Source organism: Coturnix japonica, chromosome 9 (genome assembly GCF_001577835.2).
Source record: "Coturnix japonica isolate 7356 chromosome 9, Coturnix japonica 2.1, whole genome shotgun sequence".
NCBI classification, from domain to species: Eukaryota; Metazoa; Chordata; class Aves; order Galliformes; family Phasianidae; genus Coturnix; species Coturnix japonica.
Genome location: NC_029524.1, coordinates 10,222,827 through 10,510,901, shown reverse-complemented (window position 1 = coordinate 10,510,901; position 288,075 = coordinate 10,222,827). Strand labels below are relative to the sequence as shown.

The 288,075-nt window shown below is 38.1% G+C and overlaps 4 long non-coding RNA genes across 4 annotated transcripts in view; 2 read left to right on the top strand and 2 right to left on the bottom strand.

Annotated features, from left to right (window-relative positions):
* The first annotated feature begins 33,415 nt into the window (after nt 1–33,415).
* Nucleotides 33,416–39,037, top strand: LOC116653852. The gene is made up of 3 exons (XR_004308416.1): nt 33,416–33,537; nt 36,160–36,344; nt 37,452–39,037. It is a non-coding gene; the product is annotated as an uncharacterized LOC116653852 (long non-coding RNA).
* Nucleotides 39,038–63,667: 24,630 nt separating this feature from the next.
* Nucleotides 63,668–171,802, top strand: LOC107318292. The gene is made up of 17 exons (XR_004308396.1): nt 63,668–63,815; nt 64,587–64,754; nt 66,422–66,505; nt 70,439–70,597; nt 72,340–72,423; nt 83,391–83,610; nt 101,746–101,862; nt 105,996–106,149; nt 107,876–108,014; nt 114,575–114,670; nt 121,983–122,153; nt 131,533–131,696; nt 133,474–133,543; nt 136,409–136,536; nt 138,507–138,602; nt 140,873–141,029; nt 167,786–171,802. It is a non-coding gene; the product is annotated as an uncharacterized LOC107318292 (long non-coding RNA).
* LOC107318293 lies at nt 154,576–163,676 on the bottom strand. Its single transcript, XR_001557265.2, has 3 exons — nt 163,633–163,676; nt 158,069–158,180; nt 154,576–155,184 (listed from the first exon to the last, which is right to left on the bottom strand). It is a non-coding gene; the product is annotated as an uncharacterized LOC107318293 (long non-coding RNA).
* A 107,349-nt stretch (nt 171,803–279,151) lies between the features above and the next one.
* Nucleotides 279,152–288,075, bottom strand: part of LOC107318300 — a 47,831-nt gene continuing 38,907 nt past the window's right edge. Inside the window, exons 2-4 of the long non-coding RNA XR_001557269.2 lie at nt 287,455–287,720; nt 286,710–286,775; nt 279,152–279,454 (exon numbers count right to left, since the gene is read on the bottom strand). This is a non-coding gene — a long non-coding RNA (uncharacterized LOC107318300). The remainder of the gene's footprint in view (nt 279,455–286,709; nt 286,776–287,454; nt 287,721–288,075) is intronic.

Sequence of the window (288,075 nt, the reverse complement as noted above, 5' to 3'; positions counted from 1 at the left end):
AGGAGCACCATATGTGACTGGGTCTGCATTAGCAGAAAAGAGCTGTGCTAAGCGCTGTGGTTTTCGTATGTTAAGGTTGCTGCAACCATTTTCCTGAGTGTCATTCACTGGACAACAGTTTAACTTTGAGTTTAGTGTTGAGGAAAATTGAAAATATAATTAAGCCTTTCAGATCTAGAGACAGAGCTATGCTGGGTACGAAACTGCATCCTGGCTACTACTTGAGTTTCAATAACTTCAGTAGTTCTTCTGCATGCTAGCATATAACACCACATGAAGTCTATCGTATATGAGATAGTTTCATCGTGTTCTGTTGCAAATATTTCACACAGTTCAGAAGTGAATTCCACCTTAATCATATGTGATTCTCTACTCACTTGGTAGTAGTTTTTCTTTTCCCATTCCTAGAATGATGTTTCTGGCCTTCCTGAAGTTCCATAGAGCCAATGTATCTCTAGCAGATTTTGGATAATTTTTTTCCCCAGTATTGTATTCATTTTGAACACACACAGTATAAACTTATAAACAAGAGATGAGGGATGAGCATTTCTGTGCTTACTACCTATTTGGATAGAGTATATCTGAGACAACTTACCCCTCTCATTTCAGGAAATAAATTACATCATAGTATATATTATACCCCACAGAAGGGGTTAGAGGCAGGGAGGCTGCAACTTACCTCCATCAGCTGGCCATTAGTAATTGCTCTGTGTATTCCCAAACCAGTAGTAACTGTGAGGTAATTTAGGTGACAGCCTCCGTTGATGAAGATGACCAAGTAACCTTGGTTTCTGCCAGAGGAAATACTATCTCCCTAAGGAACTTGAAAACGTAGTATAATAATACTTCACCTGATTAAAATAAGTAACTGACTAGGGCATAACTTATATTACATGAGTTAAAGAGTCTGTCTATTAGCTGCTCTGTTATATTTCAGCCCTCATTAGCAAGGTAATTCGTTGTACTAGAATGTGTTCTATAAATTTGTATAATAATATTCTGCACTTGATAGATATTAATTTTAGATCAGTCTGATTTATCATAATATTAAACTATTCCATGTTTGAAGAGACAAACAGAAGTTCATTTTCATGTTGTTCTGAGATACGGTATGTAGAATGTTCCAGGATAATAATTAGATGTTGGATGCTACTATATTTTCTGAGGCAGAGCTAGTGATTGCTTGGAAATGATATTTAAATGACCCTGTTCTGCTTAGAAGCTATATAACCTAAATTGTGCCATCCATTGCTGCTGGATGAAACTCTACAAGAACATTCCTTTCAATGAGAAATGACACTATTTCAGTGCTGACAGTTTCTGTGTAATAATAGTGTTAGGTTTTGCCAATGAGACACAATTGTTGCTAATATGACAGTTTGTTGAATTGTTGAATTTTGAATGGAGAGTAATTGAAAATGTACATTACTGAGGAGTTTGCTGAGTGAGGCGAAGGAGGGTGGAATTCGAGTCAGCTTCTGGCTTTATTCTTGTTTAAAATGTACATGATGCAATTGTGACTGTGTGGACAATTTATTAAACCAGTCTTAGAATGCAGCCATTTACCAGCAGTGAGCAGGAAGATTGTGTTACAAAAGAAATATTTATATTGACTTAAATTGAAATAGATTGCTTTAGCTTATTCCACATGCTATTTTTAATAATATTGAATGTTGGTAATCATTTCCCTCTGCAAAACTTAGAATTCTTTGAATTCTTTTATAAGCACTTAATGAACGTTTGTAAAGCAAAACATGATGTGGTGTTGCAAGTGCAGGAGCAAATAATCAAGTCAGTGTTAGAGATGGAAAAGAGTCTGGGTGTGCTAATTCTTTCAGCTTCTCTGTTGGGACATCCTCAGGCTGTGACAGTCAAGTAAAGGTCTGATCTGCAGATATTGGAATATCTATTAAAACAATAACACTTCCAGATGAAATGGCAAAATTAAGTATGAATGTATTATGCGGTAGAAAGAACTGAAGTGATGCAAATGGATTCCTACTGTTAGGGTCTAGAGGCAAATTCGCTACTCAGTTGCACCAGATTTCTCATAGACGTACACCTGTTGATTTTAGCGGCCTTGGTCATTATGAACACCCAGAGACAAGAGAAGGGAAGGAAACACTGTGGTTTCTTGCTTGTCTATAGCACAGAAAATACAATTATTTCATAGTCTCTCCTGATTACTGTAGTACTTCACGTACAAGCACTCTTTCCATGTTGTGTAGTGTCTGTGCTTTTTGTTCATGCTATTTCCATTCTGTTTAAAGCTGCTTTCTGCAGCCAACTATATATTTTGATCAGGTTTGTGCTAAGGACTATAAGAGAGCAGCAGATCAGGATATTATATTTGACATTTATCCGGGGATTTCTTTCTTCCTTTGTTTCAGAATATCACGTCAATTTTGTGAGTTATAGTTTGAAAAATATTTTTCAGGAATTATTTCTGTGACTGCATTGCTAAGTCTTGTCAGCTACATAGGAAGTGGTCTCTCATACTAAGTTCATTCACGGTTCATATCATGTAATCTTTCATTCATTTAAGAATTTGTTTTTAAACATAAATACAGATCGTTTTGTTCTCAGTCGAATTTGGAACAGGGTTTTCTGTCTATGTGTATTGCATTGTTTAAAGGGTAATCACTTGTACACACTGGAAATACATAGTTTTTGATTGTATTTCAGATGATTCTGAGATTAGAGCGAATATAAGAATCTTCATAAACGGTCTGAGCTAGAGCTGTGAGAAGAATGGATTTTCAATTTGCAGAACAAAATGAACTACCAAACCACTTTAGGTCAAGTGAAATGTTTTCCAACCTGAAATGGATTTTTAACATCTTTTCAGTTATTAATTTTTGTCCATTTAAAACATTTTGTATGAAATATTTGTTATGCTTCCAAAAACACTCAACAAAACGTTTCAGAATTGCATGTGTTCTGTATTTTATTTTGTTGAGCAGTGCAGCCTGGTGGGGCGGTCTGAGTTTAGAGATAGTAATGTCAGGCTTCTGACTGCACTTCTATGGGAATAATTTCTCTGAAAAGTTTTAGCTTGTTGCACTCCTGGCAGAAACTTACCTTGGTGGCTGCTTTCTTTCTTTCAATTAGGATCCAGGAGTGAAAGATTGTTTTTTGTGTGGCTTTTTTTCTTCAGTATTTATTGACTGCACGCATTCCCCTCTTCAGCTGGTCTAAATCAGCACAGCTCTGGTGGATTTATACCCGCTGAGGAGATGTCCCTTTCTGTTCATTACTAATTCCTTAAAGTCGTTCTGGCTTGATTTTCACTTAGTTCACCTTGACTTATTGTCCTTCATTATTTTAATATTCATTTATGTTTTTGATCACCTGCTGACTCAATCATTTTTGAGTCCTTGTATTTCATTGCAATAACTAATTTCTATCATTAATAGTCTTGACTTTTCATTGTTTACATTCTCTTTTTTCCCCTTTTTCCTTTGCTGTCCTCATTAATTTTGGCTCACCAAAAATCTTTTTTGACATTTAAACTTTATCATTATTATGATTATCAATTTACATTTTACTTATTTAAACTCATTCCATTTCTCCCCCTTACACAGTGAAAATTGCTGTAGAGTCCATTGAAATCCCTCAGCTAATTCCTGATGGGTTCAGGCAGTCTGTGCAAGTTCTCATTACTAGAGCAGCATTTCTTGAGGATAAACAGTCCTCATCAACTTTCTTTGTTCTAAAACTGGCAGCATCCATCTACCAGTAAAACACAGTTAACATTTTCTTCCAACTGGAATTTAAAATGAAAAAATAGTTTTATTATCCATGTTGATTTAAATAGTTTGATACTGCTCTATTCCTCCAGAGATATACTTGGCTTCAAACCAGTGATTTCCTGGAGACTGGTAGGGAGATATTGAATCCAAGCTAGTCCTACATGTAGGATGAATCTTTACTGTACAGCTTTACACTGTATTTTTCTGCACATGGATGCTCCGAAGAAGAGGAAAAGCTGTTACTTCGAGTTAACAGTTGACTGAAAAAATTAGAAATGCCATTTTTCTTCTAGTTTTGTGAATATTTTATGATAAACCTTGTGACAAACTAACTTCAAGAGTAAGATCAGTGTGACAAATGGCTTCCACTTAGACTTCTCCGTGATTATATACTTATATTTTGTAGATGCAGTCTTAATTATCTCAATCCTGTGATGCAGTCAGTAAGAAATTAAGAACCAGTGTAGTCACTGCAATATAGATTTTGGTAGGAGCACAACTACCTGAGAGTTAGTAACAGCAGCTTGAAAGACATCTTGATAATTTTGGTCAAGTAATTTAACTTCCAGTTATTTTAATTTATCTGTGACAAAGTGGTGTGAGGGAGAAAAACTGAGGTGAAAGCTTTTGTAATTCTTCACCTGAGAATGTTATTGCATTTAAATGGTGGCACTTGTTTTAAACAGCTCTGCCACAAAGATCAAACTGTTTCCTAAATTATTGATCTCATTTTCCTTTTGCAAGAGCCAATTGTTGATACTTCAAATGTATCTGCAGCTTATAAATGCTTGAGAACGCAAAACCCAGAGTGCTGAGAATCTGACTTCAGTGTCTTTATTAGCTAATATTTTACTCTGTGTCTAATTTCTCACTGTGGATCTTTCCACTGTAAAGCTGAATCAAATCCCTCACTGTGTGCTGCTTTGGAAATAAAACGGTGCACTGACAGAGGTATGTGAAAAGGTAGCAGTCTCTGGTTGAGCAAACTTGAACTACTGCTGGCATTCACCTGCTTGAATGGTGATACACTGTGCTTTTTTACTAAGGGGTACACTATCATAGAGAAAAAGCAGCCCCTTCCAAGCGTTTGCTGAATGGCTTTTTTTGTTCAGTATATTTCTGTTATGAAATAACTTGAAATGATGAACCTCTCCTTGGAGTGAGAAGGGAAAAATCAGTTCTGGATTGGAATTCAGCAGGGGCCAGAATTTTCTGCTGGTAGAGGCAGCATCCTGCTTTTGGTGAGAAATGGGATGTGGGGGAGTCCCAGCTTGTGATGTTAGCTTGTCTTACATGTCATTACTGCTTGGGTTGCAGCAGCCCCACTGAAGCTTACAGAGAGGTGATTGCAAGCTGCTATGGGAGACAAGATTTTTTTTTCTATGGAGCTTCTGGCCCTAATTGGAAATGAGCTCACATGGGGACATTGGTATCCAGTAGGCTGGATCCTGCGCCACCTCTCAGCTGGCTGCTGGTATCCATTTCCAGCTGGACAGCCTAGCTCCACACTGGGGAGTTTGGGCTTGTGGCCAGCAGTAGTTTTGTAGGGTCCACAGTGACCAAGATTCCCTTCTTCCCCAAGCAGCTGGTTGATTTGTTTGGATTTGTGAGGGGCGACAGCTCTGGTCAGGCCACCCTGCTTAGCTTTCAGAATCCTGCAGAGAGCAGTTCTCTCCCTAGGGAACTGCGGCTACAGCTTTTTCCACAGGACTGTCAACCTGCCTGTCTTCCAGCTAAGGCAGAGGTAGAATAGCAGTTATGTGCAGTGTGCCACATCCCTCAGAGGATAGCAGTAGTGAAAATATAGCTTTCTAATAAGTTGACTGTCTTTAGCAGTGCTTAGTTTCAAGGTCTGATGTTGTGTAGCAGCTTACATAGTACTTGAGCTTATTTCAATAACAGTGAAAAGGGAAAACAAATAAAAACAACCTAAAGATAGCGTGTGCCCATGTGATGTGATGGACTGAAATAAAACTGCAAGGAATATCGAGTGTGCCTTGAGCGTGTAGGTTTGAGTGTTTCTGTTTGTTAGCATTGAAAAATCAATTTACTGTAGGGTTTTTTATCTTTGGGGGGGGGGGGGGGGGGGTTTGTAATAAATTTGTCCTCGTATGTCAATGCAGAAGCCACTTGGTTGTGACATGCTGCTTTGTAGTTGAAATTGCTACCAACAATATTCAAATATCTTTCTGACAACTACATGAAATCTAAAGGCTTGGTCAGAAGCATCTCCTTGGTCAGGCAAGTAGCTGGGTGTGATTAAATGCTAATAAAGATTCAGTAGCTTTCAGCAAAGACTTGCACTGCCTGCCCTGAGAGTGATTGTAACTTTAAGCAATGTTTGAAAGGACCAAAGTGGGAGCACAGGAGTGATTTTTGCTTTGCTGATCCAGTAACAGGAGAAGCTGTTTTAGAGAAGACAAAGCACCACCAATGTCTGAACATAGTGAAGGCCAGATACAGTATCTCTATTTGAGTACCATTTACTCACCTGCAGGCATCCCAATTAACTGGAATTACCATCCCAATTAAGCAGCAGTCCTTGCCATTAAGTATCATTAGGTTTAATTTGGTTCCCTGGGAAATGTCCCGATTAAGAGAATTTCATGATTAAGCACCTGTAATAAATGTTTTAGCTTACATCTAAAATTATTTATTATTTCATATCTGATCTGGTCACTAACCTGAATAACAACAAATACACCAGCTACCACTTTTGTTATTTTGTTTTATTAACTGCCTTGCGTACACTAACTTTTGTTCATGGCTTTGAAGTTTTGACAAGGAAATCTTTGTTTTAGCATGGTGATTTTTTTATTTTTTTATTTTTAAAGATGCAGATCTATTTCTGTATGTATCAGTGCTGTTTCTGCCTGTCTGACAGTCTGACTAATATTTTGTTAGTACTTCAGCAAACCCCATGTGAACATCAATCACGTTTTGAGGAAACCTCCCATTGGCTGTATTCTAGAGGAAGCTTACTTGGCCAGCCTTAAGTTTCTGCTTGGAGGCTGAATAAAATTGCATGACCTGAAATAGGTACTGAAAACACCTCTGGTGCCAAACTGTATGTGTTGGTGGATCCCAGGATTTATTTATTTAGAAAACATCTCTCCTTCATTGACCTTCCATTGAATATGAATCTTTTTTTCAAAGAGTATCTCAGTGGGGATTTTTGTCGTTATGATCAAGAGCAGTTCTATGATGACTTCATAGTGATAATTATTGGATGGTCACTAAAGCACCTTGCTTCTCTAAAGGAAGAGCTTAAATTTCCTTTTTTTTTTTTTTTTTTAAATTTACTCACATAAAAGAGAATATGTATGGGGAAAATCCATTAAAGATAGTCAAGGGAAAGAAGTAAGGGAAAGGAAATTATTTCTCTGAGAGATTAAGCTGGAAAGGAATAGAACTGAATAAGGGACTACTTTAATCAGCTCTCTAATGGGACTGTATGACCAAAGAATCCTTTTTCACATATGTGAAAGATCAAGGGTTTTTAATCAGAAAATAATGGTGGGAACATACATTAATTTGTAGGTTTTGAAGATACTGAAAGGAACGGAAGCTAGTACGTGTATTTCATGGCATTATGTACACAAGGCTTAAACATCTTGAACTTCAGCCGTGTACAAGTGGTTCCTTAAGTGAACAGAAAGCAATAACGTCTTTTAGGAAGGCTAACGTACTTGGATATAGTTGTAAATACAAACAAATATGGATTTGGTCCCCAAAATGGTAAGGAAAACATACAAAAAACAAAAGATTATAAATAGCCTTGAAATTGGGGTGGGGAGAGGTATTCCTCTATGCCCCTTCATCCCCTTTCTCCCCTTCTATTTGTCTCCCACCCCCTTTCATTCTCACTTTTTCTCTTTATTCTATTTCTCCCTCTCTGTATTTTTTTCCCTCAGACATATTAAAAAGCAGAAATAATATGACAAATTTTGGCGCTTTGGCACTTTCTGATAGATAATCCTGCATTTGCATTGGTCAGAGAGATTCAGATTCATAAATTGCTTAAACTAGTTTTTTCTTTTGATGTGTGCATAACTGCCATAAATGTTAATGCTAGGTCTGGGCTTCAAAAGAAGAGTATGCCCCTTGCTGGAGTTGAGACATTAGAAATTTTAGAAACTGAAAAAGCCCATCTAGCTCAGCACTTCTGCTATTTATTTAGTTTTGGAGTTGTGAAGAGAGAATTAGATTCCTCCCATCTCTATTGTTTGGCCTGTGTATTAAAAGGCAGGTAAGTATGTGGACTTATTTTTGTTATCTCCGCTTGTTTTCACTAACTTTGGTATCAGTTTCTCTTTCTTCTCTCATCAATTATGTAAAATAGGTCAATTCTTCTCCAGTTGAATTGTTTATCTTGCTCTCTTAACAGCCTTTCAGGATAGATTACCTAAATTACCTGACCTTTTATCTTCTAGTGCATTGTGTAGTGTGCTGATGTAAAATTAAGAAGAATTAATTGTGAAGTTTGGTAATGGTTTAAGTTTTATGAGCATGTGTATCAATACAGCCTAAATATGAACTTGGAAATGATTAGATCCCAAACCTCTCATGAGTTTTCAGAAAACAAAACCTTTAAGCTAAATAATGTGTGACTTCTTCATTTTTCTCTGCAGATACACAAGTATTTATTGGGATGATCTGGTTGTGCTGCCAAAGTGCAAAGGAAAATGGGTAGATGGGTGTTTTCTTCTGGTCTTCACCTTTATGAAAAGCGGAGGCTGACAAGCATCTGCAGGCTGCACGTTAAAAGAGGTATCACAAAGAGTGCTTTTATAACCATAGGTGGATAGGGATTGCTGAACTAGTTTTGAGAAGCAATGTTAAAACCTCAGCAACTGCAAGCACGTAGGCACCACTCAGTCCCGTGTAAAACAAAATGGAGAAAAAACTCCTCCATTCTCATTGTTACAAATCATAGACTGGTTTTGCATTTGTGTATGTCTCCTACAGGGATGCATGTTTTCTGGACCTGAGACAATTAGGTAATAAGCTGCTTCCAAAGAGTAATTTGCTAGTTGTTTATAACTGCTTTGAGCTTTCATAGGATTTATCAGCAGCAACTTCAAGTTATGTAAATGAACTTGTAACACTTTCACAGAAGACGTTTGTTTTGTCATCTGATATGTACAGATACTTCCTACTTAGTGAACTCCTTAAGATTTGTTTTCATGATAACAAAAGGTTAAGCATTTGCTAAGTTTAAGTTTTCTTAGCTGGAGCCATTGTCTTCTTCTGATGCAGGAGATGTTCCATCTGCACAAGTAAATGCGAAGATTTGACATTTAAATGGGACGTTTCAGACTTTTAAAGACAATGCTTAACAGATGGGGCTTTGAGTGGAAGATATCCCTGCCTGTATCAGGGGGGCTGGAACTAGATGATCTTAGAGGTGCCTTCCAATGCAAAACATTTTATGATTCTATGCTGTCAAGTTGTATATGCCCACTGAAAACACGTAAAATATTTTACCTGGTGTTATCTGGTATTTCAGTCTGCAGTGTATTCTAACATTTCTCGTGAAAATCACTTATAGGGGGAACTTCATATATCCTTAGGAGATCTATTAAACAGGAGATTTGGCAGAATTCTGCATTCAGATATCAAGTCAGGCTGATTTCTGTGACCTCTGCTTGCACTCCAATTGTGAATTTACACATTTGCCATTAACCAAAAGAGAGAGAGAAGATGATCATTTCACTCGTAAATAGGCTTTGTGATCAAAAGAAACATACCCAGGTTACAAATATTTTTGCTAAATGTTACATATTAATGTACTCTTTGTTCTCTGTTTTATTCTAACTGTTGTAGTTTAATGGTCTGAGCAGCATGATGTTAAAATGCTTGCATGCATCTTTTTCCTCGCTGATGAACTGATCTCAAACAGTCATTTGAATTATGAACAAGAAGTTCCTTTATTATTATTTCTGTTCTTTCACGTGATCAGAAATCCTTTTGAGGAGAGAGCTGGTATCTGTGGAAAGCATCTGACTTCTTAACAGATTGTGGGTTAAAGGAGTTGCTTGGACAATACAAATAAGTAGTCATTTATTATATGCAAATATAACAGGTTGACATAAAACCCATGACTTCAGTCAACTAGAAAATAATACTCTAACAGAGATATGTTTTTGAAGTTCCTGTTTAGCTTCCTATAAGGGGAGAAAATCTCCTGTAGCTCAGATGGGCTTATTTGAAACCAAAGCTTTTGATGTTATAATGTGCAGTCTAAATTCATTAATCCCTCTGTTTAAAAAAAAAAAAAAAAAAAAAGGAAAAAAAAAAAAAAAGAAAAAACGTCTCTTAAATGAGTAATAAACATAATAATGAAAATAACTGCCAGGAAGAACATGAGTTACATCACACTTAGTGTTCCAGCTAAAGATGAAAACGAACTTTGGAAACACAGGTTACGCTAAATGAATTTAATTTGTGTTTTGATACAGAATGTTTAAACATGTTGTTATTTCTGGCACCAGGGCTGATAGCTATTAAATGAGAACATCTAAGAACATCAAAGGAACTGGACCTTTTATACTCTTCAGCACCCCCTTGGAGATGTTTATCTGGGCTGTTATCTGGATCCCATACAAGCATCGAACAATGTGCCAGTCTCACCAAGTTACTCTCTTTTCCCAAAAGTTCTGACGCATGCATTTCCTGTGCAAATGTTCCATATTTTAGAGTTCACTACAAGTGCACAAATAAAAGTAGTTTGTACTAACAGGGCTGACTGTAGATACATGAAGATTTTCTTCTATAAAGTATTTGAAATAGAAAAGAAAACTTCCTTCTGTTTGACTCAAACTAAGTTTCCAGATGTCAGGGTCAAAGGTTGGAGATAAAAGTATCAGGTTTTGGCCTACTCTAACTAGACTCAAGGTCCAAATGTGTGAGATCTTCCCTAGAGGGGGTTTCCTTTTGTACTGGTTTGGTTTTCTTCTTTAGCCTCTCCCAGTAAGAGGTCCCATTCCAAGCTGCTGAATTATGATACTTCATCTCAATCGTTAAATAGTAAATACAAGTTTTAAGTGTCTTAGCATTGGCTGTGAGTCAAAGCCTTTTAAAATATCTCTTTTTAAAACTTTTCCATTTTTTAAGGCTGTTAATTCTTTTCTTCCTGGGGTTGTGGTGACTGTGCGTGGGTCCTCTCAGCTGACATTGAGATTCCTGCTCCAACTAATGCCAACAGTGTGCGATAAAATGAGGGGCCTTTTACACAGAGCTTCAGAAGATATAAAATGCTAAAAGGTATTGCCCTTCTCTTCCCTTAGCATTTTTTTTTTATTGCAGCAGGAAAATCTTTGAATGTCTGAGGAAAAAAAAAAATACGACTGGTACACAAATGAACAGAGAATCTTAGAAAGTGGTTGAGTCTGCTACTTATTGATACCAATATTAAGGTTTAAAGAGAAAAAAAAAAAAAAAAAGGAAGGCTGTGAGGAATAATTGCATGTGTTCATGTCTAACTCACCGCTGGTCACAAGGTCGGTTCTTTGACTAAATGCTGAATATCTATGGTTGGGAAGAAAGCATCCCTGTGTTCATGGCGGGACTACAAAGACAAGTGACTATGGAAGCATTCTTACTTTGCTTGTTCTCCATTGTGAAAAAGGTGCTGCTTGATCACGAATCATGACCTCCATAGTTATTCTTCTCTGTGCTTCCCTAGGCATCTGCATTCCCATGTGGTACACAAATGTGTGTGCTCCCCATGCCTTTCCGAGCAGTGCTCTCCTGTTTCTATACCTGGAAACATGCCAGTTCATCTGCATTTTGGCAAAGGCAGAACAGAATTTGAGAAGTGACCAGCATCATGTAGTTTGGAGAGGTCAGGTTCTTAAAGAAATTAAGGCTTGAAGAGCAGTCATTTTGCTCTCATGACCTGTGTTGAATTCCTCCTTTATACAAAGCAGGAAACAAAAGCAGATCCTTCCCAGGTATTAAAGGAATAACTAATAAAACCCCTAAGGATACCTCAACTGACACTTGCCAATGGGATAACTATGGTAAGGTAATAAAGGCACATGATGAGTTGTTCACATTGGAAGAAATGTGCCTACTTCTTGTGGTAAAGCTCTTCAGAATATCACAAAATGCAGAGACAAAAAACATTATATAAGCTGCTGGGTTTTTTCTCCTGCCAATAATGGGTTTTCACCATGTGTGTTATAAGATACTTTTTAAGCAATTCAGACAATAGGACGGTTGCAACTACAAGCAGTCTGAAAGTTGCTTAATTATCTACAACAGCACAATTAGGGATGCCAGTGGCACTATGTTTGTAAATTCCCAGAGGAAAGAGGCATCAGGCTAGTTTGTGTATTATTGCTCTGTAGAAAAATAGGCTTCTTTTTGTAAGCTGTCAAGAAGGACCTTGTATGAGGGCTGTGGGCACAGCAAGACAAATGAACAATGAAATCAGTGGTGGAAACAGCTGCTGACAGAACGTTTTGGGAATCTTTAGAAATGGTAGATCTGCTTGTAGGCTCAGGGCAGCAATAATTAACAACTTGGTGTACTTGTAGGACTTCCTGAGGATAGGGGACTGTCACAATGGGACTATGATAAAGACAAGCTCAAAGAGGCACGAAAAGGCCAGACATATAGGAATGAGAAAAATCTCCATAGTAAAATCCTGGGGTCAGGATGTGCTGGAGTCTTGCTGGTAGTAAAGCAGCAGTAGTTGTGGGCTGGGGCAGAGAAGAAAGTCTGGGATGGATGAGACACAGACAAAAAAGAAGGCAGGCAGCTTTACAGTGAGGCTTAGCAATACTTGACATCCTGTACTCACATTAAGATCTGTAAACAGTATTATTCTAAGTTATTTTGATACTGTTGGAGCAGAAAGAAGAGAGTTCTTGTCTGTTTTGCTCTGTTGCAAATGTGCTAATCATTCTTGTGTTACATATATAATAATGTTATTATTAGAATGTTAATTTTGATGAAGTAGCACACAATAATTTTTGCAGCTGTTATTTTATATTTTGCTTCTTTACTTTTTATTCAGGTATTTCTTTGCTTTGGATTTCTTTTCCGCTGGTTCATTTTGGTTTGGTTTCAAGTGAGCCCACCGTATGATAAATGGTCTCATTTGTGTACCTGTGATGCATTCACTGGATTTTATTTCTCTTCATTTATTTCATTTATTCTGACTTACTTTATCCCTGTTTCTTCTGAAATTAAATAACTTACTACTAATTAATTATGCCTTTCAACTACTGATTGACTAACTCTTTAGGATAAAATGTTGTCTTGACCTTTCAAGCCCCAGAATTTTCCCCCTGGTGGAAAATTTGTGAAGTAAAATAACTTGCAATGGAAAACTATGTGGTTTCCTTCATACGTTCAACATTACACTTACAAGGGTTTAATGCACAAATCAGAGAACTCAGAAGTTTGCGAATTAAGGCACAGTCTTCCTGGATCTCAGTTAAGAGAGCAGTTCAGTGTAGTGCTGCTTGCTGTTCACTCAAGTTAAACCAAACTTTATACCCTTCTAGCTGATGAGGTCTCGATTCCTTCTGAGGTCTATGTGACTTAAATTATTTTAAAAGGCAATGTCTATTTTTCTATTAGTTTTAATAAACTCTGTCCCTTTTCATATTTTTCTGTTCTCAGGTCTGCTTTTAGTCTATTACTAAACACCACAGCTAATATTCTCCTAATGTGATGCTGTTGAGGCAGAGATTTCAAAGCAAGCATCCTCTGGTAACTACCTGGCAATGCAGAATGAATAGAAGACACCAGGGAAACTCAAAACATCTGAAACCTTTGGGACTCCACAGTGAAAAAGGCAAATTGTGTGTTAGGTAAGAGTGTACTTCCCTTACACATATGGACAGTTGGACAGGACTTGTCTGTAGCTGGGCCAGGGGCAGCAAGGGAACAAGATGAAAGGCCAAAGCATTATGCAGAGAGACACTGCTAATGTTGCTCGGGGACATAGCAAAAGCAGAAAGAGCGAAAAAAGCAAGTGTGAGTTGAGTTGAGTGCTGGTAATGAATAGCTCAATCTGTGAACAAAGAAAACATTTGCTGTTAGACTCCTGTTCTGCTTGCTCTCTGTGTCATGGGCTGGAGGTGATGGGATTTACCTGGCAGTCTTAGTTTTGTATTTGGTGTTTGGCACTGCTACATTTTGAATGCTTGAAGTGCAGTATTGTGCTGGTTTTCTTTCTAATTAAATTTACATGTTGCAGAGAAAACGTGGTATTGGTTTTCCTTTTGTCTCTCCCTTATTGCATCCTTTATTTCTAATTGGATTGGTGAAACATTTAAAAAACTGGGTTAGGGTCATATGCTGGCAAAAAGGCAGAGTACACTTGGTAACTGATATGACTAAATTAATAGGGGAAAAGAACAATTTAGCTCAGAATGTGCATATATGTATAAAATTGTGCTAGTAACTTGTTATTTTATTTAAGGATTATTTCTGTCCTTTTATTTCCTCTGTCTCACCTTTTGTGTGTAGCTTTAAAGTATGTTAAATGTAATTGAATACAGTGGGTATAAGAGAGCCATTGAATAAAAGAAAGCCTACTGTTTGATCATCTCAAATAGAATAAGGGAGAAATACATCCAGCAAAGTCTTTCTGCAGATGTGTTTTTGCCTTTAAAGCCACATATTTCCCTAGTTTGTTTTTAAAAGAAAGGCACAGACTGTTCCAGATTTGGAAATAAATCATCAGGTCACCTGAAACAACAAAAAACGAAAAGCAAAAAACTGTCTCTGCTCTTGCTTCTTTTCACAAACTGGACCAAATTAATTGCACTTGCAGGATCATGACCATTATGACTAAATGTTTTAATAGCACTATGACTGTGCAGGAGTATGTTCAGTTATATTTGAAGAGGCTTCATACAGTCTAACTGGAGATCTGAAGGATATTAATCACAGTAATTTGTCATTTATATCTGAATTCAGGTTGTAGTTTTACTGTTCCAACTTTGAAATCCTGGACAATGAGCTACTTAAGATTTTTACCTTCTTATTGACTTGTAGCAGCTGGGGCTTGTAATGTTTTGGTAACTCACTGTAATTATGGAAGGACTGTAGTAGTGGCCAGAGAGGTTGTCACTGACAGCAAATGCCATTTGTGATCATCTTGGTGCATGGTACATGCAGGAGCTATTTACCTCATGCAGTATGTCTACACTGGACCAAGTCTGTTAAAACCTCCAAGAGTTATGGTGTCCAAGTTCTTTTCTGCCAACTTCAATTCTTCCGCACTTGTCAGTATCAAGTATCAATCAAATGTAATGTCAGTGTCAGGACTGTTCAGGACGTGAGGCAAACAGGGAAAAAATACCGCCAGGAAACTTCTCAGGTTTTAAAATTTGACAGTCAGTGAACCACAGTGAATACCTATTTAGGAATTAATTACCAGCATTGAATTCTATATCTTAGAGAAATGACTGAAACAATTTGCTCCAGCATTCTCAAAACCATGGCATAGAATTTGGCCTGCTGTCTCCATTTGAATCACTTTTTCTTTTGTTCTAAATACACAAGCTTAGCAAAGACACCTGAATTTTAATGACAAACTTCTAATGGCAGGGAAATCGTGCAGGTGTATGACAAATAAGGTTTTTGTGGCTTCAGATATGCAATGACTCCTATAAAATAACTTCTCCTACCACTGTCTACAAACTTTTCTTCTTAAGGTCCCACAAATTGTGGGTGAAATCCCGATTCCAGTGAAGATCTGTAAAGACAGACATGGATTTGAGATGTCACCTTGTGATCCCAATTCGTATTAATAATCTCAGCTGTTTCAGTCTCTCACTGGTAGCAGATTTTCAAGCCCCTTCTTAGAGTTTAACCATCTGCCGTCCTCCTTTTAGAGCATGATAACAAAATATTTGCTAGGTTTTATACGTTTTGTTGATAAATATTGCTGATGTTTGAACAGAAAACTTTGTGAATCTGAGGTGGTTGTATTTGCTTTGTAAGTGTACATATGGGGAGTGGATGGATGCCCTGGGAGGTGGTAAAGTCACCCTCCTTGGAGGTTTTCAATAACCATGTAGATATGGCACTGAGGGACACAGGTTAGTGGTATGGTGGTGATTAGGTGACTAGGTAATCGTATTAGTTTTTCAAATCTTTCTGATCTAAGTGCGCAATATTTGATGGACAGGAGCTCAAATAACCCAGCAGCAATTCAGCCTTTTCTATGTGCTGCTGTCACCCCCTCATGACTCCACTGTGTCCTCAGTTAATCTGTGCTGTAGGTACGTGTATAAGAGTATGTATTTCAGAAAATTGAATTAATTAAAAACTATTTATCATGAAAATCAGATGGAGCTAATTCAAGGAAAACAGTAAAAATGTATTTGTATCTTTATTTGTGTTTTAGCTGTATTTACAAGTAAATGGTACCAAGTCATTTCACTTAATAATTTTCTATTCGATAATATAGTCTATCAATGCAAATAAACTCAATGGGTGATTTTAGGCTTGTGTAAGTGGGTACTTTCCAGAAAGAGCTCTGTAATAATTATTTTCATAATTTATATATATTTTCCCTCGACATTAAGTAATTTTATACATTGCCTTTAACTGAATTTTTAAATTAGTATGGGTTACACTTTAATTTCATTAATGATCCTGATAGTTTCTGAGTGATCCCATTATATTAGTCCTCTATAACATGGAGTTATTTACTCTTTATATCTGTAATTTTCTCTGAATATTATTATTCCTTACTCATTCACATCATCTGATTCTGCCGATACATTAAAGAAACAAAAAGAAAATTAAATTGCTGCCCATTTCAGACAAAGAAAATGCTCTCACAAATGGGTCTGTAGCTAAGAGATGTTGAGCAAAAAAAGTTGTGAAAACAAAACCCTTTTTATGCTGAGTAAAATCTACAAGCTATATATGTGAAAATAAAATGCTGTAGTTACAGTTTTACAGCTCCCAAATGCTGAAGTAAATTAGCAACCCATTGGCTTAAATCTGAAATGACTTTTTAAACTCTTTATAAAAAGATCTCTGCAGGTTTTAGCAGTGTTTACAATTTACCACCAGCTACTTGAGTGTATAAAATAACAGAGAAAATTTGAAGGAAACATTGTACATGGAGTTTTTACATCTAAATGTGGGCCAGCTTCAATGACTCTGGAAATGTAGCTGTAGTTTAAAACCCTTGTGGTTCATCATGTGTATTCCTCTCCAAAATAATTTATGTGAGATGTTCCTAAATGCTGGATGTTCTTAGAACAACAAAAAAAAAAAAAGCTAAATGCACTGAAGACAGCACAAGATTGGATGAATTTACTTTATTTTTCCTAACAGAAAGAATGACCTCCTCAGTGTGTGATGCTGCTTGCAGTAACATGTGTAACTTTATAGTATAAAAAATATTTGTAATATATGCTCATAGACTGCTGAGAATAGCAAGCCTTTCTGTGATGGTAGAAAGGGCAGGGAAGATTTACATGGGGAAGATTCATTAAAAACTGGAATGGGAAACGATTGATCCTATGGATGTTTTGGTGTTTGTCTTGCATTGCAAATACAGTCTGGCTCACAGCTTTGCCAACTCAGGCATTAGGTGTCCTTCAAGGACTTGTTTCCCAAGGAGGTGTTTTTTCTCTCCCCTTCAGCAGTGGCCATGTATGTGTTACGGTCCTTTTTCAACCTAGATGTTTGCTCTCTGGTTGTCGTCTGCACTCTGCATGGTTTTTACATGGGAAATGAAGTTCCAGAAAGCAGGCAATAACTGCAGTCCAGTGTTGCTGTGGCAAGTATTGGCTTTTTGGTGATAACAGCAAAGTGACTCAAATTAAGTAGGCTGTCTTATCCTTCATAGTCAAATTACTGCAGTCCTACACAAAGTATTGGACCATATTCTTCAAGGTTATGCTATACGTAGAGGTGATACTGTCTTACATGATTGTCTAAAGATAATGTACAGCTCACTGTAAAATCTAGCTGCAAAGCAGCCTCCAGGAGTACACTGCTGGCTTGTTGGCTCTTTTCACTTGCACTGAGTTTTGAAGTTTTTTAATGATAATAAAAGTGAAAATGACTCCATCTGTTAAGAGGAATGTTTACTTTTCTGTACTAGGAAGCTTGCATCTCTCTGCTGCTTATTGTCAGTTTTACTTTGTCAGTTTTACATCAAGCAGCAGGAAAAAGGAAGCATAAAAATCAAAATGAGCTGAAAAATACCTTTCAAGCTGATTTACGGAATACAATATATTACTGAAAAGGATCTGCTTCCTTTGATGTTATCCAACCTTCCATACAGTGCATAGTTTATGGGTATGAGTGGTTGGTGATTCTCAGAAAAATGCATGCTTTCCAAACAATAACAATTTGAATAGATTAATTCTGAATGCTCTAATAGTCCCTCTATATATTGTATTATAATATTGGTAAGGAAATCAAAAAGAAAGTTGAACAGTCTCGGAGGCATCTGATTTTTGTGCTTTGCATTTTAGGCTGATGCTGTCACCAAAATTTGAGATAACACAGTTTGCAAAACAACTTAGAAAAATGCCCTTGAAAATCAGACAAGGTCGAAGATCTATGCAGTCCAGGCCTTGATTCCTGCAGGAGGGCTCCAGCTAGTTGTTCGGTTTTCCTGCAACATAACAATTCCTGTTATTTGCAAAGAACCTAGACCATATAGAAGTAAGGACAATCTTCTACTGCCTTGTTTCTTTCCTTTTTTTTCCCTGTAGCTTTTGGACCATGTGGTTTCCCTTTACAAAAAAATAGTGGAGGTGGGACTCTGAGCAGCTGTCCTTTCTTTACGATAAGGTTCACCTCTTCCCCTCCTGTTCTGTGTCCTGCTATCCTTCAAAGTGAAGAAGTGGTATCTCTGAAGTCTTTGTCATTTAGCAGCTGTGGGAATTGAATTCATTTTGCCTTGAGTCACAGAGAACCCTTCTCACCCCAGTAGCTAACACAATCTAATTGTTAGGGTCTGTGCCCACCCCAACATGCCCAAGGAAGGGCAGTTGAAACCAACACACAGAATGAGCACAAGAAGCTCTCTGAGCTGCAGGACATCAGTGTGTGCCTGGCTGTGATTTGACTCATGCATGATGTAGGATTCAGGCTTTCATTATGTGATGGCCGCACTCTGATTTTGGAGGGAGCTGTAGTCACATGCCTACAGCACAGAAAGTTGAACATCCTGGTTCCTATGTATCCTGTACTTTTGGTGCCACCTCCATGTGGTGAGATACCCTGGGGACATAGAGCCATCTTTAGCCCTGGAACTGAGCCCTCAGTAACACTGAGGATGCATGCAAAAATCCGCATATTGGAGATATGCTTCAAATTTATTCTAGTCTAGCATAGCACGTACCTCAACCACTAGTCAGATTGTGTTTTGTCTCTTGTCTAGTTCCTTCTGTGAGTGTGAGGCTTTTATTTGCTGCATTTTCACTACTGAATAAACCAAGTATCCGTTTCCTAGGTGTTGCATAGAAAGACCAGGATGTCTTGATGCTGTGATCTTTAGTCTTACCCTTTCCCTTGGCTTTTGCTTTGAATTAACACAATTTCCTTTCACAAAGGACATTCAGAATGTAACCAACCCAGAAACAGTGAAAGTTTATTTCAGCTGTATTGATTAACATTTTCTGTTCTGTGTTTACTTCTGTCCTTTTCTTTGTGTTAGGTTTCATGTATCAGGCCAATTTTAGTAGACTATTAGTCAAAAGTAGATTTAGTCTACTTAGATTTAGGTATTGATAAAAATTAGTTTCATAATTAGTGACACATGCATCACTTCTTGCAGGATAAGGCTATTGTATAGTGCACTAGTTGGAGCGGTGGGTTGCCTCCTTTTTACTGTCTGCTGCATGAAGAATGTTAGAGGTCTGACCTATGCCCTTAGTATTTATTAAAAAAAAAATGTAAAAACAAACAAAAACAAAACTTTATGGGAACTGCGTATAAATGTTACCAGACAGAACAGAAGTGAATACAATTCCTGAATCTGTTTTGAAGAAGTTTCAGAGTGCTTGTAGGGTTTTTTGTTTGGTTGATTGTTGTGTTGGGTTTGTTGGTTTGTTTTTATAGGTTTGTGCTGTCAGCTGCTAATACAACATTTGAAGTTATCGTTATGCACAGCACAGTTTGGGAAAGGCTACTTAATGAAGTAAGCAATCTGTTGATGGATATTTGAAAAGAAAGTAAAAGTCTTTTTTTTGTGTGTCTTTGAGCTATATCTAGGATCTGAAAGGCATTTGGGAGCTCGAAAGGTACCTGATATCCAATGGGTATAAGAAGAATTACTGAGTTCTCAGCATTGGTCCTGTCTCAGGTTAGTTTATTATATTTGAAGTTTAGAATTTAAACAATACATTATCATATTTTGATGATTCCCACAGAAGAATGAAAATAAAAAGTGCTTAAAAACAAACATATACTTACATTTTGGCAGGTAAGTCCTTCTTAGTTAACACTTCACAGAAATTACTTGTATGTACTTGACAACAGCATACATTTTTCATAAATCTGTTTCTTGTGTTCTCAGGCAAAATATAAGGAAAGAACAGCAAAAAGGAATATGACAAAGATGACATCTTGGCAAACTCACTGAACTTATTATCATTTACATTCCGGGGGGGCGGGGGGGGAAGGGGAAGAGTATATCAACTAAATATAACTTTTGGTCATTCTTTTTTCTTCTTTCTCCTAACTCTGAGGCCACGGCTAAATCTGATTTATTTATTTATTTTTCCTTTCAATGCTTGGAAAAGGTATATTGTCCTATCTGCTACCTTACTGTCTCTTTTCTAAGTACCTTACTGTCTCTTTTCTAAGTTCCTTTTATCTCTAAGATAAGTGATAGCAGTCACTCACCTTAATGCCTTTCTATAGCCAGAAATATTTGTAATGTGTATTTCAACCTCCCCATCATAAATCATACTACTGCTTGTGTTTTATTTTATACTTACTATAGGTTCCTTTATGGATATTCATGTAGATCCTTTTTCTTTTTTCTTTTTTTACCATGCTACAAGGATAATCATGTGGGTGTAATTAGTGCATTAACATGAAAATGAAAGTTAATTTTGTTTTACTTTAGTCTCATTTGTAAGTAAAGCATTACCAAAAGTGCTGTGCAATGACTTCTGCTGTTGTCCAAGAAGCAGTGCTACAATTCAAACCCTCAGCATGGAGCTCATCCTCACTTTACTTTGGAGGGGGAAAGCATCTGCTCTTAGAAGTCTAGGATCTAGGCTGTGAGAATGAGCAACAACTACTAAGGGATCTCAGTGACAGGAAAGAAAAAGAGAAAAGACAGATAACAATATGAGCAGATCTTTGCACATAATTTCACATGCTAGAACACGGTGAATGTGGTGTTGCAAAGTATGCAGGATTATCATGCAGCTGCCGTGAGGAAGATCTCCTTGCTTCTCAGTTTGGAAAGGCCTTTACATTTCCAACCTCCTTCTGTAATGATGTCCAGCTGTGAGTTTAAGTTGCATATTTTATGAAAGTATTGACTTTAAACAGACAGTATAAACAGTGCTGTGTACCCAAACTTCAGTTGTTCAAATCTTACCAGTGCATATTATGCAACTAGTGAGCACTGCACTTCAGAAAACAATTTCCACTGTATATACAGTTTTTGTTGAGTTCATCCTGTCTGTAGTCTAAATTTCTGTAGCACCAAATTTACATAGTGTACAGATACTTCAAAAATAACAACTGAATTTGTTTTGATTTTATTTTATTTAAGAGCTCTTTCAAATTGCCCAGGCATAGATTTGTCCCATATCATCAGCAGGACTCTTAAGCTTAGAATATATTATTGGTTTCTTGATGTGTTATGTGTTATCTGACATCTGCTTTCTTTGTCATGCCAAATCCTCCAAGCAATATCTTGAAAGACCTGGAAGATATTTTAAGTAGTAAACATCTTCTGGCAACAATACTTAATTTCATCACTACTCTTAAAATTTTTGTCTGCATGTTAATTGCCTTCTGAGTTTCCATACGGTCTCTCCATTGGTATTTAGTACTTTTGTTTTCTCTTTTTACTAGGCAAATTGTGTAGCTGATGCCATAACTTTTAGAAAGATAGTTATAAAAAGATAATAATCTTTGTGATTTCCTCTCTCTTATTTCCTTCAGGCCAACCTCCTGAATAGAAGAAAAACTAAATTGATGATGCATGAGAAAACAAATACAGTGCTTTTATATGTTCTATAGTTTACATTTTTCTCCATAGCGCTTTCTTAAAACTGTTATTGCATTTAGTTATCCTAATTGCATAGTTGCTGTCTGACCAGCAAAAAAAAAAAAAAAAAAAAAAAAAAAAAAAAAAAAAAAAANAAAAAAAAAAAAGAAAAGAAAAAAAAAAAAAGGATCAAAAGAGTTCAACAAAAATAACCTTCAGCAATTCTCTAAAGACTGTGTTGGACTGTGATATTATTTTATCTAGTTCTGACCTTAACCTGAGACTGAAGGTCTCCCTGTCTACCCTGAATTTCCAGCAGCACTAAACTTTGGTATCTCTGCTAAGGTTTTAAGATTTTTCTATAGAGCCTGCCTGAATGTCAGTCCAGGATCTCAGTTTTCCCAGTAATAAACTGTGTTAGTCACTGGATTTGAGATCTGCAGATGCCATGAGCCTGTAAAAGGTACCAAGCATCCAGGTCCTTGTGTTCATTTCAGTGCTAAAGGGATCTCTACCACCCTTTGTTTATGAGTTCTCAAGTATACAAGCCTGCAGGGAAGCACAAAGATAAAGAAACCATTTTCTCCTTCTCAATAGCACAATTTTTTTCCTGCCTATATGGACTTAAGGCTCACAGGCACAGCTATAGGATATGGCTCTGGAGTCCTTCTCACACCAGGGCAGGAAAGTATAGATGCCTTGAATGGAGGACCTTTTTCAGCCCTCTGTAAGCAGTCCTTCTGCCTGATAGTGGGCCAGCTGTACAAGAAAGACCGAGTTAATGAAAATGAGGTGGCTGATTTGTTTGCTTGCCTTTTGTTTCAGCTTTCTGGAAGGTCCTGGTTTGCATCAGACACCAGCATTTTCCTACAATGGATTTACTTTTAGCATGTCACAGAAAAGGAAAGGGTTAAAAATAAATACGTAGATAGAGCTATGTGATCTTTGAGGAAGAACCAAGAGAACTGGACCTGTGCTTTAGACAGCCAGAGGCTGTGGAGATAGGAAGGATAGGAACAACCACGACATGTTTTTACTCTGTTTACTGGACCCACTACTGAGCTCGATGCCATGCTAAAATGACGGGTTTTCAGCCTGCACTTGGCAGAACATGGGCTACTCCAAAAATACCTTACAGTTTGAGAAGAAGCCAAAAATCCATTCCTATGAATTTCACTTTGATATTTTCCCTTTCAAGTTGCCAAAAATTCAAACACCTCCAGAATCCATGTGTAAGTTTCTTCCAGAATATCATTTTTAATTTCTCTGTATTTCTACATTGTTTTATCAGAAAATAGGGAAAGGGGGAAGTAGGAATTTTGGAAAGGAGTGATGCCCACGTTGAAAACCATAGAGGAAAAATATTGGTAAATCTGAATACCCAACTTCATAGTGCAAGCTGGTTTCCAAGCTAATGGGCAAAATGAGCCCAGCTGTCCCCTTGGGGGAATTATAAGCTGCAAAGCAAAAGCGGGTTGTATGCTGATGTTTATGCTGGAATCTGGGGTGGTGAGAAAAGAGAGAGATGCCTTGTTTAATCAACAAATGCTGGAAGTGTGAAACCTGCGTTAATGTTGTGTCTTAAGTCCTGCCCACCTCTCCATTTCACAAATTGTCTCTTTCATATGGATATAGAGTTGACCTTGCAGGCTTTTAGGCTTCGGGTGGACAGGGTCACTCAGGGCCCAAGCCACCGCTCAACCTCCCCCACACAGACCCCAGTTATATCTTTTTACTATCTCTGCTGGACACCGCACCTTTCTGTAATTATAAATGTCTGCTTTCTGTCACTTCAAAGGTTTCCCAGCACTGGGAGTCCTTCTTCAAAGACTTTACATCGCTGAAGAACCTCTGTCATTGACAGGAGGTCCGTCTTTGAAGTTTTTCATGCCATTTATTGATTTCCCCTTTTTAGGATGTTCATATTAGAAAATATTTCACTGTGTTTGAAAATCTGTATATTTTTATGTTGTTGAGGGGCTGCTTCTTTGAAGAAACAACACTGTTGCTGCAGTGCTTCCGTATGAAGAAATCTGATAGTGTGTCTGCTGTATGCCTTGTGATCCTTCAAGATCTCATTTTTAGAAAATTCCTCTTTGTTTCTTTTCTACTTGTAGGTGCTGTCTAGGTAGTTAGGTATTCGAGCTTGACAGAGATTCGTGTGAATAGACTTAATTTATGTTCTATATATGCACTTCAGAAATTTGGAATGCTTAATAACCTATTGAATTAGCAAAGAAGAAGTGAAAATAATAACTGCAGTTTGAGCAAATGAAAACAGTGTATGCATAATTAAGTGGCATCACTGGAAATGTCTCCAAAAATTAAGCAAGTTTGAACGTTTCAAAGGGGAGACATCCCAAACCAGTCGCAACTTTGTTCATTTCAACCTTTGACACTGTGAATGTTTCCAAGCACTTGTCTTCTGAGCATGTTTACCTTGTGAGGTAGCTTCCTGGGTAAGTTCACATTGCCCATATACTCTTAAGAGGAAACTTTTGACCTTGGTTTACTTCAAAGATCTAATAATTTCTCTTGCTTTCCTTCCACACCCCATCCCCCATTTTGTCATCTTCCCTTTCTTTGCACTTAATGTTAATACAGGCCTTTTGTTCTTCAGGCTCAAAAGCTGTGGAGTATTGTCTTATTCTTTGTATACCTTAAAATGTAATTGTCTGTTCTGATCCATTGCAAAACAATGAAAAGTTCTGCTTGGAGTAGGTATGTGACTGTATGGAATGTTCTTGAATAGATATAATGTGTTTTAGAACAGCAAAACATTTTACCCTAGTGATGTATTTGACTTCAGGCACACTTAAATGATGTCTTCTGCTCTGTCACTGGAAACTACTGCAGTTGTCAATTGTATTTGATAAGAGCTTTACTTGAAAAAGCATAATTCATATAACACCTGGGCAAACAGCCAATTTTTATCCCCACAAAGTTTTAACTAATTCATTTAAAACTTGAATAGGGCAAAACCTCTGAGAAAATTGACTGATATGGCAGGTAGTTTAGTGCCCACATACAGGCATTCCATGAAGATAGTAGAAAATAAAAAAAGAGCCTGAATAAATCCTTGAAGATAATGTATTTAAACTGTGGCAAATATGAACTAAGGCTACATTCTGCAGCTGTGGAATCCAGTTCTTCTACTGGATACTGCAATCTACAGAGGAAAGTGAATGTCATTATGTTATTAGGATAAGAACATTCTGCTTAAGCTAATGTTGATTACGCTAAAATAAAAAGAATAAATCTCTTTTATAGGTGTCACACCAAGGGAATGTCATGACGTTCTGCTCAGGGACAGTGATGTGAAAGACAAATCATGTTCTGGATGGCCATGCACAGCTGTCACACCACAAAATGAAGAGCATCTCAATCAGCTCATCCACACGAATCAGCTAATAGTGGTGACTATGTTGAAAAATAGTATTTTGTAGCTGAGAATTTGGTCTATCAATAGTGTTATTGTGCTCTTTGTATCTGTTTAATTTCTGTGGAAATAAATAGGAGACATTATTTTGGAGGATCCCACGTATATGATAAGATCTTTGGTCCTTTCATTTCTCCACCTGCAACAGAAGGGACTCTTTCAGCTTGTATTCATTATCTGGGCTTGTATAGAGTATTTGTCTCTGCTGGATGAAAAAGAAACGACCGTTTCTCTGTCATCAGTCTTCTTAAAAAAGCCTTGACACTAGTTTTTAAGAAAGAGATTTATAAAAATGAGATTAATATATTTTGTTCTTTCTGGTGAGTTGTCATTGGTATTCCTATAAAATTAAGGAAAAAAGGAAGGTACAAAAGTTTGAGGTATATATTTATCCCATAAGTTTATAGACTGCACAGAATAATTATATAATGGATGGCTGCTTGTAGTGTTTTCCTCTGTGAATCATTAATGTGATACTTCTTTCCTTGTCACTAGATTTAAACTGTAGCATTGTAAGACAAACATCCTCCTTCAGCTACTTCCATTATACTGCATACTATTATGAAATGAAAGGGATGTGTTGTACTTTATCTCTTTATATATTATAAAAATAATGAAGAGGATAATTATCAAGGCTGTAGTGCAATTTCATGGCATTGCTGTCAGTTACAAACTGCTTGAGCTGCATTCCTTTGGTAGAAAATGTCAAGAAAACCCCATGATTGAAATAGTCATCTAATTAATTTCACTCTATTATTAGTTTCATGGGTTGCATCTGTGCAGAACGCTCACTGATGGTTAATAGAGAATGAAATGTAGACAGTCCAGTTCTAGCTTTTAAGTTCTAAATATCTTTTCATGCCCAACCTTTCATTGTGCCAACAAACGCAAATTAGCAGACTTTCAAAAAGCTGAAACTTTAAGTCTGGTATTCCCTACACAGCCTTTGCTGAGTGTCTGTTTTATCAGATCTCTCTCTCCTAATTCAGTTCAAAGCTGAGCCATTTATATTTGAAGACTTACTGGTATTGCCAGTTTCTTGGTGTGCATCATTTCTACCACAGTCGTAGGGTACCATGCTCTCTGAACCTCTGCCTTCTTGCACTGCTGGACCTTAACATTTGTTTCCTTCTATAATCCCTGCAGATTATACATTGCATTTTTATACAACAAGAGCAATCTTGCTGTTTATAGGATAAGCTTATTTTCAGTTCTGGAAATTGCATTAGTAAAAATGCCAAGAGAGATCTACATCCAAATTTATAGTGTTAAAATTTTATAATGTTAAATTGAAGCCATTTATATGGTATTATATGGTAGTGGGTGGTAGCTAAATTGTCTGAGAGTGGTCAAAGAACTAAGAGCAGGGAAACAGCACATGCAGGGGCTGAAAGAAGGCCCAGACTTATGAGGTGTGGAAAAATCTGGAAGAGAATATAGCCCTGTAACTACCCCACGACTGCCATTTGCAGCCAGTCTCTGAGTTAGAATTCAGATGTGCTGCATGGAGATTTGAAAGATCCCACTGAATCCTGTAAGCAGAGTGACTCACCAAAGCTCACTTCTTTTGGTACTGGTATTCAAATTTACACATCCTCTTTAAGATATGCTAAACTTCACCTTTCCACAAATAATGGAGATTGTTGTAAATTTTAACAAAAAGCTGTAAATCTTTCTTTCTTTCTTTTTTTTTTTTTTTTGTTCTCTTCCTCAATCAAGCAGGGTGCTATGACACAAGAGTTTTCATAGCAAGAGCATTATGTTATCTTGTATTATCTCAGACTCAAGCATCTTGTGTTATCCTGTGGGAGAGGCGTGTTCATAGAGTGGAGATCTGTTTTACCTGATGATATCTGAGCCACAGAGGAATTAGATTATTATTACTTGCCCAAAACATGGAAGAAGGCTGAGACAAAACAGTGTCCTTAGCTCTTAGATCACAAGACAGAGCTCTAACACTGTCATGGTCCTGTCCGCTGACATATTGGCACTTCAAATCCCAGAACATCTGGAGTGAAATCATGGTCCATTTGGACCTTGTGGTTGTTTCTAGAGAAACTTAGAGGAGGCCAGGATTTCATGATTGGTGATTTGGGTATTTACTGTAACAGTGCTGTTTAATGCAGTGTATTCAACAGGAAAATTGTCTGGCCTCTGGCTTTCACCTTTTGTCTTAACTAATGCTAACAAAATGCTCTAGCAAAACCTTTCTTTTCATAGAGGGGTAAAGGTCCCACTATACTAAGTGGAAATCTTCTGCATAAAAGTTCATGTTTAAATTGTATGGCACCCTTCCTCAGTTTTATCCAGGACCAGAAGTTCTTATTAAACTTCTTGCCATTCTGCTTTTCTTTTTTTTCTTTTTAAGGGAAATGATAGTTTTTCAATATTCTCTGCAAATATTCATTAGTGTTGACAAGTTCTGTTTTCTGCACATGACACTGCCTCCTGCAGGCTAAGATATAAGTGCTCAATATAATTATGGCAGACCATAAATAATGAATATACCTATCAAGGCTTTGCAGGATTGCTTGTGACGTGAACATAAAACATTCTGAGAATAGGAGAGGCAATTGCTTGGTATCAGCTGTTTAATTCTCTAATATATCAAGAGAGAGTTAAGCTTTGGTTTGGGCCATAGAGGACAGTTGTTAACACTGCAGGTTTGTGCCTTTGTGGGCTTCCCTCCACTTTGGGACAGGCATTTGTGCAAAGAAATCAAATGTTTTTGTTCATCCATAGCTACTGCTGCTGTGCTGTGAATCCTCTGAGTTCTCCTGAAATCATTGGGTTTAGCCGGCTGTGTACCTAGAATGGTTGGCAGCATGGCAGGGAGCTGCTGCCAGGTATTCCTGGTATATTTGGCAGCTCAAATGAGGAATGAGTTAATATCTTTTTCCAGGACTCAGTGTTGCATTTAAGCAGAACCCTGCACTGGAGGGAGCCACATCCCTTCAGTCATATTGCCTTGAGGAATCATGCCTCAAAATTCAAAAGCCCTCCTAGGGGTCCTGGCAGCCCAGAGAAGTCTTCCCTTTGCTGCACCACTTCAGGGGATGAAAAATCTTTCTGTTTGTATAGGCAGCCAGCTCTGGTGGCCAAAAACTTTGGGTGAATTTCAGCCACGGTCCTGCGTTTCCCTCACCTCATCTGTCCTTCTGAACTGAGCTGTAGAAGAAGGGCATAGCAAAAAACCTTGTTGCTTCCTTACTCTCTGGTGGTAACAAATCTGTGGGACATCTGGACATAGCTGATCTTCAATTTGGACTGTTCACATAATTATATGCAGTATTAGGTGTCAAAGAGAAGAATGTAATTTTACAAGATATTTGCTTCTTAGATCTATAATCAAAGTGCGTACAAGAATCCATTTTATTTTGCAAGTCCATTTAGTTTGATAACTGGAACCAGAAATAGCTGCTACAACCAACCTCTACAATCACTGGCTACAGAGTATCCAGAGAGAATATTTTTCCTCTAACATTTCAGAGACAAAACCTGGATTCCTCTATGAACCTCTGAAGGCTTATCTCTTTCTCAGACTTCATACTGACACAATCTAGATGTTTCTTTAAGTTGCATCTGTCAATTTCAGTAACCGCTTCAAAACAGATGTGTGTGTGGCTAGGACCACATGAATTTCCAAAGACTGAATATTTTGGTTAAACAAGCGAATGTCTGGAGTCATGCTACTGAAGTTGCTGTTTTTCAAAGGCATGGTTTACCTTTGAGTGATGAAAAGGAAAATCCCATTATTACAACAGAGAAGTCTCAAAACCTTCTAAATCTTAGGCAAGAAGCTGGGTTTAAGGAAGAAACCCAAAGAGTAAAGGAGCCTAACTTGTAAGCAGAGGTTGTGTTAGGGTCTGTGCACTTGGAAATTCATTGTGAGTCTACCATAAAACAAATCCGGAATCTGTGAGGTTATATGGAATAGTTCCCTGATTCGAGCATGGTGTGATGTTTGCAAATGACTGTTTTGTGTATTGTGCTTTGCCAAGCTCATTTTGTACAATCTTCAGTGTGTTGCAGGCTGGAAGTGCTTGGTCATTATTTTTATCTCAGGGAGTCTGTTGATTTTATGATCTGCATTCCCCTTATGAACTCTCCAAGTCTAATTTCTTTGCTTACCTTCAACTGAGGCATTTCATAGTTATACAAATATGTGTTTATCTCTTTCTCTGCTTGAGGCTGTTCTAAACTGCCAGGATCTCATGAAGGGCTAATTTCAGTAATGCGTAACACTGTGAATGCATCTGCAAAGGTGGCAAGGGATGGAATGTAGAAAGCTTTCTATAATGCTTTGGAAATGGAGCATCGGTGAAGAACAGTGGCAATAATGTCAAAAACAAACAAACAAATAAATATTGTCATAGCAAAAATATCTCCGACAGATTCAGTATAAATTTTATACACAAAGCTCACTGTTCCCCTGGCATGAAAAGCTGCCTATTTTCAGGACTCGCTCTGCATATGTAATTTATAACAAAATTCACAGCCTAAATTGCTTTCCTGGGCCTTTTTCTTCTGATCTCAGCTTGCACAGTGATCACCTTTGTGGATCCTCTTTGCAGTTGTCCATTTCATTGATTTTGTTTTACTGTTTTCCAGAAGTCAAGGACTTTTAATTTCAGGTGCTGTTAAATGTGTTTGCTTGAGCTCACCATCTGGCAGTTGGTTTGCCTGCCATTGTCTTCATGAAAAAACAGTTTGTCAAGAATGAAAATAAAAAGAGAGAATTTGGTGCGTTGCAGATAGTTTTTCTCCTTGTGAACAACTGGTGAGACAGACAATTTGGTTTTGTTTAGGTTGTTTTGGAACTATCTCCAAGTACCATTTAGGTGTCTTACTTATTTTTTGCAACCAGTTTAGACCAGTAAATAATCCTCTAACCTCAATCAGGCAATTATAATAAGTGGGTAGTTTTTGACTTCAGGTTACTAGATGATGGCTTAGATTAAAAACAAAGTGCTTCTAGCTAGTTTTCTCTCTTCCATGCCTACTTTGTAAGAGTGCTTAACAAATAGCAAAGAATTAAATAGTAGAAATGCTGTAACTTAGCCTTGATGCACCAGAAGGAGCTCTGGACTTATTTATTAAGTAAAACCAAAGTTGGTACCTTTCTTCACCCTAGAACCTTTACTACTTTATATTTTTGTTATATTTTGTTATCTGTGAAGCAGTGGTGAATAGAACTGCTATAGTCTGTAATGTTTGTAATCTAGAATTTTGATGTGCATTTTAAATGTGTATATGCACGTAAATTCTAAATTTGTGGCACAGTTTGAGCACAGAGATTTGTATGTACATAAGGAAAGAGGTGGGTTGTCACATATCTTTCATTTTAAAATTCTTTGTCTGTCCAAAAAGAAATAAGAATGATCCCATGCTAAAGCAATAGGATAGTGAAATTATGTGAATATTTGAAACTTCAGCATGCTTTCATGCAACAGTAAATGCTCACTAAAATGATTATGAAAGTAAGATCAATAAATTTGATGTGAAGTCTCCTGATAAGAATAACTGTAAGAGCACACCTCTAGCTGTAGGATAGCTGCAGTTGGGGAAGAATGTCTCCCCATGTACAGCTTATGATGGCCTTAATAAATACAGATATAATAAAATTAGATCCTTTAAAATCAGGGATAAGTGCAAAACTGAAATGTCACTGTGTGGCTTTTAGCCAACCTATTAGAAATGTGAAAGGGACATTTTAAAATTTCATCTTGGCATTTCCACTCTGATTCCAATCAAAAACTTGAAGATAGAAGAATGTTGGTTTTGGTTTTCATCCCAGATGATTTGAAATATTAAAAAAAAAACACAACTACAAGTCGGCAGTCTGGGATTGCTGTAGTCCAGGTAAAACAGCAGGAGCTATTGTAATACAGTGAGAACGTTTCAATAAATCTGAAACTGTTACAGCAGCAGTGGGGTACTTTCAACGTAATTCCTATTTCTTCTGGAACAATTTTGTAATTTGAAGTATTTATTTATAAAGTAATGGGCAGCAAAAGAAGTAAAAGTGGCACTGTTTTCAGTTCTTAACTCATAATTTAGTTCAATTCAGGATTGAACTGCTACATGAGAAGCACAGGATAATAACAGACTTAGCGAAGAGTACAGAATATCTTGTGTTTCTAATTGCATCCATCTTGTAAATGAACAGAATCTCTAATTGAGAAAAAACTTATTATGGGAATCAGTAGCAACTAAAAGCCGTCTTATGAGCATTAAATAGAATAGATGATATTTTTCACAAATCAAATTTGCTCTCTCATTTAGGTAATCCATCAGCAGAGCTTTTTGGAGCTACAGATGTATTGTATTTTCTTCCACTAAGGATCTCTTCTATAACATTTTTCTATGCAGAACTCTTGGCATACAGTATGGTAAAAGTCAGTGTAATTTAGTCAGTTTCCAACAGATTGCATAATGCTTTGTTACAATAAATTTGGGACAGGTAATGGCAAAGATTGTATCTTGGAGTAAATACAATTCTAGATCAAACTCTGCTGAATGAATTACAAAATAATACTGTGAGAAGGGGTTGAAAGCTTCGAGGTGATGAATCTCTTTTGAGAAATATCAGACAACAGCTTGGATCTTAGTCAGACAGTGTAGAGTTCAGGAAAACCCTAACAGATAACATCTTGTAACTACTGAAAATATGTGCTGAACAATAATGCCATTTATTTTGAAATTCATCCTAAACAGCATTTGTTTTTATTCTGGTGAGACAAAGGTAGGGGATGGATGTTGAGACAATGCAAACTATACGAAACACAGAATCAGAATATTATTTACTGCATGCAAATATCTTGTGTCAAATTTCACCAAGTAGAAAGAGAATTTAAAAGAAAAGGTTGCAAATTTGAATCTGCCTTTGGTTGTACTCTGTGATGTTGAAAGGCTTAGAGGAGAGTAGGCCAAGGCATTGGGATTCTCCTCCCAGTTTAGTAAAACCTAACACCAGCATTTCCTTCCTGTATTTAAAAGTATTTGAAATGCTTTGTGGGGTCACTCTCAGGGCATATTGGTCTTCAATTTAATTGCCTTGTGTCATGAATAATGGCTCTACGAGTGGTGTTTCTTGATAGGTAGACTGGATAAATCTACCCCATCAAGTTAGCTAATTATACAATATGCTTATCCAGTTTCAGCACTTTGCAAAAGAACGGAACTGTCTTATCTGCCCTGTCACCCTTCTGTATGCTACAGCCATTAAATAAATTTGGATTCAAATGTGACTGAAAAGTTTTTATAATGGAAAAGCTTGTGAAAGAGGAGCTCATTGACTGCCATACACAGCTGAATTCTGCTTTCACAACAACCCCATATATTCACTTCCTTCAGCAAATCAGCACGAATTCTGAGAGAGTCAAAACTTGCCTGTAATTTGCTTTGCTCCTACAGTCCAAGGATGCAGTTATTCTGGCAGCACAGAGCACGTCCTTACACATGGAAATGGAGCAGTGAGCGCAGCTACTTCACAATAGCTCCCCTTGTGGACAAAGTGTTTTGGAATAAAGGATACTTTAGTCTGGAATAATTAGTGCACTGATTATTCTAGAGCAGAATAAGTGTGCTAATTATTCCTACAGTGTCCACACAGGGACAAACAGAAGGCTATTGAAGAATAGCTTATTCTGCAACAGCTATTTTGGTCCATTTCCTCGTATGGGCAAATCCTACTGCTGTTGTCAGCAGGTAATGAGCATATAGATGGAGAATGTGGATGGATTGCATTAATGATCTCTTCCCATTAGTGCCTCTTTGTGCTTCACTTTTGTTCACTTGTGGAGCTAATTGCTTAAAACCCTCTCTTAAGTCAGACGCATTTCTAATCCTAACTTCTCAGTTCTTAGAGAGACCCTCCAAACTCCTCTGCAGGTGACCCACCCCCAGCCAGCTGAGCAAAGCATTGAACATACCTTACCATATCAGTAAAATAGTTGATTTTCAATTGAACATGTTTGTTTTCTTCTCCTAGGTGTGAAATTTTATACAGCACTAAAACCTTTTTATACATTTTCCTCAGGATAACTTTGGAAAAATAATTTTGTGCTGGCTTGAAAAGTTCCTGGAAAATTCACTTGTGTGATTGTTGTTTTGAGAAGACTGAAGATCCATCTATACAGAGAGATGCAGGAACTACTGGATGAAGGGTAAGAGCAGGTTTTGTTAAGCACTAGGTTATATTTCTTCCTTATAATAAAGTAATTCTTTGATATTCAGGAGGCACTTCGTATTTTTAGTTCTAAGCTCAGTATATTTTCACCAAGGTCACAAAACCATCAGTACTGACACTAATATCACCTACTTGGCTCCAGCCTGGTGAAACTTAGTTCTGCATGTGTGCCACAAGTTGATACAACGTGGCAATACAAAGACTTTAATGTAGCAGCAGTCAAATATTTTATGGAGAAAGAGTTTAACCTTTTAAAAGTATGGAAGTTGTAGCTCAAGAGATGGTTCAGAAACAGAGAGGGTTGTGCTATAGTGACTGAGGTCTGTTTGTAATCTACCCTAAATGGGGTAATGTTTATTTCATTGCAAAAAGCTCCTAGTTACCTACTGACTACTATTAAGGCCTGTGATAGAATTGTCTAAAAGATAGCGCGCTATCTGTTCCTTTAGACAGTGTGACTTTTAAAAGCAAGTTTTCCTCAGTGAATAAATTTCCTATCTAGCCTGACTACTGCATTCCCAATTAAAATCAAGTTTCACTGTGCATAACCTTCATTTCCTAAGAGCACGTCATAGAACTGTAATTTAGGAGATACTGGCTTGCAAACGTGAATTAGAAATGTGCTCAAACTATGATTCCACCAGTGCTTTCTCATCACAAGTGAAGAGCAGCCTCTCAAACAAGATTATATTTAGAAATCTGTTTTCATAAATGAGAGATGGAAATACTAAGAGTATGGGGTTTTGTCTGCTTGTCCTTCCTCTGTTACTGTGCAGTTCCGTTTCTCTTTCCTTTTTGCAGTACCAGTGGAATGGGATACAGATGGGACCATAACTAGAATAATTCTAAAAAATACTATTTTGGTGCCAAATGCTGGAAAAAATACCTTGTTTTTCTTCGTGTAGAGGCAGAGAAATGAGCTCTTTCATTCAACAGGAATTCAGACAATAGAAAACTATTATTTTCTTACTCTGATCATCTGTATATAACACAGAAATACCACCTCAATATAATGTCTCAAGGATACATTGCCACTTTGTCATTAAAAACCTGATGTATTATACACGTTTGCAGCTGCAGAACTGCTCAAAGTTTGTCCATTGAGTCTCCAGCTGAAATAACATTCTGAAACATAGTGAACCAATGGATTCTCCGGTGAACTGTCTCCTTTGATTTGCAAGGGTAAACAGAGATCCAAACAACTGGGAGTTGGCCTGGATTTTATCCAGGCAACCTAGGAAACTGCCTTGATCTTTTGTACTGTTTCCCTCCAAAGAATGATCACTTTCTATATTTTTGGCCACAACACTCACTGAAACCCACTCTAGTCATGTGTTTAGGTTTAGACTTTCTCTGCAAAACCTGACTGAGTTATGTGAACAAGTTTTGCATTTCCCAATGCAGTCACTTTTATCAAATTTTAAAGGGTAGGAATCATCCCTGTGTTTAGGGCAGCACAGACAGTAAAGGGAGATAGTTGTACTCTTTCCTTGTTGGTGTTTGCCATGTGATGTTTCATCTCTTAAAGCCTACTAGATGATATATCCAAGTATTTAAATTTGTTTAAAACCCCTGCAATTAAAGTGCAGAAATATTTATACTTTTTTCCCCATCTGGAATATTAATTAAGATCACAGAACAGAATATCTGACTATGCAGTATTCATAGATCTGAAGCTACCTTCATACACGCCAAGTAGTGTTGTAACCCTGCCAAGCCATCATGGGAATGTTTCCCTGCCCCACTCTCTTGGTAACATTATTATACTGTCAGGCCTTAGGGTGCCACACTCCTACTCCATTGTGCCACAGAGCTCAGCAGCACTATTTTGTTTTTCATGAGTTTTAACTTGGAGAGAGGAAAGTTGAAGAAAAGAAACAAAAGTGACTTAGAGCATCATTAGCCTTGTGGGAAACATCTTACCAAGGAGCTGTTAATGATTCAAATATCTTTACCTAACTAATGATCTGCTGAGTCTAGACCTACAGATGAGAGAGGGTTTTGGTTAGTATTTTTTTGCAAAACTGATTTTTTTTGTTTGAAGTGTGAAAGTCCTTGGTCTGCTGCTTTCCTGTGGGCATTCCAGTGGTGTCTTTCTTTCTAATTTATGATTTACATGGAAATATGTTGTTGACAGAGTTAAACAGCTCTTCTTCCTGATGAAGGGAAAATCTATTCTGGATTGAGCAGAGACAAATGACATTACATGGCTCAGGTAGTATGGACCCGACCTTCTCATGTAGCTTGGGTAACAGTCCCAGAGTTGCTTGGGTCTACAAATGTAAAGCTTAGAAGGGGCAGGCATTCATAAATGATTAGCATCGTATCTTCACATAAATTCTCGAGATCTTTGTGAACAAAAGGTCATAAAATATGTGTGTACATTGGTGACTGTCATCATTCTACCTGAACAAATGCAGACATATTTGAGTTGGCAGTTTTGTTTGTTGGTTTTTCTTTTTCTAAATGGTCTTAGTAGATGTCATTACCTACCTGAGCCCAGAATTTAGACAAATTTTTTCATGACTATAATATTTTGTGTTAAATAATGAGAGTAGATTGAACCCATCCAGCCTTTGAAATTTGTTGCATCTTTCAGGAAATGGATATGCCCTGTGGAAGCATGAGTGGCATGAGGGTGACTTAGACTCTGTGCAAGTCTGACAGTGCTGTAGGGGGGAGGAACTGGGGCTCCCAGCTCTCCCCCCTGCACCCTACTGGTTGAATTGCAAATGGAGTACAGCCAGGAAGACCACCTGCAAACATGGAGTTCAAAGAGTACAGGTGAGCGAGGGTCACCAACACAAACTCCTCTGGACACAGGCATGGGATTTTACACACTTGGAGAGTGTTTGTGTGGATTCTATTGGAATTTACCATTAAGCAAGGTGAGGCAGGAAGGCTGAAAAAATCTCATCCCTCACAAAACAGTGTGAATCACTGAGCTGTTCTTAATTTCCCTGGTTTAAAATATCTAAGTTTTGGAGTGAGATTTGGGTTGTTTAAATTCATAGATGTGGATCAGATCTGTGAATGATGCTCTCTGTGTTTAGTCGCTTTTTGCCGGTACTTTTAAGGGTGGCACATTTTGCTTATTATCTGAAGGGCCAAATCCTGCTTCAAATTGCACAGGCTTAGACTTAGAAATATTCTACTGAAGTCAACATACTTCCTTCAGATTTATATGGGTGCAGACAAGCTGAAGTCAGCTTGTAAATAACCTGTGATATATTCTGAGGATTTCAATGGTATCAGTAGTCTACATTTACACTAAGAACCCAGGAGCTTGTCCTTGGCCAGGTCCCAGCTCCTCACTGGAGCAAGACCTTGGCATCCACTGGTCTTTCTCCCCTCCTTTTCCTTGGAAGGGAAAGCTGGGGAATGTGTGCTGGACAGAGCTGAGGCACATTTTGACAGCTGCTTGGTTTGATGAAGGAACAGTGAAGACCTCAGGGCACACAATGGCACATGCTCAGGAGTGCAGTCATAAAATGAAAGTTTGTGATAAAACTGTGTGTAGTATAAGGCCTGTGGAGCACAGAGAAGCTATGTTTTCTTTCAGGCCTCTACAGCACATGCAGTATGGACATCAGGTCCACAAAACTGAAGGTGGAAGGGCTTTAGCCACCCAGACTCTGCCCTTCCCTTCTGAGCTTCACAGGGCAACAACAACTTCATGATGATTGGTTGTTTTCTGCAGAAGATTCCACATCCCTCACCTGCTGTCTCTTTACTTAGAGTATGAGCAGTGCCTTTTGATATAACTGAGTCAGGATGTGTAGCCTGTGTATAATTATGGACAAAAGTTAGTGAATAGACATTTATAAAGTAATGAATTTGTTTAACTCATTGTGGAGTTCTCAGTGTATAAGCATTAAAGTGTGTTTCTAGGTTACCTAAATGGCCCTGGAGTGAGCTGACTTATTGTACAGGATCACAAAACATGCAGGAACATGAAGAGATCTTGCCAAGTTGTGTAAAGAGAGAAATGGATAGGTAATGATGAAATACAAGGAAACAGTTTGGCTGTGATGCCGCATGAGGATGCTCCGTCTTGCCTGGAAAATAAAGGTGACACAATGCCCATTTTTTTCTTCGGTGTTTGGAAAATGGCTGTCTGTAATTTCAAGTGATCATCCTAGTGATGTCATGTCTTGATTTCTTTCCCTACCTCTTACATTCTCCCTAAAGTATCATCTGTGTAACTACTTTAATGTGTTTCAGTTGCTCAGTGTTAAATAGCCTTCCAATGATAAGACTTTTAGCATTGTTACTCATGTACATCATTTCCCCTGATTTAAGATGTTCGCTGACTCCTCAGTGATGCAGGGTAAGCGGAGATCTGACTGGGCTTCACACTGTCCTAAGTGAAAATTCTTCTCATTGAGTGTGATGACCAAAATTTTGAGATTGGGATTCTGACATTATATTCTGTAGATGTGATTGAAAATTTGCTGAATTTTTGGCAAACTATTTGCTAGTTACAATATAGGGTAATTCTGTTTTTGAAAGTGAACACAATGCTGCACTAACTTGGGGAAGTAGCTTGCTCTCTCGCTTTCATGCTCTTTAGGGAACTGGCATGTTTGTAGTGTGACTGTAAATAACCTGTCTTCAGATGACAGGTTCTGGTTCTTATTCTTCTGAAGTTCACGTTTTCTTGTCTCTGAGGGGTCACCTGAAATACCTGGGAGATGTGGTTGCTTCACTGGAAAGGGAGACTTCCATAAATGTTAGAAAAGAGAAGACATTTATTGTATTTATCTAATAAATAGTTCTCTCTTGTGCGTAAGATAAAGCTTTGTAAATGTAGGGAATGCATAATTCCCATAACAAAATGTCCCAATTATTTTGGCATGGTCAAGGTGTATTTTATGAAGGTGGGTGTTGTTCCAGTTCTTACTCTGTTTGGTTTAATTCCAGGAGACACACAGTCTGTGTCTTTTTGAATTTCAGTGTTACTCTTTCCTTTTCATAGCCAACTTTTTTTCCCTTTCTGAAATGTGTAGCTTGGAAACGAGGTCCTTTTAATGAAGCTTTTGAGTCTCACAAAATATGATTAATCTGATTAGTGGTTCAGACTCTTTTTATGCTTACATTAACTAACACAAAGAGCCCCCCTACAGGTTAAAGTTTAAATGTGGATTACCAGATAAAGCTAGTCCTGACGAGGTTTCTATGGTGCAAGGAAAAATTGAATTTGCCTTTCACCTCATTTCAGCCTTTGTCATCCTGGTTTTTGCCCCTCTCTCTCATTCACAGTGAGGATATTAATTTTGCAGTAAAATCTTTAAGCAATTATGCAGATAGCTTGGAAAAAGCAACACACAAACACAATAAGAAAAGCTTAACTGAAAAATGGACCCCAGATATTCATTAAAACCAGATGGCAACATTCCTAGCAGCATAACTTTAGATGTTTGGACTAAATTTGTATTAGTGTGCCAAAATCAGATGACAAAAATGAACCACTGTCATATGATTGTACGTATATACCATGTGTTATATTTATGAAGTAGTGAAGTATATAGTAACTAGTCCATGACTGTCTTTTTGATACACAGCTAAGAAAGGCTATCCTTTCACACAAAAACACATCCATCTTTAGATAGCATTCCTCTGTGGGAGGCTTGCCTTCAATTTAACAGATAATGAACTTCTTCAGATGAATCAGAAAATTGATAGTGAAATGAAGTTTAGTATTTTTCAGCATCTACTCATACAAGGATGTTTACAGTTTTAAAATGTAGTTTATTAAAATTGCTCATTTTTTAATTTCTCATCAGTCTAGAAACTAGCTAATTTTTATCCCTAATCACTTAATTTTTTTAGATTATTTTTTGTTACTGCTCTTTTTGAAATGGCTATAGGAAATTGGAGAGAAATAGCACCTGCAAATAGCACTTAATTAAAAGCATGATTGTGTTCAGGGGCTTCCTATATATTTCTCTCTCTGAACAATGAAGATGGAAAAGATTTTTTTATTATTTTTTTTTCATGCTCCATATGATCCAATAAAACACAGCTAGCACAGCACACCAACTAGGGTAGACTACAGTCTCCCCTCAGTGAACACACATAATTCCCATTACTGCTAATGGGAGATGCAGGTCCCTACACAGAGGCAAAAGGGATCTTATGTATATGCCATAAATATGAAAATATCTGTCAAGGAAAGAGATGTTTAGTTGTGACAAATTGCCACAACTAAAGGAGGTATGTTTTTTTTTTTTTTTTTTTTTTTTCCCCCCCCCCCCCCCCCCCTTAATTATAGTAATTATTTTTCTCACATTAGAATAGTCCCCTACATTTGCAGGGCACTGTGTGCAACATAAATAACCTATATTGACTGCTGAATGGAACATACTATGTAAAGATGACAAAGAAGCACAATGTGAAGCACTGGTGCATCAACTGGAGGAATAAGTTGTGATTCAAGGAAGTGAAGGGTGAGAGACCTGGCTGGGGACAGGGGGCAGTGTGAGCCCAGATGAAGAGCCCTGACCTGGTAGAAGTGAGGTGAGGGGCTTGGGGAGAGTCAAGGGGGAACTGAAAGCAGGGGCGGGGGGGTCTGCCTGCCCTGCTGGAGTTACGGTGTGGGCTGTGAATGCCATCGCTAATGAGAATTAGCAGAGGGATCAGAATAAGCAATGTGTCTGCAGTGCAGGGAGAAGGTGAGCTCTTTAGCAGCTGAAAGAGAGAAAGCAACAGTACACAAGGTGACAGATGAAAGAGCTTTAGCTAAAGCAGATGGAAAATCAAGCAACTATTATAGAGGGCAGCTTATCTAGGAGCTGGAGGAAAGTCACTTTTCTGTGGCAGACAGGGACACCAGTGTTCACCCCCAAGCCATATATATGTGTTCACATACTTTGGCCTTCCCCTGTTGTTGACTTTCACCATACCCAAGAGAACATAATTTTTACCCTATTTTGGAAACGGGCTTTTAATGATCATGCATCTCTGCATGATTTTTATCTCTGTGTCAGGCTATGCTCTATTGTGGATCCAATGGCCAAGTTGTTCTGTTGAAACTGGTAGCAATGGAAGATGTGCTGCTGTTCTCACTGTAGGAAAGGCTCCTTAGGTACTGGCAGTCTTTTCAGAACAGAGAATATCCCACCTAGGGCATCAGGTTCAGCTGGGGCTTTGTACCTCCTTAGATCCCAGGGAATCTTGACTGCAAGTGCAAAGCCAGAGGAGAGCAGGTATCTTTCATTCTGCTGCTCATGGAAGTGCTCACATTGTAATTGAAATTTAATCTCAGTTCATTAAATGTTTATGAACCTGAAGCAATTGCAGAAAGTTTCAGCCAGTTGCACTGCAATTTCGTTTGCATGGTTATTTTGAGAAAAGAACACTGAATATTGCAAAAAAAATACTTTATTATTATTTGTATTTTTTTGAATTTTGAGTTGGTCTCCAGTAGGTTACTGGAATCTTTTAGGTTTATCTTAATCCAGGATTTAAGAGCAACTCTTAGGACTTTGAGAAAACTGTTTTCTGAAAAGGAGTAGCTACAAGCATTCAGCCCTTGTGTTATCGCACACTGTTGATTCACTTGAAAAATAACTGATGGCAATAACCAGTGGCAGACCTCCCAGATTGTCAGCTGAGGGCTTCGTTATGTATTCTTTCCCCCAGAAGAATTACCCAAGAGAAAGCAAGGGGGAGCGCAATTGCCTAAGTGCTGCTCTAGAGGCAGTGGAATGTGTTTAATTCAGCAGAAGCTGAAGGCAGTTAGAAAGCTACATGTTCATTTCCATAAGGGAAAAAAAACCAGCAGACTGAGATACTATCAGGGGACTTCAGGTTATGTGGCTTCATGAACTATTCCAGAGATGTAGGTAGTTTAGAAAAATCTCTTGACCTTCTTGGGTTTCCTCCACCATGATGGTTCTGTGTAGCCATGTAAAACGATAGGTAGTTTACAGCTTGCCTTCCCTGGGGTGAAGCTGATTTACAACTCGCTTTGTGCATAATTTGGCTACAGAGGTGCAGTTTTACACCCAGCTTTTTCTTTTTGGCTATCATGAGGACTGTAAAAGTGCTGCGGTCCTGGAATGTGCATGTTCTTAATTTGTTCCTTCTTGGAGATGCAGGATTTATGGAGACTGGTGATCAGCTGAGGTAATCCACTGACCTAATACCTAGACTTAGACTGATTAGATAATCTTTCTGAATGAATGTATATTTATTTTCCTGAGTCAATGGAGTTATTGTTTCTGGGCCAGTCTTGACTTCCATTCAGTGGAAAGATTGGGCAGCTGCTTCCCTTCCTCCTTCTCTTTCCTTGAGGTCACTAATGCTTCAGCTAAATCATGCATTGAGAGATCTTGAAGTAGCAGACTTTTTGGCAGAGATTTTAATTATTTTCTGGAAAGTGGACAGGTAATGCATCCATACTACCATGTTTCATCTGTGCAGCAAATCTATACATCTTAACTTTCTCTTTTTCTTACAATCAGCACTAAATGGAATTCACTTCTGCAGCAAAGCCCTGAGGCCTAAGTGCCTTGGTCTGGTGGGATTATTCAGGTTTCCTTGAAAGTCCTGAATTGGTCTCTGCTGAGGCTGGGACTCAAAGAAGGAAATGCTCTAAGTTCACACCTTCCAAGATGGGATTTGCCCTTTCCAGCATGAGCTCGAAGCCTGCCCTTTCTGACTGTGGACATGTGAGGTTCCAGGCACAGCTTTGCTTGAACACACTGGTGGGCACAGTGCAAGTAAAATAGGTCCCACACTCTCCCTTGCTGCACCCACTTGTATGTCAGATGCAACAGCATCAGCCCTGGGCTATCTCTGCTTGCCCTCTGCCAGGCGCTTTTGACCTCTTGCAACGCAGCCCTCAGCTGAAAGTTTTTATGTCTCTGACAGCTGTTTACATCACTATATCAATACTGCCATACTGCTGTAGCTCCTTGCAGCCTCCTGCAATCAATATCTGTTATCCTCTTACATTGGAGGGTGCAGTTCTGGTGCTGAGCTGACCACTCATAGTTTGAACGTCTCATCAGTATAGAAAACATAGGAGATAATGTTCCACATCCCATTAGCCCAAGGTAGTAGGTTTTGTACTTGGCACGAGCTGAGTATACAACAGCTTGATTTGTAGGAAGGCTTGAGATGGGATCACTGTCCACTGGGGACCAAGAAGGACATAAAGCAGGTTGAATTGCTTCTCTTTCCCCACATATGCCTTTCCTGAATCAAAACTTCTGAGCTTCTGCCCAGGGTTCTGATGTGATGGATACCTCGTGGGCTATCCCCAAGAATCCCACAAGGCAACTGTAATGACAGCATGTGTTACCATGCTTACGTTTTAATAATCTATTCTAAAATATGAATGACAAGTCTTATTAACAGGTATGGTCACACAGTTAAAAGGAAATGTGTTGATTTTGGAAAATAGCTCTAGCACAGCAGTGATACCAGTGTGAGTATAGTTAGAAAATCCAATGCCCACTGTCCTAAATATGCCTCAAATTATTGTATCAATTAATAATAGACATTTGAAAAGTGATTTATACTTTTTGAAATAGAACAGAAACTACCACAGCAACTTAGTTTCCTTCCAGCTTATATTTGTGTATTTGTGTGTATGAGGTGTCTGAGTGCATATATATATGTTTATACAGGCACATGCAAGTATTTTGAATATAAAAAGACAAAGAAGTGTGTGTATGTATATATACATAAGGAGAGTGTGAGAGTCCATCCACCTGTTCCAGAGGAGAAAACTGTTGGTAGATTCATTCATCCACTTCTGGTCATTAATTTCAAGGAAATGTCAATCTGGCCCTTACAAAAATAATGTGCAATATAATTGTTTTTAGACAGGATTTTTTTAGATGACTTTGAAAGCAAACTGTTAAATCCTGTTTGAATCTATCATATGCTGTCAAGATAATTGATGTTGATTCTTACAATGATTTCAGATACTTACAATGATTTCAGCTACAACTTAGTGCAATGGGCACGTGTTTTTTATTTGTTATAGTTAAAGTAGAGAGCAGGATTTAAACTGTGTGACTGGGTTTTGGTATTAAAAGCGTAAGAAAATATTTGTGTGTGGGAAAGCTTGTCTAAACAAGCTTCATTTAGCCAGCAAGTTAGCAGTGTATCTTTTCTGGCCCTCCCCCAAAAGTGTTGATTGCTTTTTGTGTTGGCTTTTTTTTTTTTTTTTTCCCCTCCTGGTCAGTTTGATATACGTGCTGGTGCCTTGCTTGATGTTTCCTATTAAATTATAGGCACATACTGAATAGCATTGTTAAATCTCACAAGTTGGAGCCCAGTTTTCTTACATAAGGAAAATCTCTTTAGATCCTTCAGGACAAAAAGCATCATATATTTGGGCTCTTGCAAAGCGTTTAATAAACCATGAAAAGATATGACATCAATCCCACTAAAACACAAGGGCAAATGAATGATGTTACTGTAAATCTTTACATCAATCATGCCCTGGACTTTCGAAACAATGTAGTTTTGTTTGCATTTCAGAAGTGACAAACAACTTTTCTGACTGGCTTAACATAGTCACTTTCCATTAGTCAAGACCAGAAACAAGTCAGAATTAAAATGTGGCCCTTGGTTGCCAGGCAGCCGAGTTGTCTTGACATGGTGGTTAGTTTCCTTTTCATCGAGTGACAACAGTGAAATGAAAGAAGTTTTGAAAAACTTGATAATGGTTTTCAAAGGAGGAGGATAATTGGTGGGGCTAGCTTGTGCGGCTCTGTGTGGAAACTTTCGTCTGTGGTAAGGGAAGACTGTCACTAAAAATTTAAACTCTTGTACACAAACTTGACCTGGAATCTTCTCCAGGTTTTCACTGGTTCATTTGTAGAACACTTCTCTCAGCTCAAGGGGTGCTGGGATGAAAGCGTTAGGACAGATGGGTAAAGCCCCAAAGGAAGAAAAGAATCAATAGTTGTGATTTAATCCATCAGTGAAAGGGAGGAATTAAGTAAAATCTTTAAAATGGGGAATTTGTAAAAGATCTTTTGATAGTACCTATGGCTGAAAATAATTTATTATCTGACCGCTGTTGAAAATTGATGGTGTTTGGACTAAGAAAAGCATATTTTTAACACATTTTGCCAGATACAAGCAATTTTCCTGCTGTTATTTTTGATATTCTCTAGACAATAGATAATTTAATTCAAACAAATTTCCCCGAGATGACAAAAACCTAACACATAACAAGATGATAGCAAGGTAAGCTTTTGCTGCTGAAGTTAATAATGCAAAAACTAATGAGACATTAATATTAATAACGATATATGTTGATATGGAGTAATATTTGCGTTAAACTGTTATAAAAGTCAGATGTATGCAGAGCTGTCCATATCATTCATTTGTTAAAAGGGGGGGGGGGGGGGGGGTTGAAAGCTCAGCAAAATGTACCCATAATGAAAGAAGGGACCAATTAGGGTTGGATTAACATTCATGGTTATTTACAGTTGTTTTTGTACTTGTTCTTGTGCTCTGACTTCCTAAAATTTCACAACCCAAAGATTTAGAAAAATGGGGTTGTTTAGACGCGAGGTGCAATGAAGTGGCTGCAGCCATTGTGCAGACACCACCTCTCTCATTATACCCTCTCAATCAACACTCGGCACACAGGAAACCGCAATAAAGCCCATCTGCCACGGTTAATCTGCAGGCAAACCCACACCCATGTCTGTGCCCGTTACTCTCCAGCCTTATTATTCTCAGATCCAAAGCTTCATAAGGGATCAGCCAAAGTCCATTAAAGTAAATAATAGCTAGAAATGACAGGCTTAGCAAGGATTGGGAGGAAGTTGAAGACCAATCTGAGCTGTGAGCTCTGATTAATAGAGAAAAGCATTAGGAGAAAAGGGGAGAAAAATGACCTCAGCCTGCTCCAAAGAATTCCTGAACCTTGGTTGTTAGGGCAAGTGCTACCATCTGAGACGTTAGTGATCCTTGAATTTCCTTCACTTTGATGCAGCTCAAATGGGAAAATTTTGAAGGTTCAGCAAGGCCCCAGACCTCAGCTGGGAAGCCGTCTGGAGTCAACCCTGTCAAAATTCTCTTGTGGAAAAGAAAGCCTTTATTAGCTAGATTGCAACAAAAAAACCCACAGCCTCTAATAAGAAGAGAATGCATGCTGTAGATTGAATATACATTAATTATTAGAGGGTATTTAATTGTTCTTGTCTGTATCCAAATGTGCGCTAGAGATCTTTTCAAGTAACAGCCTGAGTGTTAATTAAAAAAAAAAAAAGAAAAAAAAAAGCATAAGAAACCAACCCTAACTTCCTACTCTTTGCTTATCATTCTGTTTTTCTTTGTCCAGCTTCATTTTTAACAGAGAATTTAGTTCATTGAGAAATGACGGAATGCCCTGCTTGGGAAGGCCAGTGGATAGCATCAGTGTTTGCAGGGATGTTACATCTGATGTTGTCTCTGCTTTTGTTGTACATGAACAGATTGTAAAGAAAACCACTTCAAGCCTACCCTGTGCAAGGATTTCTTTTTCTAGTGTTAAAGAAAATTATTTCCATAAAACCAGAAACATGGGCAGTTTGAAAATATTTTGTTGTTTCTCTGCCCATGGTACACACCTCTTGTCCAAAGATGAGATTGGAATATGATTTATTTAAATTATCAGAAGCCTGAACAGTCATGATTAATGCTAGTATTTATTTCTTTTTTTTAAAATCAATTGTACAATTAGATTGATGCGTGTTCCACAGCACCTTTGCAACTTCAGCTGAGCAAAGCCTGACAAGAAGGCTGTAAGTGATTTCAGCCCTAGCTAAGGAATCAGCATCAAACTTGTTCATCTCAGACAGCAACCCAAGCAAAACTATTCACAAACACCTGGTGCAGATGTACAGGCGTTTCTCTGTCTCTGATGATTTAGTGGGGTAGATATTAATGACCGTAGTGAGAACTTTTTGTCAAGGCAGCTCATGTGATGATGCATTCCTGCTAAAAGTTTATGGTGCACTATGTAGTTTTCATACACAAGATGGAGAAGATGGAGGTTAAAATGATGATGCTGCCATGATATTGCTGATAGCTTAGCTGATGCTCTGCTCATGTTCACGTGATGTAATTTTCATATTTTAATCTTAAGTAGAACTAGAAATGACAATTATGAAAAGACAAAATAGATACCACCAACAGCTGTAATTGCTGTCTGCACTGCTCAAGGATGGGCAAAAGACATAGTAAATCAATATTAAGATCTCTGCATATGCAGGTATCACAACAAGGACATCATATAACATCATTATAAGAAAATTCTAATACAATTTGGACAGTTATTCCAAAGAATACAGGATGAACATGGAGTGTGTGTGCAGCTAACTAGTTCACTGTACTTTCAGCTTGTGTCTTACAAGAAAAGAAATGCTTGCCTGTATAAAAGCATAACTGTCTTTCCATAGGGGAAAAAAAATCATATGAAATAGAATTCTTCTTTTCTTAGGTGAATATGTATTGCTTGCTTTGCTAGTAAAAATTTCAATATATATTTTTGTGGTCATGTAGAAACTATTATATATGAAAAGGCACTAATTTTCTTCTAAAATAAGTAAAATAAAATGCTTCTCTTTGTTCTGAAATGTAGGTGTCAAATTTTATTTGGAACATTTGGCCTAACTGCTTAAACGGTGTGCGCCTTCTTGAACAATTCTATATTAACGATTAAAAGTGTTCCTGTGTCCATAAAAATGTACGTGATTTTCAGACAAGCAGAAGCAAATAACATTAAACTGCAGCTTCTGCAAGGGGTTTTGTAGTAATGAAAATAGAATGAAACAAGAAAATGTGGAATGTAAACAAGATATGCATGCCACTAAATACTGAAGAAAATTTGAGATAACTGAAAAGAGAAAGACAATTAATATGGACAGAAAAACCAAGCAAGCAAAATATTCTGCTATTAAAATGTATGCTTTTGTTTCCTTCCAGTTTTAAGAACAGCACTACATTACTGCAAGATAATATGCAGAAGATCTGCATATAAAGTCTGACTTCAGCTGTAACATTTTAGTGTGTCTTCATATAAATCTTAACTTTTCTGCTTGACATAAAGGAGAGTGCATCTCTTGGCACACACATGAGGTTGCCCAAGGTATGTTTCATTTTGACCATGCTCAGAGCGATCAATCTTCTGTACTCATCTTTCCCAGGCACTTAAAGCACGCAGGCACATCACAGGTACCTCCACTAGTTTTTTGGGCTTTTAGTCACTGAAAACAATGCATTTTCACATATACTTTTTGTCTTTCTTCCAAGTACAAGGATGCTTAATGCCAATTATGTGTACAGTACGTTCTCCTAAAAGTTCAGCCCCATATGGTGGAGTTTTGGCTTTGAAAGTAGACTGTGCCCAATGAATCAGGTGGAGCCAGAGCGCTTCAATAGTAATTTTTCTCATTTGTTTAATGAAGGTATAAATAATGCTATGAATTTGAATGGATTTGGGAAGCCAATAGTTTGTGCAGAAATAGAAATAATGATCTCTCAGCAATATTCAGTCAAATAGTCAATTAATCAAAAGAGTCCATTGCTGGAATCAAATACTTTTCTGTCTGTGGGAATTTAAAAAGCAAGCAAACAAAACCAGATTGTGATATTGATTCCATATTGCTCTGTTTATTATACAGGAGCTACAGCTTACAATTTCTTCATGTTATTGATAGTCTCCTTTGGATATTTTCTTGCTGGTTATATTCTTAAATATATTTGCAACCTGCAGGTATTCCTATAAATTTTGTTTATTTTTCTCTGAGCTCCTTATTCCTTACCAGAAATAATGTTTTTAATGAAAGATTTAGTGTAGCTCTCTGCTTATAAACATGAATTTGTGCATGCAGAGATGGAGATTTGCCCGATTTCAAAAGGTATACAGGAAATATATGTATAACATCTTGCATTCTTGAACTGTTTTATATGTGGTTCACCAAAAAGCAGTGTGTTTTTTTTTGCCTTGTAAATCACCGGGGGACTGTATTTTCTAGAACACAATCCACAGAATGATGTCAGCTCATGTTTTGTTTAACACCTGGCGTGTTGCAGAATCCCGTATGTGTTACACATAACTGGACAGTTTTAATGAGTGGCTGTTTAGGTCTGTTTCAGTGTGGTGCTAATGTTATTCTTGCTAAAGTTTACTTCTTTTATTGACTTTCTGCAGGAAAGAAAGCAGTCTATGCTGTTGAGAGGATGATGGTGTATATTTTTAATAGAAACTGTTTTCCCCCTTCAGTGAACAGATGCTGCATGAAAATGGAAACCTATCAATTTGGACCGAAAGCTAATGACTGTAAAATTTTCTGTGCAACCCTGAGCATAATTTGGGGAAATTCAGGCCAATTCACTAGCCAGAATGCAGCTCTGGCCTTTCATTCCCTAGCATTTTTGACACCCATCACCTTAGAGAGCAGTTCTCACTTTGCCCTATTTACTTGTTGCAAAAGCCCTATTTCTCCTTCTATTGTACTGCAAAGTGCCAAGCCAGACTCTTCCCTCCTCTCTCCTCCTTCCTTCCCAGTATTTTTTTCCTAGGACTGTCAGGAACTGTTCCATCTGCTCCCTTCCAGAAATAGAAGAAAAACATAAATATTTGGCCTTGAGATGGTTTTATTTTGTATGGAAACAGAAATTGGTTTTAGAGCATCCTTGTCAAGGAGTCCCTTGAGCCTTTTACGCACTGCTCCAAGAGAGCAGGGACTTCATTCCTGCTGTAAACATGCCTGCAGTTCACCACCAACATGTCAATAATGGTAACAAATAGCCCCACTACATCTCATACTTTGGGAGCTGAGGGAAGTGTACAAAAGCTATTTTTAGAGAGGAAGCAGGAAGGTTTGTTTTACTTCATGAGTAACACAGGACTAAAAAATGCATACATGAAAATATATGTTTCGAATAGGTACACAGAAGTTGGGGGGGGGGGGTTTCAAAAATTTGCAGGAGTAAAGGGAGAGAAAACAAGTACTGTTCATTCTGCCATTATCTTACCAGTCTGTGTTCCTTTGGACAGTAATCATGGGACCCAGATGTTAAGGGTAAGTGATATTTTCCCACAAGCAGTTTCTGGCTCGTTGGCAGCTTTTGTCGGCAGTTGTGTTGGCAGCCCTGGAGCTGCCTCTGGCTCTGTTCTGTGCCTTTGCTCTTGATGGGCTGCTGGGGCTGCCCTGTGCCGGCTGGATGCCATCTCCCTCCGCCAGCCCCTGGGCTTTCTGGAGCTTTACACGGCTCAAATCCCCTGCGAATGGATAAATGGGCTCTTCAAAGGCAGAAAGGGAATCTCTTTCCTGGCTGTTGTAGACATTAGGTGAATTACTGCTCCAGATACCTGGGAAAACTTAGTCCATTTTGCGATTTCTGGTTTCCCTAAGCTTTAATACTGGTCTCAAATGCACAGTGAGGTACCAGGCCAGGTGTTAGTCTTAGCATCTGCTTTTTTTTTTTTTTTTTTTCCCTCTGTTGTTTTTTCCCCATTGTTACTGTATCCTGCAGTTTTTTGCAAACTCTTTTCTTTTTTTTTTTAATTGTACCCAATTTATCCTGAATTGACATCACGCTGTCAGTAAGAAAATCATTATTTCTAATACAACTAAAAAACATTCTGCAGAAATAGGGGATTGTTTTTCGCTACAACTTATGTGTAACTCAGTAATGCCCTAAAAATTGAGGTATGTACAATAATTGTATAATTCTATAATAACTTTAAGGCACTTAGCATGCTCTGCATTGAAAGTGTGAATACAACTCTTACAGTGTCCTTAAAAAATTGGTTCATACATTAAATGTGGATGTTGCTGTGTCACCAATATACAATATTTCTTTGATATCTTTATTTTATTGAAGAAAGTCAGAAGAGATATGTTTACAAAAGAGATTCATAGATATGGTGCTTAGCCTTTTTGGTAAACCAAGGAATAACAATGTAAATGTTTTTACACTTTCCTCATGTTGTTTTTTTGTTTTTGTTTTTGTTGTTTTTTTTTAACCCACTGTGTTCTTCCTTTATGGCTGAATTGAAAAGATACATTCTTGGAATGGTGATTAGCTTCTCCTTTGTGGCTTTCTAACTTCCAGTTTATTAATTCCGGATTTTTCATTATAACCAGTAAGTTGCGTATTTATCAAACTATTACAATAAAACAGCAGAAAATTCTATTGTGGCTTCACCTGCAAAAGTGGATCTCAGGGTTTGTTTGATTTTCTTTTCATTCCAAGTGCTTGGTGTGCTTCCCAATGACCACAATTCGAGGAGATCACTTCTTAGATTTCATTGGTATTGTGCATCATTTTGTGATTACTTTTGTTCACAAAATGATTTCCTGGAAATTCATTTACTTAAAATGTTTGTTAATTGGCTTTTCATACACTGTTTGTTTGGACTTTGAAATAGAAATAATGAATTCACTGGAAACAAGAAAACAAAACCCTTCTCAACCAATTTGTGAGAGATCTTTTGCACTTTGATGTCATCAAATCTGTGTAATTCTATCTCTGCCAGGAAATTACCACATGCCAGAGATTCCTCTAGGAAATGCTGATAGTCCATATTGCTGAAAATGCCTGATTCTTAAAATTTATCTTTACAAGGCTGACATCAAGGCCCCTGTGTATCTTCTGGCCTTTGTGAACTGCTTGGTACTATTTATATTCACCATTAGTGTTGTAAGAATCTAAAGGAAGAAAGGGCTTTTGCAAAGAGGTGGTCTTGTTTGTTTGTTTGTTTATTTGCATCTCTTTTTATTGTTGTTGGGTTTGTTGTTGTTTGGGGGTTGGGTTGTTTGTTTTTTGTTTGTTGTTTGTTTGTCTTAAATAGAACACACTAAGAATGACCAGTAAAGGCTGTGCTAAGTCTAAGCATATTCAGAGTAATTTTGTCCTCCAGTTCTTTTCCATCAGTTTCCTTTCAGGACATCGTGACTTGCTCTTACACAGCCTGACTCCCATGCCCAGTCCTCACTGGGTTCCTGTTGTTCAAAGATATATGCCCATTATGCAGGGCTTGTGAGGCTGCACCTGTAGATTTTGAGCTGTCTGGCCTATTGTTTTTTAACACCCAGTATGAAATGGCGTGTATAGAAATTGTCATGTTAAGTGTATCCAGGGTGTACTACAAAATCATAAGCTAAAAATAAAGGGAAAAAAAAGAAGGCACAGCAGCTCATGTTTGCTGTGAGTGCAGTTTCTGGGCATACTGCTACAGTATTTCTGGAACATCGTTTCCAAAACTGCTTCCCCCCTTTTTAATGAACTACCTGAAGGTTAACATGAGCGTGTCATATTGCCCGTCCACATGGCTGCCGGCTCCTTGTGCTTTCCTCACTAAACTGATTTAATTAAGCAGAATTGTTCCCTCGCCTCCCCTGCAGCGCTTCAGTCCCACAAAGTTTCTTCAAAGAAACCCCCAGCCTGGAACTGGTGCGGCTCTGCAGAGGGAAACGCCGCACTGTACTTCAAAGCGGAGAAAATCTGCAGCTGCCGGGAGCCCGCCTGCCCCAGGAGGTGTCACTGTTGGGACTGGCAGGGTGAGCTCCGGAGCTGCTGTTTGTTTTCTAAAGCCTGCTTTGACCGTGAGGTAGGAGTTGACCTGTGCTAAACCTCCCCTCCCCACCCCAGCCAGCCTGAGGAAAGGGGATCACAGGTAAAACAAGCTGGTGGCTTCTGTGGAGGTATGGGCATGTATGTAAGCGAGATAAAATACTCAGCATTTAATTTTTTTTTATTTTAAGTGATACCAGTTAGTCCGGGCTGGTTAAAATGGTTGCTTTCCGTGTTCTCAAAGTGCTGGTAAATCACACCAAATCACAGAGAATATACCAGGATATAACTTTTAGTTTCTTCCTTTTAATACTCTTTGAGTTGAAATGAATTTGTGATGTGACATTTGCTGAGTAAATGTTTTACTAAATAATGCTCTCTCTCTTTACATATACTAAATCATATACTCTAGGAAAAAAAAGTGCATTCTTTTAGAGCAACGCAAGGATTGAAAGTTTTCTAACTATAATGCAAAATAATCTGCAATGCAGATATAAATACATATGCACACGCACATCACGCACATCCAGAACGCAGACATACATATATATATACACACATAGAGTAACTTTAAGATTAGGAATTATGATGATGATTATTCTATTTCATGGCAAAAAGAAAAGCAAAAAATCTTTGAAAGTTAAACTTTTTGGACTAGTCTACAGCAGCCTGAGGTAAGTTGCTTCCATGGTTAATTATATTCACCATCGATGTTTTGCATTTTATTTCTAGTATCAGTGCCTTTTTTTTTCAGCCTTCAGCCTGGGGATTTGATTCACCAGATCTCTCAGTTTGCCCATTTTCTGTGGGTTTATGTGTCAAGAAGTTACGTATCTCCACAGCAGTAAGGGAAGGTCTAGCAAGTTACATCTGCCTGGCACTTATTCTGATGGTTTGTGGTCAATATCTGAACATAAGCTTTCTAGAAATTAAAAAATAAAAAAATAAAAGAAAAATAAAAAGTCAATTTAGTCTTAAATATCTTCAAACTCTCTTCATATTTTTGAGTTAAGGATAAAGCAGAAACTCTTATTTTCTCCCAGCCAAAATGCTGATGTTTTCACAGAGCACACTGACCATTGCTTAAACTATTTTACTTTCAAGAACACAGGGGGAGGGGAGGATTTTAAAGTTCTTTGTCTTTGTGTTGTCACTCTGGAAAGCCCAGAGAAGCAGGGTTCCTCTATCACTCAGTAACTTCTTTTTCTTGTGCTCTTGATTTAATTTCTCTGAGCTTTGATGTATGTTTTACTCTAGTTGGGAGAAATGCATGTATAAAATGTCACATACATACAAGAATTTAAAATTTAAATGGCCTTAAATCCTGACTTTAAGGGGAACCCTGTGCACAAAGAAAAATGATTACCCATTAATTTTTAGACCTATAATCTTAAAATGTCTCGAAATGTCATGGAAGCAAATACATCACAGCCGGGATAAATCTTTATAGTCTTCTTACTTTTCTTTAAAAGAAGCAAAGTTACAGTGTACATGGTAGCTTCAAAAAAGCACAATTATCCTATGTTTTGCACAATATATTTATCAGTAATCCGTTCTGTGTGCGACTTTAAGATAAAAGCTTGCAGTTACTTCACTGCTTGCTTTTCCATGTCACTGACAAATGGAAAAGTTGCACATTGAGAAAGTGGCCAGTAGAGGCCTCTCTAGATTTGCCTAATGATTAAGGACTCTCAGACTGGAATCACATGCAGTTAGCAAAAGTACTTGAAAAGATTCTGCTGCGTGGAGCCGGGGGGAAAGATCACTTTTTAATGCCCTTTTAAGTTGCAAGATGTTGATTAATGTTGCCCTTTACATTAATGATGTTTCAAGTAAAAGAAAACAAATTTAAAATGGATAAATTCTATTGAGGATACATTAATTAAACAGAGACTTTACCATATGCTGTGGCTGGAGTGCTTGCTGGCCTTTCTGTTGTTGTTACCTGTGTAAAATCCACCCCATCCTCTACATGAATGCCCAAGCTGAATAGCCATTTGAATGAAGGCTTTAGTTTGATTCGCCATACAAGGGGTACTGTGTCACTGTGTTTTCTTTCTAGGAGTCACTAAGTGATTTCTATATCTGTTGTCATGGTGATATAGCAAAGCAGGGGAAAATGGGGGCAACTCCAGGCTTTCTCTACACCCTCTGCACTAAGAACTAAGATGTTGTTAGCAGGCCTATAAAACATTGGGCTTTATCTGGGCCTTCTTTTTGTTCTCTGATTGTCAATAAAACTCATTTTAAGGGTAACAAGGACATCTAAATGTCATCTGTCACAGTGTTAGAGAGATTAAGTTTGTTTAGGAACTTGTGCTGGACAAAAGGCCACTATTTGTTCGGCAGATACAAAGCAATGTTGGCCATCAGCAATCTTGATTTAGAAGGAGGCCGCATGGAGCATCCAGGAAAGATCAGCTCAGTTGCAGGTGATAGTAAGAGGCTCCTTGACATCACAGCATTTAAAATAGAACCAAAACAAATATGGTTTTGAGTTAGGAGTGGTTTCATCAGGGTTTTGTTCCCTTGTGGGATTTTTTGTTACTGTCTGCATTGTAGGCAGCATATTACTGGAGAAGCTGCATAGACCTGAGGTAAGCAAACAGCCATTGACAGCAGACGACCTGTTTAAAAACATGACACACACACCTGATAGTCCTTGAATAAATAAATAAATAAATAAATAAAGAGGGAAAGGAGGTTTTTCGTGGAAAATCCAACAATAGTAAGTGCTGCATTAACTCAGCATTTACTCAATAATGAGGCTAAATGGAAAGTACAGATTAATGAAGACATTGGTGTTATTAAAATCAAATCCTGTGGTTCATATGCTTTTCTTAATAATGAACATTGTGGCTATTGGAGAGGAAGAACAGGATTTTTTCTATTAATTTGGCACACATCCCAGATCTCATTCAACCAGAACCTATCCTGTGCAAAATGCAACCCATGGCCTTTATGTTCCAGTCTTTCCGTTTTATATTTGTGTTAATCCTGAAAAAAAGGCTTTTCTTTTTTCAAATTAAAGAAAAGCAAAGGGTGATCTTTGAGCCTAGATATTAATTAAATAACATAGACCAGCTATGTTGAGTTTAGTACAAAGGTTGCTTGAAAAATGTCTTTAGAGGGGACATTTGATGGTGTTTATTGCATTGCCACCATTTTTACTCCTGATGTTTATGTTTGGATAGAAACACGATGTATAATGCTGACTGAAATGTCAAATGGCTTGTTATCTGTTTAATGAGATTTATAGTAGAATATCCAGATCTCATATCTTGTGAGGTAAAAAATAATGTAGTCTCATTTGCAAAGATTGCTATAGTTCCAACACCAAACAGCAGGATTTGAGATGCAGCTGAACAATGGAGTTGGCAAAGCTGAGGTTCGTTTCACAATACACACAAAGAGAGCTGCTGGTTTGACATGTGGAAGGAAACTGCACATCTTACTTGGTTGTAGGTTGTATGCATTGCGGCAGCACCAACTCCTTGCAAAATATTTCCCATTATCATTGACCTAGCTGTTTTCTCCAGAGGTCTGCAGGGTGAACATATGTAGAACATGTGGTGTGGCATGGGAGAGAGATGTGGCCCATAGGAATGGAGTCCTTGTCCTTTTGGGTCACTCAGAAGTGAAAAGCGTAAGGAATTGCTGCTTCTTGGTGGATTAGACATTTACCTGTAACAAGCTCTCCAAAATCAACCTTTCAGTTTGGTTCTGCATGTGGATGAAAGCAACCCTGGCTGAGGAAGTAAGAGCTCCTGTAGCATGTTCTGTAAGTTTCCATTCTCCCCATACTGCCAAACTGCACTCATCAGTGGAACTAATAGTATACACTACAGTAAAGCTCTCAGATGGTAGCCTTGTCCAGTACTGGAAGGTGTCTGTTTCATCCCCACTCTGGGATAGTGTCAGAAGAACTTATATATGTGTAACTGTGAGTACAGTAAAGCTCACTGTAACATATTCAGCACTAGGACCCTGCTACAAAAATTTGCTTTCACAGTAACAGAAAAGTTGTGTTGAAGTTGTTGCTCTAAAGGGTAGAAACCATCCTCAAATTTTACTATTTTCAGTGCATCCAGAGGCTGGGGCTCCATCCCTGCCACAGAGGGCAGCCAAAGGGTTCCCGATGGGAGAAGACAGTGTTGCTGTCTTGTCTCTTTCTATATCACTATGTCCAGGGAATGCAAAATTGTGACAGGGAGCCTCTCTACCACCTACTGCTTCCTCCTGTGAAAGCGGCTTTCCCATCCAAGCAATTTACATGGTTTTCTGACCTCTCCGTGACCAGGCTCTTGCAAATTACTTATTACCAGGAGGCCAGAACCCAGGCTTTAGTGTTCAGTATTGGAATCAGTTGGCAGGGGAAAAAAACATACTGCAAAGATGCTGTGAGGGAAAAAAAATAAAAGAGAGGCTTTTTCTTTGCAGAATTCTTTATGTTTATGGCCTGCCACTCTCCTGTTTTCTATTGTTTTTCAGGTATGTAGTTCAGCCATGCCAAAGACTCCACAGTCTGCACTGAGCTACAAAACCAGGTCCTGATGCAGAAGCTAGGAGGTCTTGCTCATCTTCTTTTTGTGCTGATGGCACTATGATTCTGCCACAGAATCACAGGTGTTGGATGGGACCTCCAGAGATCATCAAGTTGAGTAGGTATTACCTCAGTTTCTCTGTCTAGAGCAGGAGTTTTAGAATTTATGAAACATTCATGACACTTTTTGGGACTCCTGTGCAAAGGGCAAATTTAGTGATGTGAAATGCTTTCTTTCTGTGGAGGAAGCTTAAATGGAAGAAAGAGTGAGTGATGTTAATGTCCAGCCAGTTTTATGTGTAAATTTTATTTTTATGTTTCCTCCTTCTGTCTCTGCAGTGGTAATTCTGAGCAAGTTGTCACCTTGACATCACTGGGACAGTTAAGTGCTACTCAATGTGAGAAAGGGATGCAGAATTAGGCCTCGGTTAGGAAATGTTTTAGGGCCATCAAAAGCCTGACCCCTTCTTTGCCTTCAAAGGACATGTTGCTAAGTATTATTAGACTGTTCAAACTGGGACACTCATAATAGTGCTGGGAGCAGAAAGTGCTCAGCTTCAATAGACATTTTGCATCGGTAAGGTCTCCAGGAGCAAGCGAGCATCCTTTGAGCTTCCCACGTGCTGTTGGGAATAAGTGGGCAAAGGTGCCTGCGAGTCTTTAGGTGCACAGAACTGTTCATCAAGGCCTGGATGCCAATACCCTTCCTTGCACTGAGAAGCAACTGTGTTACATAAGGTGGTTTATTTTTTTAATGTGAAGTAAAGCCTGAAAGTGTCAGTCCTGTCAGTTGGTGGGTGCCTTCAGCATCCATTAAAGTGAGTAGGAACAGAGGGCATTTGCCCCTGGTTGGCAAGTGTAGACCTTTAATGTTAAACAGAGAAATTATCTGGTTGTACACCAGAGACTTGAAAGTTGTCTGAAAATTCTACCTGTTATTAGAGCAGCTGCTCAGAAAGGAAAAGAGGGATAATAAAATTACTTCCTCAATTTCTTATCTGCGGCAGATACTAGATGTGGTTATATTTGGTAAGATGATTTCTTTGGTAACACTTGTTTCAATATGATTTCTGATTGTGATTTAAATAATAAAACAGCAATTAAATAGCTCTGCTATAAGGAGAAAAGCATTGTCATTTATTTGAATATAATGGAGCTAGAAAATATTTTAGTGTTGGTATTATGATTTATGAATGTCTGGGATACACGACTGTAATACGTTTAATGTTACATTTAAAAAAAAACAGCCCAGTTAAAGAAGTTATTGCTATTATGAAGTTAATTCTTACTAATAATGAGAAAAAATTAGCAAGACAGCAAAAAAGAGTTTTATAATTATTATTTTTTTTATAACTGTTCAGTTACTGTGAATTGTTAAGATTTGTAAAGATCTTTGAAGATGAAAAGCTCTGTGTAATATTATTATACCGGCTTGGAGAAAGTAAAAGGAAAAACCCAATTCATCCTGCTATAATCCTTTTAGAAATTTTAACAAATTCAATGGCTTCCAAGTAGTGGAAATATTTCAGAAAGTGCCACCACCACTACTGCTGTTGCTTCAGGCTATATTATCATATACCATAGCGTGCATGGCTTAACTAAGGTCATTCTAATGAATTTTGAACAGTTACATGGACCTAATTTGACTTTCTGTCCTGTATGAAAGGCAACCTCTTCATCCTGCAGCACCCAACAGAAAACCCTGAGTCGTCTTATCAACCTTGTCTGCATTTTCATCATCTGAAAGAGCTGTACGTGATGCTCAGTTGTGCACATGGGCTTTTCCCATCTCCACTGTATGAAATAAACAGTGTTCTGGGTGTTTTGTTTTTTTTCAGCCTAAAAGAAGCAGAAAATTTGCTATCCCCACTTTCTGGCTTCATTCTTTCTTTTTTGTTACCAGATTTGATTTGCCAGCTATGACAGGATAGCTTTTTTTATCCAAATTCCTTTGATATCCATTCACAGAATCATGGAATCATAGTGGTTGGAAGGCACCTCCAGAGATCAATGAGTTCAACCCCCTTGCCAAAGCAGGTTCCCTACAACAGGTCGCACAGGTAGGTGTCCAGGTGGGTCTTGAATTTCTCCAGAGAAGGAGACTCTACAACCCCCCTGGGCAGCCTGTTCCAGTGCTCTGTCACCCTCACCATAAAGAAGTTCTTGCGCACATTCATGCAGAACTTCCTATGCTCCAGTTTCTGTCCATTTCCCCTTGTCCTGTCTTCACACACTGCTGAAAAAAAATCTGGCCTTGACACTTTGCCCCCCACACCTTAGATATTTATAGACCTGGATCAGATCCTCTCTCTGTCTTTTCTCAAGACTAAACAGACCCAGTTCACTTAGCCTTTCTTCGCAGGGGAGATGCTCCAGGCCCTTCAGCATAGGATGTCATGGGAGACAGTATCAAATGCCTTGCTGAAATCAAGGTAGACTACATCCACCTCTCTCCCCCCATCCACCCAGCCAGTGACAACATCATAGAAGGCTACCAGGTTGGTTGAGCATGACCTCCCCTTGGTGAACCCATGCTGACTACTCCTGATAACCTCCTTTTCTTCCAATTGTCTGGAGATGGCATCTAGCACAAGCTGTTCCATCACCTTTCCAGGGACGTAGGTGAGGCTGACTGGCCTGTAATTACCTGGATCTTCCTTCCTGCCCTTTTTGAAGACTGGAGTGACATTGGCTATCCTCCAGTCTTCAGGCACCTCCTCCATTTTCCAAGACTTCTCAAAGACAATAGATGTTGGTTCAGCATTCACCTCTACCAGCTCCCTCAGCACCAGTCAGTACTGATTATAGCAGGGTGAATTTTTCCACATTTCTTGGACCTTCTTCTTCCCTTTCAGTTTGTGCATGAGCTCCTTGCTCATCTGCACGAGTCTCCTGTCACCCTTTCCTATGTCTTGCTTGCAGGGGTGCACTGATCCTGAGCTTGGAAGAAGAGCTGTTTAAATGTGGACCATCTCTTCTTCATGCCCCCTTACCTTCTAACACCCTAGCCCACGGGATGGCTCCAAGTTGGTCACGGAAGAGATGAAAGTTGTCTTTCCTAACATCCTTTCCAGATACTAATTCTTTCTATTTAGTGTGAGTATTCTTAACTTAAAGAGAGTTTAATTGTGGCAAATTGTTACTCTCAAAGAAATCCAGCATTGGTGAGCTCCAGTTAGTCAGAAATGAGAATTTCTGTTCTTTATGAAACGAAATATAAAAGTGAAGTTATCATAGAATTATAGATTCCTTAGAGTTAGAAGGGACCTTTGAAAGTCATCTAGTCCAACTCCCTTGCAATGAATGGGGATGTTGAAACATTCCTGAGGTTTTTTTGTTTGTTTGTTTTCGTTTTTGTAGAATATGTTAATTCATGATAATTAAAACTCTTTATTTTGATAGTATTTGAGTGTTTCTTATCTAATATCTGATATACACAGCCAAGGAACTTGAATTGACACTAGAAGGTTTAAATTAAGTATTTTCCTATCTCTGAAAAATTTGTTGGATTTATACATGTGTAAATGTTATAAAAACTTGGTTTCAATTTTGACTGCATGGCATTGTGGTGGAAAACTGAAAATATGCTTTCATCCCTCTACCGTAGTTTAATTATGAAACCAAAATAATAAGTTTCTCTTTATCACTGTTGCATTTGCCATCTTTTCATTTCAGTAAATCCCTTGTTCTTGGGTGAAGCTCCTAACCTTTCCCAGCTATTCAGTTTTCATTCTTGGATCATGCCCTTCTTATGTGTCTCCTTTCTAATGTAAATAACCCTGTGCTTTCAACTTCTCTTCAGGTGAGGATTTTTTTCTAGGTTCTTGGCTACGCTTAATTATCTTTTTTATCAGCTCCCCTTTATCTCTGTATTATCCCTTTCGAAAGGAAGTGATCAGAAATGTTACTGCATTCTTGAAATGATTTTAATGTTGTAAAGTCATTTCATAATTTTATATTCACCATCAAGTTTTTGTATCATATTTGCTGGTTTTTCACTGCAATTCAATGATATTATTATTGATGTCTGCGTCATCTGTCTCCCTGAAGGGACTTGAAGTAAAAACAATCTAAGGTTCACTAGTGGGGGAAAAATATTAGAGCACGAGTAAAGTAAAAAAAAATACAAAAAACAACCACATCACAGATATATTTGTTATAGTGGTGCATCATCACACATCTAGCTTACATTTCTCCAAAGGTGAGCAATAGCCATCCTTGATTGCTGGAAGTGTTTAGTGGCTCCAGCTATTGTTTTAAATTCCAAAGCTTTTCCCTGTTTTGCAGTCAGGTTTCCAAACCTTTTGACAAACCTATGCCAAGGTTTGCATAACGAATCCAGGTGCACTCTGCATTGCTTTTGATTCTACAGTAAGAGTGGCGTGTAGCTGTAATTTTATTCAAGTCCCCAGCACCATTTTGTTTAAATTGCTCTGCATTTGTGTGCTAGCTTTTTGCAGTTCACCTGTCTGCACATTCTTCAGGGCATACTGAATATTGCCAGGCTGCTAGGATGCTTAATGAATTCTTATCAAAATGTGATTGTCTTCCACTGTTTCATAGGAAATTGCAGCAAGACTGAAAGCAGAATGTGTTAAGGCACCTGTATGCGAGACGTGCAAGAGTTTTGCTTAGTTTTAAACATCCATTTCTGTTAGAAGTCTGGGGAGAAAAAAGGCTATGAACAATACACTGCTCTGTCCATTTGGTCCCTACAAATCTTCCTAGGCATTTGAGATATTTGAGGTGTCTTATGATTTGCACAACAGAACCACCAGCACCTGCCTTTGAATCAATACAGCCAGCCGTTAAAATAACCCTCATTCTACGCATCATAGTATCCCTAAATGAATAGGATAATAGATTCTTCAGTACTGTTTACAATCTGGTACACTGGATCTTTGAGGACATCTGCTGTAGACATGTGACGTACCCTTTGGTAGTAATGATGTATCTGAATTTGGTATTTACTACACCTTTTTGTCTGTTCAGTGCTCAGGTTCACAGACAGCATCCAGTGAAGTTAGTTTGCAGAGAGACAATATTATAAATTCTTGGGAATAAATTTCTTTGTTACAGATATGACCAATCTGAAATTACTCCTCTGGATTCACTTCATTAAGCAGTAACTTCAGCGGACTTTAGCTCAATATGTACAACGAATCATTAAGTTTGGAAATCACCTCTAAGGTCATCTAGTCCAATACTGCCTTCTAACCACATCCCTGAGTGCCACATGTCCACAGTTCTTGAACACCTCCAGGGATGGTGACTCCACCACCTCCCTGGGCAGCCTGTGCCACTGCACCACCACTCTTCCTGAGAATAACTTTTTTCTAGTATAAAACCTGAACTTTCGATGGCAATATTGCATAGTGTTTTGGCTTCCTTCTGTGGATTGATGAAAGAGAGTTGCAAGACCAACATGGACATTCATCAGTGGACACTTCTCATTTCCAGATACTGAACATAAATAGCTCTAGGTATGGATACTTGGATTATTTTTGTTCTCTGATTCTTTCCTAAATATTCTGTGGCTTTTTGAATGACCTCTTTCCTTTAAATACTGAATACTTCCCCCACTCAAGCAGGGACTTGTTTGAGATTAAACACAGTGTCAGACCAGCACCTAAAATGTCTACTGTTAACTATTAAGTCCTCAGAGCTGTCCAAAGAATTACATGGCAGCACATACCCCCCACTTTTAAACAGCAACAAATGTTGAGCAAGAAAGATTTGAGAGAGCTAAATTATCTTGTTAAATTAACTGGAACATTTTAATTTTTACTAGAGTTGAGTGAGCTTGAGTAAATATGACGAATTGGAAGCTCACTTCATTTAGCAGACATCAAACACACAGAATGTTGCCCAGTTTAATTTAGCCCTGCCAAGCCAGGAAAATGCTTGTGTAACATCAGTGAACAAGAAAAGGGCTAAAATTTACTCTCAGTTGAGAATGCCCACATAAATTCTCTTGACATAAGCTGGGGTTGTGTATGTACGTATGTATATATATCACAAAGCTTCCCTTAGGGAAAATCCTCCAAACACCTGCAACCAGGGAGAGCTTGTGCTCCTATGAGTTATTCCCAATGAAGTCAATAATAGCATTCCCTATTGTTCTAAATGGAATATGTAAACTCCTGTCTGATGCCCTGAGGTTTATCTCCTTTTCCTCTACTGTCTCTTATCAAATGCATACCAGCACAGTCACTTGTTCAGTCATGCTCAGTGGAGTGGCTGTTTCTTTCTTTTTTTTCTGTCTTTTTTTTTTTTTTTTTTTTTGGCTTTATACCCTGAGCTTAATGGGCACATTTTGTGAAGAGTGAGCCAACCAGGTAAATAGCTGCTACTATGGAGCTTAAAAGCTACAGTTCTCAAATTAGGAGATGCTTTTTGTCAAATAGGCCTCTGTAGCTCTAATATTAGTAACAAAACAAGGGCTTTTCAGACAAGAAAAAAATCTTTAGTCTGACTCTGTATCACACTTAACTCTGTTGCCTTGTCAAATATGTCAATGTTCATATTATACAGCGGCATTCATCTGTGGATGCAAAATTGCTTTACAAATATTACCTCTTGAATAGTTTTAATTTATACTTAACAACCAGTTCTACGAGATACTACTCAAAAAGAATCATGGTGAACTATTTTAAAAGTCTGTATAAATAAATTATAGTGATTTATTTGCTTTCCTGTTGCTCCTTAGAAGGGTGAGCTCCAGAACAATGCTATCAAATCATACTTCGAACAGCTTCTTTTCTGTTCTAATGTCATGTCCACACATATTTACATGCTTGTTCTGTTCCAGTTTCAGCTTCTCTGCTGCTGTACTTGGTAAGTGTCCTTCAGTAGAGCAAGAGGAATGAAGTGTGCAGGAGCTGGATAATGCCCAAGTCAGGGCATTATGGTCTTGTGTGCATACAGTAGGCAAAAAAAAAGTCATCCCTTTTCTCCGACTTGTTTATGAAGTGTTGTTACTTTTTCTACACTTCAAAAACATTAGCTAAAAACATTACTGAAAGAGTTTCTTGCCTTGGGGCTATGCAACTTCTGCCTGTGTTTTAAGGCACTTTTATTGAATTTTTAAGCAAATTCTTTTATTTTATGTTTTCTCAGGACAATGCTGTAATCCTGCATGGAGGAGGGAGATGTTACAGACATATATTGTAAGTTTTGAAGTGCTCTGGGATGGCTCATACTGTTACCTGTCTGAAACCAAATAATAGCAAATTCTTTACCTGCTGGCTGATAATAACTACCCTAGTCATTTGTTATCTTAGTTTATCAGGTAGCTTATTAATTATCAACTGTTAGATTTTTGTGAGCATCCCTTTTGCTTACTGTGCTTGTAAGAAAAGTTATTGTGTTAATAGGAGAAAACATTAAGTCAAAGAGAAATGAAGATTAAAGGAAGCTGTCTTTGGTGCTTCTGTTCTTGGGTTCCTGATGGAAGTGTTGTAGGTCTTGAATATTAGAGTGGGCATGTGCTCACCAAGCTGCTCTGATGTATCTGAAAACTGGTGATACTTTTTCACTTTGAAAAATCTGGATTTTGGAGTCTGAAGCTGGGTTCCCAAACTGAAACATTTAAATCAGAGGCCCTTGTTTTGGTCAGGGAAGTGCACAGAGGCAGCAAATGGGAAGAAATTTGGACTGTTCACCAAGGAGCAGTTGAACAGCATTGTGTTGGAACGCTATTGATCTTGCTGGTGATTTGGTGACAGTGCTTTTGAGCACTGAGAAAGCACAGGGCCTGCTCATCTTCTGAGCCTTAGGATGCTGCTTTGGACTGGTTTTCTTTCTGATCATCTTTAGGGTAGTATTTCTGCAGATAACTGAGAGTGGTTTAAGAAAGCTCCTACGCGAATACTTAAGCCAGAATAGTCAGATGTGTTTCCAGAGCAATGTTTAAACACTGGGATTCTGTGTTTTGAAAGCAGATGATCCAGACCCACCCCAATACTCGATGTTACGTCCTGTCTCATGGACTCCTACAGAAGCACTAAAACCATGGCACACAAAGGCACCACGGGACTCCCACCATCATCAGAGCTTTCCGCCTGCCTCTGGCTCTAGCTGTCAGAACCGCTTCAGCTGAAATCAAGGTAAGGAATCAGCAGCACTAAATACTACAGGACAAAGGCATAAACTAGCTTTGTAACCCTGGGCAACATGGATGTTTGCTGACTGACAGTGTGAATGACAGCCCAGTTGTCAGTCTAAAATATCATCCTCTAATCATTCCAGATGTCACCCGACAAGATGATGGCTACTAAAAAGGGGAATAATTTGGGAAAACTCATAAAGCCCATTATCTCCTGCTGAAACCATTTCTCTTTGCCATTTCTGAAGTCTCTACAAAATAGATCCAGAATCCCGTATGTAGCACGCGACTGCTTTATTAAGAGAGCACTTAGAACTGCACAGTGCTGCATTGCATTCCTGGGGAAACCTGGCTGCGAGATATGTCACTTCTTCAGGTCTTGACAGGTGATTCCAATCTGCCCATGCAGCAAAGGAGAAATATTTCACCTGTTCCAAAATACAACAGGAAGCAAAAGGCTATTGATGCAGTTGCTCACGCACAGCCTGGGAAATCAGAGAGAGAGGCATCAAAGTGCTGTTTCTGGCTAGGATTCTTATTAATATTTTTTCCCCTTAATAAAGAAAGAAACATCTGAAGGCGTTGTTAAGACATTTCAATTCTTGCTTCATTTATTCAATTGCATTTTAAGTTCAAAATGAAAGCTATATTCTAAAGTTCTGTCTGAAGGAAAGGATATACATAAAGGGAAAATAACAAATAAAATGAGAGAATCTCTTTCCAAAAGGGGGGCAAAACATAGCAGAGATGCGGAAGAGGGGAAGGCAGGAAAGGAAGGGAGAAAATTACATCTGGGTCTCAGTCTGATGTTTTGCAGGGATAGCTTGAAATACTGAAGTCAGAATATGGTTTGTTAAGAGAAAACTGTAATGAACTCTGAACTACTTCATTGTAATTGTCTATATTAATGAAATAAATTAGATCTGAAGGACTTTTATTGATCAGTATCTAGAAGGAGATTCCAGCCAGAAAATTTTCTGTCTCATTCATGTCAACTATCTCAAAGAAATGCAATGAAATAGAACTGCCAAAGTCTGGCAAAGAGAGGAAAAGCAATTTTTGAGCAACTGTTAAACATCTATGTTGAGTGGCTGTATTGGGCCCAGTTCTGCCATTTGAACTCATTCTGGCTAATAACTGTCTCTGATTAATTGCAGTTAATGCAGTGGAATCACTTATATAGTAATAAAAATTGGGAATAATAAAGGCACAAGGATGTAGTAATTTGTCGTAGTAATTTCAGATTGCTTGCTACCTACTTGAGCAGTTCTGACATAGGCGTTGTTATTATATGGAGGCATGGAAGAATTCAACCTAGAAAATGCAGATTTTCTTTTTTTCAGTTGTATTTCTATTAGTATACCCTGAAAATAGTTTGTTTCTGAGCTGATGTACATAAAACCATTTGAAACTCTGAGCATTGTCCAGCTCTATCATGATGAGAAATCTGAAACATCAGATGAGAAATAAAAATAAACAACAAATGTTGAAAACAAAATCTGCAAGGGACTGAAAAGCCATTTTAGACAGTTGATTATTAAATTTATTGCTAGACACTGCTAAAAAAGATTGAGGAAATAATGCTGTTATCTTTCTTCTTGGAAGGTCATGCCCTTAACTATGAGTTTGTTTCTGTTAATCTGTCTTTGTGTGTTGTGCATTGAACAGGTTGATGTGCATACCACTAGGTATATAAATTACATCTGCCTGTGCTTCTGCAGGATCAATGCTCAGCCTTCTACATATGAAGAGGTAAGATGTAAATAATAATAATTTTAAAAATCACAATTGAAATAATGATGACTAAAAGTACATTGCAGTTAGTTATGCCTTGGGGCTGTGCAGCTAAACCTATGTAATCTTTAGATCAACCCTTGGTGGCTGAGCAGTTGCATGGGGCTTTGTGGTTCCTTCTCTGGAGTTGGAAACTTCTCTCTGGCCCTAGAGCAAGCACAGTGCAGTGAATGCTATTCTGAAGCATTTCCTCATCCTCTTTCTTCTCACTCATAACCATCTCCATTTTTGTCCCCTGCTATACTGGTGATAGGTTTGTAAGCATAAAGAGAGGGTCATGAGTGAGTTACTGGCCTGACAGCAACATCTGCTGAAGGAAGACTCAAACATGATGTATAGTGGTGTCTGAGAAAGATACAGCCAGGCAAAGAGATCTCCAAGTATAAGCTGGGTTCCTCTGCTTTTCCCATATTCCTGCCCCTGGCCAGTGCTGGAGGCAGTACTCTGCTTGAGAGACCTTTAGTCTCATCCAGCCTGGTTGTTCTTATGCTAAAACTTTCATGTGCTTTGATTTTTCTTCTGTTTTCTCTTGATAAGTTGATTTCTAAAGGATAAAAGGGCCGGAAGAAAGTTTCTGATCTCTTTTTACACTTCTGTAGTTCTTATTCTACAGTCTGTTCACTGCCTAGAAGGAAGAAAGAAAATGTAGATGATGAGAACAAATATTGTGGCATCCCTACTTGCCTGAAGCTGGTAATCTAGCCAGACACCATCTCAGACTTACACCCCAGTTTTCCCAGTAATTTCAGCAGCATTTCCTGTAACTTTGGCTCATGGATGTCAGAACTAATGAAGAGCTGTGAGAAATGAGTTGGCAACCTGCGGTCTGTCTTCATTTTTCCAGAACCTTGGAAATTTTATCCAAGTTTCCCATAAAATGAGGTTTCTGTAGAACAAGTTGGAGAGAAAATGTTTTGCAGGTTCTCTGCTAAAAATCTATTTTAGAGAGTTCCTTTCTGACCCTGAAAAGAAATTTGCCAATGCTTTCTTATGTTGTATTTTTTGTAGGAATTCTCAGATATGCCAGGAAAGAATTATTGCAGCATTGTACAAATTCCCCACAGTTGTGTGCTTAGAACTTCCTAGTTCGGGCCCTGTGGAGGCATATTCATTTCCATTCACTTATTGACTCTGTGAAGCTGAAATTAATCTAATCCTTACTATCTATTTGAATAAAATTAAGTTCAGATCTGACAAAATAATTGCATTTATCCTTATGTATCTTAATTTTCACCTATTTGTTTAAGCACAGTGCTCCTCTGTGAAGTTTGGACAGGAACGTACTTAAATGAGTTACTAACCTAAGTCTGAAGCATGGATCAATTGCTATACTCTAAGGGTTCTTTTTAAAAGCATTAATTGTTTGGGGTTTTTTTTTTCAGTATTACATCATTGCAATCCTCATTTTAAGAATAAGCAAGTGCTTTGACTACTTGATAGCTCCTTTTGTATTATATTTTATATTTAAAGGTTAAAGTATGTCTTGATGAAAAAGTATTTGCCTTTATCTGTCCATTGCCATACTCTCAATTGCTTCAGATAAGAAAAACCTTTCTATTTTGGTTGCATTTTTTCATTTCTCAGCACTAAACTTTGCTGTAGTTTGCACCATATGTCACTTTTGAATTACGTATTAAAGTCAGGTTTAAGTTTGGGCCTATCTTTATATTATTTTACAAGGAGAGGGATTTTACGTGCTAAAATTCATTCTGTTAGAACACAGCTTTTAGAAAAAAAAAGACTAAAGTAACCGAGTCTATACTTTATGTCTCCTTGAAACGTATTCTGTTTTATAAGGGTTTATGTAATTTTACATAATTCTTTTGGCAGGAATGTTTATTACCCAGCTGTGTGAAATTATTAACGTACCTCTCAGGCTGCATTTTCAAAGAACAGTAATATATATATATAAATATCCTTGAGGATCTACTGTATATTCTATTTTTATTAGAGACCCTCATTCCACATCAATAAAAGGATGACTCAATATGTTTACTTAAGAAGTCTTTGACATCCTCCTGAGAATGTTTTGATAGAATGGCATACATTTGGTTACAATTAGTAAGCCAAACAATTTGCCATTGTTATCTCACTGTGTTTGTCTAAAGCCTGTAAGGAGCTTTCAAAAAATATCCATCTCCATGTTTCAGTTAATTGACTGCATGTTCAGCAGCATTATTCTGTTTTATGAAACTCCCTGTCCTTTTAGTTTAATCATAGAGATTTGAAACTAAGGCATGTGCTAGAAAGCAAAAGGGAATACTGGCACAGCTGAGCATAAGGATATATTGTACGTCTATAAAGGTTAATATTCCCACGTGTGGGAAAAAAATACTGATGTTTTCCTGCTACTTCTGAGTGCAAGATGTTGTACCCGAGGGCTGGAAATAATAGTTGCTGGTATGAAAGTATTCACCAATATCAACAGCAGATGAATGCTCTTGGAGCCCGCTGAAAGCTGAGTTAATCATATTTTAGCTTATTATTTGAACTTGACCTCTGTTTGGTATAATAAGTAGTAGTGACTTAAGTTTATTCAAACTTTATTTGCAATGTAATTAAAGGATTCAAATCTCAATCAGATACCTCTGCTATGTTGTAACTTGTTTGTTTTTTGCCATTTTTTGTGTAATTTATTTATTTATTTATTTATTTATTTTTAATGTATATTAGTTAAAATACATCTTTCTCTGCTGAATATTTTACCTGTTAAAAAGGTACTGAAAAGTCTTGGCTAAGATAATTATATGGATTTTTTGACAGAAGACATATCTTGATAAGTACATCCCATGTTGCCACCAATTGTTTGGTAGTTACTTGACTAAGGTGGCTGTAATGTGAATTAGTGATCGTGTTGCAGAAGTTCTCTGTGTAATTATCACTCACTGGAATCACTGCAGTGCTGATTTTAGGCCTGATAATAAGACCTGGTGGGTTGTGTTTGTTTTCTTTCACTTTATTGGGCAAACTGCTGGTCACAATTCCTGTAACTGTAGCTTAAAGTTTTCTTTGGTGGCAAACAAATGCAAAACTTGTAGTGAAGTTCCACGTGATAAGCCTGTGTCCTTGTGTGCCTCCTGCATCCCTTCCTTGGCAGGCTGGTAGAGTCATGCTACTTTTGGTAGGATTGGTCAGTATTGAACTGAATAGTTGCCTTTTGAATTATATCTTAAATAAAGCAATCCTTGAAAAGGCCCGCTAGGTTTTGGATGGGTGCACAGGAAGAAAAGGGTAAGAAATAAATTCCTCCTGCAGTGTGCATCTGGAGAAGGGGCAGTACATAGAGTGGTCTCCGCAGATGACAACTCCGCTCCCTCAGTAGGGTGGTAACAGGTGGACTTGAACAGAATTGTCCCCTGTTACTTCCCTGCTCCTCTCTGCCCTGCAAAGTGTTGCAGCAGTGCAGGAGACACTCAGTGTCATGGGTCTCTCTGCCATTGGCACACAACTTACCCCTTAGCCAACTGGGCACATACTCTTCTGTGTGGTAAAACCACACTGCCCAGTGCCTCCAAAATAGGAACTGAAAGTTTGGTTCCTTCAGTATACATCAATGACAAATTCACTCATTTTCATTTCCTTGTCTTCATAGCTGACCTATGTCAGTTTGTATTCTTAAAGTGAAATTTAAATTCAATTTAGGTCACTACTGAGTTACTGTAGAGTGAACTGGAAGCCAGTTGGAATGTTTGTTCAAGGGGTTAACTTAACCTTCTCCAAGGTTGTAACTAACAATGGAAGATCAAAAGCTTTTCCAAACTCTCACAGCTTTTACAGTTTTTAGTCAATGTCTTCCCTCTGTAAAGAAAGCCTGTTTAATGTACTTAAACTCATGGTACAAATGATTCTTTTTTGTCTCTAATCGTAGGCATAATTTGTCTGGTGTTTCAGTTCTTTAGATTTATGCAGTAGCTATGTTTGTCAAAGTATTTGGCACTGGTGACGTCATCTTTGTTGAAATGCTGGATGGCGTGATGAGTCCCAGATGTTAATGCACACTGAGAGATGAGAAAGGATAAAATACAAAGAGCAACACTAACAGCTATGGAGGTAATGAAAGGTGATTTTATTTTCTTCTAGTGTTCAAATATAAATATTTGTATTTGTTTGATATTTATTTGTATAAATAATCAGTTAGGGACTGAAAACTCTGCATGTGCAGACTAAGATGAGAATTTGGGTGAATGCTGAATGAAGGATTTGACTTCATGATTGCACTATTTCCTTTGTGTTGTTTTCTCGATCTCTTACATTTTGCATGAGTAGATTATAATATATGCAGAATATGAGTACTGAGAATGAAATGTGCCTCTAACTGAACTGCCAGGATTTAATGTGTCTTTTGGATAATGGTCATGCATGGTTATGTCAGCACATCATGTTTTCTAACGTACTATAACATGACATGCCCACAAAACCAAGAGTTACGTTTCCTAATGACATATCATTTCTGCAAAATGCAAAAAGGATGTGACTTGTGAAGAATCAGGCTCGTAAATGAAAAAAAAAAAAAACAAACAAAACCAAACAACAAAAAAAGTATTTTATAATGCAATTACTCTATGCGCAATTTTTCTGCCTCCAAAAGTAGTTTTCATGAATGTATGCTTTAGGTGCTTTGAGGCGAAAAACAATCATAACAGTACGTAAGCATTGTTTCCTGTTAACTGCATGTATACCCAAGTGTTTCATGTTGCATGCTTATGGTAAAGTAAGCATTAACAAATAATGTTCACCTTGAACATCCCCAGCAGTGCATAAGATTCACCTGATCAATATTTTCAAGGAATATCAGGATTTACTTTCATACACACAGTGAATGCTTGCTTATGAGCATTTTGGTTTCTGGGTACTAGTCTGCGTCACAGCAGATTCCCATAGCCACAGTTAAAAATTTGGCTTGGAAAATGATTGTCTGGTTTTAGAAGCTGTTTTCTTAATTTACTGAGTAGTCCTTCAGGTCTCACAGATGTTAAGACAAATGGTATTAAGGCCACAGAGAGAGAAAGAAACATTATAGCTTTCATATTGGAGGACTGTATCCTATGAACATGAACAATCAGTTGGATGTATACAATGCACGCCACTGCCTTCTCTTAAAGGACTTCACATTAAAAAAAATAATAATAATAATACAGAAATGCATCAAAATATGTGTCATTGTTACAGCTCTTCTTAAGAGACCATTCTTCATTTGTTGAGTTGGGGTGAAATTTTTGAATGTATGACATTAGTGCCGGTATAATTCCATTAAAACAGACTGAGATTTTATCAACTGAAATCAAGGGGAAAAACATCAAACTACAGTTATGTATGCAAAAGTTCCTAGGGCTGTGTGTACACAGTGTAGTGTGAACACATTTCTAAGTCAGGACTATTTGGGCCTCGGAGATGTTTTATCTGATTCCAAAACAAAGCAATGATACAAATCTCTGGCTTGCTTGTGTTTATTACAAGCAGCCATCATGCTTTTAAACCATTGGTATTTATAGAGTAGCTCAAAGAGGGTGTGGGAAACTGTCCATCTTCCACTGAGGAAGTGGTGGAAAACTCTAAAAGAATGCATGTTTCTAAAACATTAAAGTGAGAGAATTAATAAGTGAGGTTTGTGGTGTTGGTGGTGCAGTTGATGCTGTGCCATTCATCTGCAGTCAGATGGCACTGATGCTACTAAGTACATGGGGTTTATTTTGGAAGTATTTCAGTTTCTCTCACATTTGCTTTCAGATTGCTTGGTAATTTGGTAATAAATACTAAAAATGATCAATTTACATTTTCTTTTCTGTTTACAGGAGTGCACTCGCTTTACATTCTGGAGCTGATGGATGAATACGTAGTTTTTTTCCAAGGCATCCCTAAGCTGTTAAACCTTCCAGGTAAGTCTTTCAGATACCCTTAACAAAATCAGCCTATCTACAAGATTTTGCTAGATTTCATTTTCGAAATGCTTATGTCATTTCAGACTCTAATTCACAGTTCTGAAAGAAGCTTGGATGCTCAGATATTAGATCTCCCTGACCTTCAAAGGGACATCTAAGCATTTATGGTCAGACACTGGATGTAACAGGAGCCCAGTAGGATTTTTTTATTTTATTTTTTTTTTTTTTGTAGTGCTTCATCACCTCAGTCCCTTTGAAATCACTTTAAACATTTTCCTTCAATTTAAAAAAATGGGGCATGGAGTTCTAAATCACATGTGTACTTATGAAAATATTACCTGTAATTTATTTATACCTTGTAACTACCCCAGGAAAAATGTGTGTTGTGGATGGAGTGCTTTAGTAGAAAGTGTGTTCTATGAGTTTGGGGACAAATCTTATTTTTTTGTCACTAATGTGCCATTTTAGTCGTTATTTGCTGAGCTGTATCATTAGAAATCTAGGTCACGTAGGCCGTGCTTGAATTACATATCAGATGACCCAAATGTTTAAGGCAAGCTGGTGTAATTCAGCATCATTTTAAGCAATTTATGCCACTGAAGATCAACTCCCTCAAAGTCCTGCATCTTTCTGAGCGGAATTACTTCACCTTCTCAAGTCTTTTCTTACATCTTCTCATATTAGTCAGGACCCCCTGCCATCCCGTCCCTGGCTTATCTGACTGGCTGGAGCTACTGATGCAATTACTGTCTCCACATACAGTCTTTTATTAGTTTTAAAACCTGAAACACAAACATACCTGTTATAGATAACGTGTGGAAATACTGAAGGAGAAAATTGCAAGGGAAAAAAAGCAGAGAAAACTTTGCTGAAGGGCGAGCCAAAGGTACCTGTTTGTTGTATATATTTGGGATAATACAGTGCCTTGTCATGTAATAAAATACCACACAGCATAATACGTTTTTGCATGATTAGTGTTATTTGTTGAACAATTAAAATGCATGCAGAGTAGCCAGCTTTGACAGATGTGCTTTCCATTTTTCTTTTTTATTTTCCATCCAGTGTCTAGAAGACACTCACTTTCCTTTCTATTCTTAATGCCTGAAAGCTGTTCTGGTACAAACCAACAAATGTGTACTAGAGTGATTAAAAGTCATCTTCAGATCTATTGATCACACCCCCAGCAAGGTCATGCAGGGCCATTGCATTATGTGCCAAAACCATGTTATCAAACTCTCCACTAGTGCAGCCTTAGTGCAGTGGCTTTTCATTGGTTTTGTTTAAAGTACATAGAAAATCATTTGCTAGAAGCCCTGCATGTGATGTTGAGCACAGGTTTTGCAGCTGTCTGTGTAATTCTGAGAGAGGTGGAAAAAGTGATGACTTGTGCTCTATACTACCCGAGTCTGATTTATTTATTTATTTATTTTCTGGTCTAAGGTCACCTTACGTTTGTAGATCTTAAAGAACTGTCATGAATATTTATGATGGCATAAAAAAAAAAATCAAGCGGCTGCAAATTGTTTACAACATTTTTAAGGATATGAAACCAGCTTCTACTGTAAAGCAAATACATCTGTTAGAATTGGACTAAAACTGACAGCTCTGGTTCTGCCTTTTCTTCAGTGGACCTGAAAATTGGGAAATCACAATTTTTAAATCACTAATGAGTGCCATCAAGATGAAAGGTAAAAGCTCGATAAAGGTACCAAATTAATCATTCTAAAGATTGCACGGGGAGATACTTTAATCACAAATTAATTTGAAATAGACAAAACTTTGTGGATAATTCCCTATTACAGAATTGTAGTCCCATCTAAATTGTTATCAGTTTCTGCTTTTCCTCACCTTTGGAAAAACAAATTCTTCCGTAGCACAGCTGCTCAGTTAAGCATATTTGAAAAAGTGTACATTAGAACTCTACTGCACAGTCATGATTTACAGTCTGCCACTGATTTAGTAGCTAGCTGGAAAAGTACACTGAGAGAAATAGCAGTATCTTTAGGCAGAAGTAATCAATTCTAAATTTTGGCACTGGTGGTAATACGGTACTTAGGTTGCATTTATAGCGTAAGGACCCCAAAACATTTGGGTCTGTTCAAACTGGAGGAATAATGTGTGTGCTTCAGATGAGACACTTTGCCTGAAATAAATATCTTGCATGAAAGGGAAAACTGTTCATCTGTTAAGACTATGATGATTTTTGAACTTTCCCTTGCCAAACATTGCAGTCAGCAACAGTGGTGACAGCAGCCTCAGCCTGCAGCTCTATGAGGGGTCACAAGTCACATTGCAGACACTTGCGTACCACTTGTGGTATGTGGACTGCAACTCGGGAATGCCTGTGTTGGAGCTCTTAATCCATTTAGATATAACTGCGCTAATAAATAAAGGATCCGATTTAGAGACTACAGTTTCATTTTACCCCTCTTTAGGAGGTTTCATATTTTCTGTATTTGGTTTCTCCAGTTCTTCCTACCAGTTGAATGCTACTTGCACTGTCATTCAGTATTTCATTGAAATCCATTCGTCTCAGGAAGCATATAGGATTTCAGGGTATTCCTGAGTTGTGTTTTAAATATAATTCAAAGATCTGTATGGTAAGAAGGCTCACTCTGCTTTGTAGGAGTAGGAGTATCTTTCCCAAATGCCATGTAGTTTACTGTGCTTAATTAGCTGAACAATAAACTCCCTATGTTTTCATTCATCCTTCTCTCTCTTTCCTTTTTATTTTTTTTTCTTTTTTTCCTTCTTCCCTATTTTTTTTTAATTTTTCTTGCTTTCTTTCTTTCCTTTTTCTTTTCCTTTATTCCTTTTCTTTTTCTGCTGTCCAGCATTATACACTGTCACAGACTATCAGTCTCTGTACAGCACAGCATTACAATTCAGCAAGGCTCCTACAACCAGCATGCAGGACTTCATCAGAAGGCAAAATGCTATTCTGAGAGGATAATAACGATGAGAAATTCTTTTAATAAGGACCATTTTTAAATGTTAAGGATGACTTGTTTTAATTGAAGGAGAGGAAAGGAGCTCCTACCAAGAGTCAAAGAGATCCCCTAGAGCTCTCTGAAGTCTTCAAATTGTCTAGCATAGAAAAGCCCAAGAATAAGCCATGAACAGTGGCTGTGAACAACATCCAACCATCTTACTATAAATTTCATCTGGCAAGGTTATTCTCATCTGCAGTTGAAAATCAGGCCTTAGCTTAAATAAGATACGTGACTATCCTAGTAACTGCAGACAAATCAGGAGAGACTAATTTGATGGACCCAACTTGTCCTGGATTTGTGTAAGCAGGGATGCAGAAAAATTGCCATTCAAACCATTCTTTTCAATCTACTATACAATATCCACCTGTTCTGACAGACAGCAGGAACTTATGCCACAAATACAGGCTACTACCGTGTCAGCAGCAGGTGTATGGCAGCAACAACTAATCAAATCAGCTGAATCGGAGGTGTGAATCACATTGCACTTCTGCGCAATGAAAATGAGCAGAAGTGGAAGAGCTAAATGGCTGAGATTTTTTTGTTTTGTTTTGCTTTTAAGAACTTGTTTTTTAAAAAGGAAAAAAGTAATGAGGAATTCAAATTTAAATGACACATCATTCTTGTTGCAAAAGGGAGAGATAGGTGCAGGAGACTCATTTTTAATCATTTCAAAAAAGCAAAGCACAGGTTTTGATTTTACTAAAGAAGTAAATGCAAAAGAACTCTTGTCTGTACCATATGACTCATGATGCTTCTTTACCAGGCTTAAAGAGAATTGAACTTGAGTAATAGCACCATTAGAGCTCTTTACCAGGAGGCAATTCCTGTGGTTTCACTGGGTCCAGCTGCTGATGACTCACAGAGGAAGTGGTGGAGATTAGGTGCACAGGGAAAAAATCAGAACAGCTCAGAAATAAAGCAAATCAACCAAGCATTACCTTTTGTGCACAACAGAACAATGGCTTAACAACTAAGGTTCAAAATGATCCGTCTTATTCCTCTCATTTGTGCTATTCCTGTTGGAAAGACCACCAGGAAACATGTGAACCACTGTGGAATACACACTGTAATCCATGGAACATCTCAATTAATATTCCCTCTTGACTACAGATAGAACAATACATAGCATCAAGCAGTTTAATCTCCGGCAATAATGCCTTTTGTAAGATCAAGATGTCTTTCCCTTGAATTAAGTTTTAAGCAAGGGTTTTGAAAATTAGTTAGGTATTCTGCATAATGTATAGTGGTGGCTGGAGGTTCCATAAGTGGTAGCTAGGTAAAATTGCATAGAAATGAGCTGCTTGTCATTAATAGTGTTGCCATCAGTCATTTCTCCTTTTGCAAACTGACGTTGGGTTCCCTTTAGAAGAGAGTTAATCCTCCAACAGGCTTTGCTACGAGATAAAGTATCTCAGATTGTATGAAATTTAAAACGCTGCCTCTAATATTCACCTCTGCGCTACAGAGAAAATATGTCCCAGCAGCAAAACATTAAAATAGCTAATTTGAAAGGGTAGATGAAGAGGAAGACGTTCTGGATCTTGATTAAATTACTGAAGTACAGTAGTAGTGCTGCTGTTGTCTTACATCACTACAGACTCAGTTGCAGAGCTCAGGGAATGTCTGCTTCAAGGAAACTGCAATTTTGGGGGGCTATAAACATTTTGGGGAGGAATCCTATCTGAGTTGCTTAAGTAACTTACTGCAAAATCCTGAGACTATTTTGACCACATTAGACTATTTCTTTTAAAAATATTTGAAAAGAATGATGTTCAGACAGCACTGTGGGAGAAGATTATTGCAAATTTTGCCAGGTCAGCAATTTATCCTTGTTTCTAAGAAGGAATTGGCATAGAATTTAACCTATGTTCCACTTTTTATTTTCTGTAAGAATTGCAGAGGTAAGATCAGCTGGTGATTATATACAGAGATGCATTTTATAAATATTCGCTTTAGTAATTAATGTAAAATGATTCACAATCCTCTCTTCAGAATATTAAATAATGCACTGTACCTCACATGTTTACCACCAGCTGGCATTTTGAACTGTACAAGGTGACTGCATGGCGCTGGTACGTGGCCTCTTCAACCACACTGCCCTCAGCCTCACTTGTGCTTCAGTGTTAGAAATAAACACTTAACAATATTGGCAAGGAGAAAGTTGCTCATGCTGGTATTTTCCTGCATGGAAATTCAGTTCATGTCCTGTGAGTTCCCTAGATGGTACAGCTCTGCTACATGCATGAAACAATGAAGATTGCTTAATCACAGAACTGTAGAATTGTTGAGGTTGGAAAAGACTATTAGGATCATCATTTGGTCCAACCATCAACGTATCCCTACAATGCCCACTAAACTATGTCCCTCATTTGAGTCAGGAGCACACTACATACATGCCTGGGGTATAGCTAGTAAGGGGCTCAGGTGTGGCACAGCAGGCAACAACACGATGGGTAGCCAGGATGAGCACAGAGGGCTGCCAAGGCTGTCCCAGGTGGTAAACTAGAGTACTGTGAGCTTTGGAGCGAGGTATCAAATTCCTCATCCCTGCACAGACCCACATGGTCTTCATGCTCACAGAAACACATAGATGGAGCAGGTCCGTTACTTTACTTTCCTCTATTCAAAGTCAGCTATTTTATGATGAAATATTTCCATTCATTTACTCTAGCATAATTCTTTGGCACATATGTGAAGATGAAAAGGATGAGACTTTATTTCTAGAAGTATGTTAATTATGGATTATGAAGGGGGAAAAAAAGGGGTAAAATGAAGTTAATATGGATTAGAAATTGTTTATTTGATACCGTTGTACTATCCCTTTAAGATATGTTAATATGAACTGGCTGTCAATACATCACTTAGTTGGTTTTCATCTGGACCTTAGAGCACAACAAAATTATTAGTACATAAATCTCTACTAATTTACTCTAGATTATGATTCTTTCATCAACATGCACATATAAATTATACCATTAATCATAATGATTTCTTTCAGTATTCATGTGGATGAAATATGTAATTTCATGGGAATCCCACTGTAATTTAGCGTGAATTAATGTCCACTTATTGAAAAGCACTACCTACATTGATATTTCTAGAAGAAAGAAACAACAGTCATGATGCATTTTAAACTACAGCCTAAATGACCAGGGTGATGGTAAACAACCACCAAAGGAACATCACTGCAGGTAAAAGAAAGTTATCTTAAAGGCAGTTTGTTTCAAAGTTCATTAGAACAGATGGCAGCCTGGCTTCTATGAGCATGGAAAGCACATGTGAGTGAGTGAGGGAACTTCTCTTTCCTCCCTGCCCTAGGGGAAGAATGGTGTGAATATGCAGTGAGGGGAGAACAGAAGCAGAGGTGCATTCCTACAAGCTCAAGAAAGCAGTGCAAAGCCATCTGCTGCTTCTTTTTGATGGAGTGTCTGAATGGACAACACTTTCTAATTGGCCTCAACGGTAACTTTCACTGAGAGAAGCAGCACTGTCTATCCACTTTTCTCTAGGCAGTATTTTAGCAATGGATTGCGTGTTTGGAGATAGTTGACCCAAAGATTCAGCAGGTGGAGAACCTGTGGATGGGATGAGTTGGCCTTAGTTTTCCTGACCTAATAAATGCAGCTTTCTCCTTAAGAAGTGCTGTGCCCTTTCTGGAGGTGAAGTAGGATATCACTTAATCTAGCTATCAAATATATAAATGGAACATACATATATACATATGCATGCTTCATAAGTGAGACAGTGAGGGGGAAAAAAGGAACTTCTGACTATAACAAAAGATTCATTAGGAAAAATGAACTAATCAGTGCTCTCCAAGGAGAAATTCATTCTGTTTAGGAGGCTGTACCCTCTGCTGCTGCACATACTTAATATAATTTATATTATTATTTAAATCACTGTGTAAATTTTAGATACTTTTAAAAATCAAGTTAATGGACCATACTTTACTGCTTAACATCATTTATATCAAGAATTAGTGGCTGTGGAGATAATATATGTGAACACAGTGGAGAAAACACAAACAAGCAAATATCATAAAACTCATGTGTAGCGTGGATTTGAAATACAAGCACAAAACTGAGCCCTTGGGAAAGTTCAGTGTTGTGTGGTACAGACTTGAAGCAGTGCGCACTCTGTGTTTTAATATAAGGTGTTCTTAAAATGGCTTTTAAGGTCAGGGGATTCATCCTCACACTGACCTCCCAGGGGAAAGCATTTCTTCCACTGGGAAGTGTCTCCCTCTCCTTGCTTTGGATACAAAGACAGGCAAGAATACAGGGGAGCCTTCTCATAGCCTTGAGTGAAAGGAAAGAAGGCAAATTAGGGAATTCTTCGGAGAGCACAGGCACCTGTAAGGACTGCTTAGGAGCTGAAGAAAGGAGTTGAGGTGCTTTAAGCAGGCACAGACTAGAAACAAAGAGAGAAGGAAGCAGAGAAAGATAAGAATCTGAAAGAGTGAGAGGATTCTGGTGGCTGAGATAAATTCAGGGCCTTCTGCTGTGGGCTCATTAAAAGACAGAAAATATTCCCTAAAAATGCCTTACCCGTACCAGGCAATAAAACAGCTGTGCAATATTGCATCCTTCGGGTTAGCTGTGCTGTATTTCATTCCTCTGTGCGCTTGTAGCTGAGAAATGTTGACAGGAAGCTCAGTTTGTGAAGTTTTGACACACAGTCTTTCACAGCCCCAAATTCCTGTCAATGTCACATTGCAGCCTGTGTCACCGGAGGGAGCATGGTGCAGACAGGACAGCACGGTGTCACAGCACAGTGCCACAGCAGCCTCAGGGGAGGTGAGCATCAGGTGGGCAGCATGCAGGACCACAGTTAGCACTCACTTCTAAGTAAGTTATTAACTGTACTTGTCTAAATTATTTTATGACTTTTCTGATAGAGCACAGGCTCAAATCTAAGGAATCTGGGTAGAGTGAGTGCATTATAGCCCATGGAGTATGTTATGGAACAAAAGACTGGGAGGGGAGGAGTGCCCCAATAGCACTGATCACAGATCCCAAAGCTGAGCAGTGAGCCTTGTGAAGAGAAGGTGGGAAGGTTTCTTCAGGTTTGCGCATTACTTTCTGATCAGTTTCTGCATGCTATTCCATAGTGTGGTCTTTAGTGAGAAAAACAGTTTGGAGCTGAGAACTCTTGTTTTGGCATCTGGTGACTCAGGCCTAAACTCATCTGTCTTTCATATTCCCTCATTTGCAGTCTGTTTTCTTTCTGCCTGGCTAGTGAACTTTCTGCTCTGTGAAAGAAGTTGTGAGTTATTTTCCTCTGGTAAATGAAGCTCCAGGCGTGGATCCCTTGCTGCTGCCACAGTGCAAAGGATAAAAAAGTAAGCTTCTATTAGCAAAGACAAACTTGGGCCTCTGACATCTTACAGCAAGCCCTGACAAAGTAGCTACAGTGAAAGCCCAATTTTAAATAAAGCAGATCTCCTCTTTGCATTCACTAAACTTATGTTCTGCCAAAGGAAGAAAGCTATTTTACCTGTGTACAGGCCAAATAATTTCCCATCGTTTTCTTTTCTTCTCTTTGGCAAAAGCAAATCATATTTTGTGAGGCAGTTTGTAACCTACAAAGCTACTTCATTCTTGAATATGATGTTGGATAAAACCGTTTTCCTTTCAAAAGAAAAACTAAAAATGATGTTTTGATCTGTTCATTTCAGGTAACAGTAATTATCTAAATGATTACTGTGCCCAAATTATTAGTTGCTGCCTAAATGGCTGCTTGTATTGTTAGGTCACCTGGCACTTCTGTATGAGTATTTTTATATTTTTGTTGCCTAGACATAAATGATTGTCATTCCTGATGAATTCACAAACTGCTGCCTCAGATGCTCTCTATGCATCATCTGTGTATTACTCAGGCTCTGAAGCTAAGCAGGTAGATTGCTCACAGCAACACATTTCATCCATGTCCTTTGGTTTTGGATGCAGCACGTACATCCAGCTGTCCAGGAGCACCTCCATTACCCAGTGTTGTGGTACAGCAAATAGCATTCTGGCCTCGATGTTCAAGCAGTAGATTAGTGACAGCAGTAGGCAGACAACTTTTGTCCCCAGGGAATATTAGAAATCTAGAGCTAGAAATAGATGGATTAACTGAAATGCAGCCCAACCTCTGATCTGCATTATTGCCTCTCTTCTTTATCTCACAAGGGAAGCAGAGATAAAGAGTGATAGACACTGATAATGATGGAAGTCCGTGATAATACACCGAAGTGATAAACTTCTTTGTGGCCCTCATTGTGCCCAGTTGTCTTCAGCTGGTTATGAGCTCTAGCCTCAAGCTATTTACACCATGATCAGGCTAGTAATTAGCAAAATGTTTAATATAATATAGAAGCAATTAGGAGGTGATAACATGCAATTAAGATGTGTTTTCAGATTAAAGATTTTATAGTGCTCTCTTTCTTGAAAAGATAAAGTGCCTATCTCAAAATGTCAAACTGCAGTGATTTAATCTGAGTTATTTTCAATTAATATGCATGTATTCTTGCGATGTGTTCACCGTTGTTATTGACATTGATAAATTAAGCTCATCCCAGCAGAATTTATCCTTGAGTCGCTCTATATTTCCTGAATGTCAGTTCTTTATTCGTATTTTTTTATGCCTACAAGCTGTGCATGATCTAACTCTAAGTCCCTTGATTCATCCCTGGGATTACAGTAATGTGTCAGTCTGAGTGGAACAATAATCTGAAAGGGCATTGTTATAAATAGTGTGTTAGAATATAATTGTTTGTCATGTCGTTTCTCCCCTTTAAATCCCTCAGAGTCCTGTTTAAGTAATTTAGACAGCTAGAATGACAAGAGTCTTGAGACTTCACTTATAGAGTTGTCCAACCAGTCTTCAGCCTACTCTGTCTTTTGAGACTGTCTCATCTGCGAAGTAGGAAGTGCAAACAACAGATGAGTTCTGACTACACTGTGGATTTGTTATTAGATTTTACTCAGGCCAATTATGGAACAATGTAAAAGCTCCTGATTCTAATTTTGCCCTGGCTAGTCAATAGAAGTGTGTAAACAATAGGTACGAGGGTATTTCCTGTCATTACTGTGGAAGTTACAATCGCCAAGCATTGCAGTTCATATACTGGTGTTCAGCATCTGAAGGAGAGGATGTATTTTTAATTAATTATTTTTTTAAATAAATTTTCTAATCATATGGAAAACAGCATCTGAGGCAGGAAAGACAGATAATTCTCTGAATGGAGTCAGCTTTTTACCAGTCATTTCCAAGGAAAAATTACTAGAAATGACATTTTCCCATTAGATCATCCAGTACAGATTCTGGATAATACAAAACTTTAATTTGTGACACGTTTTTCTGGTCATCAGTCTGGCCTTTCAGATCTTTTAAACTGTTCCAAGCAATGAGGTGTCCAGACATCAAAGAAATTGCATACAGCACGTTTCAGATGGTTTTTTTCAATGTAACTGTACTTTCTTTTTCAGCTAGATATTGTTCCCCATATGATAATGCTAATACTTTTTAAATATTTGTATTTATCTTTTCTTTTGCTCTTTCTTGTACTCATTTAGAGATATTGTTTGTATATGGTCGCAAAAAGGTAAGTTAGCTGACAGTCATTGCTCAGCAAGACAGACTGTATTTGGTTTTGTGCCATCCAACCATGATTAAACTCTGTTGAGACCGTGGTTCTAGTAAAGTAAGATGATAAAGCTCTTCACTTCAGCTTATGCTGACTGCTCAATGGCTGTTAGTGCGCAGTCAGCCACCCCAGTTCTTTTCAGGACTGTTAGAGCACAATGAAATATTGTCATTTGACAGTCCATGAGTCATTCTTGGTCAAACTGTGCATACTTGATTCTTGCCTATGAATAAATATAGCGTCTCTCAAGTATGTCACTAATGACAGGATGAAATGATGCTCTTGAATGTTATCTGTAAATGTTTCACTGTCCTGTCTTCCACCTTTATTTAAAAGATGAGCAGGCCATTTAAAAGATGAGCAAGAACAAACAATGTGATTAAAGGGAGCTACCAAAAGCTGTACAAGTGTCACCTGCCACCACTGCTCATTACACAGATTAAGCTGTCAACTTTTAATTTCTGGACAATTTGAGAGGGGGTACGTGAAGACCTGAAAAGAAGGGTTTATTTTGCTAAAAGGAAAAAGAGAATTGTTGTTAAGAACCTCTGCTGAAATGCACTGGTAAGTAGGTAAATATCTCACTGTCACTGTCCCAACAGGAAATCACACTCTAGGAGTGAGATTTGTTTTATTTATATTTATGACTCGACCCATCAGTACTGAGATCAGATAGAAAGCATTATATTGAAGCTGGCAATTCCTAATAGCCTGGCTTGGATCAGTATCAGGGATGTGATGAGTTATGTCCTGTATTTGGAAAAAGTCTTGAATGATAAGCAATTATGATATTTCCTTCTTCTGTCTGATGAGGTAGTTCAGTGAGAACAGCTTTGCTTGGTGGAACACAGGTATGGGTGCAGCGCTCAGGGGTATGGTTGTGTCCTCATTGCCCTGAGGCTGGAACTGGGTGTGGGGGATTCTGCAGAGAGGAGAGTGGATGGGATGGATATCCCAGCCTGACACAGCCTAAGTGCTCCAGCCAGCCTCCTGGTGGAGTTGGTCATCTGGACTCTGGCAGGTGAGGCTTTGGGTAGGATTCCTTGAATACTGGGACAGTGATGGGAATGCCAGAATCTGTGGACTTTCGCAAAGAACACTTCATGTCATGCTGAAGCTCAGAAAAGCCTCTGACTTACTGTTTCCTTTCCCAAATAATTAATGTGGGAGTCCAGAAGTGCTAAAGGAGGTAGTAAGTCAGGGTGGAAAAATACAGGATAGGACTGATACATATATAACAAAATATAACGAAATACATCAGAAACACAAATGTACTAATGCAACTGGGATATCAACTAAGAGAGGTACTTCTACACTGGATTTGCCTCTAGCTACAATTATAGTACCATTTGTGCTGTATATTTTTGTTTAATATTTTTCTTTTGCAGGCACTCCATCAGTGTCATATACAGAGCTTACTGAATTATGCTACTCACATATTTAATAACAAATAATCCTTCCAGGAACTATTATGGATTTAAGTGTGATTATAGTAAGGATATCCGATAGCTAGTTTAACTTATACAAATACCAATTTTGCAGAGCTGCAGACTTAATTATACTGTAGCATAGATATGTATCAGTTTTAGTTGTGCTTCCAACAACTTAACTTGGTTTAGTGGTTTGTTGTAGCTACAGTAATGGGAGGATGGTTGGACTAGATGATCTTGTAGGCCATTTCCAACCTTGTGATTCTATGATTCTATGAACTTCTTTTACTTTCGACCAGAAATGATGTGCATTACAGAATTTTCTCAAATGCTGTGTGTGATTATTACTACATTGCCCCTGCACAACTGAGATAGGAAATAATGTTAAGAGTGTACCAAAGAGAGCTGCTGCTTCTCTGCTGCTTTCTACCATAGTGAAATTAGAATCATGTTCAATACTTTATGCAAAGTTTCTTTCCTTTGTGACATAGCAGGAAAATTTTAAATTTCCACTTGATCAGCAGTGTCTGCTGGTAAAAGAAGAGATGGCGTTCTTTTCCTTTTCTGTTTGTTTCTCTGTTTCTGCATTTATGTAATGCACATTTAAGGAAAGAGGAAAACAGATTTTTGCAGAGCTACCTTTGAACCTTAGAGTTGCTTTACAACACTTACTGCATTACTAACAAGCCACAGGTGTACACTACAGGAGCGGGTGAAAATGTAATTGAGGGGTATGATGACAGTTAATTGTCCATAATGTATTTATCCCAAGATGCACTTACGCATCTGTTATATATTTAGGTATTTGTTACTAGTAGCTTTGGTGATACTTAAGCAGAGGGGCATCTATATCTAAAAGACAATAAAAAAGGAAAATGCTATCAAGGGGCTCTAAAGTGGCAAGACAAAGAAAGTTCGTCTCTTTTTCGCTGTCTCTGAAATGAATAGGTCTATTTACTTCAATGGGATTTTTTTTTTCTACATATGCCATATTAAGGTTTGAGTACAAAACACTTGACACTGTTTCTGGGTGTATTATGTGGCTGAATTACATGACTACCTGCAAATATTTCAGTAGAGAGGTATTTTGATATTTGCCCTTCTAGTACGGTTTCTTCTCTGCTTCAGCTAATTGTTGTTCTACAACGGTTATGCACAATAGATTTAAGTAGTGTCTATTCACCCACTGACACACAGAGGATTTCTGTGTGGGAGTAACTCACAGACTTCCCCTCCTCTTTACTGCCTCCCTCCATGCATGCCTTAGGAATAGATGTGATAATTAGGCATCTACTTTTATCTATATTTGTATGCCATCCAGAAATTTAAGAGAAGTGCATCAAGTCGCTGTGTCAAAGAAGTGTCCTGAATCCAAAGCATGGTGGCACAGCTCAGATGACTTAGGGAGATTAACCATTTTCTGGGCCTGCTTCTACTCTCTGTGAAGGCAACAACAAAATTCCCATGAGGGTCAGCTGGGAGAAGAACCAAGCCTCAAAAAATGAGGTTATTTCTTTTTGAGTTCACTCAGCGGGAGTCACACAATTGAAACTAAACTGTGTATCTTTAAAATCCAGCATAGATCAGGTTAGTAACAACATAATTTCAGGGCAGCGGTGGGTTCTGAGCAAACACTCGGTGATAGCTCATGCATTCCAAAGCTGATGATGTAGACAGACAAGCTTTATGAGACACCATAGCAGAGACGGGATCCTAGCCTCGTTCTGTAGTGCATTATGTTACTTAAAAATTTAACTTTGCCATCACAGCTCATCTTGCCATGGAACTGGTGCTGCATTCTGATTTGCTCGACTCCCATGAAGCATTACCAGCATCTTGTAAGGGGGACATCAGTCCAACTTTATATAAGATCAGGGCCTGTGTAACCACATTATCTTAAAAGCGCAGAGCTCAGTTCATATCAGAAACTGTTTGCTACATTTGAAACTGGCTAAACATTAGCATCTTAGAAATATTATCTGAAGTTGCTGAACACTGATATTAACCTACTGCATGCTTGGAGTGCTATGATAAAAATTCAGTTGCTGTGGTAATTGTTATATTATGTTCAGAAAAGTGCCAAGAATATAATTGCTTGCAAAATGACTGCAGTTCAGCTTTAATCTACATGGCAAAATTGTTTACTAAAATTAAAAATAAAAAATAATAATCTGAATTTTTGCATAAACAAATATACTTAAAAGTAGACTCTTTATTCAAATTTAAACATCATAACTATGCTTATACTTTATTAACCAGACACTATTTGTAACACCTACTGCTGGTTAAAAGCAAAAAGCACGTAATACCCAAGAAACCCCAACAAAAAACAAAACCCCAAAACACAACAAACCCAAAACCACCAGAGGATGATTTCCTTAAGAATGTTCTCTCAGGTATGTTCAGAATATTAATGAGGGCCATCTATTTCTGTAGGATAATAACAATGTCCAAGAACTGAATAGAATCTGTGACCTGTGAAAGGGCCATTCACATGCTTTAGTCTGCCTTAGCGCATTCCTTAACAAGTGAACATAGACCTTTTTCATAGTCATCCTAAATGTTTCAACTGTGTGTTTCATGGTTTGGTTCTTGTGTCTCCAAAACACATAGCTTTTTTTTCTTTCTTTTCTTTCTTTCTTTTTTTTTTTTTTTTTCTTTTTTCTTTGGTCTAGTGGGAAGTATTCCATGCTCTCCTCATTTAAATGCTTATGTCTTTATGGTTATTTTTACTGCCATACCTATGGGGCTTCTTACTATATTGCCTGTAGCTGAAAGAGATTTTAAAGGAATGAAATTTATTCTGTTTAAATCTTCAGGGGCATACAACAATATCTTAAACAATTAGCAATAATTAAAAAGCATCCATTCAAACTGTGTGAAAAGCAAATAGATTTAATTTAAATACAGTAGTCAGGAGTAAAGATTTTTTTCATCAAAACCAGGACAGGTCTTCCCCTCTCCCCCCACTGCTTTTATTTTAGGAACTTTTCAGCCAGTACTTTTCTGAAGTGTTCCATCTGTAGTTTGGCAGCTTCCAACATGTGAGATGAGTTTGTTGGTGCAGGGTATTTCCCAGGGAGTTTGTGCCAGGGATTACCAAAGCGTCCACAGAACTGATGCAGATACATTTACTGGTTGCTGGAGCTGAGGCCAAAGGTGGACAGACTTAGAAAACTAAGAGTCTGATCTGTTAAATGTGACTTAGTCTGTGTTAGGATGGTGGCTGCAGCACAGTAGTTTAATGGATAGACAGTAAAATATATTCCTGTAATAATAATTATTATAACAAGCAGTACAGTGTCATTAGAAATATTCTAAGGTCTTGCAAACAGTTTTCTTATCAGTCTGTGATTGTTAATGATTGCTGTAGCAATTCTGCTTTGACACAGGGCTGTTTGTGGGCTCAGTGATCCTTGCTCATGATATGTGTCAGGAGCAGTTTCTATGGCTACTGGTCACCAGCAATGGTGGAAAGTACCTTTAGATGGGATACCAGAAACTTGCTGTGTTCCGGTCTCAGCCAATGTTCCTTCCTGAGGCAGATCTAATCTGTCTCTCATTTGTTCTAATGCGCAATTAGAAATGTGAAGTCACATGTCAGATGTAGTTGGGACCTTTTATTTTGTACTCTTAGGACCAACGTAGGGTATTTGTGCAGTCCTTTGCTTTCCTGCACACTTCCCTTTCTTTCTCTGTTCAAAATCATGTCTAAATTCCTGTGCTGTAATCACCATAACATAGACTTTTAGATACAAACTGCAGAGGTCTTACTTGCATATCATAGCAAGGTTCTTATAAACAGTTGGATTTGGGTATTCTTTGTTTGTTTGTTTTTTAATTCAGCTGAAAATGTCTTTATTTGATTAATGTGGCATTTTTTTTTCCAACTTGGAAGCTGAGAGTATTTTCATAAAAGGATGAAAGGGGAAGGGATGAATTCTAGACAGTTTGTTGTAAGTGCCAAATAAAGTGGCATCTATCTACACGAGCAAAATTTCTAACAGCGCCTTGTGTCCACTGGAAAATGCTTAAGAGCCCACAAATAGAAAAAGGTTAAAAACTAGTGACCTAAATAATTGGTTCAGTTTTCAAGAGTGCTGAGCACCCAACTGTTCTCATTGATTATAAACAGATGATGATAACGAGTAACAGCATCCGTAGTTGATGAAAGGCGTCTTTTCTGGGGAACTTGTCCACAGATGCTTAGAAGAAGGATGCATCTAATACAAGTCTTTGATAAGGAGGAACATTTCTCCCTTGGTTGTCTATTTTGTATGCATAGCGTACATAAATATTTTTGCTTTTACACTATCTTATTTTTCCTTAGAACTCACTTCAGAATTGAACTGCAGCAGATATGAGAAAGCATAAGATGAGATCTTAGTTTCATTTGTTGGTTGTATGCTGCTTCATGCTTCAGTCCTTAAACTGCTTTCATATTCTCTGTTGCTGTTTGACCACCTCTTTTAAACACAGTAAATTCAACATGCTATGATACAGAGGAGTTAGAAAAATATGTGAGTGATCTGCTAAATTTCATACCAGCTTTAGATCTTTTTTGGTTTCCACATCTAACACTTTGTGTTTTGATTCTGTGTTATTGTGGTAAACATACAAGAATTGTGTAGTTTACTGAGAGAAAAATTGTGCAAAGAGTTACAGAAGAAAATTCAATCCTGCATTTTAATTGGTAATTCTGGGCAGGCTTCTTAAAGTTTTTGTCTTTGATGTTGTCATTCATACACTTTGAATCTCTGAGTTTTTAGAACTTTGTCTTAATTAATCTTTTGACAGTTTCTAGAAGATTGATATTGGCAGTGAATTTTATTGGCCTTGTTATGAAATACTTGTAATTGACAATAATCTAAGCTGAAAATATATGAAAACCTCTAGATTGAAAGGCTCATCATTCTATTCAAAATATTTGTGTTCTACAAAATAATAGCCTTGGTCCATTTTGTCAAATTCAATACTGCTCTGATCTGTGGGTATTCTGGGTAGCCGTATCATACCACTTGTCAACCATCATCCAATCTTCTTCCCAAAGGATGTTTTTCAACACTTTTCATTCTGAGTGAGCGCATTATGCTGTAATAACAACATTAGCTGAGACCAGTTTTGGTCACAGAGAAATGAAACCATCTGATCAGTACCCTACCAGTAGAGGATTTATCCAAGAATTTGATTAAAGCAGTAATCTGCTGTCAGGCGGATTTAAAGGTATTGAACTAAACCCCTTCCTCTGAAATTTGCCAGACCGCAGCTTAAAAACAGATATCCTAGTCTTAATATTTTGGGAGATTTATAGTCATTATACTAGTACTCTACCGGATGCTAAGTGTGTCTACAAGAGCAACGCTGAGCATAGCCCATAACTCTCTTACTTGCTCTCTACACCCTGTACACAATGACTGGTGAAGGGGAATAGGGTCTTGAAAAAATAGATGCTCAGTTAGTGAGGAGTCCTCGTGTCTATCAAGTGAATGAAGCCATGCTATGGGTGGGGGCAGCAGCCATCATTCAGGCACTGCATTGACTCACCTCACCTTCTGCTCACTCTAATGACACTCACATGCACTTAAAGCTATCAGTTTCACATTGTAACTTCATTGTAAAGAGCAATTGTTTAATAAATACATACGATCATCCTCTCCTCTCAGAAGAGGGAGCCAGAAAGCCAAACTCAGGGAATCCTGAGGGCTATAGAAATAAGAAGGCTGCTGAGAACACACACATGCAAATGGCAAATTTGATTACAACGATGGGCTGTCTGCTTTGCAGCTCCTGGAAGCCCACCCTCAGCCATAAAAATGCAAAAATAGTGCAACAGGCAATGTGGCAGAACAGGGCGCTCTGTATTCATTCACAATTAGGTGTTCTATTCTGTTGTCACCAGATGCTGCCACGCACATTACACAACAGAAATGGGATTAGCAGGAATAACAAAAACCTGTCAAAGCACAAAACCATGGCCTAGTAGTCCTGACAAATTAAACAGTCTACAATGAGTGCGAGAGCATGAAAATCACTCACCCTTCCTCTTCTATCTCTCAGAAGTAGGCAGTAAATGCTTTCTTAAGGGCAGGCCACCATGTAGCCAATGCTAGAAAGAAAAGGGGGAAAAGGCATTTTTCATTTCTCACTGAGTGTACAATAAGGATAAACCACCTGACTAACACATATCTGAAAGTTAATGTTTCATTCTGTTTATTACAGAATAATTGACATGCTCCTGGTATGTCCTAAGTTGTTACAATGATGTTATAGCTACGTATTTCTGAACTTAGAAGCTTCCATGTAGTGCCGTTAGCTTAATTTGTGTCCATGTGATACAAGATAAAAGAGGTCCAATAACTCTGTGAAACGCATGTTTTGATCATTATGTTCATTCTGGTCGGTGATCAACACAGGATTCTGGAAGATTCAGTGGGTGAGAGAAGACTGTACAGAAACTCGCTCCAAGGCTGGAAACCAGATGAGTATTTTGTATAGTGCTCTGTGACAGCTGCAGTGTTTCCAAGTTTTTAAGATAACATTAAGATCAAGTCTTCTATGGCCTGTTTTATTTACACTGATTGAGTTTAATAATGATGTCATTAAGCTGGGCAGCCAACTGTGCTTTGCAGTTTCTCTAGGGCACTGCGACAAGTTGTTCTTCATAACTCACTTGTCCATTCTGCATCAGACTTATGTCAGATGTTACAGTGACATGTAACAAGCTTTTTCAAGTCCTTTTTTGAAGGTATCTTTTGGTCTCATTGGCTACCTACCGGTGAATTGTCTTATCTTAGCATTCTCTGTAGATGTTGCTCATTGGCCATTCTTCTTGCATCTATGTAGCTCATTAGCTTGAAAGTTTTTCTCCTGGCCACTTTCATTCATTATTTGCTGGTCCTAAACTTGATGCACTCATATCCTTGCTATAAGTTAAACTGTATGGTTATTCACTTTTGCTGTAGGATTTTTAATAATAGAAGTGAAAGAACATCAACTGTGGGAAAACAGGATATAAGTAGCCAGAGGAACAAAATCTTTAGGTTTCCAGTCGACTGGGAAACATTCAGAGGGCTCTTTTTTCCCCATATACTTCTGCATTCTCACTTTTCTTCTTGCCTAAGGAGTGGCAGATAAGTCACTGGTGCTACTCTAAGTTTAGATGATCAATTCAGTAAGGGTGACAAATGTTATTTTCTTACCTATTTCCTGACCCCATAAGATTTCCAAGATTTCTTCTGGGAATTACTTACAGAAGATGTATTTCTTCATCTGTGGCACAAAAACCATTTTTCCCTTTTATTTCCACCCTCTGAAAAAGTCCTTGGAGTAATAGATAAAATGTCAGAAATAATTAAGAAAAATACTGATATACACTGTGGCAGAGAATTATACCTTTTGAGATGGTTGTTTTCATCATCTGTAGTCAGTCCCCTGATAGATATAAATACCAACTTTATCACCTTGTTTTAGATGACGATTTCTTGAATTGATGTTGATGAAGACTATATTTTGGAAACTTCAATTAGAGTCTAAGAATGTTTCCAGTCCGAAGCAGAGGATGTGAGATCAAAATAGAGTGAGTAATCATCACAGAATGCAGTCGTTCCTGTGTGTGCTACTTACTTGATCCTGTTCATGAAAATCCTTTCTTCTATTTTTGATTCTTAATTTTTCTTTGACTTATTTTTATCCTAAACACCACTATGTATGGAAAGTAAACATCTCTCTCTACATGCTCTTAGTGCTTAGACTGCAGCTTGTGTTAATATGTTCAATATATTTAATAGTCAAAACAATGGTAGACAGGTGATGATGGCTAAACTCAAAGTGTGTTTGTGCTGGTTACAATTTAAGGAATTTCCTGTGATGAGGTGGCTTCATAGTATATATACTATTTAGTATATATACTGTAGCATCCATGTGCATATACAAAAAATAAAAAGAAAAAGGAAAAAAAGAAAGCCAATGGGACCAGAGACTTTTCCTGTGGCATATATAAGAGAAGGATGGTTTACCTTCGGGTTTTCTACAGAAGACTACAATCAAATTTGCCTGCAATCAATACAAAAGTAACAGGTAAAGCTTGCATGGCACAGTGAGCTGACAATAGATCAACTCTATCTCACAGACTTTCCTGCCCAAAAACTTTTATTCTGAAAAGCATGTATCTACTTAGTACGCAATTTTTACTTCTGGGCTAAATGGCTGTTCACATTATAAGGTGTTTATGCGCTAAGAAAGAACATTTTTGCCCTGGATTTTTTTTTAAAAAATTCATATTTGTTTTTAAGGGAAATGGATTGTGACTAGATTTATTGTACCATGTACTCAAAGATCAAATTGCATGACCAAAAGCATTTATATTTTTATTTATAGGAAATAATATAAAGGAACAAGAAGCTTATGTGCAGCTTAAGTGTTGCGCATTTATCTTTTTCAAAATGCATTAGAAAGGCAAATGGACTTGGAATGCCAGTTAAAAAGCAAGGATAACTTGCTATAATTTATTACTTTTTGTATTTAGTTAGATTTGAAGTTCAAGTTATAGTGCCTGCAGATCAACTCAAATTCTCTACTATATTTTATTAGGTACATGGTAGCAATTGGTTGCATAAGGGACTAAAAATTGGTCCTAAATCCTCTTCAACTGTTAAGTGATGCTTCTATATTCTTTGATTTTTAAAAAGCCTCAATAGCTAAATCTACAGAGTATTGGGTTCCTTAACCTGCTTTGGAAAGGAGCTCTGTATAAAAAGCCCCATGTGCACATGCGAACCTCTGAAAGTTGTTCATTATCATTTCTGCAGACTTTGAAATTCTGGGCTATTTGGACAGTGTTGAGGGCTAGATTTCTCATGGTCTATATTAGACTTAAACATCGACTTGGCCACAGTCCTCAGCAGGGGAATGTCTCAGGTGTGCTTTGTTCACATGATTTGTCAACAATCCCTCAAGTCAAAACAGTGTAAACTATGCCTCCTATTTTTTTTTTATGTTGACCCACGACATCAGAAGTGGATACTGGTGGTGTGGCAGTAGAGGCTAAACCTTCCCGCTAATGTCCTTGTACGTGTTGTTGCCATGTGCCAGATGGCAGCAGAACAGTATCTGACAAAGAAGTGTGAATGGACCAAAGGTGCGTTCTTGAATTTCTCCATGTGGGGAAAAAAAAAAACCAAAAACATTCATCCATGTACTTGCTGAATGTTTATGGAGAACAAACAGTGGTCTGAGCACAGTGAGGTGGTGAGTGGTGCTTTTCAGCAGTGGTGAAAGTGAGTCACCTCCACTGTTATGAGTGCACCATGCAGGCTCTTGTTATCTGCTGGTAAAAATGCATAGCTAATGGTGATGACTATGCTGAAAAATAGTGTTTTGTAGCTGAGAATTTATCAAATAGTGTTACTGTGCTCTTTGTAGCTATTGTAGTTTTCATGGAAATAAATAGGAGGCATTACTTTCAGGGCAACCTGTGAGTATATGTGTGAGCGTGTGCATACTGTATCTTCCAATGCTCATAATGCAGGTTTCTGACCATCGGTGTCAACTATATTTCTTTGTAGTATTATGTCTGCTGGTCTGTCCATCAATTAGATTTTTCTGGTTGTGTCAGAAGATGTTCAGTCTCTCTGTGGTTCAGATTCTTAGTGAAGTAGGGAGAATAGAACTTGACCATCTTTATCTAACAGTATGCATCTCAGATGAAAGTCTGAGTAAATCCAAAGCACAGTAATAAATATTGTAACTCTTAATATGGCACTAGATTTCTCATGCAGTTTTTTCTACCATGTGCAGATATTTAAAGGGTCTGAACTGTAAAATAAACAACAGTTAATGGCAGAGCAAATACTGAAATCCTCATAATACATGCTCTGCTTTGTATCCCAAATGACTTCTGCTGCCTGGCAATTGTTTATGGACCAGTTTCCCCTGCAGTGCTGACTATATATGTATATATAAAAAGAAAGGAGAACCACAGTATTGTGCTGTAGCAGACAGCTGCTAAATAAATCTGTACCAAGCAGTGTCACCCTCAATGAGGCATAAATCATAAATCAAATTTGAGAAATAATGATATCAACCAGAGCAGTGTGGCACTGTGAATCTTTTGGAGAGAAGAAAAATTCTTTTTGCTGTGTTTTGTTTCATCAGTTTTAATAACGCTCAGATTTTTTCATTGATGAATTCATGCCATGTGGATTTTTTTCCCCACTGAAATATGAAAGCAATGTACCTACATCCAAGTGAAATTAAATTTAGAGCTTTCCCCCCCCTCTTCTTGAAAAATAAATATAGTTAATACACAACATAAATATTGATTCTGACACTGGGTTATCAAGACATTTTTGTGGAATTGCATGACAACATTATAAAACACAATTGTTTGCTATTAGTCCTGTTAGCATTGCTTTAAACAGGTGAAAGGGATACTGTCCTTGTTATTCAGATGTATTTTGCTATGTTGATGTATGATAAACACACAATCGCTTCTACATGTCCTTTATAGATATGGTACCTTAATATTTTAAAGTAAAATTTGATCCATCTTGAGTTTCAGCATGAGTTCTCATTGGCAGCACGATGTTAATAAATCATCAGAGCACCATTGATCAACTGGCTTATTTAGCACTGCACAAACAGCAAGAATTTATACCAGGCCACAAACTCCACACCATGCCTTTGCCATTAAGAGAGTTAATAACTTCACACTGATGGGTTATTAGATTCTGTGTAGCCCCGAATGAAAAATATTTAGAAGGAACCTGTGGGCAAAGCACAAGTCAGGTCTATTTAAAATCTCCAAGCTGTTGCAAGTGAGACATTCAATGCTATGCCTATTATAGCCTCAGTTTCTACTAGAGAGATGATTCTGGTCCTTATAACATGATTATAGATTGACTGGGTCTTGTTCTTTTCAGTCTATTTTCTACTTCTGTTGTAGGATACCAGTTCCCAAGTGCTGTAATCCTTAACCAATTATCTTGGACGTTACTCTGACTAGGCTCATTACATGTTTCTCTGCACTCTGTTCCCCGCTCATCTTTCTTTGATGTTGCATTTTCATTCATTTCATTTCTCACATATACTTGTAGGATTCAGCCTACATTTCCCTTATTAAAACTTCCACTATTTTTGTAATGAACTGGCTCTCATTTTTCTCATTTCGTGTACTGAAAAGAAACTACTGTCAAATTGGAGCCATTAATAGCATAACTTTTTCTCTATTGCTAAACAAAAACACCCCAGTCTTCACCTGATAAATTTAGTAAGATTTGATATAATTCTGTCATCTTTAAAACACCAACCTGGCATCTAAATTAGGTCTTAAAAGAAGAAGAGTCATAAAGGCTCACTCTTTTCTCTAGAAGAAAGAAAGAAAGCCACCGGAAATAATCTGAGAATGATTCAACCTGTAGCAGGTGATTCCTTAAATATGAGGTGAAGATGTGTGAACCTCCTCCTCCCATCCCTTCCATGGAAAATCAGCAGGAGAGCAATCCTGGATGTGTGGAGTTCTGATTTCACATCGGTTACACAAAGAATGGCTGCACAGGCCAAAAAGCCAAATTCTTCAGCCTAGGAAATAGGGATTGGAAGATATGCAGCAAAGATACAAGAAACATTTCAAGGACTGTGACTACAACGGAGAGCATGAAGTGCCTACTGTTTTTTCTGGTATCAAAGGCATGTGTTTAATGAAGGCAGTGTTTGCAGACTCAGAGTAGACCACAGTGCACCACAAACTCCACACCATGCCCTTTCTGTAGGAGAGTTAATAATTTCCCACTGACAGGTTATTACTTTGTGATGTCCTCACATGCTGTGGTGTACTGGCTGTTAATGGGAGAAGTTCATGGAAGAGAAATCTACCAAAAACTGCCAATTGGAAGTCTCTACACTGCAGATCTTTGGAAGATGGAAGAGTTTCCTGGGGAAAAGTCACCAAATGTTTGTTTCTCTCCTGCACTAATACCCAAGCATCCACTATTGGGCACTGTAAGTGGCAAACTGGACATCTTTCATGAACTGGTAAGACTCTTACAGCCTTCATAACCTCAGCAACCTGCCTAAAGATAAGGGGGTGACTCCATGCTTCTGCTTTCAGCATGGGATTTTGGGTTCCACATAGAGGGACCTTATAATGGGCCTGCTTCTCCAAGCCAGCTTCAACATACACATTGGTGTTTGTTAAGGGGAAATTGCTAACGCAGCATTAAGTTGAGTTTTAAATGAAAGAACTGATAGAAATACCATCTGAATGATCACATCTGTGTTCAGCAAGACTGGATTTCTTTCTATTTAAGGGAACTGTGATCTAATTTTGTGTCTTCCCAGTGGATTTTTATTTTTCCCTGGTGGCAGGGTAATAGGTTACTTTCTGGTAAAACACACAAATATTTTCTAACTGCAAACCATCATGTTTCAGTGGTTTCAGCTTTTCAGATTGTTATCTACAACTGTTATTACTATGCTATTGTAACCACCACTTTTTTCCAGATTGAATGTACTGCTATTTGAACTCTGATCTTACAGACAGAGCGTGAACAGCACCTTTAGTAGGACAGTGAATCCTAAGTGTTAAACCATGGCCATTTAATTGATTATAGTCTCTATGTATATACTGAATTTGTATATACTGAATACTTGGGGGGGGAGGGGGAGTAAACTCTTTTATTAAAGGGTAAATTCTTAAATTGGAATTTTTAACCATACTAACCATGAAGTTATGTATATACTGAGTTTGTGGGACTGAATTTCTGATTGTTTTTCTAATTAGAGGCTGAATTTGGGTCCAAATGGGCAGGCAGATCTTAATGACTGTGTAGACCACCAATCACATCACTCATCAAATCTTGATGTGTCTTCAATATTTAATTCAGTCAGAAATCCTTAAATAATTCAGTAATTTTTAATTAACGAAAATAGGGCAGTTAGTTGATTTTACTTATGTTTTTTGGGCAGGGAGTATTTATCAACACTATTCCATGCTTTTACTCTTCTCTAATATATATTTTTATCTCTATATATTTTTTCTTTCTTGGTATTTTATGGGTCTTAGATGCTTACTTAGTTATATATTTTTCTTAAAAAACCTGTGACTTTGATTTGTAAATGTGAATGTGATCAATACAATCCTATGGCTTCAAAGTGTTCTTATTTATATTTAAATCCTTCCTTTCACCTGCTGTTTGTTGCTTTTTAGTTATGTCACCAGTCCCACTGGAGCTCAGGAAATCTAGCTGGTCCTTCACTAAGCTGCCAGACATATTCTTTTCCCATGTACTCCCATGTCCCTGCAGCTTCTGATGTAAAACAGATTTAAGTTTGCGTAGAGCAGAGGTCAACATGAAAGCTTAAAACAAAACAAAACAAAAAAAAAATAGCTGGCATTCAACTTTTAGCTCTGGTTTCTATTATAACTCAAGGCTCTATTTTTGTCATTTAAAAATGGTACTATTGTTTTGCATCCATCCCTTACCTCTCACTTTCATTGAATTTTTTTTAATGACTGTGATGTCCAGTTTAAACTTCTAGTCATGTTGATGATCATTTGGCTGAACTGCAGCTCTTTATGCCACAGTTGTAAAATTGACATGTATTTTGCAAACTGAGCTCTATTAAGTTTTCATTTATTTTGCAACGTACAAAGCTTTGAAGGCATTCCTCTTGTATTCATGTAGTTATTTGCAGCCATGACTTCAAGTCTTTGCTGTGAGTAATGGGAGTAGTGGCTTAATGCAGTCTCTTTAGCAACAGATTTCTGAAAAGTTAATCTCAAAGTAGTTCAATTTATATTTGTTCTGTAGCTTTGTAGCAAAACATCCCATTCTGAATACCTCAGTAAATAAGCATGAGTTGTGTTGAGTGAGGGTTAAAAACTACGTGCTATGGCTCACTGCGCTGGTCCACTTACCAGTGCTGTGTATATGTATTCAGCCTTTTGCATTTTTGGTCTTTTATCAGATGAAAATTACAAGTGGAGGTGTAATTTCAGTGCGTGGCTTAATGTCATTAAGCCCTGTTGCAATGGCTAAATCCAGACCCCGTTGTGGTCTTACAAGACAATTTGGCAAAGAAACTTGTGTTGTTTTACTGAGATGATGAGATTTGGACAAGAACTGTGCTCCCATTAAGGAATGAAGCCTTATGAATGAATCTGCTGCATTTTAGCTTACACGGAACATCTCTACATTAACAAGGATGTATGCAGAGTGCCTGCTAGCTTGTGAAACATCCAGCCTCTCCTGGTCTTGTAGGGAAAGGTATGTACCCTGAGCAGCCCTGGAGCTGCTCCTTGCTGCAATCCAGGGTATTTGCATTTCTGCTGTTCTGTGCAGCACAAACTGGTCAGTACTCAAGCATGAGTATAAGCTGCTATGGAAAAAGGTGTACTTTTTTCCCCTGGAACTTCATTCAAACTGCAGTAATTAATTACAAACTAGAATTAAGTTCCTTATATTATAAAGACTTAGGCCTTAGTCTGTAGTGGGTTGGGAATTGAACCAAGATCAAATGGATAATAAAAGTATCTTTAACTTCATGGAAGCTCATAAAAGATTGTATTAATTAGGATGAGTAAAAAACGAGTAAGGATGAGCCCATAGCAAAGGCTAAGGAAGAACTTTCAACTGTGCATTTGGTGTTAATTTAGCACCTCATTCATTTCTGGATAAATGTGATAACTCTTCCACCATTTGTCATTTATTGCTCTTCTGGTAGTGATGGTTTCTTCATCCACGTGGAAAATGTGATGGAAGGTAGAAAGCAGATAAAAAGGCATGGCTGAAATGAAGCCCTCTGAAAAATTAGGAGTTTTTTTAATGCATGATTTAGCATGTTATGCTAAAAAATTTTCATGGTCCTAGGGCCTTCAAATGGTTTTGATTCCTCTTTTTGAGGAATTTGTGCAGTTTGAGCATTTTGGGGTTGGTTATGTGGTTAATTTTGAAGTTGCTTGCTATAGCTGTGTAAATCTGAGAGGGCACTCTGAGACCTTGTACACTTAGTATAAAATCAGGAAATATGCAATGGACATTATAAGAAGCAGTATTTTATCACAAGAGAAATGTTGCCAGTAAGGAAGAGTCATTTAGTGATAATACTGAGGAAGGAGACAAAGCATCTGACGTGAGACTTGGATCTAGGATGCCATAGAGCATTCAAATAAGAGAATCCACTGGAGATTTTACTCCTCATTCCTTGCACAAAAGCTCTACAAAAGCTTGCCAAAGTAGAGCAAATTTTAGAATTTTCAACAAATGCTGCTTTTAACACAAGTGCTTGAAATCACAACTTTGATTTTGGAAAAAGCTTTAAATAATAAAAACATCAAAGTTCAATGCTTATATAAAAGCTGGTGTCTGGTTTTCTCAAGCATCGTTTTGATATCAGGGTTTATGAACACTGGCTTTTTGTTGTTAGACTTAATATCCTCTGTATATCCTCTGTTGTTGAAAACAAAAACTAAATAACAGACTTGCAAATAATCTTGAGCTGGCAATATTGTCCAGATGGCACTCTTTCCTCCAAACTGTGGCAATCTATCTTCACCCTTGTTTCCATATTAATTACTCATACACATTATTGTATGCTGATTAAAGCTTAAAAAAATAGAATTTCCAGGTCCTGTTCCTAACCCTCTAGCACTACAACTTCGAAACACTCTTGTTTGTAATCTTGACTATTAATTTTTGTGTGCATGATAAAATTGCCACAAAGGTACACCGCACATTCTGGTTAAAATTAACAGTAGGAACATTCTGCACAACTCCAGAAGTTCAGCTTTGTATTTCAATGAACTTGCAGTTCTTCCTCTGATAATACAAATTAGAACCCCAAAACTACTACAGATTTTCATCTACTAGATCAAGTGTCAGTTTAATGAAACACTGTCTGAGAAAGGTTGTCTGGAGGCAAAATTTCCATCAATACCAAGGCATTAGGTAAGAGTTCGTGTGCTAGTGAAAGCATTAGAACTAATTTTATTCAGAATGCTATTGCATAGAAGTATTGTGGTGCTGCATTTTGTTTGCCAGTCACTAAGACTCTATCCCCTGTATTGTCCTACCATAAATACTTAGAGTGGTTCATGAAAATAGACTGTTTTTTACAGAGCATTGGTTACTTCCAACAGCATTCAGAACCAGTAAGACCTTATTGTTTACATGAACTTTCTTTTAATGTTTAAAAAGTTATAATATTATTACTTAAACCTCTTTTTTTCTTGGTACCATCAGAGGTAAGTAGATGAAATTCTGTTTTTGAGTTTCAAAAGAAACATGACTCTCTGGATTTTGGACTGCCTAACTTTCTTTCCCAGTGTGTCAGGTCCTGTATCTCAGGATGAAACACTGATGTGACAGACTGCCATAATGCAATGTGTTCAACCACCTCAATGGTGCATCAACTGGAAGGAGTTCCCAAAGATTCAGTTCACACATGCACACACACAAAAAAAATCATGAGGGAGAAACAGTTTGGGGAAGCGGAACATTAATCTTTTTCACATAGTTTGGCACAAATTTAATTATGAAGTATTTGTAAATGTTCAATCAATTAGACCATTCGATTGTCAAACTTATAACTTTGAAAGCAGATAATCTTTTGCAGAAGAAAAGCTTCTCTTAAGCGAGATCTTTTATGTTAACTGCTCCAGCAAAAAAAGTGCTACGTTTTCCATAGAATGTGAAGAAAGTGCAGGAAAAAAGTGTGTAATCTTTGGCCAAATTTCAGGGTTTTCATGTAAATGGACTTGTTAAACCTTTAAAGTCCCAGGTTTTGGGGAAAAAAATCACTTTTCTCTTTCAGTTAATGATTATATTTAATAGAAATAGTCATCTAGTAACTCTAGAATATTTAATTTTTATAAGGGAAACTCAAAACTAATTGGAGGTGGATTCATAAGCTGAAGAAACTGCATGAAAGCTATTAATTTTTCCCTATTTTTTCAAATACTTCTCCAAAGACTCACTTTCATGTCTCTTTTACGTGTAATATTTAAGTTCAAAATTTGGCAGTTCCAGTGTAAGGTAGCACAGTCTTTATCAATTATGAACAATGAAGTCCTGTGAAACTAAATTGACCAAATGGAATCTGTTTCTTTGTACATAACACTGCCACTCTGGAAAAAAATCAAGTTATAAACCTGCAACTAAAGATGTTAACATTTATATTGTGTATCTCTTCTGTCAGGTTCTTTATTTTTCTACCTGGATAACCAGTTTCTTTGCTCCTTGTGTTGTAACTACTGTGTCTCATTTTCTCATAGAACTGTCTTCTTGGGCTTCACTGACTGCAAAAATAGAAGATATTCTCCTGAGTGATGACTGGTTTTCATCCCATCATGTCCTGAGCTTCCACATCCCTCTGCTCAAAGAAATGCCAGGTAAGGCACAGCTCTGCCACAACCAAACCTCATCAGAAAACTACGAAAAACTGAAGACCTATCCCTGCACAGAGGTGAATGGAATAATTATATGCCTGTGTGGAGTGTCATAACATTGTATGGTAGCCAAAAAGCTTGCAGACATGTCTTAAGTGTTTAGGGTGATATTTCCGGATTGTCATATTGTGTCACAAATGTCTCAATGGGGTCATGCCGTAAGACATTGAACGACATGACACTGAATTGTTTTGATGTCTGCTGGTCATGGTGGCACAAGCAAGAGGTTTTCCAGCTGATGTTAGGTGGGCAGAGGATAGGTGAAACATTTTAGGAAAGTAATTGTATTTATTAAGGTAAATCATGTTGTGAGCTAATGTCACGTGACCCTTCCCAATCACACTGAATTGACAGAAAGCTTCTAGCTTCATGGAGGGTATTTGGAGCAGAAAATCTGTCATATTTAATGGGATGAATGGAGTATGTCTTTATCAGCCACAAAATAGCTTTATGACAGTACGCTTTTCTATGTGATGATAAATTTGTGTTACTTACACATATTGTACACCTTAATGAACACAGTCAGTACTGTAGTTTAATATGGCATAGACTGAATTCTGATGCAATAAGACTATCCAGTGCTCTGTCAAAGCTTGTGCTGACAAAATCAGTGAAAGAAAGTTCACTGATACACAGTGATGGAGAGGAGGCGAGTATGTGTAAAGGTGAGTGACTCCATGAACACTGAGAACTGAGATGGGTGATCTGGATGGTGTCTGGGTGCCACGGGGGGAAGGTTTGTAAATATAGAGAGAAAAAAAACTGAGGGAAAAGGAATACTGGTGGGATTGGCAGCCCCGTGATGGCACCAGAGACGGCATTGAGCTAGATGGAGTGTCCCCTCTGAGGAAGAGAAACTTGCAGGGCAAAGGCAGTGCATATATTTTATATGGACAATGTGTTTATATACTGGGAGCAAATCAGAGCAGAATGTGAGTGGCCGTGCTCCACTGATAAAATGACAACCCAAATGTTGTTCAAACAGAAAATTGATTGCAGTTGCTCTCTCTTGTGTTGAAGGCAGTCCCTGTGTTGGCTGCAGAAGGGCTTAGAGTTTGCAGACCAAGACTAAATCATAACCAGAGTCTGTCTGAAACCTTGTCTGCCAGTAAGAACAGCAGAAATACTGTCTGTCCAAGTGCTGCTGCAGCTGAGTTAAGATGTATCACAGCAGTGAGCTGCCTCACTAATGCTGACTGAACAAGGAGTCTTGGCTGCCTGCTTTTGACTTCACGTAACCTTTTCAAAAACAGGCAAATATCTTAGGAGCTTGATTCTCATTGCAAGTTGGATGGCTGAAGGGTGACTAACATAAACAACAGTCTATCTGCAATCAGATAGTCTGAAATAGTCTCATAAATCTCAAAACACTCCTTCTACCCAAGTTTCATCTGTTTGTGCTCTGTGAAAGTTGTATAGTGGCTGGACAAGTGTTAAAGCAGTGTTTTGTTAACCAAATATGACTGACTTTTGGAACTACCCGTGGTTCATTTTTTTTCAATCCCTTTCTCACCCATGCCTGTTGATTTTCTCTGGGACACTGCACTGAGCACTGATGTTGATGTGTAGGTGCTGGGAGCTGGGCATATGTGTCATGCTACCTGAGATAGTAGAGAGTGTGGAGTACTCCCACAAAGCATGCGGCATGCCAGCTCTCTGTATCGCAGTGAGGACTAGAGGGTTGTTTTTCATTTGTTTTTTTCCCTGTGGATCTTTTACATGCAAGTCAGGCTTCACATCGCCCACAGTCAAAAAAAGAAAAGAAAGAAATCCTCCTCTACAGAGACAAATAGCAACATGTGGCTGAAAGATAACAGAAACGTACATGCAAGTGCAGAAATTAAATATGGAAATATGAAAATGAGGTGGATTTTTTTTTAAGCAAAATAACTGATTCACTTGTCATTTCTGCAATTAGATGGGAACCTTACTTCCTTAGCATCCCATCTCAGAAGAACAAAATAGAAAACAAAAGGTCTGTAGATAAGAAGCACCATCTCAACACCCAGTTGCATTGGTTGGCTTTGGCAGTGGAAGTCTTTTGCAAAACTTTGCAGACAGCATGAAAAAAGCAACAGGGAAAAAAAAAAAAAAAGACAAAAGCAAAAGAGCACGTTAGAACAATATGTGCAAGATGTAGATGTGTGTTCCTCCTCCCTTCTTAGACTTGTGTCCAGTGTTGCTGCAATGTCACACCTTGACCTATGAGGTGCTTGATTACTTTTCAGTGGCTTTTTCTTCCACTGTCATTTCTTGCATCTCCTCCTTCCCCCCATGTCCCTTCTTCCTGCCCATAGCCCACATCTTTTCCAGATATTTAACGTAAAAGTGATTACCTCTGCTCCCTTCAGGCTTTGCCCCTGCTTCTGTGATGGTTTGAACAAGCTGTAAAAAAATCACTGTGCTCGGCAACAGGGCTGGTTGTTTCTGAGCCACATCCCTTTGGAGTCTGCAGTGAAGAGCTGCCTCAAGGAGCAGTGCAGTGATGGACATACAGACCCTGATGTTAAGGACTGCTGGGATCACTCTGTTTCTTCTCCTGTTAATTTGTCAGTCTGTGTTTACAAAAGGATAGAGTGAAATATCCATGATCCTGTAATTTTCATTCGGCCCCAAGAAATCCAGTTATTGAAGTACTCTTCAGTAGGCAAGAAAATGAGTTATATCTTCCTCTCTTTCTACAAAGACTTTGTATGAATCTTGCCCATGTAACATATTAAAGTGGATCAGACTGTCTCTTAACAGGAGCCTTTGCTGTGTCAGGTAAAACTAGAAGCTAAGGCTAACTGCAGCCTATATTCCATCATATGTAGCACAGTCATATGGAAATTAGTATTCATTTTAAGCTAACTTGTCTGGGACAAGCCCAGCCCTATTTTGACACTAATGTGTTAGGGTGTAGAAATGAGCAGTGACTGATCAGATTTACTGTAATATACATCCTGAATTGTGCAGGTGCTTCAAAGCAGAGCCTGAGCTGCATCTTTTGTCCATTAGAATGTGCACAAAATGTTTGGGGTTTATTTATTTATTTATTAAACAATCAATAAATAATCTAAAATTGGGATGATTTATCAGTCCTGTGCAGTACAGTGGGAGCCTTGTAGCAGCCCAGGTTTATGAACAGAGGAGGGTTGTGTGGTGCACCAGGAAAGAAATGGGTATGCCATTCATTCTTTAGCCACTGGCCAGAATTCAGAAATCCTGTGTCCTTCCCACCTGACTAGTAACAAGCTGAGTTGCAGAGCTCATTGTTATGAAGATGGAGAAGACGGAACTGCAGTTCAGCCTCATGTATGCTAGTTATGCTCAGGTCTACAGAGCACAAAAAAATGAACCTGTCCCTTCCATGTTTGAGCTGCAATATCCAGACTCCTAGCAAAGCAGCGGATATGGCAGCCTAACATCCTCATTGGGGTCCTCCTGTTGCATTGGCTGTTGTCTCTGTTATTCTCCACTTTTTCTGTTTTGGTGAAATTCTGAACAGTTCCATCTTGAAGGTTTGTGAGGTAGCAACAGGATGCACCCAGAAGAGGCTTGTGTTGAACAGGTCAGCCTGACAAGTATATCCTGGTTAACAGGGTGCTTGTGCACCTCAGTAGTATGAACACAGAAGGGGGTAATCAGAGGCAGAGGATTACTTGCTTTTTTATATTTCACATCAGTGTAAAGAAAATAGGTTTTCCTCTCTCTTAATAGAGTAATATCGTTCTCCAAATGTGATGATAGGCATCCTCTTTCTGCACCTCATGTTCTCATCAGTGTCACCTCTGCACACTGCTCCAAAAACTTTGTGCAAATATTTACTCTTTTCTGTTTTCTCTATTTTGATACCTTATTTTCTCTGCTTCCTTTGTGCTTATTTTTTTCTTATAATGCTTCTCTTATTAAAGCTTTTTTTCCTCCTGGCCAGCTCCTTTCCAATGGCTCCTATTTTCTAGAGAGTGCCTGTAATTGTATTTATTTTATTCACAAACCTCCAAATGACTATTCCTTAGATTTAAAATGTGTCCTTTACTATCTCAGTGATGCAGATGGTCAACACTAATTTATCTTCATTCTATTCCGACACGCAGTTCCTCCAACCACTTGTGTTTTGCTGGATACCTGTCAACTCTTCACATTCAGAGACCTTGGAAAAGTAACCAACTTTGAAGATTTTGTAGCCGGCTTTTTGTCTGAATGGGAAACTGCTGAGTTTCATCTCATCCCTGTTGTGACTAATTCCAGGTATTTATTAAGCATTCAATATTGTATGAGCCAAAGGAGATTATGAGATAGGCTGTTTCTTGTCTTTAAAGAACACACAAAATGTGATTGCTTCTCATTTTGCCCATTCTTGATTGGGTCCAGAGAGGTGGGAAAGTGCAGGCACAGACACCTCCATGACCACCTTCTTGGAAGATTTTGGTGAGAGGATTAGTGTGGTCTGAGCTACACCTTCCCATGATGCTGAGTGCATGAGTCACTGTGAATGCTGGAATAGATTACCCTTACTGGGCTGGCAAAGAGTTGAGGGAGACCTAGGCAGTGTAAGTACCATGCACACTATGAAACCAAGGACAAATCAGAATCCTTTAATATGCTGAACATTTATCACCACATTTCAGATCACGTCTGTCTTGGAATGATTGCTTTAAAAAGGCACAGACAGGAAATATAGGAGTCCAGTTCAGGTGCATAATGTACTCTTTGTATAAGGCTCCTCTTGTGGAATATGGGAAAGTTTTTAAAAAAACTGCATGGAATTAATGTGCAATAAGTTCCTACCTTGTGTATTAAATAAGTAGCAGCTCTGATAGAGAAATACATAAAGACAGTAAATGTTAATGTTCCAAAAATATACAGATAGGAGGCAGCCTTATGTGCCTGTGAAGACATTATTGTCAGTAGACCTATGGAATGATATCTGCCATTCTAGAAAAGAGAACAAGGATCAAAAATGTTTTCACAGTTGCAAAAGAAAGAAAGAAAAGCCTGCAATCTCTGCCTGATTGCAGTGGTTGCTCCTGGCACCTGCTCTTCCTTTTAATGAAGAGAGATGAGTGTTGCTGGGTGGAGAAGAGTGTTTTAAATCTCCATAATACAGCCTTTGATAACTTATGGGAAGTCTTCAGTATAGAAGTTTTCTGTGGACGCTCTGACTGGAAGAGCTTTACCTGCTTTTATGATAGCAAGTCAGGCTTTGTAATGTTCACTTGTTTTTGGAAGGAAAATTAAAAAAAAAAAAACAACTTAGAATTATCCATCATTTAAAACCCAACCAAAAATCCTCCTGTTTTCTTGTGTTTCTTGCAACTTTGATTAAAAAAAAAAAATAAAGAAAAATAAAGAAGACCTGTGAACCACTGCTAATTAAAGGTGAGGGATATTGTAGGAATGCAACAAAGTATGAATTGTCATACTGTACCAGGCCAGTAATTTAGATATCATAGCACCATATCTCAGGCAGCAACTAGGGTCTGAGGATTCTGCTGAAGACAGGATCTTGTTATACCAGGTGAGGACTTACATTTTAAGTGCAGGTCCCTTCTTATTCAGCAGTAATTCAAGTTAACTATAGTGATTTTGGAGATTCTCGTATTATACAAATATCTGATTTCTCTTTGTAATTTGTTGGATTTAATTTGACTTTGGTGAAATATTATGATATTGCCTATCAACAGTCTTATTATCCAAAATGAGGAGGGAAAAAAAAAAAAAAAAAAAAAAAGGCCTTCCTTTGATTGGTTTTGAATTTGCATCTCTTTGTTATCACTGCTTGTCCTTGCGTTACACAACAAGGAGAACAGAAGCGCTAGATCTATATTCCCTAAACCAGACAGGGTTTCACATACTTTTAACGTGTTCCAGAAGAAGCTGTGCTATTGTTTTATATAATGACAGTAGTACCACGGTACTTCAAACAGCTCTCAGAAATGCAGTTCTTTCTGTTCCCGCTGTTATCATTTCCTAGGACACTGGGAAAGACCCCGAGCTCTAAAAGTTGGATTAAGATCTTTACTTCAGCAGCTGAGGTCAGTGGCTCCTGTCGTTTGGTCTGCACTTCTCCTCACTCAGAGACTGGTCCCAAATACAGACCCTCAGCCTAAGAAGTGAGTAGAACTTCCAGGCAACTGTTCTGCTGTTGTGACCCTTAAGAGTAATTTCTTTTCTCTTAATCCATTATGTAGCATCAAGACCTGAATTCAAAACTTTCTGTGGTTTAAAGGGATCTTCCCCATTGCTAGTTTTGGGTTAGAGGGTTTTTTGAAAACTATGCACCTGATATGGCTCAGACCATAATTACTGTAAGTCGAGCACTTACTGTTTTTGCACAAAGTTCTTTTGCATTATTAAGGTACAGAAACATCTAACTGGCTGACTTCCATATAAAGGGGGAGGGGAAGAGAGGAGTCGCACATAACTTGAGTTACTCGAGCATAAGGTATTTTTATTCAGTTGAGCCCTTTAGTTCAGATTAGGATCATGGCTTCTTTTGAATGTACTAGTTTCTTTGAGTTCTTAGTTCAGTGCTGAAAAACTAACACTTCTAGACATCTCTGACAAGTTCAAATAAAAAGCCATTAGGATCTTCTAAATTTAAATCTCACAGGAAAGTTGAGTTTACAAAAATGCCTGTCTATGGCGTGTATGGATCTATATAGGAAAACAACAGCACAGGTTAAGTTAGCATTGGGCAAGTCTTATTTTTATTTTCTATCTAGATACTGGGAGATGAAGAGTCGTATATGAAAATAAACAACTTTGTAAAGGATTCTGAGGATATAGTGGAGAGTCTGTGCTCATGATGAGTTGGTAAGGACATTTTTTTTCATATCTGTGTAATAAGAGATAGTTGGACTGGTGGCAGACTCTTGATTGTTTTGAAGATTATATTGATCTGTTAATTTATCTGTACATTTATGACATGAGAAATTTAATTATATATCATTGATTTAATAATTATATAATAATAAATGGCACCATTTTTACACTTTTCGTTCGCTGGCTTTACAAAGAAGGCCTGTGTTTTAACAGATGGATAACTCAGAAGTGACCAGGAAAGAAAAAAGAAAAAAGCCCTTAAAACGAAGGAGGCTGTAATTATTTCCTTCTTTGTGACTTACAGCAACATACTGAAAGTTAATAAAGATAAATGTAACATTTACAGGGTAATAAGAGATTGTGGAAGGAAATAAACAAACCTAGGATATAGTGCATCTAAGTAAACACAAAAGTTGTAAAACCTTCAAACTCAAATATCAAGAGCACTGCAAATTAATGCTGCACACAATAGACCCTTTGGAAGCTAACTTAATCCACCCCCATGTATCTACATGAGGGCCATGCATAACAATGCATGAGCTGGATTTCCATTAGAGTTTCCTCTGCAGGCTGTCAGTTGTTTGAAGAAATAACAATTTCCTAGGCATGAAAGCTTTTTCAGAATGTTCCCACTGATGTGTAATAAAAGTGACTTTACTTTTTTCTCCACCCCCCCCCCCGATGGCCCCCCCTTCCTCAGCCCCTCCCCCTGAGATGTAACTTTGTAGGGGGAAGAGGATGGACTTAGACCCCCGGCCCCCTACCATTTTACCTTGCCTAGATTATCAGTGCAGGTGTTAAAATAATTGAAGGTGTGGTAGGAGATACAACCCCTAATAGCCTTTCCAATATGGAGATTACCTAGGTAGAGAATGCCAGAGTACCTGAAGAATAGGCATGTGAGTACCTTATTAACATAGCACCATTCAGCGGCAGCTGCATATCTGGAAAAAAAAAACCTTTAAAGAGCCTATTCATCTATGTTAATGGGCCCATTGCACAGTACATTGTGTGGGAAATTAAGTCTCTGGCTGTGAACTTCCTGTGCTGTGCAAGCTGCCTTGACTCTTTTTTATTGCTTCAGTGTTATTATCTCCTCCTGGAAATAAAAACAATCATGTTCTCACATTTGAGAAGCCAAAACATTCCCAGATAACAAACTGGTTGAAAGTTTCTTTTGTTTCCCTTATTAAGTGAAAAAATATGTTTTGAAATTAAAGTAAACCCTAAATTAACATCAAAGCCCATCAAATTAGCTGAGCTGTCATATGCATGATAATGTTGGGTTTTCTTTATTTTTTTCCTCCCCTGTAAAATACACAATTTAAATTGCTTTCCTATTTATTGTTCCTTCCTTGGAATTAATTTTTTTTGTCACAAAGTATGTTAATTTATTCAAATGAGACATGATTTTTGAATGTTTAACTGGCAAAAGAACTGCTTTCCTGCTGAAAGACTGAGATAGAAAATAACACTTCTTTAAACGTTCCCCTAAAATATAACGCCTCTCCATTTTAGTGCTGAGTGGACAGATTCTTTAAACATAGATCTGGAAAACTGTACCAAAAAGAGCAAACCTTTCTTGTTCAAGCTATTTTCAAGCTCTGTGATCAGCTTGTGGGTACTATGTGATATTTTACAGTCTTTCACCAAGAATACAGGCAAAATGTATTTAACCAACTTTCATTCTTAATTTGAGGTCTAAATTCTACGTGTAGCATCATCATCAACTTCATTGTGCTGCCAAAAGGAAGGATTAATTATCAATACTATCTGTTTAAAACTCAATTAAAGAGGATCTTTTTTAAAATATTATTATTATTTTTAATCTTGCCTCTTTCAGTCCTTCCTCAGCTTCAACTTAATTTGTTCAAATATTTGACACATTTAATGAGCATACTGGAATAGAAATAAGATACTCATTGAATCTGTTGTACTCCTTCCATGGTGTACACGCAACTTCAATTGGACAACAGTAAGAACAACCAAAAAAAATCCTAACTTCTGCTGTTATTTGATTTATTGATATAAGTTGCAATAGAATTCCATTCTTCAGGTAAAAGAACTATTTAGAAGCACTGTCAAGGCAGCTCACTCCATACCAGTTATCAAGAAGTATCAGTAGAGGAAGGAAGGGAGTAAGGAATGAATCTTGTAATGCAAACCATCACTTTACCCAGTCTATCTGCACAGACTTTCCATGCACTCATACTATAATTTTTCTTCAAAGTTTTAAATGTGATATCTCGGGAGCAGAGCTGGTATGGTATGCACATACCTCGCTGTTTTCTGTGCTTTATAGTTCTTGACAGTATTATCATAATAAAAATCATTATTGCTGCTGGTAGACACAGCACCAAGTGCTCTTTGAGTGTGTACAAGTCTAACAAGTGATGGTACACTAATATCAGGGAGGAAATCAATATTTCATCTGAGTTAATGATTCAATTATGGAAATTCTCCCTTAATGCCATTTGTTAACTTAAGTCTCCATAAACTGTAGTCCATTCAGTTCATCTTTCAGTGGCACTCTGAATTACACCTTCCTGACATTTAGATATTGGAATATTAGACAGATTACTCTTTTCAGTCCAGTCCAGCACTTTGTTCACAGCACAAGCCATTTGGGAACATGTACCCTTTAGTGCTCTGGAAGGCGCTGTTAACAGTTTGTGTATTTTAAAAAGTTGGAGAAAATTAGAGCTGCAGAAAGACGGCGCTCTTTTACATCAGTAGATTTGGCTATTACATCATTGTTATAACATTTTTTTCAGTGCTTTCACAGAATCATATTTTTTTCTTTGTCTTATATAATCTATTTAATTTCTAAAATGACTTGCAAGTTTGTTTGTTTGATGACTGGTGTTTTGCAGGTTTTATCATATGTTTTAAGAGTTTAAAAATATACATTGGACTTCCAGACCAGGCATTTCCATTCAGCCCCTTTTCCACAGCAATACCTTTTTTTACCGCACGTGTGCTGATGGCATTTCATGAATAACAGGGAGGCTGGTAATCTGGATGCAAGCAAAATTTTTTCAAACAGTTGCTGTAAAGATAATTCAGATTAATGGGCCATTTACAGTCTTGCTAACTTACTAACTGGCTCTGTGCTCTAGGTAATCAGGGTGACATTACTGCCGGCACAAAAATGACATCTCGTCATCAGAAATTTTCTTCATTGGCACAGAAAATGCCAGGCACATCACCTCTGACTGTGTGGCCACCACATCTATTAACCTTATTGATTTGGAGTCATGCTGTGCCACACTGGAAAACTACTCCCTGCTGAAAGACTCAAGTGGATCAATCCTGAACCATGAACAAAACTCAATAACAAAATGTAGTAGGCACCTTTCTCTATTAAGTATTCCTCAAAGTAAATCACATTAGAGGACGTCACCTTGAGGAGCTTCCCTAAGGATTCTGTGATCTCCCAGAAACTGATAGAGAAAAATGTCAAAATTGAAGGAAAAGATATTTATATTGCCAACTGTATTTCATAGCAGTGTTCACAAATATCTTACTATAACTAATTTTCCCTTTCTAAATGTGAAAAATCTAAACTTGCTGTTTGTTTTTAATGATGATTATCCCTGCTATGTCATCCAGTGATGGATGAGTCTGGAAAACAAACTTTTCTCCTTTTATCAACCTTTCAGCATTTTCATGTATTTATCGCTATTTGAGACCCTGAATGTGATGGGTCTTGAAAATGAAACAAGGCATCTAACTTCTTTCAGCCTCATACATTTAACAAAGAAGGCAACAAAAGGAGTTCCAGAGCTTCATATTTCCTGACAAAAGATAGAGGATTGCAGCAAGCCCCATTCATATTTAAATGTTCATGGCTTTGGAATTAAAACTCCATCTTTCTTGTTACTATTTCCGTTCCTTACTTTTTTTGTTGCTGTTTGCCCGCAATGAAAATGATGTCCCAAACATTAGTGTGACTCTTCAGTCTACAGAACTTCTGTTCTTAGAGAATATTCCGTTACAGCCAACTGAAGCTTTTATTTCTTTGCTTTATACTTTTTTGCTTTTTTTTTCTAATAGGAGTTGCACTTCGTTCATAGTTTTTAACTGTCTTAGAAAACTTACTTAGGACAAGAAAAGTGTGGATATAACTGGCCTGTGTGAATGTGAGTAATTATAGCTGAGTAAGTTTTATTAAAGCTAGCAGGACCCCCAACCTCAGGGAAAATTACTCACATGAGTAAGGGGCACAGGACAGGATCATTTCTGTTGCTCTGTACTGTGACAACAGTATTTTTTCCCAAGGGTCTGATCTGAAAAATTGACAGCTAAAACCTAAGGGCATATTGTTGAATTTTGCACTGGTTCTGATGTTGGTGAAAAGAATAAATTTCCTTAAAAATACTCCTTGTATGATGTTAAACCACGCTTAACATCTGTATTTTTATCTATATTAAATATTTTGATATTTTTATTTCAAAGAAATTTCTAGATTATAAAAAGAAAGGAAAAACAAATGAAATGACATTAGAAAATATTATCAGTTGCTTGGAAGAAAAAAAAAAATAGTGATTTCTCAAAGCCACATTGAAGTCTGGAAAATATTATTTTATTCCTTAGGAAATAACCCAGGGTTTCTAATTAATGTCATGAAATTAAGGCCATTTATCTGAAAAACTGAAAGAAGATCTATATATGCTCCAAAGTTCAGTGTTTGTCCCTGAGCTCTAACATGGGATATACTGTTTGAAAGTCTAACATGGGATACGCCATATATCATCTCTATTTAGAGCCCCTAGGCAGGAAGTATGGATAAAAAAAATAATCAAAATTACTGTTTTTCTTTACTGAAAGCCCTCCAAGGAATTCATTGGAATGAGTTCTGTCTGCCCATCTAATTGATAATTATTTAATTAGCAATTTATAATGATAATGGGATTTTACCCCCCACCAGTCCATCTTGTCGGTAAGAAAAATATAAGTAGACAACCTTATGTATTACTTTACCACTTTTGGCAGTTGGCACAAGATACTGTGGGCCAGCGTTGTGATTCCCCACAGTTAAACCATAAAAGCAGTGTATTCATATATTTCCTTTGCCCACAGTGTTTCCTTTTCTCATTACTGTGGGTGACTGGCATTCTCACAATGTGTGTGGGTGCACAGGCTTGTTGTGTCACCATGGACAGTTCTAAGAGCAGCTTCATTAGTTCTTTTTACAACAAAAGCTAGGTTTTTTTTCCTGCCTTCTCTTTCTTTCCCTTAGTTGGCATGCGGGTTGAATTTTTCTTGGACCCCCTGCTTGACTTTTTTTTTAGAGCTCCTTTTGAACAGTGCAGCAGTGTGAACACTAGGAATTGTAACTGATAGACTGTTTGCAGGAGAACTCATGAAAGTTCTCTTTGTTCACTTCACATCAACCAGGTTTATGCGGACCCTCCCCCATCTCAGCCAAACAGGGAAAAGGAAATCCACTTTTAATTATACATTGATGGGAATCACTGTATAGTGAAATTGCATCAAGTGGAGAATGCCCACTTTATACTCCTTTATCTAAGAATCCAAAAGAAGCACTGGTGTTAAAAAAAAAAAAAAAAAAAAAAAATGGATATGTAAGCATAGACTCTCCAGTATATAGCCAGGCCTAACTAATTGAAATGAGTTTACCAACTCTGCATCCAGTCCTGGTAAAAAAAAATTTAGAAGTGAAAGAGTGAATTATCCCTTAGTCCTTGATCTTGTAATGTCTTATTTTTGAAACCTTACCAAAAATATTTCCAAAGGATGGGGCAGGGGGAAGGATTTGCAAGTGTAAGCTATTTTCTAAACTTGAACTGATGATACTGATGTCTTTCCTGTTTCCTCCCCTCAGACAGTCACACTCAGGAAACTGGGAAAAAGAGTCCTGAGGGCAGAAAGAAATGAGATCTACCTGGTGGAGGCAGAACAAAAAGATTATACCACCTGTGTAAGTAAACAAGAGCAGCACTTTGTGTCATTTTATGCTTTTGCCTATTGAAAGAAAAAAAAAGTACTGCAGACACTTCTGAAATTATAAATCATTTGAGTAATATGCTAATAAATACATAATGCTAATTTTCTTGGACTTCTTAAAATCAGTATTAGAAGATATCATTAATAGTGATGACAGTGCAGGATATTCAGTGTTATTATGTACTGTTAAAGTTTACTTCTGTTCTATTTGCTTTTTGAATCTTTTAGTACAGGAAGGAAATTTTAGTGGTTTTCTCAAATATTTGGTCAGGAAATGAATTTATTTTATTTTTTTATTTTTATTTTATTTTATTTTATTTTAATTTTAAATTTTTCTTAAAGTTCACTTTTTACTTTCATTGGCTTAGTTGTCCCAATACATTATAAGTTGCTCTGAAAGTAATGCCTCCTTTTTTTATTTCCATGGAAACTAAAATGGCTACAAAGGGCACAATAACACTATTTGATAGAGTAAATTCTCAGCTACAAAACACTATTTTTCAACACAGACAGCACTACAAGCTGTGCATTTCTGCAAGCAATGAAACAGAGCCTGCATGCTGTGCTCATAAAATTCTTCATGGTCATCTGGAACGTAGCTTGTCTTTCACATCTCAGTTGCCAGTCAATGCCAACCATCACACTGCACTCATATCTGCTGTTTGGTCTCCATAAATGTTCAGCAAGTGTTGATGAATATCAGTGAGCACCATTTTTCCCACATGGATGTTGGTGAGAAGGTTCAACCTTTACTGCCATACTGCCAATATCCAACTCTGATGCGGTAGGAATGTAAAATTCATGATAAAAACAATTGTTAGCACCGGTGAAAGAATGGCTGTGAAGGCCAAAGAAAGACCAGTCTACCTGCAAATAGTTTATGATACAACCTGTACAAGTAGTTAACAATATTGCTAACTATTTACATAATTAAGCAAGTGACATCTAAGTGGGATAGGGTCTGAGAAACATCTCCATAGAATTAAGAGTGATATAGGAAATAAAATAAGCTAAATTATGTTGACAAATCCCACTTCAAAGAAAAAATACTGATTGCATCAAGGTCAAAGGCAACATTGCAGTTGTGTCTTGCAGAAAAAAGGATGTGTTTTGCACTGTTGATAGGCCTGTTTGTTAGGAACCCCATCCTATGCATTATTCCTATGTAGAACCTGAGAGAACTCAGCCACCTTCTGTTGCCAGTCCTGATATACAGTCCTCTGCTGCACAGTCAAGTCAAGAATGTGTGACTGTGTAGTCCTTTTACAGATTCAAGTTGTATCCACTCCTAACCCTCTCCTATCTCACTGCTGTCCCAGATTTTATTCCAAGATTCTATTAAAAAAAATAGGTTTATTTCTTCCTAAGCAAAAGAAGGAAAGTATGTGAGTTGCACATCCAGAAAAGATGAGGAGCTGAATGTAGCAAAGATGAAAAATAATGCTGGCTTAAAGTAACTGAAATGAAATGGGTCTGTAGGGAGGATCTAGGGTATGTGGTAAACTACAAAACACCCTCATATCTGTTAAGACATTCACTGAACTTCATTGCTTTCCTCACCTGCAGTTCTAACGAGTTGTTTGCAGAAGTATGTAGAAACAAGTAAAGGTTTCAAAAGACCTGGGATGCTTCTTTTTTCTTTTCACTTATTTATTTACCAGAGCCAAAAGGTTTAGTGAGTTTCCAATTTGAACATCTAGTCCAAATTCAAATGTGTAAACACTGTATAAGTCAGTCCATCAAGGCTTTGTTATACCAGAATGGGAAGGGTGTGACTTCCTGGAGATTCCCTGAAAAAACTAAGGCACCTTGTGATACATTACATGAGGCAATTTGAAAAGATTCATTAGTTCCCATGGAAAGAATATATCTTAAAACACAAGATCCCATTCAGAATTCAGGACTAAATCTGAAATGATTCAGGATAGGCAGCATGTCACCTTCCAACAAAATGAGTTTTCACTGTGGCCAACTAAATGACACAGAAGCATGGAAATTATTAAGGCTAAAGCAACTATGACAGGAATGAATGTTTTTTACATCTGGGTAGGCTAAGCCATGCAAAGGAGCCTCAAGAAATAGCCTACATGGGAGCAACTGATGCACAGCAGGAGTTGCTTGAAAGTGGTACCTCTCTGCCTGCTGTGAAGGAAACATCCAGGGAGAAAAAGACAGGCATAAAACTGGCTTGGGAAGAGGGTGAAGGAGATTGTGAGGAGTGGTCTGGGAATGAGAGGCTAGAATTATGTTTAAAAAGTAAACCTCGGATTTGATTGTTCTGGTCCGTTTCCTTTATACGTCCATAGTAGACGTTATTTAAGAGAGTCCTCAAAGGCCAGTCTAAGGATTGCTGCTGAGAATAAAGTATCTGAGATGGATAATGTTCCTATAACAAAAGAGTTTAAAATAAAAGGTAGGAACATTTTCTTGTAATGACTGCGTTGTCTGGATTCTCTACCTGCTTTCAGTGAAGTTACTCATTCATTTACTCCCAACATTCAGCTTAGAACCAGGACTTTCTTTAAAGTTCAGAAAGATGTAGTTCAGCAAGTTTCCTTCTGTGGAGAACTTAGGAGCACTGTTTGAGAGAAAAGCCCTTGGGGCTTACATGCTTTAGTTGGAGTTCTGCTGAACTGAATTTGCACATTAAATACTGTACCCTGCTCTTGCTTGCTAAAGCAGCCCTTGTTTAAGAATATATGTATCTGTAAATAAGGGAGAGTGAGATACAGCGTCAGGATTTATGGTGTGTCATCTGTGAACAGGCTCTTTGGGCTGCTTATGGATGCCAGGAATTGCTGGGCTGTGGATCTGCAAGCCCTATCACCATTTCTCAGCAGTATGTTCCTGCAGCTGATTGGGAAGGCAGATTCATAATACTAGAAAACTCACCAAGCCACGCTTCCCATGGCTGGATTTTCCTACTTCAAGCTTACTCTGGACCCAGGGCTAATATAAAACAGATTTAACATATGAAAGATATAAACCCACAAGTTCTTCAGTAATCTTAGATCTCTCTTCAAGAGCATTCTATTCCAAATAATGGAATATTATTATTAATAGAGGGGACAGATTTCCACTGATTAGTCAAGTTGATGAAGTATTGCCCAAACGTGTGATCCTCACAAAGGTAAGGATGTGTATTTGGACATTAGACTGATAAATAAAAGTAATGATGAAATGCTTAGTTAATGTCTATAGGAGCTTAAATAGATAGCCTGGGTACAATCGCTCCAGTTTTTACTGAAGTGTGTCCAGATTTGTAGACATGTGTAAAGGGGATCCGAATTTGTCCATTCCTGCTTCAATACTCTGCTTGGTTGCAAACATCTATTAATGAAAAAGCCTTTGATAATGACGTGTCTGTTTTCTCAGGAATCTGAATATCAGTCACAGATCAGGTACCCTGTTTTGAATCTAACTGTATATTTTTCTTTTCAGTTCAGCTGTACTCATTTCATTAGGTTGGGTCTGTTAGGTCAGATAGCTTTATAATTATCTCCTAGGACCAAAGCTCTAGCTGAACTTTTAGTTTAGAACATTGTATCTTTGCCTGGGACCTGGTGGTATTATCATCTATTTCACATCAAAATTATGAGGACCAATTCTTCAGTGCTTGTGTGTACTTTGTGTACCTGCCAAGTCCTCTCCTTCCATTCCTTCAGGTAGTCTCAGAAGTGACTGATTATAAATGCTGATCTGACTCTGTGAGCTTTCAGCAGCACACCTGAGGTTCCCGTTTGCTTTCATGGTGAACAGTTTTTCTTTCTTTCTTTGACTTTTTTGAGGAACTGATTCCAAAGATTTTATTCACAGTAGTTAACAGGTGTGAATTGGTGTTTTCTAGCATAAGTGTCATGCTGGGTAGCCTTTGTTCACTTCCTGCTGCTTCCCTGCTCTATTATGGCAAAACTTACTTTAATAGAAGTTTTTTTAATGGTTTGTACAGTGTGTATTTTTAAAGCATATTATGGAATAAAAGTGAATACCTATCAGAACAATGTGTTCCTATGAACCTTTAACAATTGGGCAGATCCCTTGATTTCAATGGACACAGTCCAGAACAAGGGACTTGTACCACCTGAGCAGGAGTGCTAGAATCTGGCCCTCAACAGATGCAGTTTTGTTTCCACCAGCATGTGCCAATTAAAATGATTCTGCTGTAATAAAATATCAGGAGACAGAAAAAGAACCACCGTGAACTGAGGCAATACTGAAGAGTTAGACGCCTTTTCAGCTAACACAGATCCCCTGCTCCATTGGCGATCAATGGCAATAATGTCATCCACTTTCCAAGGTAGTGCTGGGCTGCTGAGGGCTGATTCTGAAGCCAGTGGCTGGTGTGAGTTGTTGAGGGATATTCAAAGACCATGTTGGATGGGCGGCAGGAAGATCTGAAGCCTCCAGAGATGTAGAACAGAAATAATAGGAGGTGGGATAAGAATGGCACCATTTCCAGAATGTCTGAATTAAGAAGGAAGGCAGGAAATGTTGAGCTGTGTTTGAAATACTTTGTCTGCTCAGTACAAAGTAATTGTACAGCATATCAGTTATTAATGCCTCAAAAATAAATATGAAGAGCTCAGAAAGTTAGTTCAGTGGTTCATAATGGGAATTGTTTTAGATGGTGAAAAACAAAGGTCTGACAAACGCTTTCAGATTTCTCTTCGAACAGGAATATATAACTGCTGAGTTAGGCCTCTCAGTCTTTACACCTCTTTCAGGCTTCTTGACATGACCCACCATAGGAATTTCCATAATTAAATGCAGACTGAAACAGTTACTCATACTTTTAAAAAAATTCTTATCTGTGAAAATTTAGGGAGAAGAATGCCTGTGCACTTTGGACACTTTTATCTACTGCTCTTTACTATGGCTAATATTGCTTGTTTAAACAAGAAACACAATGCTTGTATTTGCTGACTCCATTTCTGTGCTGGTTCCTGTGGCACAATTTCAAGCCGCTTTCAGTGTTACAGTATTTTCAAGATTTTACTGCTGTAATTATGACATTTGCTCCTCACTGTTCAGTTTATGTCTCCATTTTCTGCATGAGAGTTGTCTGGGGTTAGATTTTTCCATACGTGTCCATATAAAAACGGATAGGGATGGGACGAATTCAGGATCAAATAGTACAAGAGAAAAGAAAAAGAAAAAAAGAAAAAAAAGGTTTCGCCAGAGCAAAGAAAAACTACACACAGAAGATGAGAAAGCTCTTTGCTGCATCACCTATGTGCCACAATACAGCACTTCTGTAGTCTTCAACTATCTTCCCTTTTCTCTCCCAAACTTCCACCTCTGTTAAGAGCTCTCAGGCTTATTTTTTCCCATAGACTTTGTAAAAAACTTGGCAAAACACCTGATGCTGACAGAGGCCGGAATGAGACCCTGGTAAAGAAAGAGAAGATTTCTTCTTTTGAAGTAGAGAGCTCTTGAAAACTGAAGCTCTTTGTGAACCTGCAGAGGTTCACTCCCAATAAAAGAGAATCAAATCTAGAAGTGACTTTCTGTGAAGTTAGGCACTGGAATTTATCTGGTGACCAGTGGGATGGAGAGACTTGTAGAAATAATTTGCAGAAATATTTGTAACAAAAAAGCAAAAATCTTTCATTTTTACAGATCGGCTCATTTATTTCTCTAATTTTCAGTGTGGATGCACTGAGGAAGAATCCAGTCTTGCATCCCCTCCCCACATACAAGCTCAAACATGAATGTGCAGAATCATTTTGCCTGGAAACAGACACTAGGCATTCTCTTAAAAATAGTCATATGGTTGTTTTCAAATAGAAGAAAAATCAACATTTTGAAAGTTGATGCAAAGTAACTTGTGTCTTCCAGATAGCTCTATTCATGTATTCTTTAGCTGCCACAAGCAGAACTGTAATTCAGCAATTACCTGCGTTACATTCACATCTTCCTTTCTCTGTTAAATCATGCACACACGTTTTCAATTTATTAGCATTGGATAAGTGGCCAACTATGTCTACAAGCCTTGTAATGTGTAAATTACCCTAGCCAGTTCTAAGAAGGGATATGTGTCCATGAAAGTGAATTACTCACAGATCACAAAGGAAACTGCCTTTTCAAAATTATTTCAGAAGGTCTAATTATCTGCAAAATGTAGGATTGGTTTTGTGCTGTTGAAATTTGTTAATATCCCCCAAAATGCTTTTGGCGTTTTCATATGCACAGCAGGAAAATCAGTATGGAATAGGAACTAGTTTTTAATAAAACTTGAAAAGCACAGCTTAAGGTCTTTGCTGAGCTATAAGTGCTGCTGAACTATAAACGTGAAGTTGTAGGCCTCTCAAGCCTACATACTGACTTAGAGTAAGAATATATGGAAAAGGCACGTGAAAAAGCAATTACAGGGAAAATTGAGTTTAGACTATTGATATTATTAATTAGAAGTGAATAATGCTGATTTAAAAATTTGACGCTTCAAAAATGGCAAAGCAAAGCAATCACTAACATGTCTGGAATTCATATTACCTGTCCAAGCAATTTTCTTTCTTCTGTAAGTGCACAGTATTGTTCATTTCAATGAGATATTACAGACAGACACTAGACATTCAATTCCCCTTTCTTCAGACAACTGGGATTTAAATATCCATTCAGTTCAGTAAATGATACGTCTATCAGAAAACTCCTTTTTAACTCTATGTCTACAGTTGAAAACATATGGCTGATATATAATTAATAGACATTTTACATCCTTCTGAAGAGCAGAAATGCGTACTTATTTTTTTTTAATTTGTGATACAGACGGTGGATGACTGGCACTGAATATATGTAAAAATGATAGCACTACACGAGGAAGGAAAAAAGATCTTTTACAGAGGGTTGGATCAAAGACAGTAAAGTTGGTGACATACTGAATATTATTATCTACTTCTGTCTTATATTAAGACTGAGTAGGTTTCTCCATCAATAAAAAATGTTTCTGTGTTATCCCCATACCTGGTTTGATTTCATTTTTCTTGAACTGTATTCAGTACCAACACTAGGTGTGTGCTGGGAGTAGTTTGTAAAGAAGAAATATCAGTCTGGAGGGTTGTGACTTGCATGTTGTATTGGGCAGGTTTGTTAAACCCAGCTGATGTTTTTGATCATCTCCAGTATCTGTACAAGGGGTTCAGCAGTCTGCTGAATGTCTTGAATGGAATTCCTGAAGTTCAACATTGAAAATATAAATGGAGATTTTAAGTAACATAAATTCACAGCAGAAAAGTTAGTCTTAAATCAGTATTTAGTATTAACTGTATCAGGATATCCTTTTCTTCCAGGTTCATTCTTGCAAGATGTGAATATAAGGAGCTATTTTCAACTGAAAAGTCTGTAGAAGAGATTTTGGAACAAACAGGAGTAAATCAACAGGATCTAATTGTGAGGAGCAGATGATACTTCTCCAGATGGAACTCAAATGTGAAATTGCAGAAGTTTAACTTTGGTTCCAGGTAAGTAAGTAAACATTAATACAGTTTTGATGAGAGTAAATACAATGTTTTAGGAGCTCAAACAACAATGTGAATTAAGATTGTGTGATCAATGTGTTATATCTGCATTTCCAAAAAGCCATATTGAGCATCCCTCATCTGAAATAGTCTTTAAGTGATTAACTTATAAAGGGTGGAGGATGATTCAGATGGTGTCACTGTTTGCAGATGGTATAAAAGTATTCAAGTTTGATAGATCTATGAGAGGCTGTCAAGGATTTCTATCTGGGTGAGTGACAAAGTAGTACAGGACATTCAGGATATGTTTCTGTTACTTGCAAATAGGTATCTAGAGTCATTAACTTTAATCCTATGAAAAAGACATTATTTTATAATATAAACTTAATTATACATATTATCTCAATATATCTTCTACCAATAGAGAATATACACGGAGTAATATATATACACATAGCTCTATTTTGAAAAAAAAGTCTTTCTGATATTTCTTTCATATATTCTCATATAGAACGTATGTGTTTTTTTTCTTATTTTGCCTGGCCTGAGCAAGGGAAACATGAGTCAAAGACGTAACTGATATCCTTGTGATTGTGTTTGAATCCCCAGAGCAGTAAAGTTTGACATCCCTCCCTAACAGATGCATGCTACTGCATCAACCTTGTCTGCTGACAGTCCCTTTGCCATTTTTGGCACTCAGGTTTTGGTGTCTTACTGTGTGAAAGCTAGGAGGAAAGAAAGATATAATGGCTAGTAATATGCAACAAGTGTGCAGGTGAGAATGGATGGTTTGGTATCACAAGGATGGCAGAGCAGTCCCTATTAGAAAACTGATAAGGAGCACCAGTGATGCACTTAAGTAGGCAGAGAAGTCTTTACAATGTATGCTAAAACCTAATATCTGTTTCCCTTTCATGAAAGACTTCTTTGCTTATCCTAAATAAGAAAATGAATGCTGCTAACAGGAAGGCCCAGTTATTTCTCACTCAAGTTATATCCTTATCAGGGAACTACTAAACCAACAAGGTGATCTACCTCCAGCCAGGAGGACTAATGTGTGGGACTGTATGTCTTAGCAGGTAAATTACTGCCTCATACATTTTACAAGAAATAATAAAAGCTCAATAAGGAATGGCGGTAGGGGGAAGAAGGCCAGCAATAAAAAGGTACACCTTGGTACTTCATAAAGATTAACGATTCAGTAAACTGGAAAAAGTCAAGCAGTGTTAGGTACAGCAAACCAAATTAAACTGATAACAGAAGCTTTTTCAGTCATATCAGGAAGGGAATGCACAAGAGAATCACTGTGCACTAAGGGTAGAGTAAAAATTAAAGGTAATGTAGGTGTGACTCAAAAAAAATCAAATGAAGACTTTAAGAATAAAATAAATTTTAAAAAAGCTCAAAATGGGAAAAATGAGATTGAGTGGAACACAAATTTATTTTTAAAAAATCATAAAGATAAACTTGTTATCTTAATCCTTTGTTTCAGTGACAACTTGATTTTTGAAATAAAGCAAATGCATTAGTTTCAACCTATCTGCGTTTTAGTCAAGTGTTGGGTACATTACTACATGGGGAATTATTAGTTAAATTGGAAAAGATAAGGACAAGTATCAGGACTGTAATATAAGTAAGGAAGTGTCTGGAAAGGAGATGAGAGTGTGTTAAGTTGAAAGGATTTTTTTCTCTCTCTGGAGAAAAGTTACTAGTGGAGTTCCTTTAGGATTGGTCTGGGGATTAATTTTATTTAATATTTTCCTTAATGACCTAGGCAGAAAAAGTAGGAGTGTACTAATTAATTTGCCGATGATACAAAACTGGGAGATGTCACGAATACAGAGGAGGATTGGGTATTACACAGGAAGAACTGAATGACCTTGAAGTCTGGGGTAATAGAAATGGGATGGAATTTAAGGTCATGCTCTGCAAGGTCATGCACTTCGGGACTAATGAAAAGTATCTGCTATGAACTGTAGACTCATCAGTGGGAAATGACAGAGGAAAACCACCTAGTTCTAATAGTCAATCATAGAATTACTATGAACTAACAGCGCACTTAGACCACGGAAAGGGAAAATGCAATTTAAAGATATATCGAGGAAAATGTTTTTAATGGAGCAAATGGAGTATTCAGACCATGGATCAAGATGCTTTTTAGACATCACCTTAAATTCTGAATATCTGTGACTGCAGTACAAATATATATATATTTGTTTTATTTTTTAAAACTGGCGCAAAAAGTGAGTAATGTAGTGATCAGAGGAAAGGCTGACTGTCTGAAAAGAAGCTGGGCCCAGTAAAACAAGGTTGAGAAGGGACACAATTGCTGTCTATAAATATATGATGAGGTAAACCCATGGGAGAAACAAAGGCTCATGAAATTAAATGATAATTTTGACATGAGAACAAATGGACATAAATTGTCTGTGAATACATTTGGAGAAGAAGTGTGCAGGATGTTTCTAGACACCAGAGCCATCAGTACAGGAGTGTAGGAGTAAACACAGAGCTGGAAAGTTTTATTAACTGGGTTTATGCCATGTAATTCATGTGCTGGCAAGTTCTTGAACTTAACTTCTGGTCAGCCTTGTGCCCTTTTTTTCAGGCAGTTTGCTCCATAGACCTTTCCTTGGTTTATTATAATTTCTAGCACATTTTTCATTGTACTTGTGGATATATTTTATAACATTATCTCCTTAATGCAATACCAATACTACATAATACATTTAGTCTATCTGTTGTCAAACAGCAACAGCAGCCCATGTCTTGCAGTGACCAGAACAATGGGATGAAAAAGAAATAAAACTACCATGTTTCTTTATAACAAATGTGTTATATAACAGCAAAAATTCTTAATTAATCATTAGGTAATATGCAACACCTTCAGTCAGATCCATTCAGAAAACACATCCAGAGGTAAAAACAAGTCCATTGAAAGACAGACTCTGAATTAATCTGCAATAATGGCGGGATTATTTATTTTTTTGTTTATTTACTTATTTTGTGTAGATTACAAACTTTGATATTTTATAACACAAAGCTCTTCTTTTTTCCCCCTCCAAATATAAATATTCTCTTGTCTTAAGCAGGCCACAATTGTTAGGTCATAAATCTGCAGTTTTATAGCATTGCTTTCAACAAGAACAATGTGAGGCGGAGGAGGGGGGCAAGAACACAGTTTTCTCTCTGTTGAATGACATGGCTTAATCATAATGAATGGAAATAGTCCCAAGGTTATGTACTGTATTTGTTCCGTAAAATCAAAACAGTCATATTGTGCCTTTAATGCTGTCTCAAATGGATATTCTCATTATTGCGTTCTGAGAAATTCTCTACCCTAGTATGTCTCAAATCTCATTCTAATCATTACAAATTAACAATACAGAGGTTGAAAAGCAGTGGCAGCATACTCTGATACCAAGTAAATAACGACAACCTTGTGTTTCCCAGGAGAGGGGCCTCGCTTTCCAATAAATCAGTAATTTGAGCAGGTTTCTCACTATCTGATTGAGGTGTTACAACTATTAAAAGTTCAAGATTATCTGCATCTAACTACTACTGCATCTAACAGATATTGAATAACAATACTTGCTCTGTATAACCAACAGCTTATTCCTTTTTGTCATGTGCTGCTGTGTTGTGTTTCATCAACTTCAGAGACAATGATGCAAAATAATGCAATGTGACACCATGAAATACAATAAGATGTGACATAACACATTAGAAATTTAAAGAATGAAAAGCTTCAGTCAATTCAGGAAACAGGAACCCTGTCCAAATTTATTGTGACAAGTAAGAACAGTGCAAACACTAAACACTGTTTTCAAACCAGAGGGCACCATTGTTTTCTGACCACCCAAATTGCTCGCAGATACTGCCGTCATCTTTATTTTTAGTTTGATTTAATATGCACGGGGCTGGGAGCTTTCTCAGTTTGGGTTGTGATTTTGTTGTTTTGGGGTTTTCCTCTCCTCTTTGCCCAGCCTGGCATTAGTATTTAAATATCTAAATTGGCATCCAGATGACTTGGAGTGAGTGTCGGCAACTTTCCATTCCAAACAAACCCCTTTCTTGACATTTCACAAGGATGCATTGCTAACATGCTTCCAAGGATTTTGTCAAAATCCAATTCTATGAACACAGGTTCTAAATAGGCGAACAAAAAAGCATCTGTGTTAGCAGAAAAGAAGCATTTTCAGTCCATATCTAGGGTATGCTAATTGAAAATGTAGAAACAGGCTGCTTTCCTGTAGAGTACTAAAATGAATTGGAATATGAAACAAGTCTCTTACATCTGACTACTCCAGACTTTTCTTCCTCACATTTTCACTGTCTTCTATTCATATCTGTCGGGTGATATTTAGGTCTGCATTAATGGATAAAAGGCCACATTGATCTCAGTTGGAAAATATGAGTTGCTGTTGCTGATCACCCTATGCTATTGCCAAAGCCTTCTCCTTTGCTAGTAAAGTCGAATTCTATTGAAGTCTATCCCAAATAGTCATCTGTATAAACAATGATATGTGATTCTAAACTTCAAGCACATTTTCTGACCAGCTGTACTAACCGTTTTTATGTATGTTTCATTTAAGGGCAGCAATACCATGCCGTGAAGTCAGACAATGAAGAGATTAAAACTATGTTTGTAAAGCCAATTTAGGGCCTGGATGGCTCATTTGATCGGACACTGGCCTTTCATCACAGGGAAAAGCAGTTCATATCTAGCCTTGGCTGTTGTGTTCATAAGTAATCTTTATGTGATGCTTATAAAATGAGTACAGAGATTCTTGGTTTACTTGTCAGCATATTGAAGAAGAATAGCGTGCTGCCAGCTGGTATATATGCAGGTGAAAATTAAGTCTCCTGAAAATAATTTTAAGAAGGGCAAAGCTAGTACAAGCTCCTAGCTAAATGAATAACAGGCAGGTGACTGCTAAATATCCCACATCTTCCCCAGCAAATCAAACATTAAGTAGTACAGCGAGTCCTTCTAAATAAATAAGCGCAATGAAAATCTCTGTGGAGATTTATTTTTTTGTGCACTAAAGGATAAAATCCAGTGTTCATTGAGATGAATGAAGAAATAAATAAATTAAATGTATGCACTCATGCTACTGCTGACAATTAAAAAAATAATAATAACAATGATTCTGGGACAGATACTTATATGGATGACACCTCAGGTTAGCTCCGGTAGATGAGTTTTGTGATAAATCAGATAGTAATGTATAGTATTATTTTCCAAAGCTGAAACTGTCATTAACTGAGTTTGTTAACTAATTCATTAGTTATCTGTCTGAAAGAAAAGGAAAAAAAAAAAAAAGATTCACCTTCTTTTTAACATGAATTAGGATCTAAATGGGGACGGTTATGACAGGAAAAATGTGTTCTGAAATGAATGTGAGGCTGCTTAGATTTCTCAACTTCAGTGCAAATGAAATTGTGATGTGATTTAAAACCATCTTTTAATGCATTTAGATAACTAGCCTTTCTTTTAAAATGTGGTCTGTAAGTGTTATTGGCTGTTTAATTACTCACAATCATATGGTCACATACCAAATTTTCAGTAAAGCCAGGAAAACTTTTCAGAGGAGAACAGTCTTCCAAGTTTCCACGTTTTATAGCTGTAGTCAAAGAGCAACTTAAATTGTGCTTTCAAAATCTGGTCAGAATGCAGATTTTTTTTTCTTCCTTATAATTTGATGAATATTACAGGCTTAGCATGTTAGAACTGAGTAGCAAAAATTGAAAAGCTTTCCATGAGTTAATTGCTCATTAAAAATAATATTTCTTTTAAAAATGCAATAACTTAGTTTGTAGTTTTATGGAGTAGTCAAATTATTGTCAGTGAGATTCTTTATATACCCATAGGGTCATTTCTATACAAACATACAAAAGGAACTCTATATAGGGAACGTGTACAGTGTATACTCAGCTTTAGCTGGTGACCAAAGAAGGCTTCAACAGGTTTCTGGGGCTGTATCTTTTAATCCACCCTTATAGCATGTGTGCAAACACACTACAAAGAAACCTCTGCTGTACCTGTGTGCTGTTTGTTCCATGCTCACCAGAACAGAGGAACAAAGAGCAATTTGCAACTGGCAAGGCCTACTGCTTATATATTCTAATTTATGAATTCAACAGTGAGTAAAATGGCTGTGTATTCCCTATTCTTGTTGATTCCAAGTGCAAGTTCCTTTGTAATACCCTGCCAGTTGAATGAAAATGATGGTTTGGGGGAGGAGGAGATATGCCCATTTATTCCTTGGTTTCTCAGCTACAATTGCCAAGAAGAGAACAAATTGTAGTGGTGTGTTCTGTGATATGGACATCTGCCCAGTGAATCTGGATAAGCCCACCAGCATGTTCTGTCTAAGTCACCAGTCAGCCATCAGATGGCAATGACTTTCAGTCACCAATGACCTGACCACATTTGAACTAGAGGAGGGAAGTTTTGTATAACTCAGTGCTGAAAACTGAGCTCACCGGTTCACGCTTTGACAAATGCAGTTAAAAAGGAATAAAAATATTCTCTAGGCAATACTGACTATATGCAGACTCCTGAATCAGTTTTTCCACTGTTTTCTGCAGCTTCAGTTCATAAGTTCAAATACAGCCAGTATTGAAATGATTTACACCAGCTGTTGGTATAAACTTGAAATATACGCAGGTTGATGGATGGATGGATTGATAGATTGACCTTTTCCATTGAGTACCTTCTAACCATTGGCTTTTGGAAAAAGCTGTCTTGCAATTTGTAAGGCTCATTAGATAACACAAAGTAGGCTGCTGCATGGGATGGCAGATCAGTTTCTTAGTACTTGCCTGTGCAAAAGTTAGAACAAGTGCAAGAAAGGCGTGTGAGTTGTGTGGGATTTTGAAGTGAAAAGTGTTGTTACATATGCACTAAAATAAATATGGATAATTTGTTCTGAAAGCAGTAAAAATGCTGATAAAAAAAGCTGATCTGGTCCATGAAGCTAAACGCTACTTTTATGAGTATTATTTTGGCATATTAATGTATTTTTGGTATCAGCATCAGATGTTGGGAAACGGAGCTTCTTCTCTCCCAGTCAGAACAGCCAGGAGTTCTGAGAAAGCAACATGCAACCCCTAGTAGCACTTCTCAAAGTATCACTGTAATGTGTATAGCTGTGCAATGTGGGTTGCCCACAAAGGCAGACAACCTCTTGACCTCATACTTTTGTTGACTGCTAAAAGGTTATATGCTGCTGAGGCTGTGATTTGCCATATCACTGATTCATATGTGTAGCATTCAAGGCAATGTTACTCAACAGGGGGGAAAAAGGAATAAATAAATAAATTAAATTGGGGAAATATCCACCCTATTTATTAATTCTTTTTGTGTTAAAATGCTCAGTTAGGACTCAGTGTTTCAAACTGAGTGTTTGATCAAAAATACTTTAAATCCACATTGTGTTATTTTGTGTTGACAAGGTGGTTTTTAAGCATTTAAGCTTTTCACATTCTCATGTGAGTGCTCTGCCTTGGTATATACAAATAAAGGCAAAATAAAAATCAGATAATAACTGATCTTTGCCGTAGTGTCCAGATTAAGAACCATGTTCTGTGCAGAAGTGCTGGGCATGTAAGCCTTTCGTATCAGGAGATCTGTCTGGCACTCATCAGGCAGTGTTACTTGATCACAGCTGGATAAAAATGCACACCCAGGGCAAATCTGTAAACACCAGCTTAATCTGCATGGGAAAAGTTACTGTCATCTCCTCCGACAGAAAAAGCCTTCAGGACACATTCCAGCAGTAACAGTCACCAGTTTGTTACAAATGTTGTCAGATTTAGACACTAAACCATTATAGATGTCAAAAAGCTACAGCTGGAAAAATAAATGTATTGCTGTTTGGGTATATTATTAAAAAAAAACACAATGAGGAAAGTCAGTACTTTTATCAGTGTGACCAAAGGAGCGTGTAGGGAGGGGAGGTGGATATCTGTATCATACGTTCCTTTCTCACAAGCTTTGGGTTAGACTGCATTTCACAGTTCTCTAACAAAGCTTTTTTTCATATATCAAAACATCTTAAAGAGATTTTTCCTTTTAGCAAAGGGCTGTAATTTGGATAACATTTTGCAGAAGTCTTCTGCCAGCACCTACTTTTGGCTTCTTATGCCTCTGTCGATGGTCATGTTTGCAATTGCAAGACTAGAGCCCATTATCCTTGTAATCAGCCCTGGAAAACACCCTGAATCACTTAATCATCAGAATAGCTAAAAAATAATGGGGAAAAAAAAGGCTTTAATAAACTCTAGATGGTTTATCTAAAATAATGTAGTTATAGATTCATAACTTGTTTGTCTTTTTCAAGCAGATATTCCCATTTCCTTCATAGAGATTAGGTGCATGTGCAAAAAAAAGGGCAAGGCTTTGGGACCTGATTCTTCTATCCAGGACTGGCAATGGGAAACTTTAATTTGAATTTAATGTGAGCTGGACCAGAGTCCCCAAAGTGAAAATCTTAATGCTACAAATTTCCTTTCCAACCTTGTATCTTCCCTTCTACCCACCCATGCCCACACTCATGCATAACAGAGATGCAGACTTGCTGTTTTCTGCAATGTGTTAAATAGGAGGAAAGGGAACATTCAGAAGAAAACTAGGTGTTTGGGGCTTTCTTCAACCCAAGATTAATGTCAAGAGATTTTTCTTAGCATTAGTGTCAGTGGTAGTCAGAAAAAATGATCCCATTAAAGGGACCCTCATGAATAATTCATGAGCCCCAATTTAGTGTTAGTACTGAGGGTGAGAAATAAACAGGTGATAGAGTTTGCAGAGAAACCATTGCACTTGGTATGGTATTTTGGTGTTATTAATACTGGTTTGGTTTTTTTTACATCTGTATGTGTCTTGGGGGGGGGGAGGGGGCAAGGAAGCATGACACAATCTTAAAGCTGTTCAGCTTTGAATCAAAGATCTATGTGGTCTGTATTTCCAAATCATTAGTGATGAACTATTCTTCCTAACTGCATTAAAGTAGAAAGCTCCATAGACATGCCAGTAATTTAGGGGCTGTGTTTGGCAACAGGATTCCTCACTCCTTTACTGTTCTCTTCTAAGTCCATGGTGAGTATAAAAGAACAGTTACTGAATGTAGCAATTAAGGGAGTTTTTTCCTCCTCAAATTAAAAGTTACATTTTTGCAATAATTGCTGTAGTTGAATAATTTATGTCCATTTAAATGGAATAGCACTTAGCACTGATGTTTACTGAAAACCTTTTTGTGTTTAATGTAAAAAGGTGACAATGAAAGTGGTATGGGAGGAGGCCTGTGACTATGAGATTATTACTGTGCCTGTGCAAATTGTCAGACTTCAAACTGCAATTGATTTCTTTAAATTATAGCACCAGTAGGTGTATTCCAGACAAATGAGAGTTACTGGAGATGTTGCTGGGGCCGGCTGAGTCACTGTCAGCACAGTCACACGGAAAGCTCCTGGTAAGGCTGCAGTAAGGAGACCTCAACTTCAGCCTGCTCAACATGCGTATGAAAACTAAAAAGAGAAGAGGTGAGCAAAGTTAAAGGTGTGTAGGTGGATGAATGCTCTATTCTTTCCCTTGTAAGAACAGGTGCAATTAATATATTTTGCATCTGTGTTGTGCCATTTCTCGGTCCCTGTTGGCTATCAGCCACTCGGTGGTTTTGTTTTATGCTATATATTTTGCAGTTCTCACTTTTAGTTAGAAACACCAATAGAGAGAGGAACTTTAAATCCCTGACATCTCTGAAAGTATAAAATGAGAGACAGCTTACTGTGTATTTGCTGAGCCTGTGAACAAGACTGTTTCCATCTTTCCGTACCCATGTTTGCTTCCAGCCATAGGATATTATTCTGAATTGCATCAGTGTAATTCTGTTGCTACTTCCAGGTTGTAAGGAAAGTGAGTGAGTTCAGCATCAGGCCTCCTGGGTTTATTCTGATAAATATTTACTGAAGATTGATTCTACCAAAATGCCACTAGAATTTTACTCTAAATAAAAATTATGTCATTGGACTTGTGGCCTCTATTGCCAAGATCTGTGAGCTGTCAATCCCAGATGCTCATTCCCATGCAGTGGCTACAGTTTGCATGGTTGAGCTGGTTTAATCCAAAACTAGGATGTCTCCACCAGTGAGTGATTGGCCTAGAGGCATGAAGTGACAGGACAGTACTTCAAAATTAATTTACTTAAGTGATGTTGCTGGTCTTTCTAGAATGGTCACCTCTGTGGGACATTGGTTTTATAAGCTAAATGCACATTTCTCAGTGTATAATAATCACTATCCCCTTAAGCCCCATAGGGCGACATAAATCCACTTTAAAAAAATTCAGTACTGACATATCCATGCATGTGATAGTTTAAGTTCCTATTGTAAATACACCACCAACTCTCCAAATTTCTATTCTCTGAAACAATACCAATATAACCAGTGTGTAGTTAAATAAGTATTTTTATAACTGTGTCATGAATCACTGCAAAAGTTGGACAAATAAATTTTTTCTCTGCTTTGAAATGCCTGTTTTACCCACAAAGGAGATAAAAAATAAGTAAAATGCAATCTTGTGATCCAGATAGTGAGGTGAATAATGGTACAGCGCACTGATAATAGGTTTAAAGCACCAGGCTGAAATATGTTAACTTCGTATTAAAATTCTGTGCCCCAATCAGATGGCACCCAGTTGTAAAAGATACAGCCTCATGCTGATGCTGAGAGATGGTTTTCTTTTTACCTGTGCTCTTCAAGTTGCTTTTGGGATACAGGTCGCTGCTCTGCTGAAATAAGGATAGGGATTCCTCTCTCTTCTATAGGCATTAAGGTTTTATTCTGCTGCAAGGATCTTGGGGCCTCAAGTTTATGTGGGGATCTATTCTGTGGATTTGCTGAGAAGCTAAAACTGTGAGAAGAACATACAGTTGTCCTTCTGTGCCACGCTATTGTGAGTCCTCACTGGGATCATGACTTTATCCAAGGAAAAAGTTAGGAATAAGCATGGTCAAAGAGGCTTGTTGCTTCCTTCCTTGCAAGAAGGGAATAGGGATGATAGAGATTTCATCCTGAGAATGGTCTGTCTTCATCCTTCCCTCTAAGACATTGCAGGCTGCTGGGAAAGTATTCTCTTCTTTCTCATCGTTCCAAAGAAGCAGGAATGACATTCAGACAGACAGGCATTTGGGCATACATTTCACTTCATAGGATGGCTGTATAATCCAGTTGGGCAAACTATGTGCATGTAAATATACATTCATCTCTTTACATAGTTAGTCAATGGTTATGTAGGCTGTATGTTGCATGTATTTTTCAGGTATCATAAACATGCACTTTGGCAAGTTTGGGAGTGTCTGCTTTTTCCGCTGCAGTTTTTGAGATGCAACGTAAGTATTGTTCTGTAAAAATGCTCCTACCTTGGATTATGCTTGGCACCAATTTACATTATAATATTACTGACACTGCCATTTAATTTGCCTACTTGCCTATGGTCTAAGAGTAGGTAATTTACAAACCTTGAACAATGTTCAGCTTTCCTAAATGGTAGAGAGAACTGCAATTACACTTAAAATGCACTGGTGCACTATGTGTCAGCAAAAAAAGGACCTACAAAAGACATAATTACAATGTAATTGCCTACAAGTTCATGAAGTAAACATACATTATTAGAAGGCACTCATCTATTCAATTTAAGTGACATTACAGATAACATATTGCATAAATAGGAAGCCATTTTGTGACTAGTTAGTATAATAATAGGAGTTGAAATTAAAACGTGGTATATGTATTCCTAAGAGCACTTCAAGCTTGGCATCTGCTCTATAGTGGCTTACATTATGCTCAATTTCCAGTTTTAAGCATTTGAATATTCTCTAAAGAGACACCAATAAATAATGACACTATTAGGTAATTCTCTTAACATTAAAAAAAAATAATAATAATAACAAATTCCAATTTTTCCAAAACAATGTTTAGGTTGCCCCAAGACCAATTTTTACCCAATGAAAATTTCAGTAGCAGGAATGGTCAGAGAAGGACAGGGAAATTTTTCAGGAGCTGTTTCTGATGAGTAAAATTGGCCAAAACAATGCAAAAAGCAGTATTTACTACATTTTGGCTTATTTGAACATCACTGAAACAACAGTGGAATTACTGAACTTCACACTCTGTTACATATGTACATTCCAAAGTAAAGCATCCAAAGGCATCTTTTTTTTTACATTCCAAAGCATCTTTTTGCTTCTTCTTGGCAAAGCCTGGGTGCTTTTGGGGGACAGTGGTCATCCCCCACTATGGGTGTCTACAAACTTTGGTTTGGAAGACAAAACTGCACCCTGAACTTCATGATTGCTCTGGGTCAAATTCACTCTTAACTTGTCCCCTTGTATTGGACAATTTCTGGCAAGTAACCATTTTTTTCTCATGAAATCTCAGGAACACCCATTCTTCACCTGATGACACCATATCCTCCAGCATCTCATGCAAAAATAGACATTTTCTTGTTAATGCTGCTTGGTAAATGAAGGGTGTGGACTTCAGCTCCTGGATGGGCAGTTGGGTATTAGAAAAAACTTCTCAGAAAGAGTAGTGGTGCATTGGCAGAGGCTGCCCAGGGAGTTGCTGGAGTCACCATCCATGGAGGTATTCAAGAACCATTGAGATGCGGTACTGAGGGATATGGTCAGTGGGCAGTATTGGTGGGAGGTAGGCAGTTGGACTAGATGATCTTAGAGTTCTTTTCTAACCTTCATGATTCTGTGATTCTTCATGAAGTGCAGCTGCCTGGGAGAAACATCAGGCTCTGTCTCAGCGAGGAGGTAGAGCCAGAATGGTGGGACTGGGACCTATATCCATACTAAAAGCAAAATTCTCTTTAAATTATACTTGTGCTGTAAAGGGCCTATTAATGTGTGGGTATCCTTTTGCTGTTGTTGTTTTTAAAGCTTTGTTTTTGATGTTTTAATGTTTCTTTTGGATTAGCAATCTCATTGTTCTTCCAGTGAAAAGTACAGTTCACTCTGAAAATCACGCAAATATCTGGAGGCTGCTGGTGCCAGCAATGTAGTGTTTTACTTTTCTTGTATTACCGTACAAGCAGTCTGACACAGTATAGGTCCAGATTGGATTGTTTACTTATAATTTGCTCGTAGCAGCGCTCCTCGCCAACTTTTACAAACTACATGATGACACAGATTTCTGCTTGGGATTCCAGTCTGCTGAGCATAGCTCAGGGTTCGTTTTTGTTGTGTTTGTTTGTTTGCTTGCTTGTTATTTTTCTTTGTTTTGTTCTTAACCACTTTGTATGGATAAATATAATAGAGGATTACAAGCTTGTTAAGTATTTCCTTTTGGAAGGCATTGTCTGATACTTGATATTGTACCAGGACTCAAACTAAATTGGTTTAATTCCTTGTACCTGCTGTGTATTTAGATGAGATCAACTAGACAGACCTTTCCCATTGGTTAAAGGTCAAAAATAGCCTAAAGACACGTTGTTTACAGCACATCATGTTGAGAAATACACTTTTCATAGAAAGCATGACCATATTATCATTAGTGGTGATAAAAAGCTTAAACAGCTCTGTGGATATAATTACAGAGGATTATTTTTAATCACAAATCTATTTCAAGGAATAGTAGAAGAAAAAAAATTCACCAGAGAATAATTTCATTATTAATTTGTAATCATTATTTCTGGATTATAGAAAACATTGTTTTCCTTTCCAGAACTAGGATACATTTTGGAGTCTCCAACCAATTCTGAGTAAGCAAGAGTCATATCTTTATAACTAATATAACTAATTATAAATAACTTTACTATTGTCTGCTCCTATGCAAAGTTATGGTGCAGCACGATGACTGAAATGCTGTTTTGTGTTTAATTATTGTAAGATGCAAGACGGAAACTAATCCCTTTTTTTCAGCATTTCAAATTATTTCTCTTGAAAAATATTTAAATTTTTGCAAAATTTTTAGATTTTTTGTAAATTACTTTTGTAAATATTTTGAAGTCTTTGACTTGTAGAACTGAATAAGAAATTATTAGATGCATCTTTTCAGAGAGTATAAATATAAGGCTTATATCTTACTTGAGAGCGGTTTAAAGGGCCCTACCAAAGCAAATGAGAATCATCTTGACTCATTCAGGCTGGAAAATGGTGTTGGTTTTTACTTAGCTTCAATGATTCGTGTTGTCATTTTCAAAACAAGAGAGTAATATTTTTAATTTCAGAGCTCCTGTCCATTGGCAGGTGACTACTTCATCAAGCCGACTTTTCACTGGGATAGAAGAACCAGAAAATGAACCTGGCACTAGAAGCTTGCATTCTTTCCTCAGCTAGGAAAGTGATGGGTCTCTCCAGATCAAGATTCACCAAAGGTAAGTATTTACAGGATTTTCCTACAGGGAAAAGGGCTGCTAGAGTGGACCATTACTGGTGGAGTGAGTGGTAAATTGATAAGATATAAAAACAGGATACAAAAAAGAAGGTTCTTCAGTGTGGTATGAGTGATATGGTAGATAGCATATTAATGGTAAGTTTGACAGATGATAACGTACTGCATAGTGCAACCTCTGAAGTAAAAATGGGCACACATTTCTCAAAAAAATACAGATATTGTTCTGTGGTGTTGACATCCTCCTAATAGTCATATCTGTTCACAGAAGTCATATCTGAGAAGAGAAAATAACATTTTTGTTTTATATGACTTGACATCTTCAGAAGACTCAACAGGGGAAGATTTGGTAATTCTAAAACTAACAGCATTGTATAATTAAAGCACTAAGGAGGTGGAAAAGCTCAACTATATAATGATGAATGACTTTCAGACATTTGTGATGACACATCTGCGCTGCAGCCTTGAAAAACCGGATTTTATTACAGATCGTTATCATTACTTCTGAGCTGCTTTTAGGAGAGCTCTTATCTCCAGTGTTCTCCAGCCAGCTACTTGACAAAGCACCCCTCACATACTGACTTTCAAGGTGCTTTGGCAAATCATAATTGGCTAATTTTGAAGTGTTTTTATCAGTATTTGAAACTACCAATGTTCTGACATATAGAACCAAAATCAATCGTAATTGATTGATTTCATATAATGTTTGAATTAAGTGCTATTGTTCTTAATTATTCTTGGTTAACCATTTTAAATGATCACATAACAAGAAAAAAAAAGTTAAATATTTTATAGGAGTTCTTAAACGGGATGAGTGGATCTTAAACATTCAGCAGGTGGAGAGTATCTGACTAATATGGACAGCAGTGTCCATGTTTGTATTTTATATGACAAGAAGCAGCAACTTGTTAATTAAGTAAATATTGTAATAAGTATGGCTCTGACATCCACTTGAAGCTTATAACTCCCCAGGGAACTGATGCTTAATTTGTGGCCGTGATAATAACAACCTAATGAACCTCCCATCTTACTGGATAGCTTAATAAACTTCAAAGAAAACAAAACAAGAATCTATGAGTAAAAGTACATCCTTAGCTTTTCATTAAACAAAATGAGCATGAGTCAAGGCCCAGCATGGCTTCCAAAGTTAAAGCTACCAACTACAAAGCAAATGTATGCAGAAAAATGTACAACAAAAGACATAGCTTTTAAACCTTCAGTTGAGTTTCCATAAATGTTGCTTACAAAAGCTACCATTCTCTATGTTAACAAAAAGTTGTGGATATGTTCTTCACTAAATCCTCTTTTCCCATATAATCCACCTTGTGCACTTTATCTCAAGTGTGTTTTATCTGATCTAATCCCAGGCTCATTCATTCTCAGATAGAAGCAACAGGATTATTTCACACTTAAACTGAGCCCAATCTTTCTGTGTCCATAAGAGGACACCTGGGTAATGAGAAATTATCTATGGAACAAAAGATTAAGCAGGTGCTAGGGAAAAAAAAATAATTATTTCTAATATGGCAATTTTTTAAGGAAAAGATAAAACATTCAGAAGAATGCTCATAGGAGGCACTACATTTTAAAATACATGATCTTATGCCGTACTTAGTACCAGTATTACTTGGGATGAGTTTTATCATGAAAAAAAATAATAATAATCTGTTTCCATCACTCTAAAGCAACTTTGATTTCCCTGGAATTAATTTGAATTTCCATGGCTATAAAGTGTGCAGCATACAGGATATATCAGAGAATTACTCTTAATTGGGTCAAAGAGACCAGTTAATATCCAGACATATTTTATTTTCCTTACTCTACCAGCCCTTAGCTTAAAACACTTTCAATTTGTGGGGCAGGGTGGGAGAGAGGCTTCAGGACTTTGCCTGTGCAACTTCTTTGGCTCTTAGAGACCTCAAGATTACCTCAAATAATGTCTGTTGTTTCTAGCATATACCAGACTTTTGATGCTGGATGTGAAGGCAGAGAAACAATTTACTGTTGTGAAACAAAGAGCCTCTTCCTCAGGAGACGCAGACTGGTAAAGTATGTCATTATTTTCCAATCATTCCCTCCATCCCTTTTGTCATCAGCCTCCTCCTGGACCAGTGTATAACAGCAGAGAATTTGTCCCTTAATTCTATAGGCACAGTGAGACTGTGGACTGATGATTTGACTTTCTGAGTGGTAGTCCTTTGAGTTTTCTTTTCTCTAAAGAAATACAACAGAAGTACAGTATGTAAATAGTTTCACAGGATTCAAATGAGTGCATTACTGAATTATTACACTAGAGATTGAAAACAGATACATGTTACAGAGGAAAAGAAAAACCCAACAAAATATTCTGATCACAGGACAGATTAATTTGCTACACTGGCTAATGGGGAAGAAAAGTCCAGTGGTTTATAACAAAGTGTAGGTTTGGGAGTTTTCCTCCTTTGTAACATCTGGTACTGGGTGATGTCAATCACAGAATAAAAGACTGAGTAGTCAAGAAATGTAGTTTTTATGGTCTGTAGCTTCTTTGGGTATAAAGATAGATCTGGAGTTTACACTGGGCTTGCATTTGGAAAGGGAAGATCCTAGAGTTCCATTCCTTGGATGTATGCAGAGAAGCGTAAGGGCTGAACACCTTGGAAGTATAAGAATTTATAATCTGATAGTGAGAAGCTAGGCTAACAGGTTCAAAATTGTTACTTCAAAAAGCAATTGGAAAAAGTAATCCAGCTTTAATATTTTCAAACTATTACCTAACCCACAATGCGTGTTTTGCAGAATCAATAGCATCTTAGGAATACAAAGCTTCAGTTGGAGCTTCATTATCAAACTGAAATGTTGAGTGTACATATATATAAAGAATATTTCCAGATAAGCTAAAAATATTTAAATAATTAAATGTATCATTGCATTAATGAGAAACATTCACTGTGGTTTGTTTGTCCCAAATAAGAGCTTTGTTCCTTAATGTACTTGAAAATACATGAAATTAAAGAAGTAATTAATTTTTTTTGTGAACATATTGAAGAATTATAATTGGCAAGTATTTTTTTTTCTAAATCTTGTAGAGGTATTTTTCAAAGTAGAACATTTTCACAAATTAATAACAATCCTGGAACTGAGTTTTCTCAATCTAAGTTTGAATTTTTCAAAGGATGAAATACAGTAAAATACAGTAAATATGTAAACATTAAAATCACAAAGACATATCCTTAACAGTCTTTTAGATATGACTGAATATGGAGCAGCAATTCATTTCCCTTAAATTCATTTCTCGTGTACAATTTCATATATGGTGCAACTATTTAAAGATAATCCTCAACAGTATAGCTGAAAAAAATCCTTTAAAAATGATTTAGAACAATCATCACAAAAGATACTGTGTTGAGACATTTAAATTTTGATTTTTCTGCCAAATGCCTCTCCAGCTACAGAAGCACCTCTACTTATTGCTTGGAATTGAAGTTTAAGAAATAAAAAATAACCTTCAGGGTGATACATAGATAAATAAGACAGAGATGTGCACATATAGATGGACAGATAGATAGAAAACATAAATACATATATATACCTATATGTTATATATTGTTTGTCATTATACTGTGTTTGCTCTTCTGACCAATATAGCAGTAATTATTTGGATATATGTACATATATGAGAAAGGGGAAACAGATGTCCATGATTATGTGAGTTATGGTAATTAACAGTTCATAAATGAAACAAGTTTGTTTTGTTGATGTGTCACTTGCACACGGCTCCTCTTGAGCATTGGGTTACATCCTGTACAAGACCGCCTTATTGTTTACTGTCATAAAAATTCTGGTTTTGTTTCTGAGCAGTCACAGAATGGGACTTGCCAGCTGTCATGGAAAATGTATTCAGTTTCATTTCCACTTAATTTATCTAATCTTAATTCTATTATTATTTTATTATAATTATTTAAATGCTTGGGGCAACAATCTAAAGTAAAAACAAATAAACAGTAGGAGATCCAGATAATTTGTAAGTGATCTGAAAGGTCTAAAGGAAACAACATCATTATTGCAGTTTTATTTTTTGAAAGGTTAATGTTATAGAAGCTTCATCATTGCTGATATAGTTAACAGTCTGTCAGCGTTGACAAGTTAAATTCGTGTTTCATTAGATGAATGGCTAAACTATAAAAACTCACTTTGGAAAGGAAAAAAAAAAAAGTTGTGAAATAGTGTTTAGATGTTCAAAACCTTATAACAACAGGTCTGATATCATTGTCATTTTCAGTGCTTTAAATGCAGGTGATCAAGACTGTAATTGTGTCCATTTCTGTTCTGCTCAACAGATTCATGTGAAGGCTCACCCTGACTTCCTTGACTGCAATGCAATCCAAACACAGGCTTGAAGGCCCAACAGTCAGAGTATTGGGTCAAGCTGAGAACTTGTGGGTTGCTGTCCTGGGCTCAGCTGCTGGTCTTGCCTCAACCTCTTCAGCAAAAAATGTGAGTACCTGCATTCAAAGCAGCACAAAGCCATTGTCTGTCTTACATTTGAAGCATGATTTTGCTGAGGTTTAGGTTTAATTGTAACCTTTATCTTCTATTTAATATCTGAACCCATCCCCAGTTGCTCTCACAGATTTAACAGTTGCCTTGCCTACTGAGTCTCTGTTTCCACAAAGCCTTCATTACTGTTAGCCATTTTACTTCATCACCTTTTTTTGCCTTGCTTTGATTCTCCCCATAACTGATAAGGGCTCATATAGGGTGGCTTTCAGCATAATCTGTGTTCAAGCTTTCTCTTTTCTAATGAAATGAGTTATTTATTTCTGCTGTTTCAATCTTAAGACCATTTTTCTCTATTTCCTTTTGCTTTTCATATTGAGCCTTTAGATAGCATGATACGTTCCAATGCATTGATGTAGTTAAATCACATAATAAAGATATATAACATCAAATTAAAGATTAAGGAATGTCTAATGTACAATTTTAATTCTGTTCTTCAACTGCCGTGTAAGAATCATGAAACTATTAAATTCATGCATTAAATTCATCACATAGTGTTGTAGGTTTATCCAGTGTGTAATAAGGCATTTGATTAAGTAAAAGATTGCCGTAAGTATCCTGGGCCTGATCCAGCCATCACAGAAGCTGACACACAGCTTTCGATCATTACCACATGAGAGGGACTGATTCCTAATTATCACATACACATAAAAATGAATGACTGAATTTGGTTCAACTAGAATTCAGAAGGATAGTTCTGGCTTATTTATCAGTTTCTAGCTTCAGGGAATTCCAACAGTATTCAAATCATTTAAAGAAATTTCGTTTTTAACTTCTCCTAAATAGCTGCAGATAATTGTACTTCTTTAAGACAGTTACATCTAAGACACACAGTTACAGTGCAGGAGAGGGAGGCAAAATTCCAGAATAGTGACTCCAGAAGTGATTTATTTAGAAATCGTAATTTGACTTTGTTTCCTGGCAGAAATTAAATGTGTTAGTTTGGTTTGGATTCAGTGTATTGACAAAGGGCGGGTTGTTTTTCCTTTTTATCTTATTCTGATGTGGAAATAGAGAAAAATAATCTGTCCTGAGAGCAAACAGTGATCCCAAACTCATTGTTTGCTTGAAGTGGCTGACCTTGCTTGGAAGATATATGCACACAGATGATCATGCCTCCACAAGTAGTTTGGAAACCCAGGCAAGTGTGACAGGGTGCGTGTGAACAGATGCAAGGCCCTTTGCTTGCACTGTGATGCTGGAGCTGTACGCTAGCGGTGTGCTTGGGGAAGTCTGCTATGCAAAGACTGGATCCCCTCTCCTACTGAAGTTCTTTTGAGAACTGACATCCAGTCTTCCCAAAGGCAGTAGGGAAAGGCACAGTGAGACAAGTTCCATACTCCCTGGAGCGGCAGAACCTGCTGTCCCCTGAGTTATAAAGCTTTTGTGGGTATGGGACTCAGCACAGGGACTGGGCAGACCAGAGCCATGCTGATGGTCACCCTGCTGATGTGGTTGGGGCTTTCATCCCCGACCCCATTTTCTCGCTGCGGATGCTATGTTTCTTCCTCTGGTTGGCATGAGAAAGCTGTGAGGCTGTGACACAGAAATCACCTTGTAACTTGATATTGGGAAAGTTTAGAAAATTGACTGCTGCTAAAATAGGAGCTATGAAAGTGCCATCTGCAGTTCAGTCACACGGGGCAAATCTCACAGGCCTTACGCAGTCAGAACACCCATGGAGCAGGCACGGCAGGAGCTGACCCGCAGGATAATAGAGATGCATACTGTATGAATCGGAAGTAACACCTGGCCTTTGTCTGGAAAATTACCATTTTTTTAGGCCAGTCTTCAAAGCTGAACATTTCTTTAGGACTCTGGAGCCATTGAGGAGGCAGACAAAAGGAAGAGAGTCATGGAGAGACATGTAAAAGCTGTAGACCCAGCAGAAAAGGCGAGAGGGTATGGAAGAGGGCTAAGGAAACAGGAGTAAAAACCTCAGTATAAAAATCTGAGCAGATCAGTTTTTCCAAGGGTGAAAGGAAAATGCATTTCCCAATAGATTTAAGTGATTTCATTACACAATTACGTGCTTGCCTAAACTTAAGCCACATACTGTTACCCATCCTTGCAAGTAATCAGTTTTTGATCTGTTTTACAACACATGCTTAGCTTAACCATAAAATACATTCATGTCTGTGTGTTCAAAAGGACATAATATCAGATTTTTTACTTTTTTCTTTCCATTTTAAAGGTAGGGAGCGCATAATTTCTGAGTAAATGCACAAACCATAGAAAAAGAAAGCCTGATCTTTAGTAAGACCTGAGATACATCTGCTATGTATTTCTAATTAAGGAAATATGCTGCTCTTCTACATTAGCAGTCTGGTTTCCAAACAGATGCACAACTCATACTCAGGTACAAAAGAAACAATTGCATGGCATATGCAGTGTATTTGGCAGTTGTATTCTCACAGATATCTCTCTCTGGCCTAAGACTGATCTGACACAACACAAGGGTAGGTTGAAGTCAACAGAACTATTCAAATGCTTAAAATTTCACACTTTCTCAAATGGTTCAATTTCTGGATCAGTCTCTCCTGAATAGTCAGACCTTCAGCTTCTTGGACTTTTATTTGTGTGATTGGGTCATAAAAATGAGAATGCCGTCTTTGTACAGAGTTAGCAGACACAAACTGCAAGCTGATCATCAGCCTAATTCTGTGACATCCTTTCCTAAATCTAATTAGTCACAAATGATTATCAGTTGCAGCCCTAAATCCTGACGTAGTTTGGAAATATGTGAGGTTTCATAAAGGTTATTTTGGAGGACCAAACAAAAAAAAGAAAAGCACACTATCCCTGAATATATCTGGTGACACTTCCTAACAGCTACAAGAAAACATTAGAGAGAATTTCTGTATAAAGTTGCACATTTTTCAAGGGCAAGTCAGCTAGCTGAGCCACAGTGCTGGAACCTGCTGCCAGCAGCCATCCTGGATATTTTTGCCTTGTCTTATCCAAGCTGGTTCACAGATATTAGTATTTTGAATAAATTATGTGATTTGTATTTGTACAGTCAGGGAAGAAGTTTTCTCATCTGCTGGTGGTACCGAGTCAACAGAGCCTGAGTTTTTCTGTGCAGTCTTTGTGAGCTGTAGAGGTTACATCATTGTTCAGGTTGGGCCATTCATCTCAGAAAACCATTTCATGGACAGCAAGATGATACCGTCCCTCGAGAGCACACCTATGCACAGGCATTTACTCAACTATGTACAATATTCTTACATTTAACACAAACAAGGAGCCAAAGCCACATCCCAGTGGCATGCCATGTTAAATCAGCTATTATTTCAGCACTTTCTGTGCAGTGCTGTAACCACAGCTGCATATTATACCTTTGCAGGCAAACTTCTTGAGACACTAGGTATATGCCATGTCCTATTACCCAAGTTCAGGTGTATATAACACTGGCTGAACAAATAATTAATGGTTTCCTTTTCTGATCATCTGTTTCTTCTACTCTCATTTGATTTTTCCCCATATTAGTCTCTCAATCCATAATTGAAGCAGATCTCTATTTCTTTTCTGAGCACCTGCTTCCTGTTTTCAAACGTAGGGTAAGTGATAGTGTATATTTTTTTTTCCTGAGGGGAAAATCCTTTACTCCTAGAGCACAAATAAGGTTGTTTATATTTGCCTCAAGTGCCAGAACTTAACATATTCTTATGCTCTAGTTATCCAGCTGACATTTTGTATTTATTAGATCTTTAGTACAGTATGTGGCATTATAATCAATGCATTATTGACAAAAGCACTTGGATCATACACTGTTTATTTAATTTACTGCACTGACTCTTATGCAGTACATTTAATGCATACACTGTGCTTTCCTGGCACATTCAGATATATTATTCAGAAAGGGCACACGGATTGTGCAACAAACCACTATAATGTCTTAGTTATGTCAGAAGCTCTTCTGTAAACTGTTGATAATTAACTCATGCTCTGCTGCAAACCTAGCTTGCAACACATGTTTTGGGCTGTTATTGGTGAAGTTTGCCCATAGTTATACAGCATTTTTGATGTCTACTAAAGTCATAATATAAGAAGCATTTTATTGTAACCTGCAGGCACCATAAATACTAAATCTCAAACATTTTTATAACCAGTTATATCAAAGGCAATCTGATTGTCACTCTTTTAGGATTCTTCCATTAGTAAGCAGCCTTATATTACAGGCATAAAACACCGTTAAGCATTTTAGCTCCGCCAGACTAGCTGCAGCTGTGTCATATTTGTGTTTCCTTATTTTATGTGTGCCAGTTATCTAGATTAAAGTTGGAATAGCATAGCACTCCACTAGATGACAGGCTTGGTTTAAAGCCAGACCACTTAGTGATGCTTATCAAACAATTTTCAGCTACATACAGTAGCATAATTCAAAAAGCCGAGAAGACTCTAAATTATCAGGCATGCCATAAGAGATCGTTTCTGTTTTGGATGGAAGATTAGATCACTCCCCACACAAATACATGAAGCCAACGTAGTCAAAAGCCTCAGTAAAATAATTATTTCATTTTTTTAATGTTGTGAATGTTTATTTATGTCTTTCATCACAATGAATGTACACTGTCTCACCCAATCTGGGACCCAAGATAGAAAATTTGTCAAACTAGAGACCCATGGACTTCAGCAAATTTTTCTTTCAAAAACTCATTTTCCTGTTTCCTTAGTTGTGATCTCAAAAGTATTAATTATTGGCTCAGCTCTAGCTGATGGTTGTTCCAAGACAGCTATGCACTGACCTGCAAGCCCACTAGATGCAAGTTCAAACTGAGCTTCCCATCCATTAAGATGGAATAACCTGTACTTGTGGATTGCATACATTTGCAGGAAGAGTGTGATTCCTGGTTCTGGCACTCCCTTGCCCTCAGAGATGCATAGCAGGGAGGAGTTTCTGCACTCTGATGACTGTTTGGTCTGGCATTATGGCTGGTCTTTTGTGAAGGCTGTTACAGGGAGAAAAGTTAGCCCACCTGCAGAACAAAAAGGCTGTAATGCAGCCCAGTATAGATCCTGTGAACTGCCATCTGTCTGGACTACCAGCCTGGGGACTTTGACCAATGCTCAGCCCACCTCCAATGCACAGTACTTGCCCAGCTAGGGCATGAAGGGGCTTGGAAACAGGAGGTGTTGCAGAGAACAGAAGATGTTTCAGTAGGGAACTGGTTAAGGCTGCAGTAGACTTAGAATCACAGAGTCATAGAATGGCCTGGTTTGAAAGGGACCTCAGTGATCATAGTTGTATTTTCAACCCCCCTACTACGTGCAGGGTTGCCAACCACCAGACCATGCTGCCCAGAGTAACATCCAGAATGGGAATCTTCTCCATGAGAGACCTTGCTTCACTGTTTTTGCTGCGCATTATAAACTACATTATAGTTTATAGAAAACAAGCTATAAACAACAGCAAAAATAGATGCCATTTAGTAAAAGTTTATAAGTGAAAAAGGTTAAGAAATGCCAGGTAACTTGAGGATCTGTAACAGTAACATTACAGCTGAAACCTTCCTTTGATAAAAACAAAGAAACTAAATGCATACTGATGCTCAGGAAGGGTGAAGAGCTCACGGTATACTGTGTGTAAAGTCTGATTGATTCATTTTCTCCCATCAGAAAACTAAGAAACATATTCACAAGAATTTTAGGCTTATGCTGTGTGCATTTGTATTTTAAAGTCCAGGAAAAAAATGTCTTGCACATTTCCCTTAGAAATACCTGCCAGTGTTTTAACGCTACAGGGCCCAATTGTTCACCTGCAGGAGTCAGTGAAATTTTCCCACTGATATCAGAGACAGCAGGATCAGGCCCCTAATTTTGAGAGAATTGAAGCCATCCTTAGAACAGCACATGCTCTGCTCTCCACTTTCTTTGATGACTTCTAACATTCTTTTGATGTGGACTCCAAAAAAGACATTTTCATCTTTGGAAATGTGTTTTTTAAAAGATGAAAAACATTGAATAGCAGAGTGAGAACATTTTGTGTTTCAGGCCACAATCCTATTTAAGCTAAAACTTGCTAGTAACTATTAGATGAAAGAGAAGAAAATGTAGAATAAAAATTGTTGAGCAAACAAAATGAATAGCAACTAAGCAGACACTCTCCAGACTTGTGGAAATACCATACTGTTTGAATCATTGGTGTGGACGCACATGATATGTACTGGTATAGCATAAAAATGTCACTTACGCCCTGGTGTCTGTCTGTGATTATGAGCAAAATATTTAAGCCCTGGTCTTGTTGTGAGCATCCTTCTTCTGCTTCTCTGTGCTCTGTAGAAAAAAAATCAAGAAAAAGGGCTAGGAGGGTGTAATGCCACTTATAAATAGAAGCCCATTTCTCTGGCGTGTTGGTGGTGAAGGGAGGGGTAGAGGTATGTCAGGATTAGATTTGCTTAGGGTTTGCTTCTTTAGTATAGAAGAAAAAAAAATGTGATGAAGTCTGGATTAAAAAATTAAATCCAGTGGTTAGACTATTGTGGAGAATGCTCTGCACTACTGCTGGGTGTTGAGTTGTTGGAAACAACCAATTGATGGAATGTATTCATATTGCTTAATGCAGTGTGCTGGAAAGATGCTCCAATGTTACAATGATACATGGAGTATAAATAATGGAATATGGAATGGAATAGCATAGTATAGCATACCAGAGAATAGAATAGATAAAACTTCCTTGCAGAGGTTAAGGTTTTGACCTCAGTTCTAAACTGACATGAATTTCTTTTTGATTTTGTTTTCCATCTGAATTATTAATTATTATCAAATATTCTTTAACAGCATCTGTTAAACATAATTACTTTCCCTTCAATGTGTAAATCGGGGTCTTTAAAAAAAAAAAAAAAAAAGCAGTTTATGCTTAAATTAACTACTTTTATCTGCAATTTGCAAGTTAAGGTACATGTAAAGCCTGTGGCTATACTCAAGGCTCAGTTGTGCCTCCTAGGCACAGTGTTAATTAAAGGGTGATGTGGATTTGTACCACTCTGAGAGGAACTCTGGAAGGGATTATACCTTAGAGAGACACAATGCCTCCAGTGCACCACAGCATGTAAGTAAAATGCACATGCTGTGCACCACCCGCATTGATGTTGCTCGGTATCTCTGTGGGCCCATCTTCTTTCCACACCTCCTCATCCACTTCTCTGGGATTCATACCTAGGGGGCATCAGGAAGAAGCACTGTTGGCCAGTTCCTTTCTTCATGCCCAGGAATGGGTGATGCTGACATCCTCATTGTTGCTGAGTGCTTTTCAGTCTGGATGCAGCCTGGCCAAGGATAAACAGAAATTGCCAAGTGTCATCCTCTAATTATAGTTTTTCTTTTTATTCATTGACAGGTCTTTTAAAGTCTGACAACGCTTACAATGCTTGACAGCTTCTTACATCTTACCTGTGCTGGTCCTACACAGCTGATTTTGAATAATGCTATATCCAGTGGCTGATTTTGTTCTAGATATTTTTCATCAGGGATCATTTTTCCCTGGAGTAGCTCTCTTGACACCAATGAAGTTACATATGATTTATCCAGCACAAATAAGACGAGCATCAGAGCCTTAGACCTCTGTTTTAAAATACTGACAGTATCCAAAGGACATATTCCAATCTATATGTAAATAATGTCCATGATTAATTTAATGCACATTTAAGTTTTTTTCAAGGCCATATTACTCACTGGATTAAACGTACATTTTTGTAATGTATTATTGTTATTGTACATCCAATATATCTAATTCAGCCCAAGGTGATTTTTTTATGACCAAGTAATAGACCACTGAAAATAGGATTTATTATAGAAATGCCAACACCCTCTTATTTATAATATAACAATACAAATTACTGCTGTAATAAATACTCCTCAGTTATCAAATCATTAGTCTTTTATGGCAACATTGACAAATGACCACATAGGGCAATGATATTACTAATGTAATGAGTTAACTTTCAATTTTAAATTGGTTACTGGATCTGGAACAACTGTACATTACACAGTGCAGTTTAAGTAGAACCCAGGACTTAAATTTTGCCCATCTGTATCACAAGATGTGGTTGTACATAATCCTTTTGAATATCCACAAATGCAACATGAAAATGACATCACACTCTCAGCCCACAGTCCAACACAGATCAATTGACTGTGTCCACCTAAAGGAAAAGAATAGCAAGGAGTGTTGGAGCAAGGAGTCTTACCATTTTGGTAAGACTTTATTAGTCCCAAGAGAAAGCAGGTCAGTTGTTAAGAGATGATTAAAATCAAACAAAATAGAAACATTTAGAAAATTTGGCTGTTGAGGGTTCTTTCCCTACCAGGTGTTTGCTTCACAAGAATCTGCTCAATGGCAGAATAAAATACACACACACACATATATATATTTTTTATATATGTGTGTATATATATATATATATATATATAAAATATACATAATTAATATTATATCTAGAAAAAGAGCAGAACTGAGGTCCTTTGTAGAGATTCTACATTTGTATCCAGTAAAATAACGTAAGCAAATCGGATTAAGAAAATGTTATAAAAGTAAGCTTTGCAAGGAGTATTTATTTGAACAATGAGATTGGCAAGTCTAATAATATAAGAAATGTACACTTAGTAACTTTTTATAGCTCAGATCTGTAGTCCTCTGCAGATACATTTTTTTGTCCTCACAACAGCCAAATATTTTAGCAGTAGAAATCAAAATAATTTAATAAATCATTATTGGATGCAGAATGAGCAACTGTCCAGTACTACATAGTTTTATCAGTTTTGTGCTTCAACATCAGCAGTGATTAATTCTGAACTTTAACTGCTTCTTGATTACCAATTGATTGGTAATAAATGAAAGTATGCCTTTTGTCTTTCTTGATCAATTAGAGAACATCTATTTAAGAGAAACTTTGCATATATTTTCCAATACCTGGTTAAGTGGTGGTCATTTTTGCTGCCAATACAGTATGCAGATTTTAAAGAAAGCTGAAGAGATTGGATAATCAATTTGGAAAATCAGTAATGGCGATAGGATGTGCTGAAGATTTTTTCTGTCTTATACTATGCCCTCTCCAACAAGATATACTCAGCACAGGAAAACTTTCTCCTTCATGAAGAACCGTAGCTTCCTGCTCTTGGCTTACTGTCCCTCCAGCCCAACTTCAAGCCTCACAAGTCTCACAGTGCAGCTCACTGGCCAATCAATCTTAGGACAGCTGTCTGTCACCCCCAGATGAAATTACAAAGTACAAAAATTCATGCTAGATATCAAGAAACAGTCTCTTCCCTCCGTCTGTCCATTCTCACCTGGCTAATATGATCTCTTAGGAAATCCCTCCACTTGAAGATGCAGCACCATCCTAGGTGGAGATTCCAGTGCTTTGACACTTCTCCACCTGAAAAACATTTAAGTACCAAAATATACTTTTTGCTAAATAGATATTCTTCAGTCTGTTTTACTCACTTTTCTCCAGCAGAAAATATCTGCAATATCATTAACTTGCTTTGACACAATTCTATGCTGGTTATTAAATTTTTTCAGCAAAGCATTATTTGTATGCACTAGTAGGCATTAAAATAAGGTGTTTGTGTCTGTATTATCATTTTTTTTTTCCTTAGAAGCATGTGTACTTGACCCAACTACAGTCTCATACATCCATAAGGAGTCACCTAAAATGTAATACCATTGATGAACCTTCAGCCCTCCTGTGCACAGCTCATCTCATCAAACTATAAAACTACAAAATAACATATAGAAGCCAGTTCAGTAGCACATGCCTGAACAACATTATTGCCCAGAAGAGATCTCAGGTGGCTGATAGACTGGCAGATGCTATGATAATTAATAATCTACAGCATCAGTAAAATTCTGAAATGACCCCTAAATCCCAGTCTCTGTTGTCAGTGTTTCAGAACAGAATTTCTCACCTTGTCTACAATTTGAGGTGGAAATTTTCATCTAGGGACAAATTACAATTCATTGGTGATTTTCCACCTATAGTTACTTTTGGACTTATAATTGCTACCTCAATGCCAGAGGCCAAATCAAAATTCATTCTAGGAATCAGGTTGTAAATAGGTCACAGTGATGCAACAGCTTCAAACAGCTGCCCATGCTCCGTTCACACTTGATTCTAAGCCCATTGAAGTCACTATGAATCTTTCCTTTGACGTCAATGGGCTTCAGATCATGTCCTGAGCATTTCATAAAAACCTCAGACAAATCAAAACCATTTCCTTTGAAATGAGACTGTTCACGCCCTTTGGTGAAGACTATTTCCTTTCCAAAAACAGGGTTCATACCAGAGACTTTTCAGCTGTAATTCTTTTTTTTTTTTTTCTTTAAACCAGACTCCATTTTTTAAAGAAGCAGGAAGCATATTTTTTACTTACATTTCATCTGTTAACAGCTAAACTGTTTGTGTTCAAGCTTTCAAAAAATATCCCCAGCTGAACAGGCCAGATCTACAGCCAAATGTGGGGAACATTTCCAAAAGTTACAAGCATTTAGAAAACTTTATTTGTAATGGAAACCCCTTGCAGACCTAACTGTAACAGTCATCACATTTTACTGGGTGGGGGGGGCCTTTCCTGCATGCTGCCACCAGTAGACTCCAGTGGATCATTTATTCTCATATAATGTATTACATTATAACAAATGTAACAAATGTAGCTTGTTTAACAGAGCCAAAATAATCTCACACAACACAGTGCACTGAAGGCTACCTACACTGACTCAAAAATGCTTCCAAAATAGAAATTAAATGATAAGATATAGATCTGGAGAGAGGATACATCCACCTGCCAGGCACTGTTTCTGGGTAATGATTTCCTGAGAGGGATTGGAAGACTCTTGGATCATTTTGCTGATTGAAAGCAAATGACTGCAAAATAACTTTACTGAATCCTTGTTTTGACCACCGTGCACATGAAGCATGCCACACATTGCCTTCCTTTTGTAGACTAAGTGTTGTGAACACACATTCAATTCCAAGAGCAAAACTGAGAAGATCTCTTCTGAAACACTGTTAATATGCAGGGGAGGCCAGAGTACACCAATTTGAATTTATTTCTCCACCTAAGGGGATCTCCCACAAAGTTTTGAACTAGGATATCACTGACTAGTGGTCTGTAATAACTATTTAGTAGATGTTTCCTTTGTTGAATGCAACATTAGTAGCCGTAGTTGCAAGAAATGGCAAACTTGCTGCCAGACATGCTCCTGCAGGGACACTGTTGTGTGCACTGTACATCCCCCTGGAATGCAGTGCCTGAAACTGTATTTGGGTCCAATTATTCAATGTGCAGTTTTCTGCACTATACCTAACTACTTATCTCACCATTTCTATATTTTTTCATCAACACAGTAACTCTGCTACGGATATCTGTTTAAGGATATCACTCTTTCAAGGGAGAAGCGTGTAAGCTCTCTTTGCTTCTTGATCTAAAATGACCCAATATGGTACCAGAGGGACTATCTGACTAAGATTAGGTGAATTACCACAGAAAAAAATTAATGATACAAGCTATGTTTTCAAGTTGAATGCAACCACAACAACCCTGCCTTAGTGATGGCCATTTCCTATTTAATTTGTGACTACCCTGGGAAACAGCACTCTTTAAATTTTACTTCTTGAAGAATCTCCTAGGAAGACCTCTTGGCACCTTCACTGGTGTGTTTCTGTTGTATTGGTCCTCCATCCCTTGTGAGAACATGTGTGTAAAACAGATGGATTAGGTGATCATCTGCAATCCCCCCCCCCCCTATCATTTTCTGAGTATTCTGAAAAGGGAGAAGACGTACCTCTCAGGGGCCCCAGATCTGTGATTGATTTTGGTGCAGAAGCAAAAGCACATGTTTTGCAGGCGAAGAATGTAGATCCTGTGGGAAAGCTTAGGATGCACAGTAGTCTTGAGTAGAAGCTGAGTAAGTGAGATAAAGCCCAAAGATGGTTCCCTGGAGCCCTCTATTAGAAGAATTGTCCAAGCTATATGGTAGACAATCCTGGGATGAGAGAAAAAGCTAAAGAACTGAGTACAGAAATACAAACTAAGAAAGTGCTCCCAGAATGAAAACAACAGCTAAGAAGCCTGGAAATGTTTGTCAACTACTGCTTCTGGACTGCATTGCTTTCTTCTATGGTAATGAACGATCATCTCAGAGGAAAAATTATTGTCCAGAAGGAACTCTGTCTAGCACTTTAGGAGGGAGAAATAGAAGGGACAGAAATGATTAAGTTGCCATAATATGTAAAACAGCCTCCAAAATACATACCACACCTCACATAAAAAACAAGCAAACTATGAAGTATAAAATGAGCCTTGAAGGCAGTGCAGGGGGTCACAAGTTTTTTTGGTGTGAGGGTCTTAGTGGCCTCAGCTGATGTCAATTTAAAGAGACAAATGAATACACCAGAAGCAGGAAAATAATGTGGTGTTATTCCCTGAGGTATAAATAGCTCATCAGACACTTTTTTTTTTTTAAGGAAAAAAAAAATCCTTCCCCTCAAAACAACAGAAAAATCTCCAAACAAAAAACACCACAGTTCCTCTGAGTATGAATTTAACCAACCGGTTTCCTGGCTCTATTGAGTGTTTTTAATCCCAGCAGAAAACCTGACTTGCTTATCCAGCTAATTGGGACCTTGCTTGTATTATGTCAGTTCAGGAATCCTAAAGAAAAAGGCTACAAACACACAAAAAGAGAAGGAAAAACAGGCAGCCATCCTGTGGGTTTAAGAATTTCCCTAGCAGATACTGGATTTCCAGTTCTAACTCATTTCTTTAAACTGCACTGGTGAACATCAAAGAGTACAGCATAGAGCATGCTGAGTCCCAATTACACACCTCGAAAGTAAATGTTCCGTCAATGGAAAGTCTTCAGAAATTCCAAACGAAACACAGGCTGAGATGTCCAAACGCTCCTTGAAAATTGCAGTCCCTTTCTTTATTGATAACGATTGCTTCATTAAAATGCATAGTTTCTAAAACACAAAACTACATCACTCCGTGGAAAATTGTTTTAGGAACACTTTAAAGCACATATGGATATTATTACTCTTTGCAAGATATTAGGAAAAGAAGTGTCAAATAATTAATTTCAGTGCATTTCTTTTGCTTTTAACAAGCCATCTTTAGAGACAGGAAATCTTTTCTGAACGCAGCTCGTGTTTCAAAGGAGAAATAGAGTTTGTACAAATAATTGGTGCGTGTTGGAGTTGGGGGAGCATGAGTAGCGTTATTAAAAAAAGAAAGAACTCTTTAAAAGCTGTGTAAACTCTTTGTAGCTAAATACAAGTTCAAACACATATCTCTTTCACATCACTTACCAAAAAATCATGGCCACAACAGTCTTTGATTGTTGGGCGGGATTGGGATTTTTTTTTTTCCTCCCCACAGTAATGCACAGATTTTTCTGTAGCGCTTTGATATAATGCAAAGGAAAAAAAAAACATCATTGTTGCCATAAAATTAATTCAAATAAGTAATGAATTAAAAAATAGGCACAATGAGGGGTCCTTTGTTTCCATTGTGCTTTGTCGCTAACCATCATGCCAGTGCTCACACATGTATTAGTGTGATACATACCTTCTTGCAAATGTAAGTGAACTGAGTATAGCAGGAGGAAAACATGGAAGCATATGTGAGTTATGTTACAATAGTGTAAAAGCTTTGAAAAATATATATATATATATATATATGCTACGATATAATGCCAGTATACCACTTAGGAGAATATATAAAATTATATGGAAGTGGTTGTATATATGCTTCATTAATCCTCCATACTAAACTGTGTCATGGTTTTATAATTTTGATATCAACATTCCACATCATAACATCACATAAAGCACAGGTAATTAAAGATTTAATACTCCAGTTCCATGGACTGACAACTTTCCAGATACCTGGTTCTCAGAAGGGAAGAACAACTGCATATCCCAGGGGACTTCACACTCAGAGAAGAAGATAAGACAGGGGGAAGTCATGGGATCTCCCTCCCTGGTTCTCTCTTGCTGGCTTGATTAGATACGGGCAGAAGCAGGTTTAGATGCAGAACCGGTGAACCCTAAAACTTTTGCATCAAGGTAGTCAGGAAGCAGTACTGAAACTAAAACAGAGAAATCACACAGCAGGGAGGCAATCACAGAATCACAGAATCACAGAATTACCCGGGTTGGAAGGGACCTCAAGGATCATGTAGTTCCAACCCCCCTGCCTAGCAGCGGCCACCAAACATTACACCTACTAGATCAGTTGCCAGGGCCCCGTCCAACCTGGTCTTGAAACACCTCCAAGGACGGGGCATCCACAACCTCACTGGGCAGCCTGTTCCAGGAACCTAACCACCCTTCTAGTAAAGAACTTACCCCTAACATCCAACCTAAATCTCCCTCCTCAACTTAAAACCATTTCCCCTAGGCCTGCTATTATCAGCCCTTTCGAAGAGTTTACTCCCCTCCGGGAGTAAGTGTCCCTTCAGGTACTGAAAGGCTGCAATGAGGTCACCCCGCAACCTTCTCTTCTCCAGGCTGAACAAACCAACTCCCTCAGCCTGTCCTCATAGGGGAGGTGCTCCAGCCCCCTGATCATCTTTGTGGCCCTCCTCTGGACCCTTTCCAAAATTTCCATATCTTTTTTTGTACTGAGGGCTCCACACCTGGACACATGACTCCAGATGGGGCCTCACAAGAGCAAAGTAGAGAGGGACGATCACCTCCCTATCCCTGCTGACCACCTCTCCTGATGGAGCCCAGGATCCCATTTTGCCTTTCCGGGCTGCCAGAGCGCACTGCTGGCTCATGTTAATTTCTCATCTATCAGGACCCCTAGGTCTTTTTCAGCTGAGCTGCCTTCAAGGACAACTCCTCCCAGCCTGTACAGGTGCCTGGGGTTCTTCCGGCCCAAGTGCAAAACCTTGCACTTTGCCGTGTTGAACCTCATTAGGTTCACCCGAGGCCAGCTTTCCAGCCTGTCAAGGTCCCTCTGAATGGCATCTGTTCCCTCCACCGTATCAACTGCACCACTCAGCTTGGTGTCATCAGCAAACTTGCTGAGGGGTGCACTCCATTCCCTCATCGATGTCATTAATGAAAGATGTTAAAGAGCCACGGTCCCAAGACAGACCCTTGAGGGACGCCGCTCGTTACCGGCCTCCACCTGGACATAGAGCCATTGACCACCACCCTCTGTCTGCGGCCTTTCAACCAATTGCTTATCCATCTAGTTGTCCACCCATCAAATTCACCTTCCTCCAATTTGGAGATGAGGATGTGATGGGGGACCATGTCAAAGGCCTTGCTCAGGTCCAGGTAAATGACATCAGTAGCCTTCCCTTTATCCACCTATGCTGTCACTCGATCATAGAAGACCGCCAGATTGGTTGATCAGGACCTCCCCTGGTGAACCTGTGCTGGCTGTCTCGGATCACATGCCTGGTCTTTATGTGATCAAGCATGGTTGTCCAGGAGGATCTGTTCCATAATCTTCCCAGCACAGAGGTGAGACTCACCGGCCTGTAGTTACCCGGGTCGTCCCTGCTCCCCTTCTTGTAAATGGGAGTGACGTGACCCTTCCTCCAATCATCCGGGACCTCACCTGACAGCCACGACTTCTCAAATATGATGGAGAGCGGCTCAGCAACCGGAGAGCGGCTCAGCAACCAAGGCAATGCACAGTTAAATGTGAGGAGTTCTGAACTTCATGTTCTTTTCTTCACCCCCTTTTTATTTTTGTTTGTTTGGGTTTTTTCTTTGCATACTTTTGATCATTCCTGAAATTGTTCAGAACTGTCAGTAAATGCTGAATCCAGACAAGCAGCAGAAGTTCCTACAAGTCTTAGAACACTGTCTCAGCCTATGTGGGATGATAAGGGTTGCTGTAGGTACAGGCTTTTGTGGATGGGTTTGCTACCATGCAGGCTAATTGTTTTGTTCAGGAAGGCCTTGTATTGCAAACCACAACTCCATCATCCCTTGTGGCCTAGTATCACCTTCAGCACAGTCCAAACCACAAATGTGAGATTAATTAGCATTCTCCTTTTTCACTAGAATGGAACATTTGTATGATTGTTTTCATTTTTAAATTCTGCACTACATGTTCAGGTGCTTAAAAAGGAAAAAATGGTTCTTAATTGATATGTAAACATGAGGCTTTTTTGTGTCTCTAGTTCAATTTTAATAAGGCTACATGATAATGACTCTGGCTGTTTGACAGTAAATCACCAGTCTCAGGACTGCCACACTGGGAAAACTTCTTACTTTTAAAGCTGCACTGAAAAGGATTATTGAGCTTAGAATTAATAGGATGGCCTTATGCCTAGATGATACTAGAATTCTTGCTCTTACCAATGTATAAAAATTTTCCCTTAACACAATGGTACTAGACTAGTACAGCCAACTTTATATTTTGGGTTACTTGATTCAAACTGCAATATATGGAATTTCTGGCAAACTGCAGTGCATTCAGCTCATTTAAAAAAAATAATAAATTTAATACATCATTATGGATCACTCATACTAAAAAAAAAAAAAGTGTTAGTCAAAGCATCTTTTAAAGCTCTAATTTCTCATGACAGTTCTATCATTCCTTGCACCAACACTACCACAGCAAACTTGGACACTCCATTGTAGTTAAAATATATTCCATGAACCTACACGGTATTTCTGCATTATAATCCTACAATTCCCCCAGTTTATCCACATACATGGAGAGCTCTAGATTTGCCATCTTCATTTCCTGTGTACCTAAGCAGAGACTTCACACCAGTACTTTCAAGTTTCTGCCCAGGATTTCCCAGAAGCAAATATGTGTTCATATGCACTTAAAATATTTGAGGTATGCACCATAAATCTATTACTTCCATAGCATATCAGACATACATTTGAATGCACAGAAAAACTGGACACCACATGCTGTGCAGTTTCCAAGAGGCATCATAACTACAGCTGCACTGGGAGCATCAGAACCACCAGGTACTACCTCCTCTTACCCACCTGCAGCTGCACTGTAGTCCTGCAGGACAGCAAACCTGAATCATTTTGACTGATCAGAGTAAGACTAGAAGCTGAGCCAGCAACTTCTGTTCTTGAAAGTAGGCTTTGGTCTCTGAAAATGGGTGTTACCATAGATCAACAAATAGACCCAACAAGTGATTGAGCATGCATTAAGATAAGGGTAATAACAAACACATCAAGAAACCTAAGAATGAATAAAGCCAATACAAATAAACAGAACAAAAAATATGTATGCCTCTTCACAGTCAGTCTGGGGAAAGACAATATTTACAACAGATGTTCAGCACCTTCTCTACAATTCCAAGCTTCAGGAAACAAGCAGTGTTTTGGCAATGTCACCATACACACTAAAGGTGTTTAGAAAGTATGTATGCTCTTTAAAAAGCTGAAATTAATGTCACGATGAGTAAAAAAAAAAAAAAAAAAACTATGCGTAAGAAGGTCTTGGAATTTGCTCTGCCAATGAGACTACTGCTGGAGTGCTTCTTCATCCTCTCAGCACTATCTGATGTCAGACACAGTGAGCCCGGCAGCAGGCATGGGGAAGCAGCTGAGCCAGAAGGAAACAAGTACAGGGCAGATCTCAGGTTGTCAGAAGACAGTCCTTTTGCACCTTATGAAAGAATTTTTGTTATTTCAGGAGAGCTCTAAGCTATAATCCTGAAATGGGATGCTAGATATACAAGATTTAGTTTTGTCTTAGCCACCCAAAAGCCGAAGTGTGATGCAAAGTTCAGAAAACGGTGTTACTCATTCTTATTGGACAGCTCTGATAAAAGTGTGGATGAAGAACATCATGCATCTTCATTGCTTTAATACACAGTATAGAGAAATAGCTCTAGAGCTCAGGACACAAATGGAGCTTTAGATTAGCTGTCAACAATGTCATATCCATGTTAATAATGCCCTACTCATGCCTGGGGCTGACACTCTTTCTTATTTTTATTCACAAATTCCATTTAATAACAGCAATAAGTCACTCTAGACAGTGCATTTCTAAGGGATTTTTGCACTTCTCAGGTGGTTTAAGCCACTTAATCTTTGGCCTCATGCCTTAAAAACTCCCTGAGAGATGTGCTAAATTGCCCAGAAATACATTGCCTGTCATGTCTTGTTGCTTAATTAAGGGCCAACCTAGATGGCCTATAAGGACTGCCCTTCAGTAATTACTAATTGATCTTCTACTCAAGAAAAATGAATAAATTCCACAGCAGCCACACTGTCACATGGCATTTACTCAAATTCATATTCCTCCAATGGAGAATGAAAAGCACATAGGGAATGGGTGGATTGAGGGCAGAAATTTTTTAGAGCAGCTAACCCCCACTCCAGAGTTTGTCATGAGCTGCAGCTCTCTACCCTTTGCATGCACTGAGACAGAAAATATTTCTTTTAAATCAGAGGCTTTTTAGAAACTACAGAATATCTAAAAATTCTCCATCTGTAGCTGTTTTGAAAGATAGTTCATCTTCATTACAGATATCTAACTGAGGAATCACAGGCAGGATGATAAATCATCACCTGCTTCTTAAAGCACAAAAAGAAAGAAAAATTTACAGTCTACCAAAATAGCCAGAGGAAAACACATTTCAAAGTTGTGTGAAGAAAGAAGGTGGGGTTTAGGTAGGAATAAGAAAGGTTCTCGCAGCTTTTGTTAAATTTCATTTATCAGAGTACATGAAACAGACTGCCTGGACTAACTTTATTTTGTAACCAAAGCTGAAAATAGCCCAAAAAAAATACTGGTATCCCCTGGTTTTCTAAAAGAACACAAGTGCTTTGGGCTTTATCACATATGTTGAACATGCACATGAAGTTGTTTTCTAGTATAAGCAATATAAATACTGTGCTTTCAAAATCTGTGTATATAACACCATTTATTGACCTTCCATTACCCTGAGCAGCAGCACACTTAACCTACCAGAATCACCTGAGGAAACTGGCAATGTTCAGCCCTGAGAAGAGCAGGGTGAGGAGAGATAGATAAGCACACTCACTACAGCTCCCTGAAAAGAGATTATAACCAGGTGGGTGTAGATCTAATTTCTCAGGTGAGAAGTGACACTGCAAGGCATTAGCCCCAGGAAGTTGTGCCAAGGAAAGTTCTGACTGGATGTTAGGAGGAATTTCATGACAGAAAGGGTGATGAGGTATTGGAACAGGAAGTCCAGGGAGGTGATGGAGGCACTGTCCCTGGTGACTGAAGAGACATGGCTGTTAGGGATATGGTTATGTTAGGCTGATGTTTGGACTTAACAGTCTTTTCTAATATAAATGATTCTGTGCTGACTTCTCACAGTTACATCAGTAGTTCACACATCACAAAATTACTCAAAGAATAAGAGACCTCTCTCTGAACCATTTCAGCTCTACCCCGGGTGAGGAACTGGAGTCAAAGACAGTATTTTTCTTTACTTCACAAGGCTGAGATTTTACTTTGGTAAACATGAGTAACATAAAATGCTTAGCTGCTTTATCTTCCTTATCTTCTGGTATGTAAAGTGTTATGGATTTAGTTTCCCAAAAAACTGCAAATGTTATAGGGACCTGTCACATAAATATATCTGCTTCTCATTATGATTATGCAATTGACTGGTATTTCATCTCAACATATTGTACTAATCATTTTACAATATAATCGAAATAAATGCACTCACCAACAGCAATTCCTTAACCCTTATGATTTGAAACAGAGATAAATAGCAAGTTAAGTTATGAGAGGTTGCTTCACCCTACCTGAATAAAACCAAAGATTTGAAATGCAGAGTCAAATCAGATAATTGCCCTTTCCATCCATCCTCTCTGTAATTTGAGTAAAAACTGCACCCTCTCATACTTCTGCAATTAATACAGTTCTGAAGTAATATGATTGATTAACCTAGCTATCAATAAGACATGTAAACATATACAATGTATGTTAAAGTTTTCTGTTATAACATATTTACAGATAATTATGGGCAGCAATGAGCTATGCATTTCTAGGGTCTTTCTTTTTCCAGAAACTCAGCTTAGCTAGAGTTTTATTGTGCTAACATCACCTTAGCTGAACATCAATGTTAATGCATCATTTTGGTATCTTAGAAAAGCATATTTCCTTTAAAGTAAGGGCATAGTGATGCTGATATTTCTGATGTCTGATTGTGCCTGGTTTCTTGCAGCTGAAAATACCTTTGCTGTTATCATGTTCTGCGCAATGATTTTTGTGTTTTCTATAACATTTTTTCCTCCCTACACATGTGCATTTTACAGCCCCTTCATGTTGGTATAGCATGAAGACTTATGTGGAATTTAGAGGATCTGAACTAAATGTAGCTAAAAGGAACTTTTGGATGAACTGCCTGGGATTTGTTCAGATCTGTTAAAGTAATGGGGGAAAGCACAAAAGGATAAAGAAAAGAAAGGCCTTAATCTTTGTTCCATGAGTGATAAAGCAGCATCACATGGGTGAAAATTGGCCTGACCTTCACCCACATGATGCTGCTTCTGCCTCAGCCACTCTTTCTTTGCTCTGATTAAGTGAAGATAGCCTCTTTCTCTGCAAGAAAAAGTCAAAGAACAAAAAGAAAAGAAAAAATTCCTGTCTTAACTATAAAAGATTTATTTTTTTAATCACAGTTGGGCTCATACAAGCCAGTTTCTAATCTTATTTTTTTTAAGCTAAAAAAGTGCCTTTTTAGAATTTCTTTGGCTCAGTTTCTTTAGCTTCCCCCCCCCCTCAAACCTCAGGGCCTAGATCTTAACTTGCTTCCCTTGGATTTGCTTTGTTGCTCATGTTCACTTTTACATGATAGCTGTTTGACTTAAATGGGTTGTTCGCCAAAGGATTGCCCCTTGGGGAATGGAAAAACTGGAGGGAGGGAGAGAAAAAGCAGTACTCAGCTGGCTTAAATGGCACGTACAGTATATCTATTGGCAGGGTATTGCCAATGCTCCGAGGAGACCTTCAGTGCTCAGCTTTTACCACTGGATGCCATCCACCAATTGAGATTTAGTTTTATGCATCAGGTTATCTACAATCCTACAGGCAAGAGAAATTTAAGTTGTGACACTGCTGTCCAATAACTCTTGTGGATAATATTTTTAATGGCATGATATGTAAATTTGACAAGGATATAAGAAGTCATTCTCCAAATAGTCAACAAACTCTGAGAGCAAGTGATGTTTTCAAAGCCTAAAGAAGGGGCCCACTGAAATGTATCTCCTTTTTATGGGCAGTGTATAGCCCATTTTTGCAGCAGGATCAAAATGCATTATTAATCAGACATCTCTCCACTAAAAAAAAAGTAAAATAAATCTGTTAAATTCAAGGTTACATAGGTGTACATATATGTGTATCTGTTTGAATAGAATCTAGCTTCTCAGCTGAATGAAATCCAGTGAATGATTGGTTAAGTCCACAGGCTAGCTTCAATTTCCACTGGTCATTTTTTCACCTCAGGAGCTAAGACTATATGATGCTGTGCACCATAATGGAATGTCACTGTAATGTGTAATGTCTGTTATTATATTACCTATCTGAGGTAGGGAATGAGGAAAGACCTCCTCAGCTTAACTTCAAAACACGTCAGATAGCTTTTAGCTAGAAACATTCTATATTATACAGCTGCTCTATTAGAGATGGGCAAGTTATTTAGCAAGTTCACCATAGTTTCTAAAAGTGAAATCAGATGTATGGATACTAGCACACACTACGTCCAGTATGTCTTCTCCCGATTAGTCCGTGTTTGAAACAATGTACACAAATTCATTGTGTTTAGAAACTTTCTAAAAGCTACTGCCAAGAACCACAATTTAGAACTTGCACATCAAAGTTAAAGAAGTAGTATCAGTGTATTTGCTTAAAATAATAACAAATATCATCTTACTCTTTGTCAGTGGTTTCAGAAGCATCAGAATGAATGAGTCATATTCTGTCCTAAGCAGGTATTAACCACCCATCTTTGCATGATAAATATAGATAAATTGATTATTTTTATTAACAAAGCTGACATTCACAGGATGTTGATTTTGTGTGCAATAAAAACAAAGACCACACTATCACTCCTTTGTTTTCTTAAGTTCTACCATTGTGCCCACATAGAGTACCACAGAAAATGTTGTGGTTGTAAAGATGTTCTGCAACAGTTAAAATCTGGATTCTGATTCAAAGCCCATTGAAGGCAATGAAAAAACTCATATTAACTTCAGTGTGCTTTGGCTCTGGCACTTGTTTCTTTATTTAGAACTTGTAATGATTATTTAGTGGAAAAGACAAGTATTCTGAGCTTTGCATGCTTCAGTCCTCCTGCTAAAAATAAAATTAAATATGTACAGAAAAGAACTTTTTTCAGAAAAAAAACATACCAATTTCTAACAAGTTAAAATTATTCTGCTACCTAATACTGCAATGCAATAGAAAGCAGAGCAATAATAGCAGGGGGGTAAAGTCCAAGGGTACAGCAAGTGAGGATATGCCCAAATGCAGCAGACATAAACATGGAAACAATGAGTGGAAGGGGGAGCGGGGGGAAGAAGAAAAGAAAGAAAAACAAATAACTGCTTACCTTCAGAAGGCCTCAGGTATGCAAGGATCTCCAGTGAGATGCCCTTACCTCCACTGCCAACCCTTAAATGAGGTCTGAGAAGGGGTGCATCCTGGCTCCACCCCTTCCAGTCACTCAGGTACATTGCATGCACCTGAGCTCCCTGGGTTGGCCTTGCCTTCCCACCAGTGCTCAATCACTGCTTCAAGCTGTGACTCAGCATTTCTGCTGCAAATACATACATCAACATGCATTTATGATCACATATGGAGAATCACGAATGTATACGTTTTCTCACACACATACAAATCATATTAAGAATTTAAGGTACAAACCTTTCAGGTTTGGTTCACTGGCCCAGACAGGAGTGTCCAGTGCTGTCTCGGATGCAGCATAGTGTCTCATACACCCATGTGAGACTGGCAAACATGGCAGAGGATCTATAAGAGCTCTATTTTCTTCTGGATTGGCATTTGGAGGTCAGGTGGCATCCTTAGCCCTTGTCAGATGGCAACAGGGTCCTGATTTGGGGCAACCCAAGAGAGCCTTTATCGTAAGTAGTTGAATAGCCAAGAGTAGATTATAAAAGCTCTGTATATTTTCCCCACAGTCATCTTCAGAATTGTCTTTAAGCTCAGGATTTGACAAACCAACTGGTTTTAATTTTGTGGCTTGAATCACTATTTCATTAACAAGAGGACAACATTCATGATGGCATATAAAATATTGACGCAATTGGCTAAATTTAAAAAGAGGAACATACTGAAAACCACATTAAAAAAAAAAAAAGAAAAAGAAAAAAGAATGTGCTTTTATTTAAAGCACTAAAAATACTTTTAAAATACATTTTTGGCTGAGCTGTCTGGTTCTTTCAGAGTTTCTCAGTACTACAGCATTGCTTTCACATGCCCATAAAAGCTCACATTAAGCCAAAAATGGCATCACCCTAGCCAGTAGAGAGGGAAGGCAGTTTGTTGACTTCACCTGTTAGCTAGCTATCGACAGGTCTAATCTGAAGCTTTCCTCACCAGCAGATGATAACAAGGATCAGTACCTCCTTTTATTTAAAATATCTTGTATGTGCCATTACATCTTACTGAAAATGCACATTTCTACATATTAAATTGCTCTGGGTACAGCACATTTTGTATGATTTTTTCAATTCATGGCAGCTGCCTCAAACAAGCTTGAAAGGCTCTATTATGGTCTGTTGGGTCAAAAATTGCTTTTTTTTTTAGCAATGAAGTACTTAGTTACAGTGAATTGGTAACAGAATATCCATGCCATAATATGCATATTGTGCACGGCAAAAGGCGAATAATTTGTAATCTCCATTTAAACTAAAAGCATAAATACCTACTGTATTCAGCAGATCTGAAATGTCCTACCAGTACATATTTGAGATGTCAATGTGTTTGTGTGAAAGACCAAAAAGATCTGTGCTATGATAATGCAACTTATCGACCAAAAGTAGGATTTACAGCTCTTCTGACTTTTTGATTACTCCCACTTCATTATTAGCGTGCAATCCACTCAAATGTAGTTCAGGAAATTCACAATTGAAAATCTATGGCCATTAATGTACATCCCACATGCAGTCCTCAGCAGTGACAGAAGTTCAGGTAAGAAAGATGTGTTGTCATTCTTAGAGACCCCATTTCTTGCTCCATCATTCACATTAGGAAAAACTGAGGAATAACACAAGAATTCACGTGTATCAGAAATCAGGCTAGGATTATTTATTTGCTGTTATCCTTTTGCTGTGCAAATTCAGATCCTCTCACTTTCGATAATATTTCTTCATATAATCCATCCTCATCTGTGATCCTTGTTAACTTTGTGCAACAGAAAGTAAGTCCACCATGCAGAAGAGGGCATTGGAAGGGGGAGAATAATATTGAAGTCATATGTGAGTAATGCTGGTGACTGCATCACCACTGTCCTCTCTGTCCCTCCTGCAGTCCTTATTTGCCAGGAAATCCCTTACTCGGACTGCTTTTTGCTCATATATTTTTGCTGATATTTAATATTCTTTCTCCTCCTTTCTCTTAATTTTTTAGTGATCCACATGTAGTACATATAATAAATACATGGACTCACTTACAAGGCCTACAAGGCCTGAAGATATTGTTCATTATGTTTCATGTGCCACAATAGATCAAAATTATTCCCAGAAGGGTATGTGTTTAAACTGGCAAAGAAAAGTGACTGACATTTACCATAAGTACTTTTGTCAAAGCTTTGGCATGTTATCAGTTTGCAGAACTCTTCTAATGATCAGTGTCCATACCCACCAGATGTGCTATGAAGAATATGCCGGATACTTGTAAAATTCTGCTTCGCTCATAACAGCAAATGTGTAAAATACAAACAGGTTAGGCTACAGATTCTGCTACGGAAATTTGATTGGTTAAAAAGCTGAGCCTGAAGGGTCGGAGAATGTAAATAATTGGAGGCAGGAGCCTACCCTCTTGGCTAGTTTCAGAAAATGTGGATTATCATCTATATCCTCAAAATCTAAACTGCCTTGTATAAATTTGCAGCTTCCATACTGATGCAGGCAGAAGTAGGAAATACTTAAGTTAAAATAAGATTGTATCTCTGTATCTGAGGGAAGAAAAAAAATAAAAGACAAAGAAAAGAAAAACAAGACAGCATTGCCTATTCCTGTTTGTTTATCCTATTATTCCCAAATGCCCATTCCTAGTTCATAAACATTATTGTTTTCAAAGGGTACAAGAACAAGCGCTGAAATGAAGTCTGTCACGAACACATGGAGGGAGGATTTAATTCTTTCAGGCTCTTAAGGCGCCAAGAGCTTGGCAGAAGTTGCTTGCTATTCCTTTTGCTCCATGTTTTGAAATAACTAGCCTACAGAGAGCTTGCTAACTATACCAGTGCATGGTAGGTGCTTGAGCTGGATTCAAATCTGCTCAGAATATTTGAAGTCAGCAAAGCTTGTAGAAAATATTGGTGAAGGGAATCTTGGGCCAGGTTCCCCTTGTGACTTTTCCAAATATCCAAAGAATCTTTTTCCTGAGCTACTCATCATGGCATGTAGACATTTATTTATGAAGTTCTAAGGCTCTAAATACTGCACATCAAGTAAATTCTTTAAGTATTGAATATCAGATTTTTTATTAAGTATGAATTATTCTGTTGGGCTATGTTCCTATTGAGACAGACATTAGTAACAAAACATCAGGCTTTTGTTCATCTTCTCTTTAGGAAGATTACAAGTATTTGTGAATTCCAGTAAGTGCTTCTACACAAAAAGAGGTTTTCTCTTAGATAAAAACTCAATTTTACCACTTTCTTATCCACCTTCTACCAGTCGTTCAAACACAGATTTTAGATCCTTGACAGATCATCCTGAAAAGTGACTCAACAAAATTAGTGTGTCTACTTAGTGGTATTTATTTGCAGTGATTGCTCCCACAGTGGTTTTCACAAAGTAAAGCTAGAGAAGATTATGGTGCACTTTTTGGGGTTGTGCTCTGGTTTGGAGTTTTATTTTGTGGATACTCACCCCTTTTCCAGCAGCCATAACAGTGGTTAAAATACTGCCAATTCCTTCTTTGACCTTGCTTAGGAAAAATCTCAGATGATGCAGAATCATATATGAGCTCTAGTCTTCAGGTGTCCTCATATGCACTCATTGTGTGGAACAGTTATTACTTGGCTGGTTTTGCTCTGCTTCTTATTATGGCCTAGGAGGCTCTGTGACAGCCCTTCCACAAGCTGGCTCTTCCACTAATTTACTGTGCATTCAGAGGGTAACATTTCCAGAGTGCAACCAAATGAAAAATAAAAAAACAACATGGGACTTTATTAAGATATATGCCAAAATTACAAACACAGAGGTTTCTATATATGCATGCTAATCATTTCTAGTTATGCATGAAGTTAATTTACAAAAGCAGATTTACATTATTTTAATGGCATTCTCTACAAATAAGATTCAATGATTTCAGTTTGGTTTTGATGCCCTTTTTATGTTTTGCTTGTTTTAAAATATGTTTTAATTTGCTTTGTCAATAATAAGAAAAATTAATGGAGCTCTTATTAAGGTTAAAAGCACCTCAGAGAAGCCATCACTTGTCAGTTTTTGTTTTATTGCTATGATTACAACAAAGTTGTATTGGCAAAATAATAACCTCTTTTTCTCTGGCAGGTTTCAGGTTGCTTCTGGAGAGAAGTGATGTGGAGCTGTCCTATGCAATGACAGGGAAGCACTTGCAGAGCAGCACAGAGGTTAGGGATACCCCTTGGAGGAAGACATTCATGCTCTGTGCCAACTTGTGGGCTCCCATCCACCTCCCACTGCAGCTCCTCTGTCTCCTGCCGTGGGACACCACCAACCCTGGCTGTCCTTGGCTCCATCACTTCCCAAGCTCAGCAGGACTCAGTTCACTGGCCCAAAACAGTGGAATAAATCTCACAGTTTTTCCCTAATCCTTGAGTTTTCATGACGGCAGTTTTCCTGTTGATTTCAGCAGAAGTGGTATCTGAAGATGAATGGCAAGATAATACCCATTTGAAATATAAGTGGACAGCAGCATCAGATCAAATGGGTGGTGAAAAGAGACTGAATGGAAAATGATGACAGGACAAAAATACCCCTTCCTACCTACATCTTCAGTGTTTTCATTTCCAAGCATTTGTTAAGCAAGGAAGGAGTTTTCTCTCTATTTAATGTAATTTAGTGATAATTCTTTGGAAAAGGGAAAAGATCCTTTCACAGCTGTATCAACAATATCTTCTCTCTCAAAAGAAAACAGCAGCTGACTTAACATGTCAAGCATCACGTATTTGGCCACAGAAGGCAAGTGTAAGCCAGACTGGCCAATAGCACTGACTTGGAACAATGCCACTGAAAAGTTGGTCTGTAAACTGATGCTACCTTATTTCTTGGATTGTAGAAGGGCTTGCTGAGATTTAGCAGCAATGCAGAACTACCACATTCCTCGTAGATATTTCTTTTCTTGTTACACAAGATCCATGCATGAAGTGAAAAAGAACAAATGAACATCAGGTTTACATCACCACTGATATGTGAATGATTGATCACCCATTAAATCACATACAGAGCTGGTAACAGCACACGGGGTAGCGTTAAAGTAAAATGTTTGATATTCTTTACTCTAATTAAACATGGAAATAATATGATGCAGTCTGTATTGTAAATGTTATTGCAGATTATAGACCTAAAGGAGAGGTGTTATGCCACCTTTATAGCCTCCAGTTCCTGGAGACTGTGACTTAGAGCTGCCTCAGGGCTGCCCTAAATTACACCAGTTGGTAATGACTCCCAAAGGGCCGCTATGCATCCAGTGGTTGCTGGAGTGTAAAGTACTTTGGCTATGCCAACAGCCCATCATTTCGCAATGGAGGCTGAGAGCAGCTGGCATAGTGCTTGGAGAAAATCCCCAAGTAGTGGTTTAAGACATTTTTCGAACTCTTTTTTTTTATCATGAGAGTGATATAAAATAAAGGCCAGATTTCACAAACACACAGGGGCTTTTTCTTTATTATTTAAGCATCTGTAGTCGTGAGTTGATAAACTGAGAGATGAGGGTTTCAATAGGATTTCAGAGCAGGTATCAACCCAATATGCTTCAGCTTGGCAGCATTCCAGCTCTCTGCCCTGGCCCAGATTCCCTGCATTGTGCAGTGGAGCACCACTGGCTGTCAAAGGCATACTCCTGGTTTACATCTCTGTTAGTAAAAGGAGAACTGGATTCCCCCTTGTAAGTGCCAGTTTTTCAATTCAGGATCATATTCCATTCTTCGATGGAAGAATGTCATCGATAAAACTTGACTTTCCACATGTAAAATGTTTTTGTAAATGTATGTGTGACTCATTCAATAGCTCAGACCATCCGCACTCAGTGAGTGATGATTTTTCTGTGCAGTGGGTGGGTGGGCCAACCATTCTTAAGCAAACCTCAAATATCAAAAAGTCTTCTTGGAAACTGGGGCATAATATTGGCCATTTGGAGATTTTATTTTGATGTGATGCTCACTTAAACCATCCTGAAGATAACAGCTGACTGCTAGCAGCAGAAACTCATAACTCACAAGCTGAGCTGATGCAGTCCAAAATTCAGATGACTGTGTTTCCAAATCTCTGAGACAACAAGCCACTGCTGATGATCTTACTATCAGAACTTTGAAACATAATCAAAAATAAAGTAATTGACAAAGATATCACAGGTAAGAAACATACAAACCCTATGGGCAGGCACAGGTTGGTGTTTTTCTTAGGTAAATTTACTAGAGAAAAGTATCTTTTCTATTCTAAAGAGAGCTTTTTTAAAAAGTCACTGAATTCCAGTATTACTGAGGAGAAGAACAATTTCACAAAGAAATATTTCTAGATGTGAATTCATAAAGAACTCATTCTCGTATTTTGTGGAGGAAGATGAGTGTTAAGACAGAGGGCTGAGCTGTAACCATTCTAATGGGAGGAAAAAACTAGCATTCCCTTCTCTTTTGCTGAGTTTTTGAGCTAGCCTTGGCTAGCAGATCTGAGTAGGGTGGAAAAAAGTCAAAAGAAGGACTGATTAAAGAAGCTAATGTTGCATCTTGTCTGCTCCCTGACTGTGCATCCTTCTGTGCACGTGGAAGAGAGATGGTCTGGCATTTCTGTCTCTCCCTGCAAGGCTCAAATGGTGGTTAGAAAACTTCCTTAGTGCTTTGTACATATCTGCTTACACATGGACACATCCCAGTTCCCAGCAAAAAAGGTGAGGAATGTGGATCATCAAATGGTAGAATAAAACATAACAAAATGGTCAGAAAGAGATCATCTGGCCCATCGTTCTGCCTGAAGGCAGGATTGACTTCAGCTAAGTACATTCTGATAGCCATCTGTCACTCTATTTTTTGAATTATTAAATTATTTTTAATAGTTGTAACACCTGTTATTATCCTCTAAGCAATCCATTCCAGTGATTAGCTATTATTTCTGCACCCTGTAGTAACACTGCTAACCTAGAACTAGCATGAGCCAAGTATTGGCGGTCCATCACTTGTTATACTCACTTCTTTCACTAGATCCTTTCTGGAGTTTGGAAAGAAGCCTAGATGACTGGAACCTCCCATATCAAAGGACTTGGACCATGATTTTTGTTTATTTAATGGTTTAAATTTGACAGAATTCCTTGGATGGCAAAGGATTTATTTTGTATTTCCCCTGGAGCTGGAATATAATACCTGAGGACTGGAAAATGTTTTGTTAAAACATAAAAGCAACTGATTTTTTCTCCTGTGTACTTTTAAAATTTGTTCTGAAGGCAGAAAGGGATGGAAAACTGTGTAATTAAAGAAATCTAAAGGAGGGACAGTAATGAACAAATACCATTATTTTTGCCACAGTTCTTGAGGAAGCTAAGATAGAGGTGCAGAAAATCTGTTACAGTGATGCACTTTACTTAGCATGGGAGTTCATGCAGTGCAAAGAGCTTAATGTGTGCAGCTGAGCTGGGCCTAATGGGCATCAGTTGTTATCTGTGGAAATGGAGTCTGTTAGAAGGAGGCTGGCTACTATACCCATCTGAGATGGCTAGTGGGATTTTCAACGTACTAGTGACCTTTTCTTACTCATTTTGCTGAATTTTTATCCAATAAAAGCCATCATCTGCCCAATATACCCAAGTCTGTATTGTGCATTCTGAGCCCGTTGGTGAGGGTATTGTGAGAAGCAGATGGAGAGGAGGGGAAGACTGTAGAAATGGAACAGGGGCTGGGGAATAAGGGGAGCTGCTGAAAGCCGTATACACTCACTCTCACATTTTTATATATACTTTTAAGTAGGCTTCTATACATACAAGTATATGCATATATATACAAAGTGCATTCTACACATTTCTCTGCCACAAATGTAGAAACTGCTGTGAATCTGCCAACAGGCTTTGCATACTTCCTTATGCTAGGAAAATTCTCTAGGAAAACAATTATATACCTGTTGTAAATTGATCCAGTTTGATAAGAATTTTGCTTGTTAATTATATCCCTTATAAAGCTCCAGGCACATGAAGAAGTTACAGATAATTATGAGTAACTAAGTATGGAAATTTAAATAGCAAAAAAATTATTACCTGTTAATGCTGCTCCCTGTCCATTTTGATGGGTGCATATGGTTATGTTTACCCAAAAAGTCAAACTCTCCAATATTGTATTAAATAAATATAAGTTTAACAGAAAGAAATGTTGTTGCTGACTTTGTTTTCATTGTGCAGCAAATTATTGCCCTGGAAGGTTAAAATATGGCTAGTGAATGCCAGAAAGACTGAGTGATATTGCTCCATAGGGCTGCTACTGCAGTGTAGTAACCTAATAGCTCCGATTTTCAGAATCCTGACAAGTTACTAAGGCTTTGATCAAACATGAAAGGAAGTACAGTTTTGTTCCAGACCATTTAGAACAAAAGCTTTGTTTACTTTTTTTTCCCTGTTTTTGTTTTTGTTTTCAAATAAGATCAGCTTCAATCTCAGGTCAACATGACATTCCAAAGTCTTTGTGCAAAGATGGGCTACTTTTTCAGTAAAATCAGCTCTATTTTAGAAGAAAGTGGGTTCTAGAGATTGATGGTTTACTGACAAAACTCCAACCAATTGCAATTTGAATGACATGTAAACAAGAGGATTATCTACAGTGGGCTGAATGCTAACAGGTAAGTAGGGGTACTGGATGCCTCCAGGAGGCAAATATAGTCTTGAGATTTACAGAGCACTTCCTCAAGAGCATGAGTACACAGGATTCATTGGGCGGGTTGCTTCCTCCAATAGGAAAGTCTATGTTGAAAATACTTAGTCCACTTTCCGAGGTCTTTGATAAGCTTTTATGTCTGGGTCTGATCCACAAATAAGCCAGATGCATCCTGGCTCTTCTTCAACCCGGTGAGCCTAGTGAGGTGGGGAATCTGAACTTGTCCATTTACAGGTAGTGGAGTCTGCATGTATCTCTCCTCATACCAGTGTTTACAGTTGACATTGATGAAGTTTAAGTATCACCCCATAACAGTGGGGGCTGCTGGGGAAGGCAGTTGGAGGGAATGGTGGGAAAAGTTGTTTGCCATTCTGAGCAAAGGAAAGATGCTCTTATTGTCCTGGGAGTCCTGCAAAAGGCTCCCTGGAAAGTGCAGTGTTTTTTTGACAAATTGTCAAAACTGTTTGAGGTGGCTCTGATGCTGTCAGAGCATTTTTTCTCTCACCTCACACAGAGCTTTTCAACTCCTCCTATTTTAACAATTCTAACAATAAAAAATCATCGGATATTCTTTTGCTATTTTAAATGGCTATTGTTCCACTCTATTTAATCGTTAAGGAACCAGAAGGGACACATTTCATTGAAAAATGTTCATTTGACCCTCTATAAACAGCAACTTGAAGCATTTTAACAGGCTCTTCAAACTGTTTGGACAGAAATAAAGCAGCATCTGGTTTGAAGCATGCTTTCATATTGTATTGTTTATGTTGATAGCTTAAGTTCTTTGCTGTGCATTGTTATTTATGACAATTGAATGTAGAACATTTTTGATTCAATGTGCTGAATCCAGAGTGCTTTCATTCTACAGCATGGGAATAAAGCAATCAAAGCTGAGGTGACTTGACTGATTTCATTTAGAAGGTTGATTCCAGCAGCCTATTAGTGTTAGAGCAGAAGGGAGGGGGAAAGGAAAGGATGGGGCAGGTAACTGAGGGGGAAGGAAAGGATGGAGCAGGTAACTAAGGGATACAAATTAAAAAGAGTGAGAAATGTGGAAAAGAATCATGCTGATGGTATTTCCTACATGAAAAATTTCCAGGAGTCACTACAGCTATGGGAAGAAATTGCAGAAATCCACCCACACTAAAGGCAAAAATTCTATACAGACGGCATTTTTTCCTTCTTTTCCTTTTTTTTTTCCTCTTTCTTTCTTACTCTGTTTTGCTTTCTTGTTTTGGTTTTGTTTAGTTTGTTTTTGTGTGTGCGTGTGTGTGATTTTGTTTTGTTTTGCTTTGTTTTGTTTTACTGGAGAACTTGCAAGAAAACACTAAATTCTCAGTCATCTTGCCCTCTAAGCCAATGAAAAATACAAAACTGCACGTACTTAACATATTTTCAATGAATGTTCTACATCACTTCAATCACAAACAAATCAAATTGGGCTTGTTATAAATCTAAGATAATTCCAATGCCAAAATAACCAGAAACACAATTTCTACCACTGCTAGTTTCTGCAATGCAGCATTACAGTGAAAAATATAAAACCAGGGACAAAACAGCAGTTGTACCAGTGGCACCAGAACTTCCCATGTCTGAGGACATTCTTAAAAGAATAAAACACCATTTCAGACAGACATTATTTAAATATTCAATATATCTGTTTACAGTCAGCTATATATAATTCCGCAACATATATAAAGATAGATTTCAAATATATTAATGCATTAACAAATCTCTTAATGTTGCTCTCACAGTATTGTGATTTCTAAATACCATAAGGAGGATTTAAGGGATGGGAACAGGTTTCTGATCTTTAATAAACATATCCAAAACAGCTGAGGATGGCATTTTTAATTATTGACTTTTCTGTTTAATTTGTTTTGATATTTCTATTTACTTCATAAGGTGCTGACTTTGAAGCAAGACCAGCTAGCTTAGTTTGATTTCAGAGCTATTTCCTCTCTATCATAGTAGGCCAGAGGTCCTATAACAGCAAGCAGAAGCTTGGCCAGACTTAGTGTTTGCTCCCAGACAGTATCTGGTATTTTCTTAAGGCTTATTAGAATTCCTGGTTACAGCCATGTTCAGCAATTCAATATCAGCAGTGTTCTAATCACAGAACTACGATACAATTAACTACTTCTTCCTGTTGTAATGCTGTTGTATATGGTAGCATCTTCTACTTTTGGTTTGACGGACCTTTTTAGTCAGGGTGAATTAAGCACTGTAACCCTCCTTTGCCTGTTCTCCCCTCAAGACATTGGCTCTGCTATTTACTTCCTCTCAGGCTGTTTTCCTTTCATTTGCCTTATTAGTAGGTAGGTCAGTAGCTGATACCACCTACTGTGAGCATCTAAAGGCTTTTCTTTTGTTGCTTTTTTTTTTTTCCTAAAGCCTGAGAAGTTGCCACTTTCTTTAGTAGTGCTACACAAAAGATATTAAAAATCATTTAAATCTCATCTGATTAGGAAAAATATATATACTGCACCGTCCTTTACAGGCATGAATACACCTTCCTTTATAAGCTGTAGAAATTCAGCTCCTCATCCAAGTTTCTTTAGCTGACAAAAGTAACCACAAATCTAAATGTGTAACAGAAATATGACATATTAATTAACATCCTTCTGTATTCAGAGCTCTTTTCATCTATAATCATCTGTTGATTTTTTGTCCTTCCTATACTCAGAAAGCCTTGGAAGCTGGGGGAGGTTAGACCTTGCCTGCATTGTTAAAATATAGGGACAAATTGGCATCCCTAGAGCGGATCTGCATTGCCTCCCTTGAGCATTTTTCCAAGACTGAGCAAACACAGAAGAAGATATGGTACTTCTGGGTCATGCTAAGCTATAAAGGAGTGTAAGTCTGTGTGTGGACGTGTATATGTGTATGCATCACAGTAGGAATGAGTAAATCGTTGTAAGGAAAACCAGATTAATTTCTACATCATTTTGTACCTTTTTTAAAATGTTTAGCATTGCATTTTATCCTCAAGTACTGGAGTGATCAGGCAGGTCCTGAATGTGCTTTTTTTTACTTTCCCATCTAAGGTAACTAAGAGTTTTCTGATATTCTACCATTCTTGTCTTTAACTCTCAGCTCTCATTACAGCCTTCCCTTTCAGTCAATCAATAGCTTTGAGAATGGTCCCACTAATGCTCTTCTTTTATGTTACATCCTCTTCCCTACCAGCTATCATCTTCTCCTTCTTGTCTGCAAAATCTTCTGTTTATATTTGAACCTTGCCTCACCAGCTGGCTTTCTTCTACTCTTGGGTCCACTATGTAGGTGTTACTCTATGTGCGCATCCTTTGAGCACTTATGTTCAGAGTTAATTCCCCTTCTATGCAATACTTTTAGTCACGACATTTGGCTCCTCTTGTACCCACTGTTTTGTCTCTTCTGATATGTAGTTTCTGCTAGCTACCATTCTCCAAGTGCCTGTGCTGATATGAACATATTTTCAGAGTATAATGAATAAGATATTGCAGATTGAACAGTGAGTACTGGGGGATATATATCAAACACTGTCATTCTCTGCTATTTAAAAGGAGGTTATTGGCTCCAAAGGGTTAGTAGTATTCAATACATATTTAGTGTACACTTAATAGTCATATGTTGGTCTCTGAAGTTCATAAAGTTTCTGAACTTAAATCACTGATTTAAAGTCTGTGTTAGGAGGTCTCCAGATGATAATTACAAGACATTTGTTAGTAAATTTGAGTCCGTGAACTGAATTTGCTAGTTCTGGAATCATAAGATGCACCACACATAACTCACTACACAGATTTTGCAGAATGATTTTGGCCATTTCAAGCCTGCACAACTAAATTCTCTTCTCATTCTTGAACCACAAATTCTGGAAAACAGCTGCACCATTCAGTACAGATGCCCAGTGGTGTGTGGCTCCTGGAAGACTTTCACAGTCATTCATGCCTTGGATGTCAAATGTACCTAGCCAAGCAGCTGCTCTGCTATATGTGCAAACCACCCACAACAAGAGCCTCTGCACCAGGTCCAAGTCTGTAGCACAAAGCAGTGCTCAAACAAAGGTAAGCAATATACTAAGTCAAAATAAGGCTAGTAGGCCAAAACTGCATCTGCACAGAAAATGGAAAGAATTGATGAATACTCTGTAATACAGTACAAATCAATTCCCGTAATGGCTTGTTTACAAGGCATTGGTAGCCCTGCATTCTCTACATTAGTGTTTTAGCTAATATATGCCCACAAATGTGCAAGATACACTTGGTTATATGTTTATGAGTAAACATAATATGAGTAAAAAGATATACATGAACATGCATGCAACTAACTCAGCTGCAATATGTCATAACTGAATTTCCTGCACTGCCTAGTATCTATTTCTCCATGAACATCACAGGTCCTAGGATCCTCCCTTCATTTCTTTCACTGACCCATTATTATCATTTATTTATTTTTTTCATGATGGGACAGTATTTGTGGGCTGTCTTTACTCATACTCCACATTTCACTCAAGATTCTCTAAATTTTATAAAATCATTATGTTCCATTTACAAACACAGCAGCCCTATTTTCAAGATCATCTATGCAATAAAAAAAAACATTTATGTCTTCATCTAATTCTGAAATTTCTGAGAGGCAGTTATTTTGGCTTCTGGATACTGCCTCCAGCTTCCAGCAAAGTTCTTATGTAACCAAATGATTGCTCATGACTGAAACAGTGGATCCAAAATCTTAGAGAAATTTGCTTGCAAATTCTGAGCACCACTAGCTGCCTTATCATTTCCAGTATGGCACTGATGCCAACAAGATACCAGTCATGCTTGTTTTGAACATGAATAAAGAACTGAACTGAAATGCAGGGAATAGAAAAGTGCATCTGATTCACTGCAAAAAGTTGACTCCCTGAAAAAGAAATTTAACTGGAAATACACGGTTCTCTTCTGGCATACTTGCACAACATTAATGACTACCATCCTCTTTCTACCAGTACAGCAGTAATTTGGACGATAGGTGTTTGCATTTCTTCATTTTGGAATCTTGACAATTGCTATTCCCTGATCCTGCCTTCTTGCATTTGCTTTTCATGCAGGAAAAAATAACAACCAGAGTATGATTAATTTTACTGTCTTATAAGCATAAGGGGCAAAATCACTTAAAATGGCTTCTGGATTTTCATTAATAAGCTTAATAATCTCTTAAGAAGTCTTTGGCAAAGCAACCAATAAGAACGGAGGGATTACAAGCTTCAGATTTTAATGAGAATTGGTTGTTTGTGGTATTTCTCATTGTGCCACAATCCAGTGTCAAAGGAATGTGTATTAAGATTTCTGTGCCTAGAATCACAAAATCAAAGTGTCGTATTCACATTACTCATGTGGGCTTTGAATCGAACTAGTCAGATGAACAGTTTTAAATGTGCACAGTTGATTTTGTTGGCCATTTTTCCCTTTGTTTATAGAGAGCACAGATTTTTAGGAAGGGATTCAGTGGCCAGCTGCCCAAATTAAAGAATAGTGAAAAGATCAAAGTAGTGCATATCGCTACTGAGGTAGTTATTAGCATTTGTGATACCTTATTCTCATGATAGAACAGAAAGTGGCATAACATCAATCTTGTTTTGTTATAAAAAATAATAATAAAAAGGGGAATTGGTACAAGTACAGCTGTTTTCATTATAATCTCAAGAAAGTAATGTCAGAGTCCTCTTCAGGGGCCGTAATGAAAGGACCTTTGAAGAGCTAGTGTATTCTTCTGTTAGTCACAAAGGTACTGTACGCAGTAATTCCTTTTCTTAAGAAATGGCTGTTCCGTTAGACCAACAGGAACTGATCACGAGGGTCCCACTATTGCTGAGATGGGGTCATGTAGAGTGGAAATATGAGCTCTATAACCCTTGACCCCTTTCCCTCTTTATTTCGATTCCTTTAACAATGCATGGTTGGCAGACAAAAACAATGGAAAGTTCCAATCTCTTTTGTTTGGCTTGGGAAAAACTCGAGCCAGCTCAGTTTTGTTTTTACCTAAAAGTATGTCTGGGTTTCAATTAAAAGGAGCTACTTTAAGTTTTCTAGTCTGTGAAACTTTGAAAAAAGCCATTGTTGCCCATCCATGATCTAACCAACAATGAGACACAGATTCTCACAGTGTCACCGTAAAACTACATCTTATTTCTAACTGCAGAGGCTAAGAAAGGCTAGATTACTAGAAGCCTGGGTTTTAGAAAAACAGTGCACCCATCTGTGTACAATTTTTAAACCTTTACTTTTAAAACAGGACATAATATATTATAAATCCAATGTCAGGGAAATACTGGCAAAAGGAAGAACCGCAAATAACACAAGCACTGCTGCAACTCAGGAGCTTAGCAGGTGATGCCATCCCCTAGAACCCTTACAGAAACATTACATGTTTTATTATAGTGGGAAGTTTGATTATTTGAATCTTAAAAGTAGTTTATTCAGATCTCCTAAAGAATTACAATTTGAATACATATTATAAGTTAAGATTAATGGCACATATTTCTGAACTGCTTGGATTTTTATGCACAAATCCCCTCAATTTGCAAATCTAGACTCATTTAGAGATAGTGTTTAACTTCATATTTTCTCATATTTAAGGTTTTGTAAAATTTCTGTCTTTTAACATCATTGTACAACAGCTCAGTGCCTCCTTGCTAACAAATCCAGCCAGGTATGTGAAACTGATTTATCTTTCAAACGTCTTTTCATTGTCAACTGGTAAAAGAATTGTTCCCTGCTAGCTTGCTTCAAGTCTCTCTGTTTGAAAGAACCTTGCATGACATAGCAAAATTCAGCTATCAGTAGTTTCCAGTGTAAAATTTATAGTAAAACTAAGTCTTTTATATCACCCACAAAGAACAGTATTAGCTCTTCCCCATCCTATTAAAACAACCACATTTTTATAGGGTCAGCAGTTCATCTTTGCTCCCTCCCCAATAAATGGGCTACATAAGCAGATCCCTTCCTCAATACAGGTCTTCCTAATGGAAGAGATATTAAATGCCCTTTACCTGAGCAGCTGAAGTGTCCTATTTTGGATATAGTACACCCAAATGAACTACCAAGCAGCAGAGAAGAGACAGTTACAGGATGTACAATTACAGCTTTTGGAGTTCTATGGCCAAACATTCTTAAATACTTCTAGTTTTATTTTTACATTTCCAGCAACTGCATTAGTCAGGTACTTCAGTTTCACTCAATAGGAAAAGCTAAACAAAATGGCGCATTTTCAAACTCTAGATTATAATTGGTTGTTTTTCTGTTAATATATTTTAGTTTAATTATGTTCTTTCTGTAAAGTTTATTTTTGGCTTCTATTATCACTTAACACTGAAATAAAATATTCTTATAGATATAAGTAATTCTTAACATTTAGTTTATAATACCACAGCATAGTTGTCATAAGGCCTCAGTTACACTGAAAAGTACTTTAAGAGACAGCTCTGATGAAGAAGCCACACACACACATAAAAAGGTAGCTTTTGAATAAACTACAAAATATTTCTTTTCTTATCACCACCTCTGTTACAACTTTGCTACTGGAGTACAAATAATTAAGAGTACATACAATTAAACAGGAATATTTGCAAGAAAGATTATTAAATTTGGAACTGGTAGGAGTTGTCTCAGCCTCGATACCAGCCTGACATGACTACGATGTTACAGTCAGACCCAGTCTAGATGAAAGGCCTTTCTAGGTTCTTGCTGAATAAAGAAGGCAGAGAAGTTAGAGAAGGCAGAGAAGTGGTTGTTCACTGCCAACCACTTGACTGGCTACAAGAAAAAAATACGTTCTCATTAAAGACAGAGCAAAATGAAAGAGAAGGTGGTATGATCCATCTCTCTGTGGATGCTAGAGGAAACTTTGTTATTTTTTCCCCAGAAAACTGATATCCAGAAGCAAAATATACCACAAATACTCAAATTTCCATGATCCATGTCCAGATTTGTACCATCTAGGAATTGAGTAATTTATAATGTGTAACTTTAAACATTATCCTCCTATTGACATCCAGTAATTTGATCGAAGCAAATATATCCTTCTTCTAATTTCTCTTCCCACCCCCCCCCCCTTTTTTTTTTTATTCTTCTCCTTTTGTCTTATTTATAAACTAAAGAAACTGTGGGCCAAATTTTGCGTGTGTGCACAGTTTCCAGTGACTCTCATGAAAATTGTGGGTATGCCTCTCAAGGCAGAATTTAGCCTGGTGTATGGTTTTGATTCATTCTGTCTTCCTTTAATGTTCAAAATCTTTAAGATTATTTGGATATAATACATGAAAGGGAAGACAATATCTGAAAAAGGGCAGAGAACAATTATTCTCTGTTTCAAGGGTGAACTGCCTTAAGTGAGCAGAAATCAGTCACAGGAGGCTACTTGCTTCACTTATTTTTCTAACTGCTCTAGGCAAATAAAGATTAAGCCATTCTTTTATCAGGCAGGCCCTCTCCCCAGTATAAAGACATAATCAATCTAAACCGAACACAACCAGGAAATGTACAGAGGGTTTTTTGACCAGGTTTAGGCTGTATAATGACATAAAAGTGTAGGATTAATTTTGGTTCAGATTTTATTCCAGTATATTCAAAAGAGGTAAAAGATGCTGAAATTAGATTTCAAAGTTTTGTAATAATTTGCTGAACAGTTGATAAAGGAGCGTTGCATAGCATCTGTATAACACTGTCTTCACAAAATAATGTATAGAGAAATTAATTGTTGAAAAACTTCTAAATCTAAAGTGCAAGGTCAGCTTAGTTTCACAATGTGGGATCAAATCAGAGTCGATAAAAATAATCTACTTCATTTTACACTGAACCATTGCAACTCCTATGAAATTTAATCCTACTTCCCCTCTTTTGGAAATCTCAATGAAGTTATGGTTCAGACAGAAGGCAAAAGGTTCAGGTACCCTGGGATGTCAGGAGGGATTAAAAAGACTAAATCTTTATTTTTGTGCACATCTATAAAAAAGCTCATGATTTTGATAATAATAAGAATATTTTATCTAACATAATTTTCTGTAAGACCAAAATTTAACTTCTGAGCTACTTCCAAGACTCACTCAAAATCATATTCATCCCAGTTTGCTCATAATAGAAATGACAAAAATAAAACCTTTTTCAGAGCTCAGGAAAAAGTATGATTTTGCTCACCCTCTGATGATCAGAATAAAAGGGAACAAAGACTCAAACTACCCATAGTCTGAGTTTAAAAAGAGAAAGATGTGGCTTTTCTGCCCCTCTCTTAGTACTTTTTGTGGTTAGGAAAGTTTTGCTGAATCTTAGGTATGTTCATTTCTGAAACTGGGACATTGAACCAGGAATGCTCCCTGGTAAAAGATTTTATTTACACTTTAAAAAGCCCTATGAGTTTTGCTTCATCATTACAGGAAGAAGAGCTACTAGCAAGGATGGCACTGAGTACAGCAGACACTGTACTGGATAAATCATCAGGTAAGCCGCAATGCATATATGCACTTGTGGATTTTACACGTGTAAACTCATTTCAATTATGTATTTTACAGCTTCAGTAGGGAGCGTTAGAGTAGACTTTTTGATTAACTTCTAACATGAATGGGAGTTTTAAGAACACCTGATAAAATGGAGGGACAAAATCAGCACTAGGGAAAACTGCTCGCAATTTTTTCAGTTCTGCTAATAAATGTACATGATTTCTTGGACCCTTGAAGTGTTGCTTAGGGCTGCAGAGGGCTTCCATATAGGCCAGGAGAAGCTCCAAGGAGATTTCTTTAAAGCCATCATGCACCTAGGAGCTGAAGCCCTTGTTCCTGTCTTGTCACAGTGGAGAATTTTCTCCTGAAAGTGGGGATGGCCCCCAGAAGCTGTGTCAGCTGCAGAAATTGCACTGATGGATAGGTAGCCCTCCACAGCAGCTGCTTTGTCTGGAGGCTATGAACAAACCTCCCTGGGTCCAGAGATCCTCCTGCTACATCTTGCCTGTGTATTCCCAGATAGCTGCTTTTGTATGAAAATGAATCATTTCACAATAACGATTGAGCTCATTCTAAAATATGAAGCATTGCGAATAAAGCACAGTATTTCAAACACTGACAGATTCCCCCTCACATCCTTCCCTTTTTAACCACACGACCCCATTTCTCTTGACTTGGCTCTGATTCTGAGCTTTCAACGTGTTATTAAACTTTTTTAACACTGAACTGCTCCTGCTATGAGTTGATGTTCCTGTTCAGCTCATAGCTGGAGCTTTGCATTTAACTCCTCCTGTGTGTAGCTTTAATTTCGATGTGTGCTGTAAGCCTGCTACTAATGCCAATCCAAGACAGCCAAATGACCTTGCCTCTTCTGCTGTGATTAGAGATCACAGTGCAGATTTTACTTGGTGGAAAGCACTGCAAACTTAAGCATTCTGTAACAAAAAAAGCCCAAACAAAAAGAAATTAGTGAACTGAAACACTGCTAAGGGTAAGATAATTTTTCATTGAAAAAGATTAGCGTTCAGCAGCCTGCATTTGCCAGCAAGCTGGTGTCTTTTGAAATCAATTACTGTATTTTGTTCATGCAGCAGATGAAAATGGTAAATTAGTTCAATTGCAGATGAGAACTCAGAGTCCACTGGAAGTTGATTTGTTTGTCAGCAGCCAGGATATTACAGCATGAAGCACATCTGTCCCAGCCGTGCTCTGTCACAGGGAAAGGAGCACAAGGATACCTACTTGTCAGTTTGCTAGCCTGAAAAATGCCTCTTCCTTCTGAATGGCTCCCACTTTGCTTGCCTCAATCTTCTACAATTACTTCAGATTTCAAACATTTACAGACAAATTGGCAATACGCAAAGCTGTGACATTCCAAAGAAAATGCTCACTGACAGTGAGAGTCTCACATCTCATATGCTTCAAAACTCAGGGTGAAAAGGAACGAGAGAAAAGATGAGGATGAAGAAAAATGGCAGCCTTATCTTCCTACTTACTTGTCAACTGTATTTCCCCCTGATTGTGGAACATGGGAGACCCCCTTTTTTGAATTATTTCATTAAGTCTGACAGAAGTACGAGCAGCCCAGCACTGTGCTGTAGTGGGAAAGTGCTGTTTATTGCAGACTGTCCAGGTACGCTTCAAGAAAAGAACTGCTGTGGGTAGAAATGGAAAAATAAGGGGCAGCTGGAAAGAAGGGTCTTTGCACCTTAGCTGCACTTTTAGGAATTGAAAAGGTAACTGTAGAAGCACTGAGTGCTGGTAATCTTTGACACACTCATTATTAGGAGGTTTTTAAATTTTATTCATGTGGCTCATATTCAACCTGACAAGTCATGTAGCGATTAAAAATTGGAATGCTGCAACAACAGTGTTAGAATTAGGATCAGTGACTGGTTTAACTCTCCCTGACAAGGAAAGCCTGGCAAATGACTCGGTTCCAGCCAGTAGGGAATCTTCAGGCTCACTGCGCACTACCAATGTGTCCTGACAAGCCTCGTCAAGACAGCCAACGTGGGCTTAGCAGATGCCCTCTGAAAGTTTCCTCTTCTTACCTTTCTTGCTTCTATGTAGTTTGTCCCTGGACTGTGGAGTAAGTGTTAAGATAGGCTTAATGGAAGATAGTTGCATTTTTTGAGACCTTGCATAAAGCCTGGAGGTAAGCAATTGGGGCTCAGGATGTGCTTTTCCCTCCTCAATTTCCAGTAAAAGAGTTTTTGTGATGATTCAAAATCACAGGTGGGACGTTTCAGAGTACAGGATCTTCCGTGATGAAACATTATGAGAAGCTACTAGAAAGAATTACTGTGGTGCAATTACATGATCACCAAGGACTGAAATTTCCATTAAAGCATGTGGGCTCTACTATGGGTCTTACAGCACTCAGACAGCCTTAGATATGTTCAGATAATGATTTAGGCTCCCCTGGTATCTCTCCCCCTCTTTCTTTCTAATAACACGCTGCCCTTTCTGCAGTACAGTTGCAGGACAGATGTCTTTGACTGATGTGTTTGAAACATGGGAGGTTCAGTATCTCTGTTCTAATAATGACGGATTTTTGGTATCCTGGGAGAACATCTCTCTTGGCACTTAAGATTTAAAAAACAAGTGACATTTTGAAATAAACAGTGTCTACAGGTGGTAGAATTAGCACTCAATCTGTCATCCTACATGCACGGCAGAGCCTCAGCAACCAGATATATTAAAAATGTCTTCTGAGGTAAGAAGACTAAAAGTTTAAGTTCATTATGAAGAAACTCACTCACAAACCTTACCGTCCCTTCTTCAAAAGTCATCACAATTTCCACATGTGTACAGCAAGTGACACTTCCCCGGGCAGAAGGGCAGGGATGGGAATAAAGATCAGATGGCCACAGTGGAGACCTTTCATCCCCCAGGTGATATGGGGCTGGATTCCTTAGCAGCTGCCATGTGGGCAGTCTGCAGTATCAATTTTAGCAGGTGGGCAGACTACTGACAACTTCTGTTGTCTTTGCCTCATGCAAAGGTGCAAGGGTTTGGTCTAGCTTTCAGGTTAACAGATCCCTAACCCTTCTGTGGTCCCTTGGACAAGGATTCCTTTGATACCACACTAGCATCTCAGATTTAGGCCTGTAAGATTTTAGCCCAGTACAGCACTAGCAATACCAGTGGCTCTGATGGCTAGAATATCTGAGTTAGAGAAAACGCCAGTTTTACTGAAGAAAATAATATTCAAAATGTTTGACTCCTACAAATTCTATTTACTCACCTAATAGAATTTTCATATAGAAAAGAAAATCTAAAATTTAGCGGACAACTTCAGAGTCCAGACTCAGTGAAACTTAAGTGCCATTCCAGTACAGATTTTAAATATACAATTGCAGATACAATCTGTCTCTGATAAAATATTATTGTGTGCTGGCAGAAGAGATAGTAATCAGCTCTTGATTAATATTCATTGTATACATATATGTATTCAGGAAATTAAAAGGTATTTTCAGGCAGTCAGAGAGCACACAGCACAAAAGACATTCATAGATAAATTGAACATACAATGGTCAAGGCAATCTCTTGAATTCAGAGTTAGTGAAAGGCCAGCCACTTCATTTTTTCATTCACCCCAGAGGATTAAGAAAAACTGAGCTGATAGAATCTTGTGATTCTACCCACTTTGGGTGCATGTTTTCTAATTAAAATGGAAATTTGATCAATTATCAAAACGCACTGGCTGATAGAGACGTGCCATTCATCTTCTGTGCAATCCTACATCTGCTTTGGAAGCAAGAGGAGTGTTTTCAGGTTCTGCAATAATTTAGACATTAAAAATACCATGATTATTATTATATTCACTTCTAAGGCAGTCATCATTTGTATATGAAATGAGCCAAACCAAGCCACAGTCCTATCCTCCACCAAGATCACTCCAAATTAGCTAACGCATAAATGTATAGAGAGAATTGCATACATGGGGACAGAGATATATATCTGACATTAACAAAGATATCAGTAAGTATCCTGACATTTGCAAAGGCTAATCACTTCATAGAACTATTTGCAGAATTATGTACTTCTCTGTGAAGTCTCAATGACCATTAAAGTGAATGGAAAATTTTCTACAGGCCTTTCATTAGGAAACATGAATTCACATGAATAACGCTGAGTTGTGCACATTCCAGTTGGTTCTTGATACACTCTACAAGGGGACCATAAAAGACCCCTTGTACAAACTTAGCAAAGCTGATTAAATAAGAAGCACTGGGCAAATAAAAAAAATACCATTAATGTAAGTAAATGCTTATGCTAGTCTGATAAAGCCACAGCTCTTCTGCCATGTGCACTTCCCCATAATCCTCTTTGCCAAAGACTTGGATTTTCCCACTTGGCAGTGAGCGGGCAGTGGGGAGGACCGCAAGGTATTCAGATACAAATTAGGAAGTCAGAGTCCAGAAAATGGCGGCTGCTGAAGCAAAGATGAGAAAGTTCAAACCATAAACTGAAGAAAAATGCTTATTGAATCACTTTCAACCAAAACATAAAGTAACAGCTGTGGAGAATGCAGTGTCCACCATTTCTCAAACTGAGAGAATAAGAGCACATGAGGTGGCCAGTTATGGTGCTGTGCTATCCTAATCCTTCTTGGACTGGTTATAAAGCCACATAAAAAAAGTCTCAGCGCTCATATACATCAACAGCTCAAATGGCAAAGGCCAGTCTTAATGCACTAAGAAAGCAGAATGGGGAAAGTCACTGGTAATTTGCTGCCTTCTGTCACAGGAGTCCTCTGGTTCCCACCAGTTAGGCCCTGGCAGCTCAGCAAACTGAAAAAGTCCACTGTCTGGAAAACTGAGGAGAAACAGACTGCAATGAAACAAATAGATGCCTCAAATGCTCCACAAATACAGGATTCAGTGTAACAGCAACTGTCTTCCTATTGTGCATTGCCTAAGAATTCCCTTCAAAGTGAAAATGTTATGGAAGATGAAAAGAGAAACATTAGAAGGCTTAAGTACAAACTTCCTGTCCTCTCTCTTACCTGTGCTTACTTATTCATAGACTGTAGCTAAAAACAGGTGCTGTTGCAAGGCATAAGTATGTGCAAATATCCAAGTCAAGACTATGCTACACTAGGCCAAGAAATCTACCAAAAGCAATTAAAATAAGATTATTTGGGCTCAGAAAAAGAAGTTGAATGGCCTGGCTTGCTGGTTTACTGTAAGAAGGCTTTGGTATAGGACATTTTTTTATATTTTGTTAAGCACAACTCTCACTATTACTTCTGTAAAGTTTGACTTTAGGAATTCACTGCAAATCTTGAAAGTCTTAACAGTGGCTGACCACAAAGGTGGGTTCCTGAAGCTTTTTCTGTCACTGTTGCTGATAAAGGTCATTTAAACACTTGGTGTTCAGATCTATAGTGGAAACACTAATACTGCATTTGCATCCTATACAGGACATAGGTGTTCAACGTTAGGGCACTAAATCTGCCTAGGACCACCCTACTGCAAAAGCTCTTATATTATTTAAGGTGAAGAGAACAAGAAAATGTGACTGACCAGACTAGACAACCATTCCATTTTTTGTTCCCAAGACTGTGTTGAGATTATAACACTACTTCCCACTGTAAAAGCACCGTTATTTGAGATTGTTTTTGTTTCTTGTCTCTCTGTGGGTGAGCAAGAGATCTAACATAATCTTGTTTGCTTGTGAATTATAGTGAGTTTATTCTGATTTCATACATAGCTGTTTTCCAGAGTTTAACTTCCTTAGGCATCAGTCTGTGTGAGCAGAATAGGAGTGAAAGGATGAGTCATCTCACTCTGCTCTTCCAGCCCCCAATTTCCCCCTGCCATACACACACATTTTGTTAGTGCTCTGTCATCAATGAATTTGGTGGGAAGGAAAAATCTAGATTGGCCACCAAGTCTGGGGGTTGAACTGTGAACAGTAAATCCTGACTTGATCTCAAAGTAGGAGCATAAGTAGCATTTTATATTTTTATCTAGTTTGGAAGACAGGATTATATCATTCCTCTGGCAATAACTTGAGATTTGTTTTTCAAATATCAAATATTGGTTTGAATTTCCAGGATTAACGGGAACATGTCTGAAAGAAACCTTAAATTAGATTACATTGTTTATTTTTTGATAATTCAAAAATTATTTTTCAGTCTGACACTGACCAATAAAGAAAGAGTTAAATATTACTTTGGAAGGTATTTTAGTCATAACAGTAATCTCTTTATATATCAGTGGGTCAATAGTTCAGTAAAAGAGGGAACTATAACTTGAATAGACACTAATTAAAAGAATCAATTCTTATCCTACTACATATGTCCAGTCATATTAACACATTTCTAGATTTCTTACTCAGTGGACTAGTCAAGATTAAAGGATTTGCTAATATGGATGAACTGAGTATGCTTCCAAACTGACTGAGCAGATTTGTGAACAAATTAGTTCATTTAAAATTGACAGTGAAAGATTGATTTTGCACAGAATGAGTTACCTAAAGTATTCATCATTTCCTCTGCTTCCATGCACAAGACAGAGATCTGCTTCTTTTTCTTTCTGATTGTAATAGGACTGCTTACTGAGCACCTTTATTTTACAACCATGATTGCAGCCTGTCATTCTTTTAATTTAGACATATTTTAGCCTCCAAAGACCTTCAGAAATAACTTCCTTAAAAGCCTTAGTCTAATGACTCATTACATGAGTTGCTCAATTCAACCACAGTACTTTAAATTATAATGCAAGGGGAAAAATTGCTAATTACACAGAAAAAGATCCAATTACTCCTGAGACCATTTGATTCATTATTCAGATTGTTTTGGGGGGTGGGGGCGGGAGGGAGGGTGTCTCTAAACATGAGGTTATGTATCAATGTATTGTGAATGGCGCTTAGATGTCAGATTTGACATCAGTTTTCATCATTCAGCAGTATCCAGCATGTCTGTATTTTCCCCTACCAATCAAAGTAGAGCTTCCAAGACCCTGATTCATACATATGTGCCAGTGCCCCATTCTTTTTTTTTTTTTTTTTTGCTTTTAAATGACATTAGAAGATTAGAAGAAAACTATAACTAGTCCCTTCCTAATGCTACTACATGGTTAGTCACTCTGGCATTGCCAGGGGAATATATGTGACGACATATGTGAAAGGAAGTGACCCACAAGTCACAAAACTACAGAGGGAAGATTCTCCAGTGTTTAAATGTGGTTCCTGCTTGATTCCCTGCCAGCCTCAAGCTAGGGAGCATCAAGATATTTCACTTGGGACCTGTCTGTGTCCAGGTTCGTCTCATTGTGTAACATGACGTTTGCAGTTGAGTGGGAGCTGAAATCAATGGAAATGATGTAATGTCATTGTTGGCCTCTCCTGAGCCAAAATTGCTAAGATTTGTGCTGTCTCAGACACAGACATGAAAGCCTTTGGACTCTTTCAAGACAAATCACATCCAATCTAAACTTGGCTTTTCTTCATGGGGCATTCAGTATTCCCTAAACAGGACTAAAGTCTCCTCCAACCTGGCTCACATTTCAGGGTAGAGAGGAATCTGAAATCTGTTTCTAGTCTGACAATTCTAGTAACTAAATAATCAAAAATTTTCCACGTATGTGTGCTTTTAACTCAGTTTGCCCAGATGTGAAATGAGATAAAATTTTGGTTCAAAGAAGAATGTTTTAAAGTCATTGTCTGTGTGCTTTTACGCCAAAATTAACAAGACAAATGAAGGTGACTGTAATGTAGAAAAGCTGATAAAATTCTACTGGCAGACTATTGTTTGCAGTTATACCGATGTGAAATTGAACTATTATAAGAGCAGTTCTTTTGAAACACTGCAGACTGCTCAGTCATGGCTCCATTTTTCCAAGGGCTTTGCTAACTGATTCAGCACCCCACAGTTGTTCCCTGAAACACGTGTTCTTCCATAACCATTACTCTTCTGCAGTATATCCAGTTTAGTCATCATTAAACCCATCTCATCTACAATGTGCGAGCCAACTATTCCTTTTTTCTTTTTTTTCTTCTTTTTTTTTTTTTTTTTTGCAGTCTGTCACTTTCTACTACACACTTTCATTTTATGCTTCACTGTAATCAGTTCATTTTCTCTCTTCCCTTCATGCTTCTTACTTCCTACTTCATTTCCTTTCCTTCATCTAAGTGCCTCAATATTATCTGCTATTTTGGATTGTACTACAGCTCACCTACCTTCCATTTTCTTAAATTTTGTGGAATTTCTCCTGTCAAGGATGCTACATTACTTAGGATGAATTATGCAAAAGCAATAAAATGCAAAATATGTAGACAGCATACGATTGTTATCTTGCTATTAAAGTGAAGCAGTAACAGAATTTGTAATGTACGTGAACAACTTGTTCATATTTTTAAAGCAGAAAAGGATAAGATTAAAATAATCTTAGGACTTTTTAAGACATAATGAAGACACTCTCGCCACCTTCAGTGATTTGTCTTTCACAGTTCAATTCTGCCATTTCACAAGTTTTCTGGCTCTAGGGTTATGTGCCCTGGCAAATAGTTGTCTGTCACCTGTTAATGTATTTCCTCACTTATCTGATTGACAAAATCCCTGCCTTGATCATTGATTTGTGCAGATACACATGAATGTCTGATGAATTCAATCAGAGACCTTCAACACTTTTAGCTAGTTTATTCTGTAGGGGTTTATTTTGAGAAGTAATTCATAGCTGTTGCCAAATATTTGTATGTGTCAGGATCAACAGTGAGAAAATAAATATCACAATTAATTTGTACAGTTCTTATTGTGATGACCCTGCCATGATGCCCACCTGGATCACACTGCCTAGATTTTACACACCTCCAGCCAAACCTGAGACAGATAGCAAGCAAGTTTGCCAGGACAGCATGCATTTTGTGGATGCAGCAGCACCAACAACAGCTTCCACATGCTGCATACATGTCCATTATTAGATCAATTTAAGCAGATGAGCCTATATACATGCCCATGCAGGAATAGAAAAACAACACAGGTTTTATTAGCCCAGGAGGGTTTATATTGCACCTGGATGGGGAGCAGACAGTAGCACACTACTGTGCCTCAGCCATGGAGGCAATTCCCCCCTTGCCTTGCATGACAGACAGCTCAGACAGGCTGAGCAGAACTCACATTCCTTAGGTTTCAGCTCTGAAATGAAGGTCAGTGCTGGAGAGCAGAGCCGCAGGCTGAGAAAGGACAGGAGAAAGGGGAGAATCCCCCAGCGAGCCCTCACGCCTCCCATGCACTGTGCTTCTTTTTAAAATATGCCTATCTTCTATGCTAAGAAAGGAAGCCCAATAAATTAAGCTAACATTTCTGCATCTGCCTGAGACTGATTTTCTGTATTATCTTTCATTCAGATCATCTGTCTGAGAATACAACATGCCAATCTGAGGGACTAGCAACAGCTCAAACCAATTTATACACTAGTCGATGCCATCCCTAAAGTATTGCAGACATCAAATGCTCCCCCTTCTAACTCATTACGTTGCTCAGGAAGCCTCACATCATGCACAGCGATATAAGAGCCTGGTAACTTCTGCCAAAATAGCAATCCTCTTGGCACATCATTTACTTTGAATTATTCTGTCTAGGGAATGATTCATGGATTCCCTTAGGATCCTCTAAGCTCTTGTTTTCCTGGCTGAGCTCAGTCTGGCCCTGCTCTAGCCAGGGTCAGCTCTGCCTCTCGGTCATTAGCCCCAAACTGGGCAGCTTCCATCCAACCACAGCCAAGTCATATGGCGATGAGCTTGAGCAATAGAGCTACACCAGAAAAACTGCACTGTACACCAGACAGGATTTGCTTGTCCAAAATTATTTTAATCAAAACTAAAACCCATGTAACTTCAAAGGAATTACCACTTTTCTGCCTTCAAGCCTGAATTATTTTCTTTTCTTCCTTTTTTCTCCTATCAGCATCATCAAGAGCTTCTTCTGCTCTCTTCAGGTCCTGCAGCTTTTATGTTAAAGAAACTTCTCACCTTAGTAAAAGAGAAGAAACAGGTCCTAGCCTAAGATAACAGATTTGCTAAACCTGGAAGGACACAGAGTAAGGTGCTGGAGTAAAAATCAAGCCAGATTTTATGATACGATCAAACAAGAAGAACAAAACCAGGAACATTAGCTTGTTTGTTTGCTTATCTTCTGTTTAGAGTGTTATTTACTTTTGATTCTTGTGAAGTCAAAGGACTAATAGTGAGAATATATTAACTGAAGCCAAACCTAGTGTGAGAGCAGCTGCTTTCCAAGCCTTCCCAGGCAGCAATGCCAACTCTTCACTGAGCAGCTCTGGGTTGCCACACTTCTCTGTTTTGGGCCTCTCTTCATCAGCATGAGCCAGTTAGGAACTGAAAGACGGCTTTGTGATTTATAGGAATAATCAGAAATAGCATGATCAAGGTTATCAAGTCTCCAGTAGCACAGGCAAGAATGAACTGTGCTACAGAACGAACACAGTGAGAAGATGAAAGAAGGATAATTCCAAATTTCACCATTTTTGTCAGAACATCAGAATTTGCTAAAAAGTTCTTTCAGCCCTGAAGTGGGACTTTGGGATTAAATCTTATGTATTTCATGCTACCCACAAAACAGCAATGTCTTAAAGTTATGATCAGGGGATGGGATCTTCTCTAGAATAAAGGCAAGTGATGAGTGTTGTTGTGAGAATGGTGAGTCAATGCCATGAGTCCAGAGAAAGGAGCTAGTGCCTAAGCCTTAGCAAGGACTAAGAAGCTGCTATTTTTGTATAGCTAGAAAATGAGTCTGGTTAGAAATATAGTCTCTTAAACTACCATTATTGGGCTTTCCATTTTCCACTACAACAGTAATGGGTTTTTTAAAACACATAGATGTCCTTGATTAAGTTTAATTTATGTCTGGATAAGTAAAAAGAGCTTGATTCAGAGATTGCATCTGAAAATGTATAGGAATGGCACTCAAATTTTCTGATTAAGCCAGCCCTTCTGAGGAACCTCCTGCTCTGTTCCAAGAAGAACATTTGCTAAAACCTTACTGAGAGGTAGAAAGCCCAGACTAGCAGAAGTTTGCTGTGCATACCAGACACTTAAAGTGCTTTCTCTAATAACAAATAGGCAAATATTTGAGTTGCTGCTACCTCCAAATACTTCTGGGAAATTCATCTGCTATTTTCAAAACATACAAACTGCTTTTATAGGAAAAAAAGAGCAAGGGCATTTCAGGTATAAATACTCTCCAACTTCCTGACATTTGGAAAAAAGTACTAATCCACAAACCCATCTAGACAGCTATGTGATGTTATATGGTAGTAATTCACCCTAAAAACATGGTCTGTGTTGAATGTTATGAGATTAACCCTTTACATAGTCGGTACAAGAATGGATACCAACAGTTTTTACATAGTCTCTCTTAGTATCATCCACCACTCCTAGTATCGCATGACTGATCCACTTCATTTAATTTTAAGAAAAATCCCATCATTTTACAAACAAAAACTGATAATAGTGTCATCTTTCTTCATATATTGTACTTGACTGACAAAAGGTGGGTTTTGCCAGCTAATGCTTCAACCTTCACTTTTAAATTTGTTACATTAAAGAGTGAAAAAAAACCTCTAAATCTGTTGGATATTGTTGCTCATGAACTGTAAGTTGCAAATGATGCCATGCCATGTAAGCCATACAGCAGGGATAAAACCTCTGATATGGATTTTTGTAAATCTCAGCATCAAATTACTGGACTATAAATATGCAATACACAGATTATTGTGCTCATTTTTTTTCCTTCAGTGAGGCTTTTTATATGTCAAGCAATCTCATCTAAAATTTTGGCTCAGTCCTGATCCTTTAAAATTCCACCAGCTTTTATACATTAGCATTTTCATACTTTCTATTTATCACTATGCTTAGAATTGTTGCAGTGTGATAGAAAGAATTATTTTTGAAGACATAAGTAAGCCTGTTATCCACATGAATAAGGAAGATAATACGGTGAATCTCTCTGAAATGCACAGCCTTCGTGTACAATCAGTGTATTTCTTTCATGTTTATTCCTTTGTCACATATTCATTTGAGAGGGTTCCACAACATGCTCAGTACATGCCATGAATTGGTTTGCCACACGTTTATCCTTTCAGCGCATTTTATTTCACTGGTAAGGCAATCATTACATTTTGGCAGATTTTTATGCATTTAATAGCTTCATTCTCTTATCAGATACTCATTTAATTGGATTTCGGACTGGCTTCTCATAGGATTTGGGTAAATGGAAGCACAGGTTGCAACCTACGTGTTCTTTAGTGGAAATTCATGTAAGTTACATCAATTGCCATTTTAATACACAATTACTGCTGTGTAATTTATCTGTTTGAGTGCTGCTTTTTACAACAAGTCCAGTTTAGGGTATTAGTGTCCCTGTTACTGGAGTATGCAGACAGTAGGCTACAAAGGCACCAGACTACCTACCTCAGCAAAGTTGAGCAAAACAGTTAACAGAATCTTATTAAACTTATTTAATCATCTGTTGGTTCTTGAATCTTCCAAGTGGAAGGTGCTTAGCCCTTGGAGTTTTGGAGTATCTCTCTTTGCAGTGTCAATTGCATCCTTTAACTCCCCTATTACCAGGAATAGAAATACGCCAGATTCTACCTTCAATGACACTCATACAACTCTGCTGTCTTCTGTTAATACTTAGGATGGGAATAGCTTTTTTATGTTCTCTCTCCGCATTTCCCCCTCCCTGCTCCTCACCTCTGGCAGAATATATGTGCAGAGATTTTTAGAATTGATTTGATTTTGTTTGGGTTATTTGCTGCTGCTTTTTATTTATTTTTTAATGAAGTTTTTATGAAATCTTATATTGCACATTTTTCTGCTCGTTGCAATTCTAAGCGCATTTATTATTAAAGTTGAGTAAGTTACTAATGAAAAAAGACAAGCAAGAGACCTTTTTTTAAGATATTCAACTTGCATGGCTGCCCTTAAGTATAACACATGTTCATGCACACGTCAACGAAGACAATACCAACAGACTGCATGTAGTAGAACACAACTTTAAGATTTTTCATTTCAGAATAAGTCTAACTATATCTCTGTGATCCAAGTAGATACTTTGTAAGTCAAGTTTCAGCTGTATGAAAAGGTGATTTGCTACAACTAAAACCCTGTGAAAACTGTGGTTTTTTCTCCTTCTTTGGTGTTACACAAATGTAACCGAGGAAGACAGAATTTGACCTCCTGTGTCAAAGAAGGATTAGGCCCTCCATGGTTTTGGCATTGATTAAAATCATCATTGTTTAGCTGTACATTATATTTAAGAAGAAAAGAAGAAAAAAAAAAAAAAACATGAAAGAAAAGAATATATTTTCAACATTAGGAAATCGAGGCAAATAAAAAGGTTAAAGAAAACTATTTCATAAAACGGCATGTAAGCATGTGGAATACGTTACCAAAGACAAGAGAGGTAACTTAGAACATATGTTTATGAATCAGTATGTTCAAAAGAGAACAAGACGAGTTTCTAGACAAAGAGAGAATAGAGTGTGAGGAATGCAGGAAATTAGAGATGGGAAAGAAAAAAAAAAAAGAAAAAAAAAGGAAAAGAAAAAGAAAAAAAAAAAGAAGCAGAAAGGTCAGTTTTATGAGGATTAGTATCTTTTAACAGAGCAAGGCTGGGAACAGGTGGAGCTCCCATCCAGCACGGGACAGCAAACTCACAGCCAGTTTGTACTTCCAACTCTCATATTCTTTTCTGGAAGGGCCAAGAGGGTAGTAAAGATCCAGCAAGAGTTGAAAATATAATAGCAAAATACAAACTCCATGTCAAGAGAACTGTATTTCTAGAGTTTTGCTGTCTGCTTTTCTATCTAACAGAGCATTTTTCCTCCTGTTGCAAAGGGTGCTTCTACTCTTACAGCTCAGTAAAATTTAGGAGTTGCAATCACACAGAACTTACTTTACAGCTTCACAGGAAATAATCACCTGGTAATTGAAGACCTTGGCTTCCTACTATGCCCTTTCTGCGAGAAAACCAAACATAAGCCAGTCACTTTGGGTGTTTTCTTTTCTGTCCAATACTTCAGACCCCTAGCCCAGCACTTGTACTGTGCATCCAGTGGAACCTATGTGGCAATTCTAATGGCATGTCAAGCCTTGGGATTATGTCAGCATTATTCTCAGAAGAAAGATGGAAATTTATGTTAGAAGAAAGTCATAAAGACAAAGCAGAGCTCCAGAATACCCAAAAACTAGTTCTGAAAAGCCCCTGATAGCCTAGACCTCCTGATTAAGTTTGCCACTCAGAAAAACTTACTTCTAGATGATCCCCCCACTCATATCACCCCAATAGACCAGCCTGCTTCCTGAATGTATCAAGTACTCTGCCCATCCTCTAAAAAGATTCATTTTTCTAGGTGAACACTGATGCCATCAGGCACTATGGGTACAAAACACAGCTGTATGTGCTCCCATGTTCACGGTTTACAACCTTTTACCTCATCTTTGTAAGTTCTAAATACCTTAATTTTTAACAATAAAGTCTTTGTTTTTTCTTTGTGATTGTCACGTCAAAAGGCAATAAATGAGCATGACCATACTGCTGGCAACTTCATATCCAGATATTTCTTTGCTAGCCATATATCCTATATCAATTTTGATCAGTTCAACATTTTTAACATTTCTTCAAATCAGAAAGGTCATGTTAAAATAGCTGTTATACATTTTTATTCTCTTCAGATATTGTACAAGGGAAAAAAAAAAATGTTTTTCCCATAGCCTCAATTCAAAATAAAGATTTCATATTTCCTTGTGAACCAAAAAGCAAGAAAAGTGCAGAAAACAAGTTCACGGTGTGTAGGTATGAAATCACACAAATCTCTGGATGAGTGAAGTTCACAGTATGTGTTCACTATTCCTTATTCAGGCAGCAATGCAGTATGGCATGTGAACTTGCATGTGGACTGACAGAAACACCAAAATACCACGCACAGTGCACAGAGGATCACCAGGAAATTCTGCACTGTTGAGGAGTGACATTGTTGAAAGGCATCACCCTGCCTGCTCCTACCCCAGGCTTCGTCTCTCTCAACATCAAATCTAAAGACAGCAAATGGGTTTCTATGCAGATAGGGGAGGCCACACTCCCTCCCTTCATCCTTCCACCAGCCTCACTGCTGCTTGCTCCCCTTCATTTGCTGGGCTGTATTAGCCTCAGAATAATTGTCCTTGTATCTGTTGATGGCATCCAAGGAAAACCTACCCAATAAGCTTACCTACAGTATTTGCTGCACATCCTTCATTGTAAATGATATTTGCTGTAGTAGCATTTCCCTTAACCCTCCATCTTGTTGCAGGAGGTTGGATGCTGTAGGAGGGGATGCTTTTGTTCGGTGGTGGTTTCCTGTGCTGTTAAGTGGCAGCAGATGGTTGCCCTGCAGTGAGATGAGCCCTGGCCATGGTCCTACTGGCAGGGGCAAGAGCACTCAGCTGTCCCTTGAATCCAAACTGGTTTTATCAGGAAAAGCTGAAGAGTAAGATAAAGAATCATATTTCCCTAAAGCAACTCCCCCGTCCCCCCACAGCATCTGTCAGGATCTGCCAGCTGAAGCATCGCCGCCCTAGCAGGGCTCCAAATACCAGGGAGAGGGTTTGTTGGGCCATGAGATGCCTACGACTGCCCAGAACAATATGGGGTTTTTTTTGCCTTATGTTGCACTGCTATAGATGCACAGTTTCTATGAAAGGATTTTATTTTTTCACAGCCACCTGTCCTCTGCAGGTCTCCTGTATGCAAGCTACTCTTTGCTGTGCATGAAGTGGGATTTGAGAGCTGTGAATGCCTAATATCATTTTGCTTCAAAGTTTCTGCAATTCACATTTTTCGTTCTCCTATTCTCATGCTAGATTTAGTCTATGCTGAAAGTTCTCTAACATTTTAACAATAGCTGAGTTCAAGTTTGCTCTGTGCTCCTCTCCTGAGTAAATATTTTTATTCCCTGGCTTGTGTTCATTCTTATATAACACTCAGTGCTGAAAGTTTTTTATCTTTGTTTCCCATTTGCTTTCTGACAGCCTTATCCTGGGTACTGTGTTGGCACAACAAATTCCTTCCACTGGCAGTCATTAGATAACATTAGATCTAAAGCTTGCCATCTGACACTGTGAGCTCAGCTCTTCCTGCTACACAATGCATTCCAGTAGTACGTTGTGTAATACAAAACACAGTTTTCATGGCATTTTCCCAAGATGTGTTACTTGTTCTCCAATTTGCTCATAAGATAACCCCTACAGCAGGTCCTCCTACCAGAAATATTGCTGAATTGATCACAACTAAATCACTGTCACAAAGTGATCAGTTAGGATGACAGATGGTTAATTGGAAAGTACAAGTGGTGTCTCTAACTGTCCTGTTTAGAACCCCTCTCAAACACCAGCAAGTTTGGATCACAGAGCTAGGAGTGACTGCAAATTTAGATGGGATGCACAATCAAATAAATGATAGTATGGTTTTCTTTGTTATGGCTTGGTCATTAATATTTTGAGTTAACTGTAGAGATGAATGGTTAATGAAGATACCTGGCATTGCTCTCTCCTTGCACCAAGTGAGCCTTCATACCATTCATCTATGCTGCCTCCCACACCAGTGTGCACTAGGAGCACAGGCAAGTCAACACACCCTCGCTGCAAATTGAGACCTGACATTTTTGATGACAGCTTTTAGCACAGCCCTTTGAATTTCATTTCCTGAGAAGGTTTCAGTCAGTGAAGCTGAGTTATTTGTGCAAAACATATGCAAAAGTGAGGCAAGCCCAGCAGATGTAGTCACTTCTCAGAACACAGGCAAACTTTGGTGGAAAAATTTTGCCACAAAGCTTAGCAGTTGGTACATGGACAGTTAGTGCTTCTGAACATCAACAAGAATTTCTCAAGTTGAATTTGAAGTTACTGCTTTTTTTTCTTTCTTTCTTTTTTTATATTAAAAAAAAAAAAAATCTCTTATATTACCTCAAGCACCATTTTTACCTGGGTTTATTATTAAGCTTTTATTTTGGCAACTGAAGATGAATAGCTGCTCTTGAAACTGAGTTGTTAAAGGTTTCTCTCAAAACTGCACCTGGACTAATTACAGTATAAAGAAAGACCTATTACTTCAATAGCCAGTGCAGGAAAAAAATGGTACAGCAAAGTTGTGGTCTATTAAAATATTTGTTCTGGGATGTGTAACAAATACTGTGCTAGAATGATTGTGTCTTCCCCAAATGCTGTTCTGATTTAAGGAGGAAGGAGTGACATAAATCCAGAGGAACTTGTTTGTCTGTACTGTAATTAGTTTAGATTTACATAAGGTTACTGAGATCAGAAGTTGGCCTGTTCTCTTCATGCGTTTTTTCTTTCCAGACTCACCAGTGTTGCCTTTTTTTATTGTTTTCCTTTCAGATATATAGAGAAACAGCTGAAATTCTCCAGTAAAGTTTCAGTGTTGCAAACAAGTATGACATTTATCATCTCACAGAGAGTTTCACTAATCACAGATGATCAGAGTCTATTACTTCCTCACTGCCACAGAAACCTATGTTTTATGGTAAAAATAATGTTTTGTAGGGAGCGGAATAAATGCATAAATAATAAATAAAATAAATATAACAAATCGTGCATTTCCTCTTGAAAATGGAAAAAAATATGTACAGCAAAATACCAATTTATTTTTGCAATCAAACCTGAAGAACAAGGATTCATATAGGAGGCAGCTGAGATCTTGGCTGTGTACTTGTAATTCATTTTAGCTAATCTACAGCCTCCAAATCTTTAGTATCCACAGTGTCTAATTTTTGTTTATGTTGTTGTTATTATTTATTGGGAAAAAAATATTTCCTTTTTTAAAATAGAAGAAAGTATTGCGAAGGTCAGCTTTTGTCAAGCTGAGACGTGGGACAAAGATGTATCACAGAGAAACAAAGGTTCTGCTGGGTTCTCATCCTTGTCTGTAATTTTAACTGAAAGATCAATTTCAAGTCACTAAGAGGAAGATAAATGTGGGATGTTATATTCAGCTCACAAAGACTCAGTGAAACCAACCCAAGTCTTTTCCCATTCTCCTTTACCTCCTTATTTCAGTTTCCAGTCAATTCTAACTCAAAAAGTTGCCTGTCCCTTGAGATGTCAATGGTTAGTCTGAGTCACATCATTTTAATATGAGCCTACTCTTCAAGGCTATCCAGCAATTGTAGTGTTGGCCACCTGGAGAAGTCAGCTCCAGTACAAGTGGTAATCACACTGACAGGAAGGAGTTGGCCATTCCTGAATGGGAGGCCTGAATTTGGTGGAGCTCAGATACCATTTTGATCTGAACTTAAGCTCAAGGTCATCCATACTAGACATCCATCATCAGCTCTGAAGATTAAACGTGTAGAATCAGAATGCTTAGATAAGCGTGGATAGGAATGGAGGAAATTTTACCTCAGTATTAGAAGGATGGAAATAGTATTCCTTATGCTGTCAATATTTTAAAATATTACATTTTTACTAGTTCACAGAATTTCCTCAGAGGCAGAAAATTATCTTGAGGAAAAAGGAAAGGAAGAAAGAACTCTTTTCCTCAAAGCCAAAATTACCTGTAGACAGTTAAGATTTAAAGGAGGTCTCAGTAAAACTGTTATCCTGGTCCCCAAAAAAGAGTCTACCATAAAAGTAGAAAGCAGGAATATCAGTGACATTCATTCTTTCAAAGGGCTTTCAAAAGTTTTATAGATACACAGATAAATAGACCTCTCTATACATCTCTACTTAATTCAGATCTGTGCTATTTATGGGATATAGATGTGCTTTAACTCAGAAGAAATATCTGAGGCTATTAACTCTTGTTTGACTTTTTTTTTTTAATTAAAAAAATAATAATTAAAAAAAAATACAAAAAAAAAAAAAAAGAAGAAGCAGAAAAGACACCCGTGAGGCCTTGATTTTAAAAAGCAGGCAATTTAGCTATATTCACTAGTATCCACTAGCTTATTGGAAGTATGTAAACCATAAAGTGACTTGGGAAACTGATACTTCTCCACCCCAAGGAAAATACACTGTGGTAATTACAGCTCTAGTTTCCCACCAGCCATAAGCTTTCTTAGATTAATTGATTCAGTGCAGTGAAGGCTGTGACCTTTAACAAGGGTGTGGAGACACTTGAGCACCCTGAGCACTAAACAACTTGCTCGCCACTGCCTTACCCAGAGCACTGCAACAACAGAAAGCTTCCTGCTGCTGCTCTTTGCAGGCACTTCTACATCCATGAAAGAGAAGGTGCTCATCAGGAAAATGGAAACCCACTCATTCTGTCCACTTATATCAATTAGTCATTCACTAATAACTTCTTTTCCTCTCTTGGGTGTGCTGCTGGGAAGGTTGTCTCATACTATGACATGAAGGAAGCTGTGAACAATACTAACATTTGGCAATACTGTGGCTTACATGACTGTGGTCTAGATGAGGTTCTGATAAACTCTCGATGAAATGCCTCATTGTAGTGTCAGATTATTGTGGTATGTCCACATTATTTCTGTTCTAGGACATCTGTGTTAAAACCTGCAGTGAGTCTCTTGACAACCTTCAGTCTTGCTTTTGGAGTGTTGCTGAATTAATTTCAAGTACAGTCATTGTTGTATGGGAGGAAAGCACATCTCTTTAATCAATATAAAGATTGAACTGTTTTACTCAGCAGTTTGTCTTTTGCATTTGGGCAGAAAAATGTGGACATGCTCCTCCTAAACAATACCTACGCATGCCATGCTGGGGTGCTGACAGATGGACATTCTGTATTTACCAACTCCCCCCCGTGGTTTCTTTGCTGTTGGATGTGACATTCTTCAGATGTCTGTTTTATGAATGTCAAAGACCACATGGCTATTTTGCAAAGAGTGGAATTGTTAAAACAAAATCTTGGCCAGAGTCCCTATTTTAGTTTTCATTTCCTAAGTCCTGTTACTGAGACCAGAGCAGGTCTTTCCAAAAATGAACATTCCCTGTCAACATGACACCTTTTAATTCCAATAATGAATAAACCTGGTAGTCGCTCTGTTCTATACTTAATGTTTTCACCTGATCTAGTTTCTAAGCAGCGCTGCCGCAACAGGAGCACTATAGGATTTTACTTGATTTATCAAACTAATGAGTTAGTTTTATTGTAAGTGATTAAATGTGTTTTACTTTTTAAAGCACAGGAACTGAAAAGAAATGCATTGTTACAATCTGAAAATAACTAGAAAGATAAGTTCATTAACTTGCCTACACTTGTGCATCATAAAAATCTTGTTAAAAATTACTCCCTAGCCTGCTGTATTAGCTTCTTTATGAGGTAATTTCTCCATACAGTAATAAGATTTTTCTTTTACTCTCCAGTGCATATTAAACCCACTAATCTTCTTTTATAAACTATAGTTTCAGTCACTTTCTCAATTTACTCACTTTAAAGATATTCTCCTATTAATATTAAAGGTAGCAAACACAGATACAAACTTTGCAAAACAGTCTTTCAGATTTATGGCACAATCTTATAACTGCATTGCAATAGCACAAAAGGGACAAAACAGTAATTGTCAAGTATGTCTCATGACAAACTAAACAATGTTTGTTCCCATAGAATTATTTTCCCATCACATTTATTATGCGAATGAACTACGGGCATATTTTCCCCTCTCTGAGCATAAATACAAAGTCTGAATGCTCCATGCACTGAGGCCTATGCAGTGTGCACGGATGCAGGGGATTAAGGACCTGTTTCACTACAGAGTTACTGCAGCTTTACACCAGCACCCATACAACTGGTTTCGAATGAATACAGACTAATACCAGGGAGGAACAGGTTCTAGGTCACCAATTCCGTTTCCATTACAGTAGCAGCAAAATTTCCCTGGAGTCTCAGTGAAGCAGTACAATTGGTTGAGCACGGGCAGGAGCAGAAAAAATATCAATGAGTTATAAATTAACCTTTGCTTTGTTTCAGCTGTGAAATAAGACAAGTCTCAAACTTCCAATAAATAGTCTCTGCACAGAATACTGGTAATTTATTATTGTCCTGATTATCATTATCATTTTTATTCTCATTTGAAGTGTGGCCATCCCTTCCCATGGCTCAGAAAGCCCTGGGGTTAGAAGCTGTGCAATCATCAAACAACAAATCAGCCCTTGCCTTGCAGTACTTAAGAACCATATTTAAATTCACCACTACATTTTGCAAAGTGCAAGAGCCAGATTTCCCAATAGCTCTTTTTCTTGTTTTTAAAGTCATCCTGTTTTCTTCATTTTTCTTACAAGAAGCTCATGAGACAACAGCATTGTTTTTGGCTAAGACACGAGACCATTTAGAATAAGGGGTGTGTTAGGCCAGCAGCTGCTGGGTGACACCATAGGGAACAACCTGCAAGCACAGTTCTTTCAGACAGGTGTAATTATTGTAATTAAAATATATTTAACAATTAAACGGTATGCCACTATAGTTATCAAAAGATGTGACCAAACCAATGGTCCCAAACAAATGTTCTTCCTCCCTTCAGTGCCCTTCAGCTCAGCCCAGCACCCCTCTGGAACACTGTGCTCTCCTGAAGCAAAGAGCCATACCATGAGCTTTGGGGCTTACCTACTGTCTATGGAGTCAGTAGCAGTGATGACAAAGTGGGAGAGAAACCTGCAGCCCTCTCTTTTTCTCTGGGGATTGGTGCTGTCAGCACTGCATGCATTTACAGGAAGAGTCTAAGGCTATTCTGTGGTGAAACTGGTGGGGAAATAAAGGATATACAGATTTGTGCATCCATTACAGGAAAGAAGGACATATTTTTTGTGCAACATGAATACCCATATTTTGCTTACTATCATTTTTGAGGTAAGGTACTTTTTCTTAACCAGACATCTTCACTGTGTCACTCCATTTCTATAAGCCTGAAGTCAAAACGTGACAGAAATGCAGACCTCTTGTGTATCAAATAGATGCTTTAACTTATTTCAATCATCATGCCCCTAATGTAATCACTGCTCTGAAGAGTTAAACTATGACAAGTTTAAGACAACAGCCTCATGTTAGTGAACTGTTTGTGTAACACCTCCAGTGTGATGGGAGGGGAGAAAGGCTGGGTAAAGTTCTGCCCTTTCCCAAAAACACTTATGTGGATAATGTTACATACTGAAAAAGTCACTGGACTAATCTACAACATATTTGTTCAAAGTTCTTCTCTGGCAAAATTCACATAAATGACATCATCACACCAGAGTTTCTCTGAAAACAAAAGTGCATTGAGTATTTTAAAGTCATTAATATAAGCGTCCTGATCACCATTGGAGAATTTTTCATTGTGAGGTTTTATTTCTATCCCTTATTTTCTAAACATGCAGCCTGGCAATCTGTTCATGTGTTCGGTGTTGACTTGTTATATGAAAACACACATGCAATCGGACTGCTGCAATTTGATACCTTACAGCTGAAAAACTGACAAAAGTGACTTGTTGAAAACCATTGTTTAAAGATGTTCTCAGGAAAAGGGGGGGCAGGGAAAGAAACAACTCAAGCTTATGAAATGAACATTCAAGAGTTTCCAAAAAAAAACCCAGCACATGTATTTGTTATTTGATATTTTGTGGAAAAATACTGCTTACATTTAATCTCCATCATTGTGTCATTTTGGATTACACACATCCACATACTGACACATGCCTTGTTACAGGAGCTGCACTTTACGGGGGAGAGGGGAAATATACTTTCCAAAAGAAAAGGACTTTTTTTGTAGCACTTGTTAGTTCCACAGCCCAGGGTGTGCTCAGACTCGAAAGCACCCTTAGTTTTAAAAGTTATTGGATATCTTCTGACTATTCATATGTTCTGATGTGAACATAAACAAATGACATAGCACTGGGAAACGCAACCTGTCACAAATATAATTTAAAATGTTTGTTTTTCCTACTACTTCTCAGAATATCATTTTTCTTTTGCAGTACTTCCTGAGTGACAACAGAAGCATAATCCTTAGCAATATCCCATACTACACTGCAAATGTCTGGTAATAAAAAGGAAGTTAGTTAAAACTTTCTCATTTAGTAGAATAACTGTGCCCATTTATTTCAAATCTGAGAAGATGCCTTAAGAAGGAACTCAATTAATTTGAGTCCCCGAAAGCAAAACAATTTACAAATAATTCTTTTAACTCTCTGAATATTTAGCATGACATGCACAAGGAATGTGGTTTTTTTTTTTAATATGTTTGGAATAGACCGTCATTAGCATTCCTTAAGGAAGATTTTGCCAACGTACCAATTTTCAAGTGCCCAGGTAAAATATGAACATTAATTCTTACATTACTTTGGACAAAAATGGCTTTGAATTAACACTAAAACTTGGTGCAGTTTCCCACAAGAATACTATTAAAAAAAGGAAAAGCCTCATGCTGCTTCAGAGAGTTTTCACTTGCACCTTTTCCATTCCACACAAAGAACTGAAGCAGTTCTGAAGCAAGTAACGGCTAATTTGCTGTATTTGTGTCACATTGATATGATACTGACAGTATTCACACAATGGAGCCATTATCCATTAAGACATATGTCTTCCTGGTGTCTGGGTATGCACAAGGGTAAGAAGAGAATCTGGGCTTTTACAGACAGCTTGAGAAGTTCAGCATCATAGGAAAATGGAGAGGTATAATAGGTAGCATTATCTCTGCCCACTCAGCGGTCATTAAAATTATTTTCAGATATTTAGACTCATTTACACACACCAAAAAAAAAAAAAAAGAGAGAAAAAAAAGCATAAATGCTCAATTTTATATCCATGTATGGGAGAATCGTTAGATGTCTGTCGATTCAGGCAACAGTGAACAAACTTTGCTTTGGTCTCTTACATTGAAACGGGTATAAATCACAGCAAAACCTGTATTTCTAACAGGCACCCAAGCCAACAGCCAGGTTTAGGACAAAAGCAAAAAGTCAGACACAGAGATGCATATGCCACGTAGCGAGCACCACAAATGAACCCTTGCCATGAGGAGAGGAACTGCACAGCAGAGTCTGAATTGCTATTCTCCCCATAACCCTTTGTTTCCATATTCAAGTTGCCCTTCTTTGCTGACATGGAATTCTCACAAAGTAGTCTACCAGACTAGCACTATGTCTCAGTGACCTGTAAGAAGTTAGCTGAGTTACATTAATGGGTGATGAGCCTTCTTGACCTAAAGCACAGATGTTACTTGCTTTCATACATTTAATGTCCTATATGGACGTCTCTTTAAAGGACCAAACAGTTCCCAACAGAATATTTGTACCAAACCTTTTAAGGTTCATTCACATTTATTTTCTTTTATATTTTTTTCACCCTTAAAGGTCATTTCACAAAAGAGATCAAAAGGAAGCTCTTCCATTCCTCCTCTGCAGGTGGCCAGCAGCAGATTAACTACTCACAGAGACTTCAATGTATAAATCTGGATGACTTGTTTTACAGAGCATAGCAAAGCAATGTTATTGTCATATGTTGTGTTTGCTTCCCACAATTCTTTCTCCGAAGTAGTTACTTGGAAGAAATCTTCTGTTTTGTGTTTAAAACAAAGTACCTTGAGAAGCTGAATGAGTAACTTATTTTAGCCAAGAAACAGAATCTGTGCTAATAATGTTCCATAAGAACAAGATGTACATCCAGAGCTGGCTGCCTTTGTCCCAGACAGGAGTTATCCCCTTTAATACTTCAGGACTCCACCTAAGCCAAAATTGAGCCTGAGGTGGTAATAAGACAAAACGCTTTCCCTGAGTTCTTGAAGCAAGACTGTTCAAAACAAAAACCTATTCAACTACCAAACAGTAAATTTAACTTGCAAGCAGAAAATGTGTCCACACTTAGTGGAAAGTCCAGATTTATTTTTTTATTCAATTATTCTGCTAGTAAAAAAAACTTATTTTTAAAAAAGCATTTTTAACCACTTGGACCATCATTTAAACAATATCAGCAGCTTCTAGCATGGCTGAATTCCACTGACTACCTGTGCCCTTCAGCAGGTAAAACTGTGAATCTTTTTAGCTGTGTTGCCCTATTTCTTTTAAGGTAAAGACTGGGGAAATGGTGAGGGCTCCTCTTAGGAAAAAAAAAAATAATAATAATAAAAGAATGTCTGAGAAGTATTCTGTGAAGAAATCAGCTGCTTATAGCCATTTGGCTTCAAAGCTGCAAAAATAGGATGTTCGCTTTCTGACCCAAGTATGTAGGGCAGAGAATAGAAATGGGAGACTTTTCCACACTACAAAGAACAGTTAAGAAATGGGTTGGCAGTCTCAGAAGGTAAAGTACTTATCAAAACTTGGAGATAACTTTCCAAGTTGTTATATACCTAAAGAGGGTCTATCAAATGATATACTCCTGCCCTAGACATTTCAAATTGATCTTTCTCATCACACTACCATGCCACAGGGAGTGTGCCTTCAATTCATCACTTGGAGCACATATTATCCCTAGACTTCTGAGTATTTAGGTAGTCCACATTGAAGGCATTCAAGTGAGAACTTTTCACCACTGCTGTTTCAATTAAGAGTGCACCCCCCATTGCAGGGTCTGCAAGCGAGTCTCCTGATTTATTGTACAGCTTTGATGCTCTCTACAAAAGAAAAAAAATAAAATAAAAAAATAAAAAAATCCCATTTTCTGTCATGTAGCAAATGTTTCCTGTGATATAAGCCATGCAAGTCCTTCCCTTGAAGAGTCAGCATGTAACATGGACCAGGGACACAATCGCTTCTATTCATTAAGGATGGGCTTCAGGGTCACAGCATGGCCAAACATGACTTCAGCTTGCACAAAAGAAAATAAAAGGTTCTCTGAACGATTTTTATATATAAACTGTGGTTTTAAGAGAACTATTCTAGGCTGGATTCAGTCTTGGGGAAAGGGCAAAGGGAAAGAAAAGATGAAGAATAAATGGGCCGCTCTCTCCACTCCCTACCATGAAATAATACCTAAGATGCTTTTGGTTAGACTTGGGAGAAAGCAGTCTCAGAGTTGTCCCACTGAGAATCTGGTTACACCACAGCAAAATGCAGGTAGTGCCCTTACAAAAGGAGAGAAAAGGAGTTGGGAGAGCCAACACTGGCAGCTAGATGGAGGAGCAGGCTTAGTTATTCTTCTCACAACGGGACAAAATAACCACGCTAAATTAAATGTCCACTTGAGTTAGGAAAGGTTAGACATTTTCCAGCTGAACAGGAAAGCCCAGCTTTTACCCATGCTCTAGAGGCAGGATTTGGGCTAACAACGTAGTGAACAAGAAACTGTACAGCTGAGGAAAAATTGTGGAACGAGGTTCCCTTATAAGTGGTATTTTGCCTTGCTGTGCTGTAAGTGATGTTCAAAACCAAGCTACCTGTCACATGAAGCTAAATTGCAGCACACCTGTATTGCATCAGAGCTTTTTGGCTTGTTGCTTGACTCCCATCTGCAGCCCTTGCTACTCTCTGCTACCAAAGCGACACACAAAACTTTGCACTCCAGTATTGCTGGTTTTGGATTTCTTACATTTCATGTGATGTGGTTTAACTTGATCTATTAAAATTAATAGAAATATGAATACCCCATTCTGTTAGTTGTTCTCTGGGATCTTAGTCCAAAGCAGTCCCATTGAGCTGCAGGTATCTCCAGCCCCACTGCAGCAGTAGTAATCTGAGAAAATGAGTGGTTTTGACTTTCAGTGAATGTAGGCCACTAGGAAATCTGGAAATTTTTGACACAAGCTGCAGAGTATATTGTCTGTGTTGTAAGTTATGGAGACTTCAGGAGTCACGCACATGCTGGTGCTTTGTCACAACATTATAACACAGCTTCAGCTAATCTAGAAAGTCCATCAAGCCAACGCATGAATGCTTCTTCATCAGAATATTGCAGTCAGACTGCAGTGCCCATAGAAACACTTCCTGCTGGCTGTGATAGACAAAGGTCATGGTTAAAGTAGGCCCTGAAGCAGTTTCTGCCAGTGAAGGTGCTGAGAAGCCTTGAACAAGAGTTAATTTCTTCTTATTTTTGTCGCACGTACTTTGTGAAGGATCACACCAATTAAATACATTTCCTTTCATAGCTAGACTGCACCTGAGACATCATCTGGTATTGAATTACGGAGCTACAAATCTCAATGGAAAAGAATAGACAGCATTTGGACAGAAAATACCTGACCTTATCAAACTGGCAATAGGACTGGATTTTCAGCATTTTTTGGGCTTATATATACAAAATGACATTACTAAGAGATCTGGTGCTTCTACTGTAAATAATATTTGGATTAAACTAGCATTAATAGCTGCTAAAAATACATCATTGAGGCAGTGGGAAAATGAGACAAATCCCTCTGTTGCAGAATGGACAATATTCTTATCCAATTCAGCAGAAGAGGAGGAGATACTGGAGAAGAACTATTTTTAGGAAGCATGGTCCCCTTGGGAAGGGATAAAGCACAGGTATAAGTGCAAGAGGTTTAAGCTTATTAAGAAAGAGTATTTAAGATGACAAACATGAAATTAATGTGGGGTTTTTTTTATTATTATTTTACTATTTGAAGACTAATGCTCTCACATGGAATACTGTGTACAAATTAAATATGTTCCCACTAAAATGCACACAGGCATTCTTGAAAGTATGCAGACATGCCAGCAAAGCCAACACACATGAATTATTCCAACATAAACGGTACTGTTTCATTTAGACCTTACTCTGGGACTACTGGGAGATGGAGTTACATTATGACCACCCATCCCACAGACAAGATTCTGTAATCTGGTTCTCCAGCAGCCAGTTGCACATCTTACTCTCAGTGAGAAGATCTGGTGCATCCAGATGACGACTATATAGTCAGTGTCTACCCAGTTACACAGATCTCTACTTATAAACTAATCTGAGACAGTACTGACTGCATCTGTCATGATGCCTTAAAGAAATGCTTTGAGAAACTGATTTTTCACTGATCGTCTCAATAAAGAACTGATTCAAATTTCAGAGACCAAACATCAGACAGGGGGTGCTATAGAGGGAATAGATCAAAAAGTTGGATCTTGTATTCTTAGCAGTTAGTTGCACTGATAAAAAAAACTTCAGCTATATTAGTGAGTATTTTCATATCAGACAGCAATGTTGCTGTTTAGAACTGTCAACCCCAACAGATATTGAAACTTTTAAGAAAAACAATCTTAAAGCAAAGATAAAACTTTGATTTTTTAATTTACCTTCTCAAGTTGGATCATAGGATAGAGGCTTTGAAGCCTTTTTCTTCAATCCAGTAGTTATTTTATACACACATAGTTTCAGGTATTGAGGATTTAAGGAAAACACTGAATATTCTTATATTTGCAATAGTCTACATGAACAATGGTTTCTAAATCCATCTCCAATTCAGAAAGCCTAGTGCTAATTTTGTTCAAGTTAGAAGTCACATTACAGAGGGTGTGTAGTACAGAACATGACCCTGTACTTGTTGCCAATTGTTGTTTGTTCTGTAGCCTTTTCTAATTAGCAGAGTTCCTTCAATTAGGAGCTGGAATTGGTTTGCATACATTCTCCAAATTGCTGTAATCAAGCCTTAAACTAGGAGCCTGAAAAATAGAGGGTAGCAGATTGATAGTAGAGTGATTGCTGGTGCCTGGCTGCACATCCAGCAATAACCAGACATGAACCTGCACAAAGCACCTTTTGCATCTTGGGTATGTTCTGTTGTATTTCTTCACAATAGTGCTAAAAGACAGTAAAAAGCACCTTTTGCATCTTAGCCATGTGCATATGTCCCGTTATGTTTTTTCAGATGATGCTAAAAGACAGCACTAGGTCTACAGCATTAGAACAAGTCATCTTTTCCAAGTAGTAATTCACAAAACGAATATTCAGTTCCTTTAAGGAACTGTAGTAGATGTGCTAGTAATGATTCACCTTCCTCAGCCCATTTCCAGGATTCCAAACGCAGTGCCACACTTGGTTCTCAAACATGCAGCTAGGGCAGAGCCAGGAACTCAGTTCCTTTTCACTCAAAAGTCCGTTTGATAATAATTGAACTGTTAGCTAATTGATATAAACTTTGTCTGCAATGATCAAAAACTTCAAATGTTCAAATGTAAATACAAGCAAAGGCAGATTGATTTTTTTGTTTTTTGTTTTTGTAGGAAAGAGCAAATTCTCAACCTATAGAACAAACTGCTTGACAGGCCCTTTCCATTACATCAATTCAAATTGGACACACTGCAGTTTTCTGCGAACAATTTCTTGTCCAGCAGTACAATACGTTATATTTGTTAGACCATTACAGATGTCACATCAATTGGTTTTAATATTCTCTCATAGCCATGTTTCTCCTATTCAGTCTGTTCATGACTGACAGCCAGATAGCAGTTTTGTAACAGTTTGCACTAAACAGTTCAGAATAACTTTCCCCAATGGCTGGTTGGACTGCTTTTAAATCCAGGAACTGGCAATCATGAACATAGTCAAGAGCTCAGCTATCATTCAGGCCTATGAGGACTTTGCAAAAAAAAAGCTCAGGAATCATCAGGTCCAATAAAAAACACCAGCAACTTAGTATCACCCAGACCTTAGCAGTGCCAGTCATTACACAAAGAGAAATGTATGCAAAAGCACAAATAAGACAATCCTGCTTGGATGATTAAGCTTTTGAAAATGACAGGAGTATCAGTTGGGAAATAAAACAGGGTTAGCTTCTGCTATCAAAAGAATAAGCTGTCATGGTCTCTAAAATTCATAATTGTTCATCATTGTGAATATTTGTCTCCTGCATAGCAGACCTGGGAACAGCCATGAACCATGACAAACTAAATTCAGCATGGAAATTGTACTGAAACAAGGTTTTGCTATTTGACTTTGTTCCTTTCCCATTGTTATATACCAAATCAAGAGCAACTGAGCAAGCAGACAGAACCAGGACAGAAAAGGAGAAATTCAAAATATCTGAAGAACTAAGTGTACTGTAGATCTTCAGCTGTTCTAAATTAACCTAGCTGCATTGGTTCAGTTGTTCAGTATTAAATATAACAACATTTCCACAGACACTGTAGCAGGTGAGGCTGCCTACATTCCTCTAAAGGGGCACTTTCCAAACGCAGTGTTTGATTTAGAGCACTTAGACAGTTTCTGCTCTCCTTCCAAGGAGCTTGCTGCTCTGACGAACAAACACTGCTTGCACACGGCTGGCTGCCCCAGTTCCACAAAGCCATCCATGTTCTCACTTGGTCTAATTCCAACAAGGTAAATGGAGTTGGAGCAATTTAGTAGCAGCAATGATATGTGATCACATACCGCAGCCCACAAAAATGTTCATACTGTATCCGCATTGATAAAGCATGCACTACTTTATAATATTGAATGCTTGCAAACAGTAATCACTCTGACACCATAAGGAGGCTCCTCCTTAGAGATCTGCTACAGATTTTGCTCTTCGGTGTTGAAATGCCATGAGCCCACAAGGAGAAAAAGAACAGTGGGAGTAAAGTGTGTTGGACATGCCAATAAATTAATGATAAATTATTAAAGCATGATTGGAAATATTGCCATTTTTCACAGCTGTCAGTTTAAGTATAAAAGCATCAGCACATTAAACTAGTTACTGCTTTTTCATAATTGAGACTTTAGCTTCTAGCTGTGCCCTGCAGCTTTTCATTAATCACTGGGACTGAAGTTCAAGCACAATGACAGCTTAGAAGGCATTAAATGGGCAAAGTATTTTCCAGGTACAGCTAGTGAAGGCCTTTTAGTCCTATAATCCTCAGCTAATTGTTTTTCAAAGTCACTAAATAAAATCTGCTCATGGCGTCTCCTAGTGACAGAATTAACAGCAGACTGGCTCTTTTTATCTTCGCACTCTTTCTCTCACTAAAATCTATTGAGTGTGTCTATATGTTAGCTGCATATAACAGGTGCAAATGGGTTGCGATATGTAAAACTGTAACTGATACTCAACCAAGGAAACATTGATTAGATTGCCTGGGAAAAAGTGCTTCCTGAATGCTTGCTCTAATCATACCATTTAATTTGTCATAAAAGAATCAAGATGGCATGGAAGATTCCTGCACACAGTTAGCTTCCCTTTAAACACGGGAGAAGAAAACATGAGAATTTTAAAGTCCAGTGGAATTTGCATACTCGGTGCCCTGGAATAGCATAATGGAATGGCCTAGGTTGGAAGGGGTCTTAAGGACCAACTAATTCCAATCCCCCTGCCAGGGGCAGGGAATAAACAGACATTTCCTTATCCACAGCTGAGGGTATAGGTTCCTGTCCAGTATTCCTCCCCTTGCAAAGATTTGTACATCATGACATAATAGATGTGCCAAAACATTCTTTCCTTTGTGTAACAAATTATCAACTGCATTGAGATTCATTAATTATGTCATCTAATTGGATTGAGGCAGGTGCAAAATATCTCAGATGAAGTGGTCACTGGCAAGAAGGCCTAAGCACAAGTTTTTCTATTAGAAACCAGCATGTCTCCAGACTCCTGGAATTACTTTGTACTTATTGATTAATGGCCATAATTTATTACAGTGCAGAAGATCTTGCATTGAGTTAAATGTGCGATTAATCAATTTTCCATCAAATTATGAACAGCAGAACAGTTGCAAGAAAGAAAATACCAAGTGAATTTTTCCCATGGCATAGGAATAGGAGGTATGAGGACTTCTTCTCGAGGAGAACTAATAACTGTCTAGCACTTGTTTAATATTTCCTGCCACTCTGATGAATGCCTGCCACATAAATAGGCCACAGGTAGCAGTGATTGAAAGACCACCAAATAGGTTTCACAGCCGCCTCTGTTATATAATGAAATATTCTTTAAGCCCATCTCAAAACAATTTATTAATGCAAAATGCATTTCTGCCTTCAGCCTGAAATACATCATTGTTAAGTCAACAATATTATATTAAACTGATAACTGATATTGCAGGAGAAAAAATCCCTGGGCAATGGAGAGATGAATTTGAGATCTTTGTGTACAGAAGCTCATTTTTATTTCCATCAGAAACACAGAAATGTGACTAATTGATGTCACTTCTAATCAGCTAGTAATGCCCATTACAAGTATAGCATGAGAACGTTTGGGGCCCAATTGGAGGGGAAAGAAATCCCATGGTAATTCTTTGTTTTTATTGAGAAAAGTGGTAAGCTTCCTTTCTCCAGTGTATGCTGTAATACTTTATATTACCCTGTGTCTTGTATAGGCCTTTTTACTCTGTTTTACAATGAAATATGTACTGATGTACCTCCCTCACCTGGAAGTGGACAATGTAAAATTCAAGAAGACAGAACTTGCTGAGAAAAAAGTAAATAAATAAAATAGCATAAAATAATTGACAAGGAATTGTGGAGCATTTGTAAATTAAAAGCACAAAATAATTCATTTAAATCTCTCTGTGACTGCCCAAATTCTTATTTTCAAATCACAGTGCTGAGTCACTTACAGTGAAATACAGAAGGGAGCCTGGCAACAGTGCCACTTACTTTCAAAGGAAGGCAGGAGCAGTTCGTGCTGCCTTTGCTGCCTTGTCCTAGTAGCTCCCTAGTTGACAGGTTATAAAATAGGATCAGGCTCATCCCTCTTGCTACTGGCTACAGGAGATGCTTCCTTGAGACTGGTACTCACTCCTTCAGATACATACATTTCCTTTTCACTGCACACAACTTCCTAACTAGAGAGAGAGAGACCTTACTTCTCTGTTAGCTGCTGATAGTGGTACTACTTCTAAGGCAAGAACTTTCTTCAGGTTTTAAAATCATGACTTCCAAGACGACCTACTAAACCCTGCAGATGGTGCAAGGAGGCCATTTAAGAGGGGTTTTTTTTGGTTTTTTTTTGGATGGCCAAATGTGTCAGGGTCAACTTTTTGGAAAACACTTCATTTGAGCTGGGTTATTTTAAAATGTCTCCAGTTGAAACTGTCTGTACTGCTCAGAGAAATGGGGTACCCCAGGGAAGGGGCTGGATGCTGGATGGGAATACATGCTCTGTGAGGCACCATGTGTTTGGTTACCAAGAAAGCTTTGAACATGTTACAAGAAGTAAAGAATGAACATTACTGGTGCCCAGGGAAAGTTCAAAATTACACTGCCACCTAGATGAGTGAAAAATTGCTGAAATATACAGAAGAGCAGTGTAAGGAATACAGCAGTTTAGCTGTGCAATGCCATTTACAGTCCCACCATAAACAAACACGTCTCTTCTGGGTGAGAGCTTGCATGTGTGTGGTCACACACATACTCCAAGAAGCAAAAGATGAAATGCAATAACTAAATATTTGTTTTAAATATTACAAATACCTCCCAGCCCTACTGATTCCAATGCAGTCCCTTCTCATATGCTTTCAGGAATGCGAGAAGAAATTATTCTTATATGCATCCTAAGGCCACTGCTAGGACACCAGTCCTCCATGGCATGTCTGGGAGCTCATACCAGTAGCTCCCTAAAAAATCTTCCTTCTCTTTCTTCCCAAACATGAGGTTGGCGAGAACCTTTTCCTCTCAGGTGGTTGGATGCAGTCTATCCATGTTCCCAGGCACAGAGTAATGGGCATAATCAAGTGGTCTGTTACTGCACCCTAACTCCATTCTGACTAGTACTATCACATACTACTTCAGATAATTACCAGCGCACAGTCCTAAATACCTGTCTGTTTTAACTAATTTTTCTTCTAATTGGAAGACTTCTCTCAGTAAATTAAGTACCACAAACAAATCCCTGCAAGAAAAGTCTTTAAGATAGAGCTTCAGTATGCAACTATTATAATATGAAGATGTGGATAGCCCAAAGTGCATTACTAAAACAAATACCTAAAGAAGAAACAGGAGAAGAATAGTGAAAAAGTTCAATTTCTTCTCTAACAAAATTAAAGGTGATACACTTATATTACCAATAAATAATTTAACATTCATGATTATGAGCACTGAGTTGAAATTCAGTTTGACAGCTTTGGGCATTAATCTGTAACATGTTCTGAACACATGTCAGAGTTTGCCTTTGGTCACTCAAAGGAACAAACAGATGTTTCTCTTGGAGAGATTAACTCCAAACGTATTTATTTTGTTACTTTCCTCTTAAACTCTTTTATAGTTCTTCTGAAAAGCTCTCTTTAAAGATCATTTAGATAATGTGGCTACAAATGTAGGAAGGTGTTGAGGACAGGGCTGGTGCTCAGATGTTCCTCATGGCTTTCACTGGCCACATAGGAAAATCTGTGGGGAATGCTTCAGGGTGGTGAAAGCAAGAGCAAAATGACCATGGAAAAAAAACTTGGATAGAGAGTAACCAGGGGGAATAACGCAGGGAAGAGAATTACGCCTAAACTGGGAATGGCTTTTCTTAAAGGCGGAAAGCAAAATCTGGTCTGGAGATGGAACATGAAAGAGGATGGGATAGGTTTCTTAGTGACTGAAGCTATTGCTGTAAATGTCTGAGAGGGTTACTTCAACCACATGAGTCTACGTCCTTTTTTGAAGCAACAGTTGCAGAAATAGACACCATGGGTACATAGCCAGATGGGGGAAGCAAAACATTTTACATCAGGAAAAAAAAAGAAAACAACAAAACACAAACCTATTCATTAAGCAGAATAATTCCACCACAACTTCATGAAATGAAAAATTCGAGTACTTTAAATCATAAAAAAGCAAACTGCATGTGGTATCCCAGCAGAGTTATATGAGCACATTTCCAGTAATGTATATAGAAGCATCTTGACTCACATAATCTAAGACTCCTAAATAAAGTCAGTGCAACACCTGGAGTACATGAAATTAATGTACAGATATCATTATCCAGGTTAAACCAGAATTACGTCTCTTAAAAGACTTCAGCTTCAAAGAGCAAAATACATTTTACATATAACTTCTTATACAGCTTTCCAGATCTTAAACTAAAATTATCTTTACTTGAAGAAACTTTATTCTTTAAAGAAAGTAATGCATGTTTCTCTCGTGGTCCAACAGACAATATTTTAAAACTCTAAGAATTCTAAAGAATGGTCCCTCAGGAAATTTCTTCTGAACTTGGTATTGCATGCTATTTACCTAGTAATGTAGTTCTAAATGTCCATTACCACTTCAGATCAAATAATGAAAACTTTGCATCTATATCGATGAAAAAAATGTATAGTGATAGGACAGATGTCTGATCTGTAGCTTCTTCTAAGCTAATCTATGCTTGTTACAGCAAGTTTATTTGTCTTTGCGCCGGAGTACAAAGCTCATTTCCCAACTTTGCCCCTTGCCTAACAAGCTCTTGGAAACCCTGCAAAAACAACTCCTGTTTGAGACCACAACACTGTCCCCAAAACACAGAGGAAGAGGGCGCACAGCCCTCAGCTCTGCTGATGGCCACCTCTTGGAAGGATGAAAGTAGCTCCACCCATAGCTTCTGCCGCATCTTCTTACCATTGTGCAACTTCACAGCTGGTAGAGACAACTAGTAACTCCATCATCTGTAGCTTCTTGGAGAATCTTGTCTAACATTTGCTTCAATCACTTAAGAACTTAAGCCTGCACTTAGGGCAGGTCAGATTAACTTACTGCCCCTAGGCCTGGGAGCAAGAAAGCTTACTTGTGCTATAAAGCTGCAGCCCTTACACCCTCAGGCTCTTCAAGGAGCCCAATGAAGAAAACACAGCTCTGCAGACCTGACCATGGTTCCCAGGATGGCTGCCAGTAGAGGCTGTCCAGGGGTAGGGCTGTGGCAGGCTCTGCCCCTCTCCCTCCCTTCCTGCCCAGCTCTCTTCTGGCACAAGCCAGCCTGGCTGCTGGCCCCTGGCACAGGGCGATGGGCAGGTGGTTGTTGCTGCTGTGACCTTGCTCCAAGCAGACTTCCTAGCACCAGGGGTCGGCAGCCCAAGGAGCAGAGCCAGTGCTTGAAACGTAACCTCTGACATTTAAGGGAGGATCATGCCAACTGCCACGGATCAGAGCAGTCTGTCTTTGGGCGTCACACTCACCCCGGGATGCACACAAAAGGTGCTTGCCAATTTTACAGCCGGCAGCTTCACCTAACCACTCAGCCAAATTAAACTACCATTTCTAAATAACTGGCACACAGATACTGATGCATCCTGCAAAAAAATGGAGAAAGAAACTATCTGCAGAGCTCTCAAAAGAGTACTTTCAGAGAGCGTGACTGAAGGAGATAGGCCAAAAGATGGCACCTATAATTGCAACAAACCACAGCCATGACAATATGGGAGGCAATCATCCCTCTGTATTCAGCACTGGTGAAGCCACACCTCAAATATTGTTTTCAGTTTTGAGCCCCCCACTACAAGAAACACACTGAGGTACCATGCATATCCATAGAAGAGCAAAGGAGTTGCAAAGGGTCTGGAGCACCAGTCCTATGGAGAGTGACCGAGAAAATGGGGATTGTTCAATCTGGTTAAGAAGAGACTTGGGGGAGACCTTATTGCTCTCTACTGCTGCCTGAAAGGAGGGAGTAGTGAGGTGTGGGCTGGCCTCTTCTCCCAGGTAACAGTGACAGGACAAGAGGGAACGACCTCAGGTTGCACCATGGGAGGTTCAGGCTGAACATTAAGAAAAAATTATTCTCCAGACAAGCAGTAAGGCACTGGAAAAGTCTGCCCAGGGACATGGTAGAGTCACCATCCCCGGGGATGTTCAAGATACATGAGATATGGTACTTAGGTACATGATTTAGTGGGCATTATTAGTGGTAGATAGGCAGTTGGACTAGATTATCATAGAGGTCTTTACCAACCTTAGTGATTCAGTGATTCTAATATGCAAGACAATCACTTGAAGGGATAACTAAACTGTGTCTGTAAATGCTTGTTCTATTACTCACTACATTTACAGAAGACAATATAAGACAATTAACCAGGCAAAGTACAAGTACACTGTGCTGTCAAGGGCTGTACTATGCACTGTTCCCTGTTTCAAAAGGCTTTGCCAGACAGTAGGACCTGGACCAACTGTTTGGGCAGAAACCCAAGTGAAGCCGAGAGGAGCCTTGTCAGTGACAAGGGTTGCTCTTTGCTCCCTAGTGCTTGCAGAAACATTCTCAGCTTTGTGCCATCCTGAGTCTCCTGGAGCGTGCTACCAGAAAACAGGGAATGAAGGCCTGGAGGCTTCCCTGAAATACATCTTTCTGCATTTGCAGGGAGAAAAAAAATGCAGCCCTAGTACAGAGGATATCTTGTTATAAAATTATTTTTCACTTTTCCTTTGGCTAGCTGTAGCATTTAGGGAAAGCTGATTTTTTTTTTCCCTGCAATCCATGAGGTGTTCATTATTCCAAACAGTGGGAACTCAGTCTCCAAAAATATATTTGGATCTTAAGAAGAATAACATAAGAACTTTAAAACTTTGGACATCCATTTTTAGAGAAAAAATATTAGTAGGTTTAACTGTACTTCTTATGTGAGGTTTATAAGTCTCATACATTTTTTTATATGGTTAACATCAGTCAAGCATAGCTGATATCCTAGTAAGGCAGTTTCTTGTTATTTTTATTCAAAATACCCTCCTGAAGGTAAGTTAAATGCTCCATAGTCCCACATCTAAAATTAAATTTCAGAAAAAGGTCTTTTAAAAATGGTCTATTGTGTTAAGTCATACCTGCTAAATGTTATTCCTGGCATGCTGCATCACCACAAGTAACAGAATTAATTTTTCTTTTACAGAAATTAGTAATTAAATAAACGTAATATAAATACTTGCAACTAACTTCTCCCCGCAGTAGCAGAATTTGGACAGGGCTAAAAAGTCTGGGAAAAATTGTTATCATAAAGGAGTTTTGTTTTCAATTGCACTGAAGCTTAGCTTGAGCCAGTTCACCCTCCTTAGGAAAACCCAAAAAGCTGGAATGATGGTGGTGTTTCTTGTGCAAGGAATCCATTACAACATTGTACTAGACAGGAAATGGGAGAACAGCTTCCTTACGGCAAAGGAAAGTAGGCTAGCCCAAATGACTGCAAGCAATCCAGAAAAGCCCTATCCTTCTCTCACACCCAGACTTGCTCCAAGATTAGCCTCAAGATTCTTGGAAATGAGGCTGAGCCAGTAGCCTCTGCACTAATGGGCAACTTGTTCTTAAAAATACTTTCTGCACATGTACCTAGGGAGAATTATCCACCACCAACCAAGATCAATTAGAAGATAAGTTTGAATAACCTCTGGACAAAAGGGTACTGGTACGATGCTTATAGGACCTTGTGGTCCTGTACCTTGCATTTTTAAGATTGCCATTCAGTTGTTTCATGCCCCTTCAACTTTCAATTGCCTGTGAACCATATTTTGTCCTTCCTTTATCAAATACTTCGTGGTTACATTTCAGGTCAGATCTAAGAAAAGATATTAATCATCTGTCAAATAAAATTGTCATTGTACTACATCCTTATTCTTTTCCAATAAAGATCAATTGAAACAGTGTAAAAATGTCAACAAAGTCAAATCTTTTAGAAAAAAAGGAAAATGAAAGAACTATAAGTTGTGGTCCATCACACTTTAAAGTAACTTTTAGCTGTGGTTTTGAATTTGAACATATCTAAGCCAATAGGGGTGGTAGTTGTCATTATTTATTGCTTAAATGTGAATCTTTGTTTTTTGCCTAGTGTGCCTTATGGAAGGAAAAGAGACATCTGTGCTAAAGTAACCAATATTTCTGGGTGGGGATGAAACCATCTGGGTTAAAGTAACCAGCCCATGTATCACTAACACTAAGCCAAAGTATAACTACATGGGGAAAAAAATACATGTAGATTTTTAAATTGTCGTCTCAAATTACTGTATTTTAAAATTCACATTCTAATTTTTGGTACTACATTATCTTCATTCACAAATATGTCTTTGTACCAATATTATATAAAGTAATGCAAGGCTGATGTGTTCTTATTACACAAATGCTAAAGTTCTGGACATGTAAAAAACAACAAGAGTGGCTATTACAATTAGAGTGCTGAAACCACTTCCACTTTACTTCCTACTGAAGGTTAATAGCATTTGTTCACTGAAATTTAATAAATTCAGTATTTTTGAAAAAGTTCTGTTGGAAAAGTTGCCTTTCAGTTGTTGTTGCCTAATTGCAAGTATCTTGTTCCCATCTCCTTAGATTTAAGTGTGTAATTGTCTCATTGGGTTACCTACTTGCTATCCACTCCAGCAGTAATTCCCTAATCCCACTGTCAATGCTTCATTCATTCTCCAATAACTAACACAAACATGACTGCACTTCATGATCTACCAGGAAGTCAGCAACCCTTTCTGTAGCACATCCCTTCCAACAGACTTTCTCCAACATTGTCTAGGGTGGCTTATATTCAGGTTGAGGAACGCTGGAGGAGAAAAGCTCTTAGGACATTTAACCACATTTCTCAGCCCAGACTGAGTCTTCTTGTAGCACTATTATCCACAAAGGGCACTTTAGTTTGCCTCCAAGAAGTATTTTCTTCTGTCTCAAAGGTGTTTAAGTCTCATATATTAGTGTCTGTCCCATGATGTTGTTAAAATAGCAGCTGCTATCCAGTACTTCCTACTTCTGTGACCATATTTTCCCCTCTCATCTCATTATTTTATTATGTAGTTTGCAGAGTAGGGAATTAGCCATTCATTCATGAAAATAAGTGCCAGCAATCTACCCAATGGCTGCTTTACAAAAGAAGAGTAACAGCAAAGAAATGCTCTGAAGAGGTCTAAACAAGGACGACACGTTGCCTTGTCTGTGCTGTGAGAAGTCTCTAGAATACCATAGAAACTGAATGGCATGGAAACACCTGTGTACTTTAAAAGGCCTGACTGAGGACCTGAGGACCTTTTCTCAGCTCCGAAGATACTCTGTGATAGTGGCAGGGGATCTAATTAGCTGCCAGATAAATCTAAGCTAGTGAGCAATTTTTCTGCCTTTTGATGACCCAAGCTATATCTTGAGTTCTTTCTTCTCCTGAAATTGGAACCAAAATATTTTGTACAAGTACGAACCTCAGTGAATTTCTGCTTGTTGCAACTGAGTCCCTCATCTAAGAAGTCAAAGTCAGAATTTAGATCTGATACTTATTTCAATTTGTGCTGCAAGATTTTTAGAAGGGATAGGCAAGGCAAGAGGAGTAGGGGAGTTTCCCTGTGCATAAAGAATAGGATGGATTATGCCTCTAAGAAACAGCCATAAACAGGTTGAGAGCTTGTGGATTAAAATTAGGGACTAGACCAATAAAGGATATTTGGTGACGGGTCTACTACAGGCCATCTGATCAAGGGGTGACTGTTGATAAGGCCTTGCTTCAGCTACAAGAGGCATCATGCTTGCAGGCTCTCATCCTGATGTGCAATTTCAGCCACCTGGATACCTGCTGTTAAAGCAACATGGCAGCCTGAAAGTCATTCAGGAGATTCCAAGAGTCTACTGATGACAACTTCCTGATCCAGGAATTTGACAGACCAACAAGAAGTGAAGCATTCCTGGACCTGGTGTTCATCAACACAAAGATCATTTAGAGGTTAAGACTGGAGGTAGCCTGGCTATGGCGACCATATTTTGGTTGACTTTGTGATCTCAAGGAGTATGGACCTGAGAAAGATCAGAGTCAAAATTCTGACCTTGAAGAGAGTGAACCTCCAACTGTTTTACGAATTATTGAGTAAGATCCCCTGGGAAACTGTCCTTAGGGACCACTGGAACAGAACAGAGCTGGCAGCACTTCAAGGTTGTGGATGCCCACTCCTGGAGGCATTCAAGGCCAGGCTGGATGGGGCCCCAGGCAATCTGATCTAATGCCTGATTCAGTGGGTGGCAACCCTACCGGCAGTAGGAAGGCTGGAATTAGATGATCTTTAAGGTCCCTTCCAACCTAAGACATTCTATGACTTTATAATTTACTACTCAAAATTCTTCAAGCACCAAAGAGCTTTTCCATCATGCTTCTTGAGGCAAAAAAAAAAAAATACCATGAAATGGTATTTATTAAAATGGCTTAGATCCAGAACTAGGTGCAAAATAAATATTCATATCATCATTATTGCTTGGTTTTGACTGCTGTTCTCAGGAGGCCATAACAGCCTAACTGTGAGGAACCTGGCACAGGCCTTTCATTGACAGAACTGTATGTTTGTTCTGTTTTATATTGTCAGTGATGTATAATCACTGCTGCTGCTTGATTTGTACTGCCTATGGCACCAGGGAAAATTAAAATTAGCATAAATTATAACATTTAACCTTTCAGTACTAGCACAAAATGATATATAGGCAAATGACAGGGTAAAAGAATCATTTCCACACTGTACCTTCTGATGAACAAAAATGGATGCAACTGAAATGAAAGAGCTTGTGGCAGCATTAATTAACATTACAGCATCTTAACAGACACTTCTCAATTTAAAATTTTAAGAATTGAAAATAAGGTTACTGGTCAGGTAAAATCCAACAGAAAAAAGTGTTATCTGTCTGTCTTCTGCCACATGGTGCTATTGCCAGGAATCCTCTGTCCGTGTGGTGTTACCCTCCCTTTAGCTACATATCAGGAGGCAGCAGCTTCAAAGGGATGAAGAAATAATTTTCTTCTGTCTGAAAAGGACAGAAGAAAGACTGTCCTTTTCTGATGCTCTTTGGTCCTCATATTTAAAGCAAATGTTGGGCCAGAGTTGGCCTTAATTAAAAATAAATGTGTTTCACTGATGCTTCCTGAGCCATGCTGCAAAGTTTGGCTAACATGGTTGCACTCTGTTGTCAGGAAAACACCTAGCTTTTGAATGAACACTGTTACTGTTTATATAGTTCACATTATTGCTCTCTTTTCTTTTTAAATTCAACCTATACCACTGAGAAAACGTTTTCTTATACCAACTTCTTAAATAAAGAAGAGGAAGAATAATGCAATTTAACCCCCTCAGTTTGTAACAAGTGAAAACGTGACTGAAACATGAATATAAATAAACAAAATATGCATCTAGATCTCCACACAGATTTTTTCTTTTCGTGAACATATACAGCAGTTAAAATATACAGCAAGCTATCTAATCCCATTTACTTCTGGAACCTATAAAGGATAGCCATAAACCTAGAGGGAGACAGACAGATATATGGATACACAGACAGGATAACATTTTCAAGGTTTCTGGTGAGAGAATCCTTGCAACAGATGTATTTTTTAATTTAGGATTTTCACTACAAGCTTAGATCATTCATAATTATACCCTCAGACAAGGAGGGGGTATAAATAAACTTTAATGGAAAGGAAACAGTCTGTAGAATAAGTATTTTCTTTGAATCTTAACGACCCTTTGAATTTATTTAAAAAAAAAAAAAAAAAAAAAAAAAAAAAAAAAAAAAAAGGCTTTCCGTGAGGGATTGGTGAAAAGCATTCAAAACACAGCAATCTTTCCTACTTTTTTCTGTGTCTGAGCAGATGGCTGCTGGTCAGCAAAGGCTGAATTTGAAAAATACTAATTTGTCAGGCTGATTTTGGCCCTCGAAACTAAAACAAGCAACCAGAGCAGAAATTGCAAGAGCAGAAAAGAGGCAGAAAATCAGGCTGCTCTCTGAGATCTGGTGCTCCTGCTGAAGAGCTGAAAAATTACACAGGAACTTAAAAAAACGGAGCACAAGAAAAATAACTCAAAGACTGCAATCATAAGACCTTACTGTTCCAGACTCTGGTCATATACAGGCACTATGACTTCCTTTGAGTTGTAAGGATAACAGCTTTAAGCCTCAACAGAGGGAAAAGGGGTGCCTGGATTCAGGCCCTTTTTGCTTGGGGCTCTGATAATCCAGAGACAAAAGTCGATAGTGAATTCCAGAGCAGCAGCTGTGATGTTTCCATCTGGGGACCAGAAAACATCTGAATGAATGAGAGAAATGATCTAACAATCAATAACTTTTTTCAAGGCATCACAAGAAGCCTTTGAACAATATCACAAGGAGAAGGGGGAGAAAAAAAAAAAAGAAAAGAAAAAAAAAAGAAAAAAAAAGGAGAAAAGCTGTTCTAATGGAGGAGAAAATGAACCCACAAACAAGACCAAATTGACATACTGTATCGCACCACTTTCGCAAGAGTAAAAAGAACAGTCTGAGAACTGAGAGTTTCAGTCCAGAAAAAAACATAATTTAAACTGTTCTTAGCCAGCTTGCCAGTGGAAAAATTCCACCAATTGTGGAGAAGAAGAAGCGTTAGTTCAATTAATAGAAATTATTAGTTCTCCCAAAGTTGAGCCTCACAGTTCATTAGATCAAAAAATCATTCTATCATGCAGGAGACTGCACCTTGATAGAGGACAAAGGTAAGATGAAAGATCACCTGTCTATCTGAGGGGAGACAGGAAAGAGGTAAGAAATAAAAAGCCAGTAATAAACCCTAGGTCCTGATGCTATTTCCCGGTAGTCTTCACTGGGAAAGTAGTTTCCAGATTAACCTGGTGAAGTTTTATGTACAACACCTCCAAACGCAGTGCTTAGAAAGCAGGCATTGGTGAGCTCAGAGACCCATTCTTGTCATCTGAGACCTTTGCTCATAGAGAAGGTGTGAGCTGAAAAAGCAAAGAGAAAAAGAAAAAAGAAGAAGAAGCTATTTGAGACCAAAGAAGGCTCAACAGCATAGCAGCCAGTGATAGGAACAAAAATCAGCTCAAGGTTGAACAGAGTTCTTTTATAACTTACAAATGGCTGAAATGATTTGTAGGATTTAAGAATTTGCTGGTCCTGGTTAGAGTCCAGAAAGTCAGGAAACAATAAGGGAAAATAGTTTTTAGATGTACTCCTGGGTAAAATAGTTTCCAGGGAGCTTTTTTATATGTTGCCTAGAGAAAATCCAGCACAGAAGAGCGATGCAATTGCTAAGTATGCATCTCACTGCTAAGGTGATGTGTATTAAACAAAGGTGTTGCAGTGGAGTAAATAGGACCCATAGCATTTCTATTCAGTGTTACCACCTCACTGCTTCATGAGGATATTACAAAATAGCTGCCAAGCCTTCCGATTGGGAAGATTACTGCTAAAGGAGCCATGGTGTCATGGAGCAAAAACCAGCAGGAATTAAAAAACCTCAACAGAAAATTATTCAGTTTATCTCAAGAATTCTTGCTATGTCTACAAATTGTATGGTAGAATTAGTAATAAATTATCTTGGATGTTTATAGAGTATATATATATATATAATATATTATATATATATATGTGTGTGTGTGTGTGTGCCATGCTTCTGTAAGGAGAAATGCATTCCATGATTATTTTTATGCCATGTATTTCATTTAAAAGCAGAACATACATAATGCCTGGTCTTAGCATGACACAGAAAAATCTCAAAAGCAAGTGAAATTGTGAGTTCTGCCAGAGTTTCCAGAGAATGTGAGGAATGGCTTCCTCATTTTATTCATCTGGAGTCCAGGGAGCCCTACTCTTCCTTCACTGGGAAAGTGCATATCCCCAGGGCACTCCAGATTTGCTGCAGCCCTCAGTCTCCAACACACTGGCCAGAATTCATTGTATCCAGTGAAGCGATAATTACATTATGGTGTATAATGACCTCTTTATTATTTTGCAGAAGTGTAAAAAATAGGAACAAGGACTCGGAGAAGTGAGAAAGTCAGCTCGCAGCAGGTGGGTGATGGCAGAAGGGACAGGCTGATGTGCCAAGCCCTGGGCAAGCATGGGTCCATGGGGTGATGGCATGCTGGGAGCTCGACTTCTGCACGAGGTAATGGGAGTTACAGCCCAAAGACCAGAACTGTTCTGCCTACTAAGTACACCGGAAAACACTTCCTTGAAACACAGCTGAAAATAACAGTCCTCATGTTTTATGTCAATTGGTAATTTCAAAGATAAGCAACAGCTCTGTGTGTATTTTTATGAGGGTAGGAAGCAGAGAATGAAACATTTCAGAGCACCAGAAGATGAGTACTACTGCAGGATGCAAAAGTGCTACTGTAAGGTTTAAACACCGCTACAGTGAAGTTTGGTCTCTATGCTGTGAAGTATGTACCACTAATTATTTCATGACATTTCTCATACAAGCACAACCCCACAACCCCACAATACTTTATCACAATAATTTAAAAAGGCAGGGAATACAAAACATCATCAAGTCAACAAAGCTTAAATAGATATCCTCATGAATCACCTGAACTTGAAACCTCACAAGACCTCCCTGCTGTAAAATGAGAATTTAAAGTTATCATACTCTGTTTTTAAAGGTAGGCAATTAAGAAATGCTGAATTTTATGACATGGGATTCTGCGACCTTTGTAGAGTGGATCCAATATTGGATTTACAAATTATGTCTCACAACTAAAGATATAATTCACATGTTTAAAGCTCCTTAGATGTTTAATCAATAACACTCTGAGTAAATGCGTTTTTAGAATCTATGAGCTATTAACTCTCAGAAGCCGTAAGTTTGTAGCAGGAATGTTTCTGTCTTCAAGTGGAAGCTCATCAATGCCTATTGACATCTCTCTGTTTAATTGCAATTTAAAACATGGTGTATTTCATTAGATCTCAAAATGGATTACAATGCTTCATTAATTTTGTAGTTATGTATGGGAAAGACCTAGTAGTGACTCTATGGGTCATATATGGGCCTCAGTTTGTGAAGGGAGCTCCTACTGACATCAGTGTGAGACCTGCACATGGACTGAAGGCATGACATGGCCCATTATTCTCAATTTTCCATAGCACAGTCTCTGAGAGAATACATCACAATAGAAACTACTTATCTGGGATGCATCAATAAGTGTATTCCAGGTTTATTTCAAGACTGCAGAAATTCAAACGTTCTCTGTACTCACACAGTGACAATTTTCCTAAACGTCATTGTCTCCTTTTTCATTCTTTTCACATATGCTGTATACAATCAACCTCTCCAAAAAGAGCTGATGAAAAGATATGTCATTTGTATTACCAGAAGATGAAATCAACAATAGATCTTAGCTAACTTCAGCTGGGAGTTCTGTCATTGCTTCCAGATACAGACAAATTATTTGACAGATATTTACTGGTATTCTATTTCCCAATGCTGAGGAAAAGAAAAAAATAAAAAAGAAAAAAAAAAACATCTTAAAAGTCATAGTTAGTGCAAATGTTAAGGAGAAGTAGAGCACAAGGGTATGGAAAGAAGCAAAGTACAACTAGGAACAACAGTGTAAGATGTAGTAAACAAAAATACAGACAGAGTATCAAGAGGAAAAACATAATACTGTGACCTTGAATGGTAAAAGTAAGAAATAATAGTTGTGATTCTGTCCTCTGTACTGTACATGTGGAGCAACTTCAGAAGCAACTGATGTTCAGTCCCCTTTGCATCACATTATGCATCCAGAAACAACTCCAAGTGCTTTGGGCTCATCTAGACCTCAAAGACACTACATAAACAGGCTACATAAACACTCCTCCCTGAGCTATACTGCGTGCAAGAAGTGAAGAGGTGACAATAATGTTCATTGCTGTACTCTTCCTTGACCCCACTGCCTAATTCTTGCCCAGGAAGATTCAAAGCAGACTACACAGAATCTTAATCTTAATGATTTGGGGCTCTCCCTTCCTCAAAGCTCCCCACATTATAGGCATCTCATGCTCTGGCATCATGGCTCTTACTTCCCTGCAGCACTGCCCAACACAGCTGCTTCTTTGCCTATTCCTGGGACCACTCCCAAGCTCATTTTTTTCTGTGGAAGTCCAAAGACTCTTAAAATGCACAAATCAAGGTACTTGGCAAGACAAGTGCTGATCCTGTGCTTGTTTGATTGCACTGTGGGAAAACCAAGAGTGGAATAAAGACATACAAAACTGAGGAGCCATGAAAGTGTCTTTAGAAGCATCCGGGAAAATCACTAAAATTGTTCATATTTTAGTCAGCACATTCAACAGTATCAAAGACATCTTTGTCCTTCCTATTCTCTTTAGAAAAGCATTTACACTATGCCCTTCTGGTAGACATTCTTCAGGAAGGAAAAGGTGCTCCCCTGATTTCAGTATGGATCTGAGAATAGCAATGCAAATCCCTGCACCACTTCTACACAGCACAGCGAGTCCTCTTGGACATCACTGCCTACACCACTCTGAGCCTCATTTTCTTGATTACAGAAAATCATTACACTGATATTCATCACCCTGAAGGCTAATGAAACCTGAAAGTAAAGCTGAAATGACTGACTCCCAAAAAACTTTTGAAAGTTCCACTATAGTTTTCTCTTAAGCTTGAAGATCCCATCAGGAATTGGGAAAGACCTGTCTTCAGTAAAAGTACATATGTTAAGAACTACATGGAAAGAAAGTAAAATAGGCCACAACAGTTCCAAGCTTTTGCCCATCCATCCAATTTGTGTCTTTCAAGCTCTATACAGAGCTTAAACTTCATTGTTTATATATCACATTGTGCATGCTAGTCATGTTGTTTGGATCAAAGAAATTGCCTAGCCTTATTTTTGTCTCAGCAAGTTGCTGTAAAGGTTTTTATGAGTACACTTGGTAGACTAGGTGTTCTTGTGCTGAAATATTGTTCCCATATCTTGAATATTACAAGAAAAAAAAACTACTAGAAATAAACAACCAACACCAGAAACAGATATCTTCAAATAGCATTCTGACTCATGCAAGGATTTTCTTCAGTAACTAACTTCACTGTCATCATTAACTCCATCTGTAAAATGGAGGTTTTGAAGATAAGCTCAAGAAGATCATATCAAAGGTTGAAAAAGTTGCTTCACCTATTTAAATCCATATAGTCTCATGCAATCCACTTTTACAGAGCACATGCTGAGTACTGAATATGAACCAACAGATACAAAGTGATGAGTAAGACAGGAAATGCAGAGAAACCTGATATTGGAATAAAGGGAAAACCGACGCTATCAATTTACTCTCCTTGTGTAGCAAGAGTGAGGACAATGCTGAAAATTAAATGCTTAATACACTTCCTTATTAAGGATTGGACTTCAAAACCAACAAATCTCCACTGAAACCTCAGCCCTGTTTCTCGTATTGCAGAGGAGGCAGGGAATACTGAAAGATGATTCTCGTTAGTGCCAAGGGCCCCCTCTCACCCTCACCTTCCTCCAAGCCCCATCATCCCTGCTTGTTCTCTGTGCTGGAGCCTGGGAACGGTGCTCCCTTCTCAGCACACATTGCTGGCAGAGCTGGCTGGGAGGAGCGCGCTGCTGAGCTGTAGGACTCGCAGATGAGTGGAGCCTCTGAAGAAGACCTCAGTTCTCTTTCTGCTCAGGTTAGTGGCAAATTTCTCTAAAACTGATAGCTGGCAGCAAGAATGCCCTGTATCTTTCAGTTGTTTTAGTATGGCACGCTGGCTGTCTTTCAGCTTTTGTACTGATAGTTGTAAGATAAAAGTCCTTTCTTTTCTAGAGTGCCTTTACTTAAAGTGCAGATACTGCCTTTATATTAAACCAACATCATTTCAGTGTGCACAAAACACCTGGGAGCACCAGAGTCCACCTCTAATTTAAGGCAGAGGTGAGCTTTATAGATAGTCCAGTCAAATGGACTAGTAGGCAGAAAAGGGCCACAAGAGAGTGCGCCAAGTCTGCAGTAAATCTGTTGGTTCACACAACCCCAAGCTTCCTCCTCCCCTAGTAAAGGGACCAATCCAGGAAACTCCAGCAAAGAAGGGTCCTGATTCTGGAGATGTTCTGCGTATTTGGAGTGAGAACTGGGGAATTAAGTGGGAAAAGGAAACTGTTTGCCAAATCTCCACTTTTACACTAATATTAGCATTTCATATGATGTAGCTGTGGCACATGAGATAGCATAATCATAGAGAAACAAATTGTCAGGTCAATTTCAATTTGTTTCTTCGCAGCCCATGCAAACATACATGAGCATAAATTGCATAGTGGATGGAATCAGAAGAGCAGAACCTTTCAGGTGATAAAAGCTCACACAGACTAAGTTTGGGAGGTAACATTTACATTTTGCCTTGTATTTTTTTAATTACGTGGAATTATTTATAGTTTCTTTTTCAGGAAGAAAGTTTCTTCTGATTTTTTCCTTTAATGCTGTTTTCTAAAGACAGTCAATAAATACCCTTTATTGGCTGCAAAACAATAGGGTAATTAGTACTTCTGATACACACAATTAACATGAAAGGACAATCTGTGAAATGTACAAAGTAAATGCATCATGAGTGAGCATTGTCATCAGTAGTCTGGCTTCTCAATAAGGAAAAAATTGTTTCGGGAAGTTGGTCAAACAGCTATTGCTATTGCATACACACACTGCTGATTTTTAGTGGTTTTTTACAAAGATCAGTAATGATATTCTATTAGAGTGATGAGACCAGAATTAATTTAAATAACTTTGTGCCTGATTCATGAAAAACAACAAAAAAAAAATGCCCCCACAGTCAGGGGCCATTATTTCTGTAATTTTTCTATGGAAAAGTCATGGTCTGCATTCATCTTCCAGTTCAAAAAGAAAAGTTTCCAATTTATACAGATGGGGTTTTTTCGTTGCAATCAGTTCCAGAGGAATGACTTAACTACTAAAAGGAAAACCTCCTCCATTGTCTAGCTCAGAAATACACTGACCCCTCACCAAAATCCAAACAGACTTTCCTTCCAGAAGTTATTTAACTATCCCCCCACTGCAACTGCGGGCAGTAACAAGAGTAAAATGGACAAACAAAAGAAAACTTTCTCGTAGGGCGTATTAAATGGCCCTTTGTTTTTCAGACATCAGCGTCGTTTCCATTCTTGATTAAACACAAATGCTAAAAAGCTTTTGAAAACATGAATCTAACTAAAGGTAGGAATGGATATAAGACCCAGATACACCCTGTGCTCCTGCAATATTCAAAAGTGATTTCTGCTCAACAGCCCATGTTTACATGCTTCCTTGCAGCGGGTTTCTAAGCAAACTCTACCCATGCTGTAAATAATGCTTTCATTCTACTCTTTTGCTCACGCATATTTTTCTCCTGTCGTGAAAAAACGTTGTGTACCTTGGAGAGATATCCCAGGAAGCTGAGACAAATCGCGTCCCTACACAACTTTATGAAAGAGCATCGGTTAAAGGAGGTACACAAGACTCTGCCCTCACAAAATCAGATGAGTATTGCCAGCTGCTTAGGCTATTTCTGTGAAGGCCACATCATATATTTCAAATCAGGCAAAATATTTACCGTATTATTTTTACATTTTCAATTAATAATTTTTATTAAGGTGTGTGCTTGTTCAGCACAGAATCAACTCAAAGCACCTACCACAGGGACGGTACCCACATTTTTGATGGAGCATGGTTTGTTTTCTATGCTCAAAAGGAATATTTTAAACTAATGGAAGAAAAACGGCAGGAAAAAAAAATATCTTCCCAATTTGTTTGTCGTGTGCTTTTGACAGCACGTTCCGTGTGGCCAGAATTAGCATTTCCTTTGCTGTTTCCCTTGCTTGGCACATATATATTTCACAGTCCCATAGTCTTTTAAATATAGAGGTATTTAACAAAATAAATGAATAAAATAAGAACAATCAAACAAACAAACCACGAAACCTGGCCAAAAGTTGCAGCACTGGGGCACCTCACTGAATTGCTTTTAAGCCCCCCTATAAAAGCAAGTGCACCGCAGATTGGCAGGGTTGACAAACTTTTAGTGGATTAAGTAACAATCTACAAACCATTCTTTTCCACCTTTTTTGAGCTAATTTCTTCCTACTCCACAAATGAAACTCCCAAGGGGAAAGTGCTTCTCTCAGAGAAGGCTCCAGGTGTAAACCGCTGCCTGAAAACAGAACCTCCTCCCTGTCTTACTATTCCATAGCTCACGAAAGTAACTCAGTGATCCGAGCTGGCAGGGAGGCTACAGCTCAAAAAATCCCTCACACACTATTAATTTTTTTAAATGGATTTTCATTTCTTATTGCTTTTTTTTTTTTTTTTTCCCCAGAAAATAAATTCCTCCCTAAACACTGCACTCATACAAGACAAATGAAAAAGAAAATATCCTTATTAGGATATGGGTAGCAGGATCAGGCTCACTGATAAGGCTTTGCTTATTTTCTGCTAAGCTTGCACTATAGTAAAAAATTATTTCAAACTCCCAGGACCTATTTTCTGGTATATATACACTACCGTTTGCTACAGCTATAAATCCTTTTATTTTAAAGAATTTAATCCCAAGTGTCCATCAGAGCATCCAGGCCCAAGGTGAATTCTTTCTGACTTTTTCATTTGTAATTTTAATACCATCTTTGCTTCCTAAATTATTTCTTTAAGATCTTCAGGCAGTTTTATTGTTCACTACTCATTTTTAATGTGTTTTCTGATTTTTAGGTTTCCATCTAATACTTGTTTCTGCTTTCCTCAATAACTTTAAAACATAACCTCAAAAATAAAATAATGCACTTTCTGCTAAGAAACCCTTTGCCTCAATACAAATACGGTGATTTAAGCACTCTTCTGGGGGTTTTGTAGCTGTTAATGTTCCTGGTCTCAAATTTTAGCATCATTCTTTAAAATGAAGGAAAAAATCAACTTGCAATTTAGACAGTTACCAAATTACCAAAACTAGTGCAGCAACTCTTAATGAGTGAAACCATTAACAATTTTCTGACTGCAGCCCCTGTTCAAATACCTTGGACACCTTGTTAGCACAGAATGAGGTGTTCAATCAAGAGACTGGGAATTGGAAGTACCAGGGCACAGTTTTGAGTGGTGATTACAAGGGCATGAGTGTGAGTGCCAAAGTAACAGTCTTCTACACTGCAGGAAGCTGAGAAACCTTCAAGTCTACATTTGTAAATCAGCCTGGATGATTACAGCAGTCACAAGCAAAGAACATATGAAACAATTATTTGCACCATTCTTTCACTCTTTTAATTTGCTCTTAAAATGAACACAGTGATACTGAGAGCCATTGCACTTCATTGTTGAAAATGTTGTGTGATTTTGTAGCTTTCTAAGCAGCACCCTAAATTGCGTAAAACTATAAATATGATAAAGAAATATTGTTTTTGGATTGTTCACCTCCTTTCACGTCAATAATCTAAGCTTACATTCACATTTGGATGCGTCTGTGAATTAACTTTAAAAGTATTTGGTTGATGTGCTGTATTTTGACTTTCTACCTCTCCTAAACTGCTTTCAAATGTCAGTTTGCCTTTTGAAAGTGAGTAAACTGTGAGAATATTTTTGTTACTTTAAAATTGCATTGTAAACCTTAGGTCTATATCCCTTATATTAAAGCAAAATAATACCATTCCTTGATGCTAATTTTAACTCTTTAATTTTATGAAACAAGTCCTTCTTAATAGTTTCCATATATTTTACTCATTTTTTTCCTGAATTCATAAACTCCATTCCATATTGAAATAACCCTGATCATTTCTAAAACTCTTATTTCAGACCAAAAAAAAACCAACAACAAAACCTTGTTATTAGAAGCTAATTTCATATTAACGATAAGGAATTATTGACTAAAGAAGTTATAAGAAATGGCAAAAAGAATTATTAGTATTAAAGGACTGAAAAAAAGATAATCTGTTTCATGAAATTCAGAGTATTCCGCTCCTTTCCTGTACTGATTGGATATGTAACGTATATATAGCTCTAATATTTCATGGCTTCTGATTTGAATAAATAATCAGTGTAAAATTTTATAAATCACTGAATTAAATTTAAGAGAAATATAATGTTTATAGAGTAGGCTTTTTTGGACAGCTCATTTTATGCTTTTTATAGGAATAAGCTAAGAGTATTACAAGGTTAATTATCATCTCAGCTGTACTAATTGCTAATATAAATAGCAAATACAAATTATTTTTCCTTCTTTTTGATCATCAAGAAATATAATGCAAGAACTTTTCACACAGGACCATTTTCTTCCATCTGTTATTGTAGAATCACAAAGCACTTATTTCAAATTAATCTGTTTCCTTAACAATTATCTGCTTGCAGAATTCTGTGTGAGCTCTGCAAAAAGTAGTTGGCTGCTCAAGTGGGAATGCAGCGCTTTGCCTTACAGGTCCTGAAATATCGTCATGCATCACTCCTTGGCTTTACTACTGCTTTCTGGAAACTCCCCAGAATATGCCTCCAATCACTAAAAGAAAAAGATAGTTCTGGTTCTGTGTCTTATACTTAAATAGGAAAAAGAAAAAAAGAAAAAAAAAAAAAGCAAATCTCCGGGCTGTGATATGCTTTGCTGTTAACAACATACTATGGATCTAAATGATCCTGAAGGGAATTCCAAAGCACAACATCCTCGCTTTGTTTTGTGCATGTTTGTACAAGGTAACTTTAAAACAGATATTATTCCAGTTCTTTTACCTAAGGGTGCCGGAGCTATCAGGTAGACAGTAAAGTTACATATCGCTTAGAAATACACCAGAATATTCCCCCTTCCCCAGCTCCCTGCCTCAGATATACCTGCAGCAGCTGAGAACAACCGCGACTGAAATTACCAGGCTCCCTCTGCGAGTTGTTGTCTGGTTTCAATAACAGGAGGCTTCTCAGATGCAGAGGGCGCTGTTGCTCATCTATTTTGCAAGCGTTTCCTGATGCGGGCTAAAAACATTGATCTAATAGTTTAATGTTTATATTTTTAAGCTTTCCATGAAACGCCAGTGGAATTGCTGACATATAGATGCTACCTTCCCGTGCTATGTGATGAGTTTCCTGAAATAAATCCTTTTTGTGACAGACTGGAAGGGAGATGCCAGCTATCGTCACCCAAGTGAAATGTTTTTCACTGTTTCCACTTTACAGTCCATTTACCAAGATTTTATATCCCAGCCACAAGGTTCCTTCCATCACACATCTTCATATAAGGACATTTTAGTTGTTTTTATTTTAAAAGCACACCAGATGTATTTAAATGTAACTTGCAATGAAAAAATGTGAAAACAATTTGAAACCCAGCACTGCAGTTCTATTTTGTAACATCTCTCTGTCTCTCTCAAATACTCCCTTTAGTTTAGAACAAATTATTTCAGGTGTTCTGTCCATTAAAATATATAAACTACATACACAAGAAAAAAACAGACGAGAGAAATATACCATTTACATCTTAAAATGATCTTTCGTGCAATAAATTCTCTTCACAGCTTTACACATGCATGTAGTAGCATTGTACCTCCACAAGCATAAGTAACAGCTTTAAAGACTATCCACTCTTTCAACTACATTGTTTCCTAAATTCCCCAGTAACGTGCTACATTTTCTCATACATTCATATTTTTAATAATTTTCTTTTTTCCCTCGTTGTTGGAAAAAGATCTATTAAGCCTCAACATGGAGAAGAAAAAAAAAAAAAAAAAAAAAAAAAAAAAAAAAAAAGGGGGAAAAAAAAAAAAAACTTACAGTTACAGCTGAAATTTTATGTGCAACTTGCATAATTATACCTAAGCAGTTTAGTTGTGTGGGAAAGAAAGGGCATCCTGCAATCGTTGTCTGAAGTCATGGGAGTTCTGCCCTGCAAGAACTGCAGGATCAGGCCTGAGACATCTCAAAGCAGTTCCAGCCCAGAGCTTCCTGTGCTACCTAAGCCCAATAGGGTGCATTAAAGCCAAAGCAACAGGCTTTGTGTAGCTTTAAATCAGACTCTAACCTCCACTAACTTTGTAAATGTTAACATTTGTTTACCCATAAAAACAAACTAACTTTACCCCAAAAAATTATTACTTCAAATACAAAACATGAAGAAAAATATTTCAAGATGCATGTTATTTTTTTTTCCGCTAATTAATTTTATTTATTTCTGGTTTATGCTACAGTCAAATGCATCTGCAGCTTAAATTGTCTGCAAAGCATCTATATGACAAACTTGAGCCTGAAAAGGGAAGCTACTGGTTTAAAATATACATATTGGGATAAATACGTTTCTCATATGTCAGTCTTGGCATCTGGCTCTCCAGCTTTCATAAAACAGCTTAAAACCAACTCAATTCTTCAGAGTGGCAAACAAGCCACAGCACTACGTGGCTGACCAAAATTACCCCTAACGTGGTGTTTGGAATTCATCTTAACCAAAACTTTGCCTAGTTAAAGCAGCATCCACGCTCTCATGAAAGTACCCATTGTTAGTGTCTCTCCTAGAACCAACGCTCATTGAAAAGTTTGCCACCTGATAAAGGCTTTAACACCACTGAGAGAAAGTTGTGGGTTATGATTGGCAAGTTCTTTGCGCCCCAGCTACCCCCCAGCCTGGTGGAGAGGGGCTCTGGGTTGCATTTTGGCCCTGTCTTTATGTCAAATCACTGCCATCAAAACAATGGCTCATATTACATGAAAATCTTGTGCAAATGAGCCATAATGGGAGTGAACGACAATCTTGTAAGACCGTGCAGCAGGATTCTCCTTTGATCTGAAATATTGTTAATCTTTCTCAAATATAACACTAAGTATACTTGGCAAATCCTGTATGAGAAAGTCCCAACAGCGCGGCTCTGCGGACAGGGCGCCAGAAGCAAAGTACACGCCGCCCCAAAAAGAGGCACAGCCAGAACTGAAGTACACACCAGCACTATGCTGCAAGCTCTGCCTTTGCTAGAAAATTATTTACAATTAAAAGACCTCTCTGCCTGTTTCTTCTTCCTGAAAACAACCCCAACAGTATGTTTATTTATTCTTAATAATGGATATTTTCTGCTGGATCACAGCTTCGTTTAATTAAGAAGCTGCAGTATTTAGGATATTAAAATCTGTGTTTCAAAAAAGGTTTTGCTTTTTCAAAACGCAAGCCTTATTTATTCATGGCTTAAGAATCAGCCTCACTCTAAATTATAGTTTTAATATGATTTTGCAGGGAGTAAAAAAAAAAAAATTCTAGCAATGTTAAGGCATGATTTTTCATTGGTAACAGAAGTGTGATATAGAAGTTTATACTTTCCTAATGATGCTTAAAGCAAGGATCTGGAACGGTACGTCTCAGACAAGGTCGTATATCAACTTCAGGATAGTAAAAACCTCTCCTTAGACTATATTACAGCCAACTCACACCTTTTTGTTGTGCAGCCAAATATGCAAGGCGTATGTACATGAACGCAAACAGAGTAAATCATGTTGATTCAGTGCTAGTAGGAAATATGCCTCTTCAGTTGTGTGCTGCTTTTGAAGTACTGCCTAAAAATCAGTCTTGGGCTTCAAAGAGAGGGGATTATAGCCTTTATCCAGCAATTAATATGGCTGAAACTCAGAATGTCAGCACCTGACGACTATACGGGCTGGACAGTAGCCTAGTAGGGGTCCAGTCCCCCTGAAGAATTGGAATTTATAATAGAAATTAGTGCATAAATAGACCTAAATATTTGGGAAAGGAGCATAAAATTTTAAACTTCTAACAACCTGTCTATATTTTGACGTGTTGGGGAGAGGGGGAGTTGTGGTGTCCCTTGACCTTTAACCTGCCTTATCCACCTAGATCATTTTAATCTCCCACCAACTGTTAAGCAGAAAAGAGTGCTATTAAAGAGAAAGCTACTCCTTTTGCCTCCTTACATAGATCAGATGACAACCTCTCCAAGTCCCTCCTCTCTGTCAGAGTTCAAGGGTTCAAAAATGGTCAGAATATCAAGCAACAGAAAGCCAGCAGGGCTGCTGCAAAAGGAGTTTAAGCACTTTGCATAATATAAAGTGGCTTTAAAAAAAAGGGGGAGGATTTTGTTATTTTGAAGTTTCACTCCCCAGTTTATTATTTCAAATAGAGACTCATATCAGAAGATCATAGAGCTCCTAATTTGAAGGTGGGGGGGGGGAGCAGGAGGGGGAAATTTTTCTGGTTTGCCCCCCAAACTTACAGTCACCCAACAACATTTTCCACATTAACTCCTCATATGGAATTCTATGGTTTAGGTCACACACACATGCATCTATCAGAAGTGTACTGTAAATAAAACACACATTTCGCAGTCTAATTCTAGTCAGTATTTCATGGAAAATAAAGTCAAATAAGATGAAAATGAAATAAAACAAAATGCAACATCCAGACTTCTTGATCCAAAACCAACCTCAGATGGCATTTTCACAATGCCACATACAGCACCCTATTCTTCAGAGAACATCCAACTCTTTTACTATTTCTCATTTTTAACCATAGACAGTTGTTATAACACGTTTCTTCCCAGAATTTCCACTTGCTTTGAAGAAAATATCCCCTGAGTATCCATGCTTAATGTACTTATGGAAAAGCAACTCTATATCATGACAAGCTAAACAATATGTTTCTTTAATAAAGAATGTATGATATTAAATGCAGAGTTCTTATTTCAAAATGGTAAGAAATCAGTTTGAGGGAAGGAATATAATTGCTCAACATAATATAAATGGAATGAGTGCAAGCTGAATGTAATTTTTAACAGAGCCTCATTTTCTAAATATACATATAATGTGTTTGTATGTCTGTGTACAGAGACATGATAAACAATAGAATTTAGAAGGCTGCATTAGATTTTGGCTTTTGCATTAGGCTACACAGGATGCAAAGGGCCTAAAATGCTTGACAGTGTTTCCATTGGAGTTAACTGAACACAGTGATGGTGGAGCAGTAACACAATGGCTCATGCTCTGTCTTGGCCTGTTGAGTTTGCCATCGTGTGACAGGGAGTTCTGGCCAGGATGTAGGCTCAGACAGCCTCTTTTCACAGAAATGCCACAGTGATATTGCCTAGAAAGGCAGCAGGGATAGGCAAAAGGGATTTTGGATTAACATCTCATCCCATGAAGGACGGCACCTCAAACAATTCGGTGCCTCGCAAGCATTGCACTGCCATGTCAGCATTAAGAATCAGCCCAAGTCCTGGTGGGAGACTTAAACTTACGACCTGCTAGCCAAGAGGTAAGAACCCTGCTGGCTGAGGTGTACTGTCATTACTGATACGTGCTTGCGTGGGCTGACATCTATGTTGACTACAGTTTGACCTCAAAGCAGAAAATCGATGCCCCCACAGATTTTTATAGTAACCCATATCTTGTAAAAAGCTTCAGGTTTTTTTTCCCCCCCCTCTTAGAAGTTACCTCCTCTACAAGACAACTGCAGCTTCCAGCAGAAGCCTAATCTCTAAATACCGATACCATAAACACCTTGAAAGAATTTGAATGCCTTTCAGATCTATCTGGATTCACAGTATTTAATAGGAAAAATCTAAGGAAATCCTTAGTTTAGCTTATAATAACTAAGCCAGAGTGGATTTCTAAAGTAAATACAGGGGGGAAGGGAAGGTTGGAAGATATGTATAGTGTTTGCGATTATGAAATATACAATTGCATTCACAAGGGAGTAAAAAAACAAACAAACAAAAAAAAACAACAACCAAAAAAAAAAAAAAAGAAAAGAAAAAAGAAAAACCAGAAAACCTGGCATCTATGTAAGGAAGGACATTTCCCAATGACCGTGTAACATCAGCATATAAAACACATGAGGGGATAAGAAAAGCATTCAACTGGTATTGTGCGCTATACACAGCAACAAATTTCCTTGGGGAATATTTTCATTACATTATAATGTACATAAATTTGATATTGGAGAAATTATCAGTCTTGATTCAGTTCCTACTGCAGTTATTATTACCAGATTAGACAGTTGATGACTTGGACCCAAACACTGAAGAATCATTTCAATTTGACAGTGATGCTAACCATTCTAAACAGCTGTTGAAGTCTAAATATCTGAGGACCATCCAGCTTTACAAAGTAATGGTGTAAAAGGTGTTGTCTAATTCAGGGCTGAGGAACACTGTAGATGTAGATGAACTTTGGGATAAATCTTTAACTGGTAGCCCAGACTGTAGTTCAAATTTCTAATTTACTTTTTATTTGAACTTATAAATGGTGCTCATCCCAAGCTGCTAGCACCATTCCAAATTTAATTTAGAAACACAAATCATAGCTGAAAGTGAAACTTAGCCAGACACTAGCAACAACTGTGCCAGCTAATCCTTAGACATAAAAGACTATATCTCTCTCAGCACATATCTCTGGGCAATCAGATGTTCCTAAAGGTATACTGAAAAGATGTACTGGTGATTTGACAGTAGGTAATATCCAGCAATCTTGTTTAATCAGATTTTCGCCCCCAAATCTTGCACAGTCAGCTTAGCTTCACGAGCTTCTGATTACTTCAAAATCAGAGGAGTGAAACAGTAAATTAAAGCTGATCTTCCACAGTTCTAATTCAGGACCAAACACAAGGAGAAAAAACTCCAAAATGAGAACATGCGTACAATCTTCAACCTCATTTCTACAACATAGATATGAGGTGCTGAACTACATCTTTCTGTCTGTTCTTTTTTTCCATAAAATGTCTTTGCTTGTTTATTAAAATGTTCGCTGCTGTGATCCTGTTTTGGTTTTTTTTTTTAAACCCAGAGAGTTGAGTAGATTTAAAGATGACACATAGCTGTATAAATCTTATGTTTATTACGCTTTCTAGGAAGAACTGCCTGGCTGACCAAAAATAACTTTTATAAGCAAACAAAAAGTACTGGAAAGGCAGAGTGAAGGAGACTAAGGGCTTTATGCATCCTGCACAATGTGATAAGTTTACAGGCTGTGCTGTGGGAGCTGAGCCTCCTTGGGAAGCCAGCTCAGCCCTGTGCTACAACACTGTAACCATGGACTTTTGCTGCTGGATTCCTATCACTGTGCTTTTACCCGAGAGTAATTCCAGTTGCTCAAAAGAATTTTCCCCTAATCAGATAGGTTTAGATCACAGTCACACAGAAGGCATTCATCCAGTCAAAATTCAACTAGACTGCCAAAAATATGAAAGCAGCAACGACTTGAATGGGTGGAAGTCTTTGGAAGTTCAGTTCTTGCATATTTATTTTTTTTAAATGAACTCATAGATTCACTTGGGATAGATACAAATTGCATATAGATATAAATTACAAATCTACAGAACTGACCCGTATTTGGTAGCTTACTATGGATTTTGTGGTTTTTGGTTTATGGTTGTCTTACAGCACAATTTAGTTATTATTATTAAAAATTAATTCACAACTATGATTCCAGGGATTACTATGTAAAAGCCTCAGTTGTTGGAACTGGTTCCCGTTTTCATCCATAACGAGTAGTAAGAGGTAATATTTCTTGCAAACATACAAAAGTTATCTTTGAAAGTGGAGACCAAGCAAAATATTTAAGTACATGTCCCAGATATTTTATTTATACCAGTGCACACAACTGGAGGCTCTTGATTTTAAGAATAGTCTCCTCCCTATCTCTCACCAATGGATTTTCTTCTGGGGATTTTCCTACTACATCCCGGAACTGTATGCCTGCACCTGGCACCTTTGGCTTTGGCACATGAACATCTAAGTCAAGAATCACTCTGTGACTCTTTTCCAAGACATAACAAGTTGTGGAGGCTGTCTCCATACACATGAGGATCCCTGAAATCCAGCCACCTTCGTTTCCATTCCTGAAAAAACACTGCATCCCCTCCAGGAGGCTAACAGCAAAACCTCACGTTTCTCTTCAGCCTTCCTTCTCTCCAGCTCACCTCACCAGCCCAAACCTTCTCATCAAACTCACACATCTGCCTGAATCCATCTAGGGCCTCGTCTTCACTTATTTAGTAGTTCACTTCCACCTGGTACTGTCTCTATCTGCACACCTTTATCTTCCACACTGCTTCTGCCATTACCACTACCTCTATGCTGGAGATCTTTCATGTCAGAGCCAATTGCTATGGTTACAGGCAATCTGCTGTATGTTTCATCTCCAGGAGCTGTAAATGAGGGAGTTTTAACAGCATTTGAGTAAGCGCTGCCTCTTCTTTACATGGACCACACAATCCCATTCAAATTCATCTATCCACTAGTTGCTGCTCACATCATATATATTACACTAATAAGAAATTCTACCTAGATATACCAAGTGTGAATGAGTTCACTCCTTGTGAGGAACAACAGCTACAGAATTTTATGACGTTTTTCATTTTAATGGCCTAAGCATACTATTTCAGTCACACATCTTTTTGGATGTAAGCTCACATTCTGACTGTGGGATGCTGGAGAAAGAGAGCTGTGAGGGAGAAAAAGATTTGATCTTTTTAATCTATCTGTGGTGGTGTAAAATATCAGTGAAATTGAATCTACACACCCTGCATCTTGAAAATAGTTTTTAAAAAGCCCTACAATAAAAATTATCCAGCATTCATTCCTATTTTATGCCCAAAGTGCACTGGACTGTTACTCCTGAAGTGCAACGGAGATGAAGTTTGTTACAGTTGAGAATCAACTAAATACATGCTCTTAAGCCTGTTATTCATTTTTTCTATGTGTGTAAAAAGGATGGGAGACTAGCAGAGCACTCAACTCTGGATCTGAAAATATTTGTGCCAGTCCTAGAAGCCAGATAAAACTGACAATGCTAATATATTAATATTTTAACTCAGGTGTAAATCATACTAGCCAGAAAATAACGTTTTCATAAACGCTAATGAAAAACACATTAAGAACCACTGATGGTGTGATCCTTCTTCAATTCTGAGTGAAAATTTGACAAAAGCAGCTTGCAAGATTTTATTGCCAAGGCATCCGGCACCATTTCTTCTATAATTCTGTCAAAAAACAGAGCCCAGTCTTCTTACAAACCTCAGCAGGATCAGGTCTCTGATCACCATGCTTTCAGACTCAACACAGGTACCCACAATGTAAATCCTGATCCTTTCAGCCCTCAGATGAAATATTCAGCTGCCTCTGCCAGGCTGCAGCAGCATAAAGTGCCTCCTGCCCCACCCACCATCAGCAAGAAGCCACCAAGCTGCATAGTCCTAGTTAAAGAGCAGCCACAGACAGGCACACTTGTAGCCTCAGTGCAAGCATGCACCTCAGCACTGGTGGAGACTGTCACCACTGCCATACCCACTCCCTTGAATTAATCCAGGCAAGTTCCGTGGCCTTCTTCATACAGAATGGCCTCTTTCAACTTTGTAACCTGTGACTCCACCAAATCTGCACAGAGCAACAGTCCATAATCAGGAAAGCAGCCTTATGTAAAGCTTCCTTTCTGCACTGCAAGCATTGCATGTGAATGATGGGGACACAAACAAAAAGCATAGTCCCTGCCTCCTGCCTGGAAGCAGAGCGGGTCAGCTTTGGCTCCCTTCCATTTCCCACCACTAGGGTCGTGCCAAGTCTCCCCAGTGCTGCAGACAATGATAGAGCTGCCACCCCTGGAACCAGGCTCCATGCTTGGGCACAGGCTGCTCCCTTTTCTTCTGCTGTCAGTCGCAGCCCTGAATTCTTTCTTACTCATAGCTCGGATCTAGTCCGGTGTGAAAATGGAGCAATTGGCTGGAAAACAATTCTTTTCTGTAATCACAGAACAGTATTTAGATCTGGTACAGTGCAAAAATAAAATGAAGTTGAATAAATCTAGACCCGAATTTGGCTCTCTGTCCATACTATCTTACAAGAAGATGGTGACAGCTGAATGAAATCAATATATCCCTTAGGCAAATGACTTCCCCTTCCAAGAATAAATCTTTACAAAAACAAGATTGTGCACAGTCATTTCAGGTCCCTGAAAATAACATGACCAACAAATAAAGCAATTATTTTATTATATATTTTAATAAACTCTCACCCAGTTGACAACACATCCTTTTAAATCTCTCCTTTCATATAGTTTTAATACTCATCATGGACCCCTAGCTTGTGAAATTTTCACTAGAGTGTGTATAAGGAACACATGTGTAAAGCTACTGTACCCACTATTAATTCCTGGGGTTGGTCAGAAAGACATCTGTACTGCGCAAGATCACATCCATCCAGGACAGCCCAAGGGATGTAAGTTATAGGAACAGGTTGCCCAGATAAATTGTGAAGGTGTTCAAGGCCAGGCTAGATGGGGCCTTAAGCAGTATTATCTACTGGATGGTAACCAGCCCACAGCAGAGGCTGGAATTAGATGGTCTTTAAGGTCTTTTCCAACCCAAGCCATTATGCAATTCATGTGGAAAGTCCTGCTCCAGTCTCAGAACTTTATTCTGGCCCCCAGGGATGTCCCAAGGAAACAGCACAGGTCTGGGTACTAGTCTCTGCCCATGAAGTCAATACCCTTTTTTTGTCATGTGTTACAGAAGATGATGTTGGTTCTTAGGACAACACAAGTTTCAGTTTATCTGAACACACATTAACCTCTTTGTCAGTTATAAGCCTACATTTGTTTCTCAAAGTAGACAAGTGTAATGCTTTCAGTAGGAATTTACTATCATCGTTTGGAAACTCTCAGATAAAAACCTTAGGCCCACATTATTTTGTTTTTTAGCATCACTTGATTTCTGCATGTAAATTTACGGATCATTTTGCTCCATTTCCTGCTGTGGTCATCATCGGGTCTTGGCCTAATTGTGAGGAAGTAAGCCATGAATGGCAGAAAACCCCATGGCTGTCCTTATCTACAGAATAGCAAACATGAGCTGAACTCTGTGCAAAGTCTGCTTAGCTGTCAAAAGAAAAAATACAAAAGGCCTTTCTTATTTCAGTGTAGTAATATATTTCTGACTTTGCAAAAGTCTTTTACTTTTTACTAAACCACAATTGCATCATATCTGAAATGATTTTATGACCTGAGGCATGCATAGCAGGCCCATCTGTTCTCTCATATTGGCTCTGAAATGGCCGCCACCATTTCAATCAGTGTTTGAAAATGCCAACAATTAAACACTTCCATATTTGTTAATGAGGTTTACCAGAAAAAGGACACCACCAAAAAAAGCAAGAGCAAAAATAATCTCAATTTGGGTCTTCCCAAGCCAACATTTTAACTTTCCAAATATACTCAGTAAATGCATTACAATTGTCACCAGAAAAACAACTGCAGACCAGCTATCAGTGAAAGGAAAAGTGGCTGGAGGTTAAGATGTATTTGGTAAACCACAGCTAGCTTTTACACTTATGATTTTTAAGAACAACCCTTTAATTTTGAAATTCACAGTCTCTCCACCATTACAAGACCCTTCAGGGCAATGATCTATCAAGTTCTGACTGTTTCAAACTGTTTGTGCTAGATTCAGCATCTATCACTCCTCAGACTTGCTTCACATTTAGCCACAGAGCCAAGAAACAATAATTTTCAATTAAGAAACCTGGAGAAGACTTGGGGACTTGATTTATGGTGCATGACTAATTATCGAATAGCTAGCCTAATGAAAATTAAGCTGCTAGTTACTACAAAGATTTAACTTCATTTTCCTGAGAAGATGCTGATATGACCCAGAATAAAATTTATTGAAGTTTTATTATATATTTTAAAACAGGCAAAACAGCAGAAATGATCTAATTAAATTTTTAACTATGATTTAAATTTTTTCTTTTTCACATTTTACACTATAATGGAGATAACTCATGTAAACTTAGATCTGAATTAAAAGCTTCTTATTGCCTGAAGTTAAAGTGTTTCCTTTCGGATGGTGATAAAAGAGATAAGAATATGAAGGAGGACATGACAGAAATTGCTTTTAAGGCTCAGTGCATTTACAAGCAAAAGATTCAGTTCAGCACAGAGTTGGTGCATAAAAACTGGGTTCAATATCAACAGTATTTTATATGTAGAAATCTGCTTAGAAATTCTGTTTCAGAATGAAATTTGGTAATCTTGGGGAAAAAAACTATGCTTATTTATTTTAACTCTTTGTGTGCTTGGTTCAAGGCCTGAAAAAAAACAACAGACTCTCCTCACAAGCAGTGTTTGCTTTCCACTAGTACTGATCTTCTTCAGTGCTATAATGGTCCAATCATATTTGCAATATATACTCATACAAGCGACACCATTAGGAAGCGTAATGGGGAAGTGGAGAGTTTACAATGAGGCCCTAGGAGTGAAGGTAAAGGCCTATTAATTACTATTTTTGTAGTGAAGCATTGTATAGAAATTCATAAAACTATACTTCCATACTTTTTTTATACTGTGTTATTAAGCAGGAGGAAATAGCAACATTGGAAAGGTCCAGCACAAACAAACAACTCAGTCAATAGTCACTACTTTTTCTATCTGTACATTCACAGCAATTTCTATTGGTCTCCCTAGATCTACAGACAAAAGAAAATGAAACAATAAATTCTCAGTTGCACTCTTTTTCAGAAGTTAAAAACCTCAACTTTTTCTTTCCAAGGAACAAGACTGTTCCTCCGTGAGAAACTAACCTTAGTTTGATATGTGCCACTGTAAACAATGCATTTTCTACTGCAAGTCCTGTACACAGAGCACATAGACATTGTTTTGTACACGTAGGGGAAAAAATGAGGAAGGAAATGTCAAGGTGAAATGATGAAAGCCCTAGATTAGAGCAGCTGGTAACAAGACTGTTCAGGGTTGTCACCAAAGATACCAGTCACTGAAAGGGATTAAAAAAAAAAAAAGGGGAAGGAGGAAAGGATAACTTGATTTATTCAGGAAATTGCTTGTTTCTTCAGAAGGCCTTTATGGGGACCATCACTTCATGTTAGGAGAACAGCTGGTAACCAGAAAGGGAGTGGGAAATAAATTAATTTCCTATCTAACTCTTTAAAGATCTGGGTCCTGTTCAAGTAGATGTACAGATATCGACTGAGGGAAACCGATGATTTTCCTTCTGCTTCCCAATTGCAATCTGTACCAAAAACAGCCTATACAGACTGTACATGTAAAGACTGTACATTTTATTATTTTCCTGGTAACTTTGAGTTTACTCTACTAACCTAAATTTCCTTGATAGTTTCAAAAACAAACAAACAAGCCACGCATGCTTACTTGTATGCTTACAGAACAAGACAGAATGGAGGACCTTCCTGAGAAAGGCTTTGTGCAATATATGTCAGTGCAGAGGGGGTAAGGACAAACAATCCCAAGCAGGCTGCTTCTCTATCACTACGTAGTGACTGCTCTCCAGATTTCCTGTGACTTCTAGGTTCTTCTTGATGAAGCTAATAGTGGTGTGATGGCTCTCAAAGCAGCCCCAGATGCTTAAGTAACAGATATTTGCACTGGCCTGTGATGGAAGAAACCTTTCCTTTTATCTTCCAAGGTGTTTTCCAGTGCCCCCTCTGAATTACTTAAACTGGCATTGGGAGAGCATGTTGCCTTTGCTCTCCTAAACCCATTGTGTCGTAGTGCTGTGTGCTGTTAAACAGCTGCCACAATTCATCCCTGGGCTGGCCATACTTCAATAGTGGGTGAAGTGATTCATGCATGTATGGATTGTAAGGTTTGTAAAGCACTTCAGGATCCTTTGACATAAAAGCTGCTACATCACTGTAATTTATTAGCAGAGTGGGTTAAGTCTTAACTACAATACCCTCCGAGGTAATGCAGCTCAGACTATTAGCCTGAAATTGTCTTGAAAAGTTTACACACAAAACTAACTGTATACTGTAAAAGCATTCCTCTGTCTGCAGTCTGGGGCCACTGTCTATCCATAGAAAGACTTCCTTGTCATGGTTGTTTCTTTAAGTTTTATGGCATTTAGAAGCTGGAAATAAACATATGTCCAGTGCCTTCCTTGTGCTGTATGGCAGTACAATACAAGTGGTTGTTGTATTCATTACAGGAATATTATCTGACTGAGAAAGAGGGGGAGGGAAGATCTGTGCAGTCATACATAGATCAATTTCCATACAAAAAATGATGAGCATCTCAGTTCAAAACTTAGTTTAGTCTCCTGATGTATCACTGTAGATAATTTTTCCAATCAAGTCTCATAATAAATACTTACAAGTGAACCCACTTCCTGAGGAGGGAAAAAAAAAAAAAAGAAAATATTGACCAAGCAAAAAAAAATCAGAACTTTATTTCAGGTCTAGGACAAGGTATTTGTATTTTTGTACCACCTTTGGAGACCTAACATAATTGCATTAGTTAGATCAATGGCAGATAAAATAAAGCATCAAATCCAGGAAGAAAATTATATATATTTATATATTGTGCGTGTGTGTGTATATATTCCTATAAGCACACAGTGCAGGTCTTCTATATCTGTAACACGTAGGAGAGAAATTTACTGCAGGAAAACAAAGATACTCTGTACAGAAAAAAAGATATATGGTCCTTCATTAAAGAGGGTTTTCAGAAAGAACTCAAATCTCCCATTTCCCCTAACCGCCCCCCCCCCAGCTTTGGCCCTTCACTATATTCCTTGCTGCTAATTTTTAACATCTTCTAATTTCAGTAATGGAGGAAATCTTCCAATTAACACTCTAAGGCAAGAGTGAGAGCTGCAATCATTTAGTTTGACCCACAGAATACAACAATAGCTATGGTACGTGGCACAGGATTTCATGGAGAGGTGGCTATCTGGGCCTCCAGCCTCTCCTACTGAAATAGCCTTCCAAGACAGAGTTTACCACCCTAAGAAGTCATTGGTCCAAGATATAAGACCCAGCATCCATTCATGACAACATTCATGCTGTTGTCATTTATTCCATAGTAGATAACAGATTCACCCATATACTGATTAATTACCTGCCTGCATGTAGATACTGAGTTTGAATCAAGATTAAGTTCACTTATCAAATCTACATGTCGTACGTAACAAGTAAAATGCAACATAGGCCATTATTATACTCCGAAGTTATTAGTAGATGAAGTCCAGAAAAAACATGGTACAGACTTAAACTACTTTTTTGTTCCTTTTCCCACTGATATTTTGCTACGTGCATTGAATTCTACTATAAAACTCAACATTTCTTGGAGCAACTGCACCCTAAGAAGTAGAAACACTGTGGGCATATTTTTGTTATCTGGGACATATCCTCTGTATTTCCTCTTTAGAGGAGAAAGACCCAACTTATGCAAATAGGCACTAACAGAGCAGTTTCCTCCTATTTCTCTGCTCCTTAGAGATAATGCAGATAGTCAGTTGGAGTGGTTTGGCACCAAGCAGCCCTAGGCAAGGCACAGGCAGCAGGCAGTTCACAGCGGAAGGCTAGACCACAGGACCCAGGCTGCTGAGCCCAGTACCATCCTATAGCAGGGAGGGCCCAGGGCCCTCCAACATGAAAATAAGAGCCTACTACAAATATTGAGGCGGGAAGCTAAGAAAAACAACGTGTAAGCCAGCTAAAGATCAGCAGCAGGGCAGGTTTAAAAAATAAAAATAAATTTAAAAAAAAAATTTTTAAGTAAACAAACCACTCTTAACTAGGCACCCACCACAAGATTCACCTCAAAAAACATCTTATTTGTTCTTTAATCCCAGTTGGACCTAGAAGCCAAGTAAGTGAAAAAGCTAAGGTTTGGTACAGTCGTTCAGGACAGAACAGCCTAAAGGAAAACTAGTTCATCAGTCTCAGATCCTCTCCCAGACTGCCTCCCTTGCCACTGATATCAGTAGTTGCCTTTCTTCTTGGCTGGCTCAGTCTTGTTGAGGACAAAATAGGTCTGAAGTTTTGCCCACGCTTTCTCTGATAATATTTCGCTAGCTCAGAGGACACTGGAAGGATACTGAGATGAGATTTGTACTTGCTGTTCATCTGCCTCCATCCATTAATGCTGGACTTCTGCACATGGGCAATTGCTCTCCCTATCCCTTACAAAAACATGGAAACAAAATGAATTCCTTTTTCCCCACACAGGACACGGCTGTGTGAAGGACTAAATGTGTTTTGAAGTGAATCTTCATGCCTTGTACAGAAAATCCAGTGAATGTTATCTTTACCTCTTGCAAACACAGAGATCACATTCAAAGAAACTTCATGAGGAGCGTAAAGGCAGATGCGCTTTGTTTAATGCCAGTTACTACCTTTTAGATCAAAATAGAGCAGAAAATAAATCTCTTTCTGTCCAAGAGAAATAAGCTGAATACTCAAAGAAACTATTTTAAGTATGGTTATAAAAACATGATGATTTTACTAAAATTGGCTTCCCTTTCTAAAATGTTTAAATTTTAAAGCACTTGTGATTAGTCTCAGTTTTCCCCAGACACTAAGTTATTACAACATGGGCTTAGACCTAGAGGTATCATTAATTCCAGGTACATTTAAACTAAACAGTTGCTGTTGTTGCTGTTTCATGATATGAACAGCATGTTTTCCCACTCTTCAGACCATAAAACGCAGTTTAAACAGAAAGGCTGTAATGAGCTGAACCAAGACAAAGTCCAAATTTGACACCTTATGTAGATCATTGTGGAACTCAGCAGATTCTGCTAGACGAGGTGTTATCAAAGTAATCTTAGAGCAGAGCATCCAACAAAGGAAATCAGTAATTTCAAGCATTTTTATCCCTGTTTGTTGCTGTTTCTCGTTAGGAGATATATCAGATCTCAGACAAAAGCATTGGTAAGCCCACGCAACCTTCCCAGGAACTGTAAAGTCAGCCAGGCCTGAAACTCAGGACCACAAAAGAAAGAAAAAGTTCATGTTTCCTGGGCATATATACCTATACCATACAGGTGTGATTTTTATTCCATATCTGATTTTAAGCATGACTTAATTCTAAAAGCTCTCATTTTCTCTACAGTTAAAGCAAACTTGCTGAAAACAAAACAGTGAAAATAAAGTAGGAAAAAAAAATCATATTAGTACAACTATAGAAAGCTGAATCATCAACAGTCTTCTCATATTCAACTGATTTTTATTTTTTTTTTAAGTGCTAAGTTTCTCCATTAAAAAGACATGGAGATCTAGTTTTACAGCATATTTGAAATACACAGAAAAATGTTCCATGCTGGGCAATGAAATTGATTTTTTTTTTCCTATTCTTGAAAGAGATCTATCCATTTCAGTCACTTCTGCCATATTTTAAGTTAAAAAAAAAAAAAAAAAAAAAGAATAGGAATCTACAGAAATATTTTTGGTAAAATTTGTGAATAACTGCAGGGGTTCTGGAACTAAAAGTAATATTTCTTCCTACCTTCATATGAATAACTCAACTGCCAGCCCTATTCTTATTATTTCATTTGAGCTAAATAAGAAAGACACAGAAAACAGTTTCTCTGCTCATACAAAACCTCACGTCTGTTACAGATCCATTAATGTAAGTCAGGCACTTTTTGTGTTAAAAGATTGAAGTAATGGAGTGCCTATGTGTACTTGTGGCTAAACATTTTCAAAAGACTGTCTCTGTGCTGAAGAAGTTACTCCATCCTTACAAGTAGCTGAGTATATTCCACCAAGACAGGTGAGCCATGGGAAGGCAAAGGTAGGGATAAGAAAACCAAAGCAATGCACTGATTTTAGCCCTAGGACAGCCCACCTGAAATACAGCCAGATATCATCGTATGTGTAAAGCTAGTAAGGTAACTCTCCAAAACCCACTAAAATGAACAAGCATTTTTAAGGTAAAACTAAAGAGTAGCACTACTCTTGTAAATCAGACAAGAAAGAAACAGTACAGGAACTCCGCTGCTGATTTTAACAGAAGGCAACAACGTAACAAAGAACACCTTAGGCCAGCTTATACAAATTCACTTTGTCACAGGCCTTCAGAAGGTAGAACTTACTTCTTCCTCTTTTAAGTTAGGTATTTGTTGGCCCTTACCAACAATGGAATTGCTTCCCATAAATTCATTACAATACCAGGCAAAGCATTGTTGAGAACAACAATCACTTAAAATAAAAAAAAGTTAACTCACCAAGTCAGAGACCAGATCTCCAGCTACAGAACACTACCTCTCCAGAAAAGACCTTCATCCAGAATACACAGTCATTTTGGAGAATAGCCCTTAATTGAGCCCAGGAAGGACCCAGGGCTCATCTCTCCCAGTCACCTGGGTAGCACAAGTGAATTGCTTGAACCTGTGCTTCCTGGGCCAGCCACCACCTGCTCAGTCATCAGTTCCCTTACAGTCTTGATTACTAAAAATAAAAGCTGGCTTTGTCAACTTCCCTGTTTAAAACTTGTCACCATGCTGGAAAAAGAAAATTAAAAAAAACAGCTCGTTCAACTACACTTGCTAAAGCAACACTGAAAATGTTGCATGTTTAGTATTTAGATTTCCCTTTTCTTCAAATTTCTAAGAATCAGCCCTTTGCCTCCTTCTGTCGCTAATTTCACATAACTCAACTGAGGCATTTCTTCAAGAGCTCACGATTAGCATATCTTACAATGAATGAAGACAAGCTTTATGGCTATTAGGAAAATATATTTAGGTAATGTGATATTATGAAGATATTACAACACCTGAGGTAGGCTGTGAAACAGAAAGCCAAAGGCTAAGTAGCCTTTGCTATGGTTACAGTAATTATATCATACTTTTTGTCATGATGTTTCAGATTAGTTTATTGGATGTAAAAATTAAGAGTGGTTAACCCTCACAACCTCTGCTCCAACCCCCTCAATCAAACAATGTAGTATGAATGAAAAAATGAAATGTTTGCTGTGGTTTTTCAAACTTCCAGTCACTTGAAAAACTAATATTAACATGCAATCATCTCTAAAGACTGCACTATGCTGTTCTAGGTTTGTTTTTGTCACATCCCACCTTATATTGTGAACGGTCTTTGAGCATTGCCTTGATAATTCATTTTCAGTGGGTTTGCAAGGGCCAGATCAGGACTTGGCTTCTGCATCTGAAAATTATATGTGAACTTAATACCATATAAACAGTAAAAAATGCAAATACTTTCCATTTGCTGGAATATGCTCAGGTCAACCAAACTCTTGCTGTTCTGTGATTAGTGGTCTATTAGTAAGCACTGAGAGTACATCATCTTGCTTTCCCATGGTGATATTATAAGCCTATTAAATGACGAAGAATATATTATATATACATGTTGGGGTGGAGCAGAAAAGTGTTAAAACATAAAGATCTTTTTTGCTTTTTACTTTTGTTTTTTAATGATAGTGCTTTTTCAGTTTTCACTACAGTTCGTCTCCCTCATCTGTAAGCAGCTCCTCTGGGAAGTCAAAACAAGCATCCTCTGCAGCATAGGACCTTCATTTTGTGAAGATCCTTAAAGACTCATCTGTTGATCTGGCTACATTATCCAGTCAGAAGATTCCTTCCAATCATGAACTGGTGGTAGAGAGCAAAGGAAGTCTTCTAAATTCAGCAGCATGGCCTGAGGTAAATCCTTCCTGAGTTTGCCAAACTGTGTATGCAGCAGGATTACAGACAAGTTGGGAGCACTCTGAGTCGATGGTCTACCACAACCTCATATCAGAAGCAAGGGAGATTGCCTTGATTTTTTTAAAGGAGGCTCCATCCACCCCCTTGCCACAACTGTTTGGTCTGCAATGCACTACCTCTACAGTATCATAGAATCATAGAACATCCAAAGTTGGAAGAGAGCCACAAGGATCATTAGATCCAGCTTCTGGCTCCACAGTAACACTCTCATTGACCTTCTTCTCATCCTGATCCTCAAACCCTCACCAGCCTGATGCCCATCTCCCAGAGCTATTCCATTCATCCAAGCTGTTCCTTCACATACAGGCAGCCCCTTGGCCTGATCTATTCCTGCTCCTCCCAAAGAGTGTGCATCCATCCATCCATCCATCCATCCATCCATCCATCCATCCATCCTCACAATTCTCCCTCTATCTCTTAGTTCTTTCAACAGTTCTGAAGTTCTGTGACTACAGATGCAGCTCTGGTTCCTCCAGTTTGATCATTAACTTCTCTTGCCGCTAAATTTTTTACTTGAAAGCACTCTTTAATTTACCATTTGTGTTATTTTCACAATAAATCACATAAGGCCCGAGAGTTTGCAGGATGGTAGGCAGTGCAGGAGAAGGAGGAATCATTCAGACTATGCTTCCTGGTATCTCTCCAGGAAAACTCTTTTTATGCCACAAGCAAATATCAAAGCTCCCATCCCAAGAACACCCTGGCAGAGTGGTGCCTGCAAAACAACCACGCCTCTCTTTGCCTTTTTGGGAAATGTCTGAGGGGTAGTTTTCTCTGTGTCTCTGGGAGGGAAACAAACTAAGCATGCAAATGGAAACCAGAATACGATCACTGCTAATTTATGAAATATGAGTTATTATAAACAATGCACATTTCCCATTAATCTTCTAGAAAATCTGTTTTGTGTTAAGAAAGAAGAGTAATTCATAGTTTCTGGGGTGGCAAGTTTAGGGAATTGAAATATAATTTGAATTCCTGTAGGTTTTATCAGATATAATTTACACAAGTTACTTAGTTAAAGTCACATTTTCTTGTTTTTACTCTTATTAGATGACTAAATTATGATGTATAGTAAATTAACCTTTAATCAGTAAAAGCTGTGTTCAGACACTAAACTACTCTTCCTGGCAAATGCTATCCAGGAAGAAGAGCTTTGTTCTTGTTAGCTGGAGCTTTCCTGTGGAAGGCAGCGTCTTCTACAGCAGTAACACACCATTTGTTTTAGGCAAGGAAGTACTTCTCCTTACATAAGCCTGGAAACACAGAATACAGAATTGTGAATGAATCCTCACGACAGAAAAACCTCAAACTCTTGATTTGGAAATCCTGACTTCCATATGTCATATCCTGTTAAAAACAGGCATCTTTTCAGGCTCCCTTCTATAATGTGGAAGGTATTTATTATATTTTTCAGAATTAATCCAGCCCACAGCTGGTTTAATGGTGTCATATTCTGCTAATTACACTGTCTTAACATTCAGTGTTCCTGGCTGTGAAATCTACCCAGCCTCAACATCTCCATTTGATGGACTTACTTGATGTTTTGGCTGCTGATGCTCAGACCCATCTGCTTGAATGGCATTATGCCCACTCATCAATTGGTTGGACCTTTTCATTACAATATAGATGTCTATCATTTATGAGTTTATATTAGTTCTCCAGCTACCAATCGACTCAACAGCCATGTAATGTTTTATGGAAAGCAAAAGATGCACATACTGACACAAAAAATATGAAATCTGGTTTCACTAACAACAGACAACATGTCTGAGATATATGCACATTTACATTATTAATTGTGAACAATTTATCACCTATGTTTAATTCCTTCTTTTCTTACTTGAAAAAATAAATAAATAAAAATAAAAACAGGCAATTTTTTCCATAGTCTATTCTTCACTGAATTGGCACTATATGTATATATATATATACACACACTATAAGTATATATATTTATATACATATACATAGAGAAAGAGAGATGCTCTCTGTATGTGTTTGTGGTATATAAACACAACTACCTGGCTTTCAGAGTTCAGTCTGTGGGTATTTCATAGAATCAGAGAATGGCCTGGGGTATCGGTATGTTTTTCACAATGTATTTATTTACATTCACATTCTCCTGTTTGTGTAGTCAGTAAAAGAAGTGAAATCTAGAAAATAAATGTCTGATAATGAGAAATTGGTTACGAGACATCGTACTAGGACATATGTGAGAGTTTGGGCCTTTAGCTAAAGAATATTTATTCCTGAATGTTACCTCCAGCAAAATCCATCCTGAATAAGTATTCACAGACAAAAAGAGGGATGAATGTAGTCAAACTACACAGCCACTTGGGAGACTTTAATTCAAGTTTATGAACTTCATTAAAGACAATTTACACCATCTGTGGATCTACTCAGTGTTTTAGCAGAATTCATTTTACTTTATTTAAAACTAGTCCCCATTTTTCTAAATGGGGGATTGAAATTTTATATCAACATCATGTGTTATGTTAAGTGCTAGCCAAATATAAATCTTAAGATGAAATGGTGATGTAGGATAAACTAATAAAAGAAAAGCAACCAGACAAGAGATAATATTACTGAGAATATTTCAGATGCTCCCACACTATTTTCAGCAATGACATACTTCGAAAGCTTTTAAATAGCTAATTTTCTCTCTTCCTTTGTTACCTGTCAACACAGCAGCACAAGGAAAGGAATTTCAGACTCACAGTGCCTGTGTTGTATTGCAAACATAACAAAATCATTTCAAGTACGTTTGAAGACGGGTGTCCATGCTCAAGATTTTTGAGCAAATGGCGATGATAAGGGAAGGCTATACAGAAAAACATTAAACAAGGCAGGGAGCCTTGTTTAATAGTGATACAATTCCTTCCAGGTTTGTCAACAGCATTGTGTTAGCAATTTGTTTGCTTAGTGTTTTGAGTCTGATGTAACTCCTGATATTCATGGAGAAATCTAACTTCATAACTCTTACATCACCAGATAGGTCTGCTCTGTAACCAAGCCTCTAGTTTCATCCCTTTCTCTCTCTCTCTCTCTCTCTCTTTTTTTCCACATGAAACACATGTAACATGTTTTAGCCATTCATCACTTCATTGGGAAGTTTTTATTAGATGTTCCATACTACACACTGAAGCCATGGGGTAAAGGTCAGGCAGAGGCACCCAGACAGGGGCAGCACATTGCCACATGTATTGCCAGGTACACTCCGCTCACCAGGCAGCCAGCAGTGGTGTCTATCCTCCCATGGCAAAGTCACACAGGACCCGATCGATGTGCTGTCGGGTACTTGTGATTGCAGCTTGTCAGATATTGTCAGCTGCTATCTCATGCGTGCGTGTGTCATGAGTAATGAACATGCTCGTTTTGCTCTTTCTCCCCCAGTGCAGACACGGGGAGGATGCAGGCTATTGTTTGCTGTTCCTCCCTAGGAGCTATGTCAACATGCACTGAAACGATTTCATGAGTGGTTATAGAGTGATTTTCAGCCTGTGGAACTGGGGAATTCTTTGGCCAAGGGTATATTTTGAGGAATTATCATTCCCCCAGTCAGAAAGTTGGTCTTAAGCTGACACAGAATTCCAACAGTGCTGGTTTTGGGGAACAGTCTGTCTAAAAGTGATGAAACTGCCTGCTCTGGAAATTCTCCTCTGTGCTGAGATACTACTGAAGAAGGAATGCTAATTTCTTGCTTATATTCAATCAGACTTGTTGACATTTAGATGGAGGGGAAAAAAAGCAGCCCCGAATACATTAATGGTGTAGAAAAGAAAGATATAGATTACATGGACCCTCTATAAAAGCATATCTCCCATGAAACTCTTGTCATTTGATTAATATCTTAAATCAAAAGTCTTACCACATTGCAATCTGGGAATCAAGCCAGCTTAGAAGTAAAGCATGTATATGCAGAATATCTGTATTCCTAATGAAAGGACCACACGGTCATCACTTCAAATTAAATAAAATATTTCTGTCAGTGTCCTATTTCCAGGACACAAGGCTGCACCTTTAGAAATAAAACAAACCTCATCAGTTTGTAGAAAGAAAGGTTTTCCCTATGGAAACTAATCGTGGATCCCATAGAGCACTGGAACTAGGAGTAGAGTGAGGTTCCCTTGAGATTTCCTATCTGGTGAGGCAGGGAAAGAATTACTTCCATTAATTTTCTACTTTTGCAAAACTTGAGTCACAATCACTTTAAATAGATGCATGTTAAACCGCCCTACTGACAAAAATTAATCACATGCCTGTGCAAACTGGCCTAACATCCCACTTCTATCTGCTCACCTGCATATCTATTGCTAGGGCTGGACTTACAACAGATTTTCTCTGCTGTTGCCCAAGAAAAGTCTCTACAACCACAAGCACTCCTGTTTTAGAAAACATTTATTTATATAACAAGCCTCATGCACTTTGGCATAGATGCTGATGATCTTATTTAAGACTGCTCTAGGAAAAGCAAATTCTGCCTGCTGTCCCTAAACACCCACTCCAGCATCAGGTACCACCCTGGTAGCATCAGTTCAAGGCAGCAAAGAACCCACATTATGTGCCATGGTTTATGCTAGGAGCTGCTCAAACACAACAAGACGAACTTTTCTGTAAAGCTCTTACCCTGCTTGTAATCACAGTAAACTTTGAATTTCTTTTGTCTTTCTGTAGTGGAGTTTTATTCTAGGAGGAATTAGTCCAGGAACTCAGAGCAGAGGACAACAAGGTGTATATGAAACATCAAAGCCTTATTCTAATTTTAAAATATTTTGTGAATATAGGACTGTGTGTAAAAAAAGTTTTAAAATAAATATTGGAAAAAGAGAAAATATGTGACATTATAGGTTTTTTTATTTTATTTTTTTGCTTTTTTAGCAATATATATAGTATGAAAATTAATGTGAGATATGGATAAGTTTTTCTCTCCAGAATGTGCTTTAGAAGTCATAGATTCTATATGATGTTTCTGTTGCTATAGTAACAGGGTTTTTGTTGTGTTTTTTTTTACAGCAGAGTAAATACTCATACAAAACCTTTTGACTTTTAGTAAGAAAATTTGCATTTTCTAAATGTTTTCAAATTTATTACCTAAAAATAATAGATTCATTGTCTTTCCCATCCCCCAGCTCACTCAGCTAAATGCAAACAATTAAAAACATGCTTCCTTGACCGAAGACTTATTTTGTCATCAAACATGAGATCTCAACTCACGGCTAAAATTTATGCAATCCTGCAACTTAGAGTAAAACCAAACGAGACTTCCTATGCTAAGTACTGTAGTAGATTTCCCTTGTTTTTCTTTTGTTTAAAGGTGATTAATTACTCAAATGCAGTGTGAACCATTCACTTAATACGTAGTGTGTAAGCTCAGTCCTTTTTATCTTCTCTGTTTTGAACACCCAACCGGCCAGTTTTACCCCACTGAACTAATGCAAGACAAAAAAAAAAAAAAAAAAAAAAGAAAAAATCAATGGCACACACTTTGGATAAATACCTCTACACTGTACATTTGCCAAGAGAGCTTCTAAGATCAGCTCTGTAAATGTCATGATCCTTAATGCTATTGTGGTATAACTGAAGAGCGTTCCTTGAGCCCATTTGGCTAGGCTGACTAGCGCGCTTTGTTTTCCCAGGAGAAGAAAGCAGAGTAGTAAACCATTTTTGCAGAATGTCATTCTCCCACAACAGTTTATGAAAGAAACATCTGTGACAAGAATCTTTAATGCTTTTCTCAAAGCCAAGCTGACAGTAAAAGAGCATTGCTAAAAGTGGCAAATCAATCCCATTCCACTCTTTCTAGAGCAGGACACCTAATTTGCTATGTATCACATGTATTTTCTTCACATGTGCTGAGAGGCTGTGACATTGATGTGGTGGCTGTCGTCCAAGCTTCTGTTGAATAAACACTTTGGCCATATAGCAGGCAAGCTGGCACGTTTAGCAATGTCTGCTGTCCGTTGTGAGTTTACTTCACCTCAGGGAAAGGTTTGTTTAAGTTGCAGATTGTAATTCGGGGATATAAACAGTATTTTTGAAAGCTGATTTGAAAACACTAAATGATCATATTGAGCGCACTCTGTAGTTTTGTGGTTTTTTTTTTTTTTTAAACTTGTTTTACTTAGCACAGTATGAAGGGCTTTATACTACCTGCAAATGCAGGCAGATAGTGCAGAACACATAGCAGCAAATAGTCCAGCAACTAAAATTAATTTCATCACTTACTCTGATTGCTTTACGGAAAGATTATTTAGATGAAATCTACCTCACAAAGTGTATCTGGATCATAGAGAATCATTTTTATGTTTAATTACTTAAAACATCTGAAAGCCTTCACTGGCATTGTACAATGAATCAGGGCCTTCATCAGCGGTGTGCTGATGAAACAGAGAACTTGACTGTGAATCAGAAGGATTTTTCATAAGTTACTGTTATTTTTTTAAAGATATAACAGTACTGAACAGTTTTATTATTCCAAAATTAAACTGAATTGTTAAATAAACTTCTGATGCCTGTAACATTTATACTGACTTCTTTAGAAGGCTTTAAAGAGGAAAAGAAGACAGAAAGGGGACCACAACTTTTGGCATTGGTCCTACATACTATATAGCACTCCTCTTTCTTGTTAAGACATTAAACGCAATGCTTCTCTTGTCACACTTCCCAGCATGAGCACATGGGCCAAGCCATGTAGTCTTTCAGCACTATCAGGTCTCCCACTGAATCCCATGGGAGGCTTGACTGAGCTGGAGTACCGAGTGTAATGAAATGGATCTAGAGAGCAAATCAATAGCTCCAAAGGCTGTTGCTGGCAAAGAGATGAATATCCACAGCTCTAGAGGGATGAGTGAGATTAAAGACTGAGATGAGGTGGTTTACAGTGTATACAGACATGGTGCACAGGAATGGTGAATGAGTTGTACCTCACTTGTTGCTCCAGTGATAGTCCTAGGACAAAAACACAGCGGAATTTTGCACTTAAAATAAAGGAGCCCTATAAAGGGTAGCCGAATGAACGTATCATATACTTAGGGTTTTCAAATTCAGGCTATAGCACTGAGGCTGCTGTGTGTTAAAGAGTGAAAAAGTTCTGAGTTCAAGGAAAAGCATGTCTATTTATTCCATTAGTTTCCATGGATAGCACTTGTTTTCATATGTCTTAGAGCCAAAAGAGTGGAACTGCTTAAATAGTGGGACTGGAATTCAGAATACTTTCCAAACAGATGTAACTGGCATCTCCATAGCTGCTCAATTAGTGGTACCTGATTGGATAAGCAAGTTCATCTCTGGCCTCCTGAATCCCTCCATGACTTGTAAATCAGCTCAGTGACCTGTGGACAGTCAGAAGGCATGGAGCAAACTCCAGTACTAATGACACTTAGAGTGATAAACCACAGCTTTTAATTAACACAGAAGAGAAAAGGAAGACAGAGTCACCCTGGGATTGTGTGAATCATGAGTGTTTGTTGTTTTCCAGCCAAAATGCTGACCTGAAAGATTTTATGTCAGTGAGAACCTGTCACAAACCCTACTCATGTCACCACAAACCCTATCCCATCTTGCACATTTTCTTCCCACTTCTCTCACTATTCACAATACAGAGGAAGGAAGGCTCTTCAGGAAGCAGGAGATTCATCTCTACTATTTTTTCCCCCCTTCTTCTTCAGGAACGAAGGCCTTCCACAGAGAAATCTTCCTTGCAGTTTGACAGCTCATTTGAACTTTAGAATCCTCTTATTTGAATTCAACAGGACATTTCTTCAGTTGGACACATTTGGCTGATCAGCATCGTCAGTGGGAAAACTACTATCTGCAGCCACCTCTCAGCTGCTGTTCCCACTTCTGAACATTCATCTCTTGGAGGCTGTGATTCTGTTTCTTCATCTGTACAGTTTTCAACAGTCTGTCCTGGTGGCAACATGGGGCTCACAGGTACAACACAATACAAGTGTATAATTGAAAATGTCACAATGGCAGCAGTAATAAAAGCAGACAAGAAAACAAAAGCCCATTAGATTAATCCTGAGCCCTAAATTTGCCAAAAATATAACATAAGCAGGTAGTTTGCACACTGCTAGGATTTTTAAAGGAAATTAATTCAGTGCAATATGTAATAAACTGTTTTTCATCCTTGCTCTTTGCTTCCTATTGTATGGCCTTGTTCCCATATACTAGATACTCAAAACATCAAAACAATCTCATTTTGTTTTTTAATGTTCATTTACTTACATTTGAAGGCTTTTGTTACAAAGAACAAAGCACACATGCCTAACAGTTTGATGCTTCCTCTATCCTTTCCTTGGGGCTGCAACTTTATTTAGGTAGTCTTTGTTGTGTGGGATACCATGCTCAAATAGTATGAGCTGCTGGTTTTCATAAGGCCCACAGCTGCTCTATCCACAGTACCCAGTAATGCTTTGGAACAGATTAGAAAGACATGGCTAACACTGAGTATGCTGGGGAGTAATGATTATTTAGATAGAATAAATGAAAATAGAGAAAATATTCTGTTTAGCGAACTATGCTGACTGCAAAGGACAACTAACGTGTATTACGCATCTGTCTTTTTCTTGTCCATCACTTTCTTTTTGACATGGGAATACAGCACAGTATAGGCTTCCTGTGAATCAGGTGCTTATTCATGACTTAGGACCTTGTAGATTCTATGTAATGGTGTTAAAATGTCCTTTTATTTATCATGCTTATACTAGATTTTGTTGTGTGCCAGCACATTTTCATAACCCCTCCTCACATACTGCTGTACATGCACAGAAACAGAAATATGGGTTTCCTGATCAGATTTCTGAAGCAGATTCTTCAACACAAAAAAAATGGCTGATTTACCTGATAAGAGGGAAAAGTCAGAAAATCCCTTGTTCCTGCCTATATCAGCTCTTGTCCCCATCTTTGGCATTCATTCCCATATTTCGGAAGGAAAAAAATAGTCAATTCTCTTAATGAGTGGTTTCAGAGTTGTTCCCCCTCTCTTGCCTCACAGTCTGGATGTTTTTCTTCCCTATCTCATTGATTTCCATTTCACACCAGACAAGCTTCGTTCACCAGTCCACAGTTGCCAAACAGATTCCTTTGGAGAAGACTAAGTCTAAAGCCACAATCCAGCACCAAAGCAGTTCTCAAGCCAAGCCAAAAGGAGGCTGTCTTCCAGTGCACAACTAATACATTATTTTCAGAAAGTTTTACATCTCATGTGCAGTGGTGACATTCAACCTAAAGGGCAAACTCTATTTAATTGAAAATAAATTCTCTGAACCACATGAAATGAAATTGCGAGGAACCAAAGCACGTATTGGTCTGGTGTATAATATGTTTTTCTATAACACTGGATAACGTAAGGTATATATTACACACAATGTCTGCCAAGTCTGCAACTCCCTCAGATCATTAAAAATCTCTGTCCTTGACAAGGCTGCTTTCACAAAGTATGCAGAGATCTTGAGAATTCTACCTCTATAGATTCAAAATTTCTGGACGGACAGAAGGATCAATACTTTCCTATACATTTGCACTTCCCCAGAGAATTAGTTAAAACTCCTGGCATTCATGTTGAGACATAAATCTGCGTCTGAACAATGATATCAATAAAAGCCCTCTGTAATTATGCCAAAATGTTTTTGCATTAAGATGTTGTCAGCTCATATGTTTTAACTAAATGCATACTTTAGGACTAAACTGAAACTCTGAATTTGGAATTTCCTAAACTTTCAGGGGCAGAAAGGAGTCATTTGAATCTTATGTGTTCATTCCATGAAGGACTTAATCAAAATCAATTCCCACCTCACCAACTTTAGAAAGGGATTTAAATCCAGTACCAGATTTGGATCTGAATGTTGTGCCTGGGGGCTCATTTCTGTTATCAATTAGTAGTTGCTCTTGTGATGTATCAAAAGGCAGTAGTGTATAGGCTGTTGTTTAGAGATGTACATAATGTAGCTTTAAATTTCATTGGGAAACTAAACAAAACCTCTGGCCTTAGGGCTGCATGTTCAAATACTACAGTCCCATAGTGCATTACACCAGTCAACACTTCTTTTCAAATACCACCCGCATAACAATTAACCTCACTTCAACCTTGAGGTCTCTGATTAGTGATGGCCTATTGTTTAAGTTACATTAACATAGCCCCTGTGTTGCCCTATTCTCACTCAAATGGACTAATCAAATCAGTCACCAAGGACTTAAGCTAAGTCCAACTTCTTTAGCAAGCAGCTATTTTCTATTTAAGTAGAATGGTGAATGTCATCAACATGGTCACAATTAGTATAGCTCTGGCATGGAAAACATTAGTAATGATCTCCAATTTGTGAAATATCAAGGGCCCCACCAACTTGCAATATAAAAATTTCTATATATACTAGAAAAGCTACAATATCAATAGTAGTCACTAATGCATTACCTTGTCCAAGACTAGTCTCTGAAAGGACAGAACCTCAATTGGATTCCATTTACTTTCAGGAAGCAAATGCTGTTTTGTACCAGTAGAAATAAAAACATGTTACAGCATTTTTTAATGTTATTTTTCACTACCCACACCACATTTATTATGTAAAAGGAAAACATTGTTTATTTTTCTAAATCTAGTTACAGATTTGTTATTCTTGACATTCTTATTTGGATTGCACAACCCTGTTTTCATTCACATTAACTAATTCATGCTGCTTCAGCCATTTGTAATTGAAAATTGTCTAGTGGTCTTTCTTTGAATTGCTTTAGCACTGTCTTCTATTTCTGTCAAGGTAATGGATGATTCAAGCACAAAATTCTAAGAAGAAACTGGAAAAGTCACTGAAAACACAGGCAAAATTTCATCAGTAGAAATTCAGGGCCAAATTTTCAAAAGGACAATTATGCATACAAGGAGAGTTACTGCCCGCTTATCAGCAGAGATACCCACTGTGCACAGGCAAGCAATTCTGTTATTTTCACACACACCCCATCGCTGCACAAGCAGCATGTGCATTTTCTAACCATTCAGATCTTGTTTTCCTATGAAAACACAGCAAAAAGTCAACATGGGAACAACCAACCATTGTTGCAGGATGTAGAGGACACTGAGGATTTTCAGAATGGAGCCTGTCTTAGAGATAAGAATTTGCTCTGATTGTAACTGTTAATTCCTACCTAACAAAAAATAACCTTTTCTCTCCTTTTTTTCTTGTTGCCTTGTTTTCTTGCCAAACTGTATCCGCTTTCACAGTCAAATACTTTTTCAGGGACTGCAGCAAAATCATACTCTCTCTTCTCCTCCGAATATGATGAAGTTTCTAGATAATGTTCACGTGTAGCTTTTCTTTTATGATCAGCTAGAACACTGTGCACAGAATAAACATTGCCAGATGCATTAAACGTTTTATTTCTGTGCTTCAGAGAATGAAATTTGGCAGAAATATTCCCTAATTTAAATCCAGCTTTTGTCTGCCTCATTGCTTTACACACCATGTAGTGAAAGAACTGGCTTCACACTGCTCCCACAACACCAGTCCATCTGACTGACAATAGATCCAATCTGCATTACATGGGAGGCCATGTGAGCAGTCCATTCTGCTCCTCCATCTCCACCAACAGCTGGAACTGGACTTGGACTAAATGCCAAGAGAATTTGCATGACAGTCCATTTGGAGCAAGCGTGCTATAAATTCACCACTGCTGCAAAATGGCAAACCATAGGCCTCATCCACACAGAAGTTACATGAATTTAAATTAAAACCAATTTAGTCTAAACCAGAATGAACTTCTGTATGAACACTCGTAATAATTTAAAATCATCTCATTTCAGTTTAGCTGGCACCAGTGGCGTCTCCCAGAAGACAGTTACTAAATGCAAGCAAAGCACAGATACTAAAGAGCAGTAGTCATCTTTAATTAAACTCACTTTGAGGCCCACCTGTAGCCCCTTCACTGACAGGGGCTATGTTGAGGCTATTCATACTTGTCACTCAGAGCCAGACTCCCTTGCAGTCCTCTTTTCTTGTTTGTCTTACCAACACTCAATCATTCCACCCTGGAGGACTCCAGAAGTGGCATCAGCACATCACCCAGATTTTGGTCGGGTTGGATCCTTCCAGCCTGCCAGCAAACGCACTGGGGCAGTAGATCCTGGAGTGGCAAAAGCTGCACATTCTCCAGCCATTGTTTTGGTGACGTTACCCCTGGGCATGGACCCCCGCCTGCACTGCCTCCTGTTGCTCTTTTGTTCAAGAGGAAACTTGTCATTTAGAGGCCGATTATTAGTTTTCTTTTCTCTCCCCTCCCAAGTCCCCCTTTAACTGGATCATCACCAGTTTTAGAAGAGTTGCCCCTTTCTAAAGAAAACAAAACAGAATAAACAACCCCTTCCCAGTCCCTGTCAGAGCTCTCTTCTTTTCACCAAGATCCATTTTCTCCCAAGCAAAATGAAAGGACAGAGAGAGAAAGACAGCTTCTTCCCTCTCCCTACAATGAAACAACAAAGAGCACAAACAAAATTAAAATTAGGCATTTAAGCTGATTTTCACCACTTAACTTTTGACATGTTTTTTGCAAATTTCCTTCAAGTCCCCTCTGAAGATTCAGCCAATGAAACCCACTGCATCAAGTGGTGTTACTAAGCCTTTTTGCACTTCTGTGAAATGACTTACAAGTTGTTTGGGGCAGCAAAGGCACCTTTCTGCTAATCATAAAACTGAGAGGTAGTGACAGAACAAAGTAACTGTCCTTTTAAGGAGAAATCAAGAGTGAAATGCATAATTTTTCAACTTTACATAACTCTGAAAGTATTTAAGGTCTGAAGCATCCAAGTACAGTCTAGAAAAGGCTCTCCAGGTGGGTGATTTATTAGAAGTTAAAGCCATTGCCCAAAAGTTCTGTTCTATCTTATGCCCACGTAGCATCAGTTCAGTTCCATTGTCTTGCTTTCAGAAGTAATTGTTTTTCTCTCCAGAAATATATTTTTCTTCCAGTAAGCCTGCATCATATTCATCATCTGGAATTTATTGGGAGCACTGCACTGGGCTGAGTTTGCAGCTGCTCCTAATCATAACTGATGTGCTTAGAGCAGACCTGCAAAATGCTCGGCAGGCTGGGACTGCCTGTCCGGCACAGCTCCCCCTTCACCATGCTCAAGAGACTTTGCTGATCTCCATTTTCAGGTGTAATTCAAAATGGCATTTTTGATCCACAAAGCCATTCATGGTTTAAGAGCTTGTATTTCTTCAAGACTGTATCTCTATTTCAACATCATGTTTCACCTGGCAGCCAAGATTGGCTGCAGTTGCCTGAAATGAATAGCAACGTAAAATAAAGGAGAGTCTGTAGAATGACAGACTGTTCTCCTCAAGTACATAGCATAGGAGCAATGGAAAGATGGGGAATATCTCACTTCATAGAGGAGAAAAGAGAGAAGGCCTTTTTTTCTTTCATTAAAAAAAAAAAAATCTCAGTTTTTTGCAATTAACATATTAAAAATGGAACACATGCCCTGCATTCTTATAAAACTACTAAGAAATGAGTGTATGATTTATGTCCATGTTTGTAGTGTGGTTCACATTCACAGTAGTATCTTTTCCTTAGAAGCTACTAAGAATTTTAATTGTACTGTTTAGATTGACTTAATTTGGAAAATCTGGAGGGGGGAGTGGAAATCACATATACAAATACAGGATGTTATCAGAACAGGAGACTGTATAAATGGAAGTTTGATTTTGGGAAGCAGAAAAGTATAATCTTGTGTAATATTTTAAACGCAACCCAAAGCACGCAATAGTGCTAGGCAGGCTGCACATTTCTTCGCTGAGACATGATCCTCAGGTCTAGAAGAAACTAGCTCTGATCAGTGTGTATTCTGCTCTGATCAGTGTGTATTCCATGAGATGAGATTATGCCTGCACAACTTTGCAAACGCCCAGCTTCTCTTGGGATTAATCTCTGGTTTACCAGCCTACCTGACAGAGGCAAGACACAAGTAGTTACAGTACACTTACAGATTCCTCCCATGTAACCTCCAGTGTCTGCTGCCTCTAAACAAAGTAGCCTTTTCCAAGGAGCATCCAGGCTTCTCCACCTGCCCTCATTTCCTCTCCTCCTTTCCAGCTTCCCACATACTCATTCTAAATTTTCCCATCTTTCTTTACTGATGCAGCAGCCAAACAAAATATTTTTCTTCACTTACCCAAATTAACTGCTTTGAGCTTAGTTTAACTGGTTGTGTTATAGTATGCCGGTGGTTTGATTGCCGTTTCCCTAAGGATGGAAGATCTTTATCACTCCATCCTCTTCTCATAAAAAGAAATGTTTAACACTTATGTCTGTGAAGAACCACTAACTAGATGACTTCAAAGCATTTCAGAAACAGAAGCCACGTGGAAAATTAGAAGTTGTCTCTATTTTTCCCAAAATCCCTTTAAAATCAAATGTTATGCTCAATGTGGTGGCAACAAGGAGTCACATTACATTTTGTACGTCTGGAACTGACAAAGCTGCCCACTGCCTTGTGTTGGTTTAAGTTCAACATCCCATGATTTGCAATAAGCTACGTTCATTGCTATAGTTTCAGTTACATGAAGCTAACTCAGTAAAGATAACTGAAGAAAACACCATTTTTCCTCTCTTAGACAAGACTTGAGTGTAAAGGGATTCTGAACACTTAACACTACATACAGCAAGAGAGTAGGAAACTGTCTGCTGCACCGCTGCCGGCTTCCCTGAGCCTAGGGACCTGAGAGATGCCCCAGGCTCCCCAGCAGCAGTTGCTAAGGAAACATTTTAGGGAACCTTTTTCATAAATTCATAGTAATCTCCATTTCTCAAATGTCAAGGCTAATGACTCACCCTTTGATTGCAAATGGGATTTACTACCACAGAATTGCTGGCAGCCTTCAAAGCTAAATTGTATTTGTCAGCATTTGAAGACTTTTAGTACGTTGGTTACCACTGCTCCCCTTGAGTGAGCGGAAAATGTAGATACATGAATATCTGGCAGAATTCCCTCAGAAATATTTGAGCTTTTCTTCCTATGTTTCCACTTAGGAGAGAAGATAGGGTCTGGCGTCTCAGGGGCTGGGTGTAGTGGGAGCCCCTGCAGTATGGCCATCATCACTGGGAGTCTCAGCAAGGCACTGCCACCACTCTGTCCTGGGGAGCAGGGACAAGCAAGGGACACACAACCTGCCTTCTCCTGTGGAGGTCAGTTTAGCTAAAAGGCAGCTGAACACATCCATGGATTCCCTGCAAGTTACACATGAATGAGTGTATTAGCATCCAGGGCTTTCCTCTCCACAACCTAACAAAGCTGGTCTACCACTCACGTATTTGGGAATGTTAGCAACAACCAGAACAACTGATGCTTCATTACATCACAATCTTCCTTCTGCCAAGTGCCAAGCTTGCAAATACACCCTGAGACTTTCTTCTTTAAAGTATGTGATGAGACCAGACTTTAAGGATGATATCAATTGCTTTGATAGCAACACATATTAAGAGGATTCTCTCCAGAGTAATAGAGACCTCGTTGCAGGTGGATCTATTGCAAAGTTAAAAGCTTAAAGGCTGGAATACAATTTAAAGAGTGGTACTTTAAATACCTGGATCTTTAAAAGCACATAAAGAGTCCTCAGAATTGTGGCTCTAACCACACAGTTTTCATAAATAATTTTATGCCATCAATTCACATTTATAAAAGTGTATATAATAAACCAATTTGAGTGATGTTTTTTATTGTACTTAGTTTTCCATTTAGTATAAAATTTACAAATATTGTGCAATTTTAACTGGTTAAATTATATGTCCCTTTGTCTCATGGAAAACTTTTCTCCCTGAACGTGCTGATGAAGGATATGTGGAAAATACCACTGCTGGAACCAGAAAAGTTGATGTATGTAGCACCACATACACAGTATGTTCTGTGATACAATAGCGGTACAGGCCCACTCAAGAATCTCTTGATTAGAAATGACTACAGAGGAACATTTGGGATGCTTCCAGGTCAGTTTGAACACTGGAGCATGCAGGTAGAGGGGGAAAAAACCCTCTAATCCAACTTCTGCTTTCCCTGTCTATGGAAAACATATCCTTCAAGTACATATATATATATATATGTATGTATATATATATATGTGTATATATATATATATATTGAATATATATATATTCAAGTACATATATATATATATATATTTTTTTTTTTTTTTTTTTTTTTTTTTTTTTTTTTTAAACCAGCCTGCCTGGAGACAATTTTATTTTCCTATTGTGTCTGGCTACCGGATTTCAGAGTTGAGCATTTTCATTTTTCTGTTAGCATATGCAGCCAAGCTGCCAGAAAATACACATCCTTCCCCTAGATTCTGGTGCTGGGAGGAGGCTCCACTGTTGAATCCACTTTGCTTCAATTATAAAGAAAGGAGTCACTGCTCCTGAGATAATGACACAGATATTTCTAAGGCCATTCTTGTTCCATTGATTGGCTTCTACTTCTATAATATATCATAGATCATACATTTACTAAGACTGTAAAATGAAGTACCATAAGTTCAGAAACCTCTTTTAGTCACTTCCCCTCTTCTTTAGTTTCCAGCTGACAGTATCTAACATGATAGCCAAGAAATACACTTAGCTCAGAAAACGCCTCCAAAACTAGACTGAAAACATGTGGCCTCAAAATGTAGGAGAAAAATGAACAAACATCTGCATTATGATACTATTTACCAAACGCTGAAATCAAAGTCCAGTCTGGTTTCTTCCAGTTTTAGGCTGACCACTACCTGTAGCTCTTTCACCCAGCTGCCTTCTTGCATCCAAAGTAATCTGCCACGTGCATCAAGGTATCTCTGAAACACAGGCTGATCCTTACTGGCATCGGCTCCGGTATTTGTAAGTACTGAGATGTGCTGTGCTCCCTCAGAAGCAGCACAGTTTCATGGGGCGGTGGCTCCTGTGATTGTGCTGTTAACCTTTTAAGAGACTCAGGCTGTTGGTTCCCTTCGAAAATGGAGATACTGTTTCTGGGAGGTTATGACCAATTTTATTCCCATGACTGAAATGCAGAAGGCTCTGGTGCTTTCCGTAATTCAAATAAAGTTTTATTGTTTCCTGAAATGTAGCAACTATTAGAAAATCATCGAGGTAGATTAACACTTTGCTGTCTTTCTTGCTAGGCACTAACAACTTGATTTACAAGCACAGTAGATGTGTTCCTAATGCTCCCTGTTCCATTCAAGTAGGGAATTTCCTCTAATTTTGGCAAATGATATGCTGAGAGAAATGTTACTTTACTCGCTGCACAGCCGTAAATCTGCTTTGTAAATCTTGCACTTTTTGGGAAGCTTATTGCTAAAAGTTTTGCTTCAGAAGCACATTTAAGGGGTTTAGATTTAATAAGGTTAAAAACCATCTAAGCATTTTGAGTCTGCAAAGAAATAATATATCTGTAGCGTCCCTTGTGATAGATTAGAGACAGGGTTTGGTTGCAGTAATGAATATAAATGGGATTCTTTATTAAAGCCACTGGACACAGGCAGGGCTGCAGCGCTGCTCTCCAGCTCCCAGGCTAACTGCACACAACCTATGCTTTCTAATAGCACACACAGGTCTGCCCAAAGTCCCGGCCTAGATCTCACACTCTTGGAAGGGATTGCCAACCTCCACAACAACCTGGCTGCCTAAATCTCTCAGCAGTGAGAACAACTTCCAGAGCAGCGGCTGCCAATGCTTTCAATAGTCACTAAATTTGCACATGTGAGTTAAACAATGAAAAGACTGTTGATTCTGCAACCTTGAACAGACAGATCCTCTGCACAAAAATCTGCTTTCCTTGCATGTTTTTGGATAGAAAGATCTGTGATGTGGAAGCGTGCCTTTTCACTTAGAATATATGTAAACATACAGTGGAGAGAGGCAGCTACCACCACATATACTATAGCCAGCCTTATGGGCTCATACCAGGTGCTTTGTTCTCCATAGGGGATGAACAGGAGAGCTGGTAATTTCTGATAGTTACACTGTCGTGAGGCCAGAGCAAGCTGAAGACATTAGCATGGGCAGCTGTGCTTAGGCCTAGACAGAGCAGACTGCTTGCACTCATTCAGGGGTGCTTGCACACAGCCTGCAGCCCTGCCACCCCGAGTCACTAAGCTTGGAGGTCTGAATCCTCTTCAAAACACATTCATGTTACTGTTCTTAGCCTTTGCCATTAAGGATGCTTTTAGCTGAGAAACAGCATACACAGGGCTTTTTTCTCATCTTCCAACAAGAACTCACAAGGTACAAGCCACCTGGTCCCAGCTCAAGCAATAACAGCCAGAAGCTCTGAGATTCCTCAAAAAACGTCACTAGAGTCAAACATGTCCCACTCAGCATTGGAAATATCCCTGACAAGAGCTGGGGCAGTTTTTTAGCCTGTAGCAGTTTCTCTTAACAGGACCATGCCCTTTCTGGTGTGCATGGACACACCAGCACACCCAGCCACCTCCCTGGGACCAACCTCAGACCCCACTCAGCATCGCTGTTAACCCAGTGAGCAGGGGGAGGCTGTGTAGGTGTGGGCTCTCAGGATATCCAGAGGTGAAAGGGTGACACCACTTTCTGATTTGAAGAGCTAAGTTGAGGAAAGCCTATGATCACAGCCGTGAGCCACATGTACCAAGCAAGCACTGCACATGTTAGTATATTAAACATATGTGGTTCTCATTTCCTATGAGAAAGGAATATTGTTTGCAAGCATCAGAGCGCACGGTTATTTCAAGTGCATGGTAAATGTGGATTAAGGGCACTAAAAGATTCCCATGGTCCAGTGACCATGAATACCTGCAACACCAAGCTTAAATTTTGAAGTGTCCTGTCATCTTTTAAGTGTCTGCCTTACCACAGTCATGTGGAACCAGGGTTCATTTTAAAGGCTCTTGGATATGGCCAGGGCAACAGGAACAATAACAGCATCCTTTAGGAAAATACAGGAAATCTTTTCAGCCAGATGTACTGCAGCACTGGGGCCACCATGGAAGTCTCACAGTTAAAGAATCCTCACAACAGCTTCTAGGGAAAAGCCAAAGGGATCATCACATCTTCCAACACTTCGTCTTGCATTAGAAATAATTCTTGCTTGAGGAAGAAAAAAGAGCCAATAAAATGTTCAAACTTCATTCCTTTATTGGCTTTTTGTTGCCTGATGTTATTAATAAGAATTTACAACCTTATTTGCAGTGTAAGCTTCTAGTATGGACTACGTCTGTATGTGAATTCTTAAAGTTCTGAATTGAACAAAATCTTTTTAAGAATCAGTGGAGCTCTGTCTAGGGACAATTTAAAAAACACATTAAAATGGCCCTTCTTATTTTTGTGTGAGAGGAAGTAGGGTATCCTGTGCACCTTATGACTGTGGTCTTGGATATGAAGATGTGGGATTTGCATGCTGCAAACACTGCTTGTGACAAGATGCAAAGCAAAAGGCAAGCTTACAGCCATTTTGAAGCAGACTTCCTGGATGGGCTTTTAGATGCCAGTTGGATGGATAGGGGTGCTGGAGAGATGCTCTGAGGTTTCATTAGCACAAAGTAGTGGCATAATCACTGTTACTCATCTAACAGAGAGACTGAAGAGGCAGAAAACACTCAGAAGCCTTCCTTTAATGGTACAGTCTTGAATTTTGCTAAGGTTATCCTGCCAAACAAACAGCCAAAATCTGACTCTCCTAAATTAAAGAATACACATTAAAATGTTGGCCAGAGGCTTCTGATTTGTATATTCTGTCTCCCGCTCTTCCTTTCCCTTTCCTCTCCAGTATCAGTGCTGTACTGAGTTGGAAATGTATAAATGTTACACGTAAGATGCAGCCTTACTGTTGCATCTTTATTCAACATCAACTTCCAGATGGGAACTATTTTTCATGGTTCATAAAGCCAAATCCAGCTGCTACATTTGGACCTACATAAGGAATCCACATTTTATTGCCTTAGCAGTGCGTATAAAACAATTGCTGTTGTTTCTTTAGTACTGGTGCACCTCACGTTTCTCAATACATTTTAGCTATTTAAATTTTTAAAACTGTATTTTACAGTTGCTCGTTCAGCTGTGCACTGTGACAAGATCCCTCTTTTACAGCATTTTCCAGATATCTAACATAACTGTAAGAAAAACGATCTCGGACAAACAGCATTCAGTATAGCAGCCATCTATTCAGTTACTTATTGAGTGTTCAGACAATTTCCTAAGTAAACCACAATGATATTAAATACTTCTGGAATCTTTATTAACAGACAGGAAGTGCAAACTCAGGAGCCTTTCCCCTCCCCCTGCGCTAATCTGACTCTTTGATAGTCATGTGTTAGGAATAACCATGGAGTTTCTCCGAATGCAAAATATTCCCACAGCTAAGAGAAATTAACCCTTGTGAAGCCTCAAAAGAGAGAGTGGAGACCATGTGTTCACAGAGAGAAAAAAGAAATCATTCGGAGGAAGTTTGTACCAGCAGATCTACACAACACTGCCAGCTATTATATTCAGGCATAATTCATTTGCATTTTAGATGGGATTGTCAGAGCAATGAAGGCGCATCCATTGCAGAGGAGAATTACCCAGCCTCACAAAATTAGCCATCTTTGTGCCTTTATACTTCACTACGATGGGAAGCACACTGCATTCACTCAGCCATGTGTGCCAGGGCTTTTCTCCTCAACTCCCAACTAGCAGATAACAGTCTCCTCACTAGAAAGCAACAACCCCCCCCCCTCCCCACCCCCAACAAGCAACGAGGTGGGACAGAGAGAGTTAATGCACGAGTATGACAGGGAAGCAAGTTTGCTGTGAATTGGGAAGCACAAACTATAGTAATCCCCACCCTGCTGAGTGGCTTCCCCAGAGGTCTGATACAGTGCCAAAGCCTCTTACGCATACTGAGACAAAGCTTATTTCAAGCAGAATTCAGCTCCTGAAGCCACCATACTGCTTCCTGACAGCCTCCAATTGCACTGCCTCTGTATTTGTGTTTCCTGCTGTTTATATTTACTTGTTCCCAGAGCCACAACAGCTACAAAACAAATAGTTGCTGTTTGTAGGGCTCCATATCAACACAGGTAAAGTGCTCCGCTTCCTTTTTAGTTTTACAAAGATTGTGTAAATAGGCTTTTAATACCTCAGAGAGATTAATTCGGTAATTATAAACCAGTTTAGGAACACATGCTAAACAATTGGTCATATAATCATCATCCTTGTTTCAGAGCATTAGTGCGGCTGAGGCAAAAGGTTTTTAAACTGTAAGGTATACACAAACACTCCCTTGATTATATCTCTATTATTTCACCATTCCACTGAGACATGAGCTTGAAATATTACTTTTTTTGTTTGTTAAGTCCCTGTGGATACTCTCCAGATCTGTGATCCTGTCTCTTTGGCTCTCTGTACAGCTATTGTGATGGTGTCTGATTTGGGTAATGGAGATCTTGCTTGATATACTTATTTAAAGGATCAGCTTAAGGAAGCTTAAGAGCCATCAATTCTCTTAATTAACTGCAGAGAAATGATTAACACTATAAATACGGAATTGATCAGGAAAAAATTATAGTACAGAGGATATCATGCGAGTTGTTCAACAAATATTTCAGACATTAAATATGATAAATCTGTTCTTGGGTAGAGTACTCATAAGTACTCAAGTGATTTATGCATCTCAGACAATTCCTACCACAAATCACTAGGGCTGTCTGAATGAAGCTGGGAGATGCTTTTAAGGTAGACAAAGTTACTTTTTCAAAATGAAAGCCTCCTCTAGGAGCACGTCCAGCACTGTACCTTTTAAACAAAACAAAGCAGAAGAGTTTCAAAGCATTTTATTCTAACCTTGTCTGAAAAGAACATTTTCATTTCAAAACGGTGCTATTTAAAATTCATTTTATTCCACACGCATCAATGTCACTTTAAATAATGCAGAAGTTTCCTTTAGTAGGAAATTTTAAAATACATATATTTTGATCCAGGCCAGAAGACGGGCTTCCTTTCAGAAGTACCAACCAGGAGACCTACCTGGTTGCTCCCCATCCAACAGTGCTTGCCCGTGAACGGAATTAAAATCCTAGGCAACACATCTAGTGATACAGTAATATCTCTGACATTTGTTCACATCCAGAAACCAGTACATTAAAAGCTCATACATGTGGTATCAGAAAAGATAACTATTTATTTATTATTGCTTTCTACAATGTCACAAATCTTCCCATCTCCCCTTCCTCTGGTCCCAAGGATGAGAGTTATGGAAATAATGTCTCTTGAGCTCATTTCTCAAGAATTCTGTACTTTGGTCCACTAGAAATGCAATGCCGAATCCACCCACATGCAAGATGTCCTAGGTTACCACTTTCAGAAAGGATGTTGGACAGACAACAATGTCACTGCCTTCACAGACAGAGCTAGATCCACCTACAGAGGACTAACTTCAGCTCCATATTTGCTCTTCCCTAGAGATTTATTGTGACCAATATGGGCTGGGAGACCATAGCAGAAAACAGCCCCCCCACAAGCAACTACACATAGTAAAGGAGCTCTCAAGACCTATCCACAGCCTGCTTAGCCATCACCAGCAGAACATGCAGAGCCACAGGAATTGCAAGACAGGTGGAAGGAACCTCAGCAATCAACAGCAGCTCCAGGGACAACAGCACTCCATCTAACTGGCATGAAGTGAAAATAAGGTCATCTAAGAAACTTTCCAGTCTTACCCTGCAATAGGGATAAACCCAACAGAAGCACCTAAGAGTTCTGGACACACAGTAAGACTGCCTTCAGAAACAACAGAACTAAGGCTCCCTGTGCTGACCAGCCTCTCAGCAGCCAGCACATGTGAGCAGAAAGCTGTTCTGCTGGTCCTTGGAAGCAGTGAAATTGCTTCTGATAAGTTCTTTGCAATACCAGGCAAAGCATCATTAGGAATATCAATAATCACATACAGGAAAAGTTAACTCACCCAACTGATGAGCTGATCTCTAGCTACAGCACACTCCTTCTTAGGAAGCAGCCTTCATCCAGCAGATATGCCCTTCTCAAAGGCTAGCCCTTAAATGAACTCAGGTGGAGCTGGGCCCTGGACCTAACTCTTCAGGTCACATGGGAAGCATGGGGGAGTTGATTGCACCTGTGCTTCTTGGGACAGCCAGTCCCTTCACCAGGTGCTCAATCAACAGTTCGGGCCCTGACGTAACAATTCCCTTGCATATGTGCTGGGGATTGCTTTCTGTAATGCATTCTTTTGCCTGTGGTGCTTGCTATCATGAGAGTGGGGGCACCTGTAGAGGACAAGAAGCAGTAGTGGGGCACAGAAACAGTGGTACAGTGCTTTTCAATTCTCCCTGAAACTGAGGTGCTCAAGAATTGATTTTCTGATTGGATCCTCAGGCTTGTTATAATTTCAGAGATGAGACCAATTTAATTTTTATAGAGATGTGTAATCCACCATTTCAACACACTAATTGAAATAGGCTGACATACAGCTATGTGCCCTGTGAGTCTTCCAAAGCACATATCTTGGCACTTTCCACTAGAGGGTAAATGACATGACTAGAAACCATACCAGAGCCTCTGTGTTTACAGGGCTCTGCTTCTACATTATTATTTTGATTGCTGGCTTTACCAACAAACATCCAAGCAGCAGAATCCACTTGGAGAAAATAACAGAAAGCAGAGCTGTAAAAGATTTCAGGAGGTCAAAAATCAACTATAGCTATGCTATTTTTGACAGATGTTTATTTAACTTGTTTTTATAGTCTTTCACCAGTGAAAACGCACACCTTTTTCACTGTGCAATCTGATCTGTTCTTTAATCGTGACATTTATAACGGCTAGCCTAGTTTTCTCTTGGAGTTCTTCAGGTCTGTATTTTCTCACAATGCAGAGAAAAAGTGTTAAACAATTCATTACTTTCTTCTCTGCAGTAAATTTGTACATATTTGAAAACCATTATGTTCCCTCTTTGTACGCCCCAAACAGCTCTCGCGCTTCCAGTTTCCTTGTCAGCCATTCTGATTGCTTAGCTCCATCTACTCCATTGCTCCACATCCTTTATGGAAAGTAATCCGTAAGTTTGAGCAAGCTAAGCAAGTTACAAAAAAACTACAACTGCCTTCTATGATATGCTTATGTTAAAATAAAAAAATAATAATAATTTTAGACATCTCAGTAATACATTTGTCTTTTTCACAGCATCCTTTCACTGAAGTAAAGGTTGAGTCTATTATAACTTTTCCTTTTTATTAGAACCAAAAATGTTGCTTTCCCTCCAGCAGTTCTGAAGCTGATTTCTCCTGTACATACGTTAGGATTTACTTCTTTCTCTACCTATTGAATAACATATTTCAGTCACTTCTCCTGTCTGAATTCCAGTTCTATGTGTAGATTTCCTTCAATGCAGCAAGCATGGTCATTTTTCTCATGCAGAATGCTAGCAACATAAAGCAGTGAGACTCCAATCTCCCTGCCTAGTGCAGATTTCTATTTGAACTGTTTCCTTGAATGGTTTCCCAGCCAAGAAAGCATCCATCTTCTGGTAGGTTTTGTCAAGACTATGACTCCTGACTTTTGTGATAGAGGCTGTTTCAGACATGAAAACAAATACAGTGAAGTGGGGAAGAAGTAGCACTCAGTCTAAAGGATAGTTAAAAAGATAACTAGAGATGATTGAGCACAGCTTAGAATTTGCATTGCTCTGTTCTAGCTTTAATTTTGCAAATAGGTGCTGACTTCTTTTCCATCAAAAACACAACTCTTCTCTACAAGCAAAAGGGTCAGTGTTTGAAATCAAGAACACAGAAGAGATGATGAATCTTGAAAAGAGTCCTTGTTCAAGGCAGTGACTGCAGCCATGAACAGAGCTATCTATCAAAGAAAAAAGGGAATGAACTAAGGGGAGCTGGTGATGTGGTCAAAGGCAAACAAAAAAAATTTTTTTAAAGCATCAGCTTGAGTTCTAGCTCAAACTTTGCTCCTCATTATGTGAATTTGTCAGGGATGCTGTGACTTGAATCTTCATGTGATTTTCAGCACTGCATTCCTCCTGTTTCTATTTTACCTTTCAGGGTAACCCATGGGAGAATAAAATAGGAGCCAAATTTAACAGTAACCTTCAAGATATTCTAACAGAGATTTTATGTTTGTTTGGAGCTTTGCAACAACTAAAAGCATGAGTACTTGCATAATCTTTGCTTGTCATTAATCTCCCACTCCCAAAAAGAAACTACCTGTCCATCTACATGGTAGAAGACAATGATTTCATTAGTTACACTGCTCAGAAAGCCTACACTTGACAGATGGTTGAACCTATGTTGAAAGAGTAGGATCACAGAGATAAACTGTGTACATTTGGAAATAGTTCAGTAACTAATGTGAATTGTAAAATCTTGCTTCACTCATTGAGAGCAATTACCATTAAAATTTTTGATTATTCACATTTAAAATACTGACAATCTAACAGGCCTTTAAAGCATTTATTTTGGTTGTTAGTTTAATTACCTTTTCAGCTGATATAGTCATTTGTTTCACAAATTTAAAAAAAAAAAAACAGTTTACAGGGGAAACAGCACAGTAGCATATTGGTGGAATTTCTTGGGTTGATCCTCAGCCAACAAATCTCAGTTCATCGCTCAAGCTGCCAACCACTCTCAGATATGGAATCCCAGTTTCATGTATTGTATTTCTGAAGAGACAGCCATGAACTTCAGATCCAGATGTTAATTTGGTTTCTGTAGGGTCAGGCTACACAGTACTCCATTCAGGCTGCAAAAAAAAAAATTGTGGGAGAACTGATTTAAGTCACAGAGAGGAAATGTAGGCAAGAATCCACAATCCACAGTGATGCCTTATTCAGAACACCACCCCATCCTGTTCCTGGGTCATTTGCTTGATTCTTCATTTCAGAAAGAAAAAATATTATACATTTTTTCTGGTTTTCCATCCTTTCATCATATAACCTTTTTGTCTTACCTTGTGTTTTGATACACACTTCTTTAATGACCTCAGAGGCACCACCATACCTTGTATCAGATTCTTCACTATTTTCAGAATGACCAATTTTCTTTCCCAAAAATTAATCTGATGGTAAGTGCAAGAGATTATCAGTTAAACCTTGTCAATTTGATATGTACTAGCACATAAAAAAGGGTCTGTGTGAATTCACAGAAAATGAAAGCAAGTAAAACACTATCTACATAATAGCTCCATGAGTGGAAATGAAGGCCTTATTTTAACCATAATGCTTCTTTAACCCTGCTTTCATCCACAATTTTAATTTCATTTGAGTTCTTCAATACATCTGGCATTCCTACATGTCTCTCACACTGTCAAGAAAGCCTTCTTTGCAAAGAGAAGTGCATGCCAGAAATGATCTTTTCCCCCCACTGGGGATCCGCCAAAGTACATTCATTACCTTAAATTAAAAGGAAACACTCTAAAGTAATGTATTCGGGGAGATGTCTACAGCAATCCAGGCTGGCAGATCGACTTGAACCTGAATGTACAATATTTCTACATGTGGAAGATGCTGTGGTCCAGTGAAGCAAGCAGACTTCTGAAAGCATGAGGCACATTGCATTGGCTATGTAGAGAACTTTGGTTGATGTCAGTGGGAGCAGGTAGCATCAGGCAGTGTGCGCCTTGGGCTGGCACTGACCAGTCCTCTCCTCTGCTTCCCATTGCAGGGGTTCCCATAGCATGCAGGGAAAAGCAGAAAGTAGTAAAGGAGAGAAGAGAGATTCTGACCATCTGTAAAATCAGTGTAGTTGATGAATGCCTATCAACTGGTCATAGATACTGTGTGATTTACTGAAATAAATGCTGTTTTCTGTTATGAAAAAATATAGAGCTGAAAAATGTGAAATATCAGTAGAGAGCTTGTAGCAGCTGAAGAGAAAGGCATGACACAGAATGAGCGGCACCAAAAAATATTTGTTGAATTCCTACATTTTGTTTTTTCGGCCTTAATGCTTCATTTCTCCTAAGTGAGTGTTTCAGCTAAAATGGTGCCCACGGCGAGCCACAAAGCCGGGACCGCAACACCTGGCTGAGGGAGGACATGCTCCATTGCGACACATCCTCAGAGCAAAAGCAGGTTTCTCTCCTTGAAGAAAAGTCCAAACGGTGCATTAATAGTACAAACAAACATCCACAATAGCCCTCTATCTTCTGCTTTAAAAGAAATAAGGAAAGACCTTTATGAAGGGAGGAAGAGAAGAAGGGCAGAGCAGCTTCCCTCCCGCTTCTCTGACTGATGTCACAGTTCCTGTGGCCAAAACATGTTTGTTGCTAAGCAACTATGTATATATTACACCCCTGTGCTTCCATTTGGGATTTAACATACGCATTTTCACTTTCATCTTTGATGCATAGTTACATTTGTTTGCAGTGGGTGCCGGAGTGAATGGAAGCTGTCCAGTACGGGATATGCATAAGAACTGAAAGGCACACAGAGTGATTTACCAATGTGCATCATTGTTTCGCAGCACAGTTCAATGGGAAACCTACTGAGTGCCATTCACCAGTGGCTGGGCCAATTTTTTCATTCAGGAGTGATGCTGGTTGCTATATAACGGCTATTGGTTCAGGGAGCGCAGCAGTTCTCAGATGTCATGAAGTAACATAGGGTGCAGATAGCCTGACTGGTAATTATTGCAGATGGATTCTTTCTACGATGATAAAAGAGGTCCATTCTTTCATCTGGAGTTTTGCGTTTTATGCATAAATCCACTTTTACCTACACCTCTCCCACTTACTTGGCAGGCAATGAAAAAAATCACCTTTTCCTTTTGAATTGCGTGCAGATGACCCAAATCAGTGGCACGCATCACTTGCATTTTTCTATGAATCAAATCTAAAAAGAAATGAAAAGAGGGTAAGGAGAGAAAGAAAGCAGGATGTGAGAGTTCATTTATATTATAAACACTCTGTAACAGAGGGGAAAAAAAAAAAATCTGTTTTATAAACCACACATCTATTACCCTGTAATGAAATTACAAGAGAATACTATTAGTCATGTCTGTACGTTTATCCACATTGTGAGTTCAGTAATTAAATTAGAAGATCTGACATGGAGTTTACTAAATAAAAATCCATGCTATAGCAAAAAAAAAGAAAAAAAAAAAAAAAGGAACAGGATATTGCTGGCTTCCTTTTGGTTTTAGCATTGTCTCTATTAATAAGCATTAAGGAACGAAACACTGGAAAACACTGGAGGAATTTTTGCAGTCTAGATGCTTTGGGTTTTGTTATGCTTTTCAGTTTAGCTTAATTTCCCACTGGAAGCTTCTCTATAAGTGCGGGCCCAGGATTATTGTCGCATAAGGATAAGAAGGATCTTGAGCTCAGTTTTTTGCCTTCTCCTCCTTGGAACCCCAGACAGGAGAGGGAGCACAGGGAGGGGTGAGGCAGCCTCTCAGCCTGCCATGGCACTTACACAACTTGGAGGAATTTCCCCTGAAGCTCGAGGAAAAAATGAGCTTATAAAAAGGAATATTGTATGAAAGCAACTTGCCCATTCCCATATACATTGATTCAGGGCAATTCAGATTCACAGTTGAAAGCAGAACTTCTCACTGGGTGTGCAGAGAGAGTCAGGGCTCAGCAGCTCTGGTGGCCTCCTCCACAGAAATCAGACGATGATGATTCGGGCAGGGTTATTTCATGCACCAGCCCACGCTGCTCCATGCATCCAGCACTTCCCTACGGGTTCCAGTGCCACATCTGCAGCTATTCAGCTAGTTACTGGAGCTACTGCACACACACTTTCCAAAATTTGAAATTCACTGCACAGCCAAAGGACTGACAGCATCTTCACATTTAACTTTTGATCTCTGGGTATTTTGCCACCCTTCAAAAAGCACTGCTCTCCTAATTCACATTCCCATGGCATTTCAGCCTACCCAACATTAAATAGAGCACAGCTTAGAAAATGGTTTATGATAATATGTACATCCATATTTCTGCCAGAATCTGCAAGATGATGATCAGTAGTCCACTTATTAAAATAAAACATATTCTTGATCTCACAAAATATTTTATATGTTTGAAATTTGTTTAAAATATAATAAGCAAGAAGCTACTGTCTGATATATAATTCAGTGGTTATTTTTTAACCAGTTGAGCTGCATCTTAAAGAGCAAATCAAGTGATGTTACCCCCTCTCAAGTACAGCAGCTGAAGCAGCTCCACCAGGATGGTTCTGGAGACACATCAGCAGCTCCCACCCACAGTTAGTGAACACATTCCCTCTCCCCTCCAAATTAGCACATCACCTCCTAATAACATAATAGAATGGCTTGGGTTGGTAAGAACCATCAAGTTCCAACCTCCCACCACAGACAGGGCCACCAACCACCAGATCTGGTGCTAAACCAGATTGTCCAGGGCTCCATCCAAATAGAATCAAAGAATAAAACATAATGGCACTATGTAGAAAACTGAGAGAGTGTGCTGCATCTTCCATTTCAGCAGTCACTCTGAAGCTGAATAAATGGTTTTTCATCCTTTTCCACTGGAGTCTACATTTGGAGGATATTAAGGGAAGCTGAAGCTAACACAGATGCACACATTCCAGGGATTCAAGCAAAGTATTGCCACTGCGAGCGCAGCCCAGGCGAGGAACCTTTGTGGACCTTCCAGGAAGCTTATGAATTTTGTTGTCAAGTTTAAAGGCTCTAAACTATAAAAGGAAATGAGATCCCATGGTATTTATACAAATTCCCATGTCAGACATAAATGAATACCTTTGTCTACTGTTCAACCAAAAAAACTTCTATGAATTTTTCCCAAATGTAAAAGGGGTTATATCATTGCAGTGCTAAATCTGGCAAAAGGTGTATGAAGTATGTGCACTGAAAATTGTCTGGGAATGGGTGGGAGGAAGGTAGTTATATTGCATTTGTGGCCTGTAGTATCTACAGTTACCTTCATTTACAGGTTTGTGGCTTTTATATTTGAGACAATTGCATACAATTACTAAGCACACAGTACTCTAGTATTAGTTGCAACTCAGCAGATATGCAGAATAGAATGTTTTTTGTTGTGTCTTGTGCTTAACTTAAAAAAAAAAAAATCCAACCATTCACCCTGCCTTTTGGAAAATATTCATGGTGCAAAACTGGCAATAGAAAAATAATTATTTGAAAAATATTATATGAGGCGAGTTGTTGCTTCCCTACTGGATGCCAGTTTAAATTGAGCTAATTTGTTTTACCAGTAGCTTAAGAAAACCCCAGCACAGCAGCATGACAATTATATCCAGGTGCAAGGACTTAATTCAACAAATTCTAGGTGGATCCTTCTAGTCGGCTCTGTGGGCCCCATCCTCAGCTGTGGCTGAGAACAGATGCCCTTAAAAAAAAACTCTGTAATCATGATCCATTCAGTCCTTGAGTAGTGAAGCTGAAATGTGTCCAGGAAAAAAAAAGAAAGAAATATAATTTCTATGTCCAGAATATGAATTGAAACAGACCTAAGAAAAAAAGAAATTTGAGGTAAGAAGCTCAAATGTAGCTACTTTTTTGCACTACTATTATATTATATATGTAAAAAGCATAACTTATTGTAACATGTAAAAGTATGTTTCACCACTTTGCAAGGATTTAGAAATGACACCTGAAAAATCAAAACTCTAAGTCTTAATTTAAGGAATATGTTAACGAAGAGATCCAATTGCAGGGTTTGCCATTTTAATTGGCCTATGCTGCAACAGAATAAAGCATTCTCTTCTAAGGCAATAATTCAGGAAAAAATTAAAGATAAACAAGCACCTTATGGGCATATATTGTAAATCAAAAAGTTTGGATCTTTACAGGTTTTTGATCTCTTGCAGCCAATAACTCCACAATTTTAACAACTGTCAATCTTTTCTCTTTCACAGTCCTCAGTAATGCACTAACTGTTCCTGACTTGGGCAAACCTACACTGATTTCAAAGATGATAATACTTTGTTTGCCTATAATTTAGTACAAACATGTTATGACATGCAAATAATTTATAAAGATGCAACCAAAATATCACCTGTTTACTTGATAATTTTCTGAAATACAACCAGATGTGTACAAGTTTTTACAATTCATGCACTGTACAGTTACAACCAGTTGTTAGGTCATCAGGGCCATCAATTAAAGCTCATTTGTGATTCAAATCCACATGTATATAAAATAAGTGTGCATACTTTAATGGAAAAAAACAGATAAAGACTAGCTTTCATGACTTTTGTCAGGAACTTCATCTTCTTTTCTTCACCATTTTGTTATCATCATCATATCTTGTATATTCCAATTTATTTTTAACATAATTGCACAAGATTTTGCCTCGTACCTTCTTTTGTTCGGGATTTTACTAAGTTCTGTGTGTTATTTTTTAACACATTTTGGTATTATGAACTTCAACTTTAACTAACACTAATTAGAGGTGTACCAGATGACTCTGATTAAACTAGTGGGTAGTGCTTATTCAGATTTAATGCGAGCAATCTGGACATTTTGAAAAACAGCCAAGCTGGGCTCAAATAAAAACCTGCCAAAAATCCAAAGTCTGAATTCAGCCAGGCATGTAAGACTGGTTCCCATGAACATTAAAAATAAAATTAAAATCAGTTGGAAGCCTTGGTTTCCTTCAAACAAGAGAGCATCCTCCCCATACCCTCAAGAAATACTTCTGCCTTAAACATGCTGCCCTTTCAAGGCCACCTCTCAGTAACCAAAACAAAGCGAGGAAGATGAACAGAAGAGAGGTTTTCATTGAGAATATCAGCTCCTACATTACTGAATACTGGTTTACTAGGTGAGGATAGAGTAAAACAGGATGAGGCAGCTACCAGTTGAAAAACATTTTCCAAGACTATCATCCAGAAATCAAGAGATGTGTTTTCCACTAGCTTTTAATGTAAAGCACACTGTACAGAGACATATCTTATCCATGTGAACCTTTAAACATCTGATATAAGGTGAGACTTAGGAATCAAATTTAGCAGGCTCATTTTTTTGTTGGTGTAAGATGACATAACCACTTCAGATAATGGATCTGCGGCTGCTTATACCCACATTTGGGTTTTATAGATTCAAACAACCCTCCCCCCCCCCTATTCTGTTCACTTGCAATGCATGTTTTACATTTAAACTGGTGTTAACTTGGAAGGAAAAGTCAGAATCTAACCCACTGTGTGTTACTACATCTTAACAAGAGTTCAAGTAGAATCGAATTCATCAATTTGTACAAATCTAAGCAACAATCAGGTCTCAGGTCATGGTAGCCATCTCTTCCTTTACACATACCTCCAAATGCCATGCTTTGGTTTTGTTTTATTTTTTTAAAAGGAGTGTATCAAAGATTTAAGGAAAGGGTTACTTTTTATACTTTTATACAGCCTGTTGCTGTATAGTGTGAAGAACCGCTAAATCCTCCAGGTGATCTTATTTTCATAAGTCATATTTCCTTAAAAATCAATATGTTCTGAAAAGGATAAGGACAGGATAGATGTTAACCCAAACTAGATTGCATATTAAAGTTTGCCAAACCAAAAACGTGCTTTGTAAGGCCAAAGGGTCAAATATTTAAGATGTTTAAGATGTCTAACTCCTGTTGGGGAAAAATGACATTATTGGGTTTCAGGAGTTTCATGAAACTCTGATGTTTGGGAAAAAAAATAAAAATAAAAAACAGGCTCTTAGTTGAGTTTTTTTTTTTAAATACTGTTTGTTTGTTTTTCCATTTTTATAATAATTATCCCCCCAAACAAAAGGTAAGGCCTTACTCTATTAAACGGGAAATTTAAAAGATCATGCATGCTTTATGCATATTAGTCTACTGGAGACACGCAATCATTAAGCCCATTGACTATGTATGTAAAGTCAGTACAAATCTGTACAGATATGGGTGGGATTAGTTTATCTGATCTTTAGTATTTTGTCTTACATCTAGAAGTGGCCAGAAAAAGTTTTCATTGGAGCTTTTCATAATCACATCCTTACAAATTTACCTGTAAAATAAAAACAGATAACAGACTGTAACATACCTAAAGTAGATTTCCTTGAAAGTAACCATGGCTTGTATAGGTTTGTTTGCCTGTTCATTTATTAGCCTGTTGAAAAAAAAAATTGTTTGAAATAAATGAAAAATTACTAATAATCTGTAATGTATGATTAGATGAGAACTCACTATATTTTTCTGATCAACTGCTAAAATATTGTTAGCATTGTTTAACACCACTTTTCAACACCATTTGTTTTAAGCTTCCAACGCTGTTCCTAGTGTCTGGTTTTGCTTATATTTCATTACATCTTAATGATTATTGGTCATTGGTCATTAATTTATTTCAGTGTGTACCTCTGAGGGCAGTAATTACTGCATAGCCTTCAAAAAGATATCATTAACAAAATGAGAAGAGAAAATAAATTACTGTAAGTGTTCTACTGTTTTCTCCCTGGAAAGAAGAGAAAGCACAGATTAAGAACATATACTCTTTTATAGACATCATATAAGAAAACCAAAATCTCATATGGCCAGAAATGAGACCATTTCCTGGCCATTCCAAATTTTATTTTAAATTCTTACAATAACATTTATGAATCAAAATGAAAAAAAATCTCTGAGTTAAATTTTCAATACTTTTGTGAGAAATTACAGCATTGTAGAAGTGAGAATTTCTAAACAGAGCACCAAGAAAAAGACAGTGCCAGAGATTCAGCTCAAAATCCGATCATCACCATGACAGTCAAACTCTCCAAGCTTCCCCACTAAGACATTATATTTGAAATCACCTGGGAAAGTGGGAGGGAGCACATCAGCAGCGATGCCAAAGCAGAATGTGGCCTTGTATCTACAACATCCAGCTGAAAGCCACAGTCCCCTCTATGCAAGTCCAGAATGACAACACAGGAACTGCATGTATGAATGCCTCTTGAAAGTATGCAAACAGAAAAGCCTCATGACTGCTGACGAGGATATGCAGGGTTTATCTGAACTGAGACTTTCCGATGTAGTTTTTGACATATTTACCCAGCTCTGTATGAGACCGTTGAGTGAGCTGAAAAAAAAAAAAAATCATTTCCCATAGACCAAAAATAAATACTACATGGATATCTGACTAACCATTGTGACTCCCTTAATGCCCTTAAATCCATAAATTGGCTACTTAACTGAAACCGAGATAGATCAGGAATTTGACTTCATCCTAAGAGTCCATGTTCCCTTCAGAACTGAGCAGATTAAACACCATCCGCTGGTGTCCTTTCTGACAGCTCCACACTTGAGTGGATCATGTTGACTAAACATCACAGGCTAGACAAATTCTCAGCTTGTGAAATAACTTCAGCTCAGTTTTTAAGCTCTGACATCGCAGTCAAAACTCTGCTAACATGATTTACAGCGAAATTAAACAT